Below are 223800 nucleotides of genomic sequence, written 5' to 3'. Positions count from 1 at the left end.
TAAAGACCCTCTTTTCCGATTTCATCTCAGCTATAATTTCACAATGGGTCGCAGATTTGGTCACTGGGCCAGAACACTAGAGAATGCACTGAATGAAACACATAAAGCGTTGAGTTTGCTGGTGAATTTAAATGGAAATATACCCGAAGTCTACGACACTAATGGATTTTAAGCAGTCGGACAGCGTGGACCTTGCAGAGCTTATGGCCCTGTTTTGGCCTACATTAAACGTACGAGTTACTCATGAAGAATGTTCTTTTAATAAAGCAATAGTTAGTCTTGATTTTGATCTTTCAAATCACCAGCGTGTGCTATGAAATCGCAGTGGTAAAACAGGTAAAAATAATAGACAGTCTACGTATATATTTACAATGTCCCAGCATTTTTGCTTTATTTTCCTGCGTCGGTGATTTTCTCAATAGAAGAAGATCCATAACAGCTGGACTCGTCTTTATTTCAGGTTGCATGATGCATGCTTAATAGTCAAAAAGTGTAAGAATCGCGGGAGATGTCATTCCTCACACGCACCCTCGCCATTCTCATCATTGTCGTATTCCGTATTATCCTCGTTTTCTTGGTCGTCCTCTTTCCCTTGCTGATCCCACCAGGAGAGTACGCCCAGGCCGGACTCGTTGATAGCCCCCTGAAATACGGGCCAAGAATGATTAAATGTGCAGACTATAGGAATGGGACTGGCTTACAATAATCTTGTATGGAGTCTTGATTTCCTGCGCAGCGGTAGCGGCAGCTGTGGATGTACTAGGGCCCTGCGTGCCCTGTGCCTCCGTTTTTGGCGGCCCAACTGGCGATGTCTCCTCGAAGATTTCACGCGATACTCGGAATTTGATAGGCTCGCCAACGTCCATAAAGAGATCGTGCTTGGCGCCGTCCTCCAAGGGATACTCCCAGACCCAGGCCTGCTCGGCCTCATCAAAACGCGAGGGATGCTGCAAGGCGGCATGTGGTATAAGTATGTCATCGAAGAAGCCCAGCGTTACGTGGACTCCTTCACGGCTGCAGCTACGTATTTTGCCGGTCATTACGGTGCCGACCTTGGGCCGGAAAACGATGTAGCGAAAGACCACTGCGGTGTGGGAGGCACCGTCGCCCGGTAGAATAATGGAGTCTTGCAGCGATACGATATCCTGGAGCGCTATGCAGAGGCCAACGTTAAGTAGCACCTAGGAACATAGACGAAGCAAATGCAAATCGGAAATTATACTTGAGCCAAAGAAAACAAAACAATTTGAACATACTTTATTGGCCAGTTTTCGGTCGATTTCGTCGCGTATAGCATCCACCAACTTTACACTGAACTGGTCCGGCGCAATGCGCACGGTATCCTTTAGCTCGGCCAGCACAAACATTGTGCCATATATAAATTAATTGATATTTAAATTTAAATTGTAATATTTATGAAGAATCACGCTTGTAGCTCCAGTATCAGAAAATACTAGATTGTTGTACGGCGCAACAGCTGCGCTGCCATAAAATACCAAAACAATGTTAACGCGCCGCTGTGAACGGCAGCGACACACGTGCAGAGTTTAACCACTTGTCGAAATTTTAATTGAAATTTCACATTTGTGGTAAAAGTTTGTGCGCTATAAATATACTGGTCTGTGCGGTGGACTGCAACTGGCCGATACTCTCCCACGATGAGCGACGACCTACACAAGTACAGCGACGCGGAGGAGGATTTGGAGGAACTGAATGTAAGCCTAGCCCACAGGTATCACATCAAATTGCAAAAACTTATCTTTTTAGTCGGAGTGGCTGCAAGACTTCAAATCTCTCACCGTGAAACACGAACCGAAACCCAGCGATGAGCAATGCCAACAAGAAGGAAAAGTAGAAGCTGGTGAGGATCTGGATTACGACTATGATGAAGAAGACGACGACTACGCGCTGGGCGATGAATACGATGCGTACGAGGAGGCCTACAGCGGCTTTAACAAGCACAACACACAGCCGCAGATGACAACAGCTGGTTCAGCTGCTGCTGGAGGTGGAGCAGGAAACGGTGGAGGCGCTGCTCCACGTGTGAGCAGTTACCAGCCCAACGAAAAGCTGCTACGGCGATACTCTGCACGCATCAATGTGGAGAAATATGATCCGACTCCGAACATGAGTGCCCAGGCGGCCAACCGGTTAGTCAACTTTGATCGCCGACAGGACACGGATCGAGTGCGCGTAAGAGATAAGCACGATCGAGCCACCGCAGAGCAGGTGATGGATCCGCGCACACGCATGATACTCTTCAAGCTACTCAATCGCGGCCTGATCCAAGAGATTAACGGCTGCATATCGACGGGAAAGGAGGCAAACGTCTACCATGCTGTGTCCAAAGACGGCGCCGATGAGTATGCGATCAAAATTTATAAGACCTCCATTCTGGTGTTTAAGGACCGCGACAAGTACGTGTCCGGCGAGTTCCGGTTCCGACACGGCTACTGTAAGCACAATCCGCGCAAGATGGTTCGCACGTGGGCCGAGAAGGAGATGCGCAACTATCTACGAATGCGAAATTCTGGAGTGCCCGTGCCGGAGCCGATTCTGCTCCGATCCCATGTGCTGGTTATGCGCTTTTGCGGCCGGGATGGCTGGCCGGCGCCCAAGCTAAAAGACTACGAACTGAGCACGTCGAAGGCGCGAGAGCTGTACCGGGACTGTGTGGTGATCATGTGGCGGATCTACAACCAGTGCCGCCTTGTCCACGCCGATCTCTCAGAGTTCAATATTCTGATGCAGGACGGCCAACTGGTGATTATCGATGTCAGCCAGGCAGTCGAGCACGATCATCCGCATGCATTCGACTTTCTGCGCAAGGACTGCACCAACATATCGGAGTTCTTCCGCAAGAAGTCGGTAGCCACCATGACTGTCAAGGAGCTCTTCGACTTCATTACCGACCAAACGATAACCGAGGAGAACATGGAGCAGTGCTTGGAGAGCATCTCGGAGCGCATTAAAGACCGCGACTTCGATGCCATAACGGCACAGGAGAGAATCGATGAGGCCGTCTGGCAGAACACCTACATTCCCAAGCGCTTGGACGAGGTAGGCAAACGACAGCTTCTAGTCGATAACTGTTTTATAAACACAAATCTCCTCCCCAGGTGCGTCATTTCGAGCGTGATGTTGCCAAGGCAAAGCAAGGTGTGCAGCAGAATCTAATCTATGGGAAGATCACCGGCTTGACATCCGATTTGGACGTGCAGAAGCAACCAGACGTATTGCTGCCCACAGCCGAGCAAGAGGACGTGGGAAGCGACGACCAAATAAGTGGAAGCGAAGATGAAGATGATTCCCAGGACAACGACGATGGCTCCAAGTTCAAGAACTCGGCCCGTCCGCGGGACGAATCGCTGGAGAGTAAAAAGGCCCGCAAGAAAGCTGTGAAGGATGCCAAAGCGGAACAGCGAAAGGTCAAGGTGAAAAAGCATGTTAAGAAGCGCAAGGAGAAAATAGGCACTATGAAGAAATAGTAAGGCCACCACGATTCGAATTAAGCGCAAGAAACTGTCGATGTAGCTACCGATATCGGTAGACCTCCGGAGTGCATGGAGTCAATGTGGATCTGTAGTCTTACATTTTTTGTATAAATCATTGATATCAATATGAGGCCTCATTTATAAAATTTAACTTTAGATTCTAGTCGGATCCATTATTTGTATAACCGGTACTCGAAGAGTTTAGGGATAATTAGTTGTGTGTTGCATGTGGATGTGTGTAGCACCCAGAAGGATCAGCGCGTAAATCTCAGAGACTATGAGGGCTAGAACAACCACAATTTTGTATTCTGCCCCCACACAGGACGACAATCTGTGGCATCCACCCTTCCGAAGATACGGTAAAACCGAAGACGCAGAATCTTTGAAAATGGCCATATCAAGAAGATTGCCGGATCTTTATCAGATCGGATCATTATTGTAGTAAGAATAAACAAATCGACTTGCAGTGGCTATGCTCCCACTTCCACGCGCTTATTCATTCTCTGTCTCTTTCTCGTTCACACTATTCCTCATGCAATGTGCGCCGCATGTCGAGAAGCAAGATAGCAACACAGTTGGTGTTGCTGTGAGAAGTGAAAGAGAAAGACAGATGTAGCAGAATTAAGAGCAGTCGAATAAAACAGGTGGAAACATTATAACATAACTAGCAGTCGTGGTTGCTCTTTTCTCTCGATGCTTTTCTGGGTATAAGAGCGTTCCCACTCGTTTTTATTGTAAAATTCGAATTCAAATCACTTTAACCACAAACAATATGTATAAAACTGTGCAGACGCCTTGGGGCTGGCCCCTTTGCTGATTGATGTCCAGCCCCAAGGAGCAAGGTGAGGCTGTAATCCTAACTGCTTAGAGCTACATAAACTTAGATCTAAAATTTGTCTTGTCAAGGGTTAAAATACTCGCACCACAATTTGCAATGGATGAGCAGTGGACAGGGAGTACATGCCCGGCCGTACATAATATATACAATATACATGGAAGCATTCATAAATCGAACAATCACAGCGTTGACATTGGCTACAACTACAAAGGGAATAAGATTCATCAGTGCCCTGGGCCCCGTGGCCCGAGGATCGTGGCTGTGTTCAGGCGTAGCAGCGCTTGCGCAGGCTGATGTACATGAGGATGCGGAAGAAGAGCATCAGCATTGCCAGTATGCCGAACTGGTGCATTAGAGAGACCTTCTCTACATCGAGAAACTTGAGCAGCACGCGCGGATCGCTGAAGTGGCAATAGATATCGTCGCAGTCCAGATCCTCGCGCTGGAACCCGAACACGGCCAGGATCATGGCAACCACTCCGACGCGCACATAGCTGAACTTCATCAGCAGATTCATGGCGCCTGTGATTTGGGGAGCAAAGTCGAAGCCGTACACGGCCAGTCCCATCAGCGGGGCAATCATCATGGGACCCACGACGCTGCCGTTCTGCAGAGAGGGATGGAGAAGGTGTATGTTATTCGATCGTTCCCACTGTATTCATTCCCTTAGCAGCACTTACTGTTATGCTGAAGGTGGCCCCAATGGCCAGGCCCATGCCCTCGGCCACCAGGGAGATCATGAGGCCGACTGCGACGAAGATGCCGAATCGCCAGATCTGATCCGGCAGCCCGGACATCCAGTAGGTGACCATCATAAAGGTGATGTTCAGCAGCACCTGGAGCGGCAGGCGCGAGATGGTCAGCGCCATATAGTAGGGCGTCAGCGTGTACCATCGATTGAACGTCTCCTTCTTAACCACCTTAACCTCGGCGGGATCTACGAATGGAGGAAGGTCAGTGGGTACGCTCGACAAGGGCCCTCTGAGGCGACTCACAGCTAAGGATGGGCACCATCACCTGGGTGTAGACAATCATGAGGACGGCGCCAATGCAGAACTTGAGATGATCGAACATGCGCGCCCCCTGGTTGCCCAGCTGAAAGAATATCATCCCAAAGAAGAGGCCGCAGAGCAGGTGGTGGAACAGCTGGATGGTCAGGGCCAGGCGGGCGCGCATTATGCGCAGCATCATGATCCGTATCAGCACCACGAACTGCCGCACCCCGGAGATATCACGACGCCCGTTGTGCATGCGTCGCGAGAAGGCCTTCATCTGCTCCAGCAATGCACTGGCGCCGTTCATCAAAGTGCCATCGGTGGAGACGGCGCTGCCGGCGAAGATTGTGGGCAGGAGTGGACGCTTCGGCTGCTCCACAAACAGCGTGGTGACAGCCTGCTGCGACTCCAGGTGTGGATTAACGATGTCCGCCTGGCTGGCCACGTAGATGAGCTTGCCATTCTCGGTGAGCTCGCTGAGCGCCGGCACCAGGTGCCCGTCCTCTGCGTCGACCAGTTCGATGACTGTGGGAGAGCGAAAATCCGAGTTAGAGAGGAGTTCTTGCTGGAGAAGAATGAATAACTTACTGTAGTCAGAGGGGCTGTAGTTGCGCGGGCAGTCCAGCTGGGCTAGGCGCAGAAATGGAATGGTGGCCCGGGGACTGCCCTGATAGACGCAGTGTCCCTTAGCCAGCACGTATATGCTGTCGAAGCAGTTGTAGATCGTGGCGGAGGGCTGGTGGATGGTGCAGACGATGGTGCGTCCCTCGCGGGCCATGCCACGCAGCAGTCGGATGCACTGGGCCGCCGTCACCTCGTCCAGCCCGCTGGTGGGCTCGTCTAGGAAGAATATGTTCGGGTTGTCCACCAGCTCTAGGGCAATGGAGAGCCGCTTACGCTCCCCGCCGCTCAGTTTCTCCGCCGTCACGTTGCGGCGGTGGTTCAGGTTGAGATTCTCGAGGATCTCTGTCAGCACCTCGGCCTTCCTGTGGCGCTGCTTTAGCTTGAGGTCGCACGAGAGGTTCATCAATTCCTCGACGGTCAGCAGGGTCTGATGATGGTCGTCCTGAGTGATGTAGCAGGCATTATCCCGTTTCATCTTGATGCACCCCGTAACGCCGTCGCGCCTAGAAGAGAGAGAGAGACAGAGATTAATTGGGTGCAGAAAAGAGCTGAAAAAGGAGAGCATGGAAAGAGCAAGCATCTCTTCCGCTCCCTCGCTTCACCCGGTCCAAGCGTGCTTTTCCATTAAATGGTTAAAATGTTGCGCACGTGTGTAGTGAAGTGTGGTGTTTTTTAGCGCTAAACATGTGCTGGATCAAGGGCGGGAGCGCAGCAAGAGGCAAAATGGCAACGAAAAGGCAAATCGACAAACGAAAAGTGCGGAAAGTGAAGAAGTGAAGAATATCAAAATGTGCAACAGTCAGCGGAGCCTCCAATAGTGCCAATAAGGCTGGGAGAATAGTCGAATATTGTTTTCTTTTGTGTTTTTTTTGAGTGCTAGAAAAGTCTTGCCGATACCGTTACTCCCTCCGACGAAACCACGGACTCGTCGGTTTCTCAAGTGTGGAGGAAAGGATCAGCAAATGCAGCATGGAAAACGTACCGACGAACGATTATGAACCAAAAGGTAAGAGCAAGAACATAGTGTGGTTGTGAAATGACTCCGATGACAAATCCTAGAAAAACTGATAGAGATGTAGGCAATCAGCGAGACTCACACACTCGTAAAAATATTGAAATTATAAAGCAGCTTTGCACCTTTAAAGTATTTATATATGTATGTACCTATACTCGTACATCTGTTTTGACTAGACATGACTTTAGTTGGGGCCCCAGTTTTTAATTTGTTTTTATTTGTGCACCAGGGCCTTTGTTTACCTAGAATTGGGACTCTGTCCATGACTGCGCAAATGGAGCGTGTTTTGTTTTGGAAAAGTTCCACGATGCGATCCATCACGTGCACAGAATTGATTCGAAAGGTTCTGGAGCTTTGATGGTGTTTGTGAGGGAAGATTGCTATAGATGATTTTTTTTGCGATGTTCAAATTTCGGGTTTTGGTTCACGGTTCGCAAGACCGGCCTTATCAAATCGAAAACAAAACACAATTTAATCTCTGTCTGTGCAGCCCAGAACCGGTTGTGTTCAAATGATACCCAAACTGTGTTACACTCGTGCTGTCATCCGTCAAAAGTCAGGTCTCGTTGGCTTTATTGTTCTCACCTGAAACCCGAAATCGCATTCAGCAAACTGCTTTTTCCAGCTCCCGAGGGTCCCATGATGGCCGACAGCTGGCCGTTTCGGAAACTTCCGCTGACGCCGTTCAAAATTTGTCGCTCCCGAGTTACGCGCACTGGAAATACATAGATCAAGACATTCAAGATTATACACACATATGATTAGAATTCGTATAGTATAAATATAACGAATAAAAAACAAGTAAATAAACCAAAAAAAAGAAGGGGAGGAAGTGAAAGTGTTTGTGAGTCAGTTCTTGAGTCGTCTGGAGCTATAACCCACCGTGACGTACCCACGATTGTTCCTCAATCTGGTTGTTCCACTCTGGGTTTGCCAATGAAGCAGAATAGTGGCTTCAAATCAAGTTTCTATATTTTTATGGGCCAATATCGTCAACTGGACAGATCATTTCGCTTTCACTTATCGGTGGATACATACATACAAATGTATTTAGATACGCTTGGAAGTCAGACAGAACTTCAGACACAGGTCGAGCAATTGACAATTGGCATGACTGTATGAGTACATCGTCGAATCATTATAATAATCATCTGTCATGCCTTGACAGCGAAAAGATTTCGTCGAAGCCAAATGATGGGCTTCAAAGATTCGGGCTAGACTGGAGATCTGTTCCGATGCCATGACTGGTCAAACCGAAACCAGCCTCCGCCATGATCGTCGTGTGATCGCCGAATTCTGTTCAGTCATTAAAGCCAGTCCGCCACTGAACGCGGGCTTTAATTTATTCTAATTAGCAAAGCTGCCCCGTCGATGGGATGGTGACAGTTGCTGGGGCACATCCACATGTGCCTATAATAAATCCGTGCTGGATCTTGCAGATGCCATATCATCGCTTCTGTGTTCATTTGCAATCGCGGCTCGGACCTGACCTGCATTGTACTCTCAGTCAGTCAGTCAGTCAGTCCCAACGTAGATATGGCGTAATATAAGTCAATGCCAGATTCGGTCCTATCGATGATAATGGTGCAAAGGAGATGTGGTATGGGTACTTTATACTACATATAGCCGGCGGTCGTAAATGCGGCGTGAATGCATCAAATCAATGGTATTAGTATGCATATTTAAAGCAAGTTTTTCCAAACAACTGTAAAGCTGCCATAGGAACGATTCGGTTCGATTGACGAATGGAACAAATTATTCATATTGTTTATTGGTGTTTCAGATTGGAATGGGCGTGTTGTGTACTTTGCCCAGAATATTCCTCCCAGGAAGTAGTGGCAGATTATTGTTTAGTCGGTGAGAGGGTGAGGTTATCGGTGAGGGCATTGTACGGCTGCTCCCGCATTTCCATTTTCAATGTCAATGTCTTACAGAGATTATTAATAGTAGACAATAGTATTTCGACGTATTTCTTTTAATGATCTATTAAAGAGTTCCTATTGGAGACTGCGGAGATCCTGGGAAACTGGTGCTGTTTTTGGCAATTAGAGAAGCAGCAAGCAGCAAGCGGCTCTGCTAACCCAGTTCTTGGCACTCGTGGAGATTTTTCACGCCGCCCAATTAACATTCGTGGCGCAACCGATTTGCCGTTCGAGTACGGATTTAAGAAGGTCAGTGACAAGACACCGTCCGCTGCCGCTAAGCCTATTATCAGCTCGTGTTTTTCAGAGGCAGAGCCTACATATCAATTAGTCCCCAGAGCACTTCTGTTTGCCGCATCGCGATGTCCGAGTTCTGGGCACGCGCAGCCGGCAAAAGCTGCTTTCAGCAGAACAGTCCCCCACGCGTGGGCTTCTTTCGGTTTGGATGTCGACCACCTTCGATCCCCCCCTTCCGCTTCCCCTTCCAGCGACTCTACGTGAGTTACATAATGAGGCGTGCAAAAGATTGCGGATCTGACTAAGCGGTTGGGAGAGCACTCCACTCGGGTTGATGTCGGGACACCGACACCTTTCAGCCTTGGATTTTGCTTTCTGATTTGCACTGCAGTTCGCGTTGAAAGCGAAAAAGCGCCTTGAAACGAAAACAATTCTTTAATTGCCAGAACAAATCTTGGACACTGGCGGCATTCGCCAATTCCAGATCCGCTAATTGATGCGATAATTAACACAATTTCATTAGAATGACAATCGCGTTTGTCTGTCAGATGTTGTGGGACTTGGAATGCAGCACACACATATCCAATAACACTCGTAACGACGGGATCTGTCGGTCTCGCTTTATTCCCTGAAATCTGCGTTGCGATCTGCGATGTGATGTGGGTCCCTATTCCACTCTGAGTCACCCGCTCACACTATGGGAGGCTTCAAGGTTAGCTCGTCAACTCAGTTGAGACAACCCTTTGCTCAATATAAGGGGAATCTAGTGGGGTTCGATCGAGTCGGCTGCCTCGCCCACCCGTCAGTGGCCTGCCGTTTGCCAGTGACTGTGACAAGCGCTATTTAACAATAACCATCCATCGGATCCCTAGCATCCATCGCACTTAGTCGCACACTAATTAGTATACTCGGCAGGTGATTCATGGGAACTCGCCCTAAATGGGGGGCGGTGCTACATCTAGATACCTGAGCCTTGACCGCACTGCAAATGTGCACAGACGGAACACAAACTGATGTATCTATGCCCATGTAACCGCTTAATATAGTATTTATCGATTCAAAGTCGCTCCATGCAAGGTTCAAGTTCAGTAATTGGTTCAAACATCCATAGTTCCTCTATACGTACGTATGTGTTTGATCGGACTTAGCTAAAATCATGTAATGGATAAATATAGATCGCCAGATAAACGACCATCACCTGCTAATTGAATGCCCCAGCTGGTGTACGTGTATGCGAGATGGCAGCATGGAATGGAGTTGCTGCGAGGGCACTGGCATGCACTCCCTCAGTAAATCTCTCAACCCCGTGGCCCGGATATGACCGGACATTGACTCGCAGCGGCAAACCCGGAACCCAACATTACCCCTGGGGCAACGCGGGCGGCAACGTGGGGCAGGCTGTGCGCACAGGTCGTCCGAATCGGGGAAAAGCGCAGGCTGATCGCCTCCCGGTCGCGGAACAAAACATGTCCAAAGCTAACCAAAAGCAACGACCGGCGACGCTGGTTTTTGGAGGGGAAAATTATTCAATCAATGTTGGGCAATTTTCGCTTTTCACCGAGCGCCAACATAATGTTGTTGCAGCTTTGGTTGTTGTTGTTGTTGTGGTTGTTGCTGCTGCTGCTGCTGCCGTTGTGGTTGCAATTGTTGCCGTTGACGATGGCGATGTGATGATATGATGATGTGGATGATGGTGTTGTCGCCATAGTTGGTCGGGCAACTGCGATAGTGTCTCCATTAATGCGGGGCCCATTGAGGAAGTGGAGCGGCAGTGTATCTGCACTTATAAATTAATCACGTACAGTGAACGGTCGTGGGAATGAACACTCGGCTACATGGAAACTTCTTGCCCCTAATCAAAAAGCGTGTGGTACACCATATCGAGCGTGCACCGTATCCCCACACAAGTACAGTGTTTCAGCAGTGGGCGTGAAGATAAATACTTTTCAGAAACACTTTTAGGCGCTGATATGCTACGTATTTACAAGTACTAGTACGCAATTGTATCCGATAGTTTGTTCCTCATGACGACAACTTCGGCAGCATCGACATCGACATCGCACTTCGTTTGAGTTGCACATTGCACACATGGCGTATGAGTAATTATTAATCATTAGTTGTACTTGAGTTTGACTCCGCAACGCGACAAGGAAGCCGCCATCGGCCAGCCAGCACTAAATCAGTCTTTGGGCAGTCGTTGCACAAGCATTTCCCCTTTCGGCTTGAGGCATTCCGAATTGATTACATAGACATATTACGGATTCGGATTCGGATTTATCCCAGCAAATCAATTGCAATCATTGCAAATGTGCACTTCCAGGGGGCTTGTGCTTGGCGCTTTGCTTTTGTTGTGTCATTTGTCAAGAGGAATTGCTCACAGAGACAGGCTGGATGTCTATCCTCATCTTGCAGAGCGCATTAGATACTTTCTAGCGACTTTTTAAGCAAAAATAAGTACAGCCAAAGCGTCACAAGTGCGCAAATTCCAACTAATAAATATACAGTTGGACTTCCATAAGTCGAACCACCAAGAGTCACCCGTTTTAGACCGAAATATAGTCTTCTAAACAAAAAATACCTATTTCAATTAATTGCATTCCTATTTTATGATCTTTAAAGAGATTTTAATGGAAATTCGACAATCACCGTTCGATGAATGAACCAAGACATTTACCAGATCATAGGTCATCCGGTCAGGGCGAAACCGGCACCTAAGTAATCGCAACGACAAACCAAACGGTCCGTTGTCTCAGTGACAGTATAAGCGATAGATCGACAAAGTAAGATTCACATTCGTGAAGCCTTAAGTGCCGTCTGGGCCGGATGAATCTCCTCCTATATGTGCTCAAAAAGTTCAGCCTTGAGAAGTGATCAACTTCCAGCCCACTGCACTTGCACTTGCACTTTCATTTAGTTTGGGTTTCGTTTTCTATCTAAAGCGAATTGTGTAAAGAACTTGAGGCTCTGCCAAATGGATCGCATAATTCAATTCAATTTAATTCCATTTCATTTTCAATTGCAATTTGCGTTCGATCTGTGTCAATGGCAGGCGGGGAAAGAGGTACCATGCCGGACTCTGTCCGTACCGCAGTTTGAACTTGTGGAATGAGGAAACCAGTTACAGGGGCCCGGCCCCAGAACGTAAACTGTTTCAGCGGACAGCGGACAGCGGACAGCGTCCAGTTACATTTTTTTAATTAATAGCAATAAAAAAAATGTGGTCCGTTGTGCAACGGACACTAGATGGAGACCGAAAGAGACCAAAAGGCCGAAAATCGCTCGCTCAGACTCAGTGCCCGTTTGTCCGTATAATTATGGGCCAGTTAGCGCTTGGCCAGAAACTACTTGCGACAGCCCCTGCAGGCAGGGCCCCAGCAGTGGCAGGGGCAAAGGCAAAGGCAGCGCAGCTGTTACACGTCGAAGATGAAAACATTGCACAGAGCAAATAAAACCAAACACCGAATAAAAAACAAACCACCAAAGTCCACGCTGACGTGAGCAAATAGAAAAGGTTTCTACATCCACACAACACACACATTTCGTGCCAACTCTGTAGCTCTTTGGAGTGGTGTTACTTTATGGATAGACAGTTAACATTGGACTCGGATGGAGTCGCAATGCTTGCGACATAGAGTGAACGACTCCATTCTACCATTATGCATTGCCATAAATTGCACACTTATGAACAGGTCTCTGTGGAGCAGGGCCATGCCACTCAGCAGGGACAGATTTGGTAAGTCTTTCTGGCCGTTTCAGCATTTATTCAATGTCTAGCACTCTTGAACAATTACTGCCACATTGAACACATTCTTCCAGTTTACAAGGGACCTACCTATCTTTCAATGTCAAGACCTGTTTAATCTCCAATGGGGTCTGATAGAGAAAACGGCCCTTTAAATATGGAACTGGTAAAGCTTAAGCGAATGGGGAGGGAGAGTGCTAGACTCTATAGAGATGTACTAGGAATAGGAATGATCTTGAATACTCACAGAAATTGGTCCGCTCCTTGACCGTGTAGAAGACATCTTGGAATTCCACATCTTTGGACTGCCTGGCGAGGAGGGTGCGCGCCTGATCCATGGCTTTTGAATTTCGAATTGATTCGTTTATTGTTATTTAATTCCTCCTTGGGACACGCATATACATTTATTCATAGATATACGCCGTTGGTGGTACGGTGTGGGTCTGGCTTCTCGGATCTGATGGATCTGATGGCTCTGATTTATGCTCCACTCGCTCGAAGGCGTCTAGGAACGTGCCGAGCCTTCCGAATGTGTCATTACCTACCGCACCAAAGTGGGACTCGGAATGGGAATGGGTATGGGAATGGATCTGATCGGATCGGCTGTATTTCTTATGAGTGCTGTTATGGTTTATTGTTGTTCAAGTGTTACTCCTCTTTCTCTCTCTCTCTGTCTGTCTCTCTCTCTCTCTATGTCTCTCTCGTTCTCTGTTTGTGGTCTCTGTCTTTGTCTTTGCTTCCCTTTATGCGTTTCTGGCACGCATTCTTCCAGATTTATTGCTCGTTTTGTTTTGATCTCTCTCTCTACCTTGTTTCTTTTTTATCGCTCTTTTTGTTGTCGTCGGCGTGTGCGTCGATTACGCGCTGAAAATAAAAATTAATCATTATAGATTTTGATAAAAATAAGAAGCGTAGCACCCATAACAGTAATGGTATTCCACAAAGCGATTTGGGTTAGCCTTAGACTTATAGGATCAGCTGTTACGTATGCCAGGTAGATGTTTCTCCGGAAAACAACCAGAGATTCGCATTAGATTCAAAAATAGTTCCAAGTCGTCTCTGTTCATTGGGGGAATCCCCTTTATACTTTATCCCCTTTCAAATAATCGTATTTTTCCAACTGTACATATTTGTACAGTAAGAGGGGTCGGCAAGGCCCTATCTTATGTGCCTATTTGGCCTCTGGTATATACTATGGAACAAATCTTTTCGGAATACCATTAATAGCAGCAAGGATCCGTGGGACTTATCAGAACTGATTCGTACCCGCTGATGACCCTGAATTCTTTAGCCCCAAGCTCACATCTGGCCATGTGTGTGTGCAGGCTGGTCGAACATTTCTTGGCGCCTTATCAGCCGGACACAATTACGGAGCGGGAGCGACCAAGAACGGCATTCGGAATAGCACCTATGTATGCCTACGCTTACTCATTGCCCGAGCCGTAAGTGTCGGTTGGGGAAAGTCTATGGCCGATCAGCTGCCGGGCACAGTTTTACCACTCGTACAGCCGTTAATAAGTATTTTTACTTAGCTGCTTAGAAAGAAAGATTATTGGTAGACCACGAACTAGGTTTGAAAGCTTCATGAAGACCTGTTTACATTGTATGAAATTTATTCATAGATTACGCAAATGCCAATTATATATTAAGAGACGTTTTTGTAAAGCAATTCATTTATTCCTACATCAAACAATTTACCCCATCGATACTCGATGCTTGCATTGTGAATAATTAAACCAATTGAAACTCTACAGTGTACGATTAAATGTTAATGAATGCCACAGCAAACCTGCTGGAAATCGACAATATTTATTCCATTTTTACTGAGATACCATCAGGAATAATCCGCCAAAGGATTGTAAATGCCAATCAGCAGATGCTGCAGCGGGCATAACATTTCCACTCCTTTGGTTCGGGTCGTAAGCCGTCCCTTCATTAGCAAAATGAAACAGTCCGACTCGAACTGATCGAAACGGGTTTTTTTACACTGAAAGCTCTCATTGAAATTCCCTAAGGACCAATATCGCATCGCCGTGGAGTGGATAAAAGACTCCCGCACAGTCGATTCCTCCAAATAGAAACCCACGAGTCGAATACATATTTACATTGTATGTATTGTTGAGTTACAGATAAATCCATTTATCAAGCTGAGGGACAGATCACGACTGTTCCGCTACTGGGTTTGGTTCGAGATGCTGTGTACTTATCGCAGAGATCTATCACGTCTTCCCGTCACAGTTTCCAGTCGTTCCGCCCGAAGGTGATTATAAAATAAGCACACAACTAACTGAAGTGTATTTACGATTTCATTCTATTAGCATTTTTTCACGCTTCCGACTTTGGAGATAAGATCGCTACAAAGTAAAATTAATGAATCAAAGGCTCTCCTTCCATGTCGTGTGGCTTCTGGACAACAATAAATGTACAATCAGATGTAAATAAATATCGGTAGCTTCGTCGCCTACCAATAGTCCCGCCTCATAGTAGTCCCGTAACCCAGGTAGACATGGTCTTAAGTCGGAGATGTTTTCCATTTTATTTGCCGACCAAATGTATTTGGCGGCGTCTGATTCTGCAAAGTCACCTGGCGCCGGCTGGCTTGAAAACAAAAGCAGCGTCTGGTCTGAGTCAAGAACCCAAACCCGTTCTGGTTTCTGGAGACGAAGCCTCTCAACACCGAATTACATTGGGACCTGGGGCCTGAATTCCTTCCCTCCCCACCACGGGAGACTAAGCAGCAAACGCAATGTGTAACCACAGAGCGACTCTCAACGAGGAAATACACGGTGTGAGGATTGATTTGGCTTCTTGATAGAATGGATAATTGAATGTTTATATATGTATACACTCCCCTTCCTAATCATGCTCAGCGCAGCTCAGCGGCTAATGCTAATTTTTGGTCGGGTCTGGGCCTGCGTTTCTCAATTCTGTGTCGGCCAGTCTGTGACGTCAGGTCAAGTCAGCCAATCATCGATTTGGCGAGTGTCTTGACCCCCGACAACTTGTTTAGCATACAGAAAAAGTAGCTAATTCTCGACTCCACAATACTACGAGTGTCTCACGAGGAAGAGAATACACAAAAACAATATGAACTGGTGAATTATGGCAGATTTTTGTCAGATAATAAATCATCGTAGCATTCTGAGTGGTTTCAAAATCCCCCATTTCATGGAATCATTAAAAAGCCTTAGTCGGCGGTACAGAAAATAGTCTGGAGTCGGATCACAAAGAGGAATGGACTGGTAAAATGTTGAATTCTAATTAAGATGGATAATTTGCATAAATGTCAAGACTTTTCAAGGTTTTGTTTTGAAATACATATTATAATAAAACATTCAAATTCGGAGGGGGACTGATTGGCAGCCGATATTTAATAATTCTAAAGAAAACGATTTGCATTTCTCGTATTCCAACTATATGGAATTTCAGTCAGCCGTTTTTGATATCATTAAAAACATAAAATATGTATATATGTATATCCTTACATATCCATACATACATATTTACATACATATATCTTCCATCTTCCCGTCAAAAAAATTTGAATTTGAACTAATCGATCGGGTTTGGGCATAGCTGACTGAATGAACCGGTTTAATTAAAAATATTCTGTTTCTCAGACTAATATGGTTACACGTGTACATATGTATGTACATGACTTGTATTCAGATGCACATGCATTGCACTTCAGCGCCGATAATTACGAGATACGCATTCCAATCCCTCCCGACAGTAAGCGCGTCCGGTACCATCCGTCCAATAAGGCAAATGTGAGACAAGGGGCACAATGACCAGATCTGGGTCTGCATGTGCAACACCTCCCACCCCCAGAGGTTCGTTTGAGTGTCTTTAGAGCGTCATGGGTCAGTGACGAAAAATCAATGGGCGAACTTCCTCACGGAGAAGCACTTTTGTGTACACGTGTGTAATAATTACTCCCATAAAGATAAAGGGCGCCGTTTAAAATTGTAATGCAGCCATGTCGACAAAGAGGAATGAATTCACTTTGCATTTAATTGCAGGTAATTTTCAATTAACCAGACGTCATAAAATGATACTCGTACTATCTCGTTGATGCGACGTTCAATCTGAAGCTTTGACAGAAAATGTCGATCAATTACGAGCCGAGATCGGCTTTAATTTCCCACACGACCTAAGTACATATCTGATTCGGCTCGACTTTTGAATAATAATAATATTACTATGATGTTGTTTAACTTTCGAGCGAATGCAGATTCTTGGATCCTATCAATTATTTGGAATTTCCTTTTGCGGTAATCGGTAAGTACACATGTATGTTCCCCGAATTCATGACGAGATATGGCAATATATGTATACATATATATATAAGTTTAGTCTTCAATGTATATTTAGATAAGAGAATGACGAAGTTGCAGCAATTACTTCTTGTTGCAATGCCTACTCCTCTGCAATGCCATGATAAATTCCCAGGCAAACTCCATCTTAACCTCCTCCAAAACAAAACAAAAACACAACAAAAAACCTGCAAAACTTTCCCCGTAAAAATACGCAAATTGATTTGGTTGTGGGGCATTGTATATTGCTTTGATAAAATTGATTTTTTTCTCAGGTTCACTTCTTACATTCAATTTATTTCTGCGCCTTTGTTTCTTTCTCTGCGACGAGTTAGCTTGAGCTTGAGGCAGGGCAGCCGGAGGATAAGCGACGCGACTTCGATGGGTAGACGGAAACGCGACCACACTGGGCGGCGGATTGGGGACTACTGGCAGTTCAAATTAAAAGTACCAGCGACAGACTCACTTCGCAGCGGTTTGGCATTTTGTATACATACATATGTACACATTCAAGTGATTCGTTGGTGTGCTTCTGGGGGAAGATCAGGGACTGGAGTAGCTCCAACGCATAGACTGGGGGGCTTGTCGCGCACTCACAGCCAGGCGGATCTGAACGGATAGAGAACGCACAAAAGGTACGAGTGCATACGCGTATACGTAATATAGGGACATACATATATTGAAAATATTTTGCATATGTATACATAGTATTTATTCAAACTTCAAACTCTGTTTTAATCGTCTGATTATTTCAAATTGATCAATTGATCTCGCCGCTAGTGCAGGTATAGTAGTTTTGCGAACATATAATGAATTAATAATTAATTCATGAATTACTATACTACTATACTCATTCTGTAGGAACAAGGAACCGTTTTATCTTTCCAATATACATTCTCCTTAGAACAGAGCCTTACCTTGCTTTTCTAAAAAGATTGAACCATATATTGTCTTACACCAGACTTCAAAAACAATCTACACTGCAAGACAAAGATAGCAAGTACTATTAGACGAATAGCTGTGGATGTTTACCAACACGTAGAGCTTTCTTAGACCAACCAACTTGTAGTTCCAAGGTATGGTTCTACCGTTTATTAGCCGCTCCGCTGCTACCAGATCGACTAAAAAGCCAAATTAGAGCAGCTTTCCCAATAAGATGATGAATATGACGATAAAAGCTTAATGGTGCTTGAACGTGTAGATGCCTCCCAATTTCGCCAGTGTTGGCAAACGAGCAAACGCAGCATTTTTTAATACTGATGTTTAAATTTGAATAATGCCGGTTACCTTTGAGGGCGCCGACTTGAATTTATTTGATTTACTGGAAAGATTTGAAATCCATGTCATTGGTTGCATCCGAGACGAAGTAAGGCATTCAATTTATCATCTGGAACCCCGATTTCGATTGAGTTTTCTTCAAGTTGAGAGCGTCAAATAACTTTATTGGCTATTCGCTTTAGCGAATAAGTTTCTTGTCACGCCACCAGGTGAGGACAGCCGTTCATAGTACCAAGTTCATTGTATGTGTATGTGTATGTGTATGTGTATGCATGTATGTACAAAATATTTACTAAAATACAGTTCTCTTTCAGTGTGGGACGTCTGCGCTTGGAGGGATTGCGGGCACAGCTGATTTCTTGACTAGGGAGAGGAGTAGGAGGAGGAGCTTTGATTTGTGGAAGGAACTGCAACTGCACCTCCAACTACCTTCAACCGACACTGAGTGCCACTACGATATCTGACAGCACTGCGCCTTTCTAGCCATGCTCTGGCCCTCCCAATGTGTCTGCAAATATATAGATGAAAGATGGTGAGTGGTGCTGACGGTCTACGGGGTTAGCAAATGAAATACGTATGCATTTATAGGACTCTGAGTATATTTGTTTTTGCCCAGCCAGGTTCTTAGGCTAACAATCGGATTGCTTATTGCCATAGGTACGAGTACGAGTACGAGTTTAACAAGTGAGCGGTACGAATTATAAACTGTAGCCAGTTGGCCGCGACTCTACAGATGATTTGTCTGTTGCTGTGTAAAAAAAAAAAACAAAACAAGAAACGAAGAATCAAATGAAAAATGGTAAAATAACAAGTTTTGTGTTAGCTTCAATGAACAAATACTTTTAGTGGGTTGGTTCGGCAACGTTTCTGAAATCGAGCCCGAAACCCGACTTCCAGCACAGCAAGAGTAGCCTGGAAGGGGCCATCGCCATCCTTTGCCAAGACACGCAGGTGCTGGTAGTCGAGTCTGGTAGTCCCGGGAACGTGAGATACAGTGATCCTCAGGAATTCAATGAATTTTTAAACCAATTATGCGGCGCTCACGTCAACTTTGTTCCTTTTGGTGGATTATATAGCTTTATTAGTTTCAATTCAAATACGCATATGTCCCAAATAATTAAACCGAAATAATTTAGCCGCCAAAGAATATCAAAGAAATTGTTCTCTCATTTCCTCAACGCTCAGCAGCCCATCCAGAGGCGCAGGCAGCTGCAGGTTCTGGTTCTGCCACGCTAATTGCTTGTTCGACACAATGTATTTTGGCATTTCGTTTCTCTTTAAGTATAGCTACGCGTGTACTTGTAGTGTGTATTGATTGATTGATTGCTTTCGAATTGAATTAGGTGCTAATTTCCATAACCGGGCTACGCTACAACCGTGTGAACTCTAAATATGTTATATAGTTCTCTGTGGGACTCTCTTACTGCGGTCGGTGTTCATTAAGTTTTAAATTATGTTCAGCTGCTTCGTGTAATTTCTTTTTCTGGATTTTGTTGCTGCTACGCAAGTGGAATGCAACGGGCGGGTTCAGGGGTCGTACGGTCTAAGTGCATTGGAAATTAGTTTACCCATTTACTGATTATGTCCTGCAACGGAGAAGAGCATAATGAGCGTAATGAAGTTCTTTAGCGTTGATATTGCCAAGCAAGTCTCAAGCGGGCACGTGCAGCGCCCCACTCACCTTCACGTCGTCCATCTCGTCATCGGACGACGAGTGCGAGAGTCCACTGTAGGTCTTGAAGGTCACGTTCTTCATGAACGACTTGAGTAGACTGGCGCTTAGCTGGCCAAACTTGTAGGGAACCACCGGGTCGTAGTCACCGTGCGCTTGGAAAATCTGCAATGTTGGTGGCGTCTAGTTAAGCAGCTACGTGCGCGGCGTCGACTCCACTTACCGGCACATCCTCACTGTTCAGCTTGGCTCCAGGGAATTTCTTGTGCAGCGGCAACCAGCACGAGAGTGCCACAACGCCGGCTAGCGGCTGGTCATAGGTCAGCGCCGAATAGAGAGCTAGGGCTCCGCCCTGCGAAAAGCCGCCCAAGACGATGCGATTGGCCGGAATGCCAGCGCTGATCTCCTTCTGAATCATGCCGTGAACATTGTCGCGCGCTGCCTGTATTCCGGGCTCATCCTCGGGCCCGGAAATGTCCAGCGTCTTCAGGTCAAACCAGGAGGGCATGCGGAAGCCAGCATTTAGCGACACTGGCTGTGTTGGGGCTGTCGGACAGATCACCTTCATGAAAGGCGGTCTGATGGCGGCCAATGCACTGCTCCAGCCGTGCCTAAAAAGAACCAACGTTGATTAATTCGAACGCCCAACTATTGCTTCGGGCGCCAAACTTACCCAGTATCCCCCAGGCCGTGCATGAAAATCAACTGCAATGCGGAGCATTTGTTATTGAAATGAGCACTGTGTGCATGTGTGTTTGTGTAAAAGAGTACTTGCCGTGGCAGTTTGCTTGGCCGTGGCCTCGACAATGACCGGTGCAGACATGTCTAGTGTTTAGCCTCTTGTGTTTACTATGGTGTTCTCTTCTACACGCAGTGCCAGGTACGACGGTGCGATTTTGCGTTGTGTTGCCTCTTGTGCTGCTTCGTCGCCGTGCTGACCCTACAGTTCTGCTCGGCGTTTTTCTGCAATGGGCAACGAACCGTACTTTTTAGCTACGTTTTTAGAATTTTCTGTCGTTTCCGGGTGCTGGAAGCACGTAAATTTGTTATGTCATGTGGAAGGCAAAGCAAAATTAGTAATATTGATTTTACGATATCAATGACAACTCGCCGCCGGCTATGTGAGTGTTCCGGTTAGCACGTCAATAGTTTTCAAACAACCAGACACACACTACTGTGATACGAATGTGACACTTCACCTACCAGGTATTACTTTATCTATTATTTTTAGTTTTTTATTTTTTATAGCCAGCCACCGCTACACGTTTGCTACACATTTCTACACATTTGCTACATAAAGGGAGAAAAAAGAGGGTATGGACAACAGGCAGAACGGCCCAGAAATTTTAACGCGTGTAAGGTTGTCCATACCCCTTTCTATAGCCCATTCAAAATTACTCATGTTTTCGTTGCATTATGAGCTTCTGACCCTCAGAAATACCGAAAATACGTCACCAATTTCAAAATATACCGTAAATATTCTTCAGTATATTTATATGTATTGAAATATTCCCATATTCCTCGTTTTTTATATTCGGTTGAATATTAATAGCTAGCTAGGACCGTCAGCTTTCAAATCAAAATTTTATCATAAGAGACGGGCCAATTTTAAGTTCTCAGTCCATAACTCGTCTTAAGAAATAATGAAAAATCTTAGAAAATGTCTAAACATTTCCAAGGTGTGTGAGCTAGACGCGGCGGCAAAAAAATTAGTATTTCCGCTAACGTATACGGTCTGACCCTCAGAAATATACCGATTTCAAAGATATGCAAAGAGCTGCAGGTATACACTATACTATCGTTGGCATTACACTTAACTTCAATACACTATACTATGAATACTTGTTTTTGCTTGTCAGCTCACATTAATAGTTTTTCTGCTGTTGCGTTGCCACTAGTTCGATACCAATTCCACACCAGGAGAGCCATGCCTTTCCAATAAGCTTTTTATTTCTGTCCCAGCCTTCAATTGAAGTGAAGTACGGACACTATTGATGTTTGTTCCCGCGTATCGAATTCTTTGAAATCTGAGTTTGAGCCGTGACCCGATGCCGTTTATTGAATTTAACTCCCTTAATTAAAATTTATCGTACTCAAGTGGAAAGAGTCGAAATTCAAGTTTGAGCAGCTGGTGTTTTCTATATTATAAAAAGCTTCTTTCCGCTCAATCAAACAATCGCTTAAGAATAATTACTAGTTAGAGTCGATCCATTCATATGGATATCCATATTAACTTAATAATGTTGAAATTCCATCAAATGCATTACACTGATATCAATGGAGGAAAGGGGTTCTGCTTGGATACAACCAGCTTGTTGTGGGCATATGAGATGTAGCCCTTGATCTTACCCTCGTAGATGAGATTGGCAATGATACAGTGCGTCTCGTCGAGGGACACGTCCGTAACGCCAACGAACTGCAGCGCCGTCATAAAGTCGCCCAAGTCCAGCTGGTGAGTCTGGCGGATGGCAAACACTTTCTTGAATAGATTTCGATAGACGATGAACTTGAGCTTCTCGACCAGCAAATAGATGCCGCTTCGGATCAGCACCTTCTCGTTATCGCGTACAATCTCATCGAACTTGTTGACATTTCCGGCTTTCAGGGTCTGGGCCAGGTCGTGGAAGAGCAGCAGATCGTGGCGCTGGAGTAGCGCCTTGCTGGGCAGGTAGCCAAGCAGCATTTTCACAGGTACCAAGTAGATTAGTATCAAACGCTTGTTGCTGCCGAAGCGGTCCGGGCAGTGGGTGAAGGCATACGACAAGTCCTCGACGGCCACGCGGTAGTTGGAGTCGAACATGGCTCGGCGCCCGACGAAGTATTTGTAGGTTATCTGCTCGGGCAGTGGAAAGGTGTCCTTGAAGGCACAGTTGTCGATGGCTCGGATGAGGGGCTTACACAGATGGATCTTATTGATGCGGAAATATATCTTGAATAGCTGGTTCACCAGGTTCATCATCCCCAGGCGTTTGGTCTCCTCCTCGGAGGCGCGTCCGTCGGCGGCACACACTCGGAAGCAGGCCATCATGCAGTCTGCTGCCTTCTCCAGTATTTGGCCGGGTGTGAAACTGCGCCCATGCTTCTCGCAGGCCTGGGCAAGGTAGCGCAGGTCCAGGCACACGCGGTACATTACCGGGAGGCACCAGTTCTCGTCCTTCATCATCTGCAGCAGCTTCACCACCGCCGAGCAACAGGCCGCCTGTTGAGTGTAGGCCTCCATGTAGTTGGTCGGGTTCTGCGCCAGATAATAGATCACCTTCAGATGGGCGCCTACCACCTCGTCCAGTGGCGCAGCCAAGTAGCGCTCTACCATCTTCTCCGGCTGGGCAACATGCAGCTTGTCGTTATGTACGTGAATGTCGCGCAGTGAAAGAAAGTCGCTCAGAGCTTGACCACTGCAGGCTTCGGCACAGCGCTCAACGTTGCTAAGGTAATTTGCAAGCGACCCAAACATATTTTTTTATTTTGTTTTTATTTTTCGCCGGCAAGAGGATCACTGCAGTGTGACCGCGGATTTATCGTTAAAATATACCGTCCGACCCTCGGAAATATACCAAAATACCGTCTCATTTTAAAAATATACCGTAAAGATACTGATTAATTCAAGTTCTATTTTACATATTCCACGTTTTTGATATTCCGTCGAATATTACTAGCTATATAGAACATTTAGCCATGCCATCATAATTTTATACGATTGATGAATCAAATTTCTATTTAACTGGTGTATTCTTAATACTTGCTTTTATTGGATTTCTATATACCGTTGAAAATGAAATTTAATAGATTAATGAAATTGACAAAATATACCATTATATACCGATCTACCGTAAATATACCGATAAAAAAACGACCACTGAAGCCCGCTTTATTTAAACAGCGCGAGGTAAACCACTAATCATACAGTATAATGTAGATGTGCCAGTTCATACGCAGAACATGTCGCAAACGGGATTGTATCCCAGGGTCATCGGCTCTGGCTCCCTAAGCGGCCCAAGGCTTAGCCTTCACTTTCTCGTATCCTGCGCCGCTTTGGTGATTTTCCCACTTTAAATCAGATGGCGCGTGAGCCCTCTTTTTGAACCGGGCCGCCGCAGGGCCCTTACCCAGTTGGGTGTTGTCGGATCAATACTACATCCATGATCGCGTGCATCGCGCCAGCAGCTGGTACATTATTCATTTATCTGCAGTTTTGTACGACGTACGACGTACATGCTTCGCAGGTGCCTACATTACCGACATCGTCTTCCCTCCTGCACCATGCTTTACCTTATCGGCTTTGACCGGGTAAGCTTTCTTTGTTTCTCCCCCTAATCACCTTTTCCATTGATTATTTTTTCTTGGTTCTTCTTATATTTTTGTATTTCCTCCAGCTCTATTGGCCGAGACCCTCTCTGGCCACAAACTGTATTACGGCTATGGCCGCAGCAGGACAGCCAATGACTGCCACAGTCCAGCCAGGAGCACATCCCTTGGAACTCCCGAGAGGACGAGGAGCTACGGCGGAATCACGCGCGGAGGAGGTACCGGTGGTGAGCGGTCTGTAAAGGCGTAAAAATCAGAATGGGCCATGGCAGTAGCAAGACGCAAAGGCCACAGCCTCCCGCGACAGGAATCATGTGCCGAGGGGCGCACGGCATCGTTGTCCCTTGCGCAGGAGCCGGCGGGGAGTTCGCGATGTCGGCCGGTCATGATGGGCATATCGGTATCCACGGGCTCGCAAGAGGTATTACTGGCCACCGGAGGGGGAAACCTGCTAAAATGAAGGGAAGAGCCAAATAAAGTAAATGATTAATAATACTACTTTACCTGGCAGTGTAAAGGGAGGGGATCGCGGCATAGCAGTTTGTGGCCAGAGAGGGTCTCGGCCAATAGAGCTGAAGGAAATACAAAAATATAAGAAGAACCAAGAAAAAATAATCAATGGAAAAGGTGATTAGGGGGAGAAACAAAGAAAGCTTACCCGGTCAAAGCCGATAAGGTAAAGCATGGTGCAGGAGGGAAGACGATGTCGGTAATGTAGGCACCTGCGAAGCATGTACGTCGTACGTCGTACAAAACTGCAGATAAATGAATAATGTACCAGCTGCTGGCGCGATGCACGCGATCATGGATGTAGTATTGATCCGACAACACCCAACTGGGTAAGGGCCCTGCGGCGGCCCGGTTCAAAAAGAGGGCTCACGCGCCATCTTATTTAAAGTGGGAAAATCACCAGAGCGGCGCAGGATAAGGAAAAGTGAAGGCTAAAGCCTTGGGTCTCTTAGAGAGCCAGAGCCGATGATACTGGGATACAATCCAGAAAGTTTGTACACAAGTTTGCGACATGTTCGGTTTATGAACTGGCTCATCTATATAGTGTAGAATTTGTGATTGATCGTAACGGTTGGAAGATAAATCGTATAAACGCGTTAGGGAATTTTCCGAAGACTATCTATTTAAAAAAAAGAGAGGGAACACACGTAGCGGCTATGTTGAAAATTCAAAATTAATTTAAAAAAGTGGTGAAATTCATATAATTTATCTCACTTGGAAGCTCCGTCACGTCGCCCTTCCCGAGACCACTAAAACCATGACCATAGGCTGTAAGTCTCTTTTAGTTGCCAACAAAATTCTAAATTTAAACTAAATACATATATGTATATACATATACCCGTAAAAGTTGTCAGAACAGATTTCATTTGTTGCCAAATTTACAAGCCTGTATGTTTGATTCTTTCGATAAATGATAAATTAAAACTCAAAATCCTTTTCATCATCGGCAAAACGCTATAATATCCATATCCGACACGAAAGGAGAGATTCACAGTGACCGGCAATGTCGACGCCAAGTTTTCTTTTGAGCAGCGGCAGAAATATGCCCATGGTCGGCCTGGGCACCTGGCGCGTGAGTATTTGCGAATGGTTCTATTGATTATTCATCAGCCATTTTAAAATCCTCATACAAGAATGCAAGCAAATGTGTTTTTGTTTGCAAGTTGGTTTTATGGTCAATGCCACTGCCAAAATGAAAGCACTCGTAGAGCTTTCAAAGCTGCTGCTACATTTAAGCATTCAAGTTCCACCCGCGTTGTGTTCTCCTTTCAGAGCCCGCCAGAAGTCGTTACACAGGCCGTAAAGGATGCCATTGACATAGGCTACCGCCACTTTGACTGCGCCCACATCTACGGGAATGAGCTACATGTTGGAGTTGCTATTAGAGAGAAGATTCAGGAAGGCCTCGTGACGCGGTGAGAGGCGTGCTTCAAGTTCTGTTCATTCCCACTGCTAAACCATACGGTTTGCAAAACCATTCCGCAGAGACGAGCTCTTCATCACTAGCAAGTTATGGAACACATTCCACAAGCCGGAGTTGGTGCGGGCGGCCTGCGAGACGAGCCTGCGTAATCTGGGCCTCGACTATCTGGATCTTTACCTCATGCACTGGCCCATGGCCTACAAGTCGGGTGACAATCTCTATCCCACGTGTCCCGACACCGGCAAGGCAGTCTTCGAAGACATCGACTACCTAGACACTTGGAAGGCCATGGAGGACCTTGTGGACAGCGGCCTCGTCAATGCCATCGGAGTATCCAACTTCAACGAGAAGCAGATCAATCGTCTGCTGTGCCTGGCCAAGCTGAAGCCCGTGATGCTCCAGATCGAGTGTCATCCGTACCTCCGCCAGAAATCATTGATAACGCTCTGCTACGATAATGCCATTGGTGTGACTGCCTACAGTTCCCTGGGATCGGGACACACCCCGTACGAGAAGCCTGGCAGCTACCCGTTGCTGCAGAACCCGATCATCGTGAGCGTTGCGGAAAAGTATGGACGGACCCCAGCCCAGGTGCTGCTGCGCTATCAAACGCAGTCGGGCATTATCGTGATACCGCGATCTGTCAGTAAGCAGCACATGCACGACAACTTCAAGAGGATCTGGGACTTTCAGCTGGCCATCGACGACGTCAAAGCTATCGATGGTCTGGATTGCAATGGTCGCTTCATGACCATGAAGGCGTAAGTCTGTCATGGTTCCACAAATCTTATGTATCCCAATATAACGGAATCTCCCTCCAGCGCTTATGGCCACCCTCATCACCCTTTTGAGCCAGGTCAAAATTCTCAGGAACAGAACGTTTCTCTATCAGCACCGTCAACATAGAACAAAGACAAATAGATTGCGTTCTTCGTTCTAAGGAAGCGAGGGCAACGAATACAGAAGTCGATCCTCTCATCAGCTAATCAGGAAATATTTTAATTAGAAAAAGTTATTACTTCACATTTGGCATATTCCCCTGGACTCGCAGGAGTTACTGTTAAAAAACATCTGTCACACTTTTTAAAATGTATAACAGAACATGTTAATATGTACCATATACAGCCTATCATGCAGCTCGGAACCATTAAAAGTTATTTATTGCAAAAACTCTTCCCTGTTTATATGCTGATTCTGGCTCGTGGACAACTTCATGAGGTAAATACATGATTCCCAGAATAAGTTGACTTATGAAGCTAATTTTATTTCCGTTCAGAACGTTCAGGAATAATTAATTGATTAGAAATACCGAACTTTAACATAAAAGTACATTCAAACATTATTATTGATATCAAGTATGGCGCGTTTTCCACACAGTCCGATAGAAAATACCAGGAATACCGATTTGTTGATAATATATTTGTAGAGTGACAAAGGTTCGATATTTTTGTGCGATAAGCAAAGCTTTTTATTTTATTTCGTTTTATTTTAAAAATGTTTTTAAATTATTGGCAAAGACAACAATCGTGCGTCTGGATGACGTTCGATTCGTAGGTCTCTCCCGATGACGAAAAGAAATATTAAATGGAAAATAAGACGTTCCTTAGAAACAAAGTAACCATTGGACTTTCTATTTTGAACGTGTACTCAATCGAATTTCTACTCAAATATAAGTAATATATATATCTGGTGTATCTACAAAACCAACAAACAATGATACGTGTATTCAAGCCCATGTTTGGTTTGCGCCTGGCTAGTGCTATTGGCCAACATAATCCAAAAACAATGATGAACATCAGAAATTATTGCAAGCCCGAGCGTTTTATGTGGTAGGTAACATAGCATAAGAGGATGAAAAAGGGGTCTTTTAAGCGTTCATTTTTGTTATCAGGTGCCAAACGAAAGTCAGCAAAGTACCCAAAGCCATTTTGGCGGACGGAAAAGAAATGCCTCTGATTGGACTTGGAACTTGGTTGGTAAGTGCAATTGATATCCTAATACATTTTTCGAAGCATTCCACAGCTGGGGTAAAATATTTGCGGTGTGCTTATCATCCACTGATCCAAATTAATTAGAAAAATGTATTACTTTTATAATGATTAAGTTACAATTGTGTGCTTATCGGGCGGTAAAGAGCCTAAGAGCAAAAAGCAAAATACAATACCAAGATGGTTCATATGGCTTTCAATTCTTATTTTACCTATGATTCGTCTCTGACCGTCTCCCTCCGGCCCGCTGATATGTAAACATTTAAACTGAACGGCTGCGATCACACAGCTGTGCACCCGCATGCAGCCCTGGCCTGGGCCTCAGTGACGGATTTCATACGATAGTACCGATGATTGGGTACTCTCATGCATAAATTCACCGCGCAAAAGCTTCTGGATTGTATAAATGTGCGAATAGCTGTGCCGCATTATTCAGTCTTTTAGTAGTGGCGTTTGTGTATTATTATTATAATTTTGTAATCCTTGAAAAGTAACCAAGAAAAGCTAGCAAAGAGTACCATGGCTTCTAAAGTACCAAACGTGAAATTCAACAATGGCCACGAGATTCCCATTCTCGGTCTGGGCACTTGGGGCGTAAGTAAATAGTTGATAACTGCACCAATTAATCTACAGTTGCATATACTTATACATATGTTCGAATATATTCACTCACATACATACATATGTATGTGTCTGCCTTTGTATGCATTTTAGTTAAGTAGTTTTCCGCTGCCCACGACTTCCCATATTTTCTCTTCTAAATTCCAATTTTTCTCTGATAGCAAATGAAAAAGCTCAACACGCGTCGTTTTGCTGATAGTTTTGCCGGTTATGTTTAGCCGGCTATTCTATGTACATATACATACATATGAATACATATGCATGTATAGATTATATCAGTTACGAATACTAAGTAATAATACTTACAAATCGTCTAATCTTCCAACTAAGCAATTTGGAAATTTTCCATTGTTAGTGACCTAGATTTATATGTTAATACCATATGTATGCATGTACAAATGTTAAATGCTTTCAAATCAATTTCAATCAGCTCTGGAGTTTACAAACTTTGTGTTACTTCTGTCAAGGTGACCTCTTGTCCATTTAAAGACAGTGGAAATTTTAATCAAAATTCTGCCACATCACTCCATACCATACATTGGTTGTTGTGCCACACATCTTAAGTCTACAAACCTTTTGAGGTGGGCCAGAAGTTGATAAAAATTCTTATCTCGGATTGATCTTTTCTGATTGATAATGTTTTGTAAAAGATTTTGGTTAAGTGAGACAACGGGGGATTTTAGAGACCTAGATCTGAAAATCGTCTAAGACAAGCCTCCTTTAAATAGAAAACGTATTTTTAACCGATTACCATTTTTATATATTTTTTAACTTAAAATAATCCAAACAAGACAGGAAAGCGCAGTTTTTAGTTAATACTTTTACAGATCGATCGTGTAAAAAAGGGAAGTATTCATTAGATTATGAATATATTTCAGCACGATTATTGTAAGGCAATTATTAAGTTGGTTAAAAAAGCTCTTATCATTTTAGTATACAAATTTTTGTACCGAATAGAGATAATCGTATGTACACACAGACATACAGATGTGCATATGTGTATATGATGGAAATAGTTCAAGCCATAAATTAAATCTAGTCTGCTAGCTAAATTAAATAGCAGTACGAACAGATCCGATTCCCAAAGCACCAGCTTGTCATCTATCATTCTTATACGAGTATGTCTATCCCTAATTAATTGAACAGAAAAGAGCTGAATATTTGGACATAATTACTTAATATAGGGAGCACTTTTGCTGATAAGTGACGTCAAATGTCAGATAGGAAAAACGCACATATAATTCGATTTCTAAATCAAGCCCCTGATAGTTACTGATAGTTTTCTCAGCAACGATTAGGATTGCGAAATTCCATCTAGAACTTTAATTTCGCCACGATGACGTACCCAATAGAAGAAGAACAGTGCGATATTGTTTGTACTTTCAAAGACCTTCCTTTCTTATTGAGATGATATTGCAAATAAATATATTATTGTGATAGACTCGTGAAAAATGGTCGATCAATTAGCAAATTACTATTACACCGATCCAAATGAGCCTTGTCATAATTATGCCAACTATATGTTCCTCTTTTTAGAGCCCCAAAGGTCAGGTGACTGAAGCTGTGAAAGTGGCCATTGACGCTGGGTACCGGCACATTGACTGTGCCCACGTCTACCAGAACGAAGATGAGGTCGGTGCTGGCATCGAAGCTAAGATCAAGGAGGGAGTTGTGAAGCGGTAAGTACGCAATTGAGTTCATTTTGGGCATGCTTTTTATCATGACACGTGTCTGGCTTGCAGAGAGGAGCTGTTCATTACCAGCAAGCTGTGGAATACTTTCCACCGCCCGGACTTGGTCCGAAACGCCTGTGAGAACACATTGGAAGCGTTAAAATTGAAGTACATCGACTTGTACTTGATCCACTGGCCAATGGGCTACAAGGAGGGCTGCGACCTCTTCCCAGCCGATAAGGAAGGCAAGACCTTGTTCTCGCCAGTCGATTATGTAGATACCTGGAAGGCAATGGAGAAACTGGTGCAGGATGGTCTCGTCAAGTCCATTGGCGTCTCCAATTTCAACAAGAAGCAGATCCAGCGCGTCCTGGATGTGGCCAAAATCCCTCCGGCAACCAATCAGATTGAGTGCCACCCGTATCTGACACAAAAGAAGCTCATTGATTTCTGTAAGTCTCGCGATATTACTATTACCGCATACAGTCCACTGGGATCGCCCAACCGTCCCTGGGCCAAGTCTGGCGATCCAGTGATTCTAGAGGAGCCTAAGGTACTTGCGAGTGCATTTGATTTGTTCTCAATATACCGTCAATATCATATTTTTCATTTATTTTATAGATTAAGGAGATTGCTGAAAAGAAGAAGAAGACACCTGGACAGATTCTCATCCGCTACCAGGTCCAGCGCGCAAACATCGTTATTCCCAAGTCAGTGACCAAGGAGCGCATCGAGTCGAACTTCCAGGTCTTTGATTTCGTTTTGACCCCTGAAGAAATCGAAATAATCGAAAGCTTCGATTGCAATGGTCGTCTTGTGCCTTTGCTCAAGTGAGTAATTAATGTATTCCTTATTTAAAAAGTATCAGGTTATGTTTTAAGAAAAGTTTTAGTCGTGCTGTCTTTTGTCAAAGAAATATTAAAAGGATAATATAAAATCTATCCGACTGTCCATCTGTAAAACCATCTTGTTGCCACTTACTTGACTGCAAGGGGATCAATCGGTCGTAAAGATTTTTCACTGCATATTAATGAATTTATGTATATCCCCTCGAAATCTAGAAGTTCTATAGCTATTGACTTACTCAGGTTAACGACTATTATTTTAATTATAAAAAACAGATTTTCATTTGCATAATACTCGTACACATGCACACAATTATTTCAATATTTTTATTCCAATTATTGTTTATATTTATTTAGAGAGGCTGGTTGTCATAAATACTACCCATTTCACGACGAGTTTTAAGCGAAATGAAACCAATGTCAACAGAAAATACAAAAAATACTTATTATGAAATAATACACATTGAAACCAAATAATATTGCAAGACTAACAACGATCGACATTCAAGGCAAATCTTTGTAAACAGATATCTGGTGTATGCGTATGTTTATTTAAATTCTTTCAGTGCCTTCTCCTTCACCCCTCAGTTAATTTCTGTTTACCAAAAAATGTATTTCCCCCGCTTGACTTTTTACCTGCTTTTATTTGATGTTCTTGATTTATTTGAACTAATTTGAGAGCTTGAACATAGTTGTAGCCTAACAATCTGCTCGTATGTTTTATGCGCTTAACCGTAAGGCTGTTATCTCTTTTGGAGAGTGCTAACCAAAATCTTCTTAATTTAATTTCTTGAATCAACTTTTAATTACGTTTTCTCTAATATTTTACAGCGTTTACGGACATCCCCACCATCCCTTTGAGAATGATGAATACTAGTTGGCAAGAGGTGCCGACCCAGTGCTACACTTTTAAAATTTAATTTGTTACACAAACACCTAATGTTAAACCGTATGAATAAATAATCACAATTGGAACTATTTCGCTGCTGTATTGTAACTGAATTTTTGCAGAAATTTTATATTTGTCTTTGCCAAAGAAAGACTATGTGAGGCAATCGGCTCCTGCAGCTCTGACGTATGGCCCTGCCACGAGCGAGCGATTTACGTCGAGTCAAAGATCTAACAATTGTTTAATCCAAGCTACGAGCAAATATTTTGCACAGTTGTTTTATTAATTTTTAAAAGGTATTGACTTTAATCCATAGTTTAGTTCAGACAGTTTATTCAGTTTTTGTTATACATTTTTTTTGGCAACAATAGAAATACCAAATGTTTTTGAACAATTGAAATTTTTGCAAGCCCCACAAAAGCATCTACGCAAACAGCCGAAATATAATGGGATCGCTGATCTGTTCCCCAGGTTAAGGTATAAAAGACGGTGAACCTCCAATTCGGCTAACAGATCTAGTAGATCTGACTCTTGGTCTCCTAGACGACCATGCGCTTGATATACGTCGCGGTTCTTGCCGCTTTACTGTCCCTCGCGGCGTCCCAATCATCATTACCCGTAACCGCAGTGGGTGCACCGGAAATAAAAGCTCAGCCATGCTGTGAAAGTGTTCGACAAACTCTCATAGAAATACGAAAGGATATCCGGCTGTGGCTACTCGATAGGCTGTTCGGAAAATTGATTCTTCTTCATGACGGAGAACTTTTGGGAAACCCAAACTATGTGAATTGTGCAAACGGAAAAAACCAAATTACCGTGCAAGACCAAAGTTCTCAAATTATCCACCAATTAGGTACCAATCCAAGCCAATCAAGTGACACGACCACCACAACATCCTCCGATGAAAAAGATCTGCTGGGATCATTGAGAGACCTCTACAATGGGGTCACCCAATCGAGCACCACCAACGGAAGCTCTGGTCTTTCCTCTTCCTCAACAACGACAACAACCACCACAAAATCCAACGATGAAAGCAATCAGTCTGCTTCAGAGTCTGAGCCCGTTGTCGATACCAGTGAGTCCAGCAGCACTTTTGAAGGTGGAGACTCGAATCAGTCCTCCTCCTCTACAAAGAAAACAACCACCACAACTTCAGAGTCTGAGCCCGTTGTCGATGCCAGCGAGTCCAGCAGCACCGTTGAAGGTGGAGACTCGAATCAGTCCTCTTCTTCTACAACGACTACAGCCACCACAACATCCAACGATGAAAGCAATCAGTCTGCTTCAGAGTCTGAGCCCGTTGTCGATGCAAGTGAGTACAGCAGCACCGTTGAAGGTGGAGATTTGAATCAGTCCTCTTCTTCTACAACGACTACAACCACCACCACATCCAACGATGAAAGCAATCAGTCTGCTTCAGAGTCTGAGCCTATTGTCGATGCCAGTGAGTCCAGCAGCACTGTTGAAGGTGGAGACTCGAACCAGTCCTCCTCCTTTACAACGACAACAACCACCACAACTTCAGAGTCTGACCCTGTTGTCGATGCCAGTGAGTCCAGCAGTACTGTTGAAGGTGGAGACTCGAATCAGTCCGCCTCCTCTTCTACAACGGCAACCACAACTTCAGAGTCTGAGCCCGTTGTCGATGCCAGCGAGTCCAGCAGCACCGTTGAAGGTGGAGACTCGAACCAGTCCTCCTCCTCTACAACGACAACAACCACCACAACTTCAGAGTCTGACCCTGTTGTCGATGCCAGTGAGTCCAGCAGTACTGTTGAAGGTGAAGACTCGAATCAGTCCGCCTCCTCCTCTACAACGACAACAACCACCACAACTTCAGAGTCTGAGCCCGTTGTCGATGCCAGCGAGTCCAGCAGCACCGTTGAAGGTGGAGACTCGAACCAGTCCTCCTCCTCTACAACGACAACAACCACCACAACTTCAGAGTCTGACCCTGTTGTCGATGCCAGTGAGTCCAGCAGTAGAGTTGAAGGTGGAGACTCGAATCAGTCCGCCTCCTCTTCTACAACGACAACCACAACTTCAGAGTCTGAGCCCGTTGTCGATGCCAGCGAGTCCAGCAGCACCGTTGAAGGTGGAGACTCGAACCAGTCCTCCTCCTCTACAACGACAACAACCACCACCACTTCAGAGTCTGACCCTGTTGTCGAAGCCAGTGAGTCCAGCAGTACAGTTGAAGGTGAAGACGGAGACTCGAATCAGTCCGCCTCCTCTTCTACAACGGCAACCACAACTTCAGAGTCTGAGCCCGTTGTCGATGCCAGCGAGTCCAGCAGCAACGTTGAAGGTGGAGACTCGAACCAGTCCTCCACCTCTACAACGACAACAACCACCACCACTTCAGAGTCTGACCCTGTTGTCGATGCCAGTGAGTCCAGCAGTACAGTTGAAGATGGAGACTCGAATCAGACCGCCTCCTCTTCTACAACGACAACCACAACTTCAGAGTCTGAGCCCGTTGTCGATGCCAGCGAGTCCAGCAGCACCGTTGAAGGTGGAGACTCGAACCAGTCCTCCTCCTCTACAACGACAACAACCACCACAACTTCAGAGTCTGACCCTGTTGTCGATGCCAGTGAGTCCAGCAGCACTGTTGAAGGTGGAGACTCGAATCAGTCCGCCTCCTCTTCTACAACGACAACAACCACCACAACTTCAGAGTCTGACCCTGTTGTCGATGCCAGTGAGTCCAGCAGTACTGTTGAAGGTGGAGACTCGAATCAGTCCGCCTCCTCCTCTACAACGACAACAACCACCACAACTTCAGAGTCTGAGCCCGTTGTCGATGCCAGTGAGTCCAGCAGTACTGTTGAAAGTGAAGACTCGAATCAGTCCGCCTCCTCCTCTACAATGACAACAACCACCACCACTTCAGAGTCTGACCCTGTTGTCGATGCCAGTGAGTCCAGCAGTACTGTTGAAGGTGGAGACTCGAATCAGTCCGCATCCTCCTCTACAACGACAACAACCACCACAACTTCTGAGTCTGAGCCCGTTGTCGATGCCAGCGAATCCAGCAGCACCGTTGAAGGTGGAGACTCGAACCAGTCCTCCTCCTCTACAACGACAACAACCACCACATCTTCAGAGTCTGACCCTGTTGTCGATGCCAGTGAGTCCAGCAGCACTGTTGAAGGTGGAGACTCGAATCAGTCCGCCTCCTCCTCTACAACGATAACCACAACTTCAGAGTCTGAGCCCGTTGTCGATGCCAGCGAGTCCAGCAGCACCGTTGAAGGTGGAGACTCGAATCAGTCCTCCTCCTCTACAACGACAACAACCACCACGACTTCAGAGTCTGACCCTGTTGTCGATGCCAGTGAGTCCAGCAGCACTGTTGAAGGTGGAGACTCGAATCAGTCCGCCTCCTCCTCTACAACGATAACCACAACTTCAGAGTCTGAGCCCGTTGTCGATGCCAGCGAGTCCAGCAGCACCGTTGAAGGTGGAGACTCGAATCAGTCCTCCTCCTCTACAACGACAACAACCACCACGACTTCAGAGTCTGACCCTGTTGTCGATGCCAGTGAGTCCAGCAGCACTGTTGAAGGTGGAGACTCGAATCAGTCCTCCTCCTCTTCTACAACGATAACCACAACTTCAGAGTCTGAGCCCGTTGTCGATGCCAGCGAGTCCAGCAGCACCGTTGAAGGTGGAGACTCGAATCAGTCCTCCTCCTCTACAACGACAACAACCACCACGACTTCAGAGTCTGACCCTGTTGTCGATGCCAGTGAGTCCAGCAGCACTGTTGAAGGTGGAGACTCGAATCAGTCCTCCTCCTCTTCAACAACGATAACCACAACTTCAGAGTCTGAGCCCGTTGTCGATGCCAGCGAGTCCAGCAGCACCGTTGAAGGTGGAGACTCGAATCAGTCCTCCTCCTCTACAACGACAACAACCACCACGACTTCAGAGTCTGACCCTGTTGTCGATGCCAGTGAGTCCAGCAGCACTGTTGAAGGTGGAGACTCGAATCAGTCCGCCTCCTCCTCTACAACGACAACAACCACCACAACTTCAGAGTCTGAGCCCGTTGTCGATGCCAGCGAGTCCAGCAGCACCGTTGAAGGTGGAGACTCGAATCAGTCCTCCTCCTCTACAACGACAACAACCACCACGACTTCAGAGTCTGACCCTGTTGTCGATGCCAGTGAGTCCAGCAGCACTGTTGAAGGTGGAGACTCGAATCAGTCCTCCTCCTCTTCAACAACGATAACCACAACTTCAGAGTCTGAGCCCGTTGTCGATGCCAGCGAATCCAGCAGCACCGTTGAAGGTGGAGACTTGAATCAGTCCTCCTCCTCTACAACGAACACTACAACTTCAGAGTCTGAGCCCGTTGTCGATGCCAGCGAGTCCAACAGCACTGTTGAAGGTGGAGACTCGAACCAGTCCTCCTCCTCTACAACGACAACTAACACCACCACTTCAGAGTCTGACCCTGTTGTCGATGCCAGTGAGTCCAGCAGTACTGTTGAAGGTGGAGACTCGAATCAGTCCTCCTCCTCTTCTACAACGATAACCACAACTTCAGAGTCTGAGCCCGTTGTCAATGCCAGCGAGTCCAGCAGCACCGTTGAAGGTGGAGACTCGAATCAGTCCTCCTCCTCTACAACGACAACAACCACCACGACTTCAGAGTCTGACCCTGTTGTCGATGCCAGTGAGTCCAGCAGCACTGTTGAAGGTGGAGACTCGAACCAATCCTCCTCCTCTACAACGACAACAACCACCACAACTTCAGAGTCTGAGCCCATTGTCGATGCCAGTGAGTCCAGCAGCACTGTTGAAGGTGGAGACTCGAACCAGTCCTCCTCCTCTACAACGACAACAACCACCACCTCTTCAGAGTCTGACCCTGTTGTCGATGCCAGTGAGTCCAGCAGCACTGTTGAAGGTGGAGACTCGAACCAGTCCTCCTCCTCTACAACGACAACAACCACCACCACTTCAGAGTCTGACCCTGTTGTCGATGCCAGTGAGTCCAGCAGTACTGTTGAAGGTGGAGACTCGAATCAGTCCGCCTCCTCTTCTACAACAATAACCACAACTTCAGAGTCTGAGCCCGTTGTCGATGCCAGCGAGTCCAGCAGCACCGTTGAAGGTGGAGACTCGAATCAGTCCTCCTCCTCTACAACGAACATCACAACTTCAGAGTCTGAGCCCGTTGTCGATGCCAGCGAGTCCAACAGCACTGTTGAAGGTGGAGACTCGAACCAGTCCTCCTCCTCTACAACGACAACAACCACCACCACTTCAGAGTCTGACCCTGTTGCCGATGCCAGTGAGTCCAGCAATACTGTTGAAGGTGGAGACTCGAATCAGTCCGCCTCCTCCTCTACAACGACAACAACAACCACAACTTCAGAGTCTGAGCCCGTTGTCGATGCCAGCGAGTACAGCAGCACCGTTGAAGGTGGAGACTTGAACCAGTCCTCCTCCTCTACAACGACAACAACCACCACAGCTTCAGAGTCTGACCCTGTTGCCGATGCCAGTGAGTCCAGCAATACTGTTGAAGGTGGAGACTCGAATCAGTCCGCCTCCTCCTCTACAACGACAACAACCACCACAACTTCAGAGTCTGAGCCCGTTGTCGATGCCAGCGAGTACAGCAGCACCGTTGAAGGTGGAGACTTGAACCAGTCCTCCTCCTCTACAACGACAACAACCACCACAGCTTCAGAGTCTGACCCTGTTGTCGATGCCAGTGAGTCCAGCAGTACTGTTGAAGGTGGAGACTCGAATCAGTCCGCCTCCTCTTCTACAACGGCAACCACAACTTCAGAGTCTGAGCCCGTTGTCGATGCCAGCGAGTCCAGCAGCACCGTTGAAGGTGGAGACTCGATTCAGTCCGCCTCCTCCTCTACAACGACAACAACCACCACAACTTCAGAGTCTGACCCTGTTGTCGATGCCAGTGAATCCAGCAGCACTGTTGAAGGTGGAGACTCGAATCAGTCCGCCTCCTCCTCTACAACGACAACAACCACCACCACTTCAGAGTCTGACCCTGATGTCGATGCCAGTGAGTCCAGCAGCACTGTTGAAGGTGGAGACTCGAATCAGTCCGCCTCCTCTTCTACAACGACAACAACCACCACAACTTCAGAGTCTGACCCTGTTGTCGATGCCAGTGAGTCCAGCAGTACTGTTGAAGGTGGAGACTCGAATCAGTCCGCCTCCTCCTCTACAACGGCAACCACAACTTCAGAGTCTGAGCCCGTTGTCGATGCCAGCGAGTCCAGCAGCACCGTTGAAGGTGGAGACTCGATTCAGTCCGCCTCCTCCTCTACAACGACAACAACCACCACAACTTCAGAGTCTGACCCTGTTGTCGATGCCAGTGAATCCAACAGCACTGTTGAAGGTGGAGACTCGAACCAGTCCTCCTCCTCTACAACGACAACAACCACCACCACTTCAAAGTCAGACCCTGTTGTCGATGCCAGTGAGTCCAGCAGTACTGTTGAAGGTGGAGACTCGAATCAGTCCGCCTCCTCCTCTACAACGACAACAACCACCACAACTTCAGAGTCTGAGCCCGTTGTCGATGCCAGCGAGTCCAACAGCACTGTTGAAGGTGGAGACGCGAACCAGTCCTCCTCCTCTACAACGACAACAACCACCACAACTTCAGAGTCTGAGCCCGTTGTCGATGCCAGCGAGTACAGCAGCACCGTTGAAGGTGGAGACTCGATTCAGTCCGCCTCCTCCTCTACAACGACAACAACCACCACAACTTCAGAGTCTGAGCCCGTTGTCGATGCCAGCGAGTACAGCAGCACCGTTGAAGGTGGAGACTCGATTCAGTCCGCCTCCTCCTCTACAACGACAACAACCACCACAACTTCAGAGTCTGAGCCCGTTGTCGATGCCAGCGAGTCCAACAGCACTGTTGAAGGTGGAGACACGAACCAGTCCTCCTCCTCTACAACGACAACAACCACCACAACATCAGAGTCTGAGCCCGTTGTCGATGCCAGCGAGTACAGCAGCACCGTTGAAGGTGGAGACTCGATTCAGTCCGCCTCCTCCTCTACAACGACAACAACCACCACAACTTCAGAGTCTGAGCCCGTTGTCGATGCCAGCGAGTACAGCAGCACCGTTGAAGGTGGAGACTCGATTCAGTCCGCCTCCTCCTCTACAACGACAACAACCACCACAACTTCAGAGTCTGACCCTGTTGTCGATGCCAGTGAATCCAGCAGCACTGTTGAAGGTGGAGACTCGAATCAGTCCGCCTCCTCCTCTACAACGACAACAACCACCACCACTTCAGAGTCTGACCCTGTTGTCGATGCCAGTGGGTCCAGCAGCACTGTTGAAGGTGGAGACTCGAACCAGTCCTCCTCCTCTACAACGACAACAACCACCACAACTTCAGAGTCTGACCCTGTTGTCGATGCCAGTGGGTCCAGCAGCACTGTTGAAGGTGGAGACTCGAACCAGTCCTCCTCCTCTACAACGACAACAACCACCACAACTTCAGAGTCTGACCCTGTTGTCGATGCCAGTGGGTCCAGCAGCACTGTTGAAGGTGGAGACTCAAACCAGTCCTCCTCCTCTACAACGACAACAACCACCACCACTTCAGAGTCTGACCCTGTTGTCGATGCCAGTGAGTCCAGCAGCACTGTTGAAGGTGGAGACTCGAATCAGTCCGCCTCCTCTTCTACAACGACAACAACCACCACAACTTCAGAGTCTGACCCTGTTGTCGATGCCAGTGGGTCCAGCAGCACTGTTGAAGGTGGAGACTCGAACCAGTCCTCCTCCTCTACAACGACAACAGCCACCACAACTTCAGAGTCTGAGCCCGTTGTCGATGCCAGCGAATCCAGCAGCACCGTTGAAGGTGGAGACTTGAATCAGTCCTCTTCCTCTACAACGAACACCACAACTTCAGAGTCTGAGCCCGTTGTCGATGCCAGCGAGTCCAACAGTACTGTTGAAGGTGGAGACTCGAATCAGTCCTCCTCCTCTACAACGACAACAACCACCACAACTTCAGAGTCTGAGCCCGTTGTCGATGCCAGCGAATCCAGCAGCATCGTGGAAGGTGGAGACTTGAATCAGTCCTCTTCCTCTACAACGAACATCACAACTTCAGAGTCTGAGCCCGTTGTCGATGCCAGCGAGTCCAACAGCACTGTTGAAGGTGGAGACTCGAACCAGTCCTCCTCCTCTACAACGACAACAACCACCACCACTTCAGAGTCTGACCCTGTTGCCGATGCCAGTGAGTCCAGCAGTACAGTTGAAGGTGGAGACTCGAATCAGTCCGCCTCCTCCTCTACAACGACAACAACCACCACATCTTCAGAGTCTGAGCCCGTTGTCGATGCCAGCGAGTACAGCAGCACCGTTGAAGGTGGAGACTCGAACCAGTCCTCCTCCTCTACAACGACAACAACCACCACAGCTTCAGAGTCTGACCCTGTTGTCGATGCCAGTGAGTCCAGCAGTACTGTTGAAGGTGGAGACTCGAATCAGTCCGCCTCCTCTTCTACAACGGCAACCACAACTTCAGAGTCTGAGCCCGTTGTCGATGCCAGCGAGTCCAGCAGCACCGTTGAAGGTGGAGACTCGATTCAGTCCGCCTCCTCCTCTACAACGACAACAACCACCACAACTTCAGAGTCTGACCCTGTTGTCGATGCCAGTGAATCCAGCAGCACTGTTGAAGGTGGTGACTCGAATCAGTCCGCCTCCTCTTCTACAACGACAACAACCACCACCTCTTCAGAGTCTGACCCTGTTGTCGATGCCAGTGAGTCCAGCAGCACTGTTGAAGGTGGAGACTCGAATCAGTCCGCCTCCTCTTCTACAACGACAACAACCACCACAACTTCAGAGTCTGACCCTGTTGTCGATGCCAGTGAGTCCAGCAGTACTGTTGAAGGTGGAGACTCGAATCAGTCCGCCTCCTCCTCTACAACGACAACAACCACCACAACTTCAGAGTCTGAACCCGTTGTCGATGCCAGCGAGTACAGCAGCACCGTTGAAGGTGGAGACTCGAACCAGTCCTCCTCCTCTACAACGACAACAACCACCACAGCTTCAGAGTCTGACCCTGTTGTCGATGCCAGTGAGTCCAGCAGTACTGTTGAAGGTGGAGACTCGAATCAGTCCGCCTCCTCTTCTACAACGGCAACCACAACTTCAGAGTCTGAGCCCGTTGTCGATGCCAGCGAGTCCAGCAGCACCGTTGAAGGTGGAGACTCGATTCAGTCCGCCTCCTCCTCTACAACGACAACAACCACCACAACTTCAGAGTCTGACCCTGTTGCCGATGCCAGTGAGTCCAGCAGTACTGTTGAAGGTGGAGACTCGAATCAGTCCGCCTCCTCCTCTACAACAACAACAACCACCACCTCTTCAGAGTCTGACCCTGTTGTCGATGCCAGTGAGTCCAGCAGCACCGTTGAAGGTGGAGACTCGAATCAGTCCGCCTCCTCTTCTACAACGACAACAACCACCACAACTTCAGAGTCTGACCCTGTTGTCGATGCCAGTGAGTCCAGCAGTACTGTTGAAGGTGGAGACTCGAATCAGTCCGCCTCCTCCTCTACAACGACAACAACCACCACAACTTCAGAGTCTGAGCCCGTTGTCGATGCCAGCGAATCCAGCAGCACCGTTGAAGGTGGAGACTTGAATCAGTCCTCCTCCTCTACAACGAACACTACAACTTCAGAGTCTGAGCCCGTTGTCGATGCCAGCGAGTCCAACAGCACTGTTGAAGGTGGAGACTCGAACCAGTCCTCCTCCTCTACAACGACAACTAACACCACCACTTCAGAGTCTGACCCTGTTGTCGATGCCAGTGAGTCCAGCAGTACTGTTGAAGGTGGAGACTTGAATCAGTCCGCCTCCTCCTCTACAACGACAACAACCACCACAACTTCAGAGTCTGAGCCCGTTGTCGATGCCAGCGAGTCCAACAGCACTGTTGAAGGTGGAGACTCGAACCAGTCCTCCTCCTCTACAACGACAACAACCACCACCACTTCAGAGTCTGACCCTGTGTTCGATGCCAGTGAGTTCAACAGCACTGTTGAAGGTGAAGACTCGAACCAGTCCTCCTCCTCTACAACGACAACAACCACCACGACTTCAGAGTCTGACCCTGTTGTCGATGCCATTGAGTCCAGCAGCACTGTTGAAGGTGGAGACTCGAATCAGTCCGCCTCCTCCTCTACAACGACAACAACCACCACAACTTCAGAGTCTGAGCCCATTGTCGATGCCAGTGAGTCCAGCAGCACTGTTGAAGGTGGAGACTCGAATCAGTCCGCCTCCTCCTCTACAACGACAACAACCACCACAGCTTCAGAGTCTGACCCTGTTGTCGATGCCATTGAGTCCAGCAGCACTGTTGAAGGTGGAGACTCGAATCAGTCCGCCTCCTCCGCTACAACGACAACAACCACCACCACTTCAGAGTCTGACCCTGTTGTCGATGCCAGTGATTCCAGCAGCACTGTTGAAGGTGGAGACTCGAACCAGTCCTCCTCCTCTACAACGACAACTACCACCACAACCTCAGAGTCTGAGCCCGTTGTCGATGCCAGCGAATCCAGCAGCACCGTTGAAGGTGGAGACTTGAATCAGTCCTCTTCTTCTACAACGACTACAACCACCACAACATCCAACGATGAAAGTAATCAGTCTGCTTCCGAGTCCGACCCCGCTGTCGATGCCGGCGAGTCCGGCAGCACCGTTGTCGGTGAAGATTCGAGTCAGTCCTCTTCCTCTACAACGACAAAAACCACCACAGCTTCAGAGTCGGATCCCGTTGTCGATGCCAGCGAGTCCAGCAGCAGCGTCGAAGGTGGAGACTCGAATCAGTCCTCTTCTTCTACGACAACAACTACCTCCACATCCAATGATGAAAAGGATAAGTCAAGCTCCTCGTCTGACCCAGGTGTCTATAGTCGCACAAGTAAAAAGGGTGGAAGCTCAAGTCAGTCCTCTTCCACCACGACAACAATCACAACATCTTCTAGTGGAAATACTCCGACAAGCTCCTCGTCGAAGCCAGTTGTTAATGTGAGCCAATCAAGCTCCACTAAGGGTAACGGAGGTTCGAAGAAGTCTTCTTCAACTAAAACAACCACTATAACAACATCAATCAATGGCAAACCTGTTGTAGATGCCAGTCAGGGAAGCACTGTTGTTAATGGTGGAAAATCAAGCTCGACGTCAAGCAAAACTACAAAGACGTATACTTCGAGCTCTTCGAGGATTCCTGAGAAGAACAGAAAATCAAGCTCAACCACAAGCAAAACTACCAAGACCTATTCCTCTAGCTCATCAGGTGTTCCCAAGGCACTTCAAAAGTCATCGTCAAGCGAAAGTGCACCCACATCTTTGTCGGATGTGCCAAAGTCGAATGGAAAGTCAGGCTCTACCTCAAGCAAAACTACAACCACATATACATCTAGTTCTTTGAAAGTACCTAAGACTAAAACATCATATTCCTGGTCAAGTTCATCCAAGAAAATATCCAATGGTGGTAAAGCTTATGGGGTTCCAGTTCCAGGTTCAACCACAGGCAAGTCCGGTTCAGGTTCAAGAAAGGCATGGTCAAAGCGTTCCACCACTCAAATCACTAGCCAACCAGCAACTGATGCGTCTTCCATAGATGGCGGATCGAACTCATGGTCTAAACTTATCAAAAGGGCTACGCCGGGCTCATTGACAGAAGATGAAACTTCTGGCAGGGGCATAGGATCTCGTGGCTCACATTCTTGGTCTCAGCGCTCAGGCTTCTCTGGTGATAGCTCTGATTTAACCGGCTCCGCAGACTTCCGTGCCAGATTTGGCAGGGACCGCAACGGTCGCAATGAGCTGCCCAACTCAGGAAATCAAGGGTCCCGATCATGGACAAAAACATCCTCAGAAGCCAATGAAAACGACACCGAAAACGCAGATGATAATGTGGCATCTGAAGATAATTCAGAAGACATGAAAAATGTGCAGGAATCAAGTTCCGGCGATGAAACATCAGATCAAGCTGGCTCACTGCAAGGCTCCGGACAGTACCCCGGGCAATACTGGTGGGGAGGAAACAGACGTTGGGTTGGAGCCCGACCTAATTGGCGGTACGGATGGCGTCCATATGGAAGCGGTTGGGGTGGATGGAACAATCGTTATCAAAAGTCGTGGACCGCATAAATGGGGTTGGGCCCTCGGCACGGTACGACTATAGACTTTCAGTTAAATGATTGATTTTAACGATTGTAAAATATATATGCATTTGAATATTACCTTATTGGGTTTTTTTTTTTTGGCCAATATGCTTGCCACTGCGATAATATGAATGTATGGCTGTCAAGCTGTGGGAAATGGGTTTCCTGGCCTTACACGCTCCAAAATGTTGTCTTAAATGCACACTGCTGCACCCAAGACTGGAGGAGGCGTCTGAGGTAAATGCCTAATGTACTTAAACTTGTATGATATTTCACAACTTCCGTTTGCTTCGGCTTAACAGTTTTACGGCTTCGATCTTCATCTCAGATAAGATACCAATCTCCCACGAATAATATCGATAGTTAGTGCACACTAAGCCGAGTTAACAATCAGCAAACACACTGAAGCAAATACCTAAATATGTATGTATGCACCAAGAATTCGGAATAAAAATAAACTTACATACATATGTAAATATTTTTCGTCTATTTATTTGTTTCTCTTTTATTTGTAACGATCAAATGCGGCCTATGGGAGATACAAATCAAATTCCACTTCGAATTTTTGGTACATTCATTTTGAAATAAAAAAGCAAAGCATTTTATTCGATTTTTAGATGAAATTCATTCATTGTCACAGCATAGGCTAAGCAATTCTAGAAGTCTAAAAGAAAAAGTAAAACTTTTTTCCATCGCTTGTACTGTTTCGAATTATTTGTAAAAGATCTATCCATTGGATTCGTGATAGCTTCGCTGGTTGCATGGACGTCTCCGTAGTTGTTGTATACCCGGAGGTAGCAGATGCAATCGACATCATCAGCAAAGCGATAATAAAGAGAGAGAGTTTACCAGCCTGCTTCATTTTTCTTTGGAATGCTGACTAAAGCCAAATGGTCTTGTCTTGGTGCTATATATCATTTTTCAGATATTTGTGTACATTTTATGGTCACAAATATTTGAACACATGTTTTTGGCGTCAATCACTAATAACGCAAAAAGTCAGCAACCTGAATCGTGAAGGGGGAGTCACTGAGAGCACTTAGAATAGTGTGAAGTTTATTCGAAATCGGCCTTGTTGTGGTGTCGCTTTGGTAATTACATAAAAATGTAGTTAATGTGTAGCGACTGTGTAGTAAGTGCGTAGGTACCATGTAAGGAAATTTATTTAGTGGAAAATGTTGTTGACAGTATTTGTTTAAACCATATTTTATTAGCAATGCAATAAAGATTACAACTTAAATTGAACCATTCTTATATGAAATTGATTTAAAATTCGGATAAAATTATGAGTTCACAGGTGAGGGTCTCACCTGTCTATCACTAGATAGACATTCAACCGAATATTAAAAACGAGGAATAGAAGCCAACTTGAATGCAAATAATTCGTCAGTATATTAACGGTATATTTTGAAATTTGCGTATCGATAATCTTCGGTCACACTGGTTACAGGATAAATAACATCTAAAATTCCATGAAATCGATGTGTTTAAAAAATTTTTATAATTAAAACAAAAACCACTAGGAAACGGTAAGATACGCGCATTCAATTATAAGAGATGTCCAGACAACAAAGGGTGAAGTGAGCCACATAAATCACAGCGCAGCGCATAGACACACACGCACACACACGTCGAATTCACGCACACACAGACAGGGAATATGAAAATCTGGAAATTTTCATTATTTTGTAGATGAAATAGTTATGTTATGTGGCATTTGCAATACATTTCAGAAACACAAGCAAGTGGTTAAAACAATTCAGTCGCAGCACATATAAAAAGGCTTCATAAGGAGAGCCCTGGCGGCCTTCTTTTCCTACGACGACATCTTCAGACAAAGAACAGTGCAGCCGTGAAATACGCAAATAAAAAAGCAACCACAGAGGCACTGCTCCAGGGCACCATCTACACGCCACAGCGTCATTTATGCCCTAGAGAAGCCTCAAGTCGAGCCCTTGTGTTGCGTTTCTCGCTTTTGCTGAATAAATACTTTTCCACACTACCAACAAAGACGAAAATAGAGCAAGAGGAAGGGGAAGCTGCATCAGAACCATGACGATCAAGCCAGTAAGCGCACCCAGCGCGAAACGCGTGGCTGGCAACGTCGTGGATGCGGACAACAAGGAAGCACACGCAACCGGACAGGTGCCGGTCGAGCAGTCAGTGGTTAATCAAACGCACCGCAATGTCGTCATCGATGGTCACGGCCAGGTGAGTCTGAGTCTTTGGCTTTTCAAGACAGCGACTTCCCCAACTCCACACCACTCCATTTCCACTAATGCTTGTGTATTTGCATCGCGCAGAGTCCTCAGAGGCGCGGCGAGGTCTACGACGATTTGGCACGCACTCACCGCTGCAGCCCACACAAAAGGTGAGTGGTGGTTTTCGGCCCACATTCCTTGGGTGACTGTCACATGCATGTAAAATTGCACATGTTGAGCGATGTGGGCTCCCCCCAGACATACATAGGAAGGTGCTACCCCTGCCTCCTGCCTGACTTCTAGGGCGTTATACTGAAATGCCAGCATGCCCCTGCAAAATATGTAATCAGTTGGATAAGTCAAGAGCAGGGATTTGGAGCGGCTTACAGGCCGTACATATACCCTTTTAGGTTCCATAAACCAAGAAACCAAAGGAGGCTTGACTTTTGTTTGTTATTGGCTGTTCGTTAAAGGACCTTTGACTGAACCAAGTTAGCATAGCAAATTTGAATCAGTTTGTAATTCGCAATGGTACCAATTTCAGCCATTGTAGTCATCATATATATACTCTTGATTAATTGATTAATTTATTGAATTTTTCTATTATTTTAAAGCAGCGCACGTACGAAGCGTCGCGAACACCACGACAGTCATGCGCATCATCACAAGCGCGACCGCTTGGAGCGCGAAAAACTCATCCATCCGGCCGTGGCGCCGGGCAGCGTGCCTGGTGTGACTAGCAGCAAATGCACCAGTCCTCCTCTAGCCACATCGTCTGGCAGCAGCAGCCCATCAGCAGTGGGTCGCAAGTCGCCTGAACATCTAAGCTTGGGATGTGCCAATGTGCCCACGACACTGGGCCAGATTCCGCCAACCACGGCGGCGGCCAATCTAACGAAGATAGCGGAGGATACCTTTTCCGGTTACAACAGCGGTGACGAGCATCTGCAGCCAAAGGATCGCAAGATTCCAGTGGAGGAGTGGCAACGTCGCGATCTGGAGTTCGCCAAGTGCATGGAAGAGAACGGCTACGAACTAAAGCCCGTCGAAGAGGACGGGGCATGCCTCTTTCGGTCCATCTCGCTTCAGATATACGGGGATGAGGAAATGCACGATGTGATTCGGCAGCATACCATGGATTATATTGTAATGATGGAAGCCCTCTGCTGGATTATCTGAAATCGAACTTAATCTGTTCTCTGTTGCAGCAAGAGAACCGCGATTACTTTGGGCAGTTTGTCACCGAGGACATCAGCAGCTATATCCAGCGCAAGCGGGCTCGCGATGCTCACGGCAATCACATCGAGATCCAGGCCATATCGGAGATCTATAGTCGCACCGTCGAAGTGTACTGCTATCAGGCTAGTAAGTTGTTCTTTTATCCAAATCGAGCGCTAAAAGCAGCTACAGGGGAGATACCTTTTTCTAAAATATTTGTATTTCAGCCCCAATCAATATCTTCAACTCTGAGCAATCGCAGGCTGGCTATCCCCCGCTCCGCTTATCGTATCAGCGTGGCTCTCACTACAATGCAATCTTGGACCCCTACAATGCCAGCGTTGGCGTTGGCCTGGGCTTGGCTGGCTACAAGCCCCAGGTTCAAACTAAAGAGGCTTTGCGTCTCAGTGAGCAGCTGGAGATCGAGCAGGTGAGTTGTGCAACCGATCAGTCGATCCACCGGTATTTAGTGCCAACTTCCCAATCGTAGACGATGTTCGAGGACAAGCTGAAGACCACAGATTGGGAGGCCACCAACGAGGCCATTGAGGAGCAGATTGCACGCGAGTCCTACTTGCAGTGGTGTCGCGACAACATGCAACGATCGCGCAGCAGCAACACAGCCGGCGGCTCGGCCACATCCTCGACAGTTACTTCGGCAGAGGCTCTCACAGACTCGGACGCCTCGCCCTCCAAGCACTCGTGTGGCGGCACTAGCAGCAACGGTGAAATCGCGGCCGCAACTCTGGCTAGCGTTAGCGGTGCTGCCGGCACATCTACAATGTTTTCGATGTCGCCCAAAACACTCACCCAGTTTGGGCACAAGCTGCCGCCAGACGTCGTTGACCTGGGCGGCTATGAAAGCGACGCCACAGACATGAGCAGCACCAGCTCGGTGGGGCACTGCGGTGGCAACGCCTCCCCAAGCACTGCAGCCGCCCAGCGGTCTAGCAAAGCCTCCAAGTCACAGCGCCGCACTACACTGCGCAAGAAGCGCCGCCACGAAACTCGTGAGGGATCGATTGCTGGCAATAGGTGTGTATGCATAAATCGTTGTGTTTTTGGCTGTGTAATAAGTGCATGTAATATTATCTATCTTTAGTACTGAGGCTATTGATTCACCGGCACGCAAAAGTCCCAAGCGCGATCCTGTTCCTCCTGCAGCTCGTGCCATCACCCCAGAGGCTGATCAGCAGCCGTGCACATCGAAGCAGTCGTCACACTCGCCGCAAAAGCGATTGGATGCTCCGTCGTCGAACATCTACCAGGAACTACTTGAGGCTTCCCTTGCCAATGATGGTGAGTTCCAGACAGACAGTTCTGTGGAGTCATAATCAAATCCTTCTTGCTGTGGCAGGGCTCAACGAGAGCGAGATGCTTCAGCGGGCCATTCAAATGTCGACCAGTGACTATATGGAAGACCAGAAGCGGAAGTATCTCTGCGGGCCATAGGAGATGGACGGACAACAGCCGCCACGCGTCGTTCTTTGTACAGTGATTTAAGAGTTCTTTTCGCAACGAAAACGAAACACAAAACCTACCAAAAACCAAACGCAGTAAATATCTACGATCTGAAATCTTTGATGAATCCATGAATTTATTGGACAGGAAATCGGGGCATGCCCTTTTTTTCAATCGCATACACTATACTCTATATACGTATGTATAGATTAAAATTTTTTTTTTAAGAAACCCCAATACAATGCAAAATTATTCATCATCGAATCTGCAGATTGATTTGTACAGATGCACAAATTTTGATAAGCTTCGAATTCCCAATTCTGTCCGATTTTCTGTCACGAATGTGTGCGTCTCAATCCTACTCCGTTTCCCCTAATATAATTAATGCGTAACCTGTAATTCGTACATTCATACATCATAATTTAAAATTAAATTTTAGTTTCGTACGAGAACAGGCATTCAAAAAATACGAAAACATACAGACATACAGAATATACATAATGCTAGTGTTAAATTACTTAATTGAATATAATAAATGGTGCATAATAATCATAAATGATGAGTACTCTAAATAAAGTTAATAACCCTAGAAAGTGCAATTGTAACAATTGTTTGGAGATTGTGGGCTTACCATTGGCACATATTAATGCGGGCAATGAGCGTTTTCTATACTCCTAGGCGGAGATCATATGAAAGAAGAAATCTCTATCAAGTATAATGCGAATGGGGCTTTTGAATATTTGGAATATTGGAAGATATCAGTTTCTAAACAGTTTCAACCAATGAAAGTTAATCTAGGAGTCCCGATATAGCACCGAGGGACATTATGAACCAATCGTTGGTAAGAACGGAGAGAACTTATCAAAGCTAGTCGTTCTCTCTTGTCCTGTGGTCTCGTTAGAAAACAATTACACAGGTCTTGGGAGCTTTCATCTTATTGCGGATCCACATATCCCCATGACGTATCGTATTCATAGTTTTGGATTAAAGTTCGCATTACTCAATGCCTCCAAGCAATGGAAATCTCCTCAATTTATATGAAAACGAGCGAGAACGTTGTTTATACCCGATTATCAGTCAGTTGCCATCTCGCTCACTTCCGTCAGAGCGCGCACACTGGACAAGAAAGAGAGAGGGAGAAGAGAATGAGTAAGCGCGGGGCTGGGTCTTGCGCATCCACTAAAATTTAATGTATTCCTTCTGACTATAATAATGATTCGATCTGATCTAGATTCGGCAGTCTCAAGACACTCATCGAGACTGACTTGTTGAGCCACATAAACTTCACGATTCCTATTAGATGCTTTAGAAACTATGTATATAACGTTGTCCCTTCCGCTTTTTAGATCGAATAGATGTATTGCATGAACCGTTTAGGGTCTTACGCTCGGAATATATTTCCCTCAACACTTCCTCTTTTTAATTTACTAATACTAGCATACCTTTCTCGTAATTAGTATTTGTATTTTGAGGGCAGTCAAAAGGCAGTGCTCTTTCAGTCGTCACTGCCAGGGATCCGACCGTAATAGGCTTCGGCTTGGCGTCGCATGGGCCACTTGATGGTGCAGTCATTGCATATCAACGTCCAATTATATTCGCTTCCTCTGGGTGTTTGAAACATCCAATTCCACCACAAATATTCCACCAATATACCCCTATACTCTTTGAGTATCCGGTATAAGCACACACCATAGTATAGAATGAACAAATTCCGACAAGTTTAAGATCAAATTATATTGTTTACTACATTTTTACACTTGTTTTGTGGCTCTTTTATCGGTGTAGCAAAAGTGAAACGTACATACATTCAATTCAAATATCTGATTCTGATCCGTACCTAGATGCAAGTGTAAATCTAAATTGCAATCGTTTACATTATATACATTATATACGCGGATATATAAATATACATATACGTATGTATGTAGTGCGCCTGCATTTTACAATCATGTGTTCACGTAATCGTACAGGCATGTGCATTGCATACCATACGATACGGGTTCTGTTTGTAAAAAAATACCTTTCACTAAAATACATCGCTTACAAAACTATTATTCCTTTGCACAGTTCTCTTAAAGTATGTATTCTATGGAATGTTTTTTGGGGCAGACAGAGGCCTGGGACCGACACCACTCCTAGATGATAGATAGATAGCTCTCTCTATCGTCCTATGATTTTCGATTTTGAATAGTAAAGATAGATAGGCAAATACTTTTGGAAGGAAACTGTTTTAAGCTTAAGAACTGATTGCGGAAATATGGGATGGGATTTTGGAAAGGTAACGCATTTTGAAAGATCATTACGAGCTTAGGATCCAGTTCTTAATAGAATTAGGCCTGATTTTTAACGATTTTATTAGGATTTTAGGTTAGCAAAGAATTCTGAACTTTGATTACAAGTTCCAAATAGAAGAATGTAGTCCCGATTTGTGCGTGTAGATTCGGAGACGGTCCCAACTGTCGTCGGGGTCTGGCTGGTGGGGGGCGGCTTACCATTAAAATTGTACAGCGTTGGGAGTTTCCATGTGGAAGCTCCCGGGATATTTGCTAGCGAACCTGCTGATATCGTCAACGATATTCTCCAGTGTGTTCTATCCGATTTGCGGAGTCAATTAAATTGTGTGGACCGAGAGAGTTGCGTTTGGGCCAGCCGCCAGCCGTTTGGGACTGGCGGCCGGCTGAGAGGCGGAATCGAATTTTGCTTAACTGACTTTACAAAAATCATTTGGCTAATTTAGCATCTGCTGCTGTTGCTGCTGCCCCTGGGCCTGGACCTGCTGCACCTGCGTCGCCTGTTGCTGCTGCTGGGTGATCACGATGTGGTGTTGCTGCTGCTGCTGCTGCTGTTGCTGCTGTTGCTGCTGCTGCTGCAACTGCTGCTGCTGGCTGGCCAGCTGATTGGCGTGCTGTAGCGCCGCGGTGGTCGCCTCTGTCACCACCGGCTGGAGCATGCTGGTGCCGTTCTCCCGCCGCACGTGGCTGTTCAGCTCGGCCTTCACACGGCGGGCGATGTGGGAGCGGGTGTGCTTGCGGAGGTGGTCCTTGCGGTAGAAACCCTTGCCGCACTCCTGACACTGGTGCCGTTTCTCGCCCGAGTGGATGACAAAGTGCAGGCTGAGTTGCTCCTTGCGCTTGAAGGCCTTGAGACAGACGGTGCAGATGTAGGGGCGCTCCGGGTTGTGCGACTGCTTGTGGCGTGTGAGGTGGTCCTTGCGCTTCAGCGACGCCTGGCACACGTCGCACACGTACCGCTTCTCCAGGTTGTGGCCCACCAGGTGCACCTCGAGCAGCTCCGGCTCCGGATAGGCCACATGACACTCGGGGCACATGTACAACGGACTGCCGTCCAGGGCCGTTCCAAGACGGATCTCGCCCGGACGCAGCTTCGGCTTGCGGTCCTTGCTTCGCTTTTTGCGCTTCTTCTTCTTTGTGGTGCTTGTGGCGACGCCTGTCGCCGCAGACGTAGATGCCACTGCCGCCTGTGTCTGCGCCTGTGCCTGTGCCTGAACCTGCAACGTCGTCTGCTGCTGCTGCAGCGTCAACTGGTCCTGCTGAGGTATGCTGATGGTTGTGGTGCCAATGGTGTTGATCCCTATGGCTGGTCCCGTTTGAACCTGCAGCACCTGCCATGAAAAGCCATCGATTAGTAGAGTTGGCCCAGTCACGGCACAGCTCGTAGCCACTCACCACGTTCTGCTGGTTCTCCTTCTTTATCGTCTCCGCCGAGTACTTGAGGAAATGGTGCAGCGACAGGGGCAGCGTGTTGGCCGGAAGATGAGAGAGGTAGTCGGCGACGGTGGTGCCCGGCGTGAGCGTCTGCCAGGAGGTGTTCTGGAGCACTGAAATTTAGGATGACGATTAGCACTATTGTCGAGGGACACAAAGATGGGGATCCTGGCTGAGGAGGGACTCACCTTGCTGCTGCAGGATGGCGTTGCACAGATCCTGGGTGAGTTCCTGCGGCGCGGCCACCTGTTGCTGCTGCATCTGTTGCTGTTGTTGCTGCTGCTGTGCCTGGCCGGAGGTTCCCGCCTGGAGGGCATCGGAGGCGCCGCTCGTTGCCGTCGCACTGGCATATGCGACTGTGGCATACTGCGGCTGCTGCTGCTGCTGCGCGGTGGACACCAGGTGGCCGTTGTACTTGTCGCCCTGCATGCCCTCCTCCTGACCGCTGCGGAACTTGCTGCTGCTGCCGCCCCCGCTCTGCCCCGCCGCCATGCTCGGCTGGCTGAAGTGCGTCATGCCCACTGTAGTGGCGGCCTGTTGCTGCTGGTAGCGTGTGCTCCCGCCGCCTGCATCCTGCTGCTGCTGCTGCTGCTGCTGCGGGTTATTGGTGGCCGTCACCGTCACATCGGCCACCGCGGCGGTCAGTGACGAGACGAGGGGCGCCGTGCTGGTTGTGAATTGGGGCAGCCCAGGGATATTGCCGGGGAAATTGTTCCCGAAGGGTGTGAAATTCATTTTTCACTCGTTTCTCGGCTCTCAGCCGATCTCTCTGCGGATTCGGGGGAGATTGGATGTCTTCGTCTTTGAACACCGGGCGACTGAAATGAGAAATCCATTGATAAATAATGTGGAATCGGTATGATGTAGCTATATATTGTAGATATGTAGATGTAAGTTTCTGTATCACTTTGAGACTCTTGGGAGGGATCCAGTTGTATAGGAATAGATATATGCTTTAATTCGTTTTGTTCTTTATAATTAATGATCACAGTACATGTGCCTGTGCCTGTACTGTTTAGGATCTAAACGGAAAAGCCCCGACCTGTACCCTTATAAAGAGGTTACATTATAGCATCCTCAAATATTTTGGACCGGAATCATTTCCTACTTTATAAGGTTTCACAAAAACTAGACGTCCAATAAAGGCAATTCAATAAATGGTCCCCTTCCGTTTTTATACCAATAAAGTCCTCTTATCGTTACTGAATTGAATTTCGAAATTAATATTGGTACTCTCCATTTCATATTTTTGAGCAAATTTCTTAAATTAAATATAAAGAAAATGTGCATTGAAATTAGGTGAAACTCATTTTAATTACAGATCCTTTCTGGTAAAATTCATATCCTTAAAGTGGCTCCATTAGAAATAATTATTGGTACACTGTTTAAATCGGAACTTCATGCAGACCCTAAGAGATACATTTTGCGGTCCTCAAAGAACTGTTTTGCCGCTTTGGATAGGTGGATTTCAACGTTATCCTGTTTAAAAATCCACTCTTCCCCCCAGTGTGCCTCACCAAAATGTATTGATACAGACTTATGTTCATCTGAGAATTCATCCGAGATGATACGGAAAATACAGGTGATCTTCCGCGAAGTCCATTGCAAGCCACGTAAGTACGTCATTTTTCCGTTGAGACCATACATGTGGATCTTTTTTTTTTTGTCACTGAATGTTACGTTTTCCCATTCACTCAAGTATAGGCTTGCGCGCCATTTTTATACCCGGTACTCGAAGAGCATGGTGGAAGTGGATGTGTGTAACACCCAGAAGGAATCGTTTCCGACCCCATACATATATTTTTAGTCGGCATCAATAGCCGAGACGATATAGCCATGTCTGTCTGTCCGTCTTTTTTGACGCCTAGTTCTAGTTATCCATAAGAGATAGAGGAACCAAATTTTATATCCAGATTCCTGACTACGCAACCCTCTTCCACGCGCCTACTCCTTTTCTCTCTATTTCTCTCACACACACATTCTTCATACTGCAGTGCGCGTCCTCTGGCGGAAGGAGCGCGATAAAACGGCTGTTGTTGGTGTGAGAATAGAAAACTATAGACAAATGTAAATACAAAATTTAAAAAAGAAAAATGTAAACAGATCAAATCTAGTATATCATATAAAAATCCCCCAAACGGTTGGATTTTTTTGAAAATATTTTTTGGAAAAAAAGTAAATTGTTTTTTTTTGGCGAAAAAGGATACCAAACGACATACAAATATATATTGTATAAGTTGCATAAATCATAAGCTCACATATGTATATATTGACTGAGTACCGGGTATAAAGTAGAGCCGTGGCCTTTTCCGCGCCTCACAACGTTCCTTTCATCGGAACTTAATATTTGCTACATACATATATGCGACGGGAAGTGATCCCAGTATAAATTTTAGCCTTTACATCCCGTGAACTACTCGCCGTATTTACAGCCGAATTCTTTATTTGGATACACATTTATCCTATTCTAGTGTCAACTGATTCATTTAGGATCTTTATCAGGGGAAAATACACTGGAATAATTCTCCATTGAAATGATAATGTTCCCCAATCGGCTAACGGGGAAACGAAATGACAAGCGGGAGTACAATTTAAGCTTAGATGAAAATTCGCATGAAAAGTGAAAACATCGTTGCAGTGTTCGTGGTCCCACACACACTCACACAGTGCGACACAGTAGTGCTCCACACAGACGTACAACCACGCGGCAGGACCAAGACCGTGAGAAGCATCGCGACGATAAAAAAGAGCGCCAATCCTGCGCGCTACATCAGAAAGAGAAAAAAGAGAGTGAGCAGAGCCCCAACAATGGGTAGGGAGGAGGGGGAAGGAAATATTGATAGTTGGCAGAAGCATGGTGGCCGAGGGCAGAGGGTAGAGGCGGAGGCGGAGGCGGAGGCACAGCCATGATGAGCTAGTGTGTCGGTACATGAAGATTAGGTTAGGGCTGACCGTTGATTGTTAATGTTTAACCAATTCGTGAATCGAACTCAAAGACACCGCTTAAAGGATACGGACTTGCTCGAAAGGAACCCGCGGATCCCCTCTTCAGTTGGGGAATCGTTTGAAGAGTCCGACTCGTGAGCCAGGAGGCAGTCAATGAATGGGTTCCTTCATATCGATTTTCTCCAAGTACGCAAATTAGTGCCGTGTTTAATTGAGTAACAGCACACACACACGCACGCACGCACACACACACACACACACACGTACCGACTCCGCTCCGGGCAGGAGCTCCCCGCCGGAGTCATATTTAAATTTTTCCGGTAAGTTATTTGTGTTTACAGCAGCCCCACCACAGAGGACTTTCACTTGGGAACGCGGCATTTTTCCCGTTTTCCATCTCCGAGATGGAGGTTGCTCGCGAACGAACCCGTGACACAATAAAGGAGTGGTGTCCGTCTCTCCGTCTGTCCGTCCGTCCGTCCGACACACGGACAAAGGAAAAGCCGTAGCCACAGCCACTGCCACAGTCTCAGCCGCAGTCGATGCAGACGTCGACCGCAGCCGATCGGCTGATGTCTGGCTGCATGGCGAAACTGCAGCCGATTGCAGTGTTCCGTTATGGCAGCGCGGTGTTTTTTGTTTTCGCAGCATGTCACCCGCCCGCCCACAAACACACGCCCCTCAAGGGAATCCCTGATTCAGTGGCTCCGCGAGTGGGGGAAGTGGGGTGGGTGTGGGAGTGGGAGGCGCGGCAAAAAATATGTATTGGAGGAGCCGGCTGGCTACCACTATTTGTACCTCGTACCTACTGCTGGCGCTCACTATCGTCTGGGTGGCGCACACATGCACATGCACCATGCACGGACATGGACACGGATACGGACACCCACTCCGTCTCTGGCTGCCGCATCCACGACTGGCCACCTATCGGCGTGTGGCGCAACTTCACTACTGATGACCCGACCCGACGACATGCCCAGCCATGCCATTCCCTGCCATGCCATGCCGTTTGTTCGCTTCAAGTTATCCTGCCAGGCCCCCAAGGCCACCCCACAAAGCCGCTCCTCGTGCAAAGCACGAGACAGAAGCTTCGGCATTTGCCATATGATTGTGTTAGTTTGTCTAACTCTGTAGATGAGTCTGTGCGTGCGAGAGTGAGTGAGAGAGAAAGAGAGAGAGTGGTGGTGTGGACGGTTGAGTGACAGAAACGAGAAGAGACAGCGAGAATAGCGCCAGAGAGCAAAAAACAACTAGCGCTCTTTTATAGTAAGAACCAAGGCTTACGTGTAGAAGGTGAGGCACTATATATTTTACCGCTCTCCTGTCTGTCACTCGCCCTCCTTCGGAGAGAGAGTATAGGATTGTGGTGAGAGTGCTCTCTGCGAATGCCTCACCCTATTTTAACACGCCTTGCTAATAGCCGTTTTATTTGCGATTTGTTCAGCCTGCGTCGACGTACATAGGTTTTTTAAACCATGCAAGCAATCCCGTGAAGGTCTGCATCGACATGTGGATATGCTCGATCAGATTGGAAACAAGAGGACTACAATGAACACCATTATCCCCAGTCCAGCTGGAAGCCATATTCCCGCAATCATCACTCCTCAGCAACAGTACAACACTAATCGAAAATATCAGTTACGGTACGTTTCGGTAACCGTTAAATTGTTCCAACCAACGCGATCGATCCCGTTAGTACCGCCATGCGTTTTCCCTGGCTAGTTCTGGCTTCATGGCTCTCTGTCGCGGATCCAGGACGTGCAGGAGCTCAGAGGGGTGACTAGAGCGATCCAGGTATCGGGTCTGGGAATGCTATATCCATGATCTTACTCTCCCCAGATGAACACTACGATGTCGTGGGTGTCTCCTGTGGGCAAGACGAGGTCGTCAGCTGCATGCTCGTCCGGTGCACTGAGGGCGGCTTCTGCCCGGCGGAACAGTACTGCTACGACCCAAAATGCGTTTGCCGCCGGGGGTATCGGCGGGTGCGAGGAGCATGCCTGCCCAAGCACACGGCTCACCACCTGGACAGCGATACCCTCAACTCGGCCCTGCTGCAAACACATTTTCAAGAGAATTTTCACTTTTAATTTTTCGTTTTTCATAACATTTGCATTAAGGCTAAAGAAAATTAATAGAAAATACTCGTACTAAAGAGATAATTCGTGGGGGTTCTGGGTTTTCTGTTGCTCTTGGATCCCTTCTTGGGTGGATCTTCTTCTTGCCGCGCTTGATCTTCCGCTTGTAGTGCCGCTTTGTCTTCTTGGGCTTGGAAGATCCTGCCTCCGTAGTGGTGTCAGATGTGGCAGATGGACCTATGATGGTCCCTTATGCTTCCTCTCGGTGGGGCCGGCACTATTCTTTATGGCCAAACATGTGTTTCTCCAGATTCAATTCGTTTTCGAGAGTGTCGCCAATTGTCACACACTCTGCGGCCCAAAAACACCTTATAGTAATAATACGATCCATCTATTTCTTTCCTTTTTTCTTGAGTTTTAAGGAAAATATCATGTCTGTTCACGCTTAGTTTGCATAAAATATCAGCTTTTCGCTAAAAAAAACATCGTTGAAATAGTTGAGGTCTTGATAGTTTAAGGCTTTTCCTTCCACCACACATATTTCCATCACTGCAGCCCCACATGCAGTACCAAAAGCATGACTCCACCATTTCCCCATGAGTCCATGTGTGTGCGTGTGTGTGCCCTCCATTCACATGATTCACTCGTGTAAGTGGGGGTGTGTGTGTGTGCCCTTCAGATTTGCATTTGCAGGAGAACTCGAGCAGAACATCTGCGGCCGGAGCAGGAGCAGGAGAGGCAGGAAGCACAGCTGCAACCAAAACAAAGATGCTGCACCCCTGACACTGACACTGAAAGCCGCACCCAAGGCCAATCAACGAAACCAGGCCACGCACACGAATTCCGGCACGGCACGGCGTTGCATGGGAACAGCGATGGGGCGATGACGCAGCGATGACGATGCTCCCGGCGAACGGCCTACCACTGCAGGAGGATGGCCACCCTGCCGCACCACACCACCGCCCCTCTCCCACCCAACGGCAGGCCAAGCAGAGGTAACTGCACTCTGGCCGAGCAAACACCGAGCACACACTCTTGGTCGGAGAGTGAGTGTTTTGGGGAGAAGCACTGCCACTGGCAGTGCATTGCAGCTCTCCCGTGCGCATGTTGGGGTAGGGGTGGGTGCCACCTTGCCGGCACCAGCCATTGCATCATCATCATCGTCGTCGTCGTCTACGTCGTCGTCGTCGTCGTGGTCGTGGTCGTGGTCGAAACGAACATACAGCAAGTCGCCCGCGCCGCATTCTGCTGGTCAACCCGCCAGCAATCTCACACCATCCCACAGGCCCCGTCGCATTCGAATGTGTTACAAGTGGCAGTCAGCGGCATGCACCCTGGTTGAAATCTGCATTTTTTGGGCAAATTCTTTAGTTCCCATAGTTTTCCTGGGCGGGAAATACTATATTCTCTCCATATTTTATGGTGAATACTAGAGCTCTGAATGAAACCACATAGATCACAGCTATACTCATGCCTCTTTAACGCTTTCGATCTTTACGAATCCCGCCTTCAGTCACTCCCGAAAAAACCAGCAAATTTGCGTGTTGTTTTCAAATGAAAAGTGAGCGAGAAAAAAAAACCGAAATTTTCGCATCTGACACAATCGCGAGTGATTCGATTCAATGAGAAAGCTGTGTCGCGGATTCTAGCACCGATCAAAGCGAATACCGAATCCTCCTCTAGTATATACTATAGTCACACTTTGATTTAAATACATTCTTCTACCAACAACTGCATGCCACTGTGCCACAGCGACGTCATTGTCATTGGCAGGTTGAGTGGGCCGTATCGTGCCGGGCCTGGACCCCTTTTTGGGGCCGATTTGGCAAAGACGAGCTGTGAGGCTGAGTGCAAGTCGCGCCCCCGCCGTTTGGCTCCTACCCGGGAGAGCCATAGCCTGTGTGTGTGCCGTGAAAGTGAAACTGCGACGCACGGCAGAGTCGGAGGCGAGGCGGCATCCATCGCCGAAATGCCATATTCGTGGCCGTGGCCGTGGCCGTGGTCGTGGTCGTGGCCATGGCCATGGCCATGACCCGTCTGTGCAGCGAATTTCGGGGCCGACGCACGCACGTACAGAAGTTTCGGGGCAAATTCGGAAACGCGGTCACAGGATGTCGATGACGTTGCCGGCTAAATCCACATTTCGATGCAAGTACATTAAAGGCTGATTTATTGCCTGATTGTATGCGCTTCATGTGGCAGTGGGCAAGGTCCTCATTGAAAATGTGAGACGATTTCACGAGTATTTCGTTGTACCGACGGGTCATGGTCGGTCATGGCCACCATAGAGGTCTTGTAAAACTTCGAACAAGATAAAGGATAAAGTGAAAAATATTTGTTCCTTATAATTATCATTTTTTCAATTATTTTTTTATTTGTAAACTATGATGCGGGGCATTCTTCAATTCAAATTATAGATTATTCCGAAAATATATAAAACTAAGAGCTAAGAAACTATTGAACTACCCATAAAGGTTTTCGTATGCAGATAACGAGCATTTCTTAGTCGAATATAAAATGGGCCTGAATAAATAAAAGATTCGTATCTTTGACATGTTTTAAACAATTTGAATGATTATAACTTATTTTTTTGCGAATTAAGGCCACTAAAGAACTAACGTCTAAGAAAAATTCATAAAAAAAGGCATAGCGGCAAAACATATTAAAGATTGTAGAAAACTTCAACTTTTGGTGGCTATATCTTGAGGTATTTGTATTTCCACGACACGACTCACAAATCCTGTAAGAAGTCGTTCAATTCTCTTTTCGTGGGTATATTGAACATTCTAAGTATGAGGAAGTGATCTACACATCCAGCCCTACAATCTAATTTTTGTATCGTGCAAAGTACAAAATGAGTGTCGGAATCCACTAAAGTTAAACCTAAGCTATGAAAAATATTCTTATAAGACGATTCATGATGTAAAAATTTACTTTTTTGAGTAGTCATTTTTACACTAGAGATTATTCAGAGTCTTGCAATACTTTTAAATAATCGCTTTAATCGGAATACCATTCTAGTCTACAAGTTGGAGCACATGGTATGGTGAATCCATTGAGCTTTTTTATATGCATGTACATAAGTAGTGTTTAAATAATTATTTTTGGGACTCAAACTTTGGACTGAGATTTTACGGTTTGCACTCGCTATTCCGCAAACATTTCCACCGACTTAAAGAACTACGTACTCACGGGACTCTATTGCTCTGCACCACTCCGTTCACATGTCAGGCCTCTATGGCGACACGTTTCAGCTCTCTTGGGCAGGTTTGAACACGTTTGTTTTTGGGGGGAATCGGTCGGTGCCTGTCTCTGAGACCGGCGAGACCGTATTTTTCGCGTGAAAGTAAAAACGCGATGCTCTGAAGACGGGCGGGCACATAAAACACAACACAGAAACAAAATGAGCGCAGACACAACTGCAGTTTGGGTGCCGCACAGGATGGATGGGGGTCGACGGACGGATGCGAACTGTTTCGACTCGATGACGTAGTGTCGCCGCTGACGCTGAAACGTAAACTGATTGAAAGTGCGTTCGTCTGTGTCGTCCAGAGCCGGAGCCGTAGCCGTAGCCGTAGCCGTAGCCGTAGCCGTAGCCGGTCCCCAGTGCCGCAGCCACACACAGCTCTGTTGATGGCCCCGGCGCCTAAAACTGTGCAGAGCTTGCTGGCGGGCAAAGGGTACGGGCGGGGGATAGGGATGGAGCCGAAGCCGATACCGATACCAATGCCGATACAGAGCCGATGCTGCTGTCGACTAACAGTTTGGACAAACGTTTGCCGGCGGCAGACAATTATTTACTCTTTAAATTGCCGACAAAGCGGCATCCCCCTACACACACAGACACACAAACCCTCCCACACACACGACATGTACACCCCCACCCTCATGCACACACATCCACACCCACACGAATAGAGGGATGCACGCACTATGGCGGCGGACTCCTCGCTTTCGCTTTTGTGTTTGTCCTCTCGCTGGCTTAGTGCTCCCCTTCGGCTTAGGGTTCGGCTCCACTCGGCTCCTGTGGGGTGCTGGGGTGCTAGGCTGCTATGATGCTGGGCTCTCTGCCGCTCTTTTTAGCCGGCGCTTGCTCTCTGTTTCTCTCTCTCTCCATGATTGCAAGCTCTGCTTTGTGCCGTTAGTTAATTTGAGCGCGCGCCGGCAGGTATGCAACAGTTTTTTCCAATAGGACTTTTACAAGCATTTTTCCATGCATCAAAACTAACGAAAATCATTAAAGTACATAAAAGCGTTGTACCTATTTACGTACATATGTGCACATTCATTCCATGTACATCCTATGCGCCATGTAAAGGGGACTAAAAGAGCTTTAATTGAGCTGTTTTTATGTAACTTAGGGGTACATAGCCTCATATACATATACCTTATTGTCTATGTCTATTAAATTCGCAAATTTATGCATTCTACAAGGAAAACTAACTCCTAAATTCAGCTTTCATCCCCTGGAATATAAACAGAAAAGATTAAGATCAGGCGGTGGGGTACTCAGTGCAGAGCTGTCATCTGCCTATTTGTCCTGGCATTTCCAGAAACACAAAATAATAAAATATTTTGAGGTAATTCTGCCAGCCTTTGAGTTCATTTATTATCACTTATATGTAATGCGATTGCTTTTAATCATTGTAAGAAGAAGGTCCTAAGAAGACACGATTTCTAGCAATAGCTTCTGAATACTACGTTCTTAAACTTTAGTCCATAGCTTGTTGAACAATTAGCTTGAGATTAGATCCTTTTTTAGTGCTCGGTTACGATCGAAGAAGAAACCTTGAAAATACTGAGGTCTGGGGTTGTTTTTAGTTATTTGAAGTCTTTGATTTCCATTATATTTTCTATGAGCCTATTATTCGTCAGGTTGAGTCCTTTAAAAAACATAGTTTTATGCATTCTCAATGTCATGCACGAGGCTACTTCCTTTGTCCTTTAAATCCGTTATAGCGACAAATCCTCTTCAATGGCCATAGAAATCGATATTCGTGTGTAAAGAAAAAACAGAACACGAAACGAAACGAAACGAAACGAAAACTAGAAACCGGCTCTGGTCTAAGGGCCTTGCACATGTACACGGTACACATACTATGCGGATTTGTGCCAACTACAAAAATGGACCAACTGAAGTGCAACACGATAGTAACTAAATCTAAACAACAACGAACCCCAGCCAGTGGCACTAGCACTAGCTGTGGCAGTGGCAAGGTCACACCGATGCTTGGCACCACCTTCCCCAACAAATGGGGAACCGAAAACTAACCAAAAACTAAAAGTGAATCGAGGCAAACGAATCGGAGTGGGCTCCACCTCTCCTCTCCTCTCCTTTACTCTCACCATCTACCAGATCCCTGGCTCCTGGCTCCTGGGTCCTGGCTCCCGGCTCCGGTGCAGGCAGAGGGCTCTGCCGAGCGCCGAAATTCATTCATAAAATTCTAAAACGCGCTAAAATCTAAAATTCTAAACAAACCACTCGGCAGTCGCCACAGTCCGGACGAGTGCTGTCCCCCTTCGGAGAGGGCTGGCTTCTGAGGAGGCATGCCTCCTGCCACACAAGGGGTAGTCCACTCTCTGTGCGGTGTGTGTCTGTGTCACGCGAAAAAAGCACCCACAAATTTCGGTGTTGCCTGGATGCATAGATGGATGTTGATGTGGATGTTGATGTGGATGTTGATGTGGATGGATGAATGTTTGGATGTATGTATGGCTGGATCCATGGGATGTCTGGTATGGTATAGTAGGGGAGTACCCACTAGGGGAATGAACTCTACTTCTGAGTTTAGGTGGGTCCCTGCTCGGGGGAACGCTCTCAGGCGGAGGTAAGAGTCCTGCGAAAGTGTGTTACTTGTGCAGCAGGAAAGTATGCTACATTCCCGGCAACGAAACTGCAACGAAACTACGCAACTTTTGCACGCAACTGTACCCAGGCCAAAGAGACGGCTGCCATTTTGTTATTATTTTTAGCACACGACAGCAAGCAAATCAAACTAAAAAAGCCTGCATTTTATGTACATATACATATGTGTGTGTGTACATATGCTGAATAAAATATGTACATATAACATATAAATTTATGTATTAAAAAAACCCTTGCATTACACTCACACACTCCCCGTCTACATATGTACACATGAATGTGCATGCGTGTGTGTGTGTGTCTAGGCAATGCGTATGTAGAAGTTTGTAGTATCCTAAGGCCTATCGAATATCCTCGTACTGCCGTCCACTGGGTTTTTCCGCCTGCACTGTACTCTCTGTGTGTCTGTGTGTGTGCGTGTGTGCTTGTAGAACTGCAGTGCGTGTGTGTGTGTGTGCGCAACAACACCTAACTCCAGGCAGAAGTGCAACAAACTCTACACAAAAAGGCCACCCAACAAAATGCAATCAAATGGCAAAAATTTTGCCAGACTGCAGGCGACAACAACTACAACAAAATGTTGTTGCAACAACTGCAGCAGCATTCGCCCACAGTCTGCCACAGTGCGGTGAAATGCGGCGGCAGGAGGAACAGGTGGTGGTGAGATGGACTGATGGAATGATGATAGAGGGATGGCTGGTAGGAGTCGGCTGGTTGCCGGCCAGACACAGGCCATAAAACAGCAAAAACAAATGCATGTGAAACATTTTAGTTGCATTTTCTATATATGTATATGTATGTATGCATGTATGTATGTCCATGTCTGTTGCATGCATCTGTGTGTGCGTGTGCGGGTGTGCGGGTGTGCGGGTGCGGTTGTGGGTGTGAGTGCATAATCCATGTACATATACAGAAATTGCAAAATACAACCCTTAGCTTCTGACTAACAGCTCAAAAAAACATCCGATCCGCATCTGTGTGGGTGTGTATAAAATAAATTTCATTTAAATTAAAATAAATAAAACTCGTCCCCGACCCTAGTCGAGCCACAAAAACAAGAACTTAGACAAAGCGCAGACACATCCATAATAGACCCCCAGTCCACACAAAAAATCCTCTCGATCCAGACAGCAGATGAAGCTCCTGTCTGGACGAGTGGTCAGAAATGCATGTGGCAGTGGCTGTGGCTGGGGCAGAGACAGAAGACGGCAGACAGAAGATGGGGCAAGACAAGGCTTTCATTAGGCCGACTGCAGTCTATGCATTTTAATTGATTGCCAGTCATCTGTTTTGCCTTTATTTCTGCCCAAATTGCATTAATCTCCGGCAATTTTTGGGCAGATGTTCTCCCAATGCCATTAGCCGCAGCGTCCATTGACCTGAGGCTGTTCGAATCGAATCTTCTTTTAAGAAGTGGTTAACGGAGACAAAAAAATAGCTCTGGATTGCTGCGTATACTTAATCTCTAAATATACTCGATTAGTGACATGAATGAGGAGAATAAACAGCATATATAGAATCTGTAAGCCCATTAAGAAAACCTGCAACTAATTTGAACTTATTTTATAAATATTAGTGTATATTTTGATATCTTAGCTGCTTTATACACAATTCAGAGACCCAGCACCAAGATTGAAGTATTCTTGGATTTTCTGTTTCCTCCCCTAACCATTTCACAGTCTTTCTATCATCTACACTCATTTCCTATCCCATTTCCTTTCTCTTACTTTACATGTTTCATATTTTTGTGTTTTATTCAAATTTTCTTTAGTTCCTTTATAGTTCTTGACCCCTACTCTTGTTCATCTTTCTGTCCTGTGATGATTACCTCATTCTTTATTCAATGTGCAACAAATATACCTCCACATACCCCCCTCTCTGTATCCGCTATTTATCCCTAGGGAGTAAGCCAACAATGTCCGTTTAATCAGTCGCTGATTGACTTCGTTGCGAAACGGTGGGCCCTGACATGCCCCAACCACAGGCTCCACGGAGCCAAAAGCCAAAGGCCCGACTGGGGTCCGTGGTTGGGTGGGTGGCTGGGTGGTTGGGTACTAGTGTAGTCGAAGGAGACGAAGACGGAGGCAGGCATTAACCAAACGGCGGCTAAATGGAATACGTCCTCGACCTAGTTCAATGTCAATGTCATTGTGCCACATTATCGCTGGCGACGTCGTCCTTTGGCTGGCTTGGCCTTGGCTGGAGGGAAACGAGCGCACGAGTCGAGGCCACGGCCACGAACATGGCCAAAGTGGCACACGGCAGGCAGCACATCCTCCACGCTCCACGCTCCATCCTCCATCCCCCGCCCTGTGGCAAAAACGAGACACAACAGAAACAGCCACGATGCTGCAACGATGCACGGCCCCTGAGTAGGAGAAGGAGTCGGAGTTGGAGTCGGAGTAGGAGCAGGAGAAGCAGCAGCAAACACCAGCAGAACCAGAAACACCAGCAGGAACAGGAACAGCAACAGGAACAGCAACAAGAGCAGGAGCAGGCGGTGGCGACAATATCCTTGCACTTGTGCAGGCCGCGAGGCCCACACAGGGGCTGGATCTCTGTGACTGCGGACTGGGGCAGGGGTCGTTGGGGCACTCACAGTCACACCGCTAAGCCTGGCAACCAATCCGTCGCCAGCAAAGGCAACAGCCCTGCCCCATCGCTGTTCACTGCTGCAGTTGCTGGGTGCAAGGATGCCATGTGGAAGGCCTTGCCTCTCGCCTCAACCCACCACACCCTACACCCTACACCCTACACCCCACACCCCACACCCCACACCCTACTCCATCTCACCATCTCTCTGCCGCGTGGGTTGCACTCGAAGCTGCAAGTAGAGACACCCTCTCCATTATCCAACTCCGATTCAGACTCCGGCTCCAACCCCAAGCTTTGACATCTGCTCTCTATCGTATTACCCCCCTTTCCATCTCTTTCTCTGCAAAAGCTCCTGTTCTGTTAGCTTTTTCAGAGAGCTGCCAGATGGATATAAAAAACAGTGGAGACCACTAGCAGACTGTAAACTTCGCTGACAGAGGAAAAGCCTGCAGTAAGAGCGATAGAAATATATTTGGATATTGAAAACATGTTTCCGGATTTCCGCTACATAAGGATGTCGTTGGTCGTTTGCTGTCCATTTATCCCCTGTTGCTCTCGGATCCCTCCTTGGGTGAGCGCCTGCGATGGATCTTCTTCTTGCCGCGCTTGATCTTCCGCTTGAAGTGCCTCTTTGTCTTCTTGGGCTGGGAAGATCCTGCCTCCGTAGTGGTGTCAGATGTGGCAGCTGTGGTCGTGGTCGCATCTGAGGACGCTGCTGTGGTGGTGGTCGTGTCTGAGGACGCGGCTGTGGTTGTAGTCACTGCTGTTGCAGAGGTTGTTGTGGCAGTGGCAGTCGCCGCACTGGTCTGGCTCACCAGGAAGCACCCGATGGTCGCCAGGAGCAAGAGAACGCAATGATACTTCATGGATTCCGTTGCTGCTGCTTATCAGAAAGTGATACTTCCGTAAGGGATCGACCGCCTTTTTATTGGAATCTCAGAGCGAGGTTTTAAATTAAAAAGTGCTTTAAAAATGTTGGCAACAATCTTAAATGTTTAAACAATTGCCTTGTAGGCGGCTATTACTTATTATTTTTGGAGTTGTGGATCAGATTCTACCACCCATGAGGTTCTCACGTTGCGTGCTACGGACAGGCCTAGATCCGGCTGGTGTTTGAACTGTCAACATTGTCTAGGCACACGCACTGTCGCGGTATAAATAGCTTAGCTCCAGGCATAAGAAAACATTGAAGTTATACCTATATATGCTCCGCACAATGTATGTATGCATGGGTATTTATTTGCTAAATGAATACAAATATTCAGGGAGTTGCCAGTTGCCAAGATCGGCACACGTTTATGTAGGCAGAGAGTCATGGGGAGAAGCAAACAATACCACTTTGGGATCGGGTTTGTTTTTACACCGGCCACAGTACTGAACACTGCCTCACAAAAAACATGATGTTTGTCCACAGATAGAAACCAAAGCTTCAGATTTAGTCTATGAACTTCTTGCAGGATCGATTCAAGGGAAAACGAACCAAAGCGTCAGTCTTCCTAGGCGCACTGCTTGTAGGCTGGTAAGGGAAATCAAAAACAAACCGTCAGGAATCAACGGCGCACTGCTTGAAACAATGACTGCTTCCAAACCTTTAGGTTTTTTGCAGCGAACTGCTTGCAGTGTAGTCGATTGTATTACCATTTTTGCCAAAGCGAATAAATCTAAACGATGGAGGAAGTAAGTGCCAGTGAAGAGAAATTCCCACCTGGCTCTTTTTCTCCAAAGAGAGAATTTTTATAGCAGAAAAGTATTACAGCAAGTCTTTCTTTGGGCTTCTATACATATATCATACAGCTTATACATACATATACTGGCAAAGTATACCCCAATGGATACACAATAAAAAGAAATATTAATATCTAGCGGTTAGGAAGGAATGTGCGCTTCAACGGGTATGCTATAATGGTTTGGCATGGAACGGAGAACCGGCTTAGAACCGTTTACCTAATTCCGAATGATGGCATCTGATGTCATTCGTCAAAGAAAACAAACAACAACTGCCCCAAAAGGCCAGAGCACCGCGTTAAGGTACACACGACATGGATCTCCATGAATGGGGTCATTGGGTCACGATGCAAAGAACTCCTTAGCTCTTAACATGTCTGTGTGTACTCGTATAATCCTAAACGAACAGTCAACAAAACACGTCTCCGCACTTGGGTCGCGTGCTTCGTACGGTTCCCAGACCTGTTCAATACCTGCGTCTCTTAACTGTACAAATAAAGTGTTTTTGCACCTGGTAGACGTATTGTTTGAGGGCATATTGTGTGCGTGCATATGCATGTTACATCTGTAACACCGATCCACTGAAAATGATTATACCCGGCGGGTACATATATATATACTCCTTAAGAGTATTTATATCACTTTTCCTCCCACTACGAACGCACCTTTTCAATGAATTCTACTTGTAAATCCGTTTAGAGGGTATCGCTTAGTCGGTAAGTCTGACAAAACAATATTTTTTTTCATTTGCAGTTCCTGTTCGGCGACATTCGCCGCACAGAGGCGCAGAGCGCGCGTCAAGGGAGAGAGAGCAGCGGAGAGAGCGATTGCGATTGCGAGAGCGACAGCGGGATCTATTGGCATGCATTTGTTGGCTGGCAAAACAAGAAATGGGCTAAGAATCACCGCAGACACAGCAGCCGAACGGGGACCGAACCGCATTCCAGCGCCTGGCTGCGCAGTCGAAGAGCAAAAGAGTGGAGCCCCAGCTGCGGTCGTGGGGCCTTTTCATTGTCAGTCCGCGTCGAGATCTTCAGCGGGCAGGTTGGAAATTTTAGCGAGAGAGCAGAAGACAGCACAGCAGAAGACAAAGCATCTTTTGACGCGCGTGTGTGTGAATGTGTGTGCGAGTGGGAATATTTTATAGTGAACTTTCATCAGCTGCAGCCCCGCGGGTCGCCCTCTGCCCAAAAAAGAATATGTAAATGAGAGAAAAGGGACCAGACAAAAACAACAACAAGTGGCCGAAGAAAGTGCGAAAGCGGCTGCCAAACCGGTTTTTGCTGGCAAACGTGGCAGTGCCTCAGCAGCAGAGCAGCAGCAGAGGAAGATATGAACAAACAAAACACAATTAACGTGGATTATCTCACGTGTGGTAATCGGCTGCGATAATTGTACGTGTAAAAGTGAAAGTGAAAGACAGACAGACAGACAGACAGTACGTACGCAAAGCAGCGAGGAGCAGTCCGCGGTTCGTTCTCTCACGCCACGGAATAGCAGGAATACCAGCCATGTACAACAACAACAATGATGGCGGTGGCGGTGGCGGTGGCAGCGCCAACGGCAACACCATGCAGCAGCGCCGCAAGACAACGACACGCTCCAGATCAAAGCAGCACCAGCAGCAGCAACAATGCACCAGCGAAAACGTAATCGAAAAAAATCAAACGAACGGCGCACAAAACGAAAGACTTCACTTTCGCGGAAGCAGCAAAGACTCGGCGCTGTCGACGCCGCTGCTGCCGCGCAGCCGTTCAACAACCTCAGCCATCAACTCACCTTCCCCACTGTGCTGTAACGGTGGTTTGTCCATACTCAACTGCTGCCGCGATGTCAACTGCCACCTGAATGCACCTTTGCGCGGCAGCGTAGAGTCGTCGCGCAGTCGGCGTTCCGAGAGCCGGCAATCGTCGCTAACAGCGACGCCGACGACAACGCCAAAGCAAGCTTCACCTTCGCCTACGATCTCCGAACGCTCTCGATCTTGTTCTGGATCCCGCTCCCGTTCGTGCTCTTGCGACGGCCGCCTTGTAGATTGCCATAAACACAGCGCAGCGGCAGCAGCTGCGTCTACAGCCGCACCGCAGTTTACCGTTAACCTGAGCATCGATCTCTTCAGTTGGACTCTCTTTCTGCTGGCATTCTGCACGCGCTTTTATAAGCTAGCAACGCCACCCCACATTGTGTGAGTATGAAAAAGAGAGAGAGGCACATATGTATGTGTGTGCGACTCTTCTAAGCTCTCTCTCTCTCTCTCTCTCTCATTTATCCCACAGCTTCGATGAGCTGCACTACGGAAAGTACATCGCCCACTACATGCGCAACATTTTCTTCTTCGATCAGCACCCGCCCCTCGGGAAACAGCTGATCGCTGGCCTCGTCAGCCTAGCCGGATACGATGGCAACTACACATTCTCTAGGATCGGGGCCGCGTACGCGCCGGACGTGCCCATCTTCTGGTTCCGCTTTATACCCGCGCTGTGCGGCAGCCTCCTGGCCCCCGCCGTCTACAGGCTACTGCTGGAGGCCAGGCTTCATCGCTGGGCAGCAGCTCTGGGCGGCCTTCTCGTCGTCCTGGACAACTCTTTGCTGACCCAGTCGCGGTTCGTGCTCATGGAATCGATGCTGCTGCTGGCCAGCACGCTCGGGATCGCCTGTCTGCTCCGCTTCCAGCGCTGTCGCTTGGGCAGCCTCCAGTGGCTGTGCAATGGATCTGCGGCAGGCGTGCTCCTGGCTTGTGCGGGCGCCGTCAAGTATATCGGCTTCCTGGCCCTGGCTCTGGCCGGGTATCTGCTCTGTCGCCACTTGTGGCAACTCCTGTACGACGCGAGCCTAACGAGTGAGTAATCCTCCCCAGACTCTGGCTGATTTCGATTATAATGAATAGATTTCCTTCCCGACAGATCGCCAGCTCTGGATGCACGCCCTGAGTCGGCTTCTGCTCTTCGTGGGCATTCCCATTGCCGTGTATATAGGGGTATTCTATGTCCACTTCCGGACGCTGCACCGGGCAGGCCCACATGATAGCATTATGACCAGTGCCTTTCAGGCGTCGCTGGAGGGCGGCCTGGCCTCGATCACCAGTGGCCAGCCGCTGGCTGTGGTCCACGGTTCGCAGATAACGCTGCGACACACCCACGGACGCACTTGCTGGCTGCACTCCCACGCTGCAGTCTACCCGGTGCGGTACAAGGACAAGAGAGGCTCCTCCCACCAGCAGCAGGTCACATGCTACTCATTCAAAGACGTGAACAACTGGTGGATCGTGAAGCGGCCGGAGCGGGACGACCTGGTGGTGGGGGAACAGCCAGACGTCATACAGCACGGCGACGTCATCCAACTAGTGCACGGAATCACCAGTAGGGCGTTAAACTCGCACGACGTCGCTGCTCCGATGACGCCCCAGTGCCAGGAGGTCAGCTGCTACATTGACTACGAAATCAAGATGGCCGGAGAGCTGCTGTGGCGCGTGGAGATTCTCAATCGGAAATCTGAGGGCGACAGCTGGCATGCCATCAAATCGGAGATACGTCTCGTCCACGAGTCGACGGGCGCTGCCCTGAAGTTCAGCGGACGGCAGCTGCCGGACTGGGGCTTCAACCAGCACGAGGTAGTGGCCGATCGGGATCAGGTGCACGAAGACGCCATTTGGAATGTTGAGGAGCATCGCTACACCAAGAGTAAGCAATTGATTGCCTAAATCATTGGTTGAATATCCTCTGACCCACTTTTCGTGTTCCTTCAACAGCTCAGGATCAGCGGGAACGGGAGCGTCAGTTGCTCTCCGCCGAGATGATACCCACGAAACGGACAAAGCTCTCGTTCTGGGCCAAACTCCTGGAGCTGCAGACGAAGATGTTCTGGCACGGCAAGCACCTGCAGGCGCACATGTACAGCTCGCTGCCGCACGAGTGGCCGTTGATGGACAAGGGCATTGCCTACTGGCTGGACTCGCAGTCCAGTGCCCAGATTTATCTCCTGGGCAACGTACTCATTTGGTACACGGCCAGCGCCGGGATACTGGTATACGCCGCCCTTCTGGCCTTCTATGCGGTGCGTAGGAGACGGCTCTGCTTCGACGTCTCCCAGCACGAGTGGCAGCGCTTCCTCATGGCTGGCGACACCTTCTTCGTGGGCTATCTGATGCACTATCTGCCGTACTACTTTGTGGACCGCACTCTCTTTCTGCACAACTATCTGCCCGCCTTTGTTTTCAAGCTGTTGTTGCTGTGCTTTGTCGTGGAGCATCTGGACTACCTTTTGCGGCGACACTGCTCTGGCCGAGGAGTGCACCTGGTGCGCGTCTATCGCTTGGCGCTGCTCCTCTGGCTGCTCGCCGTCGGAAGTGTGTTTGTCAAGTTCTTGCCGCTCAGCTACGGAGCAAGAAAGATGACCATAGAGGAGGTCAGACGCCTGCGCTGGAAGGACACCTGGGACTTTATATTGCAAAAGAACTATGCGCTGAACTGAAACAGTACCTTTGGCCAGACTGCAGGTGCAATAGACCCCCCTCCAAATGTAACATAGAGACTTAAGATTCTGAGCTAAAACGTAGCTAAAGTTTATCTAGTAATAAGCTATCTTCCATAGATGCCACGCCTTCCGTATGTGCAGCCGATTAAATGCATTATTTATTTATTTAAACCAGAAATCAAAGCAATCCAAGTTCGGGCAATCGTCTCGGACTGAAAATTCAGTTTTTGTTTATTCATAAATTCAAAGTTTCGCAGGGAATACACTAGGAAACACACCAGAACATGGCAAACATTGGACACTTTATAGATAGGAATGCCGACATTCGTGCAGCAGGGTTGTCCTCGTTGAGGACCACTGGAGCCGACAGGGAGAGCATCAAGGACTGTTTTGTCTTCAGCCATCTGGAGGAAAAGGCCGAGCATATGTTACGCGCCGAGTGCAAGCATTTGAAGATCCATTCAAAAAGCAAACGCACCCCGATTGTACCGTGTAATAGCGTGGGAGATCTCCTCAGTACGGAACTGAAAAAGACACGTTTCATGGCATTCAAGGAGAAGTTCTCCGAGGACATGTACTTCAAGAAACCAAAGTTGGGGGACATCACGCCGGCCCACTCGAAGCCGGACAGTGTGACCAACGAAAGTCGGACCTTTGGACGGCCATCCACCATTCCTGAGCCCCTATACGATATCATATTGCCACCGAAGCCAGCCGAGCAGGTCAATCGAGAGTTTGGTGAATTTCACCAGAAGCGGATCATCAGCCACAATCACTATTTCCCCTCGGAGCAGATCAATCGCAAGTTGGTATTTATGTATATAAAGATGACAATACTTTAAACTGATCTGCATACCCTTTGATTTTTTTTTAGATATGAAAAGCCCTTTGACCGCCTCAACTCGTTTGGGCAACAGACAAAATTCGATGGCATCGGATTGATGGTGAAACGTTGCTTGAAGCAGAACGGCGCGGACGATCCACATATGGTTATCGTCCGCAAGCCACAAATGGACTTTATAGATCGCACCTACGGCCCATTGGGATTGAAGTACAAAAAGTGAGTGTAAATAGATCTCACCTATCCAGCAAATCCAACATGAAAAACCACTCTGTAGATATCCATATGATGTGCCAAATATGATGCACGGACTGCGGCGACTTACGCCCAAGTGTGATGTCAAAATGCTGCTCGAAAACACCAAACCGAATACGAGCACTGAGAAGTTGGTGAACGCCTTCACTCACCTGAACATTTTGCGCCAGGAGCTGCAGAAGCGCATCGACTTCAAAATGTTCGACCTGATCTCACTGCTGGAGAAGAGCGACAAGGAGAGCACGGGATACCTGCCGCTGGATCGGATCATCGACATCATGCACAAGCTTCACATTCGCGTGGACGCCCGGAAGATTCGCATCGCATTGAAGCACTATCGAATGCTCCTCGACGAGGGCTGTGCCACGGAGCGCATCAGTTACCAGGAGTTTTGCCGTCTGATCTCCATTCAGGTGCCATTGCCATCGACGGGAAACATTTCGGCGATGCCCGAAAATAACTACAACAAGGATACCACCTATCGCCTGCTCTGCGCCGATCTCAATAAGACGCCCGACAAGGGTCGCGTCGAACGAAAGCACCAGCTGACGCTCGAGCAGCAGGACGCAGTAAACACTCATGTCGAGGAGCTAATATATCCCGATCGGGCTATGCTGTCGGGTCTCAGTCCCAGCGATTTTATGCGCCTACGATCCAAAGAACAGTTGCAGACTATATTCAAGGAGGTCGTATCCAAAGATGAGTTCGAACGCATCTGTGCCCAACTGATGGCCGACCATGCGGACCAGAAAGATATGTTTTCGATCGTGCAGTTCAAGGCCCTGATGGGGAACCCCATTCTGCACGAAGCGGATACCACATAGATACCATAGATACCACATTTACAACACGAGATGAATTAATAAATTGAATGAAAAAATTCTACTTTGTATCTGTTAGATAATTGTCAGGGATGGGCACGGCACTAATGAGTGTGTCCCAAACATTGAAGACAATTGTTCTGAAAAATCGCCTCGAATAGAAAAACGAGAACTACGACAACAATCGGCTCTGTAGTGGTTGCCTTTACTCCGCTTAGATTTCACCGCAAGCGTTGCGAAATACTCCCCGTGATTTCGCACAGTTTCTTCCTCGGCACATCGTTTGGCTATGATATTGAGGTACTCGTAGTTTTGTCGGATGGTGAGTTGGGTAATGTATACGCTTGAATTCTCCTCCTCCATGGCAGCGATTACTAGCTACTGGCGCCGGAATCAGCCGGGGAACCGACCGCTGAAGAATCCAGCCTGATGCGCATGAGATCCGGCTCTAGAACCATGCTGACGATGGTTTCGATATAGCTCTTGAAATCGTAGAGCACGTAATGGCTGAAGGGTTCTCTGAGAAGGGGCCGGATCTTCGAGACAACGCGTTCGTCTATCGACATGTTGTTGAGTGTAGATCCCTCATGATCAAAAGGCTCTTTCAAATCGTCATCGCTATCACACAGTCCTCCTTGATGGTCTCCACTAGATATTTACTATCAGAGTGCCGGTGTCGTAGCTCTCCAGCTTCTCCGTCTCGTAGACATAGTCCGGAATGGCGGCGTAATATCGAACCGGCCACCAATGCGTATCAGTAACTTTTTTCCTTTCCATTGCTCATCACTCAACACGAATTCGACCAATGCATTGCGGTAACTTTTCGAACTTTTTGAATTTTTTCAGACTGTTTCTTTTTTTGTGTATGTGTGATCTGGTCTACGGCAAAGTTATGTTTTTATGGGGAATCCTAGGACATGGATGGGAAAATGAAATCATTTTCGATTCAGAAAACTAAAACTAAACTTTCCCAGACGGAACCGATCAGATCGGATTGCTATATCATATAGCTGACATACATTCTCGTATAAGCAAGAGTATCAAGGACTTATGCGCCTAACGCAAGAAAATTAACAAAAAACGATGAAGTTTCATGAAACAACTGGGCCGGAGACTCTCGTGAAGAAGCCTAAGGCAAGGACAAGCTGCTGAAAGTTCGACATGTACTGCATGATATTCTCCAAAGAGTTCCATAGCCGGAATACCGACTATGGATCAAATAAGTGTCGCACCTTGTCAGAGGAGGAACAAGCTTAATTCCGAGTTTGTGATTGCCTAAGCAAACACTTGAAAATAAGTCTCCCGACAATGGAGTCCTCTGTTATATACGTTTTGGCAATCCTTTACATCATCTGTCTGAATGCAAAGTTGGTATTCTCTTTGCACAATCCCTTGATGCGCACATGTAAGCATTGTCTGAAGATCGTAGATATAGCGAACCTTTATCCTCTTTTATGTTTAAGCTTGCCTATTAGGGGAGGAGCTTGTCTGCCACGCCCGATTCATTATCTGCTGGCACTACAAGTGCAAGTGCATTGATAAACACGATTATCTCGGGCCCGGGCTGGGGTGCATCTACCATATTTTTCATTAAACAAAATCCTGAAGAATCCATGGCCCGAAGAATGTAGTGAGCTCCAAGCAGGAAATGAAAGGGCTTGAAACACTTCTTCTTGCAGTGGCATGCATCTTTCGTACAGTCCAGAAATTACGGGTGAAATAAACCATTAATAAACAAGCGGCAGCTTTTTACATGCTAAACACAAACTATTTTATTTACACTCGGAGACGGCAGCGGGAGCCCTGCCGACAGTTATTTGGCATTGTCCATAAAGTCCTTGGCCTCGTTGATCTTCGCCGCTAGATAGGGGGAGCCACCCCGATCCGGATGATTCAGCAGCATGATCTTCTTGTGTGCATCCTTAATCTGCAAGAGAATTGCGGATGGGTGAGATATTCCTACAAAGGATGCAGCACGTGCATTACCTTTAGCTTGGAGGCACTTGGATTGACGCCCAGAATGAGGGCCGCTTCACGCTTATTCATCTTGGGATCAAAGCCGCCCTTGTAGTACTTCGAAGCAGCCATGCTCTCGGCATCGAACTTGGGTAGGTTCTTCAGGACCTCGTTGAAAGCGGTGGTCATCTGGGGCATGCGCCGCAGCATATGCTTACCCGCAAAGCCCACGGCTGCCACTCCGAGTCCCGCCAGAATAATGGAGCTCGCCTTTACAGTAGATTTGTGAGTATCCATGGTGCCAATTTGATATAAGACAAGTTATAAATCTAAAACTTTTGTTTATTCGAGAATGAAGTCATTTTTACCATTTTTATGTAATTTTAACAGCTGTGACTTTAGTGTGACAGCACGCGTCGAGGGTAGGTAATCGATTGCAAAAGTGTTATCGTTCACAATTTACATGTTCTGCCTGCGAGTGCACATTAATTGCAAAGGGAATCTTTGGAAAACATATATGAATACATTGCAAACATCCACAAATTAACAATGGGGATTTATGAACCAATAATTTGAAAATGGCGCTCTGTGTTCGCTAAAATAATACTGAAAGAATCGAAATTTGTATTATGGTATTTCACAGCCAGGGCTGAAGCACCGCTTCAGCTCAGCCGTTGCGGAGCAGGTGTGCAGCCCGAACACGCAATCAAAGCAATTCAATGAGCAACATTCCGCATACCCTAGGAAGGGATATTATAAAATTGAGAAAATGTTTGCCATCTCAGACTCCAATGAATGCAGAAACTAGTCAGTACTATTTCAACGAAATTTTGCAGTTTTTGGTCTGCTCGGGATCGGGATATATATTCAGAAAAACAGAATTACGGTATTAATTAGGGGCAATAGGGTATAAATATGTCCATACCACCGGTTGACAAGCAACAAGTGTTCAAATGACGTAACACTTCGTGCTCTCTTACGTTTTATTTCATGCTTTGACCTTGTTTGCTTAAACCTTATTTTAGACACAACCCCATAAAAGGGACTACTTAAATTTAGCATATCTTGTAGAAAATTCATTCATCAATCGGATAAAATTATGTGTTCAGAGCTGAGCATGTCAGCTAACTAATATTATATTAAACCGAATATGAAAATCGAGGAATATGCCTTCTGTTCATGGAGAGAAAACGTTTAGCCCATTGTCGACCAGTGGGTATTTAAATATACCCCGCGAACGGTATATAACATGAAGAATTTTGAAACAGAGAAATATATCGTGGTCGTTTTCTTTTGTAAGTAAGGATGGACTTATAAGAATTTACATACAGTAATATTTTCCGCGGCTCAGCCCAAGTTGTTCACCTGTTTAAATAGGGGGGGTTGAGTGGGCTAAGCTCGTTTTTTCATCGGTATATTTACGGTATATTTCTGAGGGACTGACGGTATATTTGATCGATAAGTCCACTGGTGCACAAACAAGACGAAGAAGAAGCGAGAAAATTTCTGATGTGCAAAAAGTTTCAAAACGGAATCCGTATATTGATTTACAAAAGAAAAAGTGTCCATTGGTCCGATCGGGCGATATATCTGGTGGCGGTGGTGTGTCCGGTGAGCGTGTGTGTGTGTGAATGCGTGCGTCCAGCTGGGAAAACTACATAATTTGTGGCAAAGTCGGGAGCAGCAGCAGCAGCCGTCAAGCTGGAGCGAATTCCAGAATATCTGCGCGACACGGTCGACTGGTTGATGGGGTGAGTTAGTAGTAATAGCCACATTTGATAACACCTGACTCCCTGACATCTGCTCCCGGATCGCTGCAGCAGTGGCGGCCAGTGGGTGAGATGCATCCACAGACGGTAAAAACGGCCACAAGGTGGTACGGTTACGACGACGTCGTCGCTGCCACTCAGTGGGGCCGTCTCTTGTGTCCTCTGCATTGCTCGCATCGCGTCGCCCCACCAGTTTGGCCCCTCGCCAATTGGCCTCGTTTCGCGTCTCTGTCGTCACAAGAAATTTCTTTTTTCGTCGCTGCCTTTTGTGGCTGCCTTCCGTTGGCTGCCCCTGCAAGACGGCTCTCCTACTCCTGTAGGAGCTGCACTGGTGTTTGTTCCAAAAAATCAATGGGACAGCATTATCGATTTCTCAAATGTGGCTGTGTGACCGAGTAATGTAATCGATGTACACCGTGTTCGTATGCTGTCAATGTGTGTGTGATCAGTCTGCTCCTCTGTCTGCATCCAGACATCCACACAACCACAAGCACACATCCGCGTCCGAGTCCCAGGCGCAAGGCCATCGCTGCGCTTTGATTGCGTTTATTTGTGGTTCGTCTTCATCTTCTGCTTCGCTCAGCATACCCTCTAAACCATGGAGAAACTCGGGTATATACATATGTTCATCAACAGGCAGAAGAACGACACGCATCTGTCCATCTCTATGAGCAGCACATACAGAATTCTATAGGCGTATCTTCTGAAACGACATTGGAAAAATTAATATCTAGAGGGTATTTGGTAGTCGGCCCACTCTAGTGTGGTCTTCTTACTTGTTGTTTATGCTTCTACGCAGACAAAACGAAATCGAAATCGATGAGGAGAGGAGAGCAGAGGAGAGGAGAGGAGGACGTTGCAGGCGGAGGCTATAGATGATAAGGGCCAGGTTTAATGAACTAGCTAATTTCATTGCCATACTCGGAAACGGTTCACGTAGGCGTGAGTCCCATAAACATATATATGGGAAATCGGTGGATATATAAAATCAGGTACCTGTGGTACGGTTCGTTGAAATGTTCCCCCTTGAAGAGCCACCTAACTCCCATATATGAAAAATGATTGCAAATCAGATCTACCCAAAGTCATTTGGGGGCATTTCTATGCCTTGCGGTAATTTTATTCTCATTCAAAGCTCAATCTTCAAAGATCTACAACACGAGGAACAGGAATGGATGAAAGAACACAGTTGAAAAAAAAAAAAAAAGGAGACTACTCTACGAAAGGGTTGTCATGGGAACCATAAGATGTTCCTACCTGCGGATATAAAGAGGGAATTAGCTCTTCAGAGTCCCAGCCCACTTTTGGTGGAAATCAGCCTGCTTTGGGTAGATCGGGTACGATAGGTACAGACGATTATTCAATGGAAACTCAAGAGCTGCTTTTGGGTTGGACGGCGAATCCAGTCCGCAGAACAAAGGAGATGTCTGCCCTGCAAAATGTTTAATTAAATTGCATGTAATGCAGATTTTAAGTAGTTTTCCATCAGATTGTGTCAGATAAGATGTGGAATGATATGGAATAACATTCAGGCCCGATTTGAACATTTTGTAAGCCAGGAATGAGTGCTAAAACATCCAATTAGGCACAGTTTAGTGATTAGGCACACAAAGTGAGCCGTCGGTGTCGGAATATGGCGGAAATCGAGTTGATTGGAAGCCATTCCGTGGCTCTCCTGTTCCGCCGGACAAATTAAGTTCACACAACTCGCTGACAACTTGATAACGTTGGCTATCCCGACGGCGATGTCGTTAGTCACATCTATATACACGAGTACACACACACCCACACCCACACACATGGGGGTAAACCTTTTGTGGATGCTGTCGCACAAATTGGCAAAGCAAACGGCAGGGGGGAAATAATGTAAACGATGTGAGAGAGCAACAAAGAACAAACAAATTGTGTCACATGTCACACCCCATAACCCAAAAAAAAAAAACAAAAAAAAAAGAAAGGAAAGGAAAAAGAGGGGAAAAGCACACATCCGCAAAGATGGGAGAAATATCTACACGCTGCAGGATGGATGTGGAGGAGATACATATATCCGGAACGGGTTTGAGTGGACGTCATCGCCCTCCAATGGAGCAGCAGGGTTTTTCATTAGAGCCCAGGAAAAACAATTAAAAATGTGGCCAAGAGAGAGGGAGATAGACAAAGAAACAGAGAGAAAATACATCGATTTCTGTTGCCTTAGCCACAGCGAGGAGAGCTCTTGATTTTACTGGGGAAAGATATGTACATATGGACGTACATATAGTCTTCATTCTTCATTCCCTATAGACCATGTTTAATCTCGATTTTGGAATGAATTTCCTCAATTCGAATATTCTGGAATATAGTATATTGAAGCTGTTTTCCTAAAGGATCTTGGCTCCACAGAAATTAGTTTATAGATTATACTTTTCTTAAGTAATTCTTCGACCTCCTATGAATAAAGATATGCATAATATATGCTGGAGATGCTCCAGATGTGTCGATATATAGCTGTTTGTGGAGATGCAGCCACCATTAAACAATGGTTCTGCAGGGACATCAAAAGAGAAGACGATCCCAGGTACATCATTAGCTACCCTCGCCGCTTTGCCTGCCTGTCTGCCTGCCTGATGGCATGTGCAGCGGCGGACAGCCTTGAGGCGCACTTAGCAGAACTCTAATTGAATTAGAGGCGGCAACGGGTGCAAGTGCAGTGCGGAAGAGGCAGAAGGGGCATAAATACAATAATGCGAGTGGTATGAGGCCCGGCGGAAGAGGCAGCAAAAGAAACAAAGTGACAGTTGGCCATTTTTTGTTGTGCTTCATTGATTGGCAGACCCGGACAGGGCCTGCTGCTGGGGGGCCCTGCTGCCCCCGAGTCCAAGTCGAGTCGCTGGCTAGAACCCGCCGGGAGGAGGCGCAAATCACTAGACCAAATCAATTTTGCAGAGCAAAAGTCCATCCCCGGGCCGGGGATTGTGTATATTTAGGTTGTGCAAAGGCTTCCCGCTCTGGCGTGCCCTCGAGCTGGGTGCCACATGCCCCGGCCGTGCACTCAGTTGCAGTCGAGCCCTGAGCGCGGCTAGTTCCTAGTTCCCAGTTCCCAGCTCCCAGCTCCCAGTTCCCTCGGTCATGAACTGGGCCATCTCGAACCTGACGGGCGGCAACCGCGTCAGTCGGGCCATTCTCGTGCGCTACTCCTCAGTGCCGCTGGCGGATGCTGGCGATGGCTCCTCCACGGGACCGCAGACTCCCACGGCCTCCACTCCGCGAGCGTCCGCGTCGCACACCTCGCTGTCCTCCACATTTGCCGCCACATTCCTGCACTCATCGTCGCGACATGTGCCCGGACGCGCCGTGCCGCGACAGAGCGCCAACGGCAACGGCGGCAAGTCGAATTCCAATGCTCCACCGGGCGGCGGAGCCGCAGCTGGAGGCGGCGGTGGCGCTGGCCCTGCCACACAGCTGTCGCTGCCAATGGACGTCGAGGAGACGGTCACCTGTTTCTGTCGGTAAGATCAGACGAAGAGGCATAGCGATAAGGATATTTATTGAATATTTCTGATCGCGGGCAAAGGAATGGGAACGGGATAAGTTTGATGAGGTACGTGCTTCCCCAACTAAAAGAATAGTGCGGAAGGAATATGCCTCTGGATCCAGAAAGCTTAAAAGAATTGCTATAGGTATATTCCAAGAGATCTCTCATAATCGTATACCAAAAACACCAATAAAGCTTCAATGCCATAGGAACTTAGATAAACAGTCGAATATTTGCTATACAGGTAATCGATTGACCGCAGAACAGATCGGAAAACAGCCAGAAGTCTAATTGAATTATAAATACAGCTGTTATCAATCGATTCATTATTAATTCACGAAATATGGGAGTTTTAAATGTGGAATCCTTTCAGTGTTGCCCCTTTCTCAACTCCATCTCAAAGATAGACCAATGGGTATCCTCTGGTCGACCTTCAGCCTGCTTAGCCTATTGGTTTTTGTCTTCGTTCCGAATCCGAAGAGTGCTTCAAAGAGGGACAGGGACAGGGACAAAGTAATTTGCAAAGTCAAACATGTGTGTTAGGGCTCTCTTTACTCTTTACTCTCTCTCTCTCGCTGTCTCTCTCGATTTCTTACTCTCCCTCTCTATGTGTGTGTGTGTGTGTTTGGTCGCAGTTCAGAAAAACAGCTGATTTTCTCTGCCTATCATTGTTTTTGTTTTCGCCATTGCGGCGGTTTCTCTATTCTGCCCCACGCCCCCCCTGCCGCGGGCACTTCTTGTAAATTATTAAATTTTGCTTTTGCTGCGCAGTTTTTCCTTCATTTTCTTAGCGTTTTGTGCGGTTTCCATGTGGTCGAAAGATAAACATACATAAATAATCGGTGGTTGGGTTGGGGGTCACACTTACATACATACATACCTACATACCTACATATGCACATGTGCATGGGGCTGTGTGGGGATATGTGCCCCTTGCCTTCAATTTGACACGCCCCCTTTCGCTGCTTGGCGACACATAAATCACACAGCGACAGATCTGAGACGCATATGCATAAATCTGTATACGCACACACACACGCATATGGGAGTGTTTGTGTGCATTTATGTGGCGCTACATTGTGTTGTTTCTGTTTTTTGCGCACTTCCTAAATTCGACGGCTACCTCTGACGTCATCTGCAATGCGCATGACCCACAGCAGAGAAGCAGCGCAGCAGAGCAGCAAGCACACAATAACTGTAGTAATGGCAGCAGAGCAGAGCAGCAGCAGCAACAACAACATCTTGATACGTCTTGCTGTTATGTTTGTGTGTGTGGGGATGGGGTGGCGTGACCGACTAAACGGAACTCCCGCCGCCTTTTCTTTCCTACTGCCCGCAAATAAAACTAGAAAAACGAATAAAAAGAGCAGAATAAAAAACAAAAACAGCAGCCAGAGCCGGAGCCGGAGGCGGAGCGACAGCGACAGCATCAGAAACGGCAATAAAAACAAGAAAGAAAGGTTAACTTCAGGGGCCGATGCTTTTGATACCCTCCCTTGCCGATCGATTGTTTCCTGGGCAGAAGATTACGAATATTTAACTTGAATATTTCACATGCTTTGCAGTGGGTTTGTGTGCGTAGATGGCAGGCAAAACGGAACATTGCACTGGTGCCAAACACTGTTATACGTTCCACATGTGGAAGAAAGGGCAAAGCTTCAAAAGTTCTTCATTCCCTGCGTCCAATCATACCCTTTGCTAGGGTATACCATCAACATAAACATCAGCTACGGCAATAAAAACAATTTAGAAAGAGAAAGGAAGCAATCGAGATAGAGAGTGAAGGCAAGAGAGCAATATCGGGATAGTATTTTCTTTGCATACTTCTTCCGTTTATTCCGTTTGATTGTTGTTTTTGGTCTGCCACCAGGAACAGATCTATCTCTCTCTCTCTCCCTCTCTCGGTGTCTCTCGTTAGCAGCTCTTTCACTTTGTAATTAAGTTGTGCAGCGAGCGGTGGGGGGCAGAAAGTGAGAAAATATGGAGTGCTGGAGTGGGGGCTAAGGGAGAAGGGGGACCCAGGTAGAACGATAATTAATCGTAAATCAAAGATAACAGAGATCGATAAACAACAATAACAATTAAAACTTGCTTTGTGGGGGCCACATGTGCTTACTTTTCCAAAACACCTGCATATATCAATCCGCTATAAGGAAATCGAGAATAAGCTGTGTAAACTGTATTATTATTCTTATAGGGGGCACCAATCCAAAGTACCCTCCTAGCCCTCGCTTAAGCGGGTCTTGTTTTTGAGTCGTCTTTCGATGGTCGAATCAGAATATTCAAAGCACGATTCCAAACTGATGGCATAGGCGAATGCTTCTTGTTTTTTCTATCGTCAAACCTTATACAAGTTTAGTTTCTTCAGAGCTCACTGCATTCACAGTAATAGCAATCTAAGCGAAGGCTAAGCGTATCTTTTTTCATACACCAGACTCCCTTTTTCGTACACCTTATTTCGTACAAACTACAATATTACTTGCAATATTTTGATTAGACCATTTCGTGGACCAAATTGTATTATCCTCATATTTGTAAGGCCACTGTGGCCCCACTAGAAGGATAACTAAAGGTCACGAGCCAAATCAAACAAACACTTTCGAGAATAATCAATACAAGTTTTCGATTAAATAGGGTCAACCCTGACAGCTTCTAGATGATTCTGAATGCAAGGCGAAACTTTTGTAGAACAAGGATAAACTCCAAAGGGAATCGATTTGCAAATGATTTTGATTGCTTTCAAAATATTATTATCAATTTATGAAGAGAGCAGAACCACTTTCTAAAAGCTAAACAAATTGTACGGAATATCCCTAAGGCCCTATGAGGGATGTTTAAAGTTTATTTCTTGCCCCGCGATAGTTCGATGCTGTGAAATATGGTTTTTTCTCGAAGCCTCAAAGGGGGACAGATCCAAAGATTGATGTCCTTTGAACTGCTTCAGCAAACCAATACACGCCACCGCACAGGCTCCTCTCTTTCGGAGTAAAGTAGAAAGGATAGAGGATGGAGAGAACTAGAGAACGTGTGCAACGCAGCTTCAATAGTCGTTGCTGCCACAAGTAATGGGCTCAAAGCAATTCAAGTAATGGCAAGTGGCATAGACAGAGAACCGCTAGAAAGCAGCCGAGCGTCGCGTAGTTGCAGTTGCAGTTGCCGCACTGCCAGACGCAGGCTCCACAAGACACGGCGTGGCTCATGGAGCGCGTTCCATTAGCCGCTCTGTGTGTGTGTGTGTGTGCCTTGTAAACGACTCTGCCAGTGGTGCAACTGAACTTGCCGCACTGCGTCGCGGGCGGTCACAGGTGCTGGCTTGCTGGCTGGCTGGCTGGGAGGGATGGCTGCCCGGGCGGGTGATTCGTTCCCGACTTTATCTGCTTCTCACCTTACGCTCCTTCTTCTCTATCCCTCTCCCTGTCTCTCTCTCTCTCTCTCTCTTTGGCCGACAGCTGCTCTGTGGCCGTGTTCCTGTTTTTGAACCTTATTTGCTGTGAATGACGATGCGTTTACTTCTCCAGCAAATGATTCCTCGATTCCGTGAAATGCAGTTCCTGTGTTATTCTTCTTTCTATTCTGTTCTTTTTTTTTTTTTTGATTTCTTACTCTGTTTCCTCCTCATGAATGGAGTGGAGAGCCCAAAGAGCGTGATAATTGTACCTTAGGGAGACAGGGGATGGGATGGAATATCATGCGGGTTTTGGGGTTACCTTCCCAACCATTGATAAGGATGAAAGGTCTCACCCTTTGGGGCTAATTAATTGTAACTCATTTTCTAACCATCTATCGTTTCTCCTCTCTTTCAGGTGAGTAAAGCCATATCTTTTACGGAAACCAAGCTAAGCACAAACGAAAGGTAATCCTGTCCTGTATATTTATTGCGTATTTCAGTCCCTTTTTACCCCCCGTTCCCATTTTGGGCAAAAACGCAGTAGATTCTACTGCTATTTGCGCAGTGAGGTCCGTTTCTTGTCGTCTGGCAACGCTGCAGGCCGTCAGCTGCTGAGCATCACACACACAGCTGATGCCGGAGAGAGCACACAGCAGTGCGAAAGAGCGGGAGAGGCAGACAGACAGCGGGCGAGAGAGAGAGAGAGACCTGTCAAACAAGTGGTCGTCCAAGAACACTCGCACAGAAACGTGTATATATATTTGTATGCAAAACACACACAAGCGGCTCTCAGTTGTGCTCGCTCTCGCTCTCTCTCTTGCCATCGCCGCACCATCATCGTCATCTCTGCTGTGTGCTCTGCTTTCGTTGCCAGCCAGCTTCTGTCTGCGGTGGTGTGTGTATGTGTGAGCCAGCAGCAGCAGCAGCAGCAGCAGAGCAGTGAAAGACAAACGTCGGCCTAACGCCTCAACGGGTCTCGTTTGGGGCTGGCTCTCATTGTAAAAATTTCCTTTGCCGTGGTCGGTTCGGTTCGATTCGGTCAGTGAGAGCAGCAGCGGTCGTAGGTCGTCGTCTCGGTTTTTTTTTTTTTTGTTTTACATTGTTATTGGAGGCGCCGCCGCTCGATATTCGTGGCGCAGCAGCAGCAGCATCGACATCGACATCGATCCTCTCAGTGTGAAATGCTAAGCAAAAGTGCAAATACAATCAAACGCAATTGCAAATGCAATTCAATTGCGCGAATCCTGAAAAGGCACAAAGTAAGCAAAGACTCTATTTTTTGTGTGTGTGTGTGTGTTAGTGGCTCCTCTCAAGCCTGCATCAGAGTGTGTGTGAGCTGGTGCCTCTCGTGGCTCTCCTCTCGTATGAAACTGTGTCATTCCACTGCCAAACGGCATACAAGTTTTTCCTCGCCAAACACAAAGCGTTTTAGCCAGAGCTCTTCTGCAACTATTGCTGGTTGTAGTTGCTGCCACGGTTTGTTGCTTCACTGATTACGCGCAATGCAGCAGCGGTGGCAGTGGTGGCAGCGGTGGCAGCGGTGGCAGACGGCAGCCCGAGTTCAGTTGCAAAACCGGCGAAGCGCGACTGTTGCCAATGCAGCGCCTAGAATTGGCACACCAACAACGGCAGCAGCAGCAGCAAACAACAACAACAACTGTTACGGTACATTCACGAGTGCTGTTGCTGCTGCCACTGCCACCATCGCACCATCCGAGCCGAACCTAACCACCACCACGGTTTTTTTTTCCATATTGTTTTAACCACTTCCTTTGCCGCAGCGGCAGGAACTTCCTTCCTGAGAGGCTTCCTGTCTGGGCCATCCCCCAACTCCCCCTGCCGCTGCCCCTGCCCCTGTCCCTGCCTTGTCAGGTGTTCCTGCCCCTGCCTTTGCCACTTTGCCCCTTTTTTTCTTCTTCTTCTTCGTTGCTGCAGTTGTCAACCCCGTTAACGCCTACGTGTTCACAGGCTCAGGGCACACACTTGACGAGTGGTTACGTTCCGTTCCTTTCCTTTCCGTTCCATTCCATTCCGTTCGGTTCGACCCCAGAGCCGCCCGCATGCCATTTCTCACACCTACCGCATTCCCCCACAGCCCAAACCACAGTTCGCGTTAGGGCATTTATCGATTTTTGTGTGTGTTTTGGTCATGCTAAAAGTTTTTTTTTTTTTTTTTTTTGTTTTTTTGCAAATTAGTTGGTTTCGGCTGGGAATTTCCATGAAGCGCTAGGAACAAATCTACGGGAAATATCCAGTTTCATGGAATATTCAATGGAAAGTCAATTTTGTTTGCTCTCTTATTGATTGGGGTTTAGCCCCATATTATGAAATAGTTCTCATGCCATTACAGCTGTAAGGGTGGGGGTTTTCCCCCAAGAAGATGATTTCTGGGAAGCAGGAAGCACTGCCATTGGCACCATTAGGGGTAGTCAAAGAGGGTGTCCTTTGGAGGTTTTTACATTGAATATTCCCTAAAAAAACCACCCACTTTCAAGGGCCAATAAGCTATCCACTAGATTGAGGTGTTTTCCCCAGTACTTTCGCTTCGTTTTCCCTGGCAATACACAGATTATACCGATGTTCAGACTAATCGATGGCACAACAGAAACAGCTTCGTGCCACAGCTCTGCAGCTATGCCCCACAAGGATATTCACAGTTATCTGAAAAGTGGGTTATCTTTTGAACTGTTGTGTGGCTCGGCGGCGAGCGAGTGACCAAACGGCGGACCGAAAAACATCTCCGCCTTCGATTGATGCGCCCCGTTTGCCGTGAACCGTTATACCATACAGATACACACACACGCTCGTGCATGTAGAGGCACTTATCAATGTGTAGCATGTCACCTCGCGCGTTGCATGTGCATCTTGCATCTTGCATCTTGCTCTGTATGCTCTCCACGGCTCACGTCACCATCAGCGTCAGCGTCAACCCGGCGGATACAGAAGAGGCGGAGGCAGAGGCAGAGGCAGAGACAGAGACGGAGGCAGCAAGGTTTCCTGCTCTCGACAGTTGATGTTGTGAAACTCGTTTTATACCTTGTCTCTCTCTCTCTCTCTCTCTCTTTTATTTCTTTGATGCTCATAATTCTACAGCTTTTCTATGGCTCTGATAGGCGGGGTTGCGGGTTTGGGGGGGGGAGTGACTTTGCCCGTTTTCGGTTTCGGTTTCTTTTTCGACTTGGCGCTCTCTCCTCTCTCTCTCTCTTCTGTAGCTTTTGCCAAATACTCGTTTGACCTTTAACGGTGCTTACCCCCACCCCCACCCCTCTCCGCCCCCGTCCCTTACAAAATTCGGCAACAATTAAGGCACTCCATTCAAAACGCGAGCAATGCCAATTCCCGCAAACAAACACTCGGCGACGCGTTGCTAGAATCACTTAATAAATTTTTGTGATTTAATTGTTCCTCTCACCCGTGTACCCCCTGTCGCAGCTCGTGGGCGGTGGAGAGGGTGTGACGGAGACGGAGACGAAGATGGAGATGGAGACAAAAGACAACCCCATCGAATGGCGACGGGCTTCAATGCGAGTTGAAGGTTAAGTGCGGCGATAGCGACACGGAAATCGAGTGGAATAGAGCTGGCTCTACGGGCCGTAGTTGGTGTGGAGCACCCCCCCTCCCCCCACCCCTGTATATCGGTGTATATTATGGATTGCCATTCAAATGTAAATCGCACTCGTGACTGTGGCATTTCTTCTCTTTGCAACCATTTTTGCCCCGTGCGTTCCCGTTTATTATAAATAACCTTAAACGATTTTTCTGCCCCACGAAAAGTGTCAATGTCAGCTGTTTTGGTGGGGAAAGCACAGGCGAACGAGAAAAATCGAAGACCTGTGTGCTAAATTTATTATTCAGCTGTCGGCAATAGGCCATCCATGGGGCCTCTGCTGCTCTGCTGCTCTGCTGCTCCGCTGCTTTCTGCTTTCTTCTTTCGCTGGCAGCACAAAACGTATCTTAAAATAAACCTCATATTTTATTCTAAATTCGCAAAATGTTTTCCGTCAGGCCACAGCGTGTCCCGCTCTCTGCCTCCTTGCCACCGTGCCACCGTGCCACTAATTGCACGCGCGTATGCAGCAGAAGATCCAATCGCACATGTTCGCAGGCTTCTTAAATAATTGTTGGCTGTCACTTGGCCTGTGGCCGGTCAGGGGGGCGGCCAGGGGAGTGCATAAAGATGTATCCATGTTGCAATGTTTTGTGTGTTTTTTGTCCATGCCCCCACACATTTCTTTCAGGGGATTTGTAACAGAAATGGAGACGGGCACTCGAGATGTGGTGGAGACTTTGCTTTGGCTGCTTCACCCACAACATTGTGGCATTATTGATTTCCTTGTGAGAGCGAGATAGCAACATATATACATATGTTTTATGGGGGAAGCATTTGATGGGCCGATCAGCCGTAAAACATTATGTATTCCTCCCCTCCATGCCCCTACCCCCACCTCCACATCGTAATTATGCGGTTGTGCCCGATGCGGCGGCATCTTCAACCAGCCCAAAAAGAAGCCCCGGTAACTGGATAGTGAAAATTGCCTTGGTTTTTCCTCCATTTTCCTCGAACAAAACAATTTTCGGCTACTTTTGCAATCGGCAATCGCTCGACTCCCACAGAAACACAGAAACACAGCGTCCGCCTCTGGGTCCACTTTTCCTATAATTTTACGAGTATCTATCTCCTGGTTTTCCCTCGTGTTGTTTTTCGTTTTCGTTCATCAAATTGAGTTAGCGAAAATTACTATAATTTTGGTGGGAAATTTTATGGGTCAAAATGTTGACAATGCGCCCCACAGAGGCAGGGGCCCCACACAAAAGTGGGGTAGAAAGGCAGACGAGACGAGACGAGACGCCGCTGACCGCAGCGCATATTGTATCTCATTTTTTTCCATTTCCATTTCCATTTTGTTTTTTGTTGTTTTGTTTTTTACTAATTTGCTTAATTAGCGCGACTTACACACATCTACAGGGTATACCCGTAGCATAGTCCCCACTTTGGGGTTGTGTGTGTGTTTTTTTTTTTGTAACACGATTTAATTGGGTCTACGAGCATTTATTTTTATTGTTTCTCTTCTCTTTTCGGTAATTTCTGCAGAGTCTCTTCTTTACTTGTATTTTATTTTGTTTTATTCATTTTTTGTTGTTTTTTCCTTTCTTATTTCTCTCACGTTTTGGGCTCTACACAAGTTTATGGCGGGGCCTGAGAGCTGAGCGAGCGCCGTCGTGAATGGAGTCGAGGGAATGGATTGGAGTACAGTGTGGCGTAGAGAGAGAGAGGAGTACACTGTGGCTTAGCGAGAGAGAGAGAGAGAAAGAGGAGTACACCGTGGCGTATAGAGAGGAGGAGGAGGAGTGGTGGAGTACACCGTGGCGTATAGAGAGGAGGTGGAGTGGTGGAGTACACTGGAGATTGGATTGGAGTGGAGCAATAGCCAGACGGACGGACGGACAGACAGACAGACAGACAGACATTCCCATTAATGCTGGAAACGTGATGTGCGGCGTTTTGTGTAACTCGCCGTGAGAACATCGCGGGCTCTGCAATCGCTCAGGTTTCGCTTCGGTTTAAATGACAGCCACAGCCGCGGATTGAAACGTTCGAGCGAACGAGCGATCGAGCGAGCACAGCACGTAGATCCCCACAGATCGATCCATGGATTGGCTTTCCGTTTTGTATCTTTCTCTCTTTAGTCTCTTAGATGCACTCCCATTTGCATATGTGCTCGTTCCAGCCATCAGGCAATTGTGCGCGGCCTTCGGAGTGTGAAAATTGCTGCAATCGCTGAACGCACCGCCTCGAACGTTTTCAAGTACATTTATGGGCCGTCGATCTATCATCTGGTGCTGGTGATGGTGCGGGGTCGAGCCCTTGGAAACGGGGGCTTGGCTAATTGCCAGCAAGATCTCTACAGATTGGCTCTGATTTGGTATCCAAGTCACTAGACCATATGGGAATTATCGGAAGCTTTAATCGCACCTATTTAGAGTCACCTTCAAAGGTGATAATCCAACGTGTACAGCCACAAAAACTAGACCGTCTGTGAAGCAATTTCGTGTTGAAATAAGTTCCAGTTCAGATCCGATCGGATCAGTAATGGATGTTCATGTTCTCTCTTTTGTGTAATGATCGAAGAACTGAGAGTTCCGCCAAATCAATTTCCATTTCTACACACTGCCTGGAGTGCTACTCGTACGGGTGTGTGTGTGTGTGTGAGTGTGTGTGACCCCAAAGCGGGGCATCATCCGAGTAGTGGAAACCGCAAAGCTAATTGCTTATGCACAACGCATAACCTTGCCACTCCATGACACTTCTGGCCCTTCCCTTTCGTCTGCCTGCAGGGCGGAGGAGCGCTGAAGCGTCGAGAGGGGGGGATACTGGCGGATAGGGTACGGATAGAGAGAAAGCTTTCATCATTTTTCCGCAGCCGCATTGAAAAGGAATGGATAGAGAGAACTGTTGGCCAGGCACGCAGGCAGACAGGCGGCTTACGGGCGGCTTTCGGGGGGGCTTTCGGGGGGGCTCTCGGGGGGGCTCTCGGGCGGGGAGGCAGTGCTTGGCTTAATTGAAAATTCACAGTAATGCCGGGCTGTGGAAAACGACAGCTGCTGTGTGGATAAACACGGAAAACAGAGGAAAAGGCAGCCAGCAGCCAGCAGCAGCAGCCGCCCGACCAAAGAAAAGAAAAAGAAAACACATTAAAATAAATATAATTATTTCTTCTTTTTTTCTTGGCTAGACTGGGACTGGGGGCTGGCGGGTGGGGGGGTGGGGAGACTTCTTTGCTTTTATTTTTTGCTCTTAAGCGCTTTATATTTCTCGAGATTTCCGCATGCTTTGTCAACCGTGGAAGAGGCACGAACTTTCATTTTAAAAATTCTCGAAGCGTGTGCCGCACACCCCGCCGCCCCATTTTCTACCACAGAAACTATGGCTTTTTCCTCCCCCAAATCCAAAAAAAAAAATGCACAGTGTCATCATCATCATTATCATGGATCAGAGGCTCCACGAGGCTTCGGAGTCTCTTGCTTTTGTTTCTTTGGAAACTTTCATGGTTGCCGGAGTGACTTAATTCTAACGTCGCGACGTGACTGGCAGATCACTCGAGAGAGCATGTAATTTGCAAATTAAGAGCTGCTCTGGTAGAAAGTTTTAGAAGTGTTTTATGATCTCCCAAATGATCCGTAAGACACAGCACACTTTCAATTTTCTGGCAAAAACTCCACCCAACATCCAGGCCGCCCCGAGATACAATTCAATCTCTGGTACGGCCCGTCCGTTGTGAAAGTTACTAAGTGTCAAAACTCTGAGGCCATTCTATTTTTCACACCTTTTTCTTTTACTTTTCCGTACTAGCCTTGTCTCGTGCCCCCCCACCAGAGAGCTTGCCACTGCCACTGCCACTGAATCATTGAATCACTGAATCCACACCGCACATCAGGCACGTTGTGCGGTGGTCCGATGGTCCGATGGTCCGATGGTCCATGCGGGAGCCAGCAGATAAGCTTTTTCTCGTATATGGCATGTGCCGGGAAATTCTGTTGCATATGCAGAAAAAAAAAACGAAACGAAACGAAACCCATGTGTCATATTTTTGCCAAGTGATACCGTAATCTCCAGAGCTTACGCAGGGGCTTACTGCCGTTGGACAGAAGCTTCCGGCGTGGCTTTTATCATGCGAGCTCTCTCTCTCTCAGGCATTTGCCGCAAGAATCTGTTGCCCCTCATTTATTTGGCCAGGCCAGACCAGGCGGCTCCGCTCCCTTCACTTTCAAACGGATGGACCAATCCATGGCATTGCTTACCTCGTAATCGTATTCGTACACGTGCCCCGTGCCTCGTGCCCCGTGCCCCGTGCTCTGTGGCGGGGCGGATATTTGGGTGAAGGTTACCCGGGTGTCCCCGGGTCCCAACTGGTGGCGACTCCTGCTGCACTCAATATCATAATGCCACAAGAGTGTGGCCTCCTCTGCGCCTCCGCTGTTCTCCTCGCTTCTCTCTCAGAGCTGTGGGGACCCCTGCCTTCTGCCCGCCTTCTTCTTGCCCTTCTTTAATGATGTGTTTTAATTTTGCTTTGTCGTGTCGTTTCGCTGGCGTTTTTTTTCTGCGCCTCGGCTGGAGATTGCGTAAGCATTTGGATGACGCCGCCTTTTACTTTCTTTTTCTTCTTTGAGGCAAGAAAAAGGAACAGCAGAGCACATTATCATACCATTTCTTATGTGCTGCTGTGTGCCTGCCTGCCTGCCCCTACAATTAATGCTTTAAACTTGGCCTTAACGCATATGTATGAGTATTTGCATGAATTAACGCGCTTCAGTGGGGGGACCTCTGTAAAAAGTTCAAACACAAATCAGAAGAAACTTATAATTCATTTCTCTGTATTTCTGTAGTAAATCTAATTAACATATAAGCGGATTTGAAGGCAACAACCATCGCCCCATCCCATCCCATTCCATCCCATCCATCGCACGCGCCTACTCACTCGCATATTGCCAAATGGGGCCTCCCTCTCCCACTCTCACCCCCTCTCTGTCGCTCTGTCGCTCTCTCGCCTTTTTGGATTTTGTTTTTTTCCTTTGGCTTTTGGCTTGTGTCGAAAAACTCACGCGATCCGCGTTTTCTAACGACAAATATATAGAAATAAAATACACATGAGAGATGTGTGTATTTCGAGCAAATTCGTATGTAAAATATGTATATAAAACTTAAATATTAAATACAAGAGCGGGAGAGCACATGGTGCACTGTGGTTCGCATTTACGAGTGTACGGGCGATTAGGAGCGGAACAAAATTTATTACAAAACTTGTCCAGAACATTCGAATGGGGCGGACGACGGTCGGGGGATTACCTTGTGGATTAGCGCTTTCGTTCAACTTGTGGGGAATCTTTAAATACGGCAATATCTTATTTATAGCCATCGATTGCGATATGCCATCAACTGCAGGCTGGTGGAGATCTTTGGAGAGTACGATTTTTCCAGAAATTGAATATTTTGGTATGGTTTTAGGCTTGGTTCTTGGACTTTGGATTTGGATAAACTTATTGAGTTATCGAAAACATTCGTTATTATCGATTAGTGGCGATTGTTTATAGGGGCCTTTCTCTTATGGGAAACTTTTACAAGGATGAAAGGTCTCTAAGTGGAAGATCCCAGCGGATATCGGATGGCTATCGAATATAATATGCGATAGTTAGTACGATAGTTTCTTAATGTTTCTCATTCCATTAATTGTTTTTGTGTATATTTGGTTTTTGAAATTTTCTGATGGCCCCCCCCCATATTCTTCTGGTTTTCCAACGTACCCCGTCCCACTGTGCCATTCTTTGGGGAGTGGGGGGTTTTCGCTCAAATGTGGAAAAATTTGAAGCCTATGAATGACACACACACACACACACACACACACACTATCACACACACATGCGAGTCTCGAGAAGTTTTGAATGGCGAAAAGCACGCAAAAGGGAATCCGTGAAACAAAGTTGAAAGTTCGCTAAATGCTTTTTTTTATATTTTTGTTTAGAAGAAAGTTTGAAGCTTAAAAAAAGAAACAGAAAAAACAGAAATTGAATAAAATTTAAATGTGTGCAAAAGTAAGTTAATCGCAAAAACAACAAAAACACAGTGACAAAAACGAAAAGAAGAGAAAAGCAGACGATAAGCAGAGACGAAAAAGTAAAACAGAAAATCAGTAAAGGAGAAAAGTGACAGTGAATGATGTTGAGAGCGCCCACACAGCACATCGTGGAACTCGGCTTCGGAACGAAAACCCCAACAACAACAACGTCGACGGCAGCAGCGACAGCGGCAGCGGCAGCCAGCGGAAAGCAGCAGCAGCAGCATCGCAGCAAGACTTCTCTGTTGCAAAAGCTCAGGCATCAGCAGCAAAAGCTCCAACGACAGCTGACATCGCCACACGGAGAGGCAGAGGCCGAGGCAGAAGCAGAATATTATTTCCAGCATCAGCAGCAGCAGCAGCGGCAGCAACAGGCACCTTCGCCACACTCGAGCGACAAGTGTCTTCTGTTGCTCGCGGCGACCATAGCAGGCGGAGAGGAGGCATTGCCGCTGAAGACCAAGAAGAAGAAGGAGTCCTGCAGCTACAATCTAGCAGCAGCCCTAAGGCGCCACAAGAAGCCAAAGACAGCGACAACGATAGTCGCCACAGCCACATCACCGGTGGCACCAACAGCAACGGCAACGGCAGCGGCAGCGTCAGCCGCAACCTCAACAGACGACGACGACAGTTGTCGCAGCATCAGCAGCGGCAGCAGTCTCTCAAACAGTTGCATTAACCATCATAGCAGCACGCCTTATAGAGACACAAGTGGCAACAACAACAACTACCTAAGTAATTACAATTGCAAAACCAGCGAGCAACAGCAAACAGCAGCAGCAACAGCAACAGCAACAGCGTGGAAAGCAACAACACAGCCACAACAACAGCAACAACAGCTGCTCATTAACAGGTCAGGAAGCGGCAACAACAGCAGCAGCAGTGGCCCCACATCGATCATGTCACCCACATCGCAGGCGCCCACCCGAACCTCGCTCTTCGATTCCTGCCACCGCAAGATCCGCCTCATAGGCGGCGGTCCAGTGGCCTTTCTCGGCGGCCTCGTTGCGTAAGTTGCCTTTTGAAAAACCCCCATATGAATCTATAATATCATATAGTGTATATAAGTGATTCCCCAGCGATGAGAATGATGGATAAGCAGGGGGATTCCTGTTCCTCAGCTCCCATAGCCCTGAATCTTTGATAAAGTGATGCAAATATTGCATATTTATAGAGAAGAGAAGGAAAAACGTTCCAAAAGTATCCAAAATGAAGATGAAGTGAAATTGAAAGACCAAAGCAAACGTTTTCTCAGCGTTTAATGGTTTCTTCTATAAGAAAATCATTACTTACAAGACTATGGGCTCTCTTTTAATGTGTTTACACTAGAAGACTCTATTAGCACACAGCTTTACAGGGTATTTACTTCTGGATTTCGTTTGTTCCAACAAAGAACTTGTCTGTGGATCCCCTCCAAACCTTGTGAACTGTTAAATAGGTGATGAAAACTAGACAATTACAAAGTACTGTACTCCAAGACGGCAGTGATCTTAACCTCAAAATATAAATAGAAAATGGAACAGAAGCTGTCCATTGAATTTGTCATTAGCCAGAAAATTAGCTTAAAAGAACACCAAGAATATTTCCGAGTAACGAAAAGACAGACCCAAGACATTAGCCCAAATATGAGGCACGATGCCAAGCCATGCCATGCCATTCCATTCCATTCCGTTCCTTAACTGCTATTATAGTGAGATCAACTTTCTAAGGTCGTGGCGGAGATTGGCCAGGCAATTGCACAAAAGTCGAATAATAATAATACTAATAATGTGTCTGCATTATGGAAAATACTTGAAAAATCCACAGTCGCAGTCAAAGGTCGGACAAAGGAAGCGAAAGACTCGAAAATAAAAGAACCAACAAAAATACAGAGCACAGGGCACGGGCACCCCACATAAATGTAGGTATTTACTCACTTTTTGATGGCTTTAATTACGAACATTTCTCAAGCGTTGGGCCTTTGTGTGGAGTTTTAGTTTTCGGCCACCAAAAGCACTCTGTGCGAGCGCGAATTCAAGGTTCGAGCGGCAATTAAAATATCACAAAAGTGGAAAAAAAGAAACAGAAACAGAAAATAGAAACAGAAACCGAAACCGAAACAGAAACAAAGGCAAACAGCCCAGTGGGTAAATTTATGCACATGTATTGTTTAGTAGGCCTAAAGGTCCCACAACAAAATGCGTTTTGGAGGTCACACCTTCTGCGATAACGGGCAGACAGGAGGCGGAGGACTTCCTTATTTGCTTGTGGTCCAAATTTAACCGAGATCCATCATCGTCCCATCCCCGCTGGAGCTATATTTATATATGATTTGGCTTTGTTTGGGCACCAACAGCAGCAGCAGCACCAGCACCAGAGTTAAATGAACTCTCCGAATTAGTGGCGAGGTGAGGCGACCGCAAAAGCGTTGACACCACTCATCTGCCCCTATCGCTGCCCCTCTGCCTGAGTCACAGAGTGCGCTGAACTGATAATTAGTTAGGAAACCAAATATTGACTTGCATGAACATGCATAAACACTAGACGAAGATGAAGAGAGAGAATAGCAAGTAAAGAACTGTAGACTGTGGGCGGCATTGCGACTATCGGGATACCCTTTGTTCGCCCCTCCATACAGACGGGCGTGGAATGCCACCAAAGAGGACTCATGGGCAACACTGCCGAAGAGGAGTTCCTCAGTGCAGATGGCAACACTGCCGAAGAGGAGTTCCCTAGTAAAGATGGCAACACTGCCGAGGAGGAGTTCCTTAGTGCAGATGGCAACACTGTCGAAGAGGCGTTCCCTAGTGCAAATGGCAACGCTGTCCACAAGGACTTGCTTTGTTTTCCTTGTTCCTAATGTGATAATAAATCGATTGTTACGACCTTAAGTACGTTGGAAGAAATCTATTCAGAAATCAGATAATATCGTTCCCATAACTTAAAGTTTGTTTAGCGACGATGATCCCTGGGAAATACGAGCATACCCTTGCACTCCCAGGGACGAGTACCTGCTGCTGAAAAGCGGGGAAAACAGAGGCGGGCGTCCCCAGCACGTCCCCAAGCTCTGACTGTGCCTGTGCCTTTGAGTGTGAGTAACACACAACTTGTTCTGTTGTTTGGGGGTCGCCTTTGTGCATGCAACACACACAGTCACAGCCACAGGGAGGGGGTGCCACTCGAAACAATGACTAACAGTAGGTCTGTCGAGGCAGTAGAAGAAGTCGAAGAAGAGGCACCAACCACATAACAACAGTCATTTGTTATGCGAGTAGCAGCAGAGGCAGCAGCAGGAAGAGTCGCCCTAGCAGCGGGCATTATAAAATGATGATGATTATGATGATAAACCTGTCAGGCACACAAGCCCCAACCAGTGTCAATGGCACACTAAGAAGCTACCAAAAGCTAACCAAAAAGCCAGCCACACGTCGAGGAGACTGAACAAATTTGCATAATAATGTTCAAAAGTCTTGTATTGTCTGATTTGCTTTGGTTTGTAAACAAATACGAAATTAACAAAAATAAATCCCTCAGAGTTCGGCGAGAGATCTCTTCATAAATGAGTAATATTGTCTTGAAGTGGTAGCTCTTGTGGCCAACTGTACTTTCGGTAGCTAATTGAACAGACAGCACAAAGGCCTCTTCTCAATCGGCCTCGTTAACACTTTGGGATTAGTTGTTAACAAATTGGCATATCGAAAGATATGCTAATCACTGTCCAGCATTCATCACAACAGCCTTTGGTCACACTGAAACTGGGAGAATCGATTGTATCGAAACTTAATCGATATTTCGGCTTAAAGTTCGAGACTTTCTGGGAAGAAAGCTGGCCCCAGCACTGGACTTATGGGCGGTACAGTTGTGTTCAGTACAGTGTAACACATGTTACTTGCACTTTTTTCTGCTCCAAGTCTCCACATTGTTAATCTTGGCTGCCTCTGCCCCTGCCTCCTGCCTCCTGCTTCAGCTGTTGTGCCCTTTTTTTTGTGTGCTTTTGGTTGCCCGTCAGTCCATCCACTCTGCCTCGTTGGGTTTTTCGCTCCACATGGTTCGACTTTGGGCCTTATCATATGGCCCCAGTCTCCAGTCTGCAGTCTCCAGAGTCTCGTCTCTCGTCTTGCCCCGTATCCGTACTGTTACCGTTTTCTGTTTCTGTTTCTGCTTCAGCTGGTAGCTAACGTTTTAATTTCCTGTTCCAATTTTTTCCTCTGGCCGGACTTTTATGGGTCTCTCCCGCATCGCATCGCATCGCATCGCATGGCATTATTTTCCTGCCGCTGCTTTACGAGCAATCAACTTTTGTCAGAGATTTGCTCTGATATGGCCAGTAGTAGCCAGTAGCCATGGCTCTTTGGTAAAACATATTCCATTCGATCCATTAGGCATTTGACGGCTAATCATCTGGCCACTAACCTGCTGCCAAGCTGCTGCCTCTCGCCAGCTGTCACAGCTGTTTCGCTGGCGGCTCCAGCCTTGGGGCGGCTCATATTCAAATCGAGAACAGGTGCTCAGGCGACCCCTGGCCCCAGGCACCAGCCACCAGCCACCAGCCAGCGTTCATTGACACTCCACACCAGGGTCTGCACGCACTGGACCACTTAATGACTGGTGGCTCGCAGAACAGCTGGTGGACACAAAGCGTTTCCAGATTACGCTCGAATTAGTAGAGCCAGAAGGCGTATCAAGGTACACGAGTACGAATACGAATACGAATACGTGTGTATTCCGAGTTCATTACGCTTCCTTTGCCCGCTGACTGATGGCCAGAGCCAGAGCCAGAGACCGGAGCCAGCGATGGAGAACCGAGTAATTAGCCAATAGAGAGAGAGAGAGGCAGCTCAAGAATTAGAATTAGCAAATATTTCTTGTACTCGAATGATTATCTCACTGGAAAAACAAGCAGAAAAACTCGGGGAAATGGCATTTCAAAAATCTGTGAAAAGAAAGGGAAGCATTTTACGGGATGTAGGATGTAAGATCATCGCTTGATTCCGCGAACCCTACAAATGACATTCTTTGAGATCCAAAGAACAGTTTCTGGCAATCGGTGGCTTTCTAGAGATCGATCTTAAGTCTTCTTTGGTACTGTACTCATAGAGGGGCGTTGGATCTACAGCAGGGCACACATTCATCTGTTTTTCAGTGGATTTTGTGCACATAAGATAGGGCGATAGGGCATAAGATGGCACCATCTAACGGGATGGCGAATCGAGAGCACCAGACAGATAAAAGCTAAGCTAAGAAGCTCTCTCAAGATCTTCAGATGGCGGCAATTAAATATGGAGAAGAGAAACAATTGCCGTAGAGCCGGCCACCACTGGGTTCTTGGGCGACCCACGACCCCGGTCAACTCTCGACGGAGACAATTGTGCAACGATAGCGGTACATCGTTGGTGCTCTCTCTCTCTCTCTGTCTGCCCCAGCAGATGGCTGTAATTATTAGTCCATTAGCCATCCGGCTGAAGATTTGGAACACGACTCCCCACACAGCAGCGGGATGGCAAAGGTCAGCGGAAATTTCTATTTCCAAGAACCTCAAGGCGGCCAAAAGTGATGCCAAAACAGACAAAAAAACGAGAAAGATGACAACCCGAACCGATTTTCAGTATAATTGCTCGGATTGCAGGTGGGGAAAGAGGTGAAGCAATGGCCCCCTAACAGTATCGGCACAGTGGGACAAAAGAAGCAGATCTCGATGGCAAAACAAAAAAATACAGAGCTCGCAAAAGGTTTACCTTGGGGGCTGCTGCTGTCTGGAGTTCCGGCTGTGGCTCTCTCCCCCTCTCTCTCTCTCTCTCTCTCTCTCTTGCTTTTTAAACCATTTAGCCGCATGTTATGGCCCATCATCATCCGCCATCTATCTACCTGTCTTTCAGTATCTCTCTCTCTCTCTCTCCCTCTCTCTCTCTCTCTGCCTTTTAAATACTTTCCATTATTATTATTATTTCTGGCTCTTTTTGCTGCTGCTGCTTTTTTTTTGTCTTACCTTCTCATCAGCGAAACGTTAATGTCAGTTGTCGTCACCCGATAATGACTCACCCCCCACTCACTCGCACACTGGCACACTCTCGCACAGAAACACCCAAACACACAGACGCCCTGACCAGCTGCTGTCGTCAGCTGTGAGACAGAGAGAGAGCGAGGGGGAGAGGGAGAGGGGCAGAGGCAGTTATTCTCAAAACGAAGCTTGCGCTCTCTCAGCGGGGCGATGATTCTCGTTTTTGTATGCTGGCCGTGTGCCCGCCCCACCGTCAAATGGGCAAAACGGTACTTTGCAATTTATGGCCAAAGCTTTGTCTTGTGTCAGAGACAGAAAGCGACAGAGAGAGATAGAGAGAGAGACCAAAAGAGGGACAGCTATAATATTGGGAATTTTGTTCACATTTTGGTCAGAAGCTGATTCATATCGGGGGCTTTTTGGCCATTTTCCCAAGTCCCCAATCCGCTACATCCTCCTCATCCATCCAGCCATCCATCCATCCATCCATCCATTCATTCACATCCGCCATTGACAACAGCAAAAAAAAAAAGAGAAAAATAAAAGAAGAAAAAAGTTAATTAAAATGTATATTTTCTAAGCCGCTAAGCTGGCCAACAGAGCTGGGTGCGGGCCGGGCTCTTAAGACACGACAACAAAGTCGAAGACCACGAAGTTTAAGAATCCCATTTTGGATTAAGCTAAGAACTCCGTTTCAACCAAGAGAAAAATCTCAAAAGCGGATAAAAGAAGTTTCCATGAAGTCGGAAAATACTACGTTTTGATGGGATGAGGATTTGTGTGAAATAAATGAATAGAAACCTCAAAATGTTTGCATTTTCATAGATCTACAGGCAAAAGCTGCAATAAATCTATGTTCTGAAGCCATCATATCGTAGTACTTGCTCCTCAGATAATCTCCCCTTTAGTACAGTTGTGCAGCTCTTTTTTTCGAGCACGAAAACGAACACGCACGAGCCCATCTCTAGTCGCTTGATATGTCAATAGGTTTTTTGTCTTTGTGCTTGATTAATGCGTAATTTTGTATTGTTAATTGTGGCACACATTTACATACAGACAACAGATGCCGCCAGGGAGGGGCCCACAGCCTGCCCCCCATCCGCCCCCCCTCTCTCCGGCGTAAATGGAGCGTGGCTTTGATAGATTAATGCGTTTGCCATGAGTTGTTCTGCTCCCATTGTCCCCCACCCCCCTCTCCCCCATTTCCTAGCCACCCCTCCCATGCAAAAATCAATATAAATCCCCACAGTCGGAACAATTTTTCTTGAAATAATTATACTATGTACACCCGCGGCACAGGCTCCCATCGAATGGTGTTTCTTTTCTGAATTGCAAGCGACTTCCTGCTGCAAAATGTACGAGTATTTGTAATATTTCCTGTTTATTTTTTAAAGCCAATGGAATTTGAAAAGATTTTTGAATAAAATACTTCCACTAATGATATCATATTAATCAAGATTTATATTGAAGAATCTGAGAGCTTAATCACCAAGAAATTTAATGATCTGAGAGAGAGATTGAGAGACGGGCGGAGGGGTGCCATCGATCTATAGAAACATTTAACAAAGATTTTGGTATGAGAAGGATACTGAATATATTCAGAAAATATCAGCGTACAGTTGTTGCTTTTGCCGACAGATTCAGAGTGTCTAAATTTGGGTTCTCGTTGTCCGATTAATTGAATAAATTTCGAGCCATTTGCCGTTTTGTGATTGTTTTTATTAATTTATGGCTGCAATTTCTGACACCTTCATCAAGATGCCGCATCAGGCACGTTCAAGCACGCGCAAGAGACAGAGACAGAGAGAGAGAGAGAGGGAGGTGGACCTCAGCATGATCATCAGCGAACGAGCGAGGCTAATTGAAGGCAGCAACAACTGAACAGAACAGAACAGAACCGAACAGAAGAGAAAACAACACGGAACAGAATGAATATTAATTGTTTTAAATAATTTTGAACTTGGCAAAGGCACAACGTAAGCACAAACCCCTGATGGGGCAAACAAACAGACAGATGAACGATTTTGCCCCCTGTGCCACCCCCCCGCCCCGCCCATGCATCTGGCCCCATCTTTCCCAGCTTGAATATTTCATATTGCTCAGTCGCGCAGCTGTTTTATTGTCGCACATTGTGGTGGAACTTGTTTCTAAATAGATCTAAAGGGTATGCTGTAGCCGTCGAGACACATGTGACGGATGCCCCAGCAAAGCCAATAAATAGATAGATTTAATAGAAATATGAAGAACTATTATCCCCGAAGGTGAAGAAAGGGTATTCCTTTGGTCGGACCATCTGCCTGAGGTCTCTGTCGCCCTGTCTCTGCAGAGCCCAGCCATCGACAGCGGTTGGACATTTGTCTGCGTCATTCGGCATGGCAGAGCAGCAAGAACCGACCGACCGACGCGAGCGCCGACAGCCGACGACCGACGCGTGTTTGCATAACAGAATTCGTAGGGAGCGGGCGGGGTGTGGGAGAGCTTCATATTTGCGCAATGCACATGAAAGCTCAAATGCAAACTGCCGTTACCAATTTCATTTCATTCAGAGTGCACGGCAGATAGATAGAGAGAGAGAGAGAGAGAGGGAGAGCGAATGAGCAAGGTAGATAGGGCAGAAGAGCGTGTGGGGGCGCGAGCAAACAGCTGATTTGCTCGGCTGGCTGGTTCTCGGTTCTCTCGCGCCGCTCTCCGCTTCTAACACACACAATCGCCCGCCAGGTCGCCCGCTCGCTCGCTCGCTCGCACACAGACCCAAAGCCCGTTGCGCTGCGGCAAAGGTGCGCGTGCGGTCGCGACAGACAGACAGTCTTCCGATTCTGCTGCCGACGGCGGGCCGCACGCACGCAAAAAAAAAAAACCCCACAAAAAAAAAATACAACAAAACGGAGATCAATGAAAACACAGAATAGCCACAATAAAAGAAACGCATAAAATAAATAACGGTACGCGCTCGACTCGTTTCGGGTGTGCGAAAATGAACGAGATAAATGAAAACCAATTGAAATAACAACAAGAACTGAATACCGATCGAACCGAACCGACCCCATGCCCCCCCCAAAGCCCCCTCCCCCCAAGTGACCAAGTGGTGCCCCCACTGTCATCAGCGTCAGCATCAGCGCCGGCGTCAGCGTCAGCATCAGCATTCGCGTCAGCCGTTTCAATGGACTTGAAAAACGCGTTCGACACTCGATAAACCGGCCGATGCCGATAGCCCCCGATTCGTTGGACCGCCCACCCCCTCTTAACCTTCAAAAGTTTTGTCATGCACTTTAGCCAACCGCCCCCCGCACCCCCCCGCCATTGTCTGTGAATTGATTTTCGTGTAAAAACAAATATTATTTTTTTTTTTTTGTGATCTTTGTGGGGTTAATCTGCGGAAGGTTCTAAGGGTTAATGCTGACTTCTGTTTCGGGGTCTAGTGGTACGTAAAAGCTCCATTCAATCAACTAATCTAATCGCGGAGAGTATTCGAAGCTCCCATTTCGATGATTGATACAGCAAAAGCCAATTATTTGCCCCTTTCACAACGCCGATAAGAGCCCCCTCTGTGGGGTGCTCTCCGATCGTTATCGTGTTGGGGTGTTGGGCTGTTCTCTGTGGCACACCGATTTCCCAACCTATGATTTGCTCTATTCCACCGTTCTGTTGCACTTGCGCCTCGTTTCTCCTTCACGAATTTCGGTTGACTCACGAATTGACATCGATCAAAAGAGGGCAGACATACATATGTACTACGAGTATGTGGTGCACTGTGTTCTGCCTTAGTTTTCGCTCAACCCGTACTCGCACCCGTAATTGCCATTAATTAAACGAGGCTCTGGCGATCGTTTGATTTGCCATGATAATTTATACGCACTCGGGAGTAGTTGTAGTAGTACTCGTAAGAAAAAAAAAAAGAAGGGAAATTACTCAACTTTTACACGTCTGCCTGTTTAAATATTCCCCCATTTAATTGTCCCAGTGTCAATAAACGATCGCATTGATCCGCGAGAGGGTGGTGGTGCGGTGCCAACTGGGTAAATGCATCGGATCGATCGAGATGACGTAATTCCGTCAAGCGGCCTCCGCCCTCCCCCCCCTACGTCAGTTGAGTGGCCTCCAGCGAGACGCCTTCGCGCTATTATTTATGAATCTTATATCGAACCGGTTGTGGGTCATATTTCAAGCCGTACTCTCGTTGGGGGGGCCCGAATGTCAAATGGTAGCAGGGGGAAGCACGCACACAGATCTTTCCTCCCACACGAAAAGTGTATGCTATCCGGGAATCAAGGAAATGTATGGGAGGATAGCGAGTAGCGAATGGACACAGACTTTAGCTCGTCTTCAGCTTGGACAAACAGCCCCAGGCTGCGTCTTGCCTTACTTTCGGCCTAAAGAGTCCACTCTTTTTTGGCCTGCTTTTGTGCCTGTGTGTGTGTGTGTGTGTGTGTGTGGGTCTATCGTGTATCAATGGGTCTCTTATATGATGCCATTATGCTGTCACGTTTTCATGCTCATTTTGGCAGGCCGACTCAATGAGTCAATGGCTGGGCCCTTCTTCTGGCTCGAGTGCCGCATCAGCTTCTAGCCAGTTAGACAGCCCATATTTATGGCCCAGAGTCCATTACATCATCGAAAGCAGAGGCAGAGGCACAACAAATATTCGAAATATTCTGTGGGTTTTTGTTTTTCTTGATCAGGTTCGTTTTTTTCCTATATCTTATCGGGCATTTGCTGTTGTAATTGTTAACTGCACTCTCTGTCTCCGCTTTTATGGCTATTAACTCTCCCTCTACCGCGCACTCGCACTCTTTCTCTAAGGAGTTGTTGTTTCTATAGTAATTTCCACACCTTTGGACACTTACACCGTGCGGTGCGTCGCAGTTACTTTCAACAACAGCACTCATCCCACCCCCACAGCGAGACCCTCCAGAGAAGTGTATGTATAGATGATAGCGGTTATGGAAAACAAGGAGGAGGTGGAGGCGGAGGAGGAGGAGGCAGGAGGGGCCAAAGACAACAGTATTCTCCATTGTCTATTGTCGGAGCCGAGAGCTAGCTAGCTCTCTGGTGCCTTTTGTTTCGTTTCGTTTCGCCTTCTTCTGGGGCGTAGTTTAGTCATTGTCTGGTGGGATATTGGGCAATATTTCCCTGCCATACAACTCGCTCGCGTACATTTCCATTCCACACGACAACGTTCGGTTTTTGCTTAGATTTCATCATCATTTAACAGACCCATCCCCCCACCCCCCCAGTAGATGGTGCCAGTCATAATCATAAACACCAAATCTCTGAAATATCAGCGCCAAATCATGCCAGAGATCTATGCTAAAACTTTAATGGCCCTACAATTATTGTCTAGTTCCAAGAAATTCACCCAAAGAGTGCCTCGAATGTTGTCGGAGATCAGGAACAACGTTTCCATATATCCATACACGGCGCTTCTCCACCATATACTATGGAGATATGTGGGTATTATATATCTGGCGGAGGAGATGTGGTAACAGCAAAAGCCTTTTAATTGATAGATCAATATCGCGGTGATTGGTTTCTGTTGTGCGTGGCATATGGCACGGAGGGCCTATCGCAATACTTTCGGGGCATTGGGGGTGCCTGGTGTCTGTCTGGTGGTGGTGGTGGTGGTGGTGGTGGTGGTGGTGGTGCACTTATCTGAAATGATAAAGGGTGGAGCAGCGGTGGGCCATGGACATGGGGAGCGACATGTGTGCTCATGGCCATGCCTCCCAGAGGTGTCTCGAGTCGGTGCATATGCCCCAATTAGAGCCAACCAGCCCACCCCCCCCGGTGCGGTGCGGTGGGGTGCCATATGTTCCGTTTCATTTCATTTACTTGGTCCGCTGTTGCCGCCATAATAAATATATCATTGAGACAGGTTCCCTACCGTCCACTTATTCGATATTGGATATTGGAAATTTTCTTTCATTTTTCCCATTTTTCCATATCGCTAATTGATTCTTGGCCGCCCAGAGGATTCTCTCTCTGGTCTCTGGTCAGGGTCTGTCATGCAACCTGCCCCATTCGCGGCACGCTCCTGTCATCCAGCCGTGGGGCATGGGGGGTGGGGGGGTGACGCAGGAAATACGGAAATGATGTGTTCAAATTTCAATTTATTTATCACATTTTTATGCACCCCAATTCTGCTTTCTGCGTTCTGCGTTCGATTTCGATTCCGATTTCGATTCGTTTTTGCGGACCTTAGTTTTTTTTTGTTTTAGTTTTGGGCCTCCGCTTGACGCGTCGCGACGTTGCCTGCGTTGCGGCCTGAAATGCGAAACAAGCATCATCTGACGTGCAAATATATCTGCGGACTGCTCTGCGACCACAAATCGAGGTGCGGTCGGGGCGGGGTGGTGCTTTATACGATAGAAGAACTCGGACAATAATCAAATTACTTTATGGTGCTTGTGCTTGTGTGTTTCGTGGTAGTTCTTGTGAAATTCGAAGAAGGCAGCCCCCACCACACGCCATTTCGATTGAGGGGTGGTGGGGGGTGAGCTGGGGGGGTTCGTCCCAGAGAATGTGTCAGTGTAATTGGAGGCCACGATCGAAGGGGAGCCTGCCTGCCACTGCCACTGCCACTGCCACCAGCGGGAGTGCACGCACGTGTTGCTGGGTTTTCTCCAACGCAAGAATGTGTGTGTCACGCGGCATTGGGAAACTGAGAAACTGAGTAACTGAGAGGCGGCAGTATACGCACCGCCGCTGCTAATTTCCTTATCGAATCGATAGAAAACAGTGGACAACAAAAAAACCCTCTTTTTGCATGGGCGAGTGTGTGTGTGTGTGTGCGTGTGTGTGTGTGCAGGTAGAAAAAAGTGAACGATTCGTTGAGAGAGCTTTTCGATCTTGCGCTTTTGCCTGGCGTTAAGCATGGGAAGAGAGCTTTGGCGATCTCTCTCTCTCTCTGCCTCTCTTGGGCACTGAAGAGAGGCAAAGCTGTGGTTTGCTCCTTGAAGACGTCCCAGAATGAGAGTTAAAGCTAACCTTTAAGCTTTTCCCTGATGTAAGAGAAGATATTCCACCCTTGAGATTCGTCCTCGCAATCTTTGTGGGCCATCAAGGACTGGCATCCGGCAATGGATTTCAATTGAAACTAAAGCACATGCGGGCATGACCTCTGACCTGCACCTGTACTTGGCCCCCAAGTGGCGCCACCATCCCAGCCAGTCCCCAGCCCCATCCCCATCCCCATCCCCTTCTCAGCCGCCATCAGGTGTCCGTGGAATATTCAAATTCAACCTCAATGACAATGTGGCACTGCCGCTGCTGCATGCGGGGGCCCAATTTTCATTATCTACAGACAGATAGAGCGGTGGGGAGGGGAGTTAGAGGTTGGAACGGAACTGGGAAGTTACCTGCCCATTGAGGGGCCCCCCCTGGGGTTGGGGGCCATGCCTGGCTGCCACACAGCTGAAAATGGGAAAAACAAATGCGCACAAATGTCATAACTATATACTCGCATACCCCTAAACATACATATATACTCGTATCTACAGCTGGGGTCAACCCAATAGGGCCGACAGAAAGAAGACGAAAAGGTGAAATGGAAAGATCAGCCGTGAGGGTATAAGGGATAAAGGGAAACATTTGAATCGAATATTGAACCGAGCATCGGCAGAACTTACCCGACTTCGGCGGTACAGAGGTTATGTGTGCTATAATTGTGACCTCTGCTGTATGCAGATATACTCGTACTCATGTGGATCAACTCGTGTGCATATGTGCCTAGGCATTTGGGAGCTTTATCAGCACGCTTCGCTGGCTCTCCTCCCGCGCCTTCGTGCTGGTGGGCGGGGAGGCGGTGGGTGTCATGGGCATAATTATAATCACAAGTGGGTTTATTTTTTAAGTGCCCAAAGAGCCGCTTTGCTAGTGCCCTCCCCGACTCCACTCGACTGATAAATAAGTTTGGTTCGGGTTCTGACTCTCTCTCCAGCCGCCACCATTCATGGGACCACGCCATGCCATGCCACGCACTTTTTGTTGTTTTTTGTTCCTTTGGGGGGCAACTCGTATAAACAAATAAAAACGTAGAAACGTAGAAAAGTGTACAACAAATTGTTGATTCTTCTTTTTGATAAGATTTACGAGTACGTAAATTTATTTTTTAGTCGCGTCTGGAGAGGGTTTCTGATTGTTTTGCGGCGATTGTAGTCGTAGGAAGTTGTTTCTGCTTGAAATTCAGATCATCTGAAAGAATTGTCCAGTTACAGAATTAATTCTTGACTTTGGAGATGTATTTTTGCTCAAGGTGATCGTTTATATCTCTGATCCTAATGATATCCCTAATGATCCCTTTTCTCCAAGAGACTTTGGATATTTTATGTTGAGGTCTTCCTTGAATAATAAATCAAATGCTTTTTTTGTAATATTTGCGCAAAGGATGAAGTGGAGGAGTGTCTTTCGCTCCTGTGTATTATCAGAATATATTAACAACATTGACCGACACCAAATGGTGGCCAACAGTACCTTATAAGAAACGTGGAAATCGTAGTCCAAGGGGTTGTGTCATGAGATCGGATCAGGAGCGGAACCAGGAACAGGGACTGCTCTTAAAGCAGCCAGCTGGCCTGTCCGCACACGCACTGGCGGATCCTTTGCTCGAGGTTGCGCGCAGAGTTGATAAGCTCCTGGCAGAGGTGCTCCCTGGGCGGGCAGCCCGCGCAGGCGTTGCCACCGGGTCCGCAGGAGCAGCATGAATGCGGTGGCTTCTTGGTGGTTGTTGTCGGCTTGGTGGCTTCTGTAGTCCTGCGAGTGGTTGTTGTCGTAGGCCTGGTGGCTTTCGTAGTACGCTTTGTGGTTGTTGGCTTGGGAGTTGTTGTTGGCTTGGGAGTTGTTGGCTTGGGCGTTGTTGGCTTGGGAGTTGTTGGCTTGGGCGTTGTTGGCTTGGGAGTTGTTGGCTTGGGAGTTGTTGGCTTGGGAGTTGTTGGCTTGGGAGTTGTTGTTTCTGTGCATGGCTCTGGTGTTGTTGTTGTTTCTGTGCATGGCTCTGGTGTTGTCGTGCATGGCTTTGGTGTTGTTGTTGTTTCTGTGCATGGCTCGGGTGTTGTTGTTGTTTCTGTGCATGGCTCGGGTGTTGTTGTTGTTTCTGTGCATGGCTCTGGTGTTGTTGTTGGTTCCGTGCATCCACACGCCGATCCAGTGGCCAGATCGGCCAAGCTGATGAGCAGGATGCTCGCTGTAAAATGAAAGGAAGATTAAAGTCGAATCCCGAACCGATCCCCAGGATAGGGATCGACACTACCCACCAATGGCGCATGCAACGGTGGTCTTCATGTCGGTATCTCTTTCGGTAAATTGGATGAACTTCTTTCGAAGATGTTAAGCCACAAACTGATGCCTTTCTTGGGGCAGGCTTGCGCTTTTATAGGCGCCTGGACGGTGGACAGCATGAGTCCACGTATAATTTCAGTGCCGTTTACACAGCAACTTTTTAAAAATGGATCAAAAACCATTTGTCTCTAGAGCAAATAAACCCGAACTCCGTCCAAAAAGCCTAAACGGCGGCGGTTAAGGCTAAGAATAGCGAAACGTGCCGGCATTTCGCTGGCTGGATCGCTGGGTGTGTGTCGGGCGCGTGTGTCGCCCAAGTTCAAGGTTCTTTCCTGGCCATGCATGGGGTGCATGGAAAGTGGCAGCCCAATCCGCGCCCTAGATGCCAGGTGGCAACGCTTCTGGCGGGAAACAGCGTGCTGCCACGTCGATTAATGCTTCGATTACTAAATCGATCTATTATATCATTCATATTCCTCAGTAACGATTCCACACAGATCTTCGGCATAGATTCATTATTATAAGGCATTTTAATCTACGCTAAGAACCCCAGCCCCAGCCCCAGCCCCTGCCCTTGCCCTTGCCTTCGTCACTCTCCGATTTCTTTGTTTGAATTTGTAGCCGAATCTCCACGCGAATCTTGAGCACTCGAGAGAGTGCCACCCTTTGGGCATTTGAAGCGAGTCACTTGGGGCATCTGGTTCGCGATCGGTTCGGTTCAGTTGGGGTTTGGAACTGTGGCTCAGTGCTTTGTTGTGTGCTTTGTGTTTGCAGGACGCAAGATGACCAAAGCAATGTAACCAAACCAAAAAATGAAAGAAACTCTAAGCTCAAAGGTGCCAACAACACGAATAGTGGGAGTAACATTCGATTCCGTATCGGAATCAAAGTCAAAGCTAAAGAGTGGTTCGGTCCAAGGGACAACAACTACTGCAACAGCAACAGCAACAGCAACGGCAACAGCAACAGCAACAGGGCCACCGTCACCGCCCTCCTCCTATGTAATTAAATGTCTATTGAAAACGGCGCGTTTTATGTGGCAAGTGACAACAATACCCGCCAAAATCGGTGATACCCTGGGCACCCTGTACCGCTATGCGCAGGACTCTGTCGACACCTTTCTCTGCGTAGCTGGGTGAGAGTCCACACAACAGATCCTCTGAACAATGAGCCCCCCACCCCCCCCCAAGGGATCCACAAAACTAATTGAAAATCTCTCTCTTGTGTCGTTACAGCAAGGCCCGTCGCAAAGAACGCGATGGCGATCAAAATTCAACAGACACCAAACTGTATTTGGAGGAGAGTGTCCTAGAACGTAAATTACCTGAAGCTGATCTCAAAGCCTTGGTGGATCTACCCGCAGGCTTGGACTACAATGAATGGCTGGCGTCACACAGTAAGTACTACACCCCCGTCCGTATATACTATTCATTACTCAGTATTCATTATTCATCATTCAAGCAACGGCTCGCTGGCTTGAGTTGTCGTTTTTATTCACGTGATTTTTACCCTAGCAGAGGAATAGCCACCCACTAAGCATCTTGGAATTGATTCTTCCTTACTTCATAGGAGACCATGGCTTATGGTCTCCTCTTTTTATATGGTTTAAGTACGCGACGAGGAGAAGATTCGTTGCGGAGGTTTAAGTATGCTCCGAAGTTGGGAAGGAATCGGGAGGAACAGATCCTAATCTCGTTCCGAGCCGATGGGCGTTCAATGACCCTGGTGGTGTCTCCATTTCTGATAGTTGCACTTTTCCTGATGCGAAACGTATACGCATTTGACTCTTTGTCTGGCATTCTTTGTCCAAAGCACCAATCAGCACTTTCGGATGAGCGGCATATTCAATATTTGGTCTGGATTCGAATACGAGACAAAGAAACGAAGCGTAACAAGCACCTACAAGTAGATCGGAGATGTGTGGATAGTTGAGATCCATATAAAGGAGGAGTTCAACCACAAACAGCGTGAGACTAGAATTTCCAGGATGGTTTTTCAAACGATTTGCCTTGGTTTCTATGGAATTTCTTTTCAAAAAGGGTATCTAGAAATTGTTCAAGCCCCGCAGCTGCAAAGTTTGCAATCTTTTGTTGTTTTCGAATTGGCTTTGATTTATTCACGTCTACCATTTGGCATTTGGCTGCGCTTTTAGGCGGCTATTGTTGCCCCAGCTTTATCGTGTGATTTATAAATGAGTTTAACGAGCCAGAGTCCCACAGCCGCAGCCGCAGCCAGAGGCACAGCCGTAGCCAGAGCGCGTCAGCTGCTGGGCAAAAGTTTGATAGCCGCCATCTAATCGCCATTCAGTAGCGTTTTCGGACCTTGGCCGTCGGCAGAGATGGGGTGGGGGAGTACGGGAGTGCAGCGATAGAGGCCTCCTATCGATCGCTGCGCATTGAACCTGAAGCCAGTCGGTGGCCGATAGCAAGATCTGTTTGGAGATCTGGGAAAGCCTCAGGACAGAAAATAGCCCTTGGGTGCTCTCCATTTGACCTGTGTTTCCCGTTGGGAGATTGTTCTGCCACAGAAGGACGCCTCAATGGATTACACGGAATCCAGGGACACTCTTTGAACCCCCTCTATCTGTCGCTCTGTATGAATAATAAGTATCTAATCTGTTGTCCCCCTACTGTGAGTCACGTATTAATTAACTCTACCGCCGCCACCCGCAGTGACGGAGGAGCAGCCTTATTTGTTTGCCTTTGCCATTGAACGCGAATCGATATATGAGAAATTACATCATCCTGTAAATAATCTCTTTTTTTGTTTGCTGCTGCCTGCTGCCTGCCGCCTGCTGCTGCTGGGTGGGCAAATTACACGGTTCTTTGTTGCCAGCAAAATGAGGCGGCTAATTGGCAATGTGTCAGCAAATTGTAGCTTCCACAAACACCCGAAGGCACCCACCGCAACCGCACCCGCACCAGCACCACACTCATCCCTCAACTGCCTTCATTCATGCCATAATCATTCTCCATTCATTCTTTCATTCTGCACTTATCCTTCATTCATTCATTCATTCGTTCATTCATCCAGCTATCCTCCATATCCCCACGCTCGATGATGTCTTTCCTTATTGTGGAACGATTTCTGCAGAGAAAAATAAACAGCTTTGAAGCTTTGGCTTGCTTTGACGATCAATCATCGCTATGATATACCCTCTCCCAGGGTATATGTAGGGTATTGGCAACCCATCAAAGGCCAAATGGGTTTTGTCGTGGGCGCTGGATCTCAGGGTCAGGGTCAGGGTCAGAGTCAGAGTGAGGGGGTGTCCAATGCAAGTTCATATCCACATCCACTATTCGAGAGATTGCTGACTTTACAGAGCCTGTCTCTGCGCCTGCCCCTGCCACAAGCGCTTATCTTGCAGCACATAATTTGTGTTTGTTCTGCCTCTGTGCCGCTGTGCCTCTGGCCATTTCATAATGCAACAACTCGGAATGACGTAATGCCTGCCCTGCCAGTTGTGCAAATATTGGATTTGGCATTGACCTCACTGGGGAGACCTCCTTCGATGTCACCGCCAAAGCAGTGAAAGAAATTCCGACTAAGAACTGCTAGGAGTACGTCCTCCCTACCGTTTATGATAAAAGATATTACTACAGTATTTTAGGCACTATCTGTGGGCCTTCCAATGCTGAAATTTAGGCAGTTGTGGAGTTCTTTAGTTGCTTGGGGAAACTCTAGCTATATCTAGTGCTCCCGACTCCTCTTTTGCACAGGGAAGATACCCTTCCACAAGATTTCTTTCACATAAACATACCTCATATTAAGGATAACCATTTCTAGTGTCCCAAATCCATAATCTCACTTTCTCTCTCTCTCGTTCTCTCTTGCAGCCCTGGCTCTCTTCGAGCATGTAAATCTGGTATACGGAACTATTAGTGAATTTTGTACACAATCCGGTTGCGCAGACATGACTGGACCTGGCAACAGGTAAGCCTTGGCTTCGAACACCCCTTCTGATTGAATGGAAAACTAATGCGGCTTTTATCCCCAAACAGAACGTACTTATGGTTCGACGAGAAGGGCAAGAAGACGCGCGTGGCGGCGCCCCAGTACATCGACTACGTGATGACGTTCACGCAGAAGACGGTCAGCGATGAGTCGATATTCCCAACCAAATACGCGAACGAGTTCCCCGGCTCGTTCGAGTCGATCGCGCGGAAGATCCTACGCTTGCAATTCCATGTGATAGCGCATCTGTATGCGGCGCATTTCCGAGAAATCGCGCTGCTCGGCTTGCACACCCATCTAAATCTGACCTTTGCGCACCTCACCGCCCTGCATCGGCGCTTCAACCTGATCGACGAGAAGGAGACGGATGTGCTGCGCGATCTGGAGGTTGCATTGCGCCTCACCGACGACACCAGCGGCCAGGATTCGTCCTCGTCGGTGCACGAGCACTCCTCCTCCTCATCCTCGCCGCCAGTCGTCGGAGCCACAGCAACAGCCGCTGGTGCCTCCGGCTGCACCGAGCAGCATCAGCAGCATCAGCATCAGCAGCAGCACAACAATAGCAGCGGCACCAGCAACAGCACCTCCCCCGCGGAGGCGCTGCACGTCAATTCACAAAGCAACAGCAACAGCCACACCACAACCGCCTCGGCGTCAGCCTCCCTCATCGACGGGGACTCTGCGGCGCCGCCCATCTGCACCCAGCCGGAGGCGGGAGCGGGCTGCAAGCCGGCCGGCAGCAGTGGCCTGCTGGGCGGCATACTGGGCGACCTGACCAGCGGCGAATTCGGTGATACTACGCGGTACTGCACCTCGGCGGTTCCACAGGCGGCGGCGTCGTCGTCAGCGTCTGCGGCGGGACCAGGAGCGGACGGCGCTGCCTCAGCGGCCCTGAACAATGGCGCGGGCGCACTACATTTAAACTTTAGCAACAATAATAACAATAACCACAATCTGAACCACTTGAACCATCACCACCACCATCACCACCAACAGCACCATCACCAGCACCACCCACACGGGCATCACGGCCACCAGGGGCATCATCAGGCGCCGGCGTCCACAACTGTGCCGCACAGTGGCCTCATACAGTGCAATGCGGCGGGCGCTGTGGGTGCGTCCGCAGGCGGTGGTGGCAATGCGGTGAGTGCCGCCACCGGGGGTGCCACATCCGCGTCCTCAACGGCATAGGGAGCAGCAAAACGGCAAGCAGCAAAACAGCACCAGCGGCAGCAGCAGCAGCAGCAGCCACAAAAACAACAACAAAAAACATTAGAAATACTAGAATTACGCAAAAATGTTATTTAATGTTACTTCTATGATCCTAAAGTTGAAAATATTGTAAAAAAAATAAAAAAAAATCAAACAAAAAACAGAAAAAAGAGAAAACAAAAAACGTAAACGCAAAGAAAGAGCCACAATTATGCAAACACAAACGAGAGAGAGAGAGAGATGTAGAGAGAGATGAATATTGTGAGACATTATTATAAAGCCGCAAAGTGTTGGCATCCGTAGTTCCGTAAGCCGGGTAGCACGTTGATCTAGATATGTACGATATACCCTACTGTATAGAAAGAGCTGCAAGCAAGCATAGTGTTTAGAGAGTTGTCGCAGTTGAGCCTCCTCGCTTCTGCTTCTGATAGTATTTTAGCCGTCAACCTACTTCTTCAAAAAAAACAAAAAACCGCCTTCAAGGCAGCAAAAAAGGGCGCCCCCCAGAGCCGCAAATAAACCTATCTAAAACGAGAGTCCAATGGAAAATGTATAAAAATCCCGATACGAAAAACGTACTATATCCAACTCCAAACCAAAACCAAAACTAAAACCAAAACTCCATAACTTTTAATGATGTTTCTCTGGATGCCTCTGATTTCCTAGATTCCGTAGGGGAATCATCCACCCGCTTAAGATAGATGATAGAAGGGAAAGGATTTTACAAGGACATACACTAAATTTTATATAATAATAGGCTCAACCCAAGTATTTAACCAATGTTCTAGAATGTTTAAGTATGCGTTAAATTGTTTGAAATTCTTTTCGCTAGAGAACTGAATTCGCATCGTGTGATAGAGTAGTGCACACTGCTCGTGGCAAATAGAGATTGTAATTCTTTCTGTCCCATCTGTTGATCGATTTTTCAAAAATATACACATGCATATGTATGTATGTACGAGTATGTCCGCGATTCTCCACCATTTTCCAACGAACGATGCAACATTTCTCTATGTACTTTACTGTACTTTACTTAACTGCTGATATCTGATCGGGAGGAAATAAATAAACACAAACAAAGTATGGCACGTATGTATTCCACACGTATGTATCCACTTATGTACATGCATTCCACTTAACGACGCGAGCCGCAGAGCATGCACCAAAGATTCACCGTTCACCGACTCGGCGCGGCCGCCTACAAGTATGCACGAAATATTTTACCCAAAAACACACACACAAGCAGCTAATGATACTTGTATGTTGTATAGTATTGTGTTGTGTTGTGTTGGTCGTCCCTTCCTGTCCCCCCCCCACCCCACCCACTACCATCCCCAACAAAGAACGAATGGCAATGTAAAACGATTACTTTACAAGAAAACACAAATGTTCGGTATAGAATTTTAGAAGCTAAACAGACATAAGCGTGTTACTATGGTTCCACCTCTCCCGATGTAGATAACAACACACTCTCCACAGAAACTAAAAACTGTCCACTGAAATGACCACAAACATTCGATCTGTCGAACTCAAACACACACACACTCAAACACACACACGCACTCACAGATGATGTACATGTATGTGAGTTATCAATAGAACACAGGTGCAAAAGCAGATGCAATGCACGGAAGGAACGAAAGCAAACGCAAACGCAAAAGCAAAAGCAACCAAAAACGAATGCAAAAGCTAAAGAGAGCATAAAGGAAGATAATAAAATATGTAAACTGTTATGTTCAATTTAAGCACATTGTTTTACTGCTGATAAGACTACCTATCGATACACTTGAAGATCGTTGGGGCCGATGCCTACCTTTCGATACACTTGCAGATCGGTGGGACCAATGGCCATCGATCCATGACAGAAGCGATCGCTTATTATGCGGGAATGCAGGCACATATCCGTACTAAACATACATTTGTAGGTAATGTAACTTAAGGAAAGAGGGACGGGAGTCCACACGCCCGTGCCCGTTCAGGGAACATTTGGATCTTGAAAACACCATCTCACACAACAGAAGACAAACAGCAAATATGAGGCAGCAATGGCAAAAGTAGTTGAAGAGAGAGTGGGAATGGCACCTGAGAAGAGGAGCAGAAGAACATGGAATGAGTGCACGCGCTTGTACCACACTTGCATTCATTTTTTCACCCAGTGGTCCATGACGAAGTTGTACAAGGTGGTCCGCTTACTCTCTTGCGGGTCTTATTTTACGCATGAACATGAATTAAAGAAAACAACAATGGGGTAGAAATCATAGTCCAAGACGAGCACCGTCTCCGACAAACGCATAGGAGGGAGCTGTAGTCCAACGATCACAGCCGGGATTAGCACTGGCGCACTGGCTGTCCTACACTCAAGGTTGAGCACAGTGTTGATCAGCTCCTGGCAGAGATGCTCCCTGGATGGAGTGGATGGATGAGTCCCTGGAATCCACGTGTGGATTGCATGAGCCTTGAACTGCATCCATGGGCTATAAATGGACGAACCATTTGTCGATAATGCAAATAAAAACTTGAACTCCACTTTTTCGATATTTTAGGATATTTCGGTTCGTTAATTATAGAAAAATATGCAGGCATTACTGGAACAGAAGGAACAGCAGAAGGCATCCAGTAAATGTTGCTAAAGATAGTGTTATTACTAAAAAAAAATGTATTCATAAATGCATGTCAGTATGTGTGTACATATCCATGGTATATGATATATGGTTTAGTCTCAGGTTTGGTCCAGGAGATCATAACAGATCACACATTCTTGTTCTCCAAGGCGGGGTTCCGATCTTCAATCCTGCCCCAATGTACCACTCATAATTCATTTTGCTGTGTATTTCTACCGAGAATCTTTAGAGATGTGCCATGTGCTATGTACGATGTTCTATTGTGATCTCAGATGATTACTAGTCCTTCATTTACTACAACCATCAGAATACAATAAATGAACAAATGAATACTGTCTCGATGAGGAATATAGTGCACTACAGACAGAAGTAAGTATTTCCGATCCCAATCTTGTGTGCAGCACAAGAATGTGATCCATTCGACATTACCCTACCCTCTTCAAGGGTATGATTAGCAGACAGTCACCAAGACCCGAGACTGCCAAACCGAAACCTGTTTACACATTAGAAATGCTGATAAATAGTACGAGTACGAGTACGAGTGCGAGTGCGAGTGCCCAGGGCAGGGCACCTCCAGGCAGGTCCAGAATCTCTTATCAACATTGCGGCACTGCTCCGGATATTCACGGCTGTGTTTACACAGGCCACAGGCCACACACACGCACACATGCACGTTGTGCCGGCAATTGCATTCCAGGCACCAGTCCAGTCGCTCCCACTGGAAGCCGGGCTTCGGCTTCGGCGTCGGCTTCCAGCTCCACTATAAGCGATGGATCTGAGCGAGTCTCGGCTCAGTAGAGCTCCGAGCGTCCAACAGAGCAGAGCAGATCAGATCAAATCCGGTGATTAAGTGGAGAAATGGGGCTTGTAACACGATTTGGATTCCCCGTTTGGATGGTGCTCGTGGGGTGGGGGCTGGTTGCATGGCGATCGGATGCGGCGCAAGGGATGGCCCCGCGGACCCGCTACGAGCCGAATTGGGCCAGTCTGGACCAGCGGCCCCTGCCCCGTTGGTATGATGAGGCCAAAGTGGGCATTTTTGTGCACTACGGCGTATATTCGGTGCCGAGCTTCGGCTCCGAATGGTTCTGGCATAATTGGTTAAGTGAGTACGACACACATTGCTCTCGTATTGTAGTGCTATGGAGAGGCTGGAATCTCTGACTGTATTCCAGATCTGCGCACACCGGAGTACACACAATTCATGCAGCGCAATTACAAGCCGGACTTCACTTATCAGGAATTCGCAGACGAATTCACAGCGGAGCTATTCAATGCCACACAATGGGCGTTGCTGTTCAAAGATAGCGGAGCCAGGTATAGTCATGCATACTCTCTGCTGAGTGTTCAGTCGGAAAGTACTCATCCCTCTGCATCTCTAGATACGTTGTGCTCACCAGCAAGCATCACGATGGATTCACCCTGTGGCCCTCGAAGCACAGCTTCAGCTGGAACTCCATGGATGTGGGCCCCAAGCGCGATATAGTCAGTAAGTGTTCGGTTGGGGTTTAGACGGAGGCATAGATTCAGATGTATCCCGCCCTCCACAGAGGAACTTGCGGCGGCCGTTCGTGGTGTTTCGGATCTGAAGTTCGGCCTGTACTATTCCCTCTTTGAGTGGTTCAACCGCCTGTGGATCGACGACAAGTTGCATCTCTTGATGCAGCAGCATTTCGTGGACCAGAAGGTGCGGCCCGAGCAGTTGGACCTGGTGCAGGAGTATCTGCCGGAGATCATTTGGTCCGACGGCGACTGGGAGGCCCCGGCCAAGTACTGGAAGTCCGAGCAGTTCATTGCCTGGCTCTACAACGACAGTCCCGTGCGGGACACAGTCGTGACCAACGATCGCTGGGGCATGGGCACGGCCTGCAAGCACGGAGACTTCTACAACTGCGCGGATCGGTTCAATCCGGGCGTGCTGCAGTCCCACAAATGGGAGAATGCCTTCACCCTGGAGCGCAGCAGCTGGGGCCAACGCTTCGACGTCAGTCTGTCCAACTTCATGAGCACCAAGGATCTTATAAAGGGTGTGTAGAGGGGATCGTATCCGGAATCAGTCACGCATTTCGTATGTTGCAGAGATCGTCACCACTGTGAGCTGCAACGGCAACGTCCTGATCAACGTGGGACCCACCAAATATGGCACCATCCTGCCGATATTTGAGGAGCGCCTGCGCGACATGGGTCGCTGGCTAAAGATCAACGGCGAGGGCATCTATGGCAGCGTGCCATGGATCTACCAGAACGACACCGAGACCCCAAACGTGTGGTACACCCGTGGCCAGCAGGCTGAGTCCAATAGCAGCATCGCCATCTACGCCTTTGTACTGGACTATCCGTACGACACCAACGAATTGGACATCCATCCGCTGGGCAAGGAGGTCACCATATCCCGGAATGTCCACTTAACCGGCCTCGACTTTGGCACTAACGGGGAGGTCCTGACCAAACAGACCACCCAAGTTGTAATGCTGGGCATGGGGAACACTAAAGTTCAGGTATGGATGCATCTATTGAGGCTTCTCGAACAGTGCTCTAACAATATTCCCCATCTGCAGTGGACCTCGAGCCATAACAAGCTGCACATCAAGTTTCCCCCCAAGAACCACATGGATAAGCGGGGCCTTGACCACGCCTGGACATTGAAGATAACCATAGCATAAGCTTAAAGAACGATCTGTAAGATGACACTTAGTTTTTACTTTGATATGTATTTTAACTCGATCAGCATTAACCGAATAAACAGACTTGGGACTTGTTTGTTTTCTGCTATAAAGAACGTATGCCAATTACTTTGCAAACCATATGAGTATCAATAGAGCACAGCTGCTTTATTGCTGACAAGACTAGCCTTGGATACTTTCCATCCATCGTTCCATGACAGCTTTCTGATACAGTCAGAGGCCTATCATAGAATGCTGGCCCAAGTCCATTCATTTGACTGAAGAAAGATTTGGATCTCTGATGGGATATGACAACATCTCCATGTAACTCTCACTGGCGCATCGGTAATTCCCTATAGCACCCCATACGATCGACAACACCATTTTCCAGTCGGTGATTAATGAAAACATCACTCGATATTTGCAACAGGATGAACGATTGGAAGGCGACCGAAGACAGCTTTCCGCACGGGTATATTATCTATAAAAAGTCAACTTTAACAACATGAATTGATGAAAACATAACAATTGGGTCGAAATCATAGTCCAGGGCGAGCGCCGTCCCCGCCAAAGGCCTGGCAGGGATCGAATCACAAATCACACATCACAACCGGGAGTAGGGTGTAAGGCTGATCCACCTTACAACGTCCAGTCCTTTTGACCGCACACGCACTGGCGGATCTTGCGCTCAAGGATGCGCACAGTGTTGATCAGTTCCTGGCAGAGCTTCTCCTGGGATGGGCATCCCTGGCAGGCATCACCACCGGGACCGCAGGAGCCGCATGAATGCGGTGGCTTCTTGGTGGTTGTTGTCGGCTTGGTGGCTTCTGTAGTCCTGCGAGTGGTTGTTTTCGTAGGCCTGGTGGCTTTCGTAGTACGCTTTGTGGTTGATGGCTTGGGAGTTGTTGGCTTGGGAGTGGTTGTTGGCTTTGGAGTTGTTGTTGGCTTGGGAGTTGTTGTTGGCTTGGGAGTGGTTGTTGGCTTGGGCGTTGTTGTCGTGCATGGCGTTGTTGTTGTCGTGCATGGCGTTGTTGTTGTCGTGCATGGCGTTGTTGTTGTCGTGCATTGCGTTGTTGTTGTCGTGCATGGCTTTGGTGTTGTTGTTGTTGCCGTGCATCCACACGACGAGCCAGTGGCAAGATCGGCCAAGCTGATGAGCAGGATGCTCGCTGCGGATGGAGTGGCATGGTTAGGATAAAGGATAAAGAATGAGGAGATTAACAACCGATCCTTTGGGGGATCGGATCTACTTACCGATGATGGCAATGGTCAGCTTCATTCTAGTGTTTAAATTGACTTGTCGGGTGAGGAGATGCCACGAACTGATGCTTTCCTTGGTGGAGTCTTCCCCTTTTATAGGTACCTTCCCGTGCAATGCCAGATCCACGTATGGATTGCATGAACTTTGAACAGTATCCATGGGCTAAAATTAAACGGACCATTTGTCGATAATGCAAATAAAAACTTGAACTCCACTCCGTTCGATATTTTGGGATCGTTCGGTTGGTTAATTATAGAAAAATGTGCAGGCATTACTGGAACAGAAGGAACAGCAGAAGGCATACAGTATGTGTGTACATATCCATGGTATATGGTATATGATATATGGTTTAGTCTTAGGAGACAACTAGGAGATCATAACAGATCAAACATTCTTGTCCTCCAAGGCGGGGTTCCCATCTTCACTGCCGCCTCCGATGGTGGGGAACGGAACGGGGCCACCTGGATGGAGGGAGCTACAGCACATTCGATTACTTCGTAGCTACGTACGAGTTTTTATAGTTCTACCACACACCGCGTATTCGACAAAGATTCTTTAGAGATGTGCTATGTTCTATTGTGATACTGTCTCGATGAGGAATACCTTCATAGTACAATACAGACAGAAGTAAGTATTTTCGATCCCAGTTCCAGACTCTTAGGTAGACTAGACAAGCTCCACAGAGCGGACCTGCCCAACAGGAGGACCTAGGATGGACATAAGCCCTGAGCACCTGACGAGATAAAGACCCTGGGCCATTATGGAAGGGGTTTAACAGTTACAGTGCATGATGTTATCGAATATTGCTATTCGAATCATACAATTAAAAAACGTGACGAACCTCTCCGGAGACCGGAGAAAAGAGTCCTTCAGTCATACAATAGTGGCGCATGATATACGAAGATCCCATAGATGCGAAGACTATACGACGGACCTTATGGGACGAGAGATGTGTTCTTGTGTGCAGCACAAGCATCTGATCCATTCGACATTACCCTACCCTCTTCAAGGGTATGATTAGCAGACAGTCACCAAGACCCGAGACTGCCAAACCGAAACCTGTTTACACATTAGAAATGCTGATAAATAATACGAGTACGAGTGCGAGTGCGAGTGCCCAGGGCAGGGCACCTCCAGGCAGGTCCAGAATCTCTTATCAACATTGCGGCAGTGCTCCGGATATTCACGGCTGTGTTTACACAGGCCACACACACGCAGACATGCACGTTGTGCCGGCAATTGCATTCCAGGCACCAGTCCAGTCGCTCCCACTGGAAGCCGGGCTTCGGCTTCGTCGTCGGCGTCGTCTTCCAGCTCCACTATAAGTGATGGCTCTGAGCGGCTCTCGGCTCAGTAGAGCTGACATTCAAGGTCATCATAGTCTTAAGAGAAAGATGGATCTCTGAATTTTAGCTGATGGATAGGAAGTATATACTCTCGCAGGTATATATGTCTTTATTTAAGCTTGTCTCAATTCACTCCATTGGGCTGCCTCTCATTGGTGGGTTATGATACAAATGGGACTGGGGGGCTAGGGATGGGTCTCTGGGTCCGCGGCGGAAGCTCCCTCCGACTTGGGCAGGGCGCTGCCGCTGCCGCTGCCGCTGCCCGCAGGCCTGTGCTTGTGGGAGGCGAGCTGTGCCCGGGAGAGGACGCTGCAGTTGCAGGTGACGCAGTGGTAGTGGGTGTGACGCAGCGCGTAGGAACAGGCCGGGGAGTTGCAGGACTCGTTGCTGGTAACCTTGCGGAAGCCCGCGGAGCGGACATAGTCCAGGCGCAGGTGCAGACGTCGGTGGGCCACCACCTTGTTGGAGTCCGTGCAGACGTAGTCGCACTTGCGGCAGTGGAAGTGCGAAGTCTTCTTTAGGGCAGCGCCTCCAGCTCCTGGGGACTCTACAGAGGAGGGGGTTGGGGTTAGTGGGAGTTCAGTTCTCTGATGGAGGGACACGTACCTCTGCGCTGCCGGGAAGCGGGAGTCTCTTCGGGACAGCCGGAGGCATAGCAACAGCTGGCCACGCCGCACCGCATGTTGGCCCGGAACTGCTGGAAATCGTCGCCCATCAGCGTGTCCATGCGATCGTGCCGCGCCGTGTGCTGCACGAAGCGGGTCTTGTCGCAGAAGCTGTAGTGGCAGTCGCGCCGGTTGCAGTGGAAGTGCGACTGGTGGTTCCTGTAGCCGCACCGATCGAAGCCGCAGTCCTCGTTGAACCGGAACTTCAGGTATCCGCTGGGAATGTCGTGATCTCGCGCCCGCTTCGTGGGCGGCCGAGGCGTCACTGTCACCGTTGTCGTCGCCGGAGAGCTCATTCCCAGCGTAGGATGCTCTGCTCCCGCCGTGGCTGCCACCGCCGCCGCCGCACTGGCAGCGGCCGCATTGATGAGCATCAGCTTCTGTTGGGCGGCGCTTTCGAGCAGCAGGCGCATGTCCAGAGCCGGCATCGGCTGGCTGGCCGCGGCCAGGAAGCTGGGCAGGAGCACCTGCCTCTGGTACAGGTCGATCAGCTGTTTGAACTGCAGCAGATTCAGATTCAGACCCGATCCCGGCCCCGACCCCGCCGGCTGATCTCCCAGCGCTGGCGCTGCTCCACCGGCAGTGGCCTCGGGCTGGCTTGGACGCATGCGCATGCTCAGATCTTCGGGCTGGTCCACCTCCAAGTCTGTTGCCTGCGGGCTGCTGCTGCTGCTCCTCTTCTGGCGATCAATCCTATCCGCCACTTCGGGCTGGTGAGCGGTGCAGGCATTCTCCGGGTAGAAAGTTCCTGCTGCACGGACAACTGGAATGGTGGATGGTAACAGCAAAAGGGACACCCCATGGACGGATCTACTTACCGGAAACCCTCTCCGGAATTCTTCCCGAGATGTTCTTTGATGATGCTGTATCTGTAGAGTGTGGAGTTGGCTGAAAAGATGCCACATCGACGCGGATTCATGGGGACTGCTTGTGGGGACTTTGTATATCAGTCTCTTACCTGGGGTGAAGCTTCCTTGGGGCTCTGGGCCGTGCGGGCGCCTTGGAAGGCGCTCCGTTTGTTCGTCTCCGCCGCCGGGTATGTCGCCCACACGCGACTCCGCTTCCGGCTCCGACTAGGGGTGAGATCTGTGGCTGTTGCTACCTGTTCCGTCCTCTCTCCGCTTTCGCTCAATGGGGCACTGGAGGTAGGAGCAGGCCCAGGCCCAGGCCCAGTCCCAGGCGCACTTGAGTGCTCATTTCTTTCCAATTTGAAGCTGGTGAAGATGGCCTGGGGCGAATGCTGAGCCTGCTGGCAACAGAAAGAGCTCTTTAATGGGTTTTTCAATCAACCAATTCCTACCAATATTTCCCAAAACGGCATGGAATTATTCCCGGATCACCCCCCGTACGTTGTCATAGTTTTTGGTTTTTGGTTTTCGGTTTTTGGTTGTTCAGATTTTGGATTTATGACAAACGGTGCGCCCGCAACCAGTTTATTATTTCCGAAATTACTGTTAATGTTTTGTCGTTGGCCCAAAATGTCACTATTTGAATTTTGTTCACGCATCAAAAAAATAATAAAGCGAAAAAGAGAGAGAGAGAAAGAACGAGCGAGACGTGAATAAGCCAACAGCAGAGGAGAAACCACAAACAAAACTATATACAAGCCAGCAAAATGCCATGGAATGTCCCAGCCGATGGATACCCTAACCGTAAATGGGCTTACGAAAGTCCCACAAAAGGCAGCGTTGGTGGGTGCTTGAGAAATTATTATAGTGAAAAGTGCAGTACATTGGGGATCGCAGAGGGGATTCCAGAGATCTCTAGGAGTACTAGGGGGCCTAGGGAAATGATGAATCGAGATATCAAGATATTCCTTCAGGCAGGAAGACCTTTCGCTTGTAGAGTATGAGCACTCTGGTACTCTCATGCCTCATGTCTCATGGCTCGTAATAATAATTACACCGAAAACATTGAAAGACAATGAAACGAGTTTGCTTTTGGCTCTTTGCCTCTGATCTGCCCCTTTGCCAGCTTGTGGCACACCACAACCACAACCACAACCACTCGCAGCTATAGGTGTACGCACACCTTATTTGATTAAATACGCTACAAGTGTGTATAGGGAATTATTATTATTATAATTATTGGTGCGCTGTTGTCGTACTTATCGTTCCTTTCAATTGCCATGAGAGAGTGAGTGAGGGAGAGAGATTATCGCCACTTCCACCTAGCCCTTGCACATGCACAGATTCCATTCTCTTCCCCGTCCCCGATTTGGGTCAGGCATTATACGTGGATCCGCAGCGAGCGTCAGGCGGTGGGGGCTTATTTCCCAAAAGAATGCCGCAAATGGCAATGGACAAAATATTTATTCAAATGTGATTGTTTATCCACACAGAGCACAGAGCACAGCACAGCACAGACACCAATCCAATGGGTCCGTCCGTCGCCAAGGAGAGTGACGCGTGGGCTGCGGGTAATCGTAAGCACACAAGTGCGCACCGCAAGGTGGTGGTGGTGGTGGTGGTGCGGCATGGTATGGTATGGTATGGTACGGTGGTGCGTGTGTGCTCGAATCGGTTTGGATCGAAAAAATGTAGAAATTATGAAAATGACAGTTAAAAGCACAAAACGTTCGGCCGACGCCAGACGGGCGTAAATGAAATAAATGCGGAAACACTCGTTGTCAATATTAATATGACGAATATGGCAAAAACCAAATCCGAACACTCGCACCGCACCGCACAGCACACAAAATGCCGCATTAGGGCCCCATCGATAAGAGACGAGACGGAACGTGTGAGGGGGAGGGAGGGGGCGGCCACAGGGCCAAGCGGCCACAAATAGGCGCAAATTCCAAACTGCAATCGGGGCCCCCAGACATACGCCAAAAAGGAGTCAGGCCCGAGCCCGGAACTGGGTCAAATCACGGCCCGAAATCCCCGATCTACTTACGCTCTTGTAGACCTCCACAAAACGGTTCTTGGGCGGACGGCCCCGTTTCCGATTGAAGAACCCATCGATGGAGGTGATTTGGGTGGCCTGGGTCGCCTGAGTCGCCTGGTTGGTGGTGTTCAGGTCGCCGGGTGCATCCACATCCCCTCCTGGGGCGGCTCCTGACTCCATTGGGCGTGATCTCCGACAGCTGGCGATGACAAAGAGTTGAGTTTGCAAAATGATACTACGATGGGAATGATAGCCCCGACACCGACACCGACACCGACACACACACACAAGCACATGACTCATTCAATCAACGATTCACTCGCGAGCCACTCAGCAGAAATCAAAGAAATAGCCAGAAAAGGGGCCTTTGACCCGATCGGAGGTCAGGTTTCGGCGCCAGGCCCCTTGGCGTGGCTCAAGTGACCGGCCCTCGCCCTCGCCCTCGCCCTCGGCACCGCCTGCTGCAACTCGTCTTGGCCAAGACCGAGGAGGACCGCACAGCGGTTCCCAGAACACTTTGCATATGGGGCATACGTTGCTGAATATCGATATGGATCGATATTTATTATGCGGGAGTGCGGGTGGCACTCGACTCGTCGTACCTTGCGCCCGCCCCGTTAGCGAATTCCGCGAGAGATCCGTGGCGGATTAATGGCGAAATCCTGCTGCACAATGCCCATCTCTGCAGCAGGTCTTTGGCTGGCCAGCAATGAGGCAGATGCGGGTCCCAGATGGGTGGTCCCACCAATTAGGCCTCGGCCTGCCTACCACCCCCCCCGGCGATTGTCTGTTGGCGATTAGCGTCTTCTTTGGCTTACATGCCGCTCCCTGCCAGTCCTGGGAGATAGACATCTACATGGGGCCTTGGGAGGAGCGGTTTTAGTCATTTAACATCCCATCCAGCCCGTCCAGGCCCGTATCCAGCCATATCCATATGAGTTACTTGAACTTGTACTCCTCTGCATATCCAATTCAATGGCACTCATTAGTCGCGGCGCGCGGCAATCGCAGTCGGGCCCACAATTGGAGCCCTGCTGCACAAAAGAGCAGCAGATTCTTCAGATTACCCTTCGATTACCAATAAATGACAGTTTGAAGGCGAGCACCTTTATCGCGATGCCATATCATCCAGACACAGAAACAGAGACACTCACACAATGACAAAAAAGACACACACACACACACACACACACGCTCTTGGATAGGACTCCGACTCCGACTCCATCACCCACCAATTATATGGCCAACTCGAAGGCACCAGCAACACACATTGCCCGCCAGTGAGGAGGGTGTCCTGACAAATCGGTTCTATTGGCGACACGTTGGAGCACTCAATCGTACAGCAAGAGCCGACCTAATCGAATCCAATCCAAACCGAACCGAGCCGAACCGAACCGAATCAAACCAAACCGCGCCGAGACGCGTCTATCATCGCCAAGAAACGTCGATCGAGTGGCGGCCCGACCGGCAAGCCAAGCCGGACCCAAGCGAGTCGGCTCGAGCCGAGCTCAAGCGGGGAACGAAGGCACCCCACGAGCCGCCACCTCCAATGAGTCATGCCGAACCGAGCTCCAAGCCGAAATTCCGATTCGGGTTTGCTTGGGCTCCCAGCGTAAAGAGGATCCTACATAGGCCTTGTAACAAAACTTCATTCGCTGCCAGAGAGCTCAACGAGAAGTGATAGATAGGGTCTTTTAAAGTTCAGACAATACTCTATAAATACTGGTGGGTATTGTAGAAAAATAAATAAATAAATTGCTTCGACATCAACTAAACACTAGATATCTTATTTTAATATCTGTAAAAACCTTTAGATATTCTGGTACTTGCTATCCCAAGTAATATTGTATTGAATTAATGAACTTATACGAGTATGTGAAGAAAGCGTAGATCAAGTCATGAATGGAATCTCTAGATATACGAGTATATTCCAAAGATTGATCTGGTCTGGTACAAAAAGAAAAGGCAAAATAGATAATAAATACTTAAAAACTTAAGTCTTCCCCTATCACATCACAGTTATTTGGCAGAATGCCCTACAACGACCCCGCCTACAGAAGAGGACTTCTGATCGAGAAAGCCTGCGACCCATTTTTAGTTTACGACAGGGAAATCTTGCAATATTAAGACAGCAATACGCTGTTCAAAGTGTGCAAATTTGGTCAGAAACACGAAGAGGAGTCCATCTGGGGGGGCTGTGTGAAGAAGATGATTAAGCTGCTCATTCTTGTTGAGTGCGCCAACACCCTCAATAAGAGAACACGTCGCCAAGAAGCTCGGGAGATCCTTCAGAGAATCATTCATCCACTCCGTGCTCTACGAGTTCAACAAGGATGTGTTTAAAAGCGCCCACTGGCTCCTCGAGCCGAGTCGCTTCATCCCCATAGGTATGCCTAACCGACAGACTACTGCTTTCTGAAACTGTCGATGATTCTGCGCAGGCCAGCAGTGAAGATCAAACATCCCTCTTATTCTTCATTTTGCGAGACTATACTATATACCATGGCTATGTACATATGTACGAGCACACTGTTTGTTTTTTAACAATACTATCTTTGCCAACATTTACTGGATGCCTTCTGCTGTTCCTACTGTTCTAGTATTGCATATTTTTCTATAATTAACCAACCGAATGATCCCAAAATATCGAACGAAGTGGAGTTCAAGTTTTTATTTGCATTATCGACAAATGGTCCGTTTAATTTTAGCCCATGGATACTGTTCAAAGTTCATGCAATCCATACGTGGATCTGGCATTGCACAGGAAGGTACCTATAAAAGGGGCAGACTCCACCAAGGAAGGCATCAGTTCGTGGCATCTCCTCACCTGACAAGTCAATTTAAACACTAGCATGAAGCTGTCCATTGCCATCATCGGTGAGTAGATCCGATCCCCCAAAGGATCGGTTGTTAATCTCCTTAAATCACTTCATTCTTTATCCTTTCCATGCCACTCCATCCGCAGCGAGCATCCTGCTCATCAGCTTGGCCGATCTTGCCACTGGCTCGTCGTGTGGATGCACGGCAACAACAACACCAAAGCCATGCACGACAACACCAAAGCCATGCACGACAACACCAAAGCCATGCACGGCAACAACTCCCAAGCCAACAACTCCGAAGCCAACAACTCCCAAGCCAACAACTCCCAAGCCAACAACTCCCAAGCCAACAACTCCGAAGCCAACAACTCCCAAGCCAACAACTCCCAAGCCAACAACTCCCAAGCCAACAACTCCCAAGCCAACAACTCCCAAGCCAACAACTCCTAAGCCAACAACTTCCAAGCCATCAACCACTCGCAAGACTACAAAAGCCACCAAGCCGACAAAACCCACCAAGAAGCCTTCATGCGGCGCCTGCGGTCCTGGTGGTGATGCCTGCCAGGGATGCCCATCCCAGGAGAAGCTCTGCCAGGAACTGATCAACACTGTGCGCATCCTTGAGCGCAAGATCCGCCAGTGCGTGTGCGGTCAAAAGGACTGGACGTTGTAAGGTGGATCAGCCTTACACCCTACTCCCGGTTGTGATGTGTGATTTGTGATTCGATCCCTGCCAGGCCTTTGGCGGGGACGGCGCTCGCCCTGGACTATGATTTCGACCCAATTGTTATGTTTTCATCAATTCATGTTGTTAAAGTTGACTTTTTATAGATAATAAACCCGTGCGGAAAGCTGTCTTCGGTCGGCTTCCAATCGTTCATCCTGTTGCAAAAATTTAAGAAAGTTCGCCTCTATAATCTAACAAAATATCATCATGTATATAGTATACGATGGTTAGTAGATCGGTAGATGAGATCTAGGGGCGGCAAAGAACGATGGAAATTTGTATTTTATCGACTTCGATGAAAGTAGTCAGAATGTAGATTTGTGCAACATAGAAATGGGTATCCAAGTATCCAACTATTGAGTGTTTCTTCAGAGAACCATTCATGGTATCCCTTGATATTGCACTATTTCTTTTAACGTGGACTCCCATCTGATCGAGGGACTTCAATTGGCTTTGCATTTTTATTCCTGGAATAGATCTGCCAGCCCCCCAAATTGAGAGAAGAACTACATTTAATTTTTGTCACATTTAAAAAATTTATTTTTTTGTATTGATTTTTGGATGTTTTTTATTCAACTTTTACACAGAGAAAAAAATTAGATTGCAATTTTTGCATTTTGTTTGTTTAATTTGATTAATTAAAATTTGTTAAGTTGCTAGAATTTGTTAAGCGCTACTAAAATTTAAATTTGTTGTTTTTTTCGTCATTACATACATTCATAGTCATATAGGTAGTATATGGTATATATAATATATATATATTGTTTTCCCATCATTTGCCTGATCATCTGCCTGCCTGCCTGCCGGCGACAATTGTCGCTCCGATACACACATACTCGTATCATAATGGAAACGGTTAAACATTACTTAGTCACATAGCTAAAAGGTGTACAACATAGACGTAGGCTTTAACTGGCATTACTGGACACTACTACGGTAAACAACGGTACTTTAGAACAACTCATCTTCTGGTCGGGCAGCAGTGGAGGGCCGAAACAAGGCCTGACCTGATCTATTTATTGCATTCCATTCCATTCACTCAATCCGAAAACTGAAACTGAAACTGAAATCAAGATGAAACTGAAAGTCTCCGCTCAGATTACACATGGTGGGATAATCGTTTGAATAGAACTTCCTATCGAGAGAGTCGCGGATGGATGCAATTGGAATGCACTTTAAAAATAATTTATATATTTATGTAGTATGTATGTGTTTATGTAGGCATGCATGTATGTGGTATATGCAGATCTGATGGCCTGCTGTCTGATGGTCTGATGGTTTGATGGTCTGATGGGAGGAGCGTGGAGTGATTCAGTGGAGGCGATCGCTTAATTGATTTGTAATTTGATTCTTGAATTCTTGAATTGGTTCCCTTAAACAACACACACACAGATACGCACATTGATAATATACATGTAGTAGTAATGGTAATCGTAATATTTTTGCTTAGTCGCTAACTCTGTAGTCCGTAATAGAATATGTAAAAATTCTACAATATATAGCCATAAATCTATTGTATATAGAATATTTACTTTCTCTTGCTTATGCGCTTGATACTTGTCACGATTTCGCCTTTGTTTACTTGTTTCTCCTACTTCCTTCATCCTTCATCCTTCATCTCGTCTCTTTCTTCTATCTTCTTTATCATTATTGTTTACAAAATACTTTGAGGAGCACTGGACGTGTCTAAGATTCTTCCTTCTCTCTGCTTACACTTATCCATGAGAACGAAACGAAAACCTCTCTCTCTCTTTCTCCATCTCTCCATCTATCTTCCGTAGATAGTACTACGATAAAAATCCGAACAGAAATCCTATGTCCCTAATTCCGTAACAACATCAAAAGCGTGGCGTTAGCCCTACTACAAAGCCTGTCAACATGGGGTTGGGGTTGGGGATGGGTTTTGAGGATCGGGGAGTTCTACAACTTAAAGGTGTGTGTGTTTTTGTGTGTGTTTGTGTGTGTGTCTACTGGCTACAACATACAATATATGTGTGTGTGGGTAATACTCGTGTACTTTGCTTTGATCGAACATAAATCATTGAATAATTGCATATTTTGTGTAGCTTTTTCGCTTTCGCTTCTGCTTTTGCTTTTGTAAGTTAAATTTATTTAAGTTTACGTGTTTTATTATTTAATAGATCACATTCATGGTTCTATTTCTTCACTTGCTCTATTTATGTTCACATTTAATTCGTAATACAGTACATATATCGATTGGTTTTCTCTCGCTTTTTTTGTTTTTTGTTTGTATTATGTTTTTTGTTTTGTATTTTTTTTTTGTGTTTTGTATTGCTGCTACGGTGGCCCTATTTACATAACACTAGATATACCTACTTTTGTGTGTGTGTGTGTGTGTGTCGGATGCTCGAAAGGGATTGATTGGATTGGATTGGATTGGATTGTTACTTGAGTTTCAGATGGCTAAAACACACATCCATGTTAGCTTTGTGTTATGCCGAGTGTAAAGCAAGATTTTTAAATTAAAAATTGTAATACCTAAATGTTACATATGAGTTCCTCCTTATCTGCTTCGTCTGCTTGTTATCGAGATCTTTGTGGGATTGTGGTATTGATTGATAATTATTGATGAATTTGCTCTGATGATTTAGTTTTAGTTTTAGTTTAAGTTTTAAGCTAATCGTAAATTCTCGTTTTCTTTTCCTTGCGTGCGTGTGTGTGTGTGAGTGTGTCTGCGTCTGTGTGTGGGGATGAGTAAAACTACAATTACAATTGTCGAATACTGGAGGGGGCTGGGGGATCTGTGTTCCAAGATGTTTTGTTTGTTCAGATATTACAGATTACAGATGATGGATTTTGCTCCTTTTCGATTTTCGATTTTCCATTTTCCATTTTCACTTTTCTTCGTTATTCTACGCTAAAAATTATTTTAAAATTTATTAACACAGATGACTTTATATTTTCCGAAAGTTCTCTTCTTTTCTCCTCTATTCCTCCTTTTCCACTTTTGTTACCCATTTTTTTTTTGTCAATAGTTTTTTGTTTGCTTTTTTGCCTTTTTTTTTTTTTATAAATAATTTCACTGCTCAGATCGATCGTTCGTAATCCAAAAGAACAAAAAAACAATTCGTTTGCCAACTATCTAGCCGAAAGTTATCCATACATGTATACAGGTTAATATCTGGGTGTGTGTTTGAACCGATATTGATCGCTTCGTCGTGTTGTTTGTTGTTGTTTGTTGTTGTTGTTGCAATTGGTTTATTAACTATACTACGGATAAACACACAGCTACGCACATTGAATGAATTTTCTGCTGGATTTTCGCCTTTGCTTGTTTCATATTAAAACCTTACACTAGAAACACATCGAATAATATTAGAAATATTGTATCTTCCATATATATCTATATATATTTGTTATATGCAGCCCCTCTACGGGGCTGCGATCTCTATAGCAAAGTTTGAAACTCTGCGCGCAAAGAAAAATTAAATTATTATAGTGTTGATTAAAATAATAATACAAAGATTAATCGTAATTGGTGGAAATATTTTTGAGAATTCCAGTTGGTTCTATTGTTGGTTTGGATTTCACTTGTTGTTGTTTTTTGTCTCTCTCTCTCTCTGTCCATCCGACAGATAGATAGATAGATAGATCTGAGGGGGGGCGATTGGGGTCGGGATCTGCCACTTGGGCGTCCATCGGATACTTGTTTGTAATACTCTCCAAACTATGATTTCCGAATCTCTAGTTGGTTTCTGTGTGTACGTGTTTGGGTTCATGTTAAATGTTCGTGTGTTTGTATGCGTTTTTCAATATTCATAATTATTATATAATATCACATCAACTTTGTTTTTTCATTTGTTATTATGTATTCCTCTTCCTCTTCTTGCTCTGCCCCTCCTCTCTGCGGGGCCCCACTGCCTACTGCTTATTGTTGTTTTTCTCTCATTCTGGTTTATAAGGATCGGTTGTCTACCAGTATACGGTTGTCTTTCCCACCGGGTTGTATGCATGAACAATACATCCTGATGATGGCACATCCGTACACCGAATACTCTATGATCCGTCTACGTGTGGGGGAGTTTTGTTGCCCTTCTTTATGCTTTTTATTATACTCGAAACGGGTCCCCGACAACCGCTCACTGAGTGAAGAAGTTTATCTATCGCTCGCCCGACATTTTACATTTTACAATATTTTGAATATTTCTTATCGTTTGTGTTTCGCCTTCTATGCGGCCGTTCCTCCTCTTTTTTATAATTTTTCGATTTATATTTTCCAAAAAGTACCTTTTTTTAAGCCAAAAGTCAGTCCAATAAGAGTTTTGAGTTGCCTGCAACTGCAGTTGATTTGTTTGTTGGGTTTTCTTCCTCTAGAGGAGGTTTTCAAAATAATTGTTGGTTAGAGTTGAGTTGTTTTGTTGATTTGTTGCTTGCAGGATTGGTTGATTGGTTGATAGTTGTGGTCCAAAGTTGTTGCCTCTACGGTTAAACGTTTCCTGGTTACAGGATGAAGATCGTTGATGGAACGCACCCGTTCGCGTTGGCGTTCCCGTTCCCAGTGGGAACCGGCACAGGCACAGGGACGTGGACTTGGACTTGGAGGCGAAGGTGGACGGGGCGGCCAGTGCTGCTACTACGGCTTTCTGCTGGTGCTGCTGCTGCTGCTGTTACTGTTGTTCGGAGGGATTGAGTATTGAGTAGCGCCTCTGCGTCCACAGCCCCATCCACATCCACACCCGCACCCACGTCCCCGTCCGTGTGCCTGCTCGGCACAGGGCCTCACTCGGATGAGTATAGCTTGTTCTTGGTCAGTGTGAAGTCGGGACTGATGTTGATGGTGTTGCTACGGGTGAGATTTCTGCGCGACAAGGGAGTAACATGGATTAATAGGGTCTTTCCCTGGGACACGGGACTCTACTCACTTGATAAACTGCGGCAGCAGCGAGGTCCAGCCGCTCTTGTCCTGCTTCAATGTCAAATACAGCTCGAAGATCGACACAGTGTCTGGGTCCACTTTGAACGAGGCGATGCGCCTGGGATGGCAGAATGGAACAGTAAGCGATTGCTCCAACGGAGGCAAGCCATCGGATCACTCACCTGACGTTGTTCGGCTCGCTCTCGAACTCGATGAAGAGCGTGCAGGCGCGCTCGCCACACGGCTCCCGGTCCGACATCCGGATGATCTCGGCGGCGATGCGCTCCGTGAGGTCGGCGGGCAGGTTCACCTCAGTGCAGGCCAGGTGGCGCTGCTTGGCGTCCCGCAGCTGGAACTGCAGCTGCTGGGACAGGTCCCGCACGGCGCTGGCGCTCACGTCGTCCATGTTGTCGGCCGCCCCGAAGCGGGCCCCGGCCGTCGACTGCAGGGGCGAGGCGGGCATGGGGCTGGGCCCGGGTCCGTGGCCATGCCCCGGATGGTGGGCGGTGCTGGCCAGCACGTTGGTCATGTAAGCGTGGTGGTAGGCAGCGGAGCTGCCGTTGACCACGTCGAAGCTGGCCGCAACCGCGGACTGCTTCCCGGAGCCGGCCACCGGGGGTGCCATCGGCACCGTCGACCGCGTGTTGAGCGCCTGGTGCTGTCGCATGTGCAGCACGGAAGCGGGATGCCCGTCCACAACGTCTGCGTCCAGTGCGGCGTTGACGTCGACCGCGTTCTCCTCCTCCTCCTCCAGCGGATGCGGCGCGGTGGATGCAACGCCCGAACTCGGCCAGTCTGCCAGGGAGAGGGGAGAAGAGAGTGGGGTTCAAATTACTGACTCGTTCATCGACCGGCAAAAGGGCAAGAGAAAAGGCACAAGGAGCAATAATAAAGAAGAAGAGAACACAAAAAAAATCAGCTGATGTCTGGGGCTTGGAGACCCGCACGGAATCTCACTCGAATTTCCACTCAAGCTACTGCGCAGACTCCACTCGAGTGTCTTCCAGGGAGCGGGAGCACGCGGCGGCACGAAATCACCTGGCAACAACAGCTGGAAATCAGCCGTTTGCCGTGCACTCTCTGCCGCTGCTTCTGGCGCTGCCTCTGCGTTTCCAGCTGACGACGCTTCCCCCTATCCCCCCCCGCTTCCACCCCTCTCGCAGTCAGCAGTTTGTGCCATTCCCCTTTATGCCCTCATCACCCCCCTCGACACATCAGGCGTTATATGACGTCTTCCTCATTTTGCCTTTACTGCACAGTATTTTTTGTTATTTCTTTTGCTTTGTTTTATTACCCCGCCAGAGAGCCGTACAGTGGGACGCACAAGCGAGAGAAGCGAAGAAGAAGTATTGCTGCTGCGGATAATGAATATGTAATTCTGGAGTCGGACAGGGAGAGGGCACTGTCATTTAATTTGTACATCTTAAGCCGAACTCCCGTTTCAGCCCACTGTCTGTCGTCTGTCGTCTTTCGTCTCTCGTTTAATGTGTGTACTTGTGTATGCGTGCATAAAAAGCAGTTACACTGGCCCTCTACATTGTAGGGGTTCGAATGTGTGTGCGCGAGTACAAATTAACTGCTTTGCCTCGACGTCTCGACGAACGTCTTGTAATTAGCGCGGAAACTCTTTAAAGAGCCACGCCGTGCCACCCCCCGCCGACGCCGGCCATTGTACACAATCATTGCAACGTAGCTGCTGTTGAATGGACAATTTGCTCTCTCGTTAGCTTCGTATCTCTCTCACCCCATCCACGCTCAGGTTCTCCGCCCGTTGTCCGTCTCCCTCGCACTGCATGGCATGGCATAGCAGAGCATACACACAACATACACCCGCGTAATTAAGAAATTAACGGCACATGTTTGCGGCTCTCCATGTGTCCACATGTGTGCGTCTGTCCCTCTCCTACCTTCGTCGTGTGTTATTGGATTTTGTCAAGTCCCTGTCCATGGGAGAGGAGCGGGGCAAAGGGTTCGCTCGTGCAAAGTCAGGAAAGCGAAAGCCGAAAGGAACGGGAATGAAACAGAGACAAGCGACCACCAATACACATTTAATTGCAAAGTACTCATCCGAGACCGAGTCGCATATTTAGATGGTCTCTTTCTCTCTCTCCCTATCACACGGAGTACGTTCGGTGTGTGCGTCTGTGGTGAGAGAGCTTTTTGGGTAGGCATCACCTTTGATAAACATACTTTGTTCTTGTCAGAGCCGGCAAACGGAAAAGAGAGTGAGTGAGTGAGCGTCAGGGCGATGGCTGTAGGAAAGCTTCAGGTACATCGGCTTTGCTGCTCACTACGCGCGCATTACGTCCTCCCAAGAAAAGTGTTGCTTTCGCAGATCTTTAATATACATTCATAAGTACATACGAGTAGTATACGGGTAAAGAAAACACGCTAATCAGCGGTTTAATTGGTGGGAAGATATGCACATACACACATACATAACCGAAGGCCCCCACACATTCACGTGTATGTGTACATGTTAGCTTGTGAATCAATAATCAAGTTTATAAATTATTCATTAAAACCAATTTTGGCAGTCATTCGCCCCTGATTGGTATCTCTGGCAGGGGCTAGGAATCAATGTTCCACAAAAACATCTAAACACTCGCCCCAACAACTATTCGTAAACTAAATAAATATAGTGGATAATTTAGAACATTTTCAGGAAAATACTGTAATTTAACTTGGTTTCCCTTTACAGATTCGAATACACTACAAAATTTAATATTAATGAAAACATTTGTTTGTATTTCAATGGAATTCTACTATCTACAATCACGATTGCCATAAAAAGAAGTCATAAATCCTACAAAATAGAAACAAAAAAAAAACCGTCAAATTCATTCAAAAATAGCTTAAATGATTATCTTTATTAATTCATGGTTCATATACTTTTATCACTCACACTGCCTTCTTTTCCCGTAGGGTCTCCAACTGGCCCCACCAACCTTTAAGTGGAATACAACCAAAGGCAACAGAATCGAAAATTTCAATAAAAATGAGCCATATATAACTAATATATAGGCACAAAACTACCAGAAGAATAATCTTTGCTGTCAAGGGTGTTCGAAAGTGTTTGGTACCCAGTGTACAGAGTACATATGTAGAGATGACTTCCGGAAAACCCTTTTTCCAGTTGCCCGAAATCCCTTGCACAGGGGGAGGCGGGAGAGAGAGAGAGAGAGAGAGAGAGAGTGATATGGTCATGGGCATAACTAATGTTTATTCAAAGAAATTAAGTAATTAATTAAACAACATTATTGCCACATTGCCATTATTATTGCCCCCCACACACACACACACACACACACATAGACACGGACACACAGATGATGGAGACCTCTCCCCTGAGCCACCCATGGGGCTCCACCATTTGACTAAAACATGAATATGCATGTCCATGTCGGCGGCAGCACAGACACAGCCACAGACACGGGTGAGAGTGTGCAATTGCAATTGCAAGTGTGAGTGTTAGTGTGAGAGAAGCTGGCTGGCTCTCGGATGTCCTTCGAAAATAAAATTGCATGCGCTCAGTCAGTCATGAAATTAAATTGACTGCAAATACAGCGCGAGGGAGGCAGGGAGGGGATTCCAGCCGGAGGAAGCGAGAGAGCGAGCCCGCCAGCCAGCCAGCCAGCATATACATAACTGTGAATGCTCTTCTGTTTGTATGCGTGTGTGTGTGTGTCTCTGTGTGCGACATGTTGTTGCATGTCGTCGTCGTCGTCGTCGTTGCCACAGAGAGTTCTTGTGCTCGCTTTTGGCTGATTTTACATTTTCCCCAGAGACGGAGGGACGGACCATCTAATTTGCACAACTCTTTTCTTTCGCCGCTGCCTTGGCAAAGTTTAAAGTGACAGGATTAACAGGATGTTGCATAATCCGACCGTCAGACACATGAACAGGATATGCCTGCATGGCCCAGACAGGAACAGGAACAGGACAGGACGGAGCACGGAGAACGGAGCACGGAGCACGGCGCTCTTTCACGGCACACAAAAAATGCATAATGCAAATTACACATTTTCAACCCTCCGAAAAGCTTTCGCAGGATTTACATACGAACGGAACGTAGGAATAAACATATAAATACTTATGTGGTACGGTGCCCATTTACATACCCGGCTTGTCCAAAAAGTGCTTAGACGGCATGAAAATATTTATTCCCTTCGGCGTTTTCCACAGCGTCAAAACAATATTCAAAAGAAATCTTCGCAAAGTGAAACTAAATATGTACATATACCGATACTTTTTATAATTCTGACAATCCCAGCAAAGGGACAGAAAAAGATTCAACTGGAATCGACGAAAAATCATTCGATCAAACAATGTTGGTAAAGGCAAGCAAAACTAGATTTGAAGATTATTCTGAAGGCCGAACACTGGAATCAAGAGTCTGTTCAGTGCTCCAGTTTCTGTGGGCTTACAACCCAATCACAGGGTCAGAGAACTACCTCGAAGAATGGACCTAATCAAATCAAAATCACTCGAAGAAGCATTCCAATCCGAAGCACAAGAAAAATCCATCAAAATTTTCCGTTCGTTAAGAAAACACTTGAATAAATGTATTTTATAATCCCTGGAAAATTTGCTGAAAACATCAAATGAAATGTTCCCGTACAGCCGTAAAATTAATTGAATCAAAAAATGGGCCATAAACATGAAAAATAAAAACGTTCGTGGCACATTAAAAATATTCGAAATGGCCCTACTTCTTTTCATTCTCTAAAGAAACTGCCCGAATGGATATTACGGCGGTGGCTGCGGCTGCGGCAGTGGCGGCTCCCAAGGTATACACTGACCTTAAGTTCCAATTTAATGCCTACCGAATATTTAAATTAACCAAGTTTTTTTTCCCCTTTTGATTCAGCAAACATCAGATTTTTGATTCAGACTGTAATTGATTTTTTTCCAGGGTAGAGCTACTCTGTTCGCCGATCAACTGAATAGCGGAATAATAGAAATTATTTTCTCTCGAAACTATTTATAAACGCATACAAATACGGACTGCCAGCCAAACTGGGTTTTAACAAACGATGTTCCCAACTTTGTTTGTCCAAGCCCCAACAATGGGAATAAATTATCGGTCTGTCCGACCGACCGACCGACCAACCGATAGAAACCTATGCGATTTAGTCGTCTCTCATTTAAAAACCTGGTAATTTTTAATTCGAATTTTTTGAATTATAGCCAAGAAGCGTTGGAACTTTTCGATTTATTAGAAGTTGGATCTGGATTTTTTAGTGTACATTCTACAGTTAAAACACAAACTAAAATTTAACAGAACTCAAATTTCGAAAACACTCGCGGGAGGATCAACGATAAAGAGGGCACGAAGAAAGGGTATGGATGGTACTCACCTTTGATTTTGTTAACACCGAATTTTCCCTGAATGTGATTTTGTACTGAGAGCACTTCCATCTTCATAGAATCGCCGTTTGGTCTGCTGCAACCGTCTGCTTTACCGTTGCTTTTCGTTGCGTGCCGTTTGCTGCTCGAGTGCGGGTGTGTGTGCGTGTGTGTAAAGTACACACTAGTGGGGTGTTTGTGTGTGTTTGGTGTGTGTGTGTGTGTTCTTCTAGAAATGCACTTTAATCACAAATAAAAAAAAATGTTTGATTCGATTTGATTTGAATTGAATTCCGTTAAGGGATTCCACGGGGTTTCACGGATATACGGATTCGATTCGGATTTTCACTTGGCTGCCCGCGTCTGTCGCGGCGCTCAACAAACAATTGGAAAAAGTATCAACAACTAAATTTGTTATTCTAGTTAAACGTTTAAATTTAATACATTCTAAAAGTCAACGGAAATTGCCGCCCCGTCCCGTCCCGCTGCCTGCCACACTCTCTCTCTTCCTCACTGCCTCTCGCTCTCGGTGTCTGCCTTCGTCGTTCTTGTTCATTCACGCACAGCACATGGTTCTGTTCCGTTCTGTTCTTTTTCTTTTTCAGTTTCTGATTCTTGTCGGAGTTGTAGTTGTTGTTCGGGGAGGTGCTACATATGGCTTGTGTGTGGGGGTGCTGCATCCGCGTGCTGCCCGGTGGATGTGGTGCGTGTGGCGTCCGTTGGAGCTCTGTTTTTAGCTTTTGCCGTTTCTCTGCCTTCTGCCGTCTGCTGTTTTTCTGTTCGGTTCGGTGCTGTGCTGTTCTGTTCTGTTCCGCTGTTCGGGAGAGACTTTCGGCTCCACTCAAACGCTCGGCGGCTCTCACGGCTCAGCTGTGCTTCTGCTGCCGCTGAAGGAGAGCTTGGGACGACGGGCAACTTCTGTGGCTTGGCGGAGCGGAGCAGTTTTCAATTTCCAAAGCTACTGTCCGGCGGTGTGCGCTGCGGCTTTTATAGGAATTTCCCGGCCCGGCAGTGCGGTCGGCGTCGCAGTCGCGTCGTGCCAGTGAGTGGCTTTTCCCTTGGCAGTGAACTCTCAGCGGGCTCTCTTGAGCACATTTCTCTCTCCAGCTGCGGCCAAACATATGTTGCTATCAGCTGTTGTGGCTCATCGGGTGAGAGCGGCATGGCGTTATTACTCTTTGAGTGAGCAGAGAGTGCTCAAGAGAGTATTTAAGAGAGCACTCTTGAGTGCGCTCAAGAGAAAAAGTCGTGTGTTGCTCTTGAGTGTTTTTCGAATCCATGCGACAGTAACGGCTGGTTGTTCGAGTGGCGTTTCGGAGTGCAATGTATTCCGCTCAGTAACTAAAGAAATTCTGCCTTTTGAAACCATATCTGGAGATACAAATGGGTTTTATTGTTCGTTTTAAAAATATAGTAATATTTTTCTGCATAAGCTAGAAAAACATATAAAAGTATTTTTCAGAGAGATGTTCCTTTTGTACTAATTCGCTCTTGTGTTTATCCAAACGTTTTTGGAAATTTTTGGGTATTTTTGATATCGCAAACCTGGACATACATTTGCACATATCGGCCAAGCCATGATTGACAATGCCATTGTACCGCCTTACGATCCAAATCAAACCTCCCCCCACCCGACAGCCCGTCTCCAGGCCCATTGTGGGGTGTGGGGTGTGGGGGGCGTGAGGCGAGATAGAAAACGGAAGAAAATGGATGAAAATGCTTCTCCGACACAGGGCCTGTCACTGTTTTAACAATTCATCTTAATAGAAATAAAAAATGGCGCCGCTGGCGTTGGACAGTCCGGCCCGTCCGCCTCCCCGCCACCAGACCACTCCACCCATCGCCACCCATCGCCACTCCTCCCCTTTGTCCAGCTTTTGCTATTTGTCACTGGTTCGTTGTGTGTGGCAGTGGGCGCTCTGGCTCTGGTTCTGGCTCTGGCGCTGTTGCAGTGGATCAGCATCAGCATCAGCATCAGCCCCTCCGACAGAAGCTTTCTCTCCGTATTTCCTTGTTGTCACGTTGTTGCTTTTGGGGGGCTTATACGTGGTAGTCGTCCGGTACATGGGGCTATACTGGGTGCCGCTAGAATACGAAAACCGAATGGACTTCCAGCCCGACCAAGGGGTATCCCATAGTCGCCACTTGAAGACGTTTTTTGTAAAGTTCCTGTTTGGTTTCTTCTGCTCTTGTCGACCGCCAGTGATGCGGGGGGACTTACACATGTCAGTTAATGCTGAAAAAATGTTTACACAACACAATTGCCATACGACGAGGGTTGGGGGCCCCAGCAGGGGGTTGCGGACACCGATGCCAAAACTTTTAAAGGCCAGTTTTCCATCATCTTAGTTTAGTTTTTTGTGTGTGTGTGCGTGTGTGCTGGGGGGTAGCTGGGGGTCGCTGCAGCGGGGTCGTTGTCGAACAGGATAAAAGTCAGTGGCGTACAATTAATCAAATGCATGATTTATATTCCTCTAGCCTTCATTCAAGTCTAACCTAAATACGTCCCGCTGGGCCGGATCCTGTCAAATGAGATGTCGGGGCGGGAACAACTTACTGGGAACTCGGTCCCGTACAGGCAAAGACCGGACAAGGAGCCCGGGTATAATTTAACTTTCAAGAAAACGCGCACCTCAAAAAATAGGAAAGAGGATTGCAAAATAGTACAAAATTCAAAGTGTTCCCCCGGCGGGGCGAAGAGGCACTGGTGACAGTGTGGTCCAACGAATATGTTAAAGATATTCCCGTAAGCATTCAACATTCAACATTATTCTCTAGCACCGAATCGATTATCTTCTCAGGATGATATATAACAAGCATCCAGTCAGGAGGCCATTTGAACGTGATCCATCCAAGTGGGCCGTTACATATTTCCAGGCACCTCGTATTCCCTATTTCCGGTAGCACTGGTGTCCCAGTCCTCGATTTCCTGTATATTGGAGCAGCACACGCGAAACTCTACTTTACAATATATTCTATGATTCGAATCTAGGGTCGAGGAAAGATGTCTTCTGGCTAGGGCTTTCAGTCACTACCGACCATACAATATATCGATAGAGTGCGTGGATTTTGCATTGGAATCATTCTGGTTACTAGTGAATAAATAAAACAGTAAGAGCCACGGATTTGATATGGCAAATCCATTTGCCCGTGTCATCTGGTGGTTCCACTCACCTCCACGATGGCTCTCTCTGGACACGTGGCAATGGGGAATGGGCAACACGTCTGCACATTTACCGGGTCTGCTAGACACACAAATGCACTTCGGGAGTGCCGAACGGGATTCAATGTGCGGGAGTGTGGTGGGGGTGGGGGTGGGGGCCGGGTTCCGCTAAAAGCCCTAACCAAAGCCCCGGCCAGGCACTTAGGCTGGCAATCCTTTCTTTGCCAAAATCAAAATTCTAGGCAGGGTCTCGGGCCAGCTACTACCTGGATGGAGATGGCGATGGCGATGGGGATGGCTATGGCGAGAGCCGATGAAACTACACACAAGCTTCCCCCGGATCCAGGGCGCTTCCAAAGAGGATTCGAAGGAATGCCTATACCCGTATCCACCGGCGAATGGACCACTTAGGACGCCTTTGCGGCAGCGGCAGCGGCTGCCGGAGCAGGAGCGGAGGACAACCAGTGTGGCTGTGCCTTGCCTCTTTTAATGCGCAGCACGTTTTTCCAATAAAATAGCAACAGCAACAGCTACAGCTACATTGGCAACAATCCTTTAAGTTCTTCGATACATCTGAGTGGAGCGGAGCGGAGCGAAAGGCAGTGGAGAGAGCCGGTTCTGATACCCTTTTATTCTTACAGAGTGCGAGCGAGAGTGCCACATTCGAGTCAGTATGCCTCATTATCGCCACTGTTAATATAATTATAAATCATTATTATAATGGCGTACACAATGGAGTATATATCAGGGGTTGGTTCCCGCATCGATCATCACTTTCGGATCATTTCTGAAGTCAGAACAGGCCTACATTGATGAAAGCTTACCATCGAACACTATTAGATATCTTGTAGTCGCAATGGTCTCCTTTCAAGCTGGTTCTCGCCTTCTAAGCAAGGAGCCAACTGCCATGAACATCGATTTTCATGTGATTTGTGTAGACGTGTTTGGGTTTTATTGATTTTCACTTGATTCTCTCCATATGCTTAAATATACTTAAGCCAGTACGTGCACATTTCCATCCGCATTCGCAATTCGCAATCGGTCCCCATCCCATCCCCGGCCCCGGCCCCGGACCCGGCCCCATCTCAGCCCAAGACCAAGCATCCCATGGCATCCCTACCGAGGAAGCAAGCAAGCAAGCGGCTCTAATGTCAGGATCATGCGAGGTTATCAACATAATTTCCAAAACCCAACCATCCGCACCAGCCTCCTTCTGCCACTCCACTCCACTCCGCTCCACCCCCCAACACCAGCCACAACATGATTCTAGTTTATGATGTAGTAGGTCTCTGTTTCCTTTCCTGCACCATCATCGGGGCGGGGTGGGCGGTGTGTGCTGTCGAAGATGGGCGCGTGTGCGGCTTGATAAGACTCCTTCCTTCTTCCTCCTAGCCAGCAATTCGGCTCAATTTGGTTTGGCTTCTTCCATCGGCTATCCCCCGGGGAATACTTATTTTTTGACAGCCTAGTTGGGAGTCGGGCATCAGGCATCTCAGAGGCATCAGGTTGAGGAAAATGTCTTTTTATTTTAAACCGAAAAGGCGCTGCTCGAAAGTTTCTCGTTTTAAACCGAAATATAATACACCCATAACGAGTGATGTCTCTGCTGTAGAAATATAGATACCAACTGACGGACCTCTGAAAGTCGATATACCATATCTTTGTTCTACTATCTTTTTGAATTAACATCTAATAGATGTATAGATCCGCACCCACAAGTCTGGGAAAACGTATAGAATCTACACTCAGCGAAAAATGAAACACATGCCTTTATATTATAACTAATACATATATTGAATTCGTGGGAAATATAGCCAAGCCCTAACATTCGATTCTCAAGGCTTATTCTCTGGGAATGCAATTTTAAAGACTTCGAAGTGCCCAATGGTCGCGAGCTGCAAGAGCACTCGTCTCAGGATTCGATAAATATATCGATGGGAATTGAAATTAGGCCTCGGCAGTGTCACAGTCACTGGCAGTGGCACAGGACCAGCCTATCCTGTGTAAGTGTAAGTGTAAGTGTCCTGTCTTGTCTTGTTGCACGACAATTGGATTGGGATGTAGTACGTATTCGCTGGCGCAGGCCGGGAATAAGATGTGCCATTGCCAATGGTTGATGGTGGCCCATCAATTTGGGGGCAACGGCTGTAGCTGGGGGCAATCAAAGTGCCTGGCATTTCTGGAGCCCACTGGGGCCCGGGTCCGGGTCCGGGCCGGTGCTGGCTGCCAGTTGGCGCGCTCGTTACTCATTTCGTTTCGGTATGGCTGACATTTGACATGATTATGTACATTTGTCCCCCGGTGGCACCGCGAAAAGCTGACGTAATTTGCAAACCCCGAACCCGAACTCAAGCCCAGGCCAAAGCCCAAGAAACACTGCGGATGGCTGGATAGGGGTGTGTGGTGTGGTGGTGACCCCGACGACCGGCAGCTCTAATCTATCAGCGTTTACCGTCGAATTCTTGCACTTTTCCTCTTGGCGCGACAAGAGCTCCTTAGCCCAGGCATTCTCGCTCTCATTCACACTTCCTTTTTCGTGTTTCGGCTCCTTTCGCTACTTCGAGGACATGGCAGGCGGCAGGCACAAGTGTCCTCACAGCACTTTTTTCTTCTTTTTTTTTTTTACTTTGTAACGCAAATTCTGAAGTAAGCATGAATAATGCATGCATTGTGTGTAATTCTTCAAGTACTTTGCTTCAAGCCGACGACAAGCACACATCAGCCAGCGGCCCCAGTCCCCAGTCCCCAGTCCCCAATCCCAGTCTCCGCCCTTCCAGACCATACCACAACCTATTTATACTGCTGGGATCCTGGAGATTCTTTTGGTGTGTGTGTGGGTGTGTGTGGGTGTGTGTTTTGCGGGGTGTCGAAATTTATTGCGCGCTCTTTGAATTACAAATGTATTTAAATATTTTTGGGTACCACGAACTACTCGGCGAGGGGGCGTAGGACTTACTTGCTATTACCCTCATGGGCTAGACGGTATTTCTCTGCTGATTCGATGGAAACAAGGATACTGTATGGTGGGTATTCATTAATTCAATAAATATAAATAAAACCGGGCCTTGATTTATTCATATATCGATCTCTCCAGGCTTGCAAGTGCACCCAACTTCAGCCTCAGCAGAGAATCGATATGCACTTGCAGGCGAGAAGCTAATGACAAGGCTGGGGCCTGGCCAAAGACGCCCCTTTAATGGAGCTGTTTACCTGAATAATGAAGAAACCAGAAACATGAAACAAGCCACTGTCCAAGCCCCACAACATCTGATGTGATGGGGGCTACCATTCTGGCGGGTTCCCATAAGCCATTGCCTTCAAAATTACGGATCACAATCATAGAATTTCCCTCCACCAACAAGAAAATCAAATGACAGTCGAGTGGAAAGTCAGTTAATGAAATGCAATTGGAAGGTCTTCAGGTCTGTACTCTGCTGCTTAACAGGAATGCTGTTCCATAAGGAATCATCTTGTATTTTCACCGACTTTCCTTGAACATTCGAAAGAATGCAAATATGAATCGTTTTTTAAGCCTATTGTGAAGTTCTTTGTATGAAAAAGTTGGCAATTTCCTTCCTTAAATCTACTCTAAAGCTCTTGTATCCCTGGACTTCAACGAGTTACATAATGGGTTCACAAAAGGGCGGACAGATAGGGCTTTTAAATCTCGGAAAAGTGATTGAGCCGCCGGATCGAAGTGAGATGAAAATGGAAAATGGAAAATGGACCAGCATTTCAGCACGATATAAATTATACGAAAAAGTTACGAAAATATGCACGAAAGTCAGAAGTTTGAAGTTTTTGGGAAATGGAAAATGGGAATTTTATGTGGCATTAGTTGCCTTTTAATGCTATTAGGGACCCCTGACCCCCGCCGTAGGCTTACGGAATACTCGGCCGGCCACCGATGGAAATTCACTTTGTCATTTACACAGCCATTAGCTGGGGCACGGCACAAGAATGCCCGAGAGCAGCACAGCGATGAGAAAAGCGAATTCCGCTTTTTATTCTTGCCATTTTCTTGCCGGTGTCACGTCTAGAAACGGAGTGGACAGGCAGCCCGAGCCTGAAAGCCCGGCCCGTGCTGTTGTTGACCAAATGAGCACCGCCATAGCCGCCCTTAAGGTACATCCAACTTTCCATCGAACGGATGGGCACGGGAAAGAGGATGGTGGATGGTGGATGGGGGGATGGATTCAAACTTTTAAAAGTTTTCAGCTTTTCACTTTTTTCTTTTCAATTTAGGCGAAGAAGCTGTATCGAAAGAAGGAGAGCCTTGGGGAGGAGAGTGGAGTGGAGTGGAGTGGAGTGCCATGGAGCGTCGTTAATGGTTTTTGCGAAACTTATGAAACAAACTATGTACGGGGCGGGTCCACTCCGCCGCACAGGACCAGTCCAGGGTCCGGTGTGACATGGCTGCTAAGGGGCGAAAAGTACCGAAAGAGGGCTGCTCCAGTAGTTGCAATGAGGCTTGATCTTCTTACAGTTTGGACTTAATGGAAATCTTCAATAAGCAAGGCCGCAGCTCTACACTGATACTCGCTCTCCTCCGACCTTCCGAACACGCACACTGCACGAGGAAGAGTGTGTGTGAGAGAGAGAGGGGTAATAAGCCACTGCCATTTCATTTGTTCCTTCTGGCTTTAATACAGAGCCGATCGGCTATTGATGCAGATCAGGAATATATCTGCTTTGAGGCTCAGAATCGCCTCCGTGTGGAGGTACCTCTTTGAGTACCGGATATACAAATTATATGGTATCATTATTTTCTGAGAAGGGGCTTTTGTAGTGACGATTTTGGGATAACAAAGAGAAGAGCGATGCAATTATGAAGAAACCCTCGCAGATCCCACACACACACACAAACAAACACACACAATTGCAATGCCCTGTAATGTCACGTACTTTCACTTTTCTCCTCTTACCCCATCCCTATCCCTATCCCTATCCCCATCCCCGTCAAAGCAAATGGCCAGGACCAGGGCTTGGCGGCAATGCGTCGTCCTTCGAAAACGAACCCATTCAAAGCCTCCGTGCGTTTGAATTCTATTAGCTCCAGAAAGGATTTTCTCTTCTCTGGGACAGGCTGCTGTCATAAGCACTTTTTCAGTGTGGCCCCCTCTTGGCCCCCAGGCCCCAGAACAGGTCCGGGTCCGGGTTCGGGTCCGGGTCCGGGTCCGGGTCCGGGTTCTGGTCCGTTCGCCTCCTGCGTTACGTTTGTCATTTACCCCGGGGGTGTATTTTCATCATTTTCATTTCTGGGGTTTGCCTGAGTTCTGGCTTTGGCTTTGGCTCCGACTCCGACTCCGACTCCTCCTACGGCTCTCTGGCTCTGGCTCCTGGCTCCTGGCTCCTGGCTCCCCGCTCCTGGCTACCCGCTCCTGGCTCCTCGGTCTCGTGGTCGTGGTCGTGCCATGCACATCCAATTGACATTTCAGCTTAAGTCATTGTATGAGGCAGTCAGCAACAAAGGGAACGAATGCCAGGGAAACGGAAAGCAAGCAAAGCAAAGCCCGGACAAGTAGCAAGCTGAAGCTGTCCGCCATTCAAACACCCGACGATGAACCGACCAACGGGCCAACGGACCAACGGGCCAACGGACGAACGGACCAAGCGGGGGCCATTCGACCCTGTCGGCCCTGTGCGGCGGCGGCGGCGGAGGCGGCGGCGGAGGCGGCGGCGGCACTGGCGGTGGCAGTGGCAGGGCTGTGCATTTATTCTGCTCACTGTGCGAAAAACAAAGCGCCAGGAAGGAAGTAAAGTGCAAAAGCTGCAACGGCAACAAAGGCGCACACAATTACCAAGCACTGTGTCCTCCCCAGGACGGGAACCGGGGCAGGGGCTGCTCCTCGTGTTTACACAAAAACATTTAGACTGATCCAGAGATAGACGTAGCGCAGGGTCTTTGAATGTGGGTTAATGGATGAGGCAAGGGTTGAGCAGAGGGACTGGGACTGCGACTGGGACAGTCGGAGAAAGGATTGACATGGACAAAGGCAATGATGAGAACTCCCCTGGGACGGCGGACCGATCCGATGGATGTGGCAAATGTCACAGACAGGGCTTACTAGCTTTCTACCAATTAGTTGCCGCCTTCTTGGGGCGGGCTTGAAGCCTGTTCCGGCTCGAAGGTTTCGAAGAACAGCACTACTTCGGGGCGAGAGTGAAAGCCATATCGGAAAGTAATGTTGGAATTCGCCATCCCATGAAAAGTGCTCTCTCGGGGGGTCCCACAGACGATTCCAGTCGGCCCTAACAACGGAGCAAATGAAGGCAATATCTCAAATGGGAACCACATAAACGAAATAATAAATATCAAATGATTCCATAATGAATGCCAGGCCGGGCAGGAAGGCATTTCGTTTGCCTAGAGACGGGACTGCCTGACTGACTGGCTGACTGACATGCCAAAGGACCAGGGTGGTCCCTGCCCGCCCTCATCCCGGGCTGGCATTTCTTTCATTACAGAAATTGCGAAGAGAAAATAAAAAATTTCTTAATTTCGTTTCGTTTCATCATCAGGAGCAGCGGCAGCGGCAGCGACAGGCAGCAGCGACAAGATTTACAACATACTGTGAGCATAAAATAAAAATCTTATTTTTGTTCAAATGCGAGCGAACGAATAGGGGGGGAACGGAGCAGAACGGAGCAGAACGGGCCAGAACGGAGCAGGACGCGGGGTCACAGCGGGGCGAGCGAAATAAATAAATAAAATAAAAAAAAAGAAAGCCAGGGAATAGAATGAATAAAAATACTCGAACGTACAAAAGGCAGCGCCAAACTGACACAGCGCCCAGGCCATTGTCTGGCCGAAGCCAAGCCACCCCCTGGGTGCTGCGAACCGGGGGGCGGGGGCGTTGACAACCTTAATAGTTATAGAGGATATGTGTGGGGCTGGGGCGTGCTGCTTTCCAGGACCTTCGCAATTGGAACGCATACATCGTTCCCCCGGCATCATCGAGTGCAATAAAACGCACATGTGTTTCCATCCATCCATCCATCCATCCATCCTCCATCCTCCATCTCCGTCGCCTTCTCCGCCTCCGCCTCCCTCTACGCCTCATAATTTCTGTGCGGTTGGCAAATAAATTTGATTTTGAGCGAATTGCCGTAGATTGACTCGCTCTCACTGCGAATGGAAGTTAACTCCCGTTGTACGTACTGGCACTCGCTGGCAGCTCCTGGCAACCCAGTCACCCACCCCCCTCCCCCCACACATTGGAGAAAGGAATTCGTTTTCCGCTTTCTGCTGAGCTCGGCTCGATTATACCCCCCACACCCCTCACACCCCTCGAGGGGAGCTGTTCGTTGACCTTCTCCATTGAAGAGAAGATCCAGCGCGCGACCCCCGACGCCTGCGGCCCCCCCACACACACCCACACACACACACACAAAAGGGAAATTGAAACCGTATTGCCATAATAATTTATATACAGAACAGATATTCTTGGATTGCAGAAATCAAAGGAAAAATCCCCAAATAATATAAAGAGTTTTTTTTTGTTTGCCCCAATTCTCTGGCAAGAAAGCGCTTGTTAAAGTCTTATCCCCCATTCAGAGTCCCATTTTACATGAACTTGGACAGTAAATCCTGTAAATCCAAAGAAATAGGCTCTGAATTATTCATATTTTCACTAAGATCTTAAAATGTGTAACCCATAGACTTGCACCGAGAGTGGAAATTTTTAATTCATAGAAATATTTGCTTTAAATACCTATGCTCATTACGTATTCAAAATAAATATTTTAATATTTAGATTAAATATTTTCATTTTTTAATTAAATATATTTCCTACAAATGTATTATATTATATTATGTTTAAATTTTTTTTTTATTAATTTTCATTTAATTTAATTTTTGTTTTGCATTATTAATTTTCTTACTCTTTTATTTTAATATTTAGATCAAATATATATCTCATAAGTTAAATACATATACATATATATTTTTTTTAATAATTGAAACAAATATTTTAGTATTTAAAATAAATATTTTAATATTTAAATAAAATATTTTCATACTTGATTCAATATATTTCCTATTTCATTTTATGTATTTTTTTTACTCTTTTCTATTCATATTTAGATCAGATATACATACATATATCTCACAAATTAAATATATTATTTTTTTATTTTCTAATTTTTAAAAAAAATATTTTAATATTTTCATGTTTGATTAAATATATGTATGTCCTACAAATGTATGTTAGAGTATGCTTCTATTTTTTTTTTTTTTTTTTATCATTTTTCTTCATTTTATTTTATTTTGCATTATTCATTTTTTTTACTCTTTTCTTGCCATATTTAGATCTCTCTCATGAACTAAATATATTTTTTGATGTTCATATTTTTTGAAATAAATATTTTTATAGTTAGAATAAATATATTTCACACAAAATTTAATATATTATTACATTAATTAATACATTCAATATTTATTTAAAAGTTTTTCATATTTAGATTAAATACTAAATATTCTTGCTAATAAATTTGTGCACAAATCAAAGCAAATTCTATTTAATTTCACTATTTTTGCATATGAAAACTGATTATTTTATTTGAATAGTGCTGTTTTCTTTTTCATTTTCATTTTTCTTTGACTTTCTGATAGTCGTGGCTTTATTAGTCTTCCTTCCGCCTGCCTTTTGTGTGAAGGTGCTGAAAGCCGAAGAAATATTAATACTTTGATGAGAATTCCGCGAAAGTTGGGCAAAGATTTTAATTATGTTCTCTTCTGCCGAGGGATGTGCTGGGGCATACTCCTACATATCTAAATACATTCTGGATCTTCTAAATAAACGAAGAAGAGCGCGTTAGACTGGCCGGAACGTTCATTTGACAGATGTTTAACACTCGCCCCAGAGCCAAAGGCAGGAGCAGGAGTGGGAGTGGGAGCAGAAACCGGAACAGGAACAGGGCCAGAAATAGAGATAGGGCCCAGGCGAGGGGCAGGGGCTGGGGCAGGGGCAGGGGCAGGGGCAGCGAAGGCAAAGAATAATTCAATGCAAAAGGAAACAACGCGGCGCAAGCACGCGCTGATAAATGGAGTGGGAGGGGAAATAGAAGGACTGGCAAAGGGGACTGCGGATTGGCGAAGGAAGATGGGGCTGGGGCTGGGGCTGGTGCTGGTGCTGGTGACGGAGGTCGCAGGAAGCGCGTAGAAACGGAAACGCAAAGGACAAACACGCCAGGGGCAGAGGACAAAGGTCACAGGCAGTGGGGGGGAGGGGGCTCTCTGAGGTGTTGCCAACAGGAAAAGCTTCAATCAGCAAAAAAGATGGGGCGGATGGGGAGAGCAACTACACATTTAGTGTTTATTTCGCATTTATTGAGAGCCGGGCCGGGAATCAGGAGACCGGGAATGAAATCAGCAAGAAATAAATGTCCTTGTCGCACAGCAGCAACCCTCCGTCTCCGTCTCCCTCTCCTTCTCCTCCTCCTTCCCCTCCTTTTGCGCATATACTCGTCGTACACAATATATAAATTGTTTCCAAATCATTGGATACCCAGCCACAGAAATACGAAAATGAAATTAAGTCCAACGGAGGAAAAGGCAACCCGAATTCTGGCTACCCTTAAGGCGGTCAAGAGACGGGCTCCAAGGGATTTTGTGGCGATCCCAAGACGGCGAACTAACAGGAGAGGCGATCAGCTGTAGTGCTGATTGGATATTCCCAGGATGTAGGGCTCCTCCTTTGCCCCTTCAAGAGCGAACCTTGTCGAACAGCTGGCATGCCCGATGCCAGAAAGGAAGAAGCCCTGAAGCTGAAAATCATATGATCCTGATCTTGATGGCGATGTGAACGGAGTCAGTCAACGAATGGAGTGCCCTGCTCCACTGAATAAAGATTTCGAAGGGAATGGAGAATGGCGAATGGAGAAATCTGCCAGAGACATTAAAATTAGAGTCGGAATGCCTTCTGGGCATGCCTGTCACCCCACAATTGATGCGTGCGGTTTTAATGGACAGCACACCACAGAGTTTTCGGCAATAACGAATCGGGCCACTGGCCAGCGTCCATCAAGCATAACCCACCCAAGGGTCGTACAAATGGGTTTCCTCATGGACTCATGGAGTCGTGGACTCGTGGACTCATGGACCCATGGACGTTTGATGTATGACACTCCATAGGCTCTGCTCAGAGCCGGGACTGACAAACAACCTTTGATTTATATTTGATTTCGGAGCAGGTCATGCAACATTTGTTTGACTCCAGCCTCCAGCCTCCTGCCTCCAGCCTCCGATTCGTTCTGCCCAAACTGTAATTTGTTTAAAAGGGATTAGTTGTCGGAGGAAACAATCGATAGAAGATTACTCCATATTTGGATTATTTTTGAGTTTTGTTTGGGGATTATCTTCTGACTGGATCTGGGAGGTTCATGTGTGGGGCATCAAAGATTTCCTAAAAGAAAAGTTTCGCCTCAGATGCTGCGTCGGGGAGCGCGCGTGCCCCACAGTAGGAGGCTGGCTGGCTGGCTGGCTGGCTGCCTGCCACACATCCGTTCCGCCCCCCCGGCCGGCCTAAATACATATTTATTTATGCCTCCCTGCCATTTGTACAAAGTGTTTGCACTTAATAAACCCATTTCGCTAAGCCTCTGTCTGCTCCCACTGCTTCCGTTTTGTGCCGCTGCCCCTGCCACCGCCCCCGCCCCTGCCACCACTCGTTGCCACACGCATTTAACTGTTATTCCAGCATTAAAAGTTCATTGAGTGGCAGAGGAAGTGAAAACAATTATCTCCAGGAAGGTGAAACATAAATCCTCGGATCCGAAAGTAAATTGCAAATTTTCGTTTATTGCTTTCTGTGTGTGTCACCCTGTCCCTGCCCCTGTCCCTGCCCCCATCCCTGCCCCAGAGCCGAGGGGGAGATTTTTGCGGTTAAATCGAATCGATATTCTGTGTTATCATATTTATTATGCAAACACACTCCACTCCACACTCCACTCCATTCCACGCCGACTGCCGCACCGAAATGCCAATTGGTGTTGAGTTGCCAAAAATGACACACGCGCCCAAAGAACCCAACCGCTAAATCCCTCCACCCTCCACCCTCCACCCTCCCCCCCCCTACGCACAGGCACCGGGGCAAATGGAAATACGGAAAAGCCATAGAAACCCACCTACACCTACGGGGATGGGCTCTAAGGCCGGGATGAAATGTATTTTGCTCTCTGCCTGGCCCTCAAGTGTGATTGGTATTGAATTGAACATCGAGGAGTGTCTTCCTGCTCTTCCGATGACTGCCACAGACACACACACACACACATCAGGACTGTGTGTAATCAGGACAGCAGCCATTACCATTGCCACATCGCTTCAATTATCGTAAACTATATTAACATTACCTGAGAAATCAAAAGTGTTTTGAATTTTGGACATTTCTCTCAATTCAGATGGCAGAATGGCAGGATGGTAAGCCTCCTAGGCAGCCACTAGATAATCCTATTTACTTGATATATGTACTCGCAGGTACAGAAAGAAGGAATGCCATTAAATATATTACTCAATCGACGATTCACCTGCAATGGAAAGAACAGAGTCACTTTAAGTCACTCCTTGGATAGGATAGATCTTAAAGATAGATAGAGTGATGATAAGCTAAGATCCTTGCTTGCGGTATAACTTTTCATGCGGCATCGTGGGCTTGTATAGATCCTCGTGGCTTCATTTGGGCTTAAACCTGGCTGGTTCTCTGAGGTTTATTCTTTCGAAAGAACGCGATGGCCTGTTGTGCGTTGGTTCTTCTTCTGAAAGAACAAGTCTGACTATCGAAAGTATATCCCTATACTCTTTGAGTATCAGGCATCACTAGATAGGAAGATTCCTTCCATCACTAGCTTGCTTTAAGTGTAACCGCTTTGGGTGTGGCTTTGAGAAGCATAAAAAAAGTCGGCTAATGGCAAAATATTTTGAAAATAAATTAACGCTCTTTCACTTGAAACCTGAGCACCTAAAGGAGAACTCCCAAGGACTTCCTTAGTTCTTATAACTATTCTTAGAATATTCTATTATTAGACACTTTCATTGGGGCATTAATAAGAGCAATAACGAGCAGTCCCACGGGATGGCCATGGCTACATCTTCGTGTGCAAATAAATGGCAACAATCCGTCCGTAGAGACCCAGGACTTGGGCAGAGATGATGGCCAGTCTCAAGCCGACAAAGAGTGCCATCGGGGATGCTGAGTCCTGGTTGATAAGGCCCCCAGATGCAGCCCCAAACACTCCCCAGAAAGATTGCATACGGCGGGCTGGTCTCGTGCAGGCCAGCGTCTTAATATGTGGGTTACGTACGGTACAAGATTCGATAGATATTGCCAGATATTCTGAAGGTTTCTGAAGGGATTTCCTCCTTCAGTGTGCCGCGATCAAAGGTTAAAGTTGGTCATTTGAGATTCTAAATATGTTTACAAATTCATGAAAGTTCTCTTTGTGTTACTTCCTCCCTGAGTTGCTGGAAATGAATGGCCCCCGAACCGGAGCCGTGCGGTTCTCGAAGGGGAGGGCCACAAGACCATTTTCTGTATTGAAAATCGATGCTGCGGTTTCTTGTATGCTCTTGAGTGGTTTTCCCCAAGGCCCTTCTCCCGCTTCCGCTCCCACCACCACTTGTTTCAATTAAACAAATTGGAAAATATGAACCCGAATCGTTCTCGAGCGTAAAAATGGGGACACTCCCGCTTCCGCTTTTCCGCTCGCTCTCCAGTGTCTGCTTAAAATGGAAATTTGTTGGCACCGCTGGTGGGACCAGGGCCAGGACCAGGGCCAGGACCAGAGCCAGTACCAGGACCAGGCGGTTGGACAAATCGTTTGTGGGGTTTCAATTGCTCCTAGTTCATGCCCGTCCCTCAGTCCCTGCCTGGGGACGCCTGGCACTTTGATAAAAATTCTAAGAGCAGCTCTCCCAGGGCCACAAAAGCCCTCCGATAGGCTCTAAAAAGCATTTCTGGATTTTCCGATCAATATTTGCATTATTTTACTGTCAGCCATGGCAATCCAACATGTAAGAATGAGTCCTGTTTTACTTGGTGTACAGTTACATACATAGATGGCCGCAGCTTCGGCAAAGATCAGAAAACACCTCATAGAAAAACACGTGATGTCACGCTATGTTACCGATGCAGCCGTTTACAGAGGCATGTTAATTTAGCAGCGAGCCAACAGCGAAAGAAAACGAGACCAGCAGCGGCAGCGGCAGCAGCGGCGGCAGTGGCAGCGGCAGCGGCAGTAGCAACAATGGATATGAGCCGAAAGGAGCCAAGTCCCTCAACGCGACATAAATCTTCAATAGAAAACATCTCGGAGTACAGACCTATTGGAGGAGTGGCCACTCCACGCCTTTCGCCAAAACTCTTTTGGCTTCCAGAAGTCGAATTTCTCTTAATTTTCCTGCGGCTGCAGCGCATCATCACCGATTGCCCTATAAAGCACATACACATATGTATGTAAGAGTCAATTGAAATAAAATGTATATAACAGTTTAAAGTAATGCGGCTGATAAAACACCAAGTTGTGGGTTCCCCCCACAATCGGAGTCCACAAGCATCCCAACCCGTCTAATAAGAAGAATTATTGAGGAAATAGGAGAAAAGATTAGAAAATATACTCGAATAAACGGCATAAAGGGTAAAACGAAACAAAAACACTCACCAAACGTACCATAATGCTGTAGTTTTGCATAATTGTTCCCGTTTCCTTTTATTGCATTTCGTTGTTGTTGTTTTAAATGTTCTTTTCACTCATTTGGTGTCATTAATTTCGGTTTGCTGCCATTGCGATCAATAGTCTTGCTGTTTATTTAGTCATTGCGCTTTTTCTCACTCGCATTTGATTACACTTTAACACTTTCACTCAGCTTTTGCCCAAATGCCGCCTTGTGGACTGAATTCACTCTAACAGGAAAAAAAATAATACACATATGGTTCCGTTTCGTATGCCGTAATGCATTGCACTTAATATTTCCGCACGTTCTAGACCATAGTTCTACCGGTGAATTTTTTCATTCGCACTTTTACACACTTTCCGCCTTTGTTACCTTGCATTTGGACGCACGATTTAATTAAACGCTTTGAATCACCGACTGAGGGGGAGGGGGAACTGAGAATACTGTGACAAGAGTGCAAGAGTGCAAGCTCTGCTTCGAAATCTGACTTCGTTTCTGCTCTGCTTATCTCTCTCCATCTCACAGCAAGAACGAGAGCAAACGTTTGCGGCCGAACCATAATGAAATTAGACTAGGTGGTTCGCTCTCTTTTCTTGTGACATTTTACGGTTTTCTCTCTCTCATCAAACAAAGCGCTCTCACCGTGTTTAATTTCGTCACGGGCCGAACTAGCTTGTAGTGCATATGTGTTTATGGATGTGTAGGTGCGTCTGCATTTCGGCGCGAGTGCACATTCCAAAACAGACGATTTAATTGATCACTTTGAATGAGAGACCGGGAGAAACTGATAAAACCGCGATAGAATGCAGCAGCGTGGGCGGCTCCAAGCTTCTTACTCTCCCAGCAAAAGCGAGCCAAAGCTGCTGGCCGAACAAGAGCATAGCGCATACTATGTGTGTGTATGTCAAGTCACTAAAGCGAAGGTGAGAGCGGTGCAGCAGAGCAGCGTAGGCCTTTGTTTCTCTCCCCTCCCTATCTCCCAGCAAACAACGAAATTGAAAGTTCGTGGCAGAGCAAGAGCATCGCTGTGCAGATAACATAGAAAAAATGTAATAAATAAATGTATTGTTCGGGTCGTTCTGTACCGCTTGGGCCACTATAAATCGTTGATGTATTTTGTTGAGTGCGAGGATTTATCGCCAGAGCTGAATATGAGAAAAGAATCACACAAATACAAATACAAATACAAATACAAATACAAATAAATCAAAAGCATTTCGAATGGCAATGCCAATGGAAATCCTCGCCAGCTCTGGGACCGACACTCTGGGACCGAGAAGAATACGAATAGTGCTGCTTGCTGCCGTTGCCGGGTTGTTGCTAGCCAGGCTAGACTGTGCTCTGCTCTGCTCTGCTGTGCTGTGCGAAAAATTGATGTCTTTGCTCATAAAAATAAGGCATCAGCGAGTGAGAGACAGGGAGACGGGGAGAGGCGCTGCCCGAAAGCAACATTGTAAATTTTATGACTTTTTTATGCGCTGAAATCTATAAATTATGTAAACTGACACTGACAGCTGTCAACCGAAGGCTCAGGCGACGGCGACAGCGACAGCTCCAGCACCAGAGTCGAGAGTCGAGTCCCTGCCACAGCCACAGCGGAACGAGCGGAACGGTTGCAAGTGACACATGTGTCAAATGGTCGATGGGGATCCGAATCCCGGGATACGGAATGCTTCAACACCCCTTACCCCGTCCCGGTCCCCCGTCCCCCTCCCCCGTCCCACTCCAGAATCTACTAGAGGGAGCTGATGACTCGAGATGATTAAATGATTGCGAGCGGCAATAAAAAATTGATGTTTCGAATTATTGCTAATATATATTTCGCTTTTTCTTTTTTGTTGTTGTTGTTGTTTGCCCTCCCCTTCCGGGGAGCCATCAGTTTATGATGTTTGTTTTTCGTTTTATCGCATTTTACAGAGTAAAAATTTCAAGAGCGAATCTCCCAGTTTTTAGGGCTCTCTCTACCGAAGCCTCGACCTCGCAGCGCCCGAGATGGCCCCAAGGATTGGGATGGGGAATCTGGGATCTGGAATGACTGAATCCTATAGCTGCCATAGGAGCGATGGATCTGCAAGCCAGCCAAGTATCGATCGAGCCGGGGGAGAGATGCCATGACCTGGCTAGCCCACATGCCATACCCGTATCCGACATAGTTCCACAACAATTAGTCCTCCCCGTAACTGCCGCCCCGTCCCGCACCAGCCTTGGCTCTTTATTAAAGTAAATCACAAAGTTCCTGCCAATGTGCAATAAATGAGAGGCCCTGGTTTGCCGGGGCAAGCGGCAGTAACATAACTAACGAAAGAAATTAACCAAAAATAAATTAACTGGAAGCCCCAGCCCTAGCCCCAGCTCCAGCCCCTGTCCCTCCAAGGCCAAAAGGGTTTCAGGACTCCACTGGCTCCGGATCCGGCTCCGGCTCCGGCACCGACTCCGGGTGTCAACTGCTCCGCTCCGCTCGCGTCGCTTTACGCTCGAGGGCCCCACTGCGTTGCTTCCGCTGCGATGGAGACGACTGCCGCCGACAGTGACTGCCGACTGTGTGTGACTTCTGGAGTCCCAAATGTGTTTTCAACATGCAATTTTTATTATTGACTGTCGGCTGCCGACCGTCGACTGTCGACCGTCGACTGTCGCTGTCGAGTGTCGTGCCAGCTCGCAGCTTTTCAGTGTTTTCCGCCCAGCGAATTGTGAAAATGTCATTACTGTCAATCAAGTCGGGGCAAAGGCAGAGGCAACGGCAAAGCCAAAGGTTTTCCCCGAAACCAAGAGCATTAAAGCCGTTCGTTCTGCCCAGCGAAGTGACAAATTGAAAACTTCATCCAAAATTGAAGCCATTTTTTTGGCCAACAATTCACCAACAGATTGTCAAAGCATATGACGCTGTCTCTCAGCAAAAACTGTAGTCTTCTTGGAACTATTTCATTCTTCTCTTACTTCTCTTGGAGCATCTGTTCCGTATGGATGGGCCACTCGCATACACTCTAGGGGTTCTGCTATACTTCTTTTCTGTTCTTCGATTGAAGCCACAGACTTATTTAAGGAGTACATCCGAAGCCCTGCCTATGAATCCGCAGTATTTCGATATCCAGTATTTAGTTCTTTCGAATCCTTCCTTCAGTCGGATACGGAATGGAATGAATGCGAATTTCTTTGGTTTTTCTCTGGAATGCCACCAAAAATGTCGGCTATTCTGTGGCCATCAGATATAGATATTAATTTGTTCCAGTGTGAGGCAAGGAGGCTGGCCCTCTGCCAGAAAATCGCCAAATAGAGTGAGCGAGAAAGAAAAATAGAAATTTTTCGGATCTGATTTTGGGCAGACTGTAACCGATCGACTCCCTTGGGTTGCCAGTCCATGGAGCCCCTAAATGTAGTGATGCTATGGAAAATATTTGTATGGAATGCATTTGTCCGATCCTTGGAAGGGGGGCCCGTAACCAACCTATTCGAAGGCAAACAGATACGATTTTATACAGAATGTGTTTGAGGATTCGCTCGCGTGCTTTGCGTCCATTCTGATATGAGAACGAAATACACAGAACACAACAGACAAGAGACAACCGACAAGAGACAAGAGAGGAGCGAACAAAAAATTGAAATTGTCACCAAACAGGCCGGAGAGTGATTGGGGACATGCATCGCGGGATTGGCGTGCCAAATGGGTAACGATTTGGGTATTAGAAGGAGCTGCTTGTTGACTTCCAGAGGCCTGGGGTCCTGGGGGGGCTGGACGGACAGTGGCTGATATATCTTTTATTATGTAGTTCTGTGTCATCGTAAAAATCGTCGGCTATTACTTGATTGTCCTTCCATGGGAGCCATAAAGCCGTTGGCACTTTTCTCGGACTGGCGGGGGGGGCAGGGGCGGTAGGGCGGGAGGGCGGCGGCGACGGCCAATGGGCCATTGTAAAATGATTTACTCGCCTGTTCCCCGTTCATTTGTGGCAGTCACCCCGCCCCTCCCCCGGCTCTACGTACGACTACTCACTCATTTTTTTATGGGTTCGCTTTTTTACGGTCTTTTACAGTTTAACGACGCATCACTGACACACAAACTGGAACTGGGAGCCATAGCCATAGCCATAGCCATAGACAGAGCCTGGAACTAGGAACTAGGAAATCGGGAGAAATCGGGGAACTGGTGGATGGCCTAACGAAATCTATTCACGATTTTTGTATGGCAATATAATGTTGCCATTTTATTGTATTTATACGTATACCGCCCCGCCGCAGCTCTATTGTTTTTTTCTCCCCGCATTTTCCCCATTTTCCCCATTTTCCCCATTTAATTTTCCCATTTTTGGGCGTTGCTGGTCTTTCACTTACTTTCGTTTTCCCTGACCTTCTTCTTATGGCCTTTTTATGTTATGAGATTTCGTCATTTCTCAGTTTTACTTTTATTTCGTACTTGCCGATAAATATATATTTTGTTGAGAAAACATACGGCGATTCCTGGAGCATTAGCTGGCAGTGCATTAGCCTAATGAAATTAGATACTATTTGAAGGCAAAAGACTAGGGCCTCCCTAGGGGCTCCAGGGGCTCTATGCCCTTCGATCTTTGACATCTGCGGGCCAGCGATAAGATGAGCCAATAATTTAGCCGCTTTATGACCGACAGGATTGAGGGCCTGCAGCACAGGTGGCGGCTCCGACGACAAGTCCTGATGGGAAAGTGGAAAGTGGAAAATGGAAAATGGAAGCGTGAAGCCGATGACATTGATTAGGGTAAGCAGGAGTCCAGGCAGGAGCCCAACCAGGAGCAGGAGCTCCAGGGGTCTCGGCGAAAGTGATGAAAGTGAGACTGCATTCCAGTCTTCCGCCTCTTCCATCTCTGCCGTGGCTGCAGTCCCATTTTCCCAACTGTCGCTGGGTTTTGGCCAGTCACCGTCTCACGGCCGACTGGCCACGTCTACACATTAGATAAATTAGCCGTAATTCCGTGTGTGTGTGTGTGGGTACCGTCTTTCGGTGGGTCCGTCCGGGTCCCATGTGGTCTGGCAATCGCTGTGCGTATGCCTGGGTTCGGGCCATGGCCTGGAGAGCGGCAGCAGCAAAAAACGTCTTATCATTGTTAGGCGGGTGGCTGAAGTGGAACAAATTAATTTCGTTTCATTTTAATTATTCTCTTCTTTGTCTGCTATAATTTGAGAGCTATTAACTCTCCCCCGTCCCCACCCCAGCCCCCGTTTGTGCCTCTGGAGGTCGAAGGTGTACGTACACATACGCTCCGGCTCCGGCCTCATGGTTTAATTATTTAAATGAATTCACATTTGGGCTCTGCTTTTCTTTTATTTTCTCTCCACCAAGAGAGCCCCGCAAATCAGGCAAATCATCGTGATGCGAGTCGCCGTCTCTCGGGCCTACGGGGGGGCCTACGGGTCTTGAATCTGTTCAAGGGTCAAATCGTGTACCCCTCTAGTCTTGGAAGGAAGTTCTGCCCTGGGGCTGGATTATTGATCCAAGAATGCAGATGCAGCCGTGTGGAAAGTATTCGAAAACGTTTGTAAGACGAGAGTCGACTCGCGATAAGAATGGATTACACAATGTTGTTACGCAGCCCTTCCGCTGGACCCCACCGTCGCGGCGGATCGCGTGCGAGGGAGCAGCTCGAAATTTCACACCCATCGCCTCCCCCGCCACCCCACCTGGGGGGGGGGGAAACGAAAGGAAACCTTTCTTCGGGGAGGGGGCAGGGGGCCGTGTGTGCTTTTGGGGAATATCACATGGGCACGCAATGTTTCCGCTGACTCGCCCTGGGCCTGGATCTGGGGCCTCGACTGCAGCCTGGGCCGGTCTAAAGTGTCCAATCAAGTTTTGAAATGAAACCTAAATAACATGTCATAATAAATAACCTTCAAGCGACCCGGGGGCCAGTTGGTCGGCCGTCCAGGCCAGAGAAGAAATCCAAAATCCTGTAATTACAACGTAAATCCAAAATGTCTCAGCGCCGCACAGCCGTTGCACACTCGCAGAGGGCACAAGGGGCACAAGGAGGAACGTGGCACGGGGGCACGGGGCACGGGGCACAAGGGCTATCCAGCCGAAAGGAAACTTAATTCATATATCAAAAAGTTTGCCGGACCGAGCGGTGGACGAGCGGTGGACGAGAGTAGCAATTTGCGCGCAAGTAGCCAGGGTCCGATGCGATGGCCAGGCCAGGCCCACCACGAGCCAGGCCAAGACCCAAGTAGCAGCAAGTCGTGTAATATATTGTACACACACTTTGTGGAGGTCCGAGGAGGTGCCTTTTCGGGGCGGGTGCTGTGCGGGTGGTCACTCCTCGGGATCGGGAATGGATAGGCAGCGGAAACCGAAACAGAGAGGGAGAGCAGGGAATGGAGACCTGCCCCCCCCCCTGCCCCCCCCCCCCCCCCCCCCCTGACCCCCCTGCCTGTCCCGCCTGTCGTGTCGAATGAGAAACACAGCAATTATGCAATTTGATAATACTTCATTCTCGGGTAATAAATATTAATTATTTTTTGCGAATGTGATTTCGTGTTTCGGTCTCCCCCGCATCCCCTCCACCCCCTCTTTGGCTCGCTGAGCGCTAGTTTACGGAGATTTATGGCCCGCCTGCCTGCGAGTGAAATGAGACAGAGACACGTCTTTGCCTGGGCCCCCAAAAGAAGTCCTGGACTCGTGTCGGACATGTGTGGATTCGCTTCCCCTCAAAACTAGAGGCGCTCTGCACTCTGCACTCTGCGGTTCACCTCCGCCCCGAGGCGTCCTGCTTCCACAGAAACTCGAGTCAAGTGCCTCTGGCCGACAGCAGTTCCTGGCTTTGGCTTTGGCTTTGCCAACAGATTGGTTCGGTGCTCTGTCCCGAATATTGTTTGGTGTTTGGTCAGGACAGGACACAACCCAAGACAGCTCTGGATATTGTGGGGGCCATACGAGTGTGTGCATTCCATTCCGTCACCGGGAATGACTGCCAGTCAGCTCTCAGGACACGAGTGCATGCATAATGAACAACTGGCTCCTTAAAAACACTCCCACACTTGAGCAATCATCGTTTTCATACCCCGCACTCGAAGCGTCTGGGGGTATGCTAGTTTTCCCTCTGGGAAGTGCTTCCGACTCCATAGAGCATATTTGTAGACCCTTGATCAGCATCCCTAGCCGAGTCGATTGAGCCATGTCTGTCTGGCCGTCCTTCTGTCTGGATGGAGGAACCAAAAGTTGTATTTCGAAGACTTCCTTCGCCTTTCTGTGGCATCTACAACTTTAGAGCTATTTGTAGAGAGATACTGCCGTTCGGCTCCTTATTATAGCCAGAATGGAGGTATTCCATGCTCTTTCCCTCTTCAATATATTTCGTATAAGGCACTCATATCGTACGATTTCATCTACCAACTGCCTAACGGGCTTCAAAGTAGAGCCGCGGCCCTTGCCTCTCTTTGCATTTGTGGGCTTTCCTATTATTTAGCAATGAGTGGGTGTTCCTTTTTCTTACCATTTTCCTTGGTTTTTTTTTTGCTTTTTTGGTCTGAAAATAGTTATTTTTCTAGAGCTTTTGTTGAGGCCTTGCCCAGTGTTGTTATTATTGAAGATACGACTGTGTATCTTGTAGATATAGATACTTATCGATGCCCGCTTGCATCTCCTCGCTTACACGCCCCACAAAAGGTCACAAAACCCTCCACTGCGGGACGAGTGGGGCGGGTGGTACACCTGACCCCCCGCCCCCCCAGCGCGCTGGGCTCCGGGCTCCGGACTTTGGACAGCATTGTGTCGCGGGGGTCCTGGTCTGTCCGGGCCGTTAGCTTTCATTTCGATTCGTTCCATCAGAAGTCTCTCGTGCATGAGGAACATTTTAATTTTTGAGAGGCTCTTGGAAATTGCCAGCAACAGCCACATATCACACTTGCAGAGGGCCTGCCCCCAGCCCCCAGCGACATAAATAAATAAATAAAAATAAAACAGAGCTCTTGGCAAAAGAAATGAAAAAAGTTAAATTGAATTGTGCCGGCTCCGAGAATATTTACTCGGTGCTCCTTGGCGTGCTCCACGTTCCCTCGAAGTTGCAGGCACTCGAAGTTTACGCAACTTTTTCGGTTAGTTCCAGGTCTGTTTTTGTAGGTGCTGCCAGCAACTGTCAAAGTTGCCGCTGAATGTGGCACGGGGGCGGGCAGAGGAGGGGGCGGAGTAGGGGGGCCGTCGGCAGGGGGCGGCGAAAGATGATCCATCTGTAATCTCTGGTATCTGGTATCTCGAATTATCGAATTCTTAATGGGTTGAAAGGATCTCCAGGGATCTCCGCCAGGGTTGGAGCAGATGTTCTCTTTTTAATTGAAATGAATCAGTGCCACACAACTGGAGCTCATCCATCTTCTGGCATGTGTGTGTGTGTGTGTGTCCTGTTTAGTGTATCCTTTTTTGGTTAGCCAAATGATTCCGCGCTCCCAGCAAGCAGTCATTTCGTACGCACCACAGAGCCCCCCGAATGGCCAACTTGTCGCCAGTAAATGGGCTGCTGTCACGTCATTGGTCTAGCAGGGGGGCCCCCTTGGCCCTGGTAGGAGTGGGGCTGCCACCCACCCATGTCAATGGCCCCGAACATGAGCTTGGGCTGGGCTGCAGTAATCAATTTTAATATACCTCCCAAAAAGGAGGCGAAAGGGGGAGAACGGCAGAAGGGCAAAAGGGGGGGGGCTGGTGCCCTTGTTCATGGTTTGGTTTATGAGTTCATGTTGGATATTGGTGGCCACACATTAAGCCGTACGTCGCCATAATACAAGAGACCACAACGGATCCCGACACGTCACGTCACGTCACGTCAGACAAGGCGTCGCGGTTGTGGTCCCGCTCCCCGCTCTCCGCTCCCCGTCCTTCTCCCTGTCACCAGCCATCATCTATGGTCCTTGTGGTGATTGTGGCTCCACTGACGAACTGTCAGCTTACTGTCAATATGTCCTTCCCACCCCCCTGCCCGTCCCCACCCTTTGCCCCCTTTGCCAATGTTTGTGAATGTTGATTTTTGTCGTCAAGTGTGCATAATTTTATTCTTTATTCTTTACGTTTTGTTTGACTTTGATGGAAAATGGTGTACACCCCCATCCCCCTAGTCCCCCCCCCACCCATCCCCCTGCGGTACTGCTCCTAGTTTCGACTTGAAAGCAAACGTAATGAGCCCGAAGTGTGACACATACAACATCTCCCTCGCACGAGCCACTGAGCCAAGGAGCGAGAGCGTTATGTGATCTACTTAGGCCATAAATTCCAGGCCACTGAATGCGAAACCCATTCGAAGAGTGCGTTGCGGCGGCATCAATAGGAAACGGCAAACTTGGCCGACTTCCTTGGCCTGTTCTATTACTCATCGGTGAATCATGCGGGGGGTACGGGGGAGGGGGGCACCAGGCTTGTAAATTAGGCAGAATTATGGGCAAACCCAATCAAACGCATTCGAGGGACCAATGAATCAATCGAAAGCTATGGAGATAGCTCGAAGAGACTGTGATTTTTGAGTGAAACTGGAAACTGTTGGCCACGTTTGGGCAGATCCCTGAGCGGGTCGCAGGCCCTCTCTCGTCCCGAGGAAGCCATCAGCTGCAGGCTTTTCCATTTCCATTTCCACTTCCACTTCCATTTGCATTTTGCCAAAACCAAATCACTGTCCAAGCGAGTCAGTCTATTTATTTATGCATATGCAGATGCGGATGCAGGATGCAGGATGCAGGATGTAGAATGCCCCATGCGGCGGGTGGGGGGGGTGACTCCGACTCTAGCCAGGCGCAAATGGCTCCTAAATCATGCGGATATCATCAATGGCATGACAGTTTCTGGCATGTGCCACATGCAGCGATGGGAACCAGCAGCAGCGGTTGCATGCACTCGGAAGCGGAAGGAGGCACAGCCGCAGTCGCTGTCGCTGTCGCCGACTCCGTCGTATCCTTGGACGGGTGACGGCTGGAAATTCTTTCCGGCTGTCATCCCTATCTGCCGGCTGGCTGGCTGGCTGGCTGGCTGGCTGGCTGGCTGGCTGGCTGGCTGGCTGGCTGGCTGGCTGGGAGGGTGTCCTGGCATCGGCTCCCAACCGCATCGAGTGGCTGATTCCGTTAATGAATGCCGCCCGAATGCCGACAAGTTGTTTGCGGCCGCACGACCACCCCGACAGCTGCCACAGCTGCCACACACGAGCATGTGGCACCTTGAGGCTCTCAGAATCAGATTTACTTTCGAATTGATCGAATGACTAATTGAGTAAAGATGTCGATGTGTCCTTCCCTTCCTTAAAGTGGCTTTCCCCCCTCCTTCCTGGGGGTTTTATTTAAATTTTCCTCCATGCAATCCAAGCAAAGGCGAGTGCCATCCAAAGTAATCGAATCGAGTCGAAATGCGATATGTGATTGTCGAAAAATCGAATCTCTTCATTGGATCCCCTGGGCCGTGTGCGGCGGGGCCTAATTAGAGCCCCCGGCCGTGTCGAGAGGCCTCTCCGGAGGAAAGGGCAACCGTCTCCGGGAAGGACCTGGCCCCGCGGGCTGCAGGCGGATACAGGCCCGGCTCTGGGTCGGGCTTGGTCGGGCTTGGTCGAGTGGAAATCAAATTATTTTAATGATACACAAATTGATACTTTGAAACAAAATAACAAACCAAATGGAAATTGCTCGCAGCACTTTCGACTGCAGGAGGCAGCGGCAGCGGCAGCGGCAGCGGCAGCGGCAGGGGAGTGGTTTCCATGACACACCAAAAGGGGACAGCCCGGGACCCCGGTGGCCTGGAGAGCCCTTCGGACGGGGTCTCCCGAACCTCCCAGCATCGCAGAGAGAATTAAGTGAAAATTGGATTCTTTACATTTTGCTTTGGCTCTGGCTTTGACTCTCCCTTTCGCTCGAATTTTCCCCCCCTTTGCGCATTTTCCATTTTGGCCAAATCGAGTGGCGGATGGCTCGGATCGGGGCGGACTGTTTAATACCTGAAGCGTGTGCAATTGTGCTATTATTATGCAAATTTCACTGCCTTCATTGCATGCGTGTCACCCTGCCCGTCTCCTCTTCCTCTTCTTCTCTTTTTTTTTGTAATTTAAATGAGGGTCGTAGGGTCGTGTCTCGGTCTTCGGTCCTTCGGCAGTAATGAGAGACAATTGAAATGTCAATAGCCTGGCAATTGTCTGCAATAATATGCCAGGTAGCCCAACCGTCATCGCATCCGTGTCCCGTGGGCTGTCATTATCCAGGGGTTGAAGCCCGGCCGACTGTGTGACCTATTCGCAGAATACTGCGGAATTAGGGGTCGATTACCCGTAATCTAATCGAATGAGTGCCATTGATACTACCCTCAACAGATCGATCCATTCGACACGAGACGCACCGAGTAATGAGAGGTCTACAATGTCTACAATGTCTGATTATGCGGGTCGACTAGAGACAGTTTGCCTAGAGGCTAGGTCTTGGGGTAGAGGCACAAACATTCAAGGAAAAGAGTCCACATTTAGATCAATTGTTTGGTTTATTTGCTTCCCTTTGAGTGCTCACACGCACCTCTTCGTTATCCGACGTCCACTGACGAGCTGTGTGCTTGAATCGACAGGCTTTTTGGCAGCCTCTGCAACCTTTACTGTAAAGACAGGAAACTATTATCATTTTTGAGTCTTTGAATTGTATTTTCTAAGGAATTTCAAACGTTCTGCTCCCCAAATTCTGCAGCCATGCTGGACACTCGGTGGAATTTGCTATCTTTCACCTTTCTCCCAGAGAAAGGCAGGACTATACCCTCGGATCCAAGTCCTCGTAGTGTTCCCTGTCCGCATCCATTTCGGTTTTTAGATAGGTATAAGCGGCTATTGAGAAGATGATGTACAGCGCTAAGGGGCAGAAGATGCGATTATTTCCTGGGGGATACTCGCAATACCTACCCAGCGGGATGATCATCCAGTGGATGGCGAGTGTGCTCAGGCCGCAGACAATTATGGAGGAGCAGACCAAGCACCGCGATCCCTGCGGATCGACGCGACTTGAGAAATAGAGATCTTCTCGGATGATCAGATTTACCTTCAGAATGCCAGCCAGCAGCATGGCGCCAGACAGCGTGAAGCCCGCTCCGGACAGACAGCCGATTACCTTGATGGCGGCTGCCAGCTTCTGCTCCCGCACAAAGTCCAGGACTTTATCTAGGCGTAATCGGGTGGGATAAGGATTCGAGATTAGGCCGGGACGGGGAAGCTCCCGATTCGATGGCTGAAGCCTTCAATGCCCTTGCAGATTCGATGGATTCGATAGTTGGACCCCCGACGGACATACAGAATTGAATATTCTCCCTCCCGCTCCACGCACCAATTAAAACGAGTCCAAAGACGATGTTCCAGCAGGCCCAGAGGATGCTGGCCCTGAAGCTGGAGCACCTACACAGCCATCTCAGGCAGGGACACGCAAAGCACATGATTGCCAAGAACTCGTCGAACAAATCTTGAAACTCAAATATTCTGACATTGAACAAAATATATTCTCACAACGGATTCGGGTTCAGCGATGAAGCGAAGCTCGAAGGTGGCTCAAGCTGTGGAAACACACAAGCAGGGCATCCTCTAAACCAGAAGCCTTGGCTCCTTTTCTATGAACATGCAACTGGTCAAGCAGAGCCCTTCTGAAACCTGAAGGCTTGGCGCGTTTTGCCTTGCAATTAGCCTGCAAGCAGTTCATCCGTTAAACCTGAAGCTTTGGTTCAAGCAGTGCGCTGCTGAAACCCGAAGGTTTGGTTCGTTTTGCCTGGACTTCATCCTTGAAGCAGTTCATCCTCTAGACCTGAAGCCTTCGCTTCTTTTCCACTCACAAGCATGTGATATCATAGCCTTGCAGGCGGCTCAAATCCATTAGGCATGTGTGTTAATATTCCCCAGCATCCCAGGAATAAAACAAAATCAGTAAACGAAAGTCCAAGTGGACGGGGAGGAGTGTGCTGCTTGGAATACTGGGAGTACTGGGAGTACCTTGACCGAATATCCCCCTGACGGTACAACAGAATCCTTTGCCTGTCAATAAAAGTGCCACCTCGAAAGAGGGATCTATTGATGCATTCGGCACAGCCTCTTTGTCTCCATTGGCCAGAGCCGTGAGTGCACCTCCAGGCCACCAGGACAGCGGCTCTTCGCAGGTCGTAGGCGACTTGGAGCCCTGCAACCAGGCCCATAGGCGCTCACGGTCTAGCTTAGGAATACTCGTAAATGTGTGGCGTTTGCCGACAACTAGAGCCCCAAACAAATAAGTAAACAGCCCGGAACCCGAAACCCGAAACTATTGCAATTTAAATGAAAGTTGGAAACTCTGGCCGAATTCCTGGAGAGTCCTGAGCGGACTGTCAAGGAGCCAGCAGCTGCGGCGGATAAACTCTGCGATGGCGATGGCGGAAGGGTTGAGGTTGTTGTACCTTCCACGCATGTTTATCGAGAGCCACCGGGCATTAATTACGTATACGCCACCACGCTGGTCCAATGCCACCGCAAAAGAAGGGGTGGTGGATGGTGGGTGGGTGAGTGGGCGGTGGGGAAAAGTTTCTCGCTCGGTTAGCTCGGGCGTCGTGCATGCAAATTAGGGCTCGATATCTTGTTGACTTTCTGACCGCCAAGAGAACCTTTGATTACGCATGCGAGCACTCGATAAACTTTGCCGGAAACTTTTCCCCACGAGGGGGGGGGGGGGGGAGGTGCCTCTTAGAAGCAAATTAAAGGAAACGCGCAGCAGGACAGCGGAAGTGCGTTGCCCCCCCCCCCCACCCCCAATCGGACCTATTCAATGCCTGGCTCTGCGAAAAGGGGGTAGAAAAGGACTTGCCGGTTTTTCCTTGCTGGAAATTTCTTGCCGGATTCCTCAGCGAAAAAATGCAGGAATCAGGCTCCTTGGAATGGCCAGACCTTTTCCTTTTTTGCTTGGAGGAGCAGCTAAAAGGGTCCTCAACGATCCTCAAAGGATACATTTCGCTGCATTCTCGCTGGCCCCTGGAGACTGCGACCAGGACACCAAGAAGTGTCCATAGAAGAGTTTTGGGGCAGGGCAAGCCTGCTCTACTGCTGGCAATCATGGAACTTGTCGCAAATCAGCGTGCGATTAGGAGTAGAAACAGTTTCTAGACACAATCTTGGGCTCCAGCTGAGGGCGCTGGGCTCTGGGCTCTGGGCTCTGGGCTTCAGAGCTTTGAAGGCGGAAGCGGATGTCGTTCTTTTGATTTAGCAATTGGAACAGCAATTGGAATGACAACAACAGCAGCCGAAATGGGAAAAGTTTTCGGGAAAGTCTTGGCGGAAATGTGGCAAGTAAATTGAAGTACCATTGAAGACCACACAGTCCCCCGTTGTGGGGTGGGGTGGGCAGGGGTGGGGTGGGGCAAGGTCGCCCTTTAAATCCAAATTGCTGTCTTTTTGTCTGACATAATCGAAGGATTTGTTGGAGGGCAGCAGACATTCGAGAGGAAATGAAAACATTTCGACCAGAAGCAGCCGAGCGCACTTTGATCTGCGGCCCCCCAGGACCCTCCGGAGGGCCGTGACGGAGGGTGACGGAGGTGGCGCACAGGTTGGGGAGGCCACGCCAGCAGCCGAGCGGACAAGTTACTCAATTACCACGAGTGGCAGGACAGGAGTGGGTCCTGTGTCCTGATTAAATGTCAAAACAATTGCGGGCTGCAGGCCACGAGGAACCATCCAATCAGGGACCCCATCCGGGGATCGGGCCAGGCCGTATCACTAGAAGCCGCGGAGATGCAAATGCGTCCTGGAGTTTCCTTCGAGCTCAAGCAACACCAAATGTAATCGGACAGCAGGTCAATGGGCGACTGCATCAGATACTCCCCTGAATGAACGATTGAATGATTGATTGATTGGTGGGATAGCGTGGCGGAGAGGGAACGGCATCGTCTGTACGTAGCTCTGTTCTGCTTCCTGGAAATACCCATTAAATCCCACAACCGGATATGCAAAACGAAGTCCTGGATTCATTTCCGGCTTCATTTAGGGGCGAACTTTGTACATCTTTGCGCTCAACTTTTATCTCCTGCCCGACCTGGACGCCGCTCCTTTTCTTCCTGCCCTCAGAGGGGGGGCAGGGCGGGGCGGGGATGTGACAACTGGGGCATAAGTGGCGGACGATAACCGAGCCTCGAAACCGGCCAGATATGGGGGCACCACGACCAATGGACATCATTAGCGTGGGGATGGAGCAGTGCCGGGCGAGGGGTCCTCCTCATCTCCTGTTCTCTGGCAAAGTGAATATAAAATAGCAACAAAAGGCACAAAATAGCAATAAAAACACACAATTTTTTTGAAGAATTTTAAGAAGTAAATTTCCTGCCCTTGCCCCCCCTTGCCACCCCTCCCGGCCACCTCCACGGCCGTCGCGCAGCGTGCAGCGTGATGACCTCATTAATTTTCAATCTGAGCCAGATTACAGGCCGCTGCTGACCACGCCCAGCACGGGCGCATGATGAATCTCTTCCCCCCCACTCCCCCCTACCCGCTCTCTAATTTATGATGATAAATGAGTTTCAATCAAGCGGCAAAAGTGGAGTTGACGGGCGGCCAGTGGGCCAGTGGGCCAGTGGTCCTCCTCCCTCATCTGTGCAGAGATTTTTTTGTATATGACTCCTAGGCGGGGGGTGGTGGGCACGGGGCATGGGCAGGGGGACTTTCTTTGAATATTTATGAATTATTTTTGGGGGATTTTGGCTTTTGATTTTCGTGCTGGGCTGCGCCAATGGTTTTTGATAAGAAACGAGGGGGAACGTTGTGAGTTGCTGCGGACACCGCAACTCTACAGTTATACCCGATACTTAGTCAGTATGGCTCTCCTCCGGCAGACGCCGCTAATATTGAACGACACGACAAAGAGTGCGTGCGAGAGAGACAGAAAATCAGTCTGAGCGTGACGTCGGGCGCTGCGTAGCCACTGCAAATTGATTTGTTCCTATTGGCTATAAAAATGATCTGATCTGATCCAGATTCAGCAATCTGATAGATATGGTCATTATCTATGATTCTGCGTTTTTAGTTTTCTCGAATGTGCAATATTGTGGATGCAACAGATTTTCGTCCTTTGTGTGGGCGGAAAAGGGTGGGGCGAAATTTTGAGATACATGTTTTATAGTAAGATCTAACAGGAGTGCGGATACCAAATTTGATTACTCTAGCCTTAATAGTCTCTGAGATTTTTGAATATCCCCAGATTTTCGTCCTTTGCGGGGGCGGAAGGGGGTGTGGCGAAATTTTGAAACAAACTCGTCTCGGTCCGATATATTAGGAGTGTGGATACCAAATTTGGTTGCTCTAGCTTTTGTAGTCTCTGAGATCTAGGCGCTAATGTTTTACTCTAAGCAAAGCCGCCTATGCTACGTGTGTGTTAGAGAGAGACAGGGCGAGAAAAAATGAAATTGTTTTCTTGATGCTGGCTATAATAATAATACGAGCCAATTCAGATTCCGCAGTCTTAAAGATATGGTCATTCTCTACAATTCTACAATTATGGTTTTCTCATATCTTTAAAATTGTGGATGCCACAGATTTTCGTCCTTTGTGTGGGCGGAAGTGGGCGGGGCGAAGTTTTGAAATATTTTTGTAGCAGTGACATATCACAGAAGTCTGGATCCAAAACATCGTTGCTCTAGCTCTTATAGTCTTTGAGCACTAGGCGCTGAAGGGGACGGACAGACGGACGGACGGACAGACGGACAGACGGACAGACGGACAGACAGACAGACAGACAGGGCCCAATCGACTCGGCTATTGATGCTGATCAAGAATATATATACTTTATGGGGTCGGAAACGATTCCTTCTGGACGTTACACACATCCACTTTTACCACAAATCTAATATACCCCAATACTCATTTTGAGTATCGGGTATAAAAATACAGAAACAATATTAATTTTGAGTCGAATTTGGAATGTGCATTTTTTGTGCGCCGTTTCCAATTAATTATTTCTGTCGAAGCATATTTGCATAATCCGTTCGAGCAGAGGCGATAAACAGGGACCGAGGGAAATGCGGGAAGGAGGAGGAGGCGGTCCTGGAGGAGGAGGCATTCCAGGAGGAGGCAGTCCAGGGGAAGGCAGTCCACCTGCTTCGTTGTCGTTTGTTTAAATAATCTGGTAATATTTCAACGAAACGCTGACAAAAAGAGAGAGTATCATAAATAAATGGGGGGGAAAAACCTTTTTAGCCCTTTTTCCGCAGAGCAAAAAAATGAAACCGTTTTGCAATCAATTGGGGGCCAAGAGATGCGGCCCGAGCCCGATGAAGGCTGCCCACCACCCGAGCATAGCCGAGTGTATCCATATATCCGATATCCGATAATTTATTGCCCGCTTGCTCCTTGTCCGAGCGTCTGGCAAGGTAATTATTATCTCTTGGCACACGGTGCGCATACGTAATAAATGGCCGGCTTTAACGGTTTAAGGTTATGCGACAACTGGCCATCGACTACCCCCAGCTCCTCCTCCGCCCGCCCTCCGCCCGTCCGCCACTGATTCGAAACAATTTTCATTTTCACTTTGCATGTCTCGTATTTGCCCCACAATTTATGGATGCTGGGCGCTGACTCTCGGCCTGAAGTACCTGAACCGACCCTTCTATACCCTGGAGCCGCACAACAGCTCCATCCACGAGGCCGTCGTCGGCCCCGAGCCAGAGTCGGAGCCAATGTCGGAAGATACTGTGAAGGCTGCCTGGGAACGTTTGAGCAAGACGGCCTATTAAATGCGAAGAATCGAGAGGGGGAACTCGTCCAGGACTGTACGTTTGGGATACTCACAGTTTTCCTCTCCACTGCATAAGTCGATGGGGCTTTCCTCTCCACAGGCCAGCACATTGATGATCCACTCTCCAGACTCCACTCTCCAGTCTCCAGTATGCGATGGTGCCAGTCGTGGCTGGAGGAGGAGGGAGGAGACTCGTCTTTGCCTTGTGCCCTCCAGTGGGACACGATTTTTAGGGAGTAGCATGTGCCTCCTCGAATATAATGAGTTGTAATTGAACTTTAACTTAACACGAGTCTGTTCTCTTGTGTTGCAAAATGGCTTTCAAAGAAATCTGCTTTTGGCACAGCTGATTTTCGGCCAGTGCTGGAAAACGCCAGTACGAATTTCTCACTGGCGCGTCTCAGAAAAGAGCTTCCAAAAGATAAAATGGAATGGGCATCGATACTGTATCGATATGGGAATGAGATATTCCTGTTTTAAAAGATATTTGTTGGATGAATGCATCGATTATTCTTACGATCTATCGCAAACCATTGACTCATCTCATATTTGGGTATCGCTGAGAGAAAATACTTCATCTTCATGTAATCGTCGCTATGCTTGGTGCGTGCATAAATTATGCATCCATAAGTACGCTTTCTTGCGATATTTGTACATGTCTAATTTATATTCTTCTCGATAGATAGACCGACATGTTCGATATATGATCAATATCGATATATTCTTGAAGATACCCATCCCTATAAACGCTTCTTGCATACAAGTGTGCCCACAGCAGCATTCTTACAAAATATCGTCAGGAATAGTGTTGCCAGACTCTGCGAGATTTCTGTACCTCAAAAATGCAAAAAAGCAAAGCAAAAAAGTCGAGATCATGATGCAATTATACAAGGTGGTCTCGTCGTTTGGTCAGTTCTTCGACTTATAACACTAATTTTGCGCAGTAAAGTCTGTTATCATTGTATCAGACAACTCACAGCCTGGGCCTTTATTTCAGTCATATATAAATTGTATATTATGTTAGTATGTTCTCATGGTGCCCGAAGAATTCGGAAAGTGTGGGATTATTCAGACTTTGTGGAATCTCAAGTCTGGGCGTAGCAGGCCGTCCACTCCCACGCAGATAGCGCTGTGTGTACGTTGCAATGGTAGACCTGTGTAAGGAACATCAAAAACGGTGGTCGAGCCGGGTACGTCTGCGGAAAGTAAAGGCGTAGTTTAAAGTGGCAGCCCTCGTAGGGCGTGCCCAAGGGCCCGAGATTAACGGCCTTCCAGTCGTAGATACAGTCCTCCACTAACTCCACCGTGCACCCGTCCGTCGGATCGCTCCTTGCGGAGGCGGCGTACGCCTAATTTGGAGCCCCGCAACTTGTAAGCTAGCGGCCAAAGCTCCCATGACGGCATGGTTACCGGTGCCACGTTGTGGGTCGGGATTCTGGAGGAGCGTCACGATCGGTGCGGTGTCCTGCACAGGAAGACTGTTGGTACCGCGGCGATTGGGCTCGCGGCGGTTGGTCCCACGGCGATTGGTACCGCGACTATTGATCCCGCCACGGTTGACAACGGGAGGGTCCTCAGCGGGCGGCTGGTTGGCAGCGATCTGGATTGCACGGCGCTGGCTGGCAGTGGTGGTGGTCCTGCGGCGCTGGCTAGCAGTGGTGGTGGTCCTGCGGCGCTGGATAGCAGTGGTGGTGGTCCTGAGGCGCCCGTGAACGGATATGGCCTCCACTGCGCGGAGGAACGCAGCGCGTCGGGGCAAGGGCGGGGCGGCAAGGGACGCCAAAATACGAGCACTTCTGCGGAGCGCCATTACCTGCAAGACGGCAAACAGCTTAGAAAACACTTTTACGGGGAATACGATAATTTCTTACGTTCAGATTATTGATCCCGCCACGGTTGACAACGGGAGGGTCCTCAGCGGGCGGCTGGTTGGCAGCGATCTGGATTGCACGGCGCTGGCTGGCAGTGGTGGTGGTCCTGCGGCGCTGGATAGCAGTGGTGGTGGTCCTGAGGCGCTGGATAGCAGTGGTGGTGGTCCTGCGGCGCTGGATAGCAGTGGTGGTGGTCCTGAGGCGCCCGTGAACGGATATGGCCTCCACTGCGCGGAGGAACGCAGCGCGTCGGGGCAAGGGCGGGGCGGCAAGGGACGCCAAAATACGAGCACTTCTGCGGAGCGCCATTACCTGCAAGACGGCAAACAGCTTAGAAAACACTTTTACGGGGAATACGATAATTTCTTACGTTCAGATTATTGATCCCGCCACGGTTGACAACGGGAGGGTCCTCAGCGGGCGGCTGGTTGGCAGCGATCTGGATTGCACGGCGCTGGCTGGCAGTGGTGGTGGTCCTGCGGCGCTGGATAGCAGTGGTGGTGGTCCTGAGGCGCTGGATAGCAGTGGTGGTGGTCCTGCGGCGCTGGATAGCAGTGGTGGTGGTCCTGAGGCGCCCGTGAACGGATATGGCCTCCACTGCGCGGAGGAACGCAGCGCGTCGGGGCAAGGGCGGGGCGGCAAGGGACGCCAAAATACGAGCACTTCTGCGGAGCGCCATTACCTGCAAGACGGCAAACAGCTTAGAAAACACTTTTACGGGGAATACGATAATTTCTTACGTTCAGATTATTGATCCCGCCACGGTTGACAACGGGAGGGTCCTCAGCGGGCGGCTGGTTGGCAGCGATCTGGATTGCACGGCGCTGGCTGGCAGTGGTGGTGGTCCTGCGGCGCTGGATAGCAGTGGTGGTGGTCCTGAGGCGCTGGCTAGCAGTGGTGGTGGTCCTGCGGCGCTGGATAGCAGTGGTGGTGGTCCTGAGGCGCCCGTGAACGGATATGGCCTCCACTGCGCGGAGGAACGCAGCGCGTCGGGGCCATGGCGGGGCGGCAAGGGACGCCAAAATACGAGCACTTCTGCGGAGCGCCATTACCTGCAAGACGGCAAACAGCTTAGAAAACACTTTTACGGGGAATACGATAATTTCTTACGTTCAGATTATTGATCCCGCCACGGTTGACAACGGGAGGGTCCTCAGCGGGCGGCTGGTTGGCAGCGATCTGGATTGCACGGCGCTGGCTGGCAGTGGTGGTGGTCCTGCGGCGCTGGATAGCAGTGGTGGTGGTCCTGAGGCGCCCGTGAACGGATATGGCCTCCACTGCGCGGAGGAACGCAGCGCGTCGGGGCAAGGGCGGGGCGGCAAGGGACGCCAAAATACGAGCACTTCTGCGGGGCGCCATTACCTGCAAGACGGCAAACAGCTTAGAAAACACTTTTACGGGGAATACGATAATTTCTTACGTTCAGATTATTGAAAATTTGATTTTTATTTTCCCAGAATGACTCAAAATGTCGCACACGAAATGAAAGTGAGAGAGGTATGTTTTCCAGCACAGTTTCTTTCGACTGCGTTTCCAGCACAGCTTCCTTTGACTCGGTTTCCAGCACAGCTGGCCATCGACTACCCCCAGCCCCTCCTCCGCCCGCCCTCCGCCCGTCCGCCACTGATTCGAAACAATTTATATTTTCACTTTGCATGTCTCGTATTTGCCCCACAATTTATGGATGCTGGGCGCCGACTCTCGGCCCCCCCCCCCCTCCCCACCCTACCCGGTTGCCCACCCCCCTTTAGCCCGGCTTTGTCTCTTTTATCGGCGGCCCCTGCCGTCTCCGTCTTATCGTTTATATTACGGCAAAGCGGGCCAGCGACCACTCAACCCGAATTAAAAATCCCTTTTCAATTTCACTTTTCAACAACACACACACACACACACACACACACACACACACAAAAGAGGAAACCCTGAGAAAAGGGTCGTCCAAAGATGGCGGATAATGCCCGTCCAAAGGGCACGGAAGTGCCGTAGAAGGGGTTGCCATTCTACGGGCTTAGACTGTATCTAGTATCTGTCATCTGGTATCTGGCTTTGTTCTGTATCTGAAAAGTTCCTAGTTTTCCCAACAAAATACGATGCTTCTGTGCGCTGGAGACGCCGAAAATCTCTCTCTTTATAGAACCGGGGCTACGAGGATGTCGGCGACGTGATCGAAGCCCCTTTTGGTGCACTTGTGGCTGGCCAGGCGATTGGCAAACTCCACGGCCACGGGCACGGACCGCTCCCGCACGTAGACGGCGTAGATGAAGGCCGCCGTGAAGGTGTCGCCCGCGCCCAGGGAGTCGACCATTTTGCGCGGCTTGAACGCCGGCGCCAGGGTGATGGCCCCCGACTCGTCCAGCACGCCGGCGCCCAGGTCGCCCCATCGGAAGACCACGGTGGGGCGCTTCAGGTTGAAGCCCCAGCGCGAGCGCAGCCTCTCGTCGATTCTGGAGCAGGCGATCTCGGGCGTGGGCCAGCCCTGCTCGCGGGCGAGCCTCTTGGAGAAGATCACGTAGTCGCAGTAGTCGACCAGGGGCCACATCTCAGGTAGGTCCTTGCTGAGCTCCAGCGAGACGGTGATCTTGTCCGCATGGCTGGCGGCATTGAAGGCCGCCACGTCCTCCACCATGGCCAGGGTGGTCTCGAAGGACATGCTCGGCATGTGCATCCAGCCGTAGCGGCTCAGGTCCAGCCTGCGGAAGTCCTCGATCGAGACGTGGGGAAACGCGGCGCTGCGGCAGCTAATGACGCTGCGCGTCCTCGGCGACTTGGCGAGCACCACCGAGGCGAAGGGCGGCACCTGCTCGCAGGTGGGGCAGTTCTCGACTATGATGCCGCGGGCCCGCATGTCGTCCGCCAGCATGCGGAACATCTGCAGGCTGCTCAGCATCCCGAAGAACTCGCACTGGACCCCCAGCCGCCGCAGCACCGTGCAGTTGTTGGACGCACTGCCGCAGCGCTGCCAGTAGCCGCGCAGGCACTGCGCGCACGGGTCCGCCCCGGCCGCGGGGAACCGCCGCACCACCGACATGTAGTCCATGGCGGTGGTGCCGGTGCACAGCACGGTCCTCTTGCCGGCGGCCCAGCTCTGTATGCTGCCCCTCTGCTTAGACATCTCCGCAATTTTGAATACAGTTTCATACAAGTTCCAACGGGGATAATATTTGAAATCTATGCCGTACTCGGATGTGGAACAGCCTTCTTTTCTCGGAGACGAGTATTGAGATATCTCCGAATAACTTTCCGATCTCGACACTGAAACCATCAAAATTATTCGAAATTCAACAAAGAAAACAAACAATGAGCCATCTGTGTGCCCCCAGCGTGATGAAGGCCGTGCTGTGCGTCGGCTGCACGGAGGTGGCGTACGTGACGAATGTGGAGCGGTTCCCCGAGAAGGGCTCGCGGGTGCAGTGCCAGAGCGCCTTCATGCAGCGCAACGGCAGGACCTCCAACGTGTGCACGGCCCTGCGCCTGCTGGGCGCCCGCGTGGAGCTCTTCGGGATGCTCAGCAGGCTGGGCACCTTCCGCATGGTGCTGGACGATCTGCGCCGCCGGGATATCGTCATCAGCAACTGCTCCTGGACGGACGAGAGCCCCAAGTTCTCGACGATCATCCGGGAGAGAAGGACGGGCACCTGCACGGTGGTGCGCTGCACCAAGGCGTTCCCCTACGTGACGGCCAGGGAGTTCGAGAAGCTGGACCTTTCCCTCTACGGCTGGGTGCACTTCGAGGCGCGCAGCGCCCGGGAGACTGTCCTGATGATGCGCCGCGTCCTGGACCACAACAACGGGCTGGCGCAGGAGGATCGCATAGTGGTGTCGCTGCTGGTGTACGACGCCCTCGAGGACAACCTGGACCTGCTCAGCCTCTGCGACTATGTGCTGTTCGGCCGGCAGCTGGCCCTCGAGGTGGGCTGGAGCTCGGCGCACGTGGCCTGCGAGCAGTTGAACAGCGCCCTCCGGACGCCCCGGTCCATACGCACGCGCCGGCCGTGCATCATCTGCCCGTGGGGCAAGCAGGGAGCGGTCTGCATGGACGCCCAGGGCAACTTCTACGAGCTGCCCGCCCACACGCCGAAGAGGATCGTGGACAGGATGGGCGACGGCGAGTGCTTCACGGCCGGCTTCATCTACGCCACCTTCGTGCGCAGGCGCGGCCTGAGCGGGGCCGTGGACTTTGCCAACCTCGTGGCCAGCCACAAGATCGCCAGCGTCGGCTTCGACGACATCGCCAACCTCCAGATCAGTCCGCAGAAGCTCGAGCCGCCGCCCGTTGAGGACAGCGAAAGGTCCTCAGAGTCCGAGGACCTCACCAACGAGCAGCGCACCTGCCGCAAGTACCTGAACCGACCCTTCTATACCCTGGAGCCGCACAACAGCTCCATCCACGAGGCCGTCGTCGGCCCCGAGCCAGAGTCGGAGCCAATGTCGGAAGATACTGTGAAGGCTGCCTGGGAACGTTTGAGCAAGACGGCCTATTAAATGCGAAGAATCGAGAGGGGGAACTCGTCCAGGACTGTACGTTTGGGATACTCACAGTTTTCCTCTCCACTGCATAAGTCGATGGGGCTTTCCTCTCCACAGGCCAGCACATTGATGATCCACTCTCCAGACTCCACTCTCCAGTCTCCAGTATGCGATGGTGCCAGTCGTGGCTGGAGGAGGAGGGAGGAGACTCGTCTTTGCCTTGTGCCCTCCAGTGGGACACGATTTTTAGGGAGTAGCATGTGCCTCCTCGAATATAATGAGTTGTAATTGAACTTTAACTTAACACGAGTCTGTTCTCTTGTGTTGCAAAATGGCTTTCAAAGAAATCTGCTTTTGGCACAGCTGATTTTCGGCCAGTGCTGGAAAACGCCAGTACGAATTTCTCACTGGTGCGTCTCAGAAAAGAGCTTCCAAAAGATAAAATGGAATGGGCATCGATACTGTATCGATATGGGAATGAGATATTCCTGTTTTAAAAGATATTTGTTGGATGAATGCATCGATTATTCTTACGATCTATCGCAAACCATTGACTCATCTCATATTTGGGTATCGCTGAGAGAAAATACTTCATCTTCATGTAATCGTCGCTATGCTTGGTGCGTGCATAAATTATGCATCCATAAGTACGCTTTCTTGCGATATTTGTACATGTCTAATTTATATTCTTCTCGATAGATAGACCGACATGTTCGATATATGATCAATATCGATATATTCTTGAAGATACCCATCCCTATAAACGCTTCTTGCATACAAGTGTGCCCACAGCAGCATTCTTACAAAATATCGTCAGGAATAGTGTTGCCAGACTCTGCGAGATTTCTGTACCTCAAAAATGCAAAAAAGCAAAGCAAAAAAGTCGAGATCATGATGCAATTATACAAGGTGGTCTCGTCGTTTGGTCAGTTCTTCGACTTATAACACTAATTTTGCGCAGTAAAGTCTGTTATCATTGTATCAGACAACTCACAGCCTGGGCCTTTATTTCAGTCATATATAAATTGTATATTATGTTAGTATGTTCTCATGGTGCCCGAAGAATTCGGAAAGTGTGGGATTATTCAGACTTCGTGGAATCTCAAGTCTGGGCGTAGCAGGCCGTCCACCCCCACGCAGATAGCGCTGTTGTGTACGTTGCAATGGTAGACCTTTGTAAGGATCATCAAAAACGGTGGTCGAGCTGGGTACGTCTGCGGAAAGTAAAGGCGTAGTTTAAAGTGGCAGCCCTCGTAGGGCGTGCCCAAGGGCCCGAGATTAACGGCCTTCCAGTCGTAGATACAGTCGTCCACTAACTCCACCGTGCACCCGTCCGTCGGATCGCTCCTTGCGGAGGCGGCGTACGCCTAATTTGGAGCCCCGCAACTTGTAAGCTAGCGGCCAAAGCTCCCATGACGGCATGGTTACCGGTGCCACGTTGTGGGTCGGGATTCTGGAGGAGCGTCACGATCGGTGCGGTGTCCTGCACAGGAAGACTGTTGGTACCGCGGCGATTGGGCTCGCGGCGGTTGGTCCCACGGCGATTGGTACCGCGACTATTGATCCCGCCACGGTTGACAACGGGAGGGTCCTCAGCGGGCGGCTGGTTGGCAGCGATCTGGATTGCACGGCGCTGGCTGGCAGTGGTGGTGGTCCTGCGGCGCTGGATAGCAGTGGTGGTGGTCCTGAGGCGCTGGATAGCAGTGGTGGTGGTCCTGCGGCGCTGGATAGCAGTGGTGGTGGTCCTGAGGCGCCCGTGAACGGATATGGCCTCCACTGCGCGGAGGAACGCAGCGCGTCGGGGCAAGGGCGGGGCGGCAAGGGACGCCAAAATACGAGCACTTCTGCGGAGCGCCATTACCTGCAAGACGGCAAACAGCTTAGAAAACACTTTTACGGGGAATACGATAATTTCTTACGTTCAGATTATTGATCCCGCCACGGTTGACAACGGGAGGGTCCTCAGCGGGCGGCTGGTTGGCAGCGATCTGGATTGCACGGCGCTGGCTGGCAGTGGTGGTGGTCCTGCGGCGCTGGATAGCAGTGGTGGTGGTCCTGAGGCGCCCGTGAACGGATATGGCCTCCACTGCGCGGAGGAACGCAGCGCGTCGGGGCAAGGGCGGGGCGGCAAGGGACGCCAAAATACGAGCACTTCTGCGGGGCGCCATTACCTGCAAGACGGCAAACAGCTTAGAAAACACTTTTACGGGGAATACGATAATTTCTTACGTTCAGATTATTGAAAATTTGATTTTTATTTTCCCAGAATGACTCAAAATGTCGCACACGAAATGAAAGTGAGAGAGGTATGTTTTCCAGCACAGTTTCTTTCGACTGCGTTTCCAGCACAGCTTCCTTTGACTCGGTTTCCAGCATAGCTTCCTTTGACTTGCTTTCCAGCACTACATTTTGCCCAGCTGTTTTGCCGTTTCTCTGTTTTGAACTTTCACGTTTCCCCCGCCGTATACGATTCTGTATTGAATACAGTCAAATAATTATATTGTACTGTATAGCCCCAGCAATAGTACACAGGATTGGAATTGGGAGCTCTTTTAAGTTTTGGGTGGATTATAAATCCCACTGGCTTAACAAACTGCTTTATTTGCAAAAGTTTTACGCCTGAAAAAGGAAAGGGTCCTTATTATCCGCATAAACTGGCTTGCTGGCTGGGAAAAGGGCCAACCAAATTGAGCAGAAAAGAGAGCAACAAGCATTCAATAATTTTATCTTGGGCCATGTTATTCTTAATATCTGTATAACACTAGAATTTGCCAACTGACTATCTGCCAAAAAGAGATAGCCATAGGGGAAAAGCTTGCAGTGCGAGAAGGAGGAATAGTAAAGCTGGGAGCTGTGAGCAGCGACTGCTACACTTTTAAACAGTTTTTTCCCAAAAAGCGACTCAGCTGTTCTACTGATAGTCGGGAGTCGTGTGCCAGTACTGCATTGATTGCATGATACTATTTCGATACGTTAATGGCTTTGTATGGGAATAATGTGAAGAGAAATGTATAGCATTGAGAAAAAATAACAATCAAAAAATAACAGAAACTGCGTAGTAGAGTGTTCTGCTGTGCCTTTAATTCGCATTTTGCTGGGAGCGCGGCTGGAGAGAGCGTCCCGGCGCGGTGCTTTTGCATTTGAGAGAGCGAGCTCAAAAAGGAGTTTGCAAAAGGAGAGCACTAAAGCAAGAGCCGAGAGAGGCTGACACAAGAATGTGCTCGTGTGATGGTCGAGATATTCTGCCTAACGCAATCTTTTTTCTCCAGGGATCTGCACAGTCCATTGGGCAGATGTTGAGCTTCTCCTAAGCAATGGGTATCGTATCAGCATCAGCTCTGTGTATGCCAATGGGATTTACTACAATATCAGGTTTATTCTAGGAGTTACCAGGGCTCGATACATTACCGTATCGGTCCCCTCCACGGCCAATGTTGGGCCCCATTCCCGACGCCTCGGATGGACGGGCACAGCGTGGTGTGGTGTTCGCCAGGCTTGAGGTGCGTATGGATATGGTGGAGGACTGCGGCGATATCGAACAGTTCCAAGAAGTTCCAAGTAGCCCCAACCGGACCTCTCCATGAACGAGTATATTCCAATGAAGTAGCCTCCTACGGAAGAAGAACCTTCGGTAAATGTTTAAAGCCATCCATTAAGGCTATCCATTGCTGTTGCTGTTGTTGTTGCCGATTTTGCGCCTTGCACTGATTTATTTGATATTTTCAGAGAGGCGTCAGACCATTCCGAAATATGTATGGCACCGGAGGGACCTCACCCCAGGGACGAATTGGCCAGAGAAAATATCTGTATTTATGTATTCGGTCGATGGGCGGAAGGAGCACTGGACGGGGCCCTGTTGCCACAGCATAATTGCCACATGATTAATTCTGAAGTCAGACGGAGACCAGGACCAAGACCAAGACCAAGACCAAGACCAAGATAAATGCTAATAGATATACATTTATGAGGCTAAAGGCGGGGACGGGGCGCAGGCGATGGCGACCGTTTCCAGGACGCTGGGCAAATGTTGTGCATAGCTGAGGAAGGCGGTTGGTGCTTCGGTCATTTATCATTTCGGACAACAGGCGGCGGCAACAACAACAACAACAACAACAACAACAATTACCACGAATATAAGTGACAATTTTCATACATTTCCATGGGCCACACGGCGTATGAGCGATGACGACAGTTTTGGCGAGCTCTAGAAGAGGATTACCAGCGATGACGAGGACGAGGAGCCAGTTCCGTGTCCAACAAATCGATAAGTGTTCGAGTCTTCTGCGGGGACGCACAAAAACTTGTTCCGGAGTCCAGAGTCCCCGCCTCCGCCTCCGCCTCTGTCTCCGCCTCCGCCATAAAGACATCGGCTTGGACACTTGGAGCTGCTGCCGCCCGTATATGGGCCCGTATTATGCGTCGAAAATGTGCAGCTGCCAACTGAATAAAGCCCTGGCCCACCCAGACCCGCACTCCCGCCCACATAAAGAACCAGCCAGGGACAGGGCCAGAGCCGGGGCCAGAGCCAGGGCCAGGGATGGGACTTCCGGTGGGAGAGCAGCAGAACCTCCTCCTTCTCGACTGCATGCAAGAAGTCGAGCAAAAAGAGCGAAGAGCAACGGGCCAACGGGCCAACGAGGCACACACTCGGGCGACCGGCATTTATGTAAATTACAAATTATTTCGGCTGTAAAAATTCAGAGGGAAATTGTTTTTGGCAACCGGCAAGGCAGCAGGGCAGCACGAGAGCCACAAAAACAAGAGCCAGCCACACTGCCACTGCCACACATTCATGGCAATGGCAATGGCAATGGCAGTGGCAGTGGCAGTGGCAATGGGCAATGTCAGTGGGCAATGGGGAGAAACATTTGCTTTTTTAACTACATTGGCTGTTAAGCAGATATAGTAGATAGTTATTGTTATTATTTCGGGGGCCCGGGCCTCGACGACTATGTGGCAGGAGCAGAAGCAGAAGCAGAACCAGAAACGGAAGAGCGGAATGCAATGCAGCGCCGGAGATATGCAAGAACGGAGCTGGAACCCGGGAACCCGGGAACCCGGGAACCGTCGAAGCAGTCAGCAAGCCGGAAGCAATGAAGCTGCGGGTGGGAGCCAAACCCGGACCCCATCGAAGGGGCTTCTTCCCTTCTACCTCAGAGATGGATCTCACGTTGAAGCTGGAGCCCGCTCCAGCCATCATCGGAAATGGTTCAATCCAATCCAAAGGCTGGGCCTGTGCGGCGACTGCATTGGTGCATAGATTATGCAGTTGGCTTCAGTTTATGATTGGCAAATCCAATATACGCTGTGCACTTTGGCAGGCAGGCAGCAAGGCAGGCAGGCAGGCAGATTGGCAGCACAGACCGCAGCGACTGCAATTTCGACAGCCCATCCCCAACCCCGAGTCCCCAACACGGGATCCTGGCCCAAAGATGGCCTGGCCTGGCCTCCGCCTGGCTGCCACTTTATGCCACTTGCACGCATATTTCGCTTGGCTTGGCTGACACACACACACACACACACACACACACATCGGGACACACACATGTGCACGGAGCACAGACACAAGATGGCGGCGCGCCCATTTCCGGCTGATGGGGCAATGGCGTGATTATCGGCAGACGGGCAGCAGCGAAGGGCAAAACCGCAGCGACAAAAAATGATTGTGTGTCGAACCAATAGCCGGTTGCAGGTCGAATGCGGTATGCTCTACATGTGGCCCAGGCCCCTCGGCGAGACGAGACGGCTCTCCCACCTGCCCAAGGATCGGTGCCACTCGTTTTCGGTAAGGGCATGGAATAGGCCCCTCATCCTCGGTGTCGCCGTGATGGAGAAGGCAGCCGGGCAAAACTGCTGCCGCAGCAGTAAGCTGCAAAATAAGCCAAAAATATGCGTTATCAAGCTGGGCCAATAAAAAAAAACACACACACACACACACAGCCACACACACATGCACATGCGGACGGACACAAAGGCAGACACACACACTCGAACCGGGCGCACAGCTGGAGAAACAGCGATGCTGCACCGTGGTGCCACACCATCAACTGCTTGGGCGGAACATGCCCTCTTAGGCGTAGGATTGGAAGGATATACACTCTCAGATAGCTGGTAATTGTACTACCAAGAGGCAGGGCCTTTGGGCTGGCGATCTACTTATATACAAGGCCTTATGGGCCTTTTTAGACCTGGTTCTTGCACTGAATAATAGTCTCCATCTGGGAGACTGGGAGACCATCTGAATAGTCTCCATCTGGGCCATAGCTATCCATCCATTGGCGCTCCTTTTTTGGATCGTTTCTGTTGCTCTTTCCATGGCTTCTGGCCCACTGTGCGTGACTGGTGTGTGTAAGTGGACCACTTGCAATGGAACCGCTGCTGCTGCTGCTGCTGCTGTTGGCCGTCGCCAATTTTGCATTACTTTGCATAACCAGACCGAGAGGGTCTCCAGCTGTGCGGATGCGAAGGGGGCAGAGGGGCAGGAGACCGGGAATGGCTGCCGCTGTGTCTAGTGTCTAGAAAATGGAGTTTTGCCGCTGCGCCTCTATTTAACCATAAACTGTTCTTTCATGGTCATTATGGAGGCTTCCTCCTCGGGACCCTGGATCGCACATTATTCTTATTTATCTATGGCGCAGCAGCAGCAGCAGCAGCAACAGCAACAGCAGCACATGAGTGGTTCAGAGTGGAGACCAGGAAGGGAAGATTAACCTTTCCATAAATAACACGCAGCAAGTTTACTTTACTTTTCTGCAGGAATCTGCAATGCCCTCCCGAAGGGTCGAAGGGAAGGCCTGGGAGTTTCGAGAGTTAAACGAAACCAATAATCGGGAGGGAGCTGGCTTTCCTTTGATTCAGCGAAAGAAAGAGTTAACCCGTAAGGAAGTACTGTCTGTGCGGATTGGATCGCTTTGGGGATGGGGGCAGGGGTTTGGGGTGAAATCAATCAGCGGAATCGGTGGAGAGTCCTTCCGCATGTTTCTCTCTGATTATTACGCTCATTAAATGGGAAAACATTCCACATTCCAGCTCACATTATCCTGTGCCCGCACTACGAGTGCACCTCAGTTTCCCCCCCCCCCCCCCCCCCCCATTCGGCTAGGATTTGTTATTATTTTTGTGCTTCGCTGCCTTTTCACAGTTCGACGGAAACGAATACAGGACGGAGTACGGCGGGGGGCGGGGGGGACTCACGTGGGGTAAAAGTCATGGCCCCCCCCCCACTGCTGCTCAATCCGTTGAAATCTTTTCAAGTCCCCGGCAAACCCCGAGAAAACGCGCGAAATTCATTTGTTAACCCGGAAAGGATGACGACGACGACGACGACGACTACGACGAAGCTGTCTGTCACTCCGTCTCCGACGCCGTCACCGTCTCCATCTCCGTCTTTTGCTGTTGCCTAATCCACTGCAGTCGCGACCCGAGCCCCAGAGGACCCCCACAGGACCCCGGTGTGACAGTGTTTGCTTTCACAGGAAATGATTGATGAAGGTATCGGCTGTTGGGCGGAGTGTGCTGGAGGGCTGTGGGGCGGAGTGTGCTGGTGCGTGCTCCCTGAAAGAAAAGCCATTTAAATGCATTAAAGTGAACTTTTTGAGGCTTTAATTTGACGCTCGCCACTAACAAGGATATCAATCATGCAAGATGACTAATTCCACGCATCGATTCGAGTCCGTGCTGAACATCCTGGACATCCTGGACATCCTGGCCATCGTCCTCAAGTGTTGCAAGTCTAAAGTGTCTCCAGGTCGCCGTGTCCCCGGGTAGGGGACTTCATTTTGCTCATGGGTTTTATGGGTCTGTACCTGGGACCTTTTAATGACCTCGTAAAGCAGTGGTGCCTCCCCCCCGCCTCCCTCCGCCTCAACCTGTTGGTCCTGTTCGCTCACCTTTCCGTATTTTAGTGTTTTTATGGCTAGTTACTCTCTCGTTGGAATGGTATTAACATAATTTATGTATGAACACGAAACTACTAAGCACACTTACCCTCCGACGGAGGACTGGACGCTGCCGCTTGCCGCATGCTGCATGCTGCAGGGCTCCGGCCAGGCGGCCAGGTGGGTGGGGGGCGGAGGTAATAAAGCAATCGTCTCCCATTTAATTGCCGCCACTCAAACAGAACAATGTGGAAACGGAGCGCCAGTGCTGCCAAGGCGGAGGGGGGGCCCCCCACTTGACCAAGTTAATGAGTTTTTCGGCTGGTGGTTGACTTTTAATTGATTCGGGATAAGGGAAAATGTGTGCGTGTGTGTGCGAAGGACTTTAAAGTTCTCGGCTCGAATTAGCTGGCGATATTAGAGACCCCCGAAAAAGAGGAATGCAATAAAGAGTCCGAAGGGACGTAAACATTTTTCGTACATTCAATTTAACGATATGCAAAATAATCATAAAACGCGCAGCGGCAAATATTGCAATAAAAACACGAGTGCCCCACCAAACAGAGAACAGCAAACAGCCAAAAACACCAAACAGCCAACAACAACAAAATGTGTTCCAACTTCCGCTTCCGCCATCGCCATCGCCATGGCCATCGACAACGGCTATGCGACGCCCCCCGCAGAGCCCCCGCAGAGGCTACAGTGGTCATTGGGGCACCAGAAACCACGGTAGATCTCCACAGATTTGGCATGGCCCTGCAGCGTGTTTTCCTGGGATTTCCGCTCATCCGAAAGTGATGATTGGTGCTCTCTATGGCTACTCTGCGGTCAGTCTGTTCCACTGTGCCGGGGCCGTGGTCGGGGTATGACCATGCTGGTATTTTTATATGTACAAACCCGTTAAAATTTAGCGTACACGCCATGCCCCATGCCCCATGCCCACTCGAAGGCCTCACTGAGCACACACACACACACACAGGCCCGGCACAGACACAGACACAGACACAGACACAGTCATAATCGTAAACTAGTGATGGCGACCGCGACATTTTATAGCTAGACCTGTGCCTCTGCCCGTGCCTGTGGCTGTGTGGATAGCGGCTAATACCCGTCCCACGATGCACAGTGGGGGTTGTGGGCCCTGGGCCGTGGGCCCTGGGCATAAATTAAAGCGCCGTTAAGCATAAGCTCGCCCAATTACCAAAGTATCCTTAGCCATTATATTTACGGATTTATTATAGTGTTGACTGCCATTTCGAGTCGCTGCACCACCCCGCTACCACCGCCCCGACCGCCACCACCCCACTCCCATTCCTCCATGCATGCATGGAGCCTTTATCGCTCCTTTTGTCATTTGTCATGTTAATTTAACGATTTTCGTTTTTTCCTTTTTCCGTTATCCACCTCTTTCCCGCACCACCCACGGCCATCCTCGTTTCGGTTTTTATGCTCTAATGACAATGCCAGGTCGGATCGCCCGACTGGGGCTGTGGCTGGGGGTCAGGGTGTTGCTGCTCGTCGCAGAATGCACGGCACGGCCAATAAGTATGCTATATAAATTATGCCCGGTGCGTGTGCCAGTGTGTGTGTGTGTGCTGGCCGGAAGTACACACCGCAGCGGCGGAGCTGTCACCCGTTCGGGGTGACCACGCGGGAAAGATACTTATCGTAGACCACGTAGCAGAGTTGTCCCCGCAGAAATTTAAAGCAAAAAACAACTAATGACCGGCCGGCCCAGTGCCGCTGTGCCGCTGGGGGAGGGTCTGAGTTATGCACGGGGGCGTGCCAGTTGTACCCCCCCTTTGTTTGCCCTGCCAGTGGCAAGTGCTTGAAGATTGTTTCGTCCGATTGGGCCACTTACAGTTATTATCAACAGATAATACGCCATCGAAAAGGGATGTTCATCGAATATGGAATCAAGATAACCCAGAAAAAAGATGGGATAGTTCGGTATTCAGTTTTCCCTTGGAAGTGCTCACTCTTCGCGAGTGCCGTGAGTGCCCCCTGGCGGCGGGAAGCGGGATGTTGGTGGTCGGTGTTGGTGGGAGAAGAGCGAGAGAGAGTGAGAGCGAGATGTAGCAGATCCAGATTCAGTTGTAATCGGAGGCACCGCGTGCACTGCGTAGGAAGAGGAGATGTTACTAATTTCGATTCAAGATTCCTTCCAACGTCATTATCAGCGACAGCAACGTCGTCATCGTCGTTTCGTGTTGCTGTCTTCGACGACTGCCGTGTGTTCGTTTAATTAATGCGAAATCTAATTGAAGAACTGATACGCGGACTGCGCCTCTTGGCTGCCATGTCTGCCTCGTCTGCCTTGTCTGCCATAGTTGTGCGTGTGTCGGTTGCCGGAGTACGAGTATCTACGGTGTTAATTGAAATTTAATCTAGCCAACACGAACCGAGACTGCGAGAGAGAGAGAGGAACGGTGACTGGGATGGAGTTGGATGGAGTTGGAGCTGCGATGTGATCAGAATGGGAATGGCAAACGGCCATGAAAATGGGAATGGGAATGCGGGCACGGCCACGGGAACGGGAATGACAGTAGCTCTCGGGATGTACGAGTAGTCGTATTTATTGGCGGCACAGATTAGAAACATTTTGTGCGACTAAATAGCTTGGGTATCTCATGGATACGGATGTGCACGGCAGCAGCTTTCCCTTCTCTGACAGACAGCAGCTTCCCAGCACCGGCACCGGCATCGGCATCGGCATCGGCACCGAGAACACAGTGCAGAGACGCGTATCTCTTGACTGCTGATGTTCGCTATCTGCGCCTCAGTATCTATCACCCGTTTGGAGCTCTACTCTGCTCCTCCTCCTCCTCCCGGTCTCAGGTCTGCCCAGGTCTACTCGGATCTGGCCTGGGGTCTGTGCTTTGGTCAGTGCTGGGCTCCAGCTACAGCTCTCGCTCTCGCTCTCGCGCTCGCCTTAAATCAATTGCCTGGCCGTGCCATTAATTTCTCAAAGTAAGTATCTCTTTGCCTGCCTGCCTGCCTGCCTGCCTGGGCTCGAGCCGATTGGCGTTTCATGTGGTCGCCGTTGCCGTTGCTGTTGTCGTTGTCGACGTCCTGTTCGCCAGCGTCCCCGTTGTCGGCGAGTCTTTAATTTATTTTGTCTCCTCATGCGACTTGCGACTTGGCCACAGAGTCGCCACCAGAGTCGGCCAACAATGTCGGCTTGTTGCATTTCTTTAATTTATTTGAGCCGCGACCCATTCGGTGCACTTCGAGGGGGACTCAGGGGGGGGTGATTCGGGGTCTGGAGCAATCGATCAGAAGGAGAGGCTTTGGGGATGCTTCCACTGCACTTTGAAGCACTTTAAAATATTATCCATGTGTCCCAGATTATCTTTTATCCGTACATCTCTTATTATTTTAGGTATTATCGCATTAGATACATATCTAGCCACTCCATTCCCTCCCTCACTGCCTCCCCTCCACTCCCCTCCACTTAAATCAAAGGCAGAAGCTGAATCTGAAGCTGAGTAAGCACAATGACATCGTTCGCTTTTCCATTTGGTCGCCGCTGACTTTGTGGCCGGCTCTCTCCGTTAATATGTGTGCGATTTCGATGCCAGCAGCCTCCAATTTATTTCATTCGTTTCAAATGATTGTAGCGGCTCCACACTCTCCTCGGGGCGGGGGGCATCGACGCACTCAGCGTGTGATTCTTTATGCTGACCAAATGCCCAATGCCCAATGCCCAATGCCCAATGCCCGATGCCAGTTCTATGGCTGGGATGGGATGGGATGCATGGGCCACTTTCCGCTGAGCTGCAGTTTCTGGCTGGAGCAAAGGAGCTGCTGCTGGGGCTCGAGCTGCTGCCTCATGCTGCTGCTGCTGGAGCTGTGTGGCAATCATAATAATAATTTTGCAAGTGCTGGCTGGCTTTCCGGCAGCTGGAACAGTCAGTGTATGGCTCTGTGCTGTCATTCCATTATTATTATTCCGCTTCAACATTTTCTCTCTCTTCCTCTCTCTCTCTGGTTTTCTTTGATTTCATTTCGCTTGCCTTTTCTCAGCCATGGCCATAAATGGTTCGTAAAATTTTATATACTCATCCATAAAGGAAACCGTTTGCTCCACTTTCCGCTGGCGCACAGTCCCCTCTCCTCCCCAATACGAATTCGAAATAGTTCCAGAAAATAGATGCAGTATGCTCGCAGGGATCCCCCTCGCAGGGGGTTTCCTTGTGGAAACCAGAAGAAACCATTTCCGACTCCATTCCGTTCGTGGAGGTCTCGACTTCCAGGCCACATTTGAGTGCGATTGGAAGTCGCTTTCGTTGTTCGTTGATCCTTTTTCTGATTGATGCTCCTGTGCCCTGCCCGCCCCGAGCCTCGATTGACGACTGAGGCCCCAATACTTGCTCCCGAAAAGCGACTCGCAGTCGTATCTTCCGCGTTGCCAATACTAAACGGTGGCTTATGTAAGCCGCAGCAACCCCAACCCCAACCCCAATCCCAATCCCAATCCCAACTTGCCACAAAGCAGTGGCCTGGCCGAATCGCTGCTTACGTGACCGAACGGCTGATTCAAATCCTAGGCGCTGCTGCCGCAGCTCCAAAAAGTTACCGGTGCATGGTGGCTGGTCCCCCCCCCCTCTCCCCCTCCCCCTCCCTTGCGAGTATTATCAGCGCGTACTTGTTCGGGGTTCGCTGGCCGTTCATGAACTACAAAAGCCGCTGGCTGCAATTCGTTTCGCTTTGCATTGCATTGCATTGCATTGCAATTGCCAGTGTCCCAGTAGCCAGTAGCCAGTAGCCAGTAGCCAGTAGACAGTACTGTACCCAGAGCATCGTTAATACCCACCCCACCGTCAGTGGCAGTGGCAGGGGCAGGCTGTCCTCGATGCTGTCCACTTTGAGTATCTGTTGGATCCAAAGCCGAAAACGTGTGCGTTTTGCATTGTATCTCTAGCACATGGTGACACAGGGAAGCCAATCCCCGAGATGGACTCCGCTAACAACCCGACAAAAACAACCAACAAAACAGTGAAAAGACACAACGGGCTCTACAGCCAAGCGGTGGGCCTTCTGTTCTGATAAATGGGTGCAGTGCTCTTATTTATGCGTCTTGTGTGCGGCTTATGCCGAAATAATTATCCGCATTGCATGCCCAGACAGGTCTTCGCAATAGAGACAGAAACGACAGAATTTGGGTAAGCAATGGGAGGTATTCTTCTATGTTCTATGCACTTCCAAAGCCCCACACTGGACACTGATCTGTGATCTGTTCGGGAGGACTATCCCCCCCGATAGACAGCCGCATGGAGGAGTAATTCCCCAGCGAATCTGTCGGTGGGGAGACGAAGATACACCAGATACAGAAAAGTGTGTGGAGAGGCATGGTGGGGTTCATGCATCGAAAGCGCTTACTCATCATTATCAGGCATCAGCAATCAGCTGATTTGGCGCAACAAACACGACCATTACCATTACGCTGGCGATTAACCCCGCCACACAAACCAGTGCCAGTGCCAGTGCCGGAGCCGGAGCCAGCAACTGGGCCAGAGCCAGAGTCAGAGCTAGAGCTCTCTGCAGAAGCAGCTGGAAGATCATGCGATCATGATTACCAAACCAAGCCAAGCCAAGCAGCCAGCCAGCCAGCCAGCCAGCCAGCCAGCCAGTCAGCCAGCCAGTCAGCCGAGCGGACAGACCGGGCCAGACCAAGGCAACACAAGAAAAGACAAGACAAGACAAACCTGCTGCCTGCCTGCCTGCCTGCCAGATAGTCAGCCAGTCGGCCAGTCAGACAGCCAGTCATTTGGGCGCTTGGCAACAAACACAGCCCAGCTCGAAAGACAGTACAAGACACTTCAATTCGAATTCGTGTAATAGACAAAATTGAGGGAACCTCGAACCGAACCGAACCGAACCGAACCGAACCGAGCCACAGAAGCCCCTCCGCCCCAAAGGTGCCACAACGAACAGCAGATGCCCTTTCCGCCGGAGAAGGGGGAGAAGTGGGTGATCTGCTCTCTCCGTACAGTATCCACTCCACTCGTATCGTGGCCCTGCAACGGGCTGGGGCCATAGTTAGGGCATCCAATCGCCGGTGGCGGCCGGGCCGTGCCACACTATGGGAGCCGGTGTAACGGTTTCGTGAAAAATCAAGTTGGGCGACTTGCAAAAGTGTCTTCATAAATCAGTCAACGCTCTCGGTACCAGCGTCAGCTGTCAAGCGGAGATCGCTCTGAGCTCTGCTGCGGTCCGCTTGGGTTCAGCGGTAATTATCCATCCCCTCTCCCTCTCCCTCTCCCACTCCCTCTCTCTCTGTCTCTCTGGCTATATGTGTGTCATTATGCGGGTACTCTCGACATGACATGACACAAGCGACAACAACAGCTCTGCCCAGGGTAAGAGTTTGTTGGCCCTCAAAAGCGACTTTTACCCAGCTGGGGTAGGCTAGGGCCAGGGGGCCTGGGGGCATGGAGAAAGAGACATTTGGATGGGTTCGGTTCGGTTCGGTTCGGTTCGGCAGAGCCATAGCCATAGCCATAGCCATAGCCAGGGGCCTGGAGTTGGAGCTGAAGTTGGGCTTTGGTTTCGTCTGGGATCGTCTGGGATCGCCAGTCAGTCAGCTGCTGAGTCAGCTGTTATAATTGTTGGTAAGGCGGAAAGGGGTTTTTGCAAGAGAAACATTTATGGAAATTTCCACTCCACTCCACTCCACTCCCGTTCTTCAGTAGAGCATACAAATAACGAGTGTAAAGTCCAACAGGCAAACATTTTGGGCAAACAAATGTACGCGGAGGAGGAGCAGCAAAAGCTACCTACTAGGTAAAGGCATCAACAGAACCACATCTGGCAGGAGGATCTCCGAGGCATCGTTCTATAGTCTAGAGCCTAGATCTGGACACAGCATCGAAATGGCCCAAAACTTGAAAGCGCATTTGTGGCCACTCGATGGAACTCGATTGCCAGTGTACACGGATACTCGGCGGCTTCAGCTTCAGCTTCAATTGAACGCATTTAATTAGTTTGTGCTTAATTTATGCGGCATCGACATCGACATCAACATCAACATCGGAGCTGTCATTGCAATGCATTTCATAGAGCACATTCGAGCAGATCGGCGACACGTAGACACCTAATTGAACCATCCATCTCCTTGGCCAATGCCTGCAAGAGATGCCACCGTCCTTGGGCGGTAGAGCCTCCCCCCCTCTTGGTAGAGCAGGCCAGTGACGCCTCGCAACAATTAAATCAATTAACGCACCCCGGACGCCTTCCAATCGACGTTGTGAGCTGTTCTGTTCAATTGTTTAAAAAACACACAGCTGACAAAGTTAGAGAGCGCCCATCTTACAACACCCCACCACACCACACCCCGATCCACCCCACCACATTCTTTCAGTCCGATGACACTGTGGGGCTTCCGCTTCTGTTTCGGCGTCGGCGTCGTCGTCGGCTTCGGCTTCCCGGCGAAAATCTACTGAATGCGTTTCTATGATTAACTTTCGTTGATGAAATATTTTCGTTTCGGCTGTCGGCACTTGTACAATGCCTTCGCTCTCTCGTGGGGCTTCTGTTCGTCGCCGGGAATGGAATCCATTCCGTTCCATTTACCAATTTTGGTATGTCGTGGCTGTCGCTTGCTTTTGGGGGGCCTCAAGCTTCAAACCATCCATGGCAGGAATCCATCACGAATCCATCGAGTCCATGAATATTTGCCTTAATTCGAGAAATACGTTATCCTTGGGTGTCCTCACACTTTATTAAACGAAATGTGCACAACTATTAGAAAATTTCGAAGGCGTATTAAATATTTAATTGAGATCAATCAGTGCCATAAGTTCAGAGAGCTCCACACTGTCCACTTGCTTGAAATGCTCCAGCTTGTTGTAAATCAAGGACAAACGTTCGGGATTTTTGGAGAGCATTATCGCGGACTTCAGAGTCTAAGAGATGGATTTAAGTTGATTATTTATGCTTGTATCTGTATCTGTATCTGTATCTGTAAGTACACTTACCTTAAGCACTGCATCGCTGACAGTTTGATTTTTAATGTTTTCTCGAAAGTAAGGTTGGTTGGTCACTTCGTTGTGTTTTTCTCCCAAATGATCCAGGAATTTTTTGACTGACATCGCTTTTGCGATAAACTCATCAAGTTGTATTGGCTCCTTTTGTACCATGAACTGTGCCCCCTTGATAAGGTGCTCCCCAAAAAAGGGGATGTACATTTTCGGATCATTCGAAAATTTTAGAGCAAGTAAAAAATGGTAGCTAAGCTGACCATTGCCGGGCCCAGTGGCATCAATTGAATAATGGTCTATGTCCCCTTTTTTCGATTCAGCACTGAGAGTGAAGACCTTGCCACTCTGGCAAGTGACCTCACCAATACCGCCAACAGCTCTTTTCAGGTCGGTGTCAAACAAAGATCTCAACCTCTCTGGCACTACATATGCATTTTGAACAGCTGGATGGCGTACATTCCGGGGAGCCCTCAGCTTATAAAGGGCTGCGTATGTGCCTTCCCACAGTTTATGCGGATAAATCGGGAATGGCATTGTCAGCTGAATCCATGTCTGATACTTCTTCTTTTGAATATCTATGGGATATACATATTACAAAGCATATATGTATATAAAGGATATAAAGCATAAATGCATGTGTTTCTTTTCTCTATTATACTCACTGGTTTCCTTCAAATGGGACAGTGTCCCCTTGAAAATGGAAATTGTATCGTGGAATGCTTGATATATTTTCTGGGTAATTTCTTCCTCCTCCTTCGACCAAGACTCCTCTAAATTGTGTATTTTGTCTAATAGCTTATCAAACGCCTCCGTGAATTTGATCGACATTTCGACAATTTTCTCTCTTCCGCTTTTCTTTTTTTTCAATAAGGAATGTCTACGGCGTCAGCTGACACTTTAGGGATGGGATGTATGTCAGTTGTTCAACAATAGTATCGGAAGGTGTATCGCAAGTGAAGCTGAAACAATATCAAATAATCGATTGCCATTCCGATTGCACCTAGCACAAAATTCTCGTATACAAAGAATCCTCCCACTCGATTGGGATTCGATTCAGTTTAAGCTCAAGAGCCCCCTTTCCATTTCCTTCTCACCCCCTTTTCATTTGAGATATACCGAATCGCGAGACATGCGCTTCGTTCACACCAAAATTATATATAATTCTCCTCTCTGCCCATCGTGAAAGGATTTACCTGTCATTCCATGTAAATTGAGATAATGCGAAATTGTTTTCTAAAATACCAATACCACCCAGTCCCCTATCCACCTTCGACAAGTGTACCCATCCATTGTCTCACACTCCATTCACTCCGAGCATTGCCCCGAGAAATCGAATAATCGAGCGTTAAAATAAATGTATTCAAATTGGAACACAATTAATGTTCATAATTAAGACTTGAAAATCGGTATTTCGTTTATTTATGATGCGATTGCAGCCGTGTAAGTGTGGTTATCCAACACTGAAATTTTTGGCACTCTCACTCTCCATCCCTAGATTTCGACGTCACTTGACGGAAGCTCACCAATACCAACGCAACGAAACGAAAAAAACCAAATTGGTAAAAATCAAGTGAAAATTTTCATAGAAAAACTATATTCTCCTCTTGCTCGGCTCATAATGGCGAGTGGCGTCCCTCGTGATTACTTTTGCGAGTGAAATCTTCGACCAGCAAAGGGGCATCAACAATCAAGACGTAGCCACGCTCGGAGGCGCCTCTGGGCAGCCTCCTGGGGATCTGCGGTGGGCAGCTACCGAGAGAGCATGGCCCGGGACCAAACCGGGATCGATAACGACGAAGCCAAGCCCCGGGAGGGAAGGGAACGAACGAACGATGCTGTTTGGGGAATCCAGCCGAAATTCTTGGCGATCTGAGGCCAGGCGATGGTGTGACCAGGCTGGACTGCTCTCACAGACCCATGGAGAGGATCTCACATGTTCTCGCACAGCGGGTCCAGCGAGCAAAGACAGTGCCTGGCACAAACAGCTAAGCAACTAGGTGCTAGGTGCGTCATCAAGTCAGGCAATGTTTTGTACTTCTCCCGGAAGCTGATGGCACCCTTGGCGCACGTTTCATCCTTTGACACTGGATGGGAGGGTATCGATGTTCATTATTGACTGCATTGACGAGCTGTTTCTGGATCAAAGAGTCACCTTGACACGCTTGGAAAATGTCACATCCACTCTGATGCTGCCCACAAAATTCAACTCTGAAGAGGATTACTTACTTACTTCTTCAATAAGACTTGGCCGAGTATAAAAGTAGATATATATAGATGTAAAGCTCTTTGACAGTGTACATTTTACAACAGATGATCCTGCCGTGATCAGATCCCATGGATAAGATGAATTCAGACTTATGTGAAGGTATGCCCAGCCAGAACCAAAGCATGCATGTAGGTCAGGATACAATCGTGGAGCTAGCCACCGAACATGAGGCTGCACCGAAGCAGGTGGATCCTAAAATCAGAGATTATCCAAAAGAGTGTCTAAAATAACATTTGTTTTTCTTCTCTTTCAGGTCTCCAAAGAGGATGTGCCGTTTTCCAAGCGTTCTTTGTTCCAGAAACAGCTCGTCAATGCTGTCAATGAAACATCGATACCCTCCCGTCCACTGTCAAAGGATGAAACGTACGCCAAGGGTGTACCGGGAGCTGCGCTAAACATTACCTAACCTGATGACCTGTTTGTGCTAGGCATTGTCCTTGCTCGCTGGACCCGCCCTGTGAGAACTGTGAGATCCTATCCATGGGTCTGTGAGAGCAGTCCAGCCTGGTCACACCATCGACTGGCCTCAGTCGATTATCGCTAATAATTTCGGCTGGATTCGCCAAACAGCATCGTTCGTTCGTTCCCTTCCCTCCCGGGGCTTGGCTTCGTCGTTATCGATCCCGGTTTGGTCCCGGGCCATGCTCTCCCGGTAGCTGCCCACCGCAGATCCCCAGGAGGCTGCCCAGAGGCGCCTCCGAGCGTGGCTACGTCTTGATTGTTGATGCCCCTTTGCTGGTCGAAGATTTCACTCGCAAAAGTAATCACGAGGGACGCCACTCGCCATTATGAGCCGAGCAAGAGGAGAATATAGTTTTTCTATGAAAATTTTCACTTGATTTTTACCAATTTGGTTTTTTTCGTTTCGTTGCGTTGGTATTGGTGAGCTTCCGTCAAGTGACGTCGAAATCTAGGGATGGAGAGTGAGTGCCAAAAATTTCAGTGTTGGATAACCACACTTACACGGCTGCAATCGCATCATAAATAAACGAAATACCGATTTTCAAGTCTTAATTATGAACATTAATTGTGTTCCAATTTGAATACATTTATTTTAACGCTCGATTATTCGATTTCTCGGGGCAATGCTCGGAGTGAATGGAGTGTGAGACAATGGATGGGTACACTTGTCGAAGGTGGATAGGGGACTGGGTGGTATTGGTATTTTAGAAAACAATTTCGCATTATCTCAATTTACATGGAATGACAGGTAAATCCTTTCACGATGGGCAGAGAGGAGAATTATATATAATTTTGGTGTGAACGAAGCGCATGTCTCGCGATTCGGTATATCTCAAATGAAAAGGGGGTGAGAAGGAAATGGAAAGGGGGCTCTTGAGCTTAAACTGAATCGAATCCCAATCGAGTGGGAGGATTCTTTGTATACGAGAATTTTGTGCTAGGTGCAATCGGAATGGCAATCGATTATTTGATATTGTTTCAGCTTCACTTGCGATACACCTTCCGATACTATTGTTGAACAACTGACATACATCCCATCCCTAAGGTGTCAGCTGACGCCGTAGACATTCCTTATTGAAAAAAAAGAAAAGCGGAAGAGAGAAAATTGTCGAAATGTCGATCAAATTCACGGAGGCGTTTGATAAGCTATTAGACAAAATACACAATTTAGAGGAGTCTTGGTCGAAGGAGGAGGAAGAAATTACCCAGAAAATATATCAAGCATTCCACGATACAATTTCCATTTTCAAGGGGACACTGTCCCATTTGAAGGAAACCAGTGAGTATAATAGAGAAAAGAAACACATGCATTTATGCTTTATATCCTTTATATACATATATGCTTTGTAATATGTATATCCCATAGATATTCAAAAGAAGAAGTATCAGACATGGATTCAGCTGACAATGCCATTCCCGATTTATCCGCATAAACTGTGGGAAGGCACATACGCAGCCCTTTATAAGCTGAGGGCTCCCCGGAATGTACGCCATCCAGCTGTTCAAAATGCATATGTAGTGCCAGAGAGGTTGAGATCTTTGTTTGACACCGACCTGAAAAGAGCTGTTGGCGGTATTGGTGAGGTCACTTGCCAGAGTGGCAAGGTCTTCACTCTCAGTGCTGAATCGAAAAAAGGGGACATAGACCATTATTCAATTGATGCCACTGGGCCCGGCAATGGTCAGCTTAGCTACCATTTTTTACTTGCTCTAAAATTTTCGAATGATCCGAAAATGTACATCCCCTTTTTTGGGGAGCACCTTATCAAGGGGGCACAGTTCATGGTACAAAAGGAGCCAATACAACTTGATGAGTTTATCGCAAAAGCGATGTCAGTCAAAAAATTCCTGGATCATTTGGGAGAAAAACACAACGAAGTGACCAACCAACCTTACTTTCGAGAAAACATTAAAAATCAAACTGTCAGCGATGCAGTGCTTAAGGTAAGTGTACTTACAGATACAGATACAGATACAGATACAAGCATAAATAATCAACTTAAATCCATCTCTTAGACTCTGAAGTCCGCGATAATGCTCTCCAAAAATCCCGAACGTTTGTCCTTGATTTACAACAAGCTGGAGCATTTCAAGCAAGTGGACAGTGTGGAGCTCTCTGAACTTATGGCACTGATTGATCTCAATTAAATATTTAATACGCCTTCGAAATTTTCTAATAGTTGTGCACATTTCGTTTAATAAAGTGTGAGGACACCCAAGGATAACGTATTTCTCGAATTAAGGCAAATATTCATGGACTCGATGGATTCGTGATGGATTCCTGCCATGGATGGTTTGAAGCTTGAGGCCCCCCAAAAGCAAGCGACAGCCACGACATACCAAAATTGGTAAATGGAACGGAATGGATTCCATTCCCGGCGACGAACAGAAGCCCCACGAGAGAGCGAAGGCATTGTACAAGTGCCGACAGCCGAAACGAAAATATTTCATCAACGAAAGTTAATCATAGAAACGCATTCAGTAGAATAATGTACATACACACACGTACAAGGGGAGGGGTTGGGGAGGGGTTAGCGTTCAGGTGGAAGAATTCGCCATCAAAACGCATCCAATCTGTCTGCATGTCTGTTCGCCTGATGATCTCATTAATGCCTCACTGCACAGTGCTCGTAGCAGGGCAATATCCACTTGACAGTAGTCCATCGATAGGAACGGTATGTGCACACGATCCATTAGTGGGGCTTTGCCTGGGAACAAGTCCATTGAGCGGGTTCCGGGGGAACAATGACCCATTTTAGTGGTGCAGATAAGTGCCTGCAACAATGCAACGCACACCATGCAACATGGAGCGCTACGACTCCCCTTGCCAGAGCCCCAGAATCCCACCAGAACAGATGAGCATCAAATTTGGGGGGGGGCCCGTCTTTTACCATTTTCCCATTTATCTCTGTGGCGGGGCTGCAGCATAATTGCTTAATGCGTTCAACAATGTTTTGCCACTAAATTTAAGTCGAAATGCATCATTAAAAGGGCATCCTCCAATGGCCTCGCACATGTTCAGCATACACTCGAATTTAGAAGCAGCAGCAGAGGCAGAGGCAGAGGCAGAGGCAGCTGAAGATGGGGCAAAGGCAAAGGCAGAGCCAGAGCCAGAGCCACCCCAGTCGATGCGCGACATAGAAGTGATTGCGCCCTGAGTGAAAACATGTGGGGCACAGATCGACTGACTCATCCGACGGCCAGATGGTGCAGCAGCCCACACCCACTCCCACTCCCAATCCCACTCCTCCTCCCCCCCCCATAATCGATCAATTTACATGCGAATCTGGGAACCACACGACACTGATTTCATGTTTTAGGCCAGCAAAAGAAAATGTGGGCCATTAGCTTATATTTTTAACGATTTTCCTGCCAGGTGAAACTCGCTCTCGAGTCACAGCACAGCAGCCAGGATAACAAGGTATCAATATTTTCAGAGGGGAGGGGCACAGCAAGGAATCATCAATGCCATGCCCGCTGTTCACTCTCCAGTGAACCCTCCTTCCCGCAGGCTCAAGGCGAAGGCGTACACCGTACACCATCCAGGCATCCAATCTCGTCACTCGGCACTTGATTGGGCCCATCGACAGCGCTGATTATAAGTCACAGATTGCCCGGGCAGGCGGCAGGATAAATTCGTTTTATTTATGACAGTTCAGTGGCCGTCTAAAGCTCGTCCCAGTTCCGTCACAGCCTCCGAATGTATTACACGGCCATGACCGGGACTTGACTTTCATCTACTTTTGTTGTAATCATTGCTTTTTGCTTTTGATTTTGATTGCGTGGAAAGGCCAGTGATGCCAAAGCATATTTAAGATTTAAGATTCCCCAATATTTGGTCAGAATTGGAGCAGTTCCCTGAACCGTTCACTGCTGCTCGGAAGTTTGTCCAGCTAAATGACCTTTTGTGATTGGTTTTGGGCCCGCAAGACGGGACGGGAAGTAGTACAGTTTTCGATTCAGGAAGCTGTTCAGATGAGTGATGCGACTGATGGATGGATTGACTGACTGACTGATGGCCAACAGGAAGCACCTCCCACAGGCCGACTCTAGGCTTCCGCCCGGTCTCCGCCTGGCGCCAGCCGACCCTCACCCGAGCCCCTAGTAGTCCTTGGAAAAACCCTCAACTTTTATAAATGCAAAGTTTTTCACAAAAGCAGGCTGTACGCCCAGAAATATCTATTCGTATTTCAGTCATAGTTCATTCATAGCCAGTTCCGCACACATATTTCCTAAATAGTCTTAAATTTTGAAAAGTTTCTCACTCCGAAAGCCATGCCAAAGAAAGGCCGCTCCTGGCCGGCAAACGAGGTCGGCCGCCTCGAGGAGGATCCCAGGACGCGCGGCGTCTTGCAAAGAACACACTGCCGGGCCTTTCGCCAGAAGCTACGCGCCACCCGGAAGTTGAAATTGTTCCAAGGACTGACCATAGCCACAGTCGTCGCAGTGCTGCTGGGAGCCTTGATCCTCATCGGGCTGGGCATGACGGCGGGAGGCGACTCAAACGCTTCTGGGATCGTCAGCCAGGTGAAGGGACTGTGGGTCGAGGCACTGGAGTTCCTGGAGCACGTGATATAGATCGTCGAGGGCGAGGGCGAGGGCGAGGGCGGAGGCGCAAGGCAGAGCTTGGACACTTCAGGGAGGGAGTACTCGGCCAGGAGTAGATGCTCGCCTGCAGAAGAAATCCGTTTTGGTGGCGCATAGAAGAAGGAGCTGCCAGTCGATACTGAAGCCGTGTGTGGACAGGAAGTCTGCGAACTCGTTCTTCAGCAGGGCCAGACTCCGACACCGACACCGACACCGACACCATTTGATTACAGGTAGCATCTAAATTCACTCGTGCTTCTGTATATATATACTTCTATTCAGTAAATATATTCCCGCCCGAGACCCTGAACGATGGAGACACTTGAAATCTGTGACCAGTGCCCTCCGCCAAGGAGGGACCCGCACCCTGGAGGCAGAGGCAGAGGGAGAGTTAGATGGGGCCCTGCAAAGCTGTTGTGTGAATTTATTAGCATAATGACTAGAAATATTGCCAGAGCAGCCAGTGCGCTTCTCTTCGGGTTGGCTGGCTTTGGTTTATTTGACAGATTTTCCCGGTTCTTGCTTGGCTGCCCGCGATGCTCATTTTGGCCGAGTTGTCGTTGTCCCTCATGACCCCCAGCGCTCTCGTCCCTCGTCCTTCGTCCCTCTTCCACTTTTGCCTCTGCTTCCACTTCCACTTCCACTTCTACTTCCACTTCATTCTTCATTATGTTAATAAGCGGAAAGGCAACGCGAATTCGCCTGTAATGAGGACTCGACCAGAGCAAGGGACCCGGAGATCTCTTGCCACTGCCACTGCCACTGCCACTGCCACTGCCACAGCCAGTGCCTCTTTCGTGCCCTGCCACTGCCACTGCCAGTGGCGCTCACTTGAAATCCGTAATATCCAGTTTATTAGGTCAGGACCAACGGCGGCGAGGACGACATTTTGTTGCAATGGCGCCATAAAGTTTATTCGTGTACGAAAAATACCTATTTTGTTTTAATACAGAACTGAACTCAACGCAGTACTGGGCCCTGGACCCGGACCTGGACTCGGACTCGGACTCCTGCGGAAGTGAATCGCGACAACGGACGATGGGCGTTAGACGGGAAGAGGAGCCTCACTTGGCCAGAGGAATCGACACAATTACTTCAGGGCTGCTGCTGCTGCTGCTGCTGCTGCTTGCCCCCGGAGGTTTTCTAGTTTGGAAAATTGGAAGGTTTACATAAATTAATCCAAGAGGAAAATGTGAGCAGTGGATCCATGGGGATGTCGAAGCTGCCCATCGACGGGTTCAAGGGCCCGGCCTAGAGCCCTTAGAACCCAGCATATTCCGAAGGAATACTTTGAAGGCATTTCATGGCCGAAAAAGTAAGGGAAATTATAGACTAGCTCATACGAATCGGTCAATTCTTTTGGAGGAGTTCAACCACAAACAACGCGACACGATTTGCTCCAGAAATTGCCCGCAATTAATCCTCCTCTAATCCCACTCTGGGTACATAAGGGGGCATCAAATATGTATTGCTAATTGCTACTGGTGCAAGTACATTCAAATGTAAATGTAAATGCGGGTGTGGGTGTGGGTGTGGGTGAACGAACACCTACCTCTAATCGGCTCAGTCTCAGAGTTTGAGGCCTACCAGAGCTCATTCCCAGTGGGCTCTGGTGGTGGCGCTGGCGGTTCGGTTGGGGGCTGGCTCAAAAGCCCTACTCCACTGCGGCCACTCAATTATGAAAGTATGGACAAAATACTCGTAATTAGAGAGTCACAGCAGCCAGGCTGCGGGGCCATTGAATGCGCACAAGTTCTAAGGGAATCTCCCAAGGAGTGCGAGTGGTGGCTCCCAGATTAAGGGACTGTGTGCTCCTCCTCCTCCTCTACACACCTCGGAGAGGACAGGTGCTATGTGTAGCAGATGATGTATCTGTATCTGTCGGTGGCAAAGGACTTTCTGTGGCCCCGAGCAAACCTCTCCCACAATTAAAAAGGAAAATCGAGCGTCCGCACAATTATAAATCCGTGCATCGAGGCAATGTGGCAGATTTTCCCAAAAAAGTTGTACTCGCTTACAGGCCGCTCCCTGCAGGCCCCTGCGGACCCCAAATTATAATCCATTTGCCAAAGGCAGAGGCAGAAGCAGAGGCAGAGGCAAAGGCAACGCCGAGTCTAAGGAAGATTACCTCATTAATTTCTATTAAAATTAAAATAAGTTTTGTGCCTTTGGAAATGGTGTACAAAGTGCGCCAAAAGAGGGACCGACCGGACCGACGCACAGGCATAAATAAATAAATAAATAAAGAGACCAACGGGCGGACAGTCCAGTCCGGAGTCCGGAGTCCGATGTCCGATGTCCAATTTCCGGAGAAGCGGAGGAGAAAGCTGTGCGGCTCGGTTGAATGACTCTGCGGACCATTGAAAGGAGGGCAAGGCAGCAAAGCCGACAACACAATTTGCTACTTACAACACATTTCATAAATATTTTAGAAGCGGTGGCCCCCACTGCGACCACAGGCCCCGGCCAGAGTCAGAGCCAGCGTCAGAGCCAGCGTCAGAGCCAGAGCCGCCGACTGGGCAAGGACAAGGTCCTGCGAGTCGTTTCTGTTTGTGTTCCTGTTCCTTGTGGCCTTCCATTCCATACCACACCATTATACAGTCCAAGCAATTGAAAGGCATGCGTCAGACCTTCCATCGGTCTCCCGTCTGCGTCTAATGATGCCCCAACGGTGCGCCCAATGGTGTCCACAGGCCCCTGGATATTCCACTGCGGACATGAAAATTTGATCACTGATTCGAGCGAGCCCAGACAGCCCTTCAGAGGATCGATTCCATTCGGCCATGGCCAGGGTAAGGACATCGCTGGGGGGCTCCGGAAGTGCGATAAGCACACTCGAAAGAGTGTGCCCAAGGCACTTTCATAACTTTGGTCGACTTTCGTTAATCCCCAGCTCGTAGCTGTCATTAGAGTGCAGCTCGCAGGAGTCTTCTTGTTGTTCTTGTTGTTTGTTCTGTTTCGGCCGGAACGTGTTGGCCAAACCCAAGAGCCCCAGAAGTTGGAGAAGAGTCTGCCGGCACCGAAGGCAGGGATACCTTTGTGGTTCTTTTCACTTCGATTCTGGAGAGAGTAAGCCAGAGTCTTGTGTTTGGTGGATGCAAGCGAGGTTTGCTTCAGATCGTTGGATGCTCCCGTAGTACTCTCTGTACTCCCTGGGAGGGTATCAAAGGAGACGCCTGCGCCTGCCGCCCTAATGACGACGATTAAAATGCAGCAGCGGCTGCCTGGCAGGGCCGCAGGTGGCACAAGTACTCGTAGATGCTGTAGATGCCCCTCCTCCGTGAAGGGGTTGGTTCTGTCGGGATTGTGGGGGGTGCGGGACGGCGACGAGGACGAGGACGAGGACGAGAACGAGAACGAGACTTTGTGCGATACATGAAGAACAGAGAACTCATAAAGCCGGAGAGGAAACAATTACAAATGCTTACCTATGTGCACGAATACGAATGCGAATACATACACTTTTTCAGGCACGGATACAGTGAAGGCTCCCTCAGTGGACAGCTGCCGAATTGTGCTCTCTGAAAGATCTGAAGGACACCAACGATAGCCGGATATCTACACATCTTTAGATGGTCCTGCAGCTGAGTGCGCACTGGGGTGCCTCACTGTACACGTACCACATACATGTGGGGTGGAAGGAAGGGGCAAGCTACACGTCAAGTTAAGTCGAGTCGAGTAACGGGGGGCGGGGGGTGGTTGGGCGGTGGGCGGTTGGCGTCCTCTGAGGACAGGACTCGCAGATGTTTGAGGGATTTCTGTTACAATTTGAGTTTTTTCAACGCTTGGCTTTAACAGGACTGCGTCGCCGTCACCGTCGCCGTCGCCGCTTTCCCCTTATTTCCTTTTATGGTTTTTCTTGCTCTGAAGAGGGAAATTGTTTCCGCCGCACTTAGCGATGCCTCCACCTCCGCCTCCACCTTCCGCCTCCCCGTTCCTGCATCTCCATCTTTTTCCCCCATTTGATGGCAAACATTTCCGCAGCTCGTCGCATAATTTAATGCAAATACCCATGCCCATACCCATGCCCCCGCTGCTGCTGCCCCCGCTGCCCCCGCTGCCACCTCACTTTCCCCCCCACCAGCATCCAGTATCGATTTTGGTGAAGGGGCGAGATTTTTGTGCATTTCACTGGTGCTTGTCCTTGGGCTGACCTTTGGGGAGCTGCATCCTGCGGGTCCTTGAGTTCTGCTCAGCAAAGGCTCCTTGGGCAGCGCCCATGCACTGCGAAAGTCTCGAATGTCTCTCGTCGGAGCCAGGAGCCAGGAGACAGGAGACAGGACGCGTGTCCATATTCCCGGTAATTAACGAGCCGCTGAATGCTTATTAAACTGTCATGCTGCAACATCGCCTGTTGTTGCAAGCTGCAATTACGGCAATTTGAATTTTTAAAGCGACAGAGACAGAGACAGAGACAGGAGGCCCTGTCCGGAGGCCATTCGATGACTTTTCAGCGGCCCCTACGCACTTGCGAGTTTTCACACGCAATCCCCGACCACACCGGACACGGGACAGGGGGCAGGGGACAGGGACGGGGGCCAGGGACAGGGAAATATTCAGTAGCAGTCGCAGTCGCAGTCGCGCGAATATAAAGGACAAAAAATAAGCATACGGCACGTGGCCCCACGTGGAGCACACGAACGGAACGGAGATGGAATGATAAAAAGGTATATCCATGTACACTTTTGCATATGTATGTATGTATGCATGTGTGTGTGTGTGTGTGTGTGTGTGTGTGTGTATAAGCCAGGAGAGAAATCGAATTTCAAATTTCAGAGTGCGGAATTTAAAAATACGAATTCGAATGCGAATGCGAATGCAAAAAAAGGGATAAGCACAACTTTTTTGTGAAATATTGGTAGAAACCCCATTTTTGTATTTTGTATTTTGCAAAGGGGCTTATAGCGGATTTATTTGGCAACGCACGCGTCTCCTCTGCCCTGATCCCCCCGGCCCCACCTTCCAATCACACACAACCGAAAAACAAACACAAATGCACGCAATCCAAATATTAACAGGGAGGAGCACTCTCAAACCCAAAAGATACAAATTTGCAAAGCACACAGAGAGACACAGAGCCACATCGGAATACAGTAAAGGACACAGGAAGAGGGACAGGGACAGGGAGTGGGATTGAAAGCTGGTTGACAGGCTTAGCCGAACATGGGACATGGCAGGACATGGGCCGAAAAAAAAACTCTGGCCTATAATGCTGGCGCCCGACAATGAGGCCGATGGGATTGATGCCTTGATTTCGATAAGACTTCCAAATAGTTGACCCTCTGGTTCATTTCACATGCAGATACAGCCACAGCCACAGCTACAGATACAGATACAGTAGGACCAAAAATCATTGACTGCAAAACAGGGGAAAATCTTACCGAATGGCTAGAGTATTACCAAGAACCCCTTGGAGCTACCATCCATCCATCCATCCGGACTGTGCTGGGGCGAGGGACCGGATAGAGCTTAGAGCTTAGACCTAGTGCCTGTAGCTGATGCTGATGCTGATGCCGATGCTGTGGCAGTCACGCCTCCGTTGCCGTTTCGGAGGCTTCTTTGCCGCCAAATGCTTTTCGCCTAATGAGTTTTCTACTTGCGGTTTCGAGGGAAATTTGCGCAGAAAAGCGCCACTCCACACTCCATACTCCATACTCCATACAGTGCACACTCCATACACAGTGCTCCATGCTCCATGCTCCATGCTCCACCCGAAATGCGAGGCAGGCAATGCGAGAACGACACGGCTTTTACCTAAACCCTGCCAGAGGGGCTGTGTGCGCGCTGTAAATGTTTTAGTGGTTACCGCGTTTAAGTCATTAGAGAAAATTCTTAGCTAAAGTGCGGCATAAAAAGGGGTGTAGCCGTTTGGGCGGACGGATGGAGGACACCCAACCTCAAGGAGAAGGAGACGGAGGCGGACAAAGTTTTCTGTCAGAACTCTTTGGCTTTGGCTTTGGGCGTCTCGTGTTGCTGTGCCAACCTCAGAGGTGGTGAAACACGGCTGCCGGCTGCCGGCTGCCGACTCTGGTTAGAGCCATAGATGTGGCTCTTTTGTGGGGTCTTTCCATTCAAAAATTCTAAAGAATTCCCCCCCCCCCAAAAAGATGGCGAATCGTTAATTCGATCGGATAAGTCCGGGAATGTTAGTCAAATTGGAATGCCTCAATCAGTTCTACTCAGGAAATAACAAGAAGAGACAGGACTATCGCACTGCCCTGATAAATGACTCGAAAGAACCAAACAATCATTTACTTGACTCAAATCAAAGCAAAGCCGAGCCGAGCCAAAAAAAACTCAAACAATAGAAGTGGAACACTTGAGCCGCTCTCTTGAGTGGCACAGAGCCGGGGCTCGAGCAGAAACCACTCAGAACACTCTCTTACCCCGAGGGTGCTCAAGAGAGAGTGCGCCGCGCTTCCCTCTCTTTTTTGAATGAGGTCGAGATTTTGTTGGGACTCAGTCCGTGCTCTGGCCTGAAATTCGATACGAAATCGAAGCAAGTCCGCCGCAAAGCAGAAGCAGCTCGGATCACAGCCGCCCCAAAACAAATGCCATGCCAGATGGGGGCTACACCTCATGGAATCCACACTTTGGCGAAGCTCTTCCTTCCCTTTTGGGTGAGATTTGAAACAAAGAGAGCACCAAGGCAGGGAGCCACTACTTAACAGTAGGCCACAAATACCAGACCAAGCCGAAGCCAGGCCAAGTCGCAGCCGACCGAGGGGCGCAGGAACAGGAAAGATACACAGATGATAGACCAATATTCCCAAGAGTAAGCTGAAGGAAATTAGCAGTAGATATACATATATTCCTTTTGTCAAGAACTAGACAAATAGACGGCTTAGCCGAATAATGGATGACTCTGATCTACGATCGTGTGAAGTACTTCAAGAACTACAAATAATTGTCTACCAATTCGACAAAATATTTCTCAAATTGAAACCATTTCGAAAGAGTGTTTCCCCAATTTACATACAGAGCAATAAATGGTCGAGTGTGTGCATAGTTCTTAGGAACAACAACAAACATCTTGCAGCTGCGATTGATAAGAAAAATTGGCTGGATGAATGCTCCATTGTCATTGTCGGACTTTATGAAAGGCCCAACCTGAACCTCAACCTCAACCTATGGCCCAGGCCGCTTTCAAAGGGGGACCGCCAGACGCTATGTCGTACGAGAAGTTACCCCGAAACGTTTGGGAACAGCTCAATCCCCACAACCCACTCGCAGTCACACCAAATACAAGAGACTCCACCCATGGTGGCATGGTGGCAAGGAGTGCTTGTATTGTGCTCTGCGGCTGGTGGATGGTGTCTGGTGGCTGATAAGCTGCGCGCGCACACCCAATATTTGCATTCGACATTTGTACTAATTGCAGGGTACATATTTACACGGATTATACAGTCCGGGCCAATGCACGGATGGATAGTGTATCGGGGATAGTGGATGGTTTGTTTGTGCTGCATGTACGACCGGAATGCTCACCTTTGGCGTCGGGAGTGCCAAAGGGAATTGGCGTCTGGCATTTCGTAGAAATATTTCCCATCTATTTGGAGTTGATTATGGAACAGATCCAAGCTAAAGGCTGAGGCTGGAAACCCCTTAACGTATGGTTGCCAGTGCCTTTCTCAACTTTGACGACTCTCTTCTCGGCTCTCGGCTCTCGGCTCTGGGCTTTGGCCGTCCAGTAACTCTTATCGGGGCCCCGTAATTAACGTGTTCTATTTCTGGATGTCGTCTTGTCGCTCCATCAATTGTATCATCAATTGACTTTCAGCCGCTGCTGATGTTGTCGCCGGAGGCCCTCCACCCTTGCCATGCAGGGGGGGGTCATGAAGGGGAGGGGGAGGCCGGGCCACAATAAGATTATCAAGCTGGCAAACAGCGACAAGCAGTGGCCGGCCAAGCCGGCCAGCCAGCCAGCCAGCCAGCCAGCCAGCCAGCCAGCCACTGACGCGGATGGCTGATTGCTGTTTCTGCTGTTGATTTAATAAATTAAAACTCGTAAATTAACTGTGAAGGCAAAGCGACGCGCGACAAATCAAATAAATAAGCCCATACACATACACACACACCATTATGGGGGGCACTGTGTGTGTGTCCATATGGCGAGCAAATGCTAAAGAGCCTTCAGCATTCGGCTCGGTCGGATCTTGGAAATCTGCCGGGGATACTAGGATTCCCAGACCCCTCCTGGCCCTCAGAAATCAAAACATTTATAAGCTAAACCCCAAAATTAGCACACGTGCGGCAGGGAAGGGCCGGACGGACGGACGGACGGACGGACCTCTGTGTGGCGCCCCGATGATGATGATAGACCGAACCACTAAGCCACAAGCACAAGCACAAGCACAAGCCTGACCCCTGAGCAAATACATATGCCATCAATATCCGATGCCCTCCAACGCCAACGCCATCGCCATCGCCATCCCTTTCTTCCTTCCATCGATGGAGAGGGAGTGGGTGGGGGTGTCGGTGTCCCTTTCCGTGGTACCAGCACCACAGCTGACAGCTGGACGACGACGACGACGACGACGACGACGACGGAGGTGGACTTATCAGTGTGCCCATCTGTGTTAATGATGCCATAGCTTTTCGATAGCCGATGGGTTGCTGGGATCCGCTGAGCACACGTGCACCAGGGGAGACACACACGCACACACACACACACAGCAGTCGATAAGAGTCATCCCTTTTACTCGTATTTGCCCAAATATCAGCTGTGATAAGACCTTTTGGTAAACTACACGACACATGAGGGCCACCGCCACCGCCACCGCCACCGCCATCGGCAGTCAATTGTGGAGCTTCGGTCGCAAAGTCGTTAACCCCTTTAGTGGGTAATGCAGCCTGATTGATTTGCTGCTGTTGCCTCTGCTGCCGCGTTGCGTTGCATCGGTTGCAAGGCCCTGGGCGACCATAGAGTCTGGGTCTACCATTCAATTGAATCGTGTCCGCCCCCCGCGCAACGCTACTGAACACCATTCCATGACCAGCGATCGGTGAGGGGTTGAGAGGACCAAGGGAAGTGTGTGCCTCTGGATTTCCGGGCAAAACCCCACCCACTCGTATGTAAAACATATCAAAGCAACAATCGGTTGATTGCAATCCCTGGACTGTCCAGCCACTCGGGTAACAGATACTCATCTGCGGAGAAGCACACTTCAATGTCCTTTCGAGACGAGCCTACGGCACTGGCACTTTCAATCAAATGTGACGCACAAGGGCGTTGCACGGTCTTAAAAAAGTAGAGGACTAGGAGAGGCAGGAGCCCGAGTATTGGGTGTCTGATGGTCGAAGTACTCGAACACTCGTTTTGCTCTTGTTTTTGCAGCCTGTTTCTGTCACCTTTCCTTGTCCACTTGGGGGACTCGGACTGCCCCGAGATGCCGGAGTTCTTGCTGTTTTTCCGCCTGTCCAGCACAGATATTGGAGACCTACTGGGGCCCACTACAGAAAGTCCCTCAAGTGAGGGGTCGTGGGAGCCCCAGGGCATGGCAGAGCACTTGAGTCTTCAATGCTTCGAATCGATAGAGAGCCTTCGCTACGCCCTTCAGCGGGACTACAAATTGGAGTTTCGGCTTTTCTTGGCCATATGCCGTGGCGGTGCGGTGCGAACCCTGGCTAATTGCCGGCGAGAGACAAAGGAGGCTGCGCCGCCAGCCTCAGCCAGGAAACAGACAAATATTTACAGTACGCACTCGCTTTAATTGCCCTGCGGTTGGTTGACCTTTCCACCACCCTCCTCCCTGGCCATCCCCGGCCATCCCTGCCGCCGGACACGGGTACCGCCGACATCTGGCGTTGAAATGTGAGTACACATCAGCTGTGACCAAGGACGTACCGCAAATATTTTCCTCGCCAATCGAGGGCGGGGATAGCCGACGGGAGATTTTGCTAGTGCCGGGATATACATAGTTCCTTGGATCTGTTTTGATTGTCTTAACGAGTGTACAGGCCCCAGTTTCTAGTGGGTCTCTGCCAATCGTTGCGGCCAGCGAATTGCGGCATGACTAATAGGCCTTTCATACCAATTGCAGTACGTATTAGCGCCATTAGTGGCCGTGGCAGAGACCCTGGCAGAGGCAGTGCAAGGGCCAGTCGCAGAACCGATGGAGAGAGGCAACGTTTTTGCCAACGCGTACAAGACGCGGCTGTTGCTGCACCTCGCAGCCTCCACGCACCTCGGGTACGCCGTCTACTACGACTACGTGTACGCGCAGCTGCCCCCGCTGGCGGTGGAGATGCGCCTGGAGGCGCCGATTGGGGGCAAGCTGAAGTACATGACCTTCCTGTGCGGCCTGCTGCAGTTCACGTACTACAGCCTGGCCCTGGCCTACGACGTCGTCCGGGTCCGGCGACTGATGCTGCTGCGCGACTACATGCTGGCCAGCTTTGTGGTGCCCCTGGCCCTGACCGTGAGCCTGACCTTCTGGACGCTCTATGCCATCGATCGGGAGTCCATCTACCCCGGCCTGCTGGACCTCATCTACCCCGTCTGGCTGAACCAGTCGATGCACACGATCGTCGTGGTCTACGCCCTCGTCGAGCTCTGCGTCACGCAGCACCGCTACCCGGCGCGCAGCAAGGGCCTGGCCGGCCTGGGCGCCTTCCTGGTGGCCTATCTGGCCTGGATTCACTACGTCTGGCTGAGGACCGGCGTCTGGGCGTATCCCTTTCTGGGCGCCCTAGCCGGACCCGTGCGACTCGTCTTCTTCGCGGCGATCGTGGTCCTGGCCTTCGCCTACTACCTGTTCGGCGAGCGGATGAACTCCGTTCTCTGGCCGCGGGCGAACTGCGGCGGCGGGCGGCGCTGGAGCAGCAGCGAATAGTCGCGGACTAAAAATCCATTCTGTATTACGAAAATGATATTGTGAGAATTTTACTGATGGAAGGAGGCAAGGCTGAATAGAGCCATTTCCGCTTTCTGCGTGTGGAAGGATGACATCTGCATGGTCGTCCCTACCCCTGGGGCGGATGGACGAAGGTCGACGAGCATTGGCAACCAAAATTGACTTGTAAATGTGCGCCCAACGCCAGAATCTGGCCTTCCATTCAGTTGCGGTCGACAAACCGTGGCATTAACCCGAATCGATTGGTCGCACTCTCAATGGCTGGGGTTTTTCGAAGGCGTTGCCACAGATTATCGATCCGAGCAGAACTACAAAAGACTCCGTAACGAGGCTGTGCCAACAGAACCCTTAACACAGACAATGCCTCGCCTCTAGATGGGTTTCATCTGAGATCAGAGCCTCTTCAGTTCGAGAAAGTGCCACCTTGAGCCAAAATCAAGCCTTTCTCCATGTCGATTCTGTCGGGCAACGTGCGTGCTCTGTTTGGTGTCGATTTAGTATCAGATTCATAAGTCATTGCCGCGTCGCCAGCTGGCAGAGGGACACCGATGCAGACTCCGATTCAGACTTCGATTCAGACTTCGATTCCTATTCTTAATCGCTCGAGTCACGTGTTGTCGGCTGCCAAATGGCAACATGGAAATGGCAATGGCAATGGCAATTTCAGCTGCCGGCAGAAACGAACTCGGCAGAAACAGCTGAATCACTCAATCCTTTCAGCACGGGGCTAGGACTATCCGATGATAGTGCCAGTCGGAGGGGGTTCCAATTTCAGGGGAAATTCTTGCCGTGCTGGGACTGGGACTGGGACAGAGACGGAGACAGAGGCACAGCAGACGGCCGGCCACTTGTGCTAAAAATATTTCAATATTGAACGCAGAACAGCTGAAATCCATTCAGGCTGGCATTTCGGATTGTTTATTGTTTACCGGAACCAGGCAAACCGAGCCGATAATGCCGGAAACGTGTGTTTCATGTGCCGGCAGGGGATGTCCTGTTAGAGCACCGCATAGTGGTGCACAATAAACAATAGTTCGGCATAAAGATAAATATATTCTCGATGGGGATCTGCATGCCTGCCTTCTGCTGCAAGGCCTGCAAGGCCAACCTTGGACTTGACTCCTTGGGGTACTATATATTTTTCATAACTAACGATACCCGCTGATAACCACTGTGCTCTGTGCTCTGCCTGCGATCCGGATACCCTTCAATTGCTGTGCTGTGCCCGACCCAGGTACTCGAGCACAGACAGCATGCAAATGACCGACAGCAGTCCTGTCTGTTTGTGGGGCAGGATGTGCCGGGATATGTGTCAGCTGTCCCTCGATCCCCGCTGCTGGATCGAAACTTGGATCTGTGTATTCTGCATTGATGGCCACCCTTTGGAAACAATGTGTAACATTAGATCAAAGGCAGGCCACAAGCTCCTCGATCCGAAGGTCCTTTATTCGATCGATGGCTCAGCTCCAGTGCGTTCCAGAGATGCAGTCGTCATCCCCAATCGATTCTGATTCATGGTAAACTTTTGCAATTAAGTGGGTTAATAGTTCTTTGCCGGTAAACCTCAATATAACCTCCCTCTTTGCCTCCAGACTAGGGAAGCTCCTCCCTGCCCCTCCATTCACGGATGTGGATGGGTCGGTGGCATCTTTTGTGAAATCTCGCCCCCTAATTGCGCACGTCAAAAGGAATCACACGACTCCTCCCGAACATGCCACCGACGCGCAAAACAACAAAGCGAATTTCCTCGTTGTCGTTGTTGCAGACACGGAACGGCAGTGGCATGCATCAATTTGTGCAACATGGCGAAATTTCACGCGTTTCGCGGACGAGCCACGAGGGGGGGCACGGCACCCGCGGACAGAAAGTTTAATCAATGCTGACAGAAGACAATGGCACCGGGAAATGGGAAACGCCCTCGACGACCTGCCATCCCCGAGAAAAGAAGATGGAACGGAAGACTCTCCGCTTTGGGGCACTGAAGCTGTTGCTACCCTTCCCGATCGGATGGAACAATGCCCCGATCCAGGCCATAGACTGGGTGCTACAGTCTGCTAAAAGTCGGGATACCCTCGCGGAAGGGTATAGTGATTACCGCCAAAGGGGTGCGACCCACCACCACCTCATAGCGAGGACTGACTGATGTGCTCCCCAGACTCCGTCTCCGTTCGCCGTTCGCCGTTCGCCGTGCTCCTTGCTCCATTCCTAATAAACATAAATTGCTGATTTGAAAGTGATTCTCGGAGCCACCGCAGCAGCGGGGACCCCGGCTGAAGGCTGGCCTGGCAGACACTCCTGGAAGCACGTTGAGCACGTCTCAAATTCACGCGAGTTTTTTGCATAAACGCGAGAAAAAAAAGGGGACTTCCGTGGGCGCTACTTGCCGGCAACATGTGTTGCTGCGTGTGGCACAGCAGAGAGTGGCGTATCACGATTGCGGCAATCAACAAATGGAGCGGCAATCTGCCATTCGTCACAGGAGAGGGAGACAGGGAGACTGTTCTTTCCGGTTCAGAGATGGACACGTGACACACAGTGTCAGAGATGTCACCGCAGACTCCTCAATTGATTGCCTGATGCCTCGATAACTATATATCTGTATATAGGAATAGTCCCAGAACCAATCACTCCCTGTTCTAATTCGAAATCGGATTCTACGGCCCATGCGATACACTCCGCTTTCTATCACGAGAGCATAGCCCAGCATTTGGTGGGGCTTGGGGCGTGGGGCAGGGTGTGCGTTGCAGGAATATACTCTCGTACGGTTCTCGTATATATTTACAAATTCAAACAAGTCCCGCGTGGAGGAGGGCCGCGGAGGTACAAATAAAAACGTCATGTTGCTGGATGGAGCTTCTGTCACTTGATGAGGAAAGATGCTAACGCTAAATTCGTTTGTGTGTGTGTGTGTGTGGGTGTGTGTTGAACACAAAATGTGGCAGACATTTCCATTTGCCACTTTGTAAAACGCGCACAGGGGGAAATGAGTAAAAATCGCGCTCAGGAAAATCCATAAGCAGCAAGTACTCGTACGAGTATGTCCCCTGGGAGGCAGCAGGAGAAGGAGCAGTAGCAGGAGCAGGAATGGAATCACATCAAGGATTTGTTACTACTTGAGATGGGGTAGCAGCCCCTTACCCCTTCCGCCCCCCCCCCGTTATACAGGGCCGTTGGTCGGTGGCACACCTTGGCGCTGAGCAGAAAGTAATTTCTTGTGGCAGACGCGCATTGTTGGCATTTTGTTGGTTGAGGTTTCTCTCCCACTCCCACTCCCTCTCCCACTCCCACTCCCACTCCCATGCCGTCTCCGGCCACGGCCACAGCATCCGGAATCCACTCTGCCGCCACAGCCGGAATGCGCGGAATTTGCTTATAAGAAATTCTATTTCTGTGATTGTCGCACGACTTTACATAAGCATATAAATTATGTGCGAAAGTTTTTCGGGGGCTCCGAGGCACAGATGTTCAAGGTGGCACTGTGGCACGATGGCACGATGGCACGGAACGGGTGGTGGCGGGTGGTGAACCGAACATGCGACACTTTTAATTATGTGGCATTGCCGATTCCCTAACCATGTCCCCCGCCTCCATCACCATCAGCATCTCCATCTGTCTCTGCCACCAGGTGCTTACGTCACTCTCTCTCTCTCTCTCTCTCTCTCGCACCGGATTCATTCGAAATTTAAATAATAAAATCATTTTGACCTGTCAGTCACCTCTTTCCGCCGATAGCTGAAGGAGTGCAAGGAAGCAATGATAACTTTTTTATAGTCTTATCCAATTCGGAACTGAAGTCCGAGGGGCTGGCAGCCCAAAGTTTTGGCATAGTTTTGTGGCCCAACATTCCGGAAAGAAAACTCGTATGGTAGATGGCAGTGGGCCTATTTCGGCACTAGTCCCACTCCCACTGCCATCCCCCCAAAGAATGCTCAACTTTAATTATAAAAAAATTGTTTCATGTACTGCAAAGAACATCGAAGCACCCCGTAAACCACCCCCACCCCCACCACCACTCCAGTTCCAGCTCTAGCTCCAGCTCGAGACAACAAGCAAGTTTTTGCCCCAGCAGCAGCGCCACTAAAACAACACTACTCGGTTGCCACAGAGTAATAAGTGCACGACGAGGGAATTTAAATTAAGTTACCAACTTTGCATATTAAGCCCTTTTAACCCGACACACATACCCGTACCACACACACACACACACACACACACACACACACAGAGAGAGAGAGAGAACGACCCACCGACCCATAGACCCATAGACCCACACCCGTTGGAGTGTAATTTGCCAATACTCGTGCCTTCCACACACCGCCACACCGCCACACTGCCACACCTCATGTGTAATGGCCACTGGATACGAGGCAGAAGCAGAAGCAGGAATTCGAGTCGGTTCTGACCAGGACTGGTCGACCCAAAGGCTTACACGTAGCCCATTATAATGTCGAGCTTCTGGCTCATTCGAGTGTCGCAGTGTCTTAATGCCACGAATATGAGCTCTCGTACCCCCCAAGAGTCCATCCAACCGCATTTAGGACATTCGGATTTTGGAAATAATGAATGAACACACCAATGAATGGACCAATGAATCATCTGACTATGCAGGCCTCTAATTCGAGTCGAACCATAGTCATAAATGCCAAAAACAAGTTGGGCACTTCACTGTCCCTATCATTTGTTAGAGTATTTCACACGACCTGCCATTTCCATTTCCATTGCCATTGCCATTGCCATTGATTTCAGTTTCAGTTTCAGTGGCTTTTACGACTTCGACAGTTCCGGAATTGTTTTGCGGCTGGGGAGGGAGACGGAGATGGCCATTAAAACCGCACGGGCAGCACTTTTATTGTACGAGTCGCAGTAGGTGTTGTCAGGCCCATTCTGGATTGGCTGTCGATACGAATAATGCCATTAGATACATGCATACGTACGTACCCGCCGCATAGCCATAATCAAATGCAATCAACTGTTAACAATTTATGACGTTTATTACATTTTTAATGCCATCTTTATTCGTTGAGCTTGTGTCCTGGCATCCTGCCCCCGCTTTCCAGCCTGTATCTGTGGGAAAGTGTCTTTGCCTCTGCCTATTTTGGCGTAAAAGTTCGATTGGATTCCACCCAAGAGCCAGGGGATCGATACACACAGCCCACTCCCCACCACCCTGCCACAGCAGCAAGCACTGCTTGCAGGATCACTTAAGGGAAGACGAACCAAACCTTCAGGTCTTAGCAGGGCACTGCTTGAACCAAAGCTTCAGGCTTAACGATTGAACTGCTTGCAGGCTTATTTCAAGGGCAGAAGCACAAAACCTTCAGCTCTTCGCAGGGCACTGCTTGAACCAAAGCTTCAGGTTTAGCGATTGAACTGCTTGCAGGCTAATTCCAAGGGCAGAAGCACAAAACCTTCAGGTCTTAGCAGGGCACTGCTTGAACCAAAGCTTCAGGTTTAGCGATTGAACTGCTTTCAGAATCATTTCAAGGGAAAACGAACCAAACCTTCAGGTTTAAAAAGCCCAACATCCAATCCTGAGACACGAACAGTGCCACGCCGTGTCTTTGCTCTCTATTTCGGGATTTACATGTTTCAAGACTAAGCTTGCCAGCTGCACCGAACGGCTTCCACGAAGCAGATTGCCAACGGGCAGAGCAGAACACCCAATGCCACCCACGAGTACATGGGCTTATGCATATCAGAGTGCATCTTTTGTCAACAGAACTCCATGCGGTACTAGTGTCCATCTGGCTTTTATTGCGTGAATGAAACACCAGTCCCTAATAGCCTCAGTCATACAATCAATAATCTTGGAGACCCTCCGTCCGATAGCCTCTTGAATCCTATGGCCATGCCAATTGTTTCGCTGACTTGCCAATACATTCCCAGATATAAATTGTACAACTTTAATACGAACTTACCGAAGAACTGCAATGGGAAAGCCCACAAAAGCCCTACTAAAAGGATCACAGTGAAAAGTATCTTTAATCGGAAGATTGCTCGCAGCTGCACCCAAATTCAAATAACTTCCTCTATGAGAAAGGTGCCAGAAGTGTTCTGCTGACTGTCCTGCATGACTCGACATGCGATACCCAAAGCCAAGTTTAAATGCACACCCGAAATATTAAGCGAAACCAAATCAAACGCCATCACCCTATTATGGATGTATCTCTCTATTTTGGGTTCGTCATCGATGTCCGATACTTTGCGAGTGCGCAGGGGGCTTGCCCCGTAGTTTTGAATAGATAAATACATCGGATAAATACATACATCTGGCTGCGTGTGCTGTTCCTGGCCCATCGACTTGATTTGGGGAACGGAAATACGAGTACTATCCATTGCAAAAGTCACGTATGCCACAAGGTCGAAGTCCGTCGGGGCTGATGCTGGGGCTGGAAAAGAGGTGTCCGCAGCCGCATGGCAACATCTACAATTCCACCTCTACGGTTACCGCTACTGGGGCAGACCGGGGCAGACCAGGGGCAGACCAGGGGCAGGGCGTGATCGTTATGACGCTCGATCTTCTTTGTTTCGATTGACGTGCGGCGGTCGCTGAGCCGTGAATGCCGATCGGTTCCGTGCTTGCGCCGTTGCCAAGAAGGAAATGAATGTCAATTACTCTCGCACACCATTAGCACACAATCGTGGGCATCAAAATGGGGGGGAGAATATGTATCCGAAGCGGTCATCAAACTCCCATGATAATGTCGCCACGAGCCGACGAGAGCGTTCTCTGAAGGAGTCTGTGGCGTGGCTATAAAATCGACAATATATACAGCCAATATGCGTAAAACCCTTCAACTGTAAGCGTCTCGTTTAGGCAGGTCTGACTGTGACCGAGTCGAAAGATGCGCTTCAGTTGCCGTGCGATTTGCATTGGCGCCCTCCCCAAAGATTCGTTCACCTTTCGATCTGACCACAGACACACAAGCACACACACACACACACACATACATATATGTATATGCGTGTGTATGGACGAGTATCCAAAAGATATAGAAGCTCAGATGTATCTGCGATTGGCGTGGCTTTTGATTGATTGCTTCGGAATCATCGCCTCTGGTCGTATGCTAATTAATTTAAGAATCGGTTAGTATTTCAGCTCCAATGCAAATTTGTGTCTTGCGGTTTCATTGAACTCTCTGCGTGTGGCCTCCTGCATTTTGGCAATGGCAATGGGGCGGTGGGGGTGGCGGGTTTGTCAGTATTCAATTCCGGCAGTTCTGTGGCATACGCCCATAGAAAGAAGATTATTTTGGGTGGAAAATGATCATCGTAATTAGGAGGAGAATCGTCAAGGTAGTTTTTAATGATTCTTAAAGGCACGTGACTCTGTCGCCATCGCCATCGTTCAGGCCAGGCCACCAGGAACGGCGCCAGTGACGTTCCCGCCGACCTTTGAGCACACCGACAATTCCGCACGTGTGCCCGTACCGGCCCGACGTCACACATGTCTCGGTGACGACATCCAAAGATCCCGCAAAGAGAGTCGGGTCGTGGTCGCGGTCGTGGCCGTGGCCGGACCCGGACCCGGGCTTGTGCCATTTGGGCTACGTGTCTGTGTAGTTCTTTCTCTGGGGCGACCTACGTGACGTCTGGACATACGTGTTGTCTGGCTTTTGGGATGGCATCAGATTCGTAAAACGCTTTTTAATGCAAATTAATTTACAATACAACCGACCGTTCGGGACGAAGCAGTGATGTGAGGCATTTGCTGCAAGGGAGTTCTTCTAGAGCGAGATATCTTTCTCTTCTAGAGATACTCTCGGAACCATGCTTATGGATACGGGATATGGGATACGGGATATGGGATATGGCTATGGCAACGTGCCAGAAGAATGGTCTGCAAATATTACATGGATATTGAGCATTGTGGGCGCCCGTTCCTGGACAAAAGTTGCTTGTTTTTTGTTCATTCCGTTTGGCATCGTCGCACGGTTGGGTGCATGAAACGCACCAAAGAGTGACAATGGAAGCCAGAGTCAGAGCCAGAGAGAGAGGTGTTCCAGGGAACCGTATCCGTATCGCACCCAGAAAGAAGCTCTGTATGAATTTCGGTATGAAAAATGCCAACAATGGATGGGCTGGCACTGGAACTGGAACTGGGACTGGGGCTGGGCCTGTTTTGGCTTTGGTGAAAAGTCGAACGCGTTTTCAGAGCGGCGGAAAAGACCAAACATACATAATTTGCTCCATTGTTTCATATGCACTTTGTCTGTGCAG

The 223800-nt window shown here is 48.3% G+C and overlaps 29 protein-coding genes and 3 long non-coding RNA genes across 61 annotated transcripts; 16 read left to right on the top strand and 16 right to left on the bottom strand.

The window, feature by feature from the left end:
• Positions 1-361: 361 nt before the first annotated feature.
• Positions 362-1454, bottom strand: LOC108152517 (DNA-directed RNA polymerase III subunit RPC8). Its single transcript, XM_017281912.2, has 3 exons — positions 1257-1454; positions 702-1181; positions 362-643 (listed from the first exon to the last, which is right to left on the bottom strand). The coding sequence occupies exons 1-3, from the start codon at positions 1365-1367 to the stop codon at positions 512-514; spliced, it is 723 nt and encodes a 240-aa protein (XP_017137401.1). The 5' UTR covers positions 1368-1454; the 3' UTR covers positions 362-511.
• Positions 1455-1510: 56 nt separating this feature from the next.
• LOC108152516 (serine/threonine-protein kinase RIO1) lies at positions 1511-3657 on the top strand. The gene is made up of 3 exons (XM_017281911.2): positions 1511-1715; positions 1768-3060; positions 3120-3657. Exons 1-3 carry the CDS (start codon positions 1659-1661, stop codon positions 3486-3488), a joined length of 1719 nt encoding a protein of 572 aa, XP_017137400.1. The 5' UTR covers positions 1511-1658; the 3' UTR covers positions 3489-3657.
• A 498-nt stretch (positions 3658-4155) lies between these two features.
• LOC108152515 (ATP-binding cassette sub-family G member 1) lies at positions 4156-17622 on the bottom strand. Of its 2 annotated transcripts, XM_017281908.2 has the most exons (7): positions 17472-17622; positions 13115-13731; positions 7552-7681; positions 5916-6454; positions 5328-5852; positions 5013-5269; positions 4156-4939 (listed from the first exon to the last, which is right to left on the bottom strand). In XM_017281908.2, the coding sequence occupies exons 2-7, from the start codon at positions 13203-13205 to the stop codon at positions 4598-4600; spliced, it is 1884 nt and encodes a 627-aa protein (XP_017137397.1). In that variant the 5' UTR covers positions 13206-13731; positions 17472-17622; the 3' UTR covers positions 4156-4597. The 2 variants fall into 2 exon arrangements, with proteins under 2 accessions (XP_017137397.1, XP_033243718.1); XM_033387827.1 differs by lacking the exons at positions 7552-7681; positions 13115-13731; positions 17472-17622 and adding an exon at positions 6934-6997.
• LOC117186718 lies at positions 8698-10280 on the top strand. Its single transcript, XR_004471658.1, has 3 exons — positions 8698-8823; positions 8959-9137; positions 9196-10280. It is a non-coding gene; the product is annotated as an uncharacterized LOC117186718 (long non-coding RNA).
• A 984-nt stretch (positions 17623-18606) lies between the features above and the next one.
• LOC108153064 (acyl-protein thioesterase 1) lies at positions 18607-21440 on the bottom strand. 8 transcript variants are annotated; one of them, XM_017282840.2, is made up of 7 exons: positions 21337-21440; positions 20909-21096; positions 20807-20838; positions 20357-20744; positions 20143-20298; positions 20030-20047; positions 18607-18969 (listed from the first exon to the last, which is right to left on the bottom strand). In XM_017282840.2, the coding sequence occupies exons 2-7, from the start codon at positions 20954-20956 to the stop codon at positions 18913-18915; spliced, it is 699 nt and encodes a 232-aa protein (XP_017138329.1). In that variant the 5' UTR covers positions 20957-21096; positions 21337-21440; the 3' UTR covers positions 18607-18912. The 8 variants fall into 8 exon arrangements, with proteins under 8 accessions (XP_017138329.1, XP_017138326.1, XP_017138325.1 ...); XM_017282837.2 differs by lacking the exon at positions 21337-21440 and adding an exon at positions 21226-21328; XM_017282836.2 differs by lacking the exon at positions 21337-21440 and adding an exon at positions 21226-21309 and having other exon boundaries at positions 20909-21160.
• LOC117186717 lies at positions 18901-19992 on the top strand. Its single transcript, XR_004471657.1, has 2 exons — positions 18901-18993; positions 19082-19992. It is a non-coding gene; the product is annotated as an uncharacterized LOC117186717 (long non-coding RNA).
• An 806-nt stretch (positions 21441-22246) lies between the features above and the next one.
• LOC108153282 (PCI domain-containing protein 2 homolog) lies at positions 22247-23637 on the bottom strand. The gene has a single exon (XM_017283154.2). The coding sequence runs from the start codon at positions 23585-23587 to the stop codon at positions 22397-22399; it is 1191 nt and encodes a 396-aa protein (XP_017138643.1). The 5' UTR covers positions 23588-23637; the 3' UTR covers positions 22247-22396.
• Positions 23638-24610: 973 nt separating this feature from the next.
• On the bottom strand, positions 24611-25459 carry LOC108153603. Of its 2 annotated transcripts, none has more exons than XM_017283694.2 (3): positions 25097-25459; positions 24943-25010; positions 24611-24889 (listed from the first exon to the last, which is right to left on the bottom strand). In XM_017283694.2, exons 1-3 carry the CDS (start codon positions 25169-25171, stop codon positions 24631-24633), a joined length of 402 nt encoding a protein of 133 aa, XP_017139183.1. In that variant the 5' UTR covers positions 25172-25459; the 3' UTR covers positions 24611-24630. The 2 variants fall into 2 exon arrangements, with proteins under 2 accessions (XP_017139183.1, XP_017139184.1); XM_017283695.2 differs by having other exon boundaries at positions 24611-24886; positions 25097-25308.
• A 169-nt stretch (positions 25460-25628) lies between these two features.
• On the top strand, positions 25629-27544 carry LOC108153602 (1,5-anhydro-D-fructose reductase). Its single transcript, XM_017283693.2, has 5 exons — positions 25629-25718; positions 25930-26020; positions 26221-26363; positions 26434-27132; positions 27193-27544. The coding sequence occupies exons 2-5, from the start codon at positions 25952-25954 to the stop codon at positions 27275-27277; spliced, it is 996 nt and encodes a 331-aa protein (XP_017139182.1). The 5' UTR covers positions 25629-25718; positions 25930-25951; the 3' UTR covers positions 27278-27544.
• A 587-nt stretch (positions 27545-28131) lies between these two features.
• Positions 28132-32478, top strand: LOC108153378 (aldo-keto reductase family 1 member B1). 5 transcript variants are annotated; one of them, XR_001774905.2, is made up of 7 exons: positions 28132-28200; positions 28263-28347; positions 30517-30659; positions 30723-31206; positions 31275-31483; positions 31856-32034; positions 32330-32478. XR_001774905.2 is itself a non-coding variant. In XM_017283350.1 (6 exons), exons 1-6 carry the CDS (start codon positions 28157-28159, stop codon positions 32373-32375), a joined length of 1011 nt encoding a protein of 336 aa, XP_017138839.1. In that variant the 5' UTR covers positions 28142-28156; the 3' UTR covers positions 32376-32478. The 5 variants fall into 5 exon arrangements, 2 of the variants coding, with proteins under 2 accessions (XP_017138839.1, XP_017138840.1); XR_001774904.2 differs by having other exon boundaries at positions 31856-32040; XM_017283350.1 differs by lacking the exon at positions 31856-32034 and having other exon boundaries at positions 28142-28200.
• A 432-nt stretch (positions 32479-32910) lies between these two features.
• LOC108153635 (platelet binding protein GspB) lies at positions 32911-44692 on the top strand. Of its 4 annotated transcripts, none has more exons than XM_033386880.1 (2): positions 32911-35488; positions 36632-44692. In XM_033386880.1, exons 1-2 carry the CDS (start codon positions 32937-32939, stop codon positions 44598-44600), a joined length of 10521 nt encoding a protein of 3506 aa, XP_033242771.1. In that variant the 5' UTR covers positions 32911-32936; the 3' UTR covers positions 44601-44692. The 4 variants fall into 4 exon arrangements, with proteins under 4 accessions (XP_033242771.1, XP_033242770.1, XP_033242769.1 ...); XM_033386879.1 differs by having other exon boundaries at positions 32911-37308; positions 37414-44692; XM_033386878.1 differs by having other exon boundaries at positions 32911-37515; positions 37615-44692.
• Positions 44693-46035: 1343 nt separating this feature from the next.
• Positions 46036-50050, top strand: LOC108152986. 4 transcript variants are annotated; one of them, XM_017282714.2, is made up of 9 exons: positions 46036-46143; positions 46348-46825; positions 46918-46985; positions 47433-47961; positions 48024-48180; positions 48261-48463; positions 48524-49068; positions 49136-49332; positions 49382-50050. In XM_017282714.2, the coding sequence occupies exons 2-9, from the start codon at positions 46667-46669 to the stop codon at positions 49483-49485; spliced, it is 1962 nt and encodes a 653-aa protein (XP_017138203.1). In that variant the 5' UTR covers positions 46036-46143; positions 46348-46666; the 3' UTR covers positions 49486-50050. The 4 variants fall into 4 exon arrangements, with proteins under 4 accessions (XP_017138203.1, XP_017138202.1, XP_017138205.1 ...); XM_017282713.2 differs by having other exon boundaries at positions 47430-47961; XM_017282716.2 differs by having other exon boundaries at positions 46037-46143; positions 49391-50050.
• A 1166-nt stretch (positions 50051-51216) lies between these two features.
• Positions 51217-61743, bottom strand: LOC108152756 (histone-lysine N-methyltransferase 2D). Of its 2 annotated transcripts, none has more exons than XM_017282318.2 (4): positions 61436-61743; positions 53408-54037; positions 53181-53332; positions 51217-53116 (listed from the first exon to the last, which is right to left on the bottom strand). In XM_017282318.2, the coding sequence occupies exons 2-4, from the start codon at positions 53952-53954 to the stop codon at positions 52223-52225; spliced, it is 1593 nt and encodes a 530-aa protein (XP_017137807.1). In that variant the 5' UTR covers positions 53955-54037; positions 61436-61743; the 3' UTR covers positions 51217-52222. The 2 variants fall into 2 exon arrangements, with proteins under 2 accessions (XP_017137807.1, XP_017137805.1); XM_017282316.2 differs by lacking the exon at positions 61436-61743 and adding an exon at positions 56971-57108.
• On the top strand, positions 57667-58307 carry LOC108152760. The gene is made up of 2 exons (XM_017282324.2): positions 57667-57941; positions 58005-58307. The coding sequence occupies exons 1-2, from the start codon at positions 57869-57871 to the stop codon at positions 58253-58255; spliced, it is 324 nt and encodes a 107-aa protein (XP_017137813.1). The 5' UTR covers positions 57667-57868; the 3' UTR covers positions 58256-58307.
• Positions 61744-67188: 5445 nt separating the features above from the next.
• On the bottom strand, positions 67189-67576 carry LOC108152759 (protein new-glue 3-like). The gene has a single exon (XM_017282323.2). It carries the CDS (start codon positions 67568-67570, stop codon positions 67244-67246), a length of 327 nt encoding a protein of 108 aa, XP_017137812.1. The 5' UTR covers positions 67571-67576; the 3' UTR covers positions 67189-67243.
• Positions 67577-69182: 1606 nt separating this feature from the next.
• Positions 69183-73080, top strand: LOC108152754 (protein O-mannosyltransferase 1). Its single transcript, XM_017282314.2, has 4 exons — positions 69183-70614; positions 70706-71268; positions 71333-72109; positions 72178-73080. Exons 1-4 carry the CDS (start codon positions 69941-69943, stop codon positions 72897-72899), a joined length of 2736 nt encoding a protein of 911 aa, XP_017137803.1. The 5' UTR covers positions 69183-69940; the 3' UTR covers positions 72900-73080.
• Positions 73081-73085: 5 nt separating this feature from the next.
• LOC108152757 lies at positions 73086-74883 on the top strand. The gene is made up of 3 exons (XM_017282320.2): positions 73086-73707; positions 73777-73962; positions 74021-74883. Exons 1-3 carry the CDS (start codon positions 73187-73189, stop codon positions 74820-74822), a joined length of 1509 nt encoding a protein of 502 aa, XP_017137809.1. The 5' UTR covers positions 73086-73186; the 3' UTR covers positions 74823-74883.
• A 1682-nt stretch (positions 74884-76565) lies between these two features.
• Positions 76566-77247, bottom strand: LOC108152758 (mitochondrial import inner membrane translocase subunit TIM14). 2 transcript variants are annotated; one of them, XM_017282322.2, is made up of 3 exons: positions 77144-77247; positions 76806-77045; positions 76566-76746 (listed from the first exon to the last, which is right to left on the bottom strand). In XM_017282322.2, the coding sequence occupies exons 1-3, from the start codon at positions 77144-77146 to the stop codon at positions 76633-76635; spliced, it is 357 nt and encodes a 118-aa protein (XP_017137811.1). In that variant the 5' UTR covers positions 77147-77247; the 3' UTR covers positions 76566-76632. The 2 variants fall into 2 exon arrangements, with proteins under 2 accessions (XP_017137811.1, XP_017137810.1); XM_017282321.1 differs by lacking the exon at positions 77144-77247 and having other exon boundaries at positions 76806-77137.
• Positions 77248-78241: 994 nt separating this feature from the next.
• On the top strand, positions 78242-116887 carry LOC108151992 (MOB kinase activator-like 2). Of its 4 annotated transcripts, none has more exons than XM_017280958.2 (5): positions 86467-86705; positions 94965-96066; positions 111543-111703; positions 114144-114240; positions 114309-116887. In XM_017280958.2, exons 2-5 carry the CDS (start codon positions 95156-95158, stop codon positions 115450-115452), a joined length of 2313 nt encoding a protein of 770 aa, XP_017136447.1. In that variant the 5' UTR covers positions 86467-86705; positions 94965-95155; the 3' UTR covers positions 115453-116887. The 4 variants fall into 4 exon arrangements, with proteins under 4 accessions (XP_017136450.1, XP_017136448.1, XP_017136447.1 ...); XM_017280960.2 differs by lacking the exons at positions 86467-86705; positions 94965-96066 and adding exons at positions 103878-103976; positions 111082-111442; XM_017280961.2 differs by lacking the exons at positions 86467-86705; positions 94965-96066 and adding an exon at positions 78242-78526.
• On the bottom strand, positions 109393-110392 carry LOC108151995 (salivary glue protein Sgs-3-like). Its single transcript, XM_017280964.2, has 2 exons — positions 110283-110392; positions 109393-110212 (listed from the first exon to the last, which is right to left on the bottom strand). The coding sequence occupies exons 1-2, from the start codon at positions 110308-110310 to the stop codon at positions 109587-109589; spliced, it is 654 nt and encodes a 217-aa protein (XP_017136453.2). The 5' UTR covers positions 110311-110392; the 3' UTR covers positions 109393-109586.
• A 2009-nt stretch (positions 116888-118896) lies between the features above and the next one.
• Positions 118897-120877, top strand: LOC108151993 (putative alpha-L-fucosidase). The gene is made up of 6 exons (XM_017280962.2): positions 118897-119199; positions 119270-119411; positions 119477-119583; positions 119645-120121; positions 120174-120592; positions 120653-120877. The coding sequence occupies exons 1-6, from the start codon at positions 118953-118955 to the stop codon at positions 120755-120757; spliced, it is 1497 nt and encodes a 498-aa protein (XP_017136451.1). The 5' UTR covers positions 118897-118952; the 3' UTR covers positions 120758-120877.
• A 298-nt stretch (positions 120878-121175) lies between these two features.
• LOC108151994 (salivary glue protein Sgs-3-like) lies at positions 121176-122122 on the bottom strand. Its single transcript, XM_033387830.1, has 2 exons — positions 122012-122122; positions 121176-121926 (listed from the first exon to the last, which is right to left on the bottom strand). Exons 1-2 carry the CDS (start codon positions 122034-122036, stop codon positions 121397-121399), a joined length of 555 nt encoding a protein of 184 aa, XP_033243721.1. The 5' UTR covers positions 122037-122122; the 3' UTR covers positions 121176-121396.
• A 1427-nt stretch (positions 122123-123549) lies between these two features.
• LOC108165334 lies at positions 123550-128380 on the bottom strand. The gene is made up of 6 exons (XM_017301368.2): positions 128151-128380; positions 126928-127117; positions 124988-125275; positions 124848-124917; positions 123971-124792; positions 123550-123911 (listed from the first exon to the last, which is right to left on the bottom strand). The coding sequence occupies exons 2-6, from the start codon at positions 127096-127098 to the stop codon at positions 123550-123552; spliced, it is 1713 nt and encodes a 570-aa protein (XP_017156857.1). The 5' UTR covers positions 127099-127117; positions 128151-128380.
• A 1304-nt stretch (positions 128381-129684) lies between these two features.
• Positions 129685-130639, top strand: LOC108151996 (salivary glue protein Sgs-3-like). The gene is made up of 2 exons (XM_017280965.1): positions 129685-129795; positions 129884-130639. The coding sequence occupies exons 1-2, from the start codon at positions 129771-129773 to the stop codon at positions 130411-130413; spliced, it is 555 nt and encodes a 184-aa protein (XP_017136454.1). The 5' UTR covers positions 129685-129770; the 3' UTR covers positions 130414-130639.
• A 2060-nt stretch (positions 130640-132699) lies between these two features.
• On the bottom strand, positions 132700-141666 carry LOC108152208 (protein charybde). 2 transcript variants are annotated; one of them, XM_017281368.2, is made up of 4 exons: positions 140704-141666; positions 135526-136138; positions 135351-135461; positions 132700-135286 (listed from the first exon to the last, which is right to left on the bottom strand). In XM_017281368.2, exons 1-4 carry the CDS (start codon positions 140768-140770, stop codon positions 135208-135210), a joined length of 870 nt encoding a protein of 289 aa, XP_017136857.1. In that variant the 5' UTR covers positions 140771-141666; the 3' UTR covers positions 132700-135207. The 2 variants fall into 2 exon arrangements, with proteins under 2 accessions (XP_017136857.1, XP_017136856.1); XM_017281367.2 differs by lacking the exon at positions 140704-141666 and adding an exon at positions 139465-139581.
• A 10763-nt stretch (positions 141667-152429) lies between these two features.
• LOC108152209 lies at positions 152430-158400 on the bottom strand. Of its 2 annotated transcripts, none has more exons than XR_001774799.2 (3): positions 157512-158400; positions 155208-155381; positions 152430-152516 (listed from the first exon to the last, which is right to left on the bottom strand). It is a non-coding gene; the product is annotated as an uncharacterized LOC108152209 (long non-coding RNA). The 2 variants fall into 2 exon arrangements; XR_001774800.2 differs by having other exon boundaries at positions 157521-158400.
• A 10540-nt stretch (positions 158401-168940) lies between these two features.
• Positions 168941-175597, bottom strand: LOC108153537. 4 transcript variants are annotated; one of them, XM_033387703.1, is made up of 5 exons: positions 175266-175597; positions 169522-169640; positions 169386-169467; positions 169214-169334; positions 168941-169087 (listed from the first exon to the last, which is right to left on the bottom strand). In XM_033387703.1, the coding sequence occupies exons 1-4, from the start codon at positions 175453-175455 to the stop codon at positions 169237-169239; spliced, it is 489 nt and encodes a 162-aa protein (XP_033243594.1). In that variant the 5' UTR covers positions 175456-175597; the 3' UTR covers positions 168941-169087; positions 169214-169236. The 4 variants fall into 4 exon arrangements, 3 of the variants coding, with proteins under 3 accessions (XP_033243594.1, XP_033243593.1, XP_033243595.1); XR_004471629.1 differs by having other exon boundaries at positions 168944-169087; positions 169154-169334; positions 175266-175595; XM_033387702.1 differs by lacking the exon at positions 168941-169087 and having other exon boundaries at positions 169105-169334; positions 175266-175595.
• Positions 175598-176506: 909 nt separating this feature from the next.
• Positions 176507-185155, bottom strand: LOC117186661. Its single transcript, XM_033387699.1, has 9 exons — positions 184959-185155; positions 183780-184022; positions 183470-183721; positions 181621-183411; positions 178194-178445; positions 177824-178135; positions 177454-177765; positions 177084-177395; positions 176507-177025 (listed from the first exon to the last, which is right to left on the bottom strand). The coding sequence occupies exons 4-9, from the start codon at positions 181675-181677 to the stop codon at positions 176507-176509; spliced, it is 1764 nt and encodes a 587-aa protein (XP_033243590.1). The 5' UTR covers positions 181678-183411; positions 183470-183721; positions 183780-184022; positions 184959-185155.
• Positions 180122-181849, top strand: LOC108153686 (ketohexokinase). The gene has a single exon (XM_017283808.2). It carries the CDS (start codon positions 180267-180269, stop codon positions 181563-181565), a length of 1299 nt encoding a protein of 432 aa, XP_017139297.1. The 5' UTR covers positions 180122-180266; the 3' UTR covers positions 181566-181849.
• An 11976-nt stretch (positions 185156-197131) lies between the features above and the next one.
• LOC108152202 lies at positions 197132-198302 on the bottom strand. The gene is made up of 3 exons (XM_017281361.2): positions 198072-198302; positions 197407-197984; positions 197132-197334 (listed from the first exon to the last, which is right to left on the bottom strand). The coding sequence occupies exons 1-3, from the start codon at positions 198235-198237 to the stop codon at positions 197203-197205; spliced, it is 876 nt and encodes a 291-aa protein (XP_017136850.1). The 5' UTR covers positions 198238-198302; the 3' UTR covers positions 197132-197202.
• A 2890-nt stretch (positions 198303-201192) lies between these two features.
• On the top strand, positions 201193-202356 carry LOC117186662. The gene is made up of 3 exons (XM_033387701.1): positions 201193-201416; positions 201504-202081; positions 202154-202356. The coding sequence occupies exons 1-3, from the start codon at positions 201251-201253 to the stop codon at positions 202283-202285; spliced, it is 876 nt and encodes a 291-aa protein (XP_033243592.1). The 5' UTR covers positions 201193-201250; the 3' UTR covers positions 202286-202356.
• A 12447-nt stretch (positions 202357-214803) lies between these two features.
• LOC108152206 (androgen-induced gene 1 protein) lies at positions 214804-215596 on the top strand. The gene has a single exon (XM_017281364.2). It carries the CDS (start codon positions 214840-214842, stop codon positions 215557-215559), a length of 720 nt encoding a protein of 239 aa, XP_017136853.1. The 5' UTR covers positions 214804-214839; the 3' UTR covers positions 215560-215596.
• The last annotated feature ends 8204 nt before the right edge of the window (positions 215597-223800 follow it).

Source organism: Drosophila miranda, chromosome XR (genome assembly GCF_003369915.1).
Source record: "Drosophila miranda strain MSH22 chromosome XR, D.miranda_PacBio2.1, whole genome shotgun sequence".
Lineage (NCBI taxonomy): Eukaryota > Metazoa > Arthropoda > Insecta > Diptera > Drosophilidae > Drosophila > Drosophila miranda.
This window is presented reverse-complemented; position numbering and strand designations above follow the sequence as displayed.

Excerpts from the sequence above, each read along its gene's own strand:
- LOC108152517 (XM_017281912.2), bottom strand. The coding sequence starts at position 1,367 with ATGTTTGTGCTGGCCGAGCTAAAGGATACCGTGCGCATTGCGCCGGAC. Across the intron at positions 1,182-1,256 it reads ACCGAAAACTGGCCAATAAA|GTGCTACTTAACGTTGGCCT; the intron begins GTATGTTCAAAT and ends CTATGTTCCTAG. Across the intron at positions 644-701 it reads AGACTCCATACAAGATTATT|GGGGCTATCAACGAGTCCGG; the intron begins GTAAGCCAGTCC and ends CCCGTATTTCAG.
- LOC108152516 (XM_017281911.2), top strand. The coding sequence starts at position 1,659 with ATGAGCGACGACCTACACAAGTACAGCGACGCGGAGGAGGATTTGGAG. Across the intron at positions 1,716-1,767 it reads AGGATTTGGAGGAACTGAAT|TCGGAGTGGCTGCAAGACTT; the intron begins GTAAGCCTAGCC and ends TTATCTTTTTAG. Across the intron at positions 3,061-3,119 it reads TTCCCAAGCGCTTGGACGAG|GTGCGTCATTTCGAGCGTGA; the intron begins GTAGGCAAACGA and ends TCTCCTCCCCAG.
- LOC108152515 (XM_017281908.2), bottom strand. The coding sequence starts at position 13,205 with ATGGATCAGGCGCGCACCCTCCTCGCCAGGCAGTCCAAAGATGTGGAA. Across the intron at positions 6,455-7,551 it reads AATGCGATTTCGGGTTTCAG|GCGCGACGGCGTTACGGGGT; the intron begins GTGAGAACAATA and ends TCTCTCTTCTAG. Across the intron at positions 5,270-5,327 it reads GATGGTGCCCATCCTTAGCT|ATCCCGCCGAGGTTAAGGTG; the intron begins GTGAGTCGCCTC and ends CTCCATTCGTAG.
- LOC108153064 (XM_017282840.2), bottom strand. The coding sequence starts at position 20,956 with ATGTCTGCACCGGTCATTGTCGAGGCCACGGCCAAGCAAACTGCCACG. Across the intron at positions 20,839-20,908 it reads CGGCCAAGCAAACTGCCACG|TTGATTTTCATGCACGGCCT; the intron begins GCAAGTACTCTT and ends TCCGCATTGCAG. Across the intron at positions 20,745-20,806 it reads CACGGCCTGGGGGATACTGG|GCACGGCTGGAGCAGTGCAT; the intron begins GTAAGTTTGGCG and ends GGTTCTTTTTAG.
- LOC108153282 (XM_017283154.2), bottom strand. The coding sequence starts at position 23,587 with ATGTTTGGGTCGCTTGCAAATTACCTTAGCAACGTTGAGCGCTGTGCC.
- LOC108153603 (XM_017283694.2), bottom strand. The coding sequence starts at position 25,171 with ATGCTTCGCAGGTGCCTACATTACCGACATCGTCTTCCCTCCTGCACC. Across the intron at positions 25,011-25,096 it reads ACCTTATCGGCTTTGACCGG|CTCTATTGGCCGAGACCCTC; the intron begins GTAAGCTTTCTT and ends TATTTCCTTCAG. Across the intron at positions 24,890-24,942 it reads CCCTCCCTTTACACTGCCAG|CAGGTTTCCCCCTCCGGTGG; the intron begins GTAAAGTAGTAT and ends CCTTCATTTTAG.
- LOC108153602 (XM_017283693.2), top strand. The coding sequence starts at position 25,952 with ATGTCGACGCCAAGTTTTCTTTTGAGCAGCGGCAGAAATATGCCCATG. Across the intron at positions 26,021-26,220 it reads TCGGCCTGGGCACCTGGCGC|AGCCCGCCAGAAGTCGTTAC; the intron begins GTGAGTATTTGC and ends TTCTCCTTTCAG. Across the intron at positions 27,133-27,192 it reads CGCTTCATGACCATGAAGGC|CGCTTATGGCCACCCTCATC; the intron begins GTAAGTCTGTCA and ends ATCTCCCTCCAG.
- LOC108153378 (XM_017283350.1), top strand. The coding sequence starts at position 28,157 with ATGATGAACATCAGAAATTATTGCAAGCCCGAGCGTTTTATGTG. Across the intron at positions 28,348-30,516 it reads TTGGACTTGGAACTTGGTTG|AGCCCCAAAGGTCAGGTGAC; the intron begins GTAAGTGCAATT and ends TCCTCTTTTTAG. Across the intron at positions 30,660-30,722 it reads AAGGAGGGAGTTGTGAAGCG|AGAGGAGCTGTTCATTACCA; the intron begins GTAAGTACGCAA and ends TCTGGCTTGCAG.
- LOC108153635 (XM_033386877.1), top strand. The coding sequence starts at position 32,937 with ATGCGCTTGATATACGTCGCGGTTCTTGCCGCTTTACTGTCCCTCGCG.
- LOC108152986 (XM_017282713.2), top strand. The coding sequence starts at position 46,667 with ATGACGATCAAGCCAGTAAGCGCACCCAGCGCGAAACGCGTGGCTGGC. Across the intron at positions 46,826-46,917 it reads TCATCGATGGTCACGGCCAG|AGTCCTCAGAGGCGCGGCGA; the intron begins GTGAGTCTGAGT and ends TGCATCGCGCAG. Across the intron at positions 49,069-49,135 it reads GGATCGATTGCTGGCAATAG|TACTGAGGCTATTGATTCAC; the intron begins GTGTGTATGCAT and ends ATCTATCTTTAG.
- LOC108152756 (XM_017282318.2), bottom strand. The coding sequence starts at position 53,954 with ATGAATTTCACACCCTTCGGGAACAATTTCCCCGGCAATATCCCTGGG. Across the intron at positions 53,333-53,407 it reads CGCCATCCTGCAGCAGCAAG|TGCTCCAGAACACCTCCTGG; the intron begins GTGAGTCCCTCC and ends CCTAAATTTCAG. Across the intron at positions 53,117-53,180 it reads AGGAGAACCAGCAGAACGTG|GTGCTGCAGGTTCAAACGGG; the intron begins GTGAGTGGCTAC and ends TTTTCATGGCAG.
- LOC108152760 (XM_017282324.2), top strand. The coding sequence starts at position 57,869 with ATGCGTTTTCCCTGGCTAGTTCTGGCTTCATGGCTCTCTGTCGCGGAT. Across the intron at positions 57,942-58,004 it reads ACGTGCAGGAGCTCAGAGGG|ATGAACACTACGATGTCGTG; the intron begins GTGACTAGAGCG and ends TACTCTCCCCAG.
- LOC108152759 (XM_017282323.2), bottom strand. The coding sequence starts at position 67,570 with ATGAAGTATCATTGCGTTCTCTTGCTCCTGGCGACCATCGGGTGCTTC.
- LOC108152754 (XM_017282314.2), top strand. The coding sequence starts at position 69,941 with ATGTACAACAACAACAATGATGGCGGTGGCGGTGGCGGTGGCAGCGCC. Across the intron at positions 70,615-70,705 it reads GCAACGCCACCCCACATTGT|CTTCGATGAGCTGCACTACG; the intron begins GTGAGTATGAAA and ends TTTATCCCACAG. Across the intron at positions 72,110-72,177 it reads GGAGCATCGCTACACCAAGA|CTCAGGATCAGCGGGAACGG; the intron begins GTAAGCAATTGA and ends TTCCTTCAACAG.
- LOC108152757 (XM_017282320.2), top strand. The coding sequence starts at position 73,187 with ATGGCAAACATTGGACACTTTATAGATAGGAATGCCGACATTCGTGCA. Across the intron at positions 73,708-73,776 it reads TCGGAGCAGATCAATCGCAA|ATATGAAAAGCCCTTTGACC; the intron begins GTTGGTATTTAT and ends ATTTTTTTTTAG. Across the intron at positions 73,963-74,020 it reads TTGGGATTGAAGTACAAAAA|ATATCCATATGATGTGCCAA; the intron begins GTGAGTGTAAAT and ends ACCACTCTGTAG.
- LOC108152758 (XM_017282321.1), bottom strand. The coding sequence starts at position 77,072 with ATGGATACTCACAAATCTACTGTAAAGGCGAGCTCCATTATTCTGGCG. Across the intron at positions 76,747-76,805 it reads CAAGTGCCTCCAAGCTAAAG|ATTAAGGATGCACACAAGAA; the intron begins GTAATGCACGTG and ends ATTCTCTTGCAG.
- LOC108151992 (XM_017280958.2), top strand. The coding sequence starts at position 95,156 with ATGATGTTGAGAGCGCCCACACAGCACATCGTGGAACTCGGCTTCGGA. Across the intron at positions 96,067-111,542 it reads TTTCTCGGCGGCCTCGTTGC|CAAGGCCCGTCGCAAAGAAC; the intron begins GTAAGTTGCCTT and ends GTGTCGTTACAG. Across the intron at positions 114,241-114,308 it reads ATGACTGGACCTGGCAACAG|AACGTACTTATGGTTCGACG; the intron begins GTAAGCCTTGGC and ends ATCCCCAAACAG.
- LOC108151995 (XM_017280964.2), bottom strand. The coding sequence starts at position 110,310 with ATGAAGACCACCGTTGCATGCGCCATTG. Across the intron at positions 110,213-110,282 it reads CACCGTTGCATGCGCCATTG|CGAGCATCCTGCTCATCAGC; the intron begins GTGGGTAGTGTC and ends TTCATTTTACAG.
- LOC108151993 (XM_017280962.2), top strand. The coding sequence starts at position 118,953 with ATGGGGCTTGTAACACGATTTGGATTCCCCGTTTGGATGGTGCTCGTG. Across the intron at positions 119,200-119,269 it reads GTTCTGGCATAATTGGTTAA|ATCTGCGCACACCGGAGTAC; the intron begins GTGAGTACGACA and ends ACTGTATTCCAG. Across the intron at positions 120,593-120,652 it reads TGGGGAACACTAAAGTTCAG|TGGACCTCGAGCCATAACAA; the intron begins GTATGGATGCAT and ends CCCCATCTGCAG.
- LOC108151994 (XM_033387830.1), bottom strand. The coding sequence starts at position 122,036 with ATGAAGCTGACCATTGCCATCATCG. Across the intron at positions 121,927-122,011 it reads GCTGACCATTGCCATCATCG|CGAGCATCCTGCTCATCAGC; the intron begins GTAAGTAGATCC and ends CTCCATCCGCAG.
- LOC108165334 (XM_017301368.2), bottom strand. The coding sequence starts at position 127,098 with ATGGAGTCAGGAGCCGCCCCAGGAGGGGATGTGGATGCACCCGGCGAC. Across the intron at positions 125,276-126,927 it reads TTGTGGAGGTCTACAAGAGC|GCTCAGCATTCGCCCCAGGC; the intron begins GTAAGTAGATCG and ends TGTTGCCAGCAG. Across the intron at positions 124,918-124,987 it reads CCAAGGAAGCTTCACCCCAG|CCAACTCCACACTCTACAGA; the intron begins GTAAGAGACTGA and ends GCATCTTTTCAG.
- LOC108151996 (XM_017280965.1), top strand. The coding sequence starts at position 129,771 with ATGAAGCTGTCCATTGCCATCATCG. Across the intron at positions 129,796-129,883 it reads GCTGTCCATTGCCATCATCG|CGAGCATCCTGCTCATCAGC; the intron begins GTGAGTAGATCC and ends CTCCATCCGCAG.
- LOC108152208 (XM_017281368.2), bottom strand. The coding sequence starts at position 140,770 with ATGAAGATGGAAGTGCTCTCAGTACAAAATCACATTCAGGGAAAATTC. Across the intron at positions 136,139-140,703 it reads CGGTGTTAACAAAATCAAAG|ACTGGCCGAGTTCGGGCGTT; the intron begins GTGAGTACCATC and ends TCTCCCTGGCAG. Across the intron at positions 135,287-135,350 it reads CTGCTGCCGCAGTTTATCAA|AAATCTCACCCGTAGCAACA; the intron begins GTGAGTAGAGTC and ends CTTGTCGCGCAG.
- LOC108153537 (XM_033387703.1), bottom strand. The coding sequence starts at position 175,455 with ATGCTACTCCCTAAAAATCGTGTCCCACTGGAGGGCACAAGGCAAAGA. Across the intron at positions 169,468-169,521 it reads TGCTGGCTGGCATTCTGAAG|GGATCGCGGTGCTTGGTCTG; the intron begins GTAAATCTGATC and ends GTCGATCCGCAG. Across the intron at positions 169,335-169,385 it reads CTGGATGATCATCCCGCTGG|CGCTGTACATCATCTTCTCA; the intron begins GTAGGTATTGCG and ends TCTGCCCCTTAG.
- LOC108153686 (XM_017283808.2), top strand. The coding sequence starts at position 180,267 with ATGTGGAACAGCCTTCTTTTCTCGGAGACGAGTATTGAGATATCTCCG.
- LOC117186661 (XM_033387699.1), bottom strand. The coding sequence starts at position 181,677 with ATGTGCTGGCCTGTGGAGAGGAAAGCCCCATCGACTTATGCAGTGGAG. Across the intron at positions 177,396-177,453 it reads GCGGGATCAATAATCTGAAC|GTAATGGCGCTCCGCAGAAG; the intron begins GTAAGAAATTAT and ends GCCGTCTTGCAG. Across the intron at positions 177,026-177,083 it reads GCGGGATCAATAATCTGAAC|GTAATGGCGCTCCGCAGAAG; the intron begins GTAAGAAATTAT and ends GCCGTCTTGCAG.
- LOC108152202 (XM_017281361.2), bottom strand. The coding sequence starts at position 198,237 with ATGTCGATCAAATTCACGGAGGCGTTTGATAAGCTATTAGACAAAATA. Across the intron at positions 197,985-198,071 it reads GTCCCATTTGAAGGAAACCA|ATATTCAAAAGAAGAAGTAT; the intron begins GTGAGTATAATA and ends TATATCCCATAG. Across the intron at positions 197,335-197,406 it reads TCAGCGATGCAGTGCTTAAG|ACTCTGAAGTCCGCGATAAT; the intron begins GTAAGTGTACTT and ends TCCATCTCTTAG.
- LOC117186662 (XM_033387701.1), top strand. The coding sequence starts at position 201,251 with ATGTCGATCAAATTCACGGAGGCGTTTGATAAGCTATTAGACAAAATA. Across the intron at positions 201,417-201,503 it reads GTCCCATTTGAAGGAAACCA|ATATTCAAAAGAAGAAGTAT; the intron begins GTGAGTATAATA and ends TATATCCCATAG. Across the intron at positions 202,082-202,153 it reads TCAGCGATGCAGTGCTTAAG|ACTCTGAAGTCCGCGATAAT; the intron begins GTAAGTGTACTT and ends TCCATCTCTTAG.
- LOC108152206 (XM_017281364.2), top strand. The coding sequence starts at position 214,840 with ATGGAGAGAGGCAACGTTTTTGCCAACGCGTACAAGACGCGGCTGTTG.